This window comes from Glycine soja, chromosome 6, assembly GCF_004193775.1.
Source record: "Glycine soja cultivar W05 chromosome 6, ASM419377v2, whole genome shotgun sequence".
Taxonomy (NCBI): domain Eukaryota; kingdom Viridiplantae; phylum Streptophyta; class Magnoliopsida; order Fabales; family Fabaceae; genus Glycine; species Glycine soja.
The window spans coordinates 9,040,131-9,314,963 of NC_041007.1; the positions used below are offsets into that span (position 1 = coordinate 9,040,131).

Below are 274,833 nucleotides of genomic sequence, written 5' to 3' on the forward strand. Positions count from 1 at the left end.
AATACTAGACTTAAGATTTGTGTTTAATCAAACAGGGAATTAAGATTTATGTGAAAAAGTAGATGCTGGTGTAAGATTGACCCTTGTGCACAGAGAATAATAATGGTTGTGTGTGCCCCATTCCTGTATTAGAGCCAAGTTGTTGACACGAATAGACAAATAGCTGATGTTGATAAGTCTCTGGTCGAGAGTCTCCAATTAGGCCAGCAACTCACAATGAAGGGTCAAAACCACCCATCACCGAAAATCCTGTCTACTTGTTTTAATATATCAGCCGGTGGCATTCTGTTCAAGATAATATTATTATTAGAAACCGCCATTACTTAGATCAGGATACTATTATTATGAGAAACTGCCATTTCTTTAGATCGAATAAAATTACGAGAAGGAAACAAATAGATGACACTATAATAGCATTATATTTTTGTAATAAGAATCCATGTGACGCTCTCCTCATGTAGGACAATGACAGGAATTCTCTTTCCATTTTTATTATTTTGTTTAAACTGTGGGCACATGATGTAGTGGTGGGTAAGATCTTTATCACTTTTTACAAAAATATAAAAGGGAAAAGAGTATGACTTTTCTAGCATGCTGGATCTACAATCTGAGGTTTTTTTATTGTAAAAAAAGAATTCATTTTGTCATTAAAAATAGCATATAACTTGCTTTTTTTATAAAAAAAACTTTCTTTAATTTTTTGGACTAATTTTCATTAAGTTTTGTCTGATATGGATTTCACTCTTCTAAAGTGAAAAAAATAAATCAACGATTGATAATTGTGATGAAATTAATATTAATAAAAAAACATTTTATAGCGTGCATTTTTAAATTGATTCGAGCATTTTTTAGGGAATTCTAGAGCTGGGTTCTTCAACTCAAAAATCCTGTTCAATCATTATTTTTTCTTTAAGATTTTTCTTGCAAATTGGATATGAGGAAAAAACTCTTACGAAATATTTTTTTTTCAAAAAATATTTTTTTTTAATGTCATTTGAGAGAAAAAATGAATTGTCTTTTTCTGAATAAGTAAAATTCAAAAATTCAAATTCAGTTCTACAACTAAAGTAAAAGATGACAAAAATTCTTGTATTTTATGTAACATAATAAAATCTAAAAAAATAATCCGAGAACCCAAAGAGAAAAGATACTCTTACGATCTTAATCCTTAATAAAAAAAATAATTACTATCGCATTTTACCGTATGTTATAGAATGGACTCTTCTCACTTTAGAACAGACAAATCTTTTCATGTTACTAGTTTCACTTAGCATTTTATCTAGCCCTGGATTCAATATCTCCTTCTTTAAGCTTTCTTGTTCAACCACTCACATGCATCTCGAAAAAGTCCAACAAGGAAAGGGTAGATATACAGTACGGGGCATTAACACCTTATTGAAGTTAACTTTAATTATCACTGGACTTTCCATTTAGGTTTTCTGCATAGCTCCAATAATCTCGAGAGCCGGACTCCTTCCCTTTCCAAATTAATAGCGAGGTACAAAAAACTTAACAACAAAGAGAAGAGAAGAAAATGATGGAAAAATAAATACTTGGTGCATTATTTAATTTGTTCTAGTGTGTTGAATTTGACTCTTTTTTTTTTTTAAGTTAATGTTACTCTTATTTGACAGGATAAAAATGTAAAATATAATTAATTAAAAACAATAAAAGAAATTTTAATTATTTCATAATTTATTTTATGTGTATATATTTTTGTTATAATATACACTCTTGATTTTTAATCAACAATTAAAATGTATTTTTTAATTAACATTGTAAATTTACATCCTTTTTCTCTCTAAGCTCTAAAAAGTACATCTTCACTTTAGGTGCTCGTGAAAGCATCTTAACATGCACCCAAGTGAGTACGAGTCGCAGGTAAAATGGGTCGAGAGATTCAAAAGAATATACCATCGTGTTCAAAGACCTAACAATTTATAATGTGAAACTGAGTAATGTAACTTTTTCCCTTGAATGTTGCATGAAATAACTCAGTAACTCAATAACTCAAGTAGTAAGTAACTGGTTAAAAAAAAAGGAAATATAAAATTGGCATACGAGTAATATTATATCCTCATAATGATTTTCGTTATTTTATTAAAAATATATCACATGAAGGAAAATATATTTTAATATTTTAAAAATATACAAATGTTTGATACTTATTTAATAGTTAATAAAATTATTATGAGAATGTCGCCGAAGACAATTCAAAATTATTCGGATTATATTAAGATAATTTTATTGAAAAAATTCATTACTTATAAGATCTTGTGGCACGACATTACCATTTAGGACCATAATTACAAGTATATTGGCTATCATAATTTGATGGAATCTGGTTTAAATGACTAATAATTTTATTGGTTTGGTCGTCTAAGGCGGGGTCAAATTCTGACCGGTAGCCAAACTGCATGAATAAATAAGATTTTGAGGCTTTTTGTTTACTTTCTTGTTCATGAACCTTTTTTCCCGGCCGGTCAAAGTTTATTCAAGAATCCCCATAAAAATATACCTGCTAGAACATGCGGCGTTACCAGTACGTAACATGAATGAATGGAAGGATTTTTTTTTATAAAGAAATTATAAAATAATTTAACATTTTAACCTAAACATGTATTTGTTTAGATAACACTGTTCTACATTATGGTCTTTTTTTTACGTAATACATTATAATCTCTTAATGATTAAAATATGTACCTTTAAGTGACAAGGTGATTAGTCACTTTAAATTAAATTTTGTGAAAAAAGTAGTGTTCTAAAAATATCTTTCCTTACTTTCAAAATAAAATATCTTTCCTTTCTTCTACTCTTATCCCGTCAAACACATTATATAATTTTAAGTACTATCCCTATTCCAAATCTATAGTTATTTTACATTAATGATATCTTACATTAATCAAATCAATAATTTCATTATTTTACTGGCTATTGCTTCAATTTTTCAAACTACAAATAGACATCCCCTATTTTAAAAAATTGCAAGGAGAGTTTTGAGCGGGAAGCATGTCTGGCTTTAGCATTCATTATGCATTATCACTTGAACATTTCCCCGGTGTCATTGTCCCATTAATGTTTCCACTTTACCTCTCCATTTTTTTTAAAAAAATAATGGAGTTATATCTCACCCGAGACCAAAATTATTGCAACTATATAAATATAGTGTATATAATATAACCTATACAAACTACGCTTGGATATTAATATATTAGTTCCACATTGAACGGATAAGTCAATCATCTCTTGATTTATTTTATTCAATTTTTGTTACATAATATAATAAGGTGAAGAAATAATTCATTTTTTACTATTAATTTGGGAAAGCACTTATATCTATGTGACTATGTGGCAAACTATGATTGCTGCTGGCCGGATGTTCACTGTAAAAAGACTTTACAAAGAACTATGTTGGATTCTTTTAGTTTGCTTCAAATTTAATCAAAACCCATTATTATAACGTCAACAGAGCTTTCCGTTTTACATGAGGATGAGTTAATACTTAATAATGGAGTTGTCCAATTGAGTATAGTTATAATCCTAAATAGGGTGGGTACCTAGATTTTTTTCTCTGCGTTCTCTATGAGTCCATGATGTTAATGGACAGGTAAGCAACTTAATTAAGAAATAAGGTTACAAAAACCTTAAAGTAACTAAGCACCACAAGGTTACAAAAACCTTAAAATACCTAAGCACCACAAGTACACCTTCACTATTGCAAAGCTTGATGTTATTGGAGGATTGACGCAATCCCTTAAAGCTGTAAAGTATGTGATCATTTCTCCCTTTGTGTTTGTGTTTTTTTTTTTTTTTTTTTTTGTTTACAATCCTTTGAGTTTGATAGAACAAAATGTATCGCTTTTTCCTTTTTATTTTCTTTCTCTACGTACATAGGTGCATACACCCAAGAGAAACATGAAAATGATTATTGATTAACACCCACATCTACCCACACTGGGATCAAATGCAGCAGGTATATATTATTCAGCACTATGAAAATTTAATTAATTGGACCCACTAATTGGATTAGAAAACTGATGAACTGGCCAAGTATAAGCTGATTCAAATAAACCTAAAAGTCAACATGTAGATAAACTAGTCAAAGAATAGAAACAATGATCAAATCAACAAAAAAAACGATTTACAGTTAGTCAATAAAAATTGTTTAATACATTGTCATTTTTATTTTTTTCTTGAAAAAACAAAAATCAACCTAAAGTATTTTTTATTTTATTTTCATTTTATATGTAAATTTGTTATGACTAATGAACATTGTGATGCAAGTACTATTATGATATATTTGACTTGAACTTGTGTGTGTACTTTTTTATGGATTTTGTCATTTTGTGTGTTTTTTTAATGTAAAGAATATACAAAATTATGGAGTCTTTTTAGTTTTGAATGTTGTAAAACTACGATATTATATTCTTTGATATTATTATTATCATATTAATATCAGTTTAGCTATAATTCAACAACAATTAAATCATTAAACTTTGAATTAGTGTATTGATTGGTTCAACCAATTGTTTGGTTTTTAAATATAATAATTTTTATTGTTGCTTGTCAGACCATGTCTATCTGATAATTACTTTTTTGACCCTGACTCAATGGGTCAAGGCTAATTAGTGAGCCGGGCCAAATTGACAGTTTTACTTGCTACAAGACATATGAGAGCCTCGTTGCGTAAAATAAAGATGCATTTGATGAGCATCTTGAAGTCTATTTTTGAGCACTCTGAATTATTGAAGCTGCGTGTGTGAAGGATTCTCTTGCCCTTGCCATGTGTTGTTAATTTCTCGCGTTCTTTCTCTAATTCCTCTTCCATCTCACTTGCTTTACTTTTTTTGTTAATTTAATTTGTTTCTCTTCCTAAACAGGAGAAAGATTGAAGGGTAGCTTTGAAAGTCACCGAAAGCTGGTTTTAAGAAAGCAGTAAGTAAAAGCCGAATATATGCATCAAGCCATTGTGAAACTACACAAAGTTAGTCTTTCTTTTGCATTAGCGTATTCCACTGTTTATGATGATAAATAAAGAAAAAAACTATCGTAATTTACGTGGCTTAAGAAATGTTATTTGATGGACTCATGACATGTTTCTTTTTATATACCCTTTTTAAGGAAATTATAGTGACCCCTTTAATTATATACTTTTAGAGCTTGAATTATTTTGACAAACAATTATTCTGATCAAAATGTATATTGGATATCCTACAATAATTCTCAATTTTAATTAATCATGCATTTTTTAATCTGATATATATATATATATATATATATATATATATATATATATATATATATATATATATATGAGTAGGAAAACAGGTAGCTAGTCTTATAGTTTGAATGATTGAATTCCAATACTCCAAAACGGAAGTGATATTGTCTTTAATTAGATATACCTGCCTAAAACAGATAAATGGGACAACTTCAATCCAACTCAAATTCCACAAGTGACGACGAAGGTGTAGCTAGCTTAACTAATGTTAATAAAATGTTAGATAATTTATCTCTAGCCCTAAAATACCCATTAATTAAGTTGAAACCGGGAAGCTGTCTTCTTAATTTGACCTGCCAGCTAGTGCAAAGGTAGATTTTAATATAAGGAACTAAAAAAAGTGTTGCGTACATAGTGACGTTTGAACCTTTGAAAGAAAGGAACAAAGCCTTGTCCTTATATAGTTCAAAGTTGCTGAGCGGGATGACAAAAATAACATGTAAACTCAAAATCTTAAAGCCGTGATGCTGCGAACCTTTCGCTGTATATATTTTCTCCTACATAATTTTTTTTAGTCCTATCTTAGTTACAGTGACGAATCATAGTCATCAACGTGGAAAGATTATGAACCAGCCACTTGTGTGCTGTGAGTGCGCAAGTCAATTCACCTAATCCAGTTGTCTTTCTTGACTTTCTTATAGGCACATAAGAAATTTTCTCTATTTTCGTAAACAATTTTTTAAAACTACTCCTACAGAAAAATATATAGTATAGCTTTGTATCATTTAAATGGAGTACACAACTATACTTTAGGATTTGTTCTTAGGGTTATAATTGAGAAACCCTATTTTTAATAGAAAAATGTTAACCGTACACCTATTATTGTCTTTTATGAGTAGAAAGATGAAAAAAGAGAGTAAAAGGAAATCATAGATATATTGATGAAAAAATGAAGAGATATATAAAAAGAAAAATAGGAGAAAAAACATATATATATATATATATATATATATATATATATATATATAGTAATAACAACCCTATTTAATTATCACATAACAGAAAACTTAACTTACCCCAAAAGTCAAGAGGACCTAAAAATCTCCTGAATTCTAAATCTTGTCATAGACTCATCACTCATAGGTTAGTAGATATGACTATCGCGAATAAATTACCAATAACATTTTAAAAACCTAGCTTACTAATTTTAATTACCATAAATATGTCTTTCATCTTTTCTACATCATGTCATTGTTACCCCGGCCGCCTCATTTACACTTTTGCAAATTACGGAAAAACAAATTCTACATTCTCCTCTTTTTATTTTATTTAGTTTCAGGGTTGAAAACTATATTAGGATAATGCCAGGAATTGATTTATTTTCCATGCTTGTAATGATGCATAATAAATCATAAAATTTGTATTAAGTTTAAAAACTAAATCATTTTAATTGATAAGATATTTGTTTTTTCAACTAGATCTTGGTTTAGAGAATTTAATTCAAAAACATTAAAATATAAAGTGTAATTTATCTTATTTAGATTAATCTATGCGGGTTATATGAGTGTACATCATACCCAAACAACCTCCATCGAATCTCCTTTGGCCTGGTTGTCCCGAGATTCCTGGGAGCGTATCACAATTGTTTGTGCTATGAGCCGGCGGCTTCTTTAGTTTATGATCGTTCTTTGGCTGCGTGGCATTATCATTCTTCCCATATTTCAAATCAGTTGATGATTCACCTACATAAACATCATTAATTTTAGCTCTACCCAGATAAAAATCAACAGCATTTATTTCTACCGGTGGTACAAGTAAAGTAAATTTTGCTAAAATATGTTTCAATAGAGTTAAATAAAAAATGAAACTCCTATTTGATGTTCTTGGAATTTGGACTGTGGCTTGAATTGAAAAGAATATCAGCCATCAACATTGATGTCATAGTTTCATGTGTATCTTGATCATACGTTCATTTAAGAAATTTGTCTTTAGGCCAAAATATGCAGACATGGTCGGTGAGTTCGAAAGGTATTTCCTTTCCTTGAAAGAGAAGGTAATTGAGTGCTGCCACGACCGCTCAATTCAACAATGATGCTTTAGGCAGCGCTAAATTTGAAAATATTCCAAAGAAGAACATTTTCTAAGGAAACGTCACCAACACGTACATATTTCTCAAATAACTCACATATAACATTATTTTTTAATTAATTTCTTTTCTTTTCCTCGTCTTTTCATAATCAAAGTCAATGACCAACACGTTTTATAGCAACGGACAACTCTTCTTCGACTTATGTCGAAAAACAAAATAGTAAAAAAAAATTCCAAGTATTTTTAATGTGAGTTTAATGCCTGTAAAACAATTTTATAATATTATTAAATCACAATTCACCATTTAAATTTTTTTTAAGATACATGATGAATTGAAATGAGATGATTATACAAAATATTATATGATGTCAGTCCACAGTCATGTTTCTATTTTAATATATACTATATATAAATATCATTTATAACTTAAATTTTTTATTTTTAAAGTATATCTAATTGATACTATATATATATATATATATATATATATATATATATTAAAAACAAGTATATTAACATATGCAGCTGTTATGATACTCTCAATTTTTTTTTTAAAAGTATATTAACAACTTATAATTTGATTGTGTTAAAATACTCAAAAAGCGTGTTAAAATATAGATTAGAGCATACTAAGAAACTAACTCTCTCAACCCCACCCAAACACTATTATTTTTAAAGGAATTATATTAATTTTTTTATAACAAACATATGCAATAATTCATATAAATAAGAAACAACGAGTGATTTGTCAAAAGAAAAAAAAGGAGAAACAACGAGTGATGAAAAAGAAATGATACATAAGTTGTTATATAATCTCATTAAATAAATAATATCTTTTATTTGTATTAACTGTTGTGTTATTGTATTTCCCCAATCATATATTCTACGAATGTGAGAGGGCAGCATACAAATACAAACTAACGTACAAATAAAGAAATTGTTGACCAGAATATTTTAACTGTGCAAGCTTTTGTTGATTTACCATTTAAAAAAAAACCATCAATATTTGTTGGAGAACTACATCATTAGTTACATCCCACCAAGAAACTCCTATGTTGAATGCAGAGGTTATATAATTAAGCTTAGAGGGGTTAAATCTAATTGTTGGAGAATTAAAAAGTTTCACAGGACAAATAAAGACAAATTAAAGTCTGTATAAACATAGAAGAATTAAGTTATCAGTAAAAAAATAAGAATTAAGTCTAGTAAGTTTAATTATTTTGGAAGATACACCTATGTTTGATACGGATTTAGTCCATATCGAAGCCAAGGATGTAGGACTTTAGTTCTCCAAACCATGAAGTTGCCCTTAAATCAGTAAGAACAATTTTTCCATACAATTTATACCGTTAACTAATTATTCCTAAAAATACTAATTAGAAATTATCATATATATATATATATATATATATATATAAGCTATTACAAAAAAAATAACAATTTATTATACACGACGATTTATAATGTGTAAAAAATCTTAAATTGATAATGTATCTAAATTAAATTAAATTTAACCAATAAATACATTTTTTTCACCTTAAAAAATGTGGTCAAACGTAATCGTTACAAGATATGTTGGTCTCTCTGGTTGTTGTATGTAGAAATTTGATCATAAATACTCGGACGTTCCAACTTGAATTATGCGCACTGACCTTTTTCACTTGCATCATGTGCGAGCAAAAGATACATCGATGACAATCATTTTGGTGTCTCAGATTATCATAATTGTGTTCCCAAATGTGGGTTGAAAAACTCTATATGAATATAACAGCACATAGTATCAACATGGAGCGAGAGTCCATTTCAAAAAGGTTTTCATCACTTTATTTCTTTTGTCCTCTCCTCGTACGAGTTCAGTTGGCCCTGTAAATAAACGAACCCTTGGCCCAGTTGAATCCTAGCAAAGTTTGCTTAATAAACAAGGAACAATAAGGAAATGAGATGACACAACAATATCATATCAATAATGGTGCATTTCACTAATCACTTGCTTCAATTGTAATTTCTTTCGTAAAATCGTCGTTTCCTTTTTCTTTGAGATTGACAAGTAGCAACCTTCTTTTCTTTAACCTTGGTAAAATGTGGCTTGCAATTGATCAAGACTCAAGAGGGAGAAAAATAGTTAACGATCAAGAAGAACAAATGGGAATGAAAGAATTAAAATCCATAATGTCTTGAAGCGGAAGACTTTAGCTGGAAACAACACAGTTAAATCGGGCATTCTCATTGTAGTTGCTTTTCCAGCAATTTTAATTTTGGGCTATATTAATAATAATTAATACCCAAGAGATTATAGATAATTCAGAGTTTGTCAGTCACACAATATATGTAGTCCCAAGTTCCAGTCCTAGCTTGTAGAACATGGAAAGGCCTTCCTCCTAGAACCATCAATTTTGTAGCATGCATGATAGCATGTTCTTTTGGTTGGCTGAACAACTACACAACGTTAACTTTCCCTGTTCGCTGGCTTCATGAATGAAAGGGAACAAGAATGTGCAGCTGATGATTAATACTACTAGGAGCTTCTCTGAGTGGTCTTGCTTAACACACAATTATCACTCATTTCTTTAAATTTGGGTAAAATGTGTTTAATGTCTCTCAATTTTTTATATATTAAAATTGGTTTTAATTTCTATATTTTGAAAATGATTATTTTATTCTTATATGTTTTATCAGTCAATTATGATAATAATTTAAATGTTCATTAACACTGATGCTTTTCCTACACAGTGCAAAGCCTCAAAGCCTAAAAAGAATCACTTCATGCAAACCCATAAGTCATCCTTCCCTCTTCTCTCCTATATAAGATTCACCCTTCATTAATTCCAAACCCATAATCAACTTTAACAATGTCATTGAGTCCTTCCAGTGCAACCGCACCGTCCGCGCCGCACCCGATTACAACAACCCCACCCAAATCACGTGCCCGCGCTGTTTCGGCCAATTCATCTGCGAATTCAACATGCCGCGTCCAAGACTCGTTGTGGACTTCACCACACCAGATCCCTCCCCAGAAGCGCGTTTGCTCGAAGCACTTTCCCTCATGATGGACCCACCCATCCGCCGCTTCCCGGGTCTAATCCAACCCCAACCCGAAGAGGTCCCCGTGCACCACCACCGCCGCCTCTCCCGTCGCCGCCAGCCCGAACCCCAACACCGCCCCCGTACCTGGATCGCTTTCCAGCCCATGGACCTATCCATCAACCCTTCGAGCCCATTAACATCCCAAACCGACACGGCCCAAGCCCAATCCCGCGCGGATTCGACGCGCGAGATTATTTCTTCGGGCCAGGGCTCAACGAACTCATCGAACAAATAACGGAAAACGACCGGCAGTGTCCGGCGCCGGGGCCGGAGAGGGCGATCGAGATGATTCCGACGGTGAAAATTTGTCAGGAGGAACTCGAAGTGGGTGGAGAAGCGAGGGAGCTTCAATGCAAGCACATATATCACTCCGATTGCATTGTTCCGTGGCAGCCCTCTTGTCGCAGTTGAATATATTTGCTCATACACTTTGCATTCATTAATTTTCAGCAGCTAATCGGAGGCAGCCCTCTTGTTGCATTCTTTAAGCTCTCAAATGATTTACATCTGAGGCTCTATCGTAACTTTTATGTAAAGGCAGTAGATCAAGATGACACGATCACGAGTAAGTTAATTTGAAGCCTCTGTCGTTTGTTATGATGTCTTTCCAACTTTGGTTACATTATTTTTAAAATAAACAAATGATAAATTAACTTTTTATTCCCATAACATTAATATTCCTCATTCAATTTTAGTCTTTTGAAAAATTTCTTGTCGTTTAGTCCCTGATAATTTGCCGGTTTTAGTTCTTAAAAATGACAAGAATTTTTTCAAAAGACTAAACCACAAGAATTTCATATAAACTAAAATAGCAATATCAAGGACTAAAGCCAAAAAAAAATTAATCAACAAAAACATTTTTTTAGATTAAAATTAAAAAAGATGTTTATTACAGAGATTAAACGGTTAATTAAACCATAAATAAACTACACAGGCCTAATCAAAGGCCTTCTGAATAAAGTTTCAACGGCTGAATTGCGTTTTGAAGGGCTGACATGGGTTGCCATTCAAAAATTAAGTAGCATGGCCTTCAAGTTTCAGTCACGTTAAAATTTGAATTCATCACCCTACGAAGTTCTACAGCCACTTGTCGCCCTACTCATACCCTTCTATTTCATTCTAAAGATGTTGCATTTAGTTGATTATTTGACATAAATAACACGTGTGTAATTTAGTAAGGGTGAGGATACGTGTTACCACAAAACGATCCCATGTCAAATGGCCATATTTGTTGGTTACCATGTTATATCAATGGGTACGCTGTAAATATTAATTTGTTATTTACAACAATTACCACATGTTATCACAATACAGGCACACTTACTCTCTTTTTTTTCCAGGACAAGCACACTTGTTATTTGTAAATCATATATATTAATAATTACTGTGTAAGTCAAATGTTTCAAGTTTACATTTTTTTCTTTTTACACAATAATTATTAATATATATGATTTACTAAAAATGTAACTAAGTAAAAAGTTCATTATTTTATTTTAAAAAAACTAAATCATTACTATTATTTTTAGAATCTTCAAAGTAGTTTACCCTTGTTTTCAAATGACCGACTTAATGTTGACTTTTTTTCATTGATCAAATCGTTTCAAATCATCTATTCTATAACAAACATTTCCCAGAATATATATGAATGCTCAAACAATGCATGGTGTGTTATCACAAACTAAACATTGAACAACTAGAGTTAAAATTTTGGTTCCTCTTTTACTTTCCTGGCAGCAAATCGTAAATCATCCTGTGCTTCACATGAGCGGGGGCCTGTAATGAGTACCAGCATGGAACCCTTCCGTATATGCTGTGTTCTTAAATATCATCTGAAATGAAGAAAATTTGGTGATCGGAGACATAATTGCATATCAGAAGAAAACATTGCTAGCATCTTCATATACTTACAGCAAGGCTCTTGAACTCTGCATTGAGGTTTTTCTGTAATTTGTCAGATAACACAGTACCGAGCTGCTCCCCGTGTAACTTTATATTTTCGTCCTTGACCTGTATGACCAAGATTCTTCACCCTGATGCAGAGGTATAGCATAAGTTGGAATTGAAGGAAAGTATACATTTTTGTTTTACCTCTGAAAGCAATAATTGTGATGTTTTTTGCAATATCTCTTCAACGAATTGCCCAGCATCTGCAAAGGAGCCTGATGAATTAACATTTTTTGCTGGTGTCCCCTTTGTATTTTTCCCACCAGAGGATGGCTTGACAACTTTAGCTGCATCAGAAATTTTTTTACTTCCTTAATAATTTAGTCACTGGGATAATTCAGCCACAAACAAGCTTTTTCTGCTACCCTTACGAAATTGATTTAAATAATGTGCTGAACTTTTCTGGGCCATAGTGAGGTCAAATTTGAAAAATATAAGCCTGAACGACTAAATGCTAAACATTGTAGTCAGTAGTCACTAATGCAACAGCAGATTGCAAACAGTAGCTTCACCCAAAGTAAAGGTATACAAAAGAAAACACCATTTACGACACTAGATAAATTTGCAAATTGTCTCAAAAGGATCATAAGGTCAATCGTAGGTCCTCTGAAAACTTCAAATGGTACAAAATTCAATTTTAATGCATTCACCGTGTATTGACGTTTTTAAGGATGAGGAAATAAATGTTAACAGAGAAACAAAAATGTATATATATATATAAGGGTTAGAAATTAATCCACATTCCACAAACATGAGAAAGAGGAAAAACAAAATAAAATAGAAGACTATGTCACTCTACAAGTGTAATCATTTCATTTCTTTGAGACCCAAAAAAAAAAGATTGCTTATAGAATGAATTATACATTGCTGAAATGCCTAATGTAACAATTTTGGACGACTACACAACCTTATGCTAATCTTCAAAGGATGTAGAAGATTTTGACTGATTCTTATCAAATCCCGTTAAGTGGCATCATCAAATCTGGCTCTCCTCTAGCTTTCTGGGGTCAAATTAAGATAACTTAAACTACCCAAGATTGCTTGCATTTCAGATACATGCATGGAAAAAGCAGATAGAGACGATTATGCAAAGGAACAAAAAAACTCAAGGTGCAGGTGCGCAATACTCTCTGAGAGAGTCTGAGTACTATTCAAATCATATAAATGAAGACGACCAAAACAAATAGTAGCTGTTCTTTCAATGCAAATAATAGATAAATGAACAAATTGAATAGTGAAGTTAATAAATTTTTTTACCTGAAACTGTATTGGCTCCATTATCCACAGAAACATGGTTTGCATCCTTAGGAACCTGTGAAGAAGATTGTTTTTGGGGTTGATCGGGTAAAACTATGGAACCAGATGGAACTAGTGCAGCTAGATCAGGGGGTTGATCTTTCCCCACTGTAGGATTGGTCTGCAAGGAGATAAGGCAGACATACGATGATCATCAATGAATAAATAATAGGTGAATTTGTTATTTTATTTATTAAGAAAAAAAAAAGAGGTACCTTAAATTTACTAACCTCCAAATCAACGTATGATGGATTTCTTCCAATTGATTTAAGAAACTTGTCAAGATCACATGCATTTAGAGCTGCAATTGTAAAGGATAAGACTCTAATTAACTGGGTTTTCAGTGCATCAAAGCATAATGGATCTGACATGAACCTAAAATGCCTTAATCAACGTAGATGAGCCAAAAGATATCATTTGGATACAAAATACCATGAATATTTAATTTCCAAAATTGTCAAATAGTAAGCATGAAAGGAAGTCCTGTTTAGACTTCAGATATCAATTGGTGGACCCATGGTGTTGAACAAATACAAGCAAAAGAATTCCCTAATGTGGAGGAATGCATCTATATAATATTATCAACTTTAAAAGAGTTGTAAAAAAGGTGCAAGCAGTTCTTTTTTCCTTCACAAGAGTCTATTCGCTTACATATAGACATGTCATTCGACAGTGGATGGAAGAAGCAGTGCTTCTGAGACTTGAACCCTTGATCCAATAGCAGTGAAACATCTCTTCAGAAAGGAAATTATGCAAAATCGAATAAAAATAAATTAGTTCCTTGGAAATAGATTAGCTGAGTGGATCAGAACAATGTTTAAAAATAGTCTAACAAGCAAAAACATAAACAGCTACAACTTAGAAGATCCTTCAAGGCTTCAACAAGCTAGTGCACTAACAAATCAAGTGTGGCTAAGATTTAGACATTATTAATAATTCAACAGATTTAGTTCATCATTCAAGAGAAGATCATTTTAAATTTGATGGCAGGAAAGAAGCACCAACTAAATCCAAAACTATTAGGATTTCCATAAATAAATGGAGAAACTTTATAAGAAAACTTGAAGAAAGATAGAAGAATATGATTTAAGACTAAAATGAGAAAGCTACAACTACAAGGATGGATTTAAAGCGAAACATCTTAATAGTGAAAGAGGGAGGGAAATGCCTTCAGTAAATAGCTCCAAAGAACGGTATTGAAATCAAATTGGGTATGTGACCAAACATTTCCATGAGAGAAAAATTAGATATCGCATAACCAAGCAAACAGAATAAGAACATAAGCATACCGTGCTGATTCATTCACAAGTGCAAATGGAGTGACACAACCCAAGGGTACCTGGTGAGATAAAGAAAAACAAGAGCACGAGGTAAGACAACAATTTCAGCCATGTAATTCACACAATGTTGATTCTCTTCTTAAATTTTGTAATTATTAACTTCTCGCTTAGCATAAATATATGTAATCATTGTCATTATATAATTGAAACTTATAGTAACGACAATATCAATTGATAGCACTAATGCATATACTGACCAGAGTGAGATTAATTGGATTTACCAATTTCTGCCACCAACTCAATCAGTGATTAGTGAATGCCTCAATAAGAATTGTTTTTCTTATACACTATATAATGCATAGCAATAACAAGGTAACCGGCCTAATTTAACAATTGACATGCTGAAAAGAAAACACCATAAATATCTTTAATTCAAAGACTGTTAAGAAGCCAAGACAAATGTCAGAGCACGAGCCTTTAAGATTTTTGGTCACTTAAATGGGCACAGCTTCTTCTTATACAAGGTAAGAGTGAAAGAGAGAAATGAAGGTTCCAACAACAAAATGATTCATAGAAAAAAGGCATAGACTGACCTGAAGTACTTCACCTAAAGCCTCCTCAGGTGCCATTCTGAGACCACCTTTTCCCAAACCAAGCCGCTGAGATAACACTGCTCAGCTTTGAAGCAACAAATAAATCCTATTAATATCCATTAAAGTAAGGGGATACAAGCTCCTAAGGTTTACAAAATCATGCATACCTTTGAGATCTACTTTGGTACCAGCTAAAGCAGAAACAATATACAACCTGCTTTTCTTGTCCTGTTTGAATTAAACAAGTGTAGTAATCGGTACAAAATACGCATAACAATTTAAAAACAAACTAGCAACAGAAAATACATAGATTTTTTTTAAGTATCCTCTTAAATTATAAGATACCTTGAGAAACAAATTCTTGCTGAGGCCACCCCCCAAATGTCCAACATATTGAGCCTGAAGGTAAAATCAAATAAATGGATATTGAATCAGAAATAATAATGAAATAAAAAGAACAAGATAAGGCTTATGAATTATACCTGAGCGTCGACGGTCAAAACAACAGGATGCTCATACTGGGAAAATGGAACCTGAAGCTCCTGTGAATTAAAAAAGAGAAATATCACAATAATTAGCTTAGTCTCGTTTGCGTTAGAGGCATTGTGTGATTGGGAATAGATAACAAGAGTGATGAAATAGGAAAAGAGCGAACCTTTAACCGCGCAAGAAGCTGTTCCTTTGAGAAACCCATCAGCGGCGGGAGTGGAAACGATTGCAATCGCGGCGGAGCAGAACAAGTGCGGTGCTGCCTTCGAAACGAAACCCGAAAACAGTGTGTATTATGGGTCTGGTTTTTATATCAGCGACTCAATGACCCCCGTCCACATTAGGGAGTTACTTCCTGTACCCCCTTTTTTGGGAAATGGATTTGTGACTGCATGAAATCTCCACCATTAAAAATAAAATATACAAATTAAATAATTAATTTTTTAAAAAATATAAGTGAAAGATTTTGAATCTTTAAATTGTGACTGGCAAGACCCTGTAGTTGCTTTTCGAGACTGTAGGCAGTCATGGTCCCTATTTTTGCTTCTTGCATCCCATAGGAAACCAAAAAGATCCAAACAGACCAAAATGTCTTCACCCTCACCAGGCACCCCTTTCGAAAAAGTATTTTTGAAAAATAAAACGCATTCTAGAAATGCTTTTTCTGGAAGGAGATTTTTTTATCTTATGGATTTAGCTATCTGAAACTATATGCAAATTGAAAAGAAAATACTCATTTCACCGAAAATATATGTGGCTTCTGTACCCCAAGAGTTCTTCAACGAAGAAGAAAGGAGAAATAACATAGGAAGGAAGTTACAATAAGGGAAGGAAAATTTGGGGATATTCAAAATTTAGGAAGTGCAGTTAGCAAACAAGGAGTACACGAAGCAAAAGCCTCAATATTATCTGCTACCTCCAAACTGTACTCTGATTTAGCCAGACCCACAAATCTCAAGGCCCTTTTAAGAAGCTCTGCCCAATACTATAATTTCTTTTTAATTCATATTAGATTATTTGTTAAGTTCTACACTATCTACGCATATATTAATTCATCATGAATCAGTTCAGTTTGGAATAAAACTTTTGCTAAGTTTTAACGAGTTTTATAACCTTAATGTAAAATATTTTTATACTTGCAACAAATTGAAAATTACTGTTAATATATTTTTAAATAATTGTTATAAAAATTAATAAACTTTTTTTGTATTTGGTTTTATTACTTATGTTAGATATTGAATCAGTCTATCTCTATGATTATTCCTGTAAATTTATTAATTGATAGCACAATGATATGCGATAAAGAACAAAAATTATTTGACAAACAGGACTAATTTTTTAGGTTACATAAAAGAACAATATAATAATCGTCCTAATCCTGTTGAATTTTCTTTAGTATGATAAAAAATGATATTAGATACTCAAACTTCATCACCAAGTACATGGATTTATTGAAGTAGAGTTGTTATGAGTTGAAATTTTAAATATAACTGCCGTCCATAAAAAATACCCCATATTTCACATTTAAGTCATGTCATAGAAGGGAGGAGGTGAAGTTTTTGAAAAACCGACAAACTATAATTACTTGCGTTACGTATAGTGTAGAGACAAAAAGGAAAATTTAATAAACAAAAATAAAAAAAAAGTTAGAGTAAGTAATTTATGTATCTATGTTGTCATTTAATTAAAACTTATTATGATAAGTTTTATGATAAACAAAATTCATATTTATTATGTTTTTTAAAGTATTTGTCGATGTAAATTTTACACTGAAGGAATAAAAATTAAACTCAAAAATCAATTATTATTGTAATTCTTATTCTTGTAAAGATAAAAATGGTAGAGGGAAACCATAGCGTAGCACACAATTTTTTTGAAAAAATATTCTTCTTCCCGAGTGCCAACTAGCCCTGAGGGCTCATAGAATTCCAAATGCCCATAGTCAACACTCAACAGACAATAGTTTCAAACCTTCACTCGCACGTTTTAGACCAAATAGTTGCCTTTTAGTTAAATACTGTGGGCTGGACAGTGGACGAAGAAAAGAAGTACTGTCGTTGTTGAGAGAGCTTCACGGTTAAAAACCACTTCCTTATATGCAAGATAATTTGCATCTAAAGTTGCATTAGTTTGAGTTGTTCTAAAAGGCGCCATGTGAAACAAAATCAAATAATAAAAAGTTTCCTTGATTGAAATCTACACGGATTCTTGATTAATCAGCAATTCACTAAAATTATGTCTTAATAAGGCCAACCATAGATCATTTAAATCATGCTTAATGTTGGATCTCGACCTTCCTACCCCCTGCCTTTTCTTTATGGGGAGCAAATTATTCTTTCTCACAATCATTATATGAGAAGCGAGTGATCCCACATGAAATACCTAACCATTGTTTATACTTCAATCACTATACATAATGTCACTGAAACATGTCATAGCTAAAATTAGTAATGACAAGCCTAACAATTATGGCCTTGTCGAATTCTATAGTACCTGTTAGTGTTACTTCTACGAGAACAAAATGGTTTACTTACAAGTAAACTATTAACATAACATAATTTCAAAGGAACTAAGTGGTAAAAGAAAAAAAAAAATTACAACAAATTTGATTGGGTCGCTTGTTAATATCAAACAAAACACCAATAGTTTACAAAATATATTATAACCTTGTTTGATTGACACATTGAGCTCACATGCTGATGACCAAAAGGACACTCACGTGCTGTGTCTCAAAACGCAACATTTAAATTGTCATTTAGTTATATCATTTTCATGTGCATAAAATTGAGAATAAGCTAAATTAAATCGATGCCTTAGGGACATAATGCTATGTAGGCCCAAGAACATGTACATGGAGAAAAACAAAGGTGTCAAAGGAAAGGGAAGATCCCCTATATATCCTTCCCCTTCCTACGTATATGTGAACAAGTAATACCAAAAACAAAAGCTTAATTTCTTCCATTGTGAGAAAAAGCATACATAGCCCGTGGAAGTCACTTTGTGGCCATGTTGAGCATTGAGACTTGTTTAATTAGATGCAATGTAAAAAGAACAAGAGAGAATGGCATCCCATGCCTTCGCCCATTTCACAATAGGACAGGTCATGTTTGCTGAATCGGCTCAGACACATGATGAGGTTCAAAAGTTGGCAAAAAAAAGTGTCAAAGTTTGTCTAGCCTTCTTATTGTGTAAAGAATACGATCTTGCATATAATATTCCTAACACGTTACACTAGCATGAAATGCAAAAGAAAGAATTGCTTGCATCACATGACTATAAATTTTCTTTTTCGTTAGATATCATATGCTACAAAAGGCAAACAAAGTTGGCCCAATTAAAGAACAATTTTTTTTTAAGTAATCATCATACAATCAAATCATCTTTCATGTTCAATTACATTATTATTAATTTTTTTTTGCCTCTACCAACTCAATTAATTAAAAGCATTACCAAAATCTAACCCAAAACTGAGGGAGGGAAAGGGTTTCAGCTCCGGGGCAGTACAAAACCGATCACTATGCACTATGCATAAAATGAAAATTAACCAGGATTTATTTCCATCTAAAAGAAGAATAGAATAGGGTATAAAATACCAAACTTAAACATCAAAACAAGGGAACACTCTTTGTTCTTTGGGCACGCGGGAGAGCAGACAAGGCTTAGAAAAGATGCAATTTTTCCAATGGTTTCATGTTACCACGCTCTGTACATGGTTCCCTATTCTCACTGAATTGGAAATAAGCATCTCTGATACCTTCCCATGCAACAAAGGCCTTCCAAAGATACTCACAATAGCAAGTCTCCTCCCATAGTTACATTCCAAAAACAGTGAAACGAATTGCTTATACCTAAGGATTTTGGTGACCACATTTTTTTTTCTCCCTTATATTCTGTGACACATGGGAAACCATTCATGACATTGACATACCAAGATTTGTATCGATGATACATAATTTCAAACTCTTAGAAATTCACATGAGAGGCCGAAAATTGTCTTATCTCTATATGAATTTCATCTAAAATGCACCATTTATGTAGCATAGGGTATACAAATTTTAATTTGGTCACAGTCAGTAACATCTTCAAGCTATACCACTGAAGACAAACGAATTGAATTTTTGAGAAAAGAAGAAATATTGTAGGTGGCTTGAATTGATTTTTTTTCTCAGCAGAAGCTCCACAAACGAATGTCACTTTCTTCGTATAGATCATCAAGCAGATGGGAAGAATCGACATGGAAGAAATCACCACTTAGCATCTGATCAGCATACTTGGGGGATTGAAGACCATCACCAAAGGTGTACCAAGGCTCCATCACATTCACAGCCATTGATTGATTTGCTTGACCACAACTAGTGTAGGCTTGGAAAGACGATATCAGCAAGGCGTCGTCATCGATTTGATCCGAGGGAGAAGAAACCAATGAGGGGGATGAGGCCAATGATGATGATGATGGGGTCGAAGCCGGAGGTGGGGAAGGGGGAGTGGTGGCATTGTCGATGAAACTATTTGCGGCGGCCGCAGCAACTCTTTGGATTGATTTGGGGGACATGACAGCATCTCCAGGAATGTATTGTTGTGAAGAGCTTAAAGGGAAATTGAGATTTGCTGAGGAGCCTTTAAGGCATAGAAGTGCAGCATCATAGGCTCTAGCTGCAGCTTCTGGGGTTGAATAAGAGCCTAACCATATTCTTGTTTTCTGATTTGGTGCTCTAATCTCAGAAACCCATGATCCCCAGCTCCTCATTCTCACTCCCTTGTACTTCTTCTTCTTGCAATCTGATGTTGATGATGAGGGTGAAGATAACCGCATTGCCTTTGATGATGGTTCGGTTTTGATCTTGTGTTCTGACTTAACCATGGTAGATGGCTGCAGGTGCAAGTGCAAAGATCCTTCTTCAGTGAATACAAAATGTTTGAAGAGTACTTTCTTTGAGGTAGAAATTAGGATTTAAGGGGTATCTTCTCTCTAGCTCTTTTTGTTGAGTAGTAGTTTTTTTTTTTTTGGTTCTCTCTCTCTACTTTGTTGATGTTCTGAAAGTGGGGAAAAGAATCAAATCAGAAGTGAATATGGGGGAAGAAGAGAGATCCACTATTTATAGAGAGAGCCATACAGAGGCTTGCATCTCAAGGTAGCAACTAGCAAATCCTCGGTAGTCAAGATACCAACATTGGTCCCCGATGGTTTTTAGTTTATTTCAATTTAATAAAGACAACTTAGTTCTTAAAATGACTTTTCTGTCCTTTCTTACTGAAGCTTCCTTCATAAGTGTAAAATATATACTTATGTCACTTACCATATGTTAAGCTTTTATCTTAACAAACTAAGTTGTTCACCAATTACATGTTTAGTAATTGGTAACCTTTTTTTCTTGAGAAATAGTTAATTTTCTGAACTCTCTAAAAAATATAACAACAAATTATTATATCTCTAAACTGAACTAAACTCACAGTGTAATACTAAATTGTGACCATATGTAGTAATCATGCTACATATCATCCACTTTTTGGCTAGAAGAATCAAATTAACTCTTCTGCTTCACTAATCTAACTGACCTAATTACTATTTAGCACCAAAAGATATATCTGGCTTGTTCTTTCAACACATTTTGACTACTTGCCGTGTATGAGCTTGCTTCCTAGTGCATTAAATATTAATTTTCTTTCGGAAGAGTTTTGATTTAGTCCTAGCAGAATGCTAATTTCTGGATGCTCAATGTCAAATTCTACGGCGGTACAAAATAATCTTATAGGACTTTTTAGATTATAACTTTGCAGGGTGGTTAATACAACTCAAATGACTAAGGACAAGTGATGAAAAAAATTTCAAACGCCACGACTTATAATTGAAGTGTGCAATCCATATATAGATGCATTAAACTCGAATGCTATGGACCAATCAGAAATAGGAAAAAAAAGTACATTAATCTTCCTGTCTGTTTTAGGTCTGACTTTGGAATAAGTCTTCATCTTTCCCTGATGACACCCAATTTATTAAATCTTAGATTGAACTCCAAAAGAAAGGGCAAAATTGTATCTTTGCAAACAGTGTAGTAAAATTTTTCACCCATTGACGTGCACATTAACATTTCAGGGGAATAGACCCTGCGAAATTTCCCTAAAAAGTTGTGCTCATTTTTAACAAAACTTTCTTTGTCTATTACATAATTTTGTCATATATAAAAGTTTCCAATGGAAAAAATATGCTTCATATTATTATATGTCATCTTAAGTTGTAACTATTTCAAGAAAGCAATATGGTTTATATGCTATTGTATGTTATCTTATAGTATTGCTTTTATTTTTTTACACTAAAATTGTATGTAGAGATCGAGAGGAACACATTGGATTCCCTCAAAGTTAAGACGTAGCTTCCAGGTGCTGATGCTTGACAAGGATTTTGAACTGAAGCTGTAATGCACAAAAAGTTTTGCAAGGTAAAATATTTATGTGCACAACACTCGACGCGCAGTTCAATAGTGAAGCCCATTTGCATATGCAATCGAACAGCTGTTGCTTCTCTGTACTCAGCTGCAAAACCGCGTCATGGACCCTCCTTTCCTCATCAACTGTGGCTTATGTCTGTTATCCTTTTCTCTCTCTAAACTACGGAACAATATACTAATAATTAAATCAAAGCTAGCCTCACACACCTCAACGGTATTCTAACGATGCTTACTTAACATGATTATGCTAACGCAACGCCTGCATAACTTGACTTTTGCACTCCTTTATCCTCCCTACTTGTTTTTTTTTTTTATATATATACACTTTTGAGTATTGCCATCCTTATCTATACTTTTACTCTTATTTTTCTAACTTTTATCATATGATTGCAAGCAATGTAATTTAATCTTATCAAACATATCTAATCTAACAATTAATCCAGCATCACTTATGGCTTATGCGAGAAATATAAAACCCAAAAAGCGAAATGGTTCAAGAACACTGCTAGTGTGTTTGGTTTCGTGGTAGAAAAACAACTATTTGAGTATTTGTTGCTTCAAAAAAAATATGGTAAAAAATGCATTAGGTGTTCATAGGTTTAGTCAATCTTGTGTAACACAATCTTATTAACTTTTTTTTATAAATTGAAAATTTTGATTACATGTTATAGAGATCAGTGTGAATCATAAACACATAATACTCTTGAATTGCAGAATAATTTTTCCAACACAAAGGCCAAGTGTTTGATTTTTACTTTGAGAAAATGCCAGCTCAGCTCACATGCTGGAGGATATGTGAGGAAAAGAAAGCGCTTTTTAGGAACAAGTGACTCTTTCTAACTTGGGTCAAAGTTGAATTTCACGGGTTCAAAAATATTATAAAATTCAGTCCTCATGTAGGAAATATATCGATAATCTCTATGCATGAGCTGAATATGTAAATATCTCATTAACATTTGAATACATAAGTATATTTTAACTTTTTTATTTCATGTTTATGCAGTAGGTAAACATGAGCGTGAGTTTTGTCAGCTTTACAGCAAAGGTTTTGTTATTGTCCGCTTGCAATGATCTTCCAATGTGCAAGGAATAAGGATTACAAAGTAAGAATCCCAGATTAAAAAAAAAATATCAAATATAGAGAGATGTACATGAATTGTTTTATTATTTGTTCAAACTACTATCTCAAAAGTCAAAACCAAGTTAGATGAGCAGCCTTTTTAACATGGTTTCAAGTATTAACTGCGCTTTTTTTTAACATGGTTTCCGAAAACCGTAGTAGAGGTGTTGCATTTATTTATTAAAATGCCATTATATTCTTTCTAACCCGGTTTTCATCTACCGACGTAAAATGGCTGTCGTAAAATCCCACTTTTCTAGTAGTGAATCATTAGGTACGATATAATCAGATATACTATAAACTTAGAAATGGGTGTGCCAGTGCCTTTATTTCGAATTGAGAGTGAACAAAACAATTAATGAGAGTCAAATTGATTAAAAGTAATAACAAATTAGTAGTAACAATTGCACTCCCCAATGATAATGCATGTCTGAAGAGAATAGTGTCGTCAATCCGTACGTGTCCTCTCCTCCTTTCCTGCTTCCTTCCCCTGTTACATACTTGGGACTTGTAGAGAGAACACACAGAATATAGATTAATATTCAAGACATTTAGCTCTCTCAATGAACACAAGGACATTTTTTAAATCAACAACCCAAGAAAATAGCTTGGTAATCGATTTATAATTGGGCGTGGCAGCTAAGAGTACGGTCTTTGACATGCTATTTATTTCATATTAATGATGCGCACATGCTCTTGCCACGCACAATTTGATTTAGAATTTTGTGCTCAAATATTCTGAGAAGAGGAGGCTCTGGTTGTTGGATGTTTGAAGGAAACTTCATTTGCAAATGGGTTTTATCCATTGGATTAGCTGGACCTTCTCGAATTTGGTTTACTTATTGCTACCAACCAATTATATGTGTGAACATGATCATGATATACGTCTTAATTTACCAATACTTAAATTCCGAAATTTGGAACGTGGAGTAGTAGATAGAAATGAACGTAAGACTCCGAAAGACTGTTCAGAACTATCTATTAAAATGGTCAGGTTAAAAAAAATAAAGCTTTTGATTTAATTAAAAGAAAAGAAAATAAGCCTTGAGTTACCTCAAAATTTTGTTTGGTCATGCCAGCATGTGGATCAGCCTATTCAAAAATTCTGTTACGCATGGTCAATTAGCTTGTTTAATACATAATAGTTATTTATTATTATTATTAGTCATAAAATAATTAATAATATTTATGTTGATAATATATTTTGTAGTCTTTTTATATTGATTAGAAGCTTATGTGAACTTATAAAATGAAGAATAAATTAAACCATTAATTTCATCTCTAAAGCACTATTATTTCCCTTAAATAGTGCTTAAGAGTTGTCTGAATTGATGATAAAGAATAGAGTGAAGTGAATCAGAACATAATGAAGCATAATGGATTAAAATGAAATAGATTAAAAATATTTGTTTGAATATTTTATAATGGAATGAAATAGAAATTCATTATATTGTATGAAAAAATGATAGAACGAAATAACTTATAACTTTATACTTTCTATATTAGCACCACTTTAAGATCATTTTTAAAGGGTTGTGTTTTTTTAGAATGTTAAAATATAGATTTTTTTATTTTAAAATTTTTACTTCATCCCCGCACCCCCAAATTGATGGACATTTAATAATTTAGAGAGACTGCTTATATATTTTATTATTTTTTGGTAATGTGGGGATACATATATTTTATGACTTTGAAAAAATTTTAGGAGAAAAGATAATATTTAAGAGTCCAAATTGATAGTTTATGCTAAAAATAACTGATTACTGTTATAAAGTCTTTAATTTGGTTCAATGAGCACAACTTATCAAGATTAATTCTATTTGAATACCTCAATTTTTGGTATTATATATAAGAGGCCGAGGGAATGGAATGTTAGGAAGGAGAAAAAAAGAAGGAAAAGAGAAAGTAAAAGGTATAATGAATTAATATTTCATATATATATATATATATTATAGAGAGAGAGAGAGAGAGAGTTAAAATGACAATGCAGGTGTATATATATGTATGAATATCATATATAGTTGGTTTTAAGTAAAGTGTGATGAATGTTTTCGCATAGTTCGATCAAAAGATTTTAACTAATAACTTTGTGCGCATGCAGGAGGTTGTGCACATAATCATTCTCAGAAAAAAAGTGAAGATGGCCGTTATTCATTATTTAATGGGTTTGATTCTATAAAAATAATATTGAAAATAAAAGAGATTAAAAATAAGGAATTAAAAGCTCCTTGAGTGAGTTCAGTTGGTAATTAGTTATTATAATGAGCTTGAATGGTAGTTTACAAGACCTCGTGTGCCTTTTTCATTAATTAAAAACAAATAGCTATATGTTTAAAGTTCAGTTCAGTGTGATATATAGCACATATAATTATGCTAATAAGTCCGTGAATAGTTTACAATGAAACTGCATTTATGTTTCGATTGTATATTCAGTTGGTAAGCATCATCAACTTAATTTGTCTTAAGAAGGTTTAAAAAGGGACCAATTTGATCCAAACAAATTAAGGCGTATACAATTTTTTTCAATATAATAAGTTTGCTGTGCACGTAAGAATTAGAGATAGGACAAAGAGAAGAAGTCCTATGGTAGCACCAAGGATCAAATGGTGGCACTTGAAGGGTGAGAAACAAGGAATCTTCCAACAAAAGATATGGGAGGGATGGTGTGGACAATCACAAGGAAATGCAAATGATATGTGGAACAAGATGTCACAAGAGATTATTAAAGTGGCTAAAGAGACGTTGGGTGAATCTAGAGGTTTTGGACCTAGGGGTAAAGAATCGTGGTGGTGGAATGAAAGTGTTCAGAGCAAAATTAGAGTGAAAAATGAGTGTTTCAAGGAGTGGTCTAGGTGTAGAAATTCTGAAACTTGGGATAAGTATAAGATAGCTAGAAATGAAACCAAAAAGGCGGTGAGTGAGGCAAGAGCCCAAGCTTTTGACGGACTATACCAAGCTCTAGGAACCAGGGACGGAGAAAGATCTATATATAGGCTTGCTAAGGGTAAAGAGAGGAAGACTAGAGATTTGGATCAAGTAAAGTGTGTTAAGGATGAAGAAGGCAAAGTCTTAGTGCATGAAAAAGATATCAAGGAAAGGTGGAAGGCGTATTTCCACAACTTATTTAATGATGGATATGGATATGACTCTAGCAGTCTAGACACAAGAGAAGAGGACCGGAACTATAAGTACTATCGTCGGATTCAGAAACAGGAAGTAAATGAAGCGTTGAAAAGAATGAGTAACGGTAAGGCGGTGGGGCCAGACAACATACCTATTGAAGTATGGAAAATTCTTGGAGATAGAGGTCTTGAGTGGCTCACCAAACTCTTTAATGAAATTATGAGGTCAAAACGCATGCCGGAGGAATGGAGGAAAAGCACGTTAGTGCCAATCTATAAGAACAAGGGGGATATACAAAATTGTGCAAATTATAGGGGAATCAAGCTCATGAGTCATACCATGAAATTATGGGAAAGAGTGATCGAACGGAGATTAAGAAAGGAGACTCAAGTTATTGAGAATCAATTTGGTTTCATGCCGGGAAGGTCGACCATGGAAGCGATCTATTTATTACGGCGGGTGATGGAGCAATATCGCATGGACCAACAAGACTTGCACTTGATTTTTATTGACTTGGAGGAAGCGTATGATAGAGTGCCTAGAGAGATTTTGTGGAAAGCTCTAGAGAAGAAAGGGGTTAGGGTTGCATATATTCGAGCTATCCAAGATATGTATGATAGGGTATCGACTAGTGTTAGGACACAGGGTGGAGAGTCAGACGATTTTCCCATCACAATTGGTTTGCATCAAGGGTCAACCCTTAGCCCCTACCTTTTTACCTTAATTCTGGATGTCCTCACGGAACAAATCCAAGAGATAGCGCCGAGATGCATGCTTTTTGCAGATGACATAGTCCTCCTTGGAGAGTCACGGGAGGAGTTGAATGAGAGGTTGGAAACTTGGAGACGAGCTCTAGAAACACATGGTTTTCGCCTAAGCAGAAGCAAATCGGAGTATATGGAATGTAAGTTCAACAAAAGAAGGAGGGTTTCTAACTCAGAGGTGAAAATAGGAGACCATATTATCCCTCAAGTCACACGGTTTAAATATCTTGGATCTGTAATACAGGATGATGGAGAAATTGAAGGGGATGTGAATCATCGCATTCAAGCAGGATGGATGAAATGGAGAAAAGCATCGGGGGTGTTATGTGATGCAAAGGTACCGATCAAGTTAAAGGGAAAGTTTTATCGGACTGCGGTAAGACCGGCGATTTTGTACGGAACAGAATGTTGGGCGGTCAAGAGCCAACATGAGAATAAAGTAGGTGTAGCAGAGATGAGGATGTTGCGGTGGATGTGTGGTAAGACTCGACAGGATAAAATTAGAAACGAAGTTATTAGAGAGAGGGTTGGAGTAGCGCCTATCGTAGAGAAGATGGTGGAAAATAGACTTAGGTGGTTTGGGCATGTAGAGAGAAGACCGGTAGGCTCTATAGTGAGGAGAGTAGACCAGATGGAGAGAAGACAAACAATTCGAGGCAGAGGAAGACCCAAAAAGACTATAAGAGAGGTTATCAAAAAGGATCTCGAACTTAATGATTTGGATAGAAGTATGGTACTTGATAGAACATTATGACGAAAGTTGATTCATGTAGCCGACCTCACCTAGTGGGATAAAGCGTTGTTGTTGTAATAAGTTCGCTGTATTTCAAAATAACAGGTCAATACTACAATACTGAAAGGCAAAAAAAATCTTGATCTCCTGTCACACCTGAAATAACATTAATGATAAAGGTTAATGAAATATGAAATATACTCTGTAATTTGTAATGGACATGAACCTCTTGGGAGAAAATTACACTAGGGGCAAGGATCATCACACTATTTTAATTAATATACGAGTCTTTTAACTTAAATGACTATATCATCTTTTTTTACGGATACAAGACATATTGGCCTACAGATATCTATTCATAGTTGAGCTTCCAATATAAATTACGGAAATACAGTAGTGTAGGTGGCATGCTGCCGAACTACTAGACCATAAAATGTAGTAGATGCATGCATGGTTGAGCCATTTTGATAAGGTACTACATCTGTACCCTAGTCTGTCCTTACTGGCCCGTACCAACTATAGGACCATATCCGTACCCTTTTCACAGACGAAGACACCCATGAAAAAGGACATACTAAATAATTCAGCCAGAAAGAATTGTGATTTGTAGGACCAATTTTTAGATTGGATATCGCTTGGCAGTTGGCACAAAATAGTACTCTCCACCAATGACCTCACACCCACCCTAGGGGCTACCTAGTACTGCCATGCTTGCATGAATTTGAGACGAGGATGTGTTTGGAATCTGAGAGTGAGATTGATGTTGAACGTGCATTGAGAAATAGGATGGAGCTATGGAGGTACTATAAGCAGTACACTATACACTACTAGTGTCTTTGATTCCACAGGTTTTGGATATGATTTTTAGAAATTAATAGTTATAATATTATAAACATTATTTATTATTTTTCAACAAAATTTCAAACACTATTGCATTTGAAAAAAACTTAATTGGAAAGAGATAACTCATCTTTTAGTGCTTTCATATCTTTGAATTCAAAGAAATTAATCTTGGACTAAAGATATATTTTACAATTATATACATATAGAAAATGGTACGCTATCAGCATTGAGCAGAAGAAACGTGGATTTTTTCAAGTAAGAACTGAGAAGGTTGCTAATTTAGAAAAGTGAGAGTGAGAAAATTTATTTGATTTAAATTGAACTACTAAATGAATTTAATTAATTTCAAATTTGAAGTGAAAGTAAATATATACTTACTTTTCATTTCACACACAAGAGAATGCTAGTAATATTCTTTTTAACATTCTCTTTTGTATATTTGGATTTACTATATTTTTTTAATTTTGTTTTTAGTCTCTAAGTTTTATTTATTTATTTTTACTTTTAGTCTCTTAATTTATTTTTAGTTTCCTTAGAAAACTAAAATTAAGAATGAAAAAAAATCAAGAAATTAAAAAAATGAAGAATCAAAAATAAAAAATATGAAAAAGTTTAAGAACTAAAAAATAATAAATCCTTAGTATTTTTTCAATGGTGACATAAATTTATTAAAAATCACAAATATAATGAGTTTCCTTCTTGATAAGAGAGAGTAATTGAATAAAAAGTAAGACAAAAAAAAAATTAATTGTATGATTTTAAAGTAAAATAATTTAATAGAAATGAAAGAAAGTGTAAAATGAATGAAAGATTTAAATTAAAGTAATTTAATAGATAAAGAAAGAAAAAAATGGATAAAAAGATAATCTATTTTACAACATCACATACAATTTCTCCTCTTTCTACTTTTACCTCATTTCATATCATTTTAGAAGTGAAAGTTTTACTTTAAGAGACCTACATTTTTTTCAAAAAACTACATTTCTAATTAATCTCTAACAAATACCTATCTCACAACATTATCTCTGAATCATCTTAATTCAATTATAACTTACATTCATTCCTTTAAACCAAATATCATCTTAAGTTGCTTATGATGTAAAACATTATGATTTTTTTATGAATAAATTTCCACTTTTCTCTCATAAAAGAATATAAATAAGAAAGAGAAAAGTGAGATTTTTTTTTTCATTTGTTGGTATGGACAGAAAAATAAATAAATAAATTTATAATTTTTATATTAATTAAAATTTAAATTTAACTCGCAACCCATTTTTCCTTGATTCATGACACTTTGGGGGCAATTGTTTTTAACGTGAGACACACTAAAAGACTCTTTTTTTAAAAAAAATATTTACCCTCTCAAACAAACAATGAAGATCTGATAATTCTATTTCAATATTTAATATATCTTTAATTTGTACAAATAGGCATATTTTAATTTTGATGTTTATAAATTTATTTATTTAATTTCATTTTAAAAAATAAAATTATTGTTTTTGGTTTATACTGTGATGTGACACTCGTCACATGATTCATAATTGTATCAAATATTAAAAAGTGTTAATATTCTTAAGAAGTGTTAAAAAATATAAAAAATCACATTTGACTTAAGAAAAGATTATTGATTTTAATTAATGACGATAAAAATGATCATATTTGTACTTATTTTTTTTTCGAAATTAATAGTTGAATACTAAAAATAAAGAAATTAAAACAAAATATTTTTTTTTTTTATAATGATCATCCAAATCCAACAGCCAGTGAATTCAGACGCGAATCAAGCGTGTGATTTAAAGGTTGTGTTAATGCCACATTTCATAACAAGATGTGGGCGTCATTATTGTGATTGGTGAATAGCTTGCCACGTGCTCTGGAAATGCGTCACTCCTACTACTCCAATTCTACGCGCACTTGTGTGCGCTTGGATAATATTAAATTATTAACCCCTGCAAGTAAACAGTAAAATTACTTTTCTTATTATTTACTTTCTTTAATGTGTCGTGGGTAATTGACAAATTTAGATCTGGTCTCATAAGTTTTAGAGTATCTGATTTTGGATTCATAGGTCAACAACCCTCTTGAGTAGTAATGGCCAAGGACATCAACCTAAGCTCTCTGCTCTTGCTGTTATGCTTCACCACTCTTACCGAGGCTCTATGGTTAACCATCCCCAGCAAGGGAACCAAGTGCATGTCCGAGGAAATCCAGACACACGTCGTCGTTTTAGCAGATTACTATGTTGTAGCCGATGATGTCCAGGGTCACCAACTTCAAACTATTTCTGCCAAGGTATATAAAAAAGAAGTCTTTTTTATTGAATTTTCTGATTCTGATTTGTTGCTATTCACATGCCCAGTTGTAGATCCTTCTCAGATTTGGGGCTAGACTAGATTTGTAGATTTCTTCCTTGTTCTTGAACCCGAATATTGTGAAATAAGGTTTTAATTGACTCAAACTCTCAAAGTACAAGTATTGACCAACTCGTTTTATATAATTGTTCTTTTTTTCTTCTTTTTTTTTTCGTAGGTGACATCCCCTTATGGAAATAATCTTCACCAGAATGAAAATGTTACTCACGGTCAGTTTGCATTTACAACTACCGAAACTGGTAACTACGTGGCATGCTTTTGGGTGGATAACAAACATCAAGAAGGTGGTGGAGAGACCACAATCAGCCTTGAATGGAAAACTGGAATCCATGCCAAAGATTGGGACTCCGTAGCAAGAAAAGACAAGATAGAAGTAATAAATTAATTCAAGATTACTATATATGACAAGTTTCTTAGATTTTACATTAACTATTTTAAATGTCATGTTTATCATAATTTCTGATTGGTTGATGGTATAATTTATATAAATAGGACATACAATTAAACTCATCATTGATTGCCTTTGCAATATCTATAAATGTTTTTTTTTTTGTGCCAAGTGTTTAATGGTATACATATTCCTTTTGGGAATTGGTTTTAGGGTGTTGAACTTGAGCTAAGGAAACTTGAAGGGGCTGTGGAAGCCATCCGGGACAACCTAATTTATTTGAAGAATAGGTAAATCTAGCTCATGTGTTCATTATGCTGCTTGATTTCAGTTTTATTTAATAGGATGCAATCTTTTTGTTATGAGGCCTTTATGAATTAGGTTCTTTGAAGTACCTCACTATGTAACAATGATGGTGAAGGGTGGCTGAGAAAGAACTCCTGTAAAATTATTGCAAATCGTTCATTATGTTGATTACTACATTTCAAAACTCCCTTTTCCCTTTTCTTGGACATTGCTACAGGGAAGCAGAGATGAGGGAAGTTAGTGAAACAACGAATGCTAGAGTCGCTTGGTTCAGTATCTTTTCGCTTGGCATCTGCATTTTGGTTTCAGGGTTGCAGCTGTGGTATCTGAAACGATTCTTTCGGAAGAAGAAGCTCATATAGATATTGCTTTCTTATGAAACCTACCCACACCAAATTGTTTTCTCAAGTTTTAGAGATGACTCCAACATTGTATAGTTTTTCTTCTTGTGGATCCTTTCATGTGTCATTGGGGTTTGTGGTTTGCCCCTGCAAGGGCTATGCAGAAATTGGAGAGTTTGGTTCGTTCCTGGAGGTAATGGAATGATGGTGACTGGTTTTGATTATTGAGCATCTACTATATCTATGAATTCCTTCGTCATTATATCACTTGGAAAAAGCATTCACAGTTCAAAATATTTGTTGCAAATTATTTCCTGTGAAAGGGACTGATATGCCCTGTTTTTAAAGAAGGGATAGACTACATTAATTTAGGAAAATGTTTAACGCTTATGCTATTGATGAGATGAAACAATATATGTATAGAGCTGTGGATTAACCTTATGTTTGTGCACAAATGTTTGATGTATAAATTGCACTAAGTTAAAGATTTTTTTAATTGTATGAAAATAAGTGAACTTTTATACGAATGAAGTGTTACTTGTACTACTAAGATGCAGTTACTAGTTCTCTTAAAAAAAAGATGTAGTTACTAGTATAAAAGTTTATTATATACCACTGCTAGTTAACCTTAATGTATTTGTTTATTATATTCCTCTTTATATTATACTAGCAGTTTCTCATTTTTTTAATAAGATGAAAAAGTCATGTCACTTAATAGTTAATACTAGCTTTATCATTATGTCACCTTAATTAATGTAATGTGTTTTTTAACAAATTCAACCTGATTTTTTTAGCAGCTTAATCCGATCTAACTATGAAAACGATAATTAGTCCAAAGTCTAAATATTTTTAGAAAAGTATTTGAATATACTAATATTAGAATTATTCTATAGAATACTAATAAGTTCGGATAGAAATTTACCAAGCATTGAGGTGAATCATATTGGAGGTCTGTTCCCAGAATTACTGTTGAATCGACATGTTCGGTCAAACCAATAATGCATACTAGTGACACTTGAAAATCATGCAATTTAATGACGAAAATAAAATAAAATCTTGCTAGTTAAAAATAAGTTAAGCTGATGAAAAAAAATGTTGATCTAGGCGATGATGACTTCACGAGTACAGTAATTTTGACAAAATTAATACAACTACAAAAGTCATGTCAAAACATAATTAATACAAGTCAAGTTAAAGAGGATCTTCTAGGATTAACCAAGTGACCCATTTCAGGGTTGAAATTCTAACTAAGAAGCCCAAAAGAAAATTTATTGGGCTTGGGAAATGAGCAAATCCCAACCCATTGAACAGCGTGGGTTTAAGGTGATAGAAAAGTCAGTGTGAGGATTGTTGTACTTGTGTGGAGAAGCATGGTGGTCGGAAGTGCTTTGGGAGCGTTTGCAGTGGCAGGGCCTTCCTCGCCACTTTTGTTGTTAAGAGGACAAAAGGTTTTCAAATTCAGACCCTTCTCTTCTTCTTCATCTGCTGCACCTTCTAGAAAGCTCGTCCTCTACTCTAAACCCGGTTGCTGTTTGTGCGATGGCCTCAAAGAGAAGCTTCATGCTGCATTCTTACTCTCTGGCACCGATTCACTTCACGACGTTGATTTGCAGGCATCTCTCTTTCTCTCTCGTACCTTGTAAGCGTTTCTATGATTTGAGTACGAGCTTTTTTTTTTTTATTTGATGTTTGGTTTTTGTTTTGTCAGATAAGGGATATAACTACCAATCCTGAGTGGGAAAACGCTTACCAATATGAGATACCTGTGTTGGCCAAAGTGCTTTCCGATGGCACCGAGGTTTGTTCCGTCACACTACTCTGTTTCATTGATCACTTCGAAGTTCTATAATTAAACACAGTGGAGGATTCTCGCTTTGGTATCGGTGGAAGTACAAAATGAAATTGTTTTGGGGTAGTTTTTGCCTTGAGGGCCTTAGGATGAAATGCATATGTTTTTCATTGGTGAAGTTTTACAACTTACAAGGTAGGCAAGTGCCTAATTTCTTTGAATTGTGATTTAGCTGGGACTTATGTTTCTTTGCAGAAGTGTGTGACCAACCGCTACTTAGTTAGTTATTCCTTAGTTTTCTTAAAATATCTTTCAATAGTTAAAGTTTGATGCTTGTAGTTGTAGGCAAACCGGCAATCAGTAGCATAGGACAAAGAGTTCTCCTGGTGTTTGAAATAGCATCCTTTGATGGATGCTTTTGCTGGCAGTGCTTTTTTGAATTCGATATCACTATTCTTCATCCTTGCTTTCTCGCTATAAGATGCGGCCCTCTGATTTGGACTCAGCTTGTTGTTAAGCACTACAATCTTATAACTTTTCATTTGAGTAATCATTGTGTCCAATTGGTTAGCATTGTTGCTTGACTCCCTATTAAGCTCATTTTTTCCCCAATTTTCACTATTATGCCATGTTTTTTATTGTAGTACTTAGTTGTTCAAGTTTTTCCATTTTGGTCAGATTTCTCCTCTCCAGTCTCCACTAATATTAGTGTTTGCACATCATTTGGACGTAACTATTGGGTGGTCAGAGGCTAAAACATAATCTAAGATACTCTAAGATATAATCCAGACATTGTTGGATGTTTTTCATATATTTTAACACCCCTTCAACCTCAAGCTAAAGCTTGCTATACTTTAAGCTTGTTACAAATAAGCCCCTTTAAAAATATAATGAGTAAATTATACTTTAAGCTTGTTACAAATAAGCCGCATTTTCATGATATGAGGATTAAATCGGCTGCAAGGTGTTTTTTGGTCCACAATTTCGGTTGTAAGGTTGTATTGTGTCCGTTTGCGTTCGGTTAGATTGGCCATTGTGAAGAATGAGTTATTGCCGCATTCATTTTCAGAGAGATCCATTGTACACAGATCATTTTAGGCGTTGCCTTATCAAAGGAGGACGTACGGTTTGGGGGTCATTCGTTCATCCCAACCAAAAATAATATCCTAACTGAACTAGGACCATTATTATTGGAGTGTTGCTTCCTGCACCTCCTTGGTGCTCCATTACATTAAGGAATGTTCAATCCGTTGTGTAATTTACATGACGGATTGGACATTATTACATTAGGGATTGGAGACTCCTTAATGTAATGGGGGCGGGGCGCCAGGAGCAAAATTTGGAGGTGCAAGAAGTTTTACTCTTATCCTTGGTGCTGGCCCAGCCACTTATTGGCCCAAGTTAAATGTTGGCCTTAAGTCTGAAGATGTACCATATAAGTTTGTCTTTTCTCATTTCGATGTAAAATAGCATTTTGGTCAGCCATCTTTATGAAGATGAAGTTCATGGAACAAAACCAGTTCATTAGAAGTTTTTAGATACTAGTTTTCTGAACTTATGCTCGAAGTCCAAGTGTTTGATTCTGGTTTGTTCTCCCTGTTTAGTTTCATTTAACTAATCAATACTCCTCCCATATGGTTTGCCACGCAGTACTTTTGCAGCTTGTGTGGCACGCTGCTCTAATTGCCATTTGCAAGTTTTAGCATATAAGAATTGGTTCTAGGATTTCTTTACCCTTTCTTGAAATGCCTATGACCACCAAATAAATAAAGTAAGAGTTATAGAGGAAGTGATTCTGTATCTGTCATCTGATGTGAAGTTTGTCCTGTTTTCCAGGTGGCTTTACCGCGATTGTCCCCACGTTTAGGAGTGGAGCTCCTCCAGAAAAAGATAGCGGCTGCTCTGAATCAACAATAAAACCCGTTTCAGTTCCGAAATTTTGTTTTGTAACCATAGTACCTTACATTTAACACTATTTTTTGTATATTGACAAAGTTTGGGAAATTAATGTGCGTGTTTTGCAGTTTGCACCTACAATAGGAGATATTGCTTGCATTTAACTTTTTTTCTTCAGTGCTTACCTGTTGAGGGGTGTGAAATTGTGAAGAGTCTAAATTTATCGTTTTGGCGGCTGCATGTCCTGGTAACAATGACCTTTCTTTCTTAGGGCTTGAATTGAACTTTGGTTCTCTCAACGAGACAGCTTCTCATTTATTGTTGCGTCTAACCCTTATCATGGAAGAGTGCATGTTTTTGAGAACGCATGAAAGCAAATGAGACACGCAAAATATTCAATCCTTCAGCATGGCCCATTTTCCACTTGTAAGCTGGGAGTCCAATGACACTGATGTGTTAGGTAGAAATGGGCGTCACTTTCCTAATACAGGTCGGATTTGAGCTTATTTCTTTTCCCATTTTAATGATGATTACATGGAGTTATAAAAACATAAGAATAATTCTTATACATATTGCTGTGTATGTATACTCTCTTGTTTTTCGTTGATAAAGGTTGGTTTTATATTATTCTTAATATATCTATACTTTGATTTTGTCAAAAAAAAAAAAAAAACGTGAAGATTTAACTCTGGAGATATATGTAGCAAGCACTTTATGTAGCACAATAATTTAACTTGTTGTATAGCATTGTAAAGCATTTCCTTTATCACAATAGACTTCCCTAGATGTTCTAGCAAATTTCAACACTCAACTTCGTTCTTTATTTATCAATCAATTATCAAAAGTGCTTCTCTCTAATTTAAAATTAATTGATTATAAATCACAAGTTTTAACTAACCATTTTAAGTTCCCATTTCTATATTTGTATTTTTAAATACTGAATGCAATATGTGTTTTGTTATTTTCAAATTTAATATACTTGACGTGATGAGTTTATAATCAGCCAAATGAATGAAACTAATATATTGTTATTCACAATAATATTGTTAAATACATGGGGGCATGGCTATGAAAAATACCACGCCTCCTTTGTTAGCACTTTTATGGGTGATTCCAATTTATTTTTCAATGCAACAATGCTGATATATTGCTTTTATTACGTAGGCATGAATATTCCATTGACAATAATTTGATTTAGACCTGGAAATGACCTGTACTTTGTTTTATACATAATTTTTACAACTTTTTTTAATTATTCGATCACTTTACATACGAATAATAAAAGCACTGTTTAGTTAAGTGTAGCTTTATATTTATTTATATGGTAAATTATTTTATATCTGTTTAGTTCATATAGAACCACACAAAATTATGACCATTAAAGTTATTTTGTTTTGAGCCTTGCATACTTTAATTAAGGCATCGATAATAGATTTTTTTTTACTAGAAATTATCTTAGGGATGCATTAAAAATCACTTTTAATTTGTTAGTCAATTCCCTAAAAAAAATGTAAATTCATGCAGTATAAAAATTATAATATATACACTAGTAATGTAATATTTTTTTATTATCATCTTGTCACATAGTCATGCCTGACAAGTTAATTACAAGCTTTTATAATAAGTAAATTAAAAGTCTTATTTATTATGATTTATTATTGATTAAAAGTGTAAATTATTTTACACTCACTATAGATATTAAATTATAAATCAACCCGATTAATTTGAAACTTTACAACAAAGAAATTTATAAATTCTGCACATAAATTACAACTCACGGATTTAAACTGCATTTGTGCAGTTCTTTTTGAACTGCTGAAGCTGAAATCCTAATCCCAATACAATATGCTAAAAAAGATTCCTTATATTTGTAGTTCCCTTGTCCCACAAGATCGACAAGATTAATTAATTGATCAATTTTAAAAAAGCAAGCCACTTTAATTCTCGCACATCCCTCCATCAACTGGGGATGATTTGTGGGTAGTGCTCAGTGCTCATTCAAACTTGTTTTTAAATTAATGTCTTTTGTTCCTTCCTTGGTCTTCAGCTACTAGTTTTAAAAATGCTCCCTTCACGGGCATTTCTTTGTGGATATTTTCTGTTTCTGCCTTTTGATTTTGATGGCTGAGTTGTGCCACACACTCTTTACCCTTTCCCCAACCCATCATAATTATTTTAAACCACTCTTCTATTTGCACCTAGTACAAAGGCATTATTCAAGCACACGTCATTTCCATAAGTTAAAGTTGGGTGAGATATCTCAATTTAAATATGTGATTTTCTTATAACCTTTTTAATAAATCAACAACAAAACTTCACCTTAGCTAAAGTGGTTACATGAATCACACAATGATATTAAACTCCGTTACAAAACTTAAAAAGAATTACATTTAAAAGATAAAATTGACCCCTATACTTCTAAACTTTTAAATTAGTCCTTACTTGTTAAGAGAATCTGTCTTTTTTCATATAAAAAAAAACTATAATGATATATTAAAAATTTAGATATAATTTATGAATCTATTTGACAGGTAATTAATATAATCGAATAAGTCTTTATACTTTATTTGAGTTTTCAAATATAGGTCCATCTAATATTTAGTAAAAAATAATGATTGTTAATCTATTAAAACCAATTCAGAAACACAAGGATTTTATCCAAAACATTTAAACTTTGGAGACGAATAAAAATCAAATATTCATGAAAATAGTATCTGAAATAAAAAAACTAAAAGAGACACACAGAAAATATTGAAAATGTCTAATTAACAAAGTAAAAGAAGTGTTAATTAGTCTCACATTTCAAATTAAGTGGTCTTGTGTATTCTAATTTATAATACAGAAGTAGATAGTATTGCATGCGCAACCAATGTTTACAGTAATGCAAAACATTTTAATTAGTATGTTTTACCAAAAGAAACTGTACCATTAAAAGTTTTACTAAAAATTAATTGCCTTTTGGGATAATATTTATATAAAACTATCAGTCACTTTACTCTGAAATTATTAATTTTTAATTTTAAAATGTTTATATATATCCCTTGTTCATATTATACAAAAACTTTAGGATATAAACTTCACATTTTAAAATTCTTTATGCCACTTTACAAGTACATGAAATATAATGTAGAAATCGAGTCAACTGTCATCAATGTAAAAAAACATAATCCCTGTATAATTTATGAGAAACTTCTCATAAGAAGATTGGTTTAAAAACAATATCATTCTTATCATCATCATATTTATGGAATTTTATATTAGTTTGGAACTACTTTCTTCTAACCAGATATTTTCAAAGTCTCGCACGTGTCGTAGCTTAATACCTAAATTGAAAGAAAAAATTAGGAAAAATATGTTTTTAATTCTAAACTTTTAGTCAAATTTTAAACAATGTGAGTTTAGTCTATACTCTCTAAAATTTCATCAGGTTTTTTGAAGTTAGAAGAGACTAAATTCATATATATTTTTTTATAATTTGAGGATCAAATTAATTAATATCAAATGAGATCTTGATCACATTTAATTTAAAGTAAAATAAAAAGACCAAAAACACAATTTTTTGTCCCCGTATAAAATTCCTTATTTGTATGTAAAATTTGGGAACTCAGATCCTCTGCTGTCTCTGCAGTAGAAATCTCAGCCATTGATAACATTCTCTCTCCATCCCTCTCTTTTTAACTACGTACGTACTATTGTAATAACTAATAAGAACCGAAGATGGCCCGTTTGGGTGCCTAAATCTTAAAATTTTATGATAATTTTCATAACATATACAATACTATTTAGGTACTACAGCAGGAAGAATATTGCGTTGGTCATTTTGTCAAAGCTGCGCATTCGGATCTACACGTATGCAGTATGCACGTACCATCCGGTCTATCCGAAATGAAATTTTGGATAATTAACATGGGATCAAATCATTAATTCTTTTTCTTCTTCTCAAGATTATGAGTTGTTCACAAATTAAATTTTTTAAGGTGATACTAATTTTTATTTTAATGTTAACTTGGCCCTAATTATGAGTATTTTTAGTGAATTTTGAGCTCATGTAGTTTATCAGTTAGCATCCCTTAATTAATACTTAATCATTGATGACATTAATGCCAAACCATATATCAATCGCGACTTTTTTTGTGTTACTGTGTTAGTAGTAAACAAAGGAAGCCATGCAATCAAATAAAGAAATACTAAAAAGAAAAAATTCAGGTTAGCTTGGTAGCACACTACTGTATATAATATATATGTATATATAGTTTCTTTAACCTTGGTGGAGTGGTCGGTATAATATCTTTTAAACATTTTATCTACTTAATAATGACGTTTATAGAATATAAATTTAACATTTTTTACTGAATCATGTAATATTATTGTAGTCATCCTGTATATTAAATTTTAAAGAAATATAATATTTATGACTATATACTATTACAACCCAAACTTACTTATATTATATGTTAAAATAAAGTTGCCTAACGAATTAATAATTAATTTTAAATTATAAAAAGTTATGATTTAATTCATTTCATTAGAATTTTAAGTTAAACAATTAAATTGAAGGAATTTAATATTGTTTATAAAAATGTTAAATATATAAATTAAGTTTAATAATACATTTTCTTAAAATAAGTGAAATTTCTAATCAAATATGAATAGTCACTTGAAAAAAACATAAATTATTGGTCTAAGTAAAATTAATTTGATCTTCTTAATTAAAGTTTCAATTTAAGTCTTTTAAATGGAAAAAATCATGATTAAAACTTCAAAGAAAGACCTTAAACATTACAAATATTAGATAAAACAGATAATATTTTACACTAATAACATATTTAAAATAAAAAATAGTCACTTAGAAAAATAAATTTTAACTTTGTGGATAATGATCGTAGGTGTAGATTGGAGAGAGAAAAACACAGCTAGAATGGCATTACAATACTTTTCTTGCCACTAATCTGGAAGCAGAGAGGATCGAGGAAGTTTTGGCTGATCAGCGTACAAGAGAACAAACTGGATCATGGTGATATTATTATCTATAATTGTTAGGGATAAGCAGTTAAAGGTAAGTACCTTGCACGATACATATTCGTCAAATTTTTATTTGTTGCAAGAAGCTAATCTTTTTTCTTTTTTTTTTTTTTAATTTGGATATCAACTTTTCCCTCTAAAGAGTAAAGGCTTGACTAACATCTGTAAGCATGTGTAGTTCATAGTTGCTTCCAGTTCAGCATGTAAGCACTGCATGCCTGATGAGGACGGGTCCCGAAAACAAGTGCCTTTCATTTTCTTCGAATGATCTTTCCATGTAGTTTAATGCTATTAATCTAAGTGGGCGAGTTCTAGCATATGGTTGAGCATCTGTGTGGCATAAACTTGCATATTAGATATAAAAAAACTGGACTGAAGCTAATAAAATAAGTTTCAGCGTTAAATAGAAAAATGGACATGATTTTGGAAGAAACAAAGGATGTTTAAATCCAAATTTATCTAAAATAAAAATAAAAAATTGTTAAAAAAATAATAAATCAAATCAAACCAAATTTTTTTTAATTTGTTTGGATGATTTTTTCTAAAACCGATTGGTTTAGTTCGATTTCCGGTTTGTATTTTTGAAATTGATCTAAACTGTAACACTTGTGTTAAAACTTATATTACTTCACTATTATATATTTTATGTGTGTCTTATTTAAGTTTTACAATATTTTATAGTGATGTGTATGTGAAACTTATATAATGCATATTATTATTTTTCCATACGACTTTTTTAAGTTATGTATGGTTTAAAATAAATAAAATTTTACAAATTTTGATTGCAGAAGATTTAACATATTAATAAATTTCATAAATTGCTATCAACAATTTTTTTAATGTACTTTTATTTAAAATGTAAAAAGAGTATATAAATTTTAATGAAATAATATTTTAATAAAAATAGCAAAAACTGAATCAAATCAAATCGCAAAATATTGATTCCGTTTGGTTTGGATTTTATTTTAAATGAAAATCAAATTAAACTAAATTGTATATGTTTTTTAAGTTTGGTTCAGATGACTTTTCGATGAAAAACTGAACTAGACCGAGACAAAAACACCCCTAAACATAGATAAATCCAAAAAGTCATTGTCATTTTTCTTATTAGTAAATATTAATTATTAATAAAATGAATCTGAATCGATGATCTATACTCCTTCATTTTTTTTTCAATCACCAAATCAACCACAACCATTGTCATTTAGTTAAGGCTAATTCCAAAACAGATGTAGATTTGAACAGCCATTGCCAAATAATCAAGGTTGGATTATTTAGTAGGTTTTTTAAATTATTTGTGAATTTTTAAATAGGTCATTAAATTATTATTATTTTAATTAGGATCTTGATCATATTTTTGTTTTATGAATTCTTAGGGTTTTTAAAACGGTCACAATTGTCATCTTGTGATGATTTTAAGCGCCAAGAAAAGCAATAATAGAAACCTACTTTTTAGTTTATTGACCCAATTAAAAAAATCAGTGTAGGAACCAATCTAAAAATTTGCAAATAGTTCAAAAAGTTATTGAATAATTTAACCCATAGTTAACCTGATTAAGTTGGGCTTTTAGGTTCAGCATCTAATATATATATATATATATATACCAAAATATACTTTATGTTATTGGTTGATTATATTTAATTTAATCATTTGAACAAAAAAGGATCATATACATATGAAAATTATCACTACCAGAAAAACACGACAGGGAACTAAAAGTATTGGTAAAAATAGCTATTGATTTAGCGACTGATAATATAAGTTATTTGTATAAACAGCGACTGATTTATAAAGCTATTTGGTCACTATTTTGATATTATTATTTCCATCAACAATACTATTTTAATTATTAATGCTAGTAATATTGTATGTATTTCATATATAATTAAATAATAATAAAAACATAATATCCATACAGTTTTTAGGATGTAATTTTTTTAAAAATATTTTTATTCATTTTTTTTAAAAAGACCTAACATAAAAATAAAAAGTCTTACAACATAGTTTTTTCAAAAAATAAATAAATAAAGGCACTTTACTCGTTGTCATGTTAATAGTGGTTAAACACTACTTATATAATTAAATTTATAAATAATAATAGATCTATAATATATAGTTAACCTGAAAATTATTTTATTTTCCGAAAGATAATAATTAAAAACAAAAAATATTTAACAAATATATATTTTAATTTTAAATAATTTATTTAATTATTAATTGAGAATAAAAATTAAGAAATAAATTATCTAATATATTTTTAGTTTTTAATTTAACTACTTTATAATGTTTATAATAAAAATTAAAAAATATTATTTTTAATAAATAATAAACATAATAAATTTAAAATTATATATATATATATAATAAATTTTGTAATAAATTTTATTTATTTAATAATTAATTTTCGAAATATATAAATGTTACATTAATAACATTAAATATAACATTAATACTTAAGTTAAAGTCTATTTTAGGATAGATAGATTGTCAATAATAAAAGCAAGTAATAGGTACCATGTTTTAATTTTAGTGGTTTAGAATTGAAGAATTAATGATGAACTTTATAAAAAAGAAATTAATGATGAAAATTTGGGCGAGAAACAACTCAATGTATAGTTGACACGCGGAAGCAAATCAGCTTTGCTTGGATAAATAGAGAGATTCTATTGTCATGTCAGGAGGGGTCGATCAAACTCCTCTTTCTTCAATTATACCAAGTACATTTCCTTTTTCAATTTAAAAAATTGTATTGGGCACACTTTAAAAATAAAGGAAGAAAGGACAAAAAATAGGCTAATAATTTTTCCAACTATTTTTTTTTTTGCAATACTAATTACTAAAAAAGTTTTTCTTTATTTAATTAGCATATGACCCGTATGCTTCTCTGATTAATTTATTTTCTCAAGTTTGTCTGAACTAGTTATGTTAACAATTGAGAACACGCTTGGTAAAGTGCCTTACAATGAATTAACTCAAACACGCAAAGAGGGATGCCGTTTTAGTCGAGAGTAACAATATATATATATGGATCTCTGAGAGCTAACAACAGTGTTGTGTGTCCATTTGTAATTAACTTATAAAAAACAAAGAAGTACTGTTAATACGTGTTTTTCAGACATTAATTAAGAAATTAAAAATAACAAATTCTTATAAAAATGTTAATTATTATAATATTTTTAATTGTTAAATCTCGAACCTACTCGTTATCTGATCAAAGATTTGTGTTAGGGGCATTACTATTATAGTACTTTTGCTTTTGCTTTTCGTGTATAAAAGGAAAGGCCACCCATCTCACCTATTGCCTCAAGGTGTGTTCATAAAAACGAACAACTACATAGCATTTATTTTTCGCTCTTCTCTCTTCTATTCAGCCACTGCTCACACCATGAGTGCCGAGAAGAAGAAACTGATTGGCAGATTACGCCTATTTTTCACTAATGCAAAACCATACCTCTTAATGATTGGCTTGCAATTTGGCATGGCTGGAAATTACATCTTCGGCAAGGATGTTCTTAACCATGGCATGAGTCGTTTTGTGTTCATTGTTTACCGAAATGCTATGGCCACCATTGCTCTTGCCCCTTTTGCATTCTTTATTGAAAGGTGCATGTCACTATTTTTGTCTCTTTTACACCTCCATTCCCAATCTTAATATTTCTATCTATCAATCTACATCGATCTATATCTAAAAGTGTACGTACGTTTTATCACTCACGATGGTGGTGATTTAATTTTAACATTATTTTTCTTTTTCTTTTTACAGGAAAAGTAGGCCTAAGATGACACTTTCAGTCTTTCTACAGATAATAGTCCTTGGATTCCTGGAGTAATAATCTAAAATTAACCTTACACACATACATACAACAAACATATATATCTGCAAACATGCATATAGAGGAATAATACACACGCATATTTACTTGCAGCGCGTGTCTATATATATACACACACACACTATACCCATGTGCATTTGGAGGAAAAATATGTTTTAATTGGATAGTAACTTTGTTATTTACACATGGCTAATTTTTACCAGGCCAGTTTTTAATCAAAGCTTCAATTACTTGGGGATGAAGTATACTTCGGCTTCATTCACATCTACTATTGTGAACGCTGTGCCCTCTATCACCTTTGTGCTTGCAGTCTTCGTCCGGTAACTAATTTGGATCACTTTAATTATTTAATTATTCATTTTCGTATATAATCAATTCTTTAATTCATAAATATACATAATCAACTATATATAAAAATATACACACACATGGTGTATGCTGAATAATTTCCCGAATAAGTGATGGTGTAATATAATATGCAATTTACGTTTGGAGAGTCCATATATAGGTTGGAGCGTCTAAGACTTGCGGAGATTCGGAGTCAAGCCAAAGTGATTGGAACCATAGTAACCTTTGGAGGTGCTTTGCTAATGGCAATTTACAAAGGTCCTGCATTCGACCTTTTTCATTCTGAAAGCACAACCCATCATGAAAGTGGAAGCACCTCCCCTCACAACAGCCACCAAACTGCTGGTGCTATTTATATACTAATGGGTTGTGTGGCTTTGTCGTCTTTCTACATTTTGCAGGTAATATACATAGAGAAATGCTAGCTGGTATTATAACACTTTCTCTTATTAAATGAAATTGCATATCCTATTAAATACGAGTTTCTCATTCCTAAACTATCAGGGATTCACATATAAACTGGGTCACATAGAGAGATGACAAAACATGTTAGTATTTGATCTGATAGTCAATCTCATGCGGGTCAACCTGATATGAATTGTAAATTATAGTGAATGTGCTAAAACTAGTTTGGCTTCAGACTACTAAAAGAATAATCATTTTTTTTATAAATTAAACAATGATTGAACTAGGCTAAGAAACAGTTATGTATAATTTAAAATTTATAATTCTTTAGACTATTTTGGACCAGTCCAATTGATACAACTCATTTTGTTATCCCTAATCAGGTCCACCATTCCACTAACTCAAATATTTTAAAAGCAAAAAAGTTACTATTATAGATTAATAGATTTGTACTACTATATATGCAATGAATGCATGATTTTGAATATAGAATTTAATTGATGCAAGTGCGTGACTTTGTGTCTTACATGGATTTGTGACAGTCTATGACGGTAAAGAGATACCCAGCGGAGCTATCATTGGCAACGTTGATATGCCTGGCGGGAACCGTGGAAGCGTCTGCAGTGGCATTTGTGGCTGAACGTCACTCCCGAGCTTGGGCTGTTGGTTGGGATTATAGGCTCTATGCTCCTTTTTACACGGTTTGTACTTTATACCAATTAATCTTAATTTATTATACCTAAAGTCTTCAAAATTAATAATACCTCTATAGTGTCACGTTAATTATTTTTTCCTTCTTTGCGGAAAAAAAAGTTTTTTCTTCATTTTTGGTTTTAGATCTTATATCACGTTAAGTGTCAACTAATCTTAATCAAATTGACCGGACCACTTATGAGCATAAAGCCAAGAAAAATAGTACCTTTGAGTCAATTTTCACGTCAAGTGATGTTAACCTTCTTCCATCCGTGTTTGACATTTGATTACCAAAAATAAATTCTTTCCATCAGTTTCAATTTGTTCAATTAGAACATACCATGATTATTATGAAGTGTAACCAATTAGAGTTGCCCTAGTGGTAAGGGTTGAGATATATAGCTTACATGAAGTCTCAAGTCTCAAGTTTAATTAATCTTATTGTTGTTTGTAAAAAAGAAGAAAAAAAGACTATTATAAAGTAGAGTATTTTTTTTTTGTGTGCGCGCAACTGAAAAACGTAAAAACTGTATCTAAACATGTTTAGACAGGTGTTTCCACATGTCAAATGTGACTTTAAGGTAATCAAATGATAAGTTTATAAAAGGATTTGGCTTAAATCACAATAATTGTTGTTTTTAAATAATATTAAACTTTAGAGCTGAAAAAATTACAAGTTTGAGTTTAATTCCTACACAATGTTATTATAATTTGTTTACACTATCAAATAATAAGTTCTGATTTTTAAAGTAATTATTAAAAAAAATTAATAAATTTATCATACACATTATTATTTTATGTTGAATAATAAAGTAAATTTTTTTACACGAATTTTATGTTAGGTTAAGAATTTTATATAAAATTGATTAAGAATTTTCTTTTCAGATGATAATTTATAAATTAAATGTAAATTTTTATTCACTTGATTTAATAATTAAAATAATCTAAATTAACAATTTTGTAAATGATAAACTAAAGACACCGAATTGTCACAAAGTCATTGAGATTAAAGTAATATAGCCAGATCTTCAACCAAAAATTAAACACCACGAAATTCGTTTGATATGACTTCAATAAATTCTCTTTTATTTTTTGGTACAGTGACTTCAATAAGTTCTTTATAGACTATAGTTATTTGACCTACAGAAAATTGATGTAATTTTTAAGTGGCTTTTTTCTCGGGGACTGGTTCATGGTTTTTGACAAAGTTTCATCTAATAAAGACAAGTTTAAGTCGAAATTTCGGGGGTCCAGTAAAGTGTTTTCATTTAATTAAGACAAGTGTTACAGACCTCTATTTTTTTGTGGATGACTATCGAAGAACCATAGTTTCAGTGGAGTACCATGTTGATATTGTCTCATAAAATAGGGACGGTTTCGATTTTAGATGGGACACCCATGTTCCTTAACCAATCTCCATGCACATCACCCGTCTTGTGACTCCCCCCAAAATAAGGTCCACAATATAAATATGAAACAAAAAAATGTTTTCATTTACAAGTGTTAGGGGTTGCTTTATTTAGAAAATTCTCAACAATTTAATTTCTTTGATCTCATTTCCTAACTTTTTCAGGGAGTAGTTAGTTCAGGAATTGCATACTATGTTCAAGGGCTGGTGATGAAACTAAGAGGCCCCGTATTTGCAACAGCCTTCAATCCTCTTTGCATGATCATTGTTGCTGCTTTGGGCTCCCTTATATTAGGAGAACTGCTTCATCTCGGAAGGTATATTTTTATTTCAATTTTCTCGGTTAATTATCCTAGTCCATTTATGCTTTCAATAATCTTTTCTTGTATCCCTGTTTTCAATAATTTATGTCTTGATGACAAAATACAGATGAAAACAAGCCAAAAATAAATTCTCACGTTTTAAACCTTCTACAATACTTGCTACATGTTTCGTATAAATTAAACATATAAGAACTTATTACACTTGACATCTCGTATAAAAAAGACTCTATAACGAGTGTATTAATTAAGGACATTAATTAAAGAGACCCTCTAGTAAAAAACAAGGACATTAATTAAAGAACATTTAAAATATTTTATTACTTAAAACATGAGCATTAATTCACGAGAAAAAAATGGTCCGTTGAATGTTTTCACCAGTAATACGAATATAACAAATAATGATGGATACAGAAATAACTAGGATATGATGTGACCTAGTAACAAAAAAAAGATATGATATGACTCCAATTAAACTAAACTAATAATACAACATGGTGAACTTGTTACTTGTTTATAACTTTCTGGAAACTTCAGAGGGTGGACCTTTATGTGTATTAATTGACAAATAATTTTATTTTTTGAATGGATGCATGGCAGTATTATTGGAGGCATTGTAATCGCAGTGGGGCTTTACTCGGTTGTGTGGGGCAAAGCCAAGGATTATTCAGAACCCAAATTACCATCAGCAAATGCAGAAGACACAAAATCACTGCCAATTACTGCAACTGATGATTCCAAAATTGATATTATTTATGGGAATTTAGAAAAACAACCATCAACCAATCAGAAATTAGAGGAGACCAACAAAGTGGGGGACGAAAATTAAAGAGTTGAATGTTGTGAAGGTTTAATTGACTAATCAATGATTCCAATGGTCCATCCACAATGTTTGGAGAGAGTGAAAGTGTCACGTGTGAACTACCAGGAATGCATTGCCTCAAGTCAAATATCAATGTTTACAAAGAATCTGAGTCTAGGCAACTTTATTCCAGAGATTAGGCCATATAGCTACCAATAGTATTCCTCTCTCTCTCTCTCTCTCTCTCTCTCTCTCTATATATATATATATATATATATATATATATGTTGCAATTAGTTTTGAACAAGCAATTACCTACGTTCTGTTTGTTGTTAGAGTAGATAATGTATTTCATTACTTCTGTAACCTATGTATGATTAAGGCATACAGTAAGAATTAGTTTGAATGTTCTCTCTTTAATACTCACGTGTGATCACCACAAAAATGGAATTGTGCCAAGTTAACAATGCTTTGTATTTGACTAATGTGGAGCACACCTCATCTATTAGTAACGTTACCTAAATTTGTGGCACAGTCATAGAAGTTAGTGTCTGATATCTGCACTATATATGCAGTGTCATGCTTAATGTTCAAAACAAGATAAATCTGAATATTATACTTATCCCTATACAACAAACACATGTTTAAGGGGGAGTAACAAAAAAAAAATCAAACTAAAATTAAAGGCATATGAAAACATAAATGGAACAATAATTGTTACAACTTTGACTGACTGGTAAATCTGATTGAATATCCACACTTAATTATCTTTCTTCTTTTACGTATAGATAATAATGAGAAATAGTACCTGACTCATAATGCTGATTATTATGAAAACTCATAATGTTTTTTTTTCCTGAATTGTCTGACATATTTTGGTTAGACAAAAATAAAATAAAAAACAAAATTATTTGATTTGTTTAATTTGATGCACACTGTTGTAATTTTTTCATGTTATCACTCGATCATGTATTGCAATATACTTAGAAGAGCTTGACTTTTGAAATAATTGTTGACTTGTTGTGAAAGTCAATTTTTTCAATAATATGGCGTTGCACAATAGGGTGTGATCTGGTGTTAAAATCCTTACTCTATCCATCCAAATGATATCCTTAATTTGCAATAGAGCTGAAGCCTGAAGGTGCATTAGTTGTGGTAACATCAAATAATTTTATCAGATTCATAATAACTTGATTTTTTTTAACTAACCAATGAAATTTATGATTTAATTACAACCAAATAAAGTTAAAACACTTGTACAAATATGTTTTTTTTGGGCTTCATATAACAGAGCTGCAACTAGCAAAAAATTCAACAACAAAAGGAACAAGAAGAAAGGCCTAAGGCAAAATGGTTCAGCAGTGCACTGAAGACTGTATAATTGTTGGCCATAAAACAAGAGTATATTACTACAAAATAATGATGTAAAAGAGCTAGACCTTGGGCTAAATTTTTATGGTCATGGGCTGAATGTTATACTTAAAGAATTAGGGAATTGCTATTGGTCCTGATCTCAGTGCTAATTGCCCTACTTAGGTGGGTGAATTTATTTTTTTCTTCCAAAAATGCTCTTCTCACATAATTATGGTTCCATTGTATAATCGTGTATAAAATCTTCAATGGAAATGTGTTTTTGTTGTAATATAGAGGGTGCGAACAAAATATAAAAATGGAAACATGTTTCATTTTATATTTTATATGCGAAAACATGTTTATTTTATATATTTTGTACACACCTCCTATATTTCAACGAAAACATGTTTTATTATAGATTTTGTATGAAACTCTCATATTACAACAAAAATGTATTTTCATTATTCTATACAAAGTGTATATAAAATACTTAATGAAATCAAGATTTTGCGTATAAAACCTAAAACAAAAATGTGATTCTATTGAGTATTATGTACGCAAAATAATAATTTCATTGAGTATTTTGTATGCACCTCATGTACTATAACAAAACACATCTTATTGTAGATTTTGTAGGAAACTTTCATACTACAATAGAAATGTACATTCTCACTGCAGTATACAAAGTGCGTACAAAATACTCAATAAAATTATAATTCCATTTCAAATCTTGTGCGCAAACTAGTAATTCCATTGAGTAATTTTTTCTTTGGCTTAAACAATACAATAAAATTATAATTTCATGTGTCCCCCGACATATCAGAATTGTGATTCTGTTTTAACCCAAAGCTGTGTGTGGTTGAGGGAAAATTAGAGAGAGGCAAAAATGGTTTTCATCCCATTTTCAAAGAATGGCAGGGACCATTAAAAGGGACCACATATGTCTGTGTTTGGGCTTGGTGCAAAACCAAAGGCGCTGCTATTTATATCCTACATTTTACTTTTCAGCTCAACTCTCTCAAGTCTCAACTTATCTCCTTTCCTTTTTTTCATGTGTGCAGTTGCACAATTAGCTCCTCCCATAAAAAAAATTTAAATTTTAATCATGCAAAATTATACACAAACAATAAAGATTAAAATTTTAAATAATTATGTGTGGTTATATAATTAATATTTATTTAAATATACTTCTCTCACGTATATATTCATTGAAAAATGTTTTAAAGCTTGGCCAACAAACAATAGTCACATGTGTGTTAAGGATTACAAATGGTACACATAGTACTAGTAGTTACTCATTACCCATCTTGCTACTTGTGCCGATACCCATTAAGTAGATATCCGTGTATATTTAAGAAAAATAAAAAAAAATTAAAAAGTTTTTATTATAATTTATTTATTTTAATATACTTTTTTTAAAATAATAATTACAACTAAAATTATTAAACTATTCTACACAATTAAAAAAATTTATGGATGATTATTAAAAAAATGAATAGATAAAAAATGATTCTGTGAACTTCAAACAAAATTATTTAAAAATTACTCTTTAAAGTATATAAACTAAAATAAAACTATCCTAAAATATAAATTTAAATAAAATTATACTCCAAAACATAAGTATAAATCAAAATAAAATAAAAATATTTTAATATTAATTAATGAGTAGCGAATATTCACGTATATAAGTATTATGATATCCATTAACAAACAAGTAATAAAATATCAGTACACATCTCCATGGATACCCCTTTTTTACTTGAAGCAAATTTTATCTAAGATATTTATAAGTGTGGATTTTTTTTGTCATTCATAATCGTGTGTCCATTGTAGCTTATGAAAGATGAAGAATGTTTATGTGTTTTTAAGAAATTGAAAATAAAAGTTCTTGTAAAAAAAGTGACTTAATATACTTAATTATTTTAACTATAAGTTTTAATGTATCTTATTATAATTTTTAATAATATTTTTATTTGTTAGATCTTTAGCCTACTGGTTATCTGATCCAACGATCAAAGATGTGTTGGGAGCATTACTAGCTATTATTTATGTCTATTTGAAGTTTTTTTCTTTGAAGACATCCTGAAGGTCATGCCTACACCATGACATTCTTTGAATTCAGATTATTGCTTCGAAAAGAAGCACAACAATGCATCCTTAAGCAGACTGATCTTAGGGTCCCAAATCTTTGCTTAAAAAAGCACATGCATGCATCCTTAAGTAGACCGCGCGTGCTTAGGGTCTCAAATCACTACGTCGGAAAGAAGCATGGTCGTGCATCATTAAGCACAACCGTGCTTAGGAAATAGATCTTCGCCTAATATTCGTTCTAGATTTGCAACTTCAAGAATGACCATGCTTGGTTAAGTATGTTTGTGCATAAATCAACACCCCTTTATCTTTTAAAGTGCATAAATAGGAGAGGAAAAAGGAAGCACAACTCATACACTCTCTTATTCTTTTTGTTCTCTATGCACTTGGAGCTCTTAAAGGAGGAAGACAAAGGCTTTCTTAGGGGATCAGTTGGGAAATAACAGATGGTTTATTTCTTTGTAAATTAAGGATTTCTCATATCTTTTCTTATGGTGTACTTCCTTGAGATTAGTGTGCTCATATCTCTCTAACCATGAGTATAGCTAAATTCATAATAGGATTGTGGTGTAATGTATGGATGGAACCCTTTTTATGTTTAATTCCAGCTAATTCGTTGTTTGCCTTATCCATTATAGATTGCTCTATTGTTTTAATTCTTGAATTTGATTAACTTAATAAATCGAATGACTTAAACTAACTTGTAGTGACTAAGAGTTTGTTCGTTTGTTTTTATAGTTGGAGTCTGTTTAGACCATGACGTTGAAACAAACAAAATCCAATTAATACAATCAGTTGAGGTGTGTTGCAGTGCTGTTGCACACCATGATGTCTAAAATTATTGGTAAAATTTTGGATACAACAAAAATTAAATATGAGAACTCACAAGAAATTAAAAATACTAATAATTATTACACTCTTTTAGATACACTGGTATCTTACTTGGCGGATCCTTTTTTTTTCAATAGAAACAAAAAATAGTTCAATATTTTCTCAAATAAAAAATTATATAAGCTTTATTAAAAATGGTAAAAAAAATTAAAACAAAAAAATTTGAAAGAATAAAATAGACAAAATTAGTATCAATTTATCTTCTCTTTTATCTTTTATAACTATTTATATTTATCTTATTAAAAAAATTAACTTGTTGTAACAAGATCTATTATTTTACGGGAATAAAAAACCATGTATTCAAATATATTCAAGTAAAAATATTTACTTTATGAGACCAATTGCCCCCACACCCAGTGGATTAGCCACATTCTTGCATTACTCTTTATAATGGATTATGGATTGAATTTATTAAAAATTACATAATTTTAAAATTAAGTCTCATTTTATTTTATTAATTTAATGACGAGTTTGATCACTTGTAAATTTATAATTTTCAATATTTTTTTTTAAAAAATTAATAAAAGATGTGTTAAAAAATGTGTTAAAAATATACTACTAGCATTACTCATAGAACACACAAATATGAAATGGAAAAAAATAATAGAATATACAAAACTTAATCGATTTCTTAATAAATGTTTCAATAAAAAAGTTTTTGTTATTTCAAATAGGCTGTATATTACCCTACTAACCTCAAATACCCTACTGGAGATTTAAAACTCAAAAATATTCTCTCATAATAGACATTCTCCTTTAAGTGATTACGTACACACGTTTATTCTTTATTCATAGACTCCTTTATGGAGTATTTAGGATGGGATATGGCTTCTTGAGAATGAATGTTTGAGCATATATAACTAAATGTCTCACTTTCCAAAGTAATTGTAAAATATCACTACTCTTCTCAATGATGAATGTCTAGTGTCTTTCCACTGACCAAACATATTGGAGTAAATTATTAATTGGTGTAATGTATACTGTACGTACACTAATGTATACTGTACTTCAATTAATATTTTTAAATTTTGAATTATTTTTTCAACAAATATTGTCATTTCCATTTTCTATTTTTTTTACTAATTAATTCCAGAATAGCACTGACGTTTCCCCCCTTCAAAATACAAGAAAAAGAAGTAATACGGTAACTTTGTTATAATGTGTACGGCAAAGCTTAATTGTTATATTAAAAAGTATTTTAAAATATAAAATTTATATCTAAAAATTATTATATTTGACAGATAGTATTATTGGAGATTATTTTCCATCCATTAGCTTTTTTTTTTTATTAACAAAAACCCTAATTACTAGGTTCGATATATATTCACCCTTAAAACTCATCATATTTTTCTAAAATTATATTTTGTGAGAATTAAATTCTGATTTTTCCCTATAATTAAATTCATTGTATATTATTAACTGAATTACATCAATATTAATTAGGTTGCACCCATTAGCTTTTTTTATATGAGGAGTTGGTGTTTGACATGATATTAAGCATTAGATTTGATATTTGTCGCTCGATTCCAGATATAGATAATGTTTCTGATTTATGGATTGTACATCAGATGGCATTAAATTAAGGATGATTTTGCAGCCATTAGCTTTAGTTAAATGGGCAGTTGATGTTTGACAAGACATTAAGCGTTCAAGTTTATTGATTTTAATTAACGATCGGTATGATTCCTTAATTTTAGGTACTTTCAGATGTTTATCTGAGTTTTTCGAATGTAAGTTTGTTATGCTGTAATTTGATTTTACAACAAAATTAATCTACCCTTTTAAAAAAACTGTTATTAATTAACTAAAGAGATGAATTCCAAGCAGTAACTACACGGTTAATACATTCACTAGTGTTGGGAGATTTGAATAATTAACACAAGATTCAAGTTCAAACCTGGTTAATTGTGCCCTTGTAAAAATAAAAATACTATACTATTATTAAATGTAGTCTTTCCCTACTCTTCTGGAAATAGAAATTAAATGTTGAGATTGCAAGAAAAAAATGTTCAACTTAGAGACAACGTAATATAAAGTTAATTGCAGTGGGTTTGTGAAAAAAACTTGCAGCAGCCAAAGTGTGTTCTGACTCACGGCAACTTGCGGACACTCCCACTAAACAATAATAAAATAGTTTTTCTCTTTGAGATTAACCAAAAGTAGAACTTTAAACTGGGACTCAGATACTTATCCTCTTGCTCTCCCCTAGTGCAATTTGTCTTAATCATTACTCTTGGTGTTTATAAGTAAGACCACTTCGTACACTTGGGAGCATCTCATCAAAGCATTTTCAAACATTAGCAAATAGCAATCAAACACACAAACATGGAAGAAACATGTAGTCGTGCTGGTTTTGGAAAGAAATTTACTAAGGCGCGCAAAGCCTTATTTGTTAACGGTGGGACTTCAATTTGGTTTCGCCGGAGGATACATCTTCTCCGTCGCTAGTCTCAACCATGGAATGAGTCGTTATGTGTTCGTTGTCTATCGCAATGCCATCGCTGCATTGGCCCTCGCTCCTTTTGCATTAATCGTTATGTGTTCGTTGTCATGATGAAAATTAATTAACATTACTCTCTACAATTTTGCAGGAAAATAAGGCCAAAGATAATACTTCCTGTCTTCTTACAGATAGTGGCAGTCGGATTTGTGGAGTAATGATGAAAAACATGTAGCTATCACTCTATCAGTAGACAATACTCATATAACACGCTGCCACCTTTTTATATTTGACCTACTTTACATGATAGACGTCATTTTAAGTAAATAACATGCATGTTTGGCTATTTACTTCAATTATTATTCTTTATAAAAAAAATTTCTCAACAGTACTTTGATAATATTTTTTTATATAAAATAAATTAATGCAAGTATGCATGCACTTAAGCTGTCCAAATTTTGCGTCTATTTACACTTACACGTACAACTATCTGATCACTAAATTGAATGTGTTGTTGTAGTAGATAAAGGTACTTGTCACTTTTTAATTTAAATAATCGTTTTTAAATATAAAATAATACTTCCAAATTTACTTAATTTTATTAAAGTCGAATTCATAAAATCTCGTGCACTTAAAACATAATTTGTAAACTATAATTTAAACAACATGCTTTTTATTTAAGTAACATTTCTTCTACCTATATATAAACGAGCATAATCTTTCAAAGTTATAACTACTAAAATATGAGCAGTTAAGTAGTATATAATTTAAATGATGCATATAAAATAAAATATTCAAGTTTGAAATGAAGACGTACGTTGTAAAATTTCTGACTAGGTAGACTATTTAACATTTTTCTACCAATTAAGGATAAAAGTATTGATTATTCATTTTAGGATATTACATACCAGGTAGAAACACTAGCTCTCCTAAAAAAAAAAAAGGTAGAGTTTTAACAAGTTATAAGTTCATACATGCCAAGCATGGGTAAAGCATGCAGAAATAACTTTATTCTCTATATATGCTTAATATATAACTTAATTAAAATTGAGATACCAAAGACTAACCAATCATGCACATGGATCCTTAAAATTATAAGAATTTGTTTGGTTTGAGTTTTTTTTGTCTTTATTCCTAATTTATATTACATAAATAATTATAAAATTTGTAATATGAACCAATTAGATTGTATAACAGTTAATATTCTTATAACTTAATCACGAAATATAAATCTCATTATTAAACGACTAATAAAAGGAATGCGTTTTTATTTGGATAATTACTTGTTAAGTAAATAATAAGAAATTTGATTATGGAAAATAAAGAGCTGGAATGAAATTTAATATCTCAAATTAGTATTTAACAACTAATTCAAAATTAGAATATTAATACACAAAATATTATATTGATATATAATATGCTGGAATATAACAATTAATGATTTTATGTAGGTGTAATATATATTTAATTATTATGTCGTAATTGATATGAGTATGATTATATGAAGAAATTTTGTTTTAAATTAAAAGACAAAAGAAGTCGAGTATTATTTCGTTTGAATTGGAATTTCTAATATATTATATTAGACTAAATTAAAAAAATTCTTAATTCCCAACTGGACTAACTTGAATCCCATCACATTTGATATTTCAGGCCAAGGGTTCACTTTCTTGGGCATGCAATATACGTCGGCTTCATTTGCCTCTGCCATAATGAATGCCGTGCCTCCTGTCACTTTTGTGCTAGCCGTAATTCTAAGGTAATTAAGCTACTAAGGTTTACACAAGATAAAGTGACAATTTTACTATAGGATACAAATTTTAATGCAAAATTCTGTAACCACTTGCACTTGCATGTAATGTAATGGATCATCAGGTTAGAGCGTGTGAATGTAAAAGAGGTGCGGAGCCTAGCAAAGGTGATTGGGACGTTGGTAACCTTTTCAGGTGCTTTGTTAATGACATTTACAAAGGTCCTCAAATTAAGCTATTTTTCTCTCCTGTCACAACCCACCACCAAGATGGAAGCCACTCTCCTGATGAGGCTCTCAGGGACTGTCTTTCTCCTCCTCGGTTGTGTCGCTTGGTCATCTTTCTTCATTTTACAGGTAATAGTTAATTTTAGGTTTAAATATTCTTTTCCTTTTGTAATTTAATATTTTTTACTTTTTTCCTTATAAAATTATGTTTGTTTTGTGTTTAGTCCTTAAAACACTTTAAACAATATAAAAATGTTATCTAAAACGTTATAAGGACCAAAACAAATATAATTTCAATAATTAAAAACAAAAAAATAAATTTATAAGGATGAAAAGAAAAAAAATAAAATAACTAAAAAAATATTTATTATTTAATTTTATAATAATCATCATAAAAGTTATATCAATTATAATTTATGATCAGTTAATAATATAAAATAATTTTATATATCATCTGTGCATAATGACTTAACTCAATTAATTATGCTTTAATTTCTTGATTGTTCTATTTTGACATAGATAATTATATGTGAAGGGTAAATTAAATTGTGAATTGAAGTCGATAACATTGAAAAGGTATCCGGCAGAATTGTGACTGTCTTCATTGGTATGCTTATCGGGTGCTTTGCAAGCCAGCGTGGTGGCAATTGTGGCCACTCGTCATTCTGGGCTTGTTGCATGGGCCTTAGGTTGGGACTTCAGGCTCCATGGCCCTCTCTACACGGTCAGTACTCCTACACAATAATTTTTGTTTCCTGGACCCAAAAATATAATTTTGTTTAATCTTCAATCTCAGATTTTCAAAGCAAGTTAACACACATAAGGTGAATTAAGTCTGTACACATAATAAATTTGCTTTCTCTTAGAGTCCTACGTCCTACCCTATATACTGACTACTGATCGAGTGCAAAAGGTTACAGGGCAAGTATTGTAAGTAAAACAGAGAAATTGTTTACCGCAAAAGTAATGCATGGGTCGGCCCATTTCAGCACTATTCACAATTGCCTTTAAGCCCAAATCAAATGCACTTTACCCAAAAAACAATCAATTCAATTCAATTATTAAACCTTTTACATTTTTAGTAACAGTATAATATAATTTGGATGTATCCTATTGATTTTTCACTTAAATTTCAAGTGTTCTCTTCATAATTACAGGGAATAGTTACCTCTGAAATTACATATTATGCACAAGGATTGGTATTGCAAACAAGAGGCCCAGTATTTTTAACTGCCTTTAATCCCCTTTGCATGGTCATAACTTCTGCTTTAGCTGCTTTAGGCTCCTTCCTTTTTGCAGAGCAGCTTCACCAATTACTCACTGCTTGATTAATTCACATTATTCTTAATTCTTCCTCTTCTTTGATTTCTCGTCACAATTAAAAGTTTAATTTGATTACCCGTATAAGAGCTTGACTAGTCACAATTATAGCATGGTGATTATTATTTAATTTTAATTATTGATATTACGTGTCCATATCAATTTTCTAAATAATGCCATTGCTCTGTCTTTCTATATTCAGTATCATTGGAGCTGTCATTATCGCATTGGGTCAGTACTCTGTGGTGTGGGGCAAAGGCAAAGACTATTCAAACCCCACGGCGCCATCATCACCTACAACAAAGCACACAGAGACACAACAGCTTCCAATTTCCTCATCTGATATCTAACACAGATTTCCAAAGGAATTTATGCATGGTGCATTTCTGCTTCTGCTGCCTCATAAATCTGCAATAGTTATGGATGTTAATTTCTTGTTTTCGGTCTCCACGTTGGGAAGGGAAAGTATCAGATTGAGACAAGAGGCAGTGTCATATTGGCATTGCTTTAATATATCATCCAGAAACAAAATATATCTAACGCTCTATATGTGATCATAAGCTTTTAATCGCCTTGTCTTGGGTGGTTGATCATCCTTTAGCTCTTATCAAACGATAAGCTTTTAATAATTATTAAATCTATTGATATCTCTTTGCCTTCCCGTGTAGCTAGATTTAAAGTTATTTATAATTAATTTGAAATGTTTTGTGATCTTGATGCATGTTAAGTGTGACTAACCACTACCAGAATTGATGTCACCCAAATTCATATATATAAGTAATAATTTGATAATTACGTATTGTTTCCATTGAGATTAGGGTAATACCTAATTTTTACAATTAATTACTATTTGAATGATGAGTTAATAAAAAAAATTGATTACAAAAGACTAATTAAATTTAGAAAACTATAAAACCCACTAGGATTGACATAGTGGTGGCGATTGAGGCAAATACATAAGAATTTAGGCTTTTAAGATTTTTAGTTATTAGTGATAGAAAATGGATTATAAGAATGGACAGGGACACCGGGTTTAAACCCTCTACTATCATTCTTCTACAATTTTCGTCAATGCAATATGTACAAGTCAATTCATAACTATTGATCATGTTATAGAGGATTTTCATAGAAATATTAGTGACTAAAAATGGATTTTGTGAAAAGATAAGAAATTAAGAAAAAAAATTGTTGAGAAATTAAAAATGAATTTTGTAAAAAAAATAAAGAACTAAAAAGATGTTTATAAAAAAATTATGCATGGATATCACATTAGACTAATTGGTGATGTGAGAACGGTTGAATCCTTGGCAAACATAACAAAGTATAGTACAAATATTATAAAATGAAAAATTTGAGTATGGTATCCACAAATACTTATTTGTATCAAACTATTTGTGCAAATTCAACTAAGCAAAGGATAATTTGGGTTTTTATATAAGATGATTAAAAATAGAATAAACAAAAGGAGAGCAAAAACACAAACACTTAGTGGACAAAAGGAACTAAATGTAAAAATAAACAAAGTGTTGGGGATTTGGCTATATATACTAAGCTAACAATCTCAATAGTTATAAATGTTTTCTTTATATAATGTTCACTCTAATGCTATCTTAACCTACTATAATACTTTAATCATGATTTCTCATGTGAGAGAGCCTAAGTTGTTTAACTCAACTCCTAATCCCTTAACAGGTCAAGCTAAACCACTTGGATTCAAGAACAAAGGTTTATCAAGACACAAATATTATTCCATCCCTAGCTAGACATTACACCCATTAGATACTACTTTTAAATCTTAGTTAAAAAACATTTTTCAATGACAGTTTAACTATGAAACATGTTCATATGATTGATCACTAATGATATTAACAAACATCCCTCCATTCTTAGATGAGACAACATTCATTAGATGTTCTATTCAAAACTTAGTTTTGAAGCATTTTCCAATGACAATAAAAACAAGGAATTAAAGCTAAGATAATCAAACCATAAAACATGCAATCAAAATGAAAAGAAATAATAACACATGAATAAACATTGAATAAATATGAAGATTAACTACATAAGAGTAAACTTAATACATCAATTCCCCAACAAAGGATAAAGTAGCCTCTCATTGTTATGAGAGGCCTCAAAATTATAAATGGAAGGGAGAAAATGAAGGGAAATGGAGGAAATGGAAGATGGAGATAGACGGGAGGTTTAGTCGCTGCACACCAAACCTAGGTCGATCCCCCCTTTGTCTCAAATGAAAAAGTTCTTAAATAGGTCCAAGAGCGTTGCACTGTCGTTTATCCATAAAGACATGTGCGCTTAGGACGCACTTGCTCGCGCATACAAAAGTTGCACTAGTTTAAGTGGTTGCAGGCTTAGCCCAGCTTTCGAGCTAAGTGCTCATATGAAAGCAGCACTTGTTCAAGTGATTGCGCGCTGAGCCTAAATTTATGACAATGAAAATAATTCGTTGAACACTCAATTCATGCTAAGCGCGCACCAAGTTTCAGATCTACCCGAGTAGCCTTTAAATGCTTGCCCTGTGACCTTCCTTGTTGTTCATGCTTGTGCTAAGCAACTCCCAATTTGCTAACCGAACTACTTCAACTTTAAAATTTTCCAATTTCATTATTGATTTACCAAAATTCTGCAAAACTAAGGAATTCACTAAAATTAACTTCATTTACTAAAAACCTCAAAAGACAATGAATACTACTTTATTGGGACCAAATTAAGCATTAAAAGAAAAAAATGAAATAATTGCTATGAGATTTAGATAAAAAAAACCAAATATACATAGTAATTATCAAGCACTCACCTGATTACCAACATGATTGTCATATAAAATAGATTTCAACTTTTGCTTCTTATAAAAATGATCAAAGGAAATCCTTGATTATGTGCTTTGGGATTTATTGTTTAGGAATATGAACCAGGTGATGATCTAGTTTTACCTAATATTTTTTCTCTCATAACATAATATTATATCACTAACCTGAGCCCTAAACTCAAGCCAACCGCAACTCCTTGCGATGTGTGGGATATTTTATCTTTCTTCACTTGATCTTATCCTACAAAAGTTGATCATGAGTGCAACCAATTATACACTGATACGAATTTTTATTTCATACTATTTGTCATTTCTATTACAATTGAGTAATGATTGTCGTATATCCAAAGAATATCCATCCAACGTCCACCGAAATACATGATTAACTATATACCGAAGTATATATGATTAATTTTAATTCATGATTAAGAGTAAATGAATAAAATTTTATATATTATCTATGTAATTAATATTAACCACTTCTAAGACACAGTTAATCAATACCAGGTATTTTTATAATCTCATGACATTATTAATCATTTGTAAAAACAAAGTTAACTATATTGAATATATTAATAACCGGCAACCACATAATAGTACTATTAAATATATACAAAATTATATACAATATGTTATTAGTAACCACTTGTAAGGTAAAGTTAAACATATTTACTCGTATGATTAATCACGTGTGACAAATGACAATCAATAATCTCATTATACTATTAATTAATTTACTTTTTTTGTTTACAGGAACTATTAATTTACTTGTAAGACAAACTTAATCACCATTAAATATTTTAATAAAATTATTACACTATTAACTACATAATTACAATTGCATAAAGTTATGTTCATTTACTCTTAACTACTAAAATTAAATTAACTACATTTCTATATATAATTAATCAAATATTCAGATGAAAGCCAGGTGTACAAATTCTGGCTCTACGTTTACTCTTTTTCCTTTACGTTTACGTTTTCATTATCAACAACCTTACTTAATTACCTCTCTCGTATTATTTTAGTGGTGCATAATAAACGAAGTTTCAAACTTTCAATAACTTCATGTCCTCCACCATGTCAGTTGTCTCATCTGCGTGCACTGTATTTTTATTATAATAAAAACGTGTAAGGCTTCCGAGGAGTGGAGGGAACCGAGGGATGAAGCGATAAAAAAGCCGAAAATGATACGTAAGGCAAAATACTTGGCTACAATTAAGTCAAGGATGGCAAATATATATATATTTTTTATAACTATTGGTTAAAAAATCATGGTGTGATATAAATAATTGAAACTATTTTTCACTAGTGCTAACAAAAATTAAAAAATCTCATAAATGAAGAGAATTGATGTAATGTAGATCAGATGGCATTATTAGCGATTATTTTGCACCCATTAGCTTTAGTTATATGAAGAGAATTGATGTTTGACATGACGTTAAGCATTAAAGTTTAATTTGGTGTTTTTAGCTCCATTAGCTCGTCTGTTTTAACTTTTAAGTACTTTATGTGGTTGAACCGTGTTAACTTCGCATGTAACTTTACTATAAATTCCATACCTTATATTTATTAAAATTAAAAATTGAGGAGATGAATTACTTGAGCATAGTTGGTATACTATTAGTGTAATCTTAATTTCTCAACTCTTCTGAAAAAATAAATGTTGAAAATTGCTGGAGAAAAATGTTGAAGTTATTGCAGTGCCGTGCTTGTGAAAAAAACATGCAGCTGCCAAAGTGTAGTCTGACTCAGGCAACTCAACAGAGGTGGAACAAAACAAAGCTGGTTGAAGCTGCCACTACTCGATCAATAATAATATAGCTTTTATTTGAGATTGACCCAAAAGTATATAGAATTCAAAACAGGAACGACTCCGATATTTAATTATCAATTATATATATCCCCCTGCTCTCCCTAGTGCATTATGTCTTAATCATTCATTATTCTTGGTGTTTATAAGTAAGGCCACTTCATGCATTAAGAGAGCTAGCTAGAATCTCTTAAGTGTTTTTTTAAGAAAATAGAAGTTAACATTTTTCATATTGTCTCAAACACGTTACACGTACGTACACAAGGATGGAAGAAATATGTTGTGCTAATAATTTTGGCAAGAATTACTTCACCAAGGCAAAGCCATATTTCTTGACGGTGGCACTGCAGTTTGGTTTCGCAGGAGGGTACATCTTCACCGTAGCCAGTTTCAACAGTGGAATGTGTCGTTTTGTGTTCATTGTCTATCGCAATGCCTTCGCTGCATTGGCCCTCGCTCCTTTTGCATTCATCTTTGAGAGGTGCATGAATGCTAGCATACCATCTTATTAATTTTACATGTATTTTTTGGAGATAATATTAATTCATGATAAAAAAATTTAAAAGGTTTTATTTTGTTTAATTAACATTCTCGCTGCAATTTTTACAGGAAAATTAGGCCGAAGATGACACTTCCTGTCTTCTTACAGATAATGGCACTCGGATTTATGGAGTAATGATCTAAAACCTACAGCTATCAATCAGTACACGCTATATAGTCATATAACACGCTAGAAATTGTTTTTTTTTTTTTGCCCTATTCTTTTTTTAGAATGAGCTATTTTATATAGACGTCATTTTAAGTTAAATAACTTAACATGTTTGGGTGTTTACTTAAATTATAGGACTTTTGTTCTAAAAAAACTCATAACATCATTTTGACAACATTTTAAAATATAAATTAATTTAATATACATTAAGTACTTAAGTTGTCGGCATATTAAATTGTTACTTTTACGTGTAATTTTAATTGATAGTGTAGTGTTCTACTTACTCAATTATCTGAAGAACGAAAGCTACATCAAAGTCGGCTTATCCTTGAAGTAATTAAATCCAGATATATTTATTATTTGGACATAATTTAAAATAAACAGATATTGATATACGGGCAACTTTTAATAATTAGTACATTAAACCTTTCAAAATAGTTGGTATACTAAACGTACTTTTATTTATGTGATTTTAAAATGAATACTATAAAAGAACCCTTTTTCCTAAAAAATATGAGGGATCAACTTACTCAAGGATTAATACTTTAATTTAGAATTACTTTTCATCTTTATTATTCATTTTCTTAAAATTTAATAATTATAATGAATGATTAATTTCAAGATTTTAAGAAAATAAATGACGAGGATTAAAAATAATTCTAAAAAAATTATTGTTTAACTAAGTTGATCCCTCTTCAAAATGAATTGATGTAAAATACAAGTCAAAAGAACAAATGATCTAAATTTTACATATCGGTATTGATCCTCTATATTTAAAACGAGAAATTTATTTTAAAAAGTAAAATAAGTAAAATCGATTATTAATGAAAAAATAAATAATTTATATTACATACCCATATATAATAATTATGCTTAAATATTACTATATAATTAGGAATCTTTAGGCAGATAAAATCTATAGGATGCAGTGGCTAATAGTAACCTTAAATAATATTCTTGTACAAATTGCATTGGTGTAGTTTGTGTAAAATATATAATAGAGAGAGATAAGAAAAGAAAAGAGAGCCTACTGAGATAAGATGTTGGTGTGGTAAATAGAACAAAAAGAATAATATTAAAAAAATATTATATTAACATTTGTTCTTTTGACTTTTGTATTTTAAAAAAGATTATACTAATTAATGAACAAATCTTTAATCCTCTCCTAGATAATTGGTTCTACAGAACCTATGTTAAAAAAATTGTTAACTTGAGTTGTGATTCGGACTAATTGATCAAAGTAACACCTCTACTGCTAGTACTTGAATTTTAAGTAAAACTGTTTTTAGCAGCTTAATTGAAAGAAATTCATTCATGATTAAAATATTGAAGATACTTCAATAAGCAGCACGATGAAACCAAGCTGTTAAACAAAGGAATAATAGCATACAATTGTTTTCGATCTTGTCGAATTATTTTGATGATAGTGTATCCCATAATCACATGTGATATTTTAGGCCAGTGATTGACCAAGGGTTCACTTTCTTGGGAATGCAATATACGTCGGCTTCCTTTGCCTCTGCTGTAGTAAATGCCGTGCCCTCTGTCACTTTTGTGCTAGCCCTAATTCTAAGGTAAGGTGATCGGCTTACATAACATATAGTGACTCTCTGTCTTCATCTCTGAACTTTATTTAATTGAGCATATATATAGCCTAAGTAAAAATCTACTGCTTAATTGCCTATGACTTGTGTTTGATGAAAAATAGAAAACCACTATAGGTTGGAGCGTGTGAATGTGAAGGAGGTACGTAGCCTAGCGAAGGTGATTGGAACTTTGGTAACCTTTGGAGGCGCTTTGTTGATGACACTATATAAAGGCCCTCAAATTAACCTTTTTTATTCTCCAAACACAACCCACCAACAAGATGGGGTTCACTCCCCTCAGGGTCTCAAACACTGGGTCTCAGGGACACTCTTTCTTCTCCTGGGTTGTGTCGCTTGGTCATCTTTCATCATTTTACAGGTAGTATATTGTGTCTTACTTAATTTAATTTTAGTTTCTTTAGTGAAAGTATGTATTAATTAGTTTGTTTTTTTCACTGCTCTACTTTGATATGTTAAGGATAAATTAAATTGTGAATTGCAGTCGATAACATTGAAAAGGTATCCGGCAGAATTGTCACTCTCTTCATTGGTATGCTTATCGGGTGCTTTGCAAGCTGGCGTGGTGACACTTGTGGCTACTCATCAATCTGGGCTTGGGCCATGGGCCTTAGGTTGGGATTTCAGACTCTATGGTCCTCTCTACACGGTCAGTACTCCTTTATAATATTCCGCATAATTGTTAGTTCAACTCCCTTATTTTACTTTTACACTCCCTTTTCTCTTCTTTTTTTCTTTCCCCTAATTACCCTATAAAACATACTCCCTTTTCTCTTTCCAGAAAGCAGAGTAGTTTTCATGCATTTGACAGCAACCCCACCCTGAAAAACATACTCCCTTTTCTCTTACTTTTGCACTCCCTTTGCCAACCAATACAAGAAATGCATAGCATAATATTGTAGTTTTCATGCATTTGACAGCAACCCCACCCAGAATATAATATTACCATTCACAGAAACCCCACCCAAAATTATTTAGGAATACACTCTCCATTCTCCAATTAACAGATATAAAATGTCCTCCTATTTGTATGCCTCAACAATGCCCAAAACGGATTTTTTTTTTATCAGCCAAAACGAATTTAACCATACTGAGAAGCATATAGACAATCCCAAGCCTTCTATCCACGAGTGGTTTTTAATTTTATTGCATGTATAAATTTTATGCTTTTCAGAGAATGAAGGGTGAAAATATCATGGTTGGATAATTTTTTCTAAAATCCTTGTTGTAAGAGTGAAATGTATTTTATGGAAGAGGGTAACATGACGAGAGAGGCAAGGTGAAGTGTATTTGTTTGGGTAGTTTGGGGGGGGGGGGGGGGGGGGGGGGGAATAGGAACGGGAGTGCATAAGTAATAAATAGGAGAGGAAATAGCAATTTTCAAAGAAAATAGTAACTAATAACACCTCGTATGCCACATAAGTATTTTTAAATTTAGACAAAATTTAAAAAAAGAAAATATCTTAATTATAAAAATAGTACATTAGAAGATAAATTTTAAGTTTATAAAAAAAAAATCAATCAATTAAAATAAATTTAAAGTTAGCATCTAATATGACATGTGCTATTCTTCAAAAGAAACTAAATTAAAGGTTAAGTTATTTGAAGAGATTGTAATCTAATTTATTAGTATAAAATGTTTGTCGTAAATTTTTTTTTTTTTTATTTTTGTAGAAGTTTGTCATTAAAGTTAAACTTTTAATAGTAATGACATATATAATAATATATAATTAAATAATAGTCTAAAAAGGCAATAGGTCAACGATAATGAAGAAAATAATTTAATTAAAATGTGTTGATTGTATTATTTCTTTTTTTGGAAAAAAAAAGAGTTTTTGACTCTATTTTCAGTCAGACATGGTTGAAGTCTTTAGAGTTTCAAATCGATAGATTTGGTCCTTCACCTTAAAAAAATGTGAATTTATTTAGTTTTTTCTGACTTAAAAAAACATGATGAGTTCTTGAAAAAAAATTGAACTAAATTAACATGTTTTCAAAGTTTAAGTACCAAATTCAAGGTTATTAAAGTATAAAGACTTTGATGACTTAGTATAAAGATTGGAAATGTTTTTTTTAAATGTATTCTCAACTATTCATAGATTATCTATCTATTCATATATAAAAAAGATCATTCACTTTTATAATAATTAATTTAAAAAATAACTTCGATCAGCTTATAATCACTTTTCAGTCAGCCCTTCTAGCTTATAAGTTTCACTTAGTTTATAAGCTTTTTTTTAAGAGAAAAAATAGTTTATAAGCTAGTTTTGTCAAACTAAATTGATTGTATAAAAATATTTGCGTCGATAACATAAAAATAAATAAATTGGAAAGAAAATACATTATTATAGTATATTATTGCAAGTTTATTCTTCACAATGATCAGTTTTAAAATTACAGGGAGTAGTAACCTCTGGAATTACGTATTATGTGCAAGGGTTGGTATTGCAAAGCAAAGGACCGGTATTTTTCACAGCCTTTAATCCCCTTTGCATGATCATAACTTCTGCTTTAGGCTCCTTCATTTTTGCCGAGCAGCTTCACCTGGGCAGGTATATATCTTAATGATTAATTCACATTATTCTGAATTCTTCCTCTTCGTTAGTTTCTCGTCAGTTTGATTAATTGGTGACAATTATTGCATGGTGATCATTATTTAGTTTAATTATTCATGACATGTCCTTATCAATGCCCTTACTGTGTCTTTCTGCATTATATTGATTTCAGTATCATTGGAGCCATCATTATCGCACTGGGTCTGTACTCTGTGGTGTGGGGCAAAGGCAAAGGCAAAGGCAAAGGCAAAGACTATTCAGACCCCACGCCACCATCACCTACTACAAAGAAAACGGAGACACAGCACCTGCCAATTACCTCATCTGATATCTAACTCAGATTTCCAAAGGAATGAATTTGTGAATATTAATGTACTTCCCGTTGCCTAAAAATCTGCAATAGTTTATGTATATATGTTAATTTCATACTTTTGGTTTCCACGTTATGAAAGGGGAGTATCAGATTGCGACAATAGGCACTGTCATTGCTTTTAAATTAAAAAAAAAATCATCAAGAAAGAAAGAAACTATTTGTTATGTTTCATGAGAAGATAATAAGCTTTTAATTATCGCCTTGTTAATTTTGGGTGGTTGATCATCATGCTTTAGCTCTTATCACACACGATAGACTTTTAAAAATTAAATCTCTCAATTCATATCTCTTTGCCTTTCTCGATGGCTACATTTAAAAGTTATTTAAAATGTTTTGTGATTTTGATGCACAAGAAGTAGTACATTTTTACTTCTTCTTTTTTATTACTTAAAAAATTAGCTATTTAAGAGTAGGTGATTCTTCCTCAAAAATTCCTAGCGATTGCCCGTTTTTAAATGGTTTGTGAGTCAGTATGCATAAAATCATATATTATATAATGTGTAAAATTTGCGTAGATGCCTTGAAGACTTCAAACCACACTCAATTTATTAAACTATAGTATCATACGATAAGACTTATTGTACTTAATTATAATTTATGCAGATCTAATTACACTTAGTATGTGAGAGTGCTGTTCGAGTAAGCATGTATACGTAATATTATTTTAAATAATTATATTAATTTTAGATACATTTTTTATAGCACATTTTACAAATATATATATATATATATATATATATATATATATATATATATATATTTCTTTTCATCACATCATCACTTAACTTCTTATATATTTTTCTCTTTTCTTTCAATCTTATATTTATCAATAATAGGAATTGGGTATAGTGAAATTTTTAATCTCTTGACAAATCAATATTCAAATCTTTATTAAGATTTAATTTGTGTGGAGAACAAAAAAGAATCTCATTTATTTATAAAACTAATAGTAAAAAATGGTAACAATAGAATTTTTCTATTCTAAATATAGTAGTAATTGGCTATACCTTTTACTGTTTGTGAGGGTGGAAGATATCTTTTTTTTTTTTTTATCAACATCATTGTTGACAATTCCAAATATAATTATGATTCACTAGTATTTATGCTACTAAAACGATCGGAGATTGTTCTTATTTATACTATCTATAGATTTACTAATTTAGCAACAATATACTCATTCATGAGAGCATTTGTAAGAGATATTTTTAGTATTTTAAAGAGGTTTTTAAAATAAAATAATTTCTAGAAGTTGTTAATGTTTGTCTTTTTTAGTCACTGGCCAAATCTTAATTTTATATATTCAGCATTTAATTTAATTTTTATTTTTTAATTTGATTTTCTTTATTGTTCATCTCTTTCAATCTAATTTTTTATCTTTATTTTTAAATTTTAATATTTAAAATATATCAATAATTAAAATAATCTTGTTTCACAATCACAAAATAAATCATTTACTGTAAATTTAAAATATAATTTAAATAATTAAAAATGTATTCTTAAAAAATTCAATTATAATTAAGTTGATATATGAAAAATGTTTGTTTATTTATTATAAATTTTAGTTATATAAAAATAAACATTTATCTATATTGTAAAGACTAAAATACCAGTAAATATTTAAAAGAAAAGATTAATTGATCATAAAAAAAAATGTTTTTCTGACATGGATGAAATAGGAGTTGGGAGGACATGAGTCCGTACTCTCAGTCGTTCACATGCAATATTTATCTTCACTTTCATTGGTAGTCATTGCTATGCGTATTCAATTCTCAGGGCACTTAAAATTTAGATATTTAAATATCCAAGTCAGATCGAGAGTATTATGTTTACAAAAGCACAAAGATACATATTAAGTGTTAGGTTTAGGGAAACTGATTAATTTCTCACAATACCGCAAATCAAATATTCTAATTTCTGTTGAAAAAAGTGTTTGTATATATTTAGTTAGTATTCAATCGTACTTCAAATATAATTGTTTTTAAAAAAATACTTGTGAGAAAGAAAACACAAAAATATGTTAAAAAAATATGTTGTATCAGTTTTATAAACTTCAACATATAGAACAAAATCTCATCAATAAAAAACAATGGACAGAATCTGAAACTTTTCTTTTAGGTGTCATAGCATTTTGTCACACCTATGATTCAAGCGTCCGACATAGAGCTCCCACTCTAAAGAGGTATATCCAGAATCTTAAACAATTGTTCCCACCTAGTAGAACCCGAAACAAGTCTATGTTTCAAACTTCCATGACTAGCTAAAATGAGACTTAAGTCCAATCAGTGAGAGAATAAATTAACGACGACTGATGCAAGTCGTTGGCTTAACTAGTCACAGCTATTTGCATGTAGTTAGCGATTGATGTTGTGTTTTGTCCAAAGTTTTGATAAATATAAGCTTCTTTTCTAATTAAGACAGAAGCTTGAAAAGAAAGAAGAGCATTTAAATAGTCAATTACCATTTTCCTTTGGCGTGAACTAATGTCTAGTGAATTAGAAAGCATTAACAAAATGATGGTGACTTATTAATTTATAGTGATGAATAGTAGCAACTATGTACAGTCCAAAATTACCTTTCCCTCTTCTTGTTTCTTCATTAAGTCTAAAAAGAGCAATAATATATGGATGAGACGCGCGACCTAGTTGCCTTAGTTGCATGTTTTAAGCTTTTGACTGCTGACCTGTGGTTGCTGTTGATGTTGCATGCTGAATGGGAAGCAACTAGCCAGCCAGCTAGCAAATTAACAAGTGGAGATGCTGTATTACGTGCAAGGCAAGAAGAAGTCAAGAGAAGGCTAATTATAAAAACAAAACTGTAATTTTCTTCGCTCTCCAGTGTTCTGTTTTTATTTTCCTTTTTTCTTTCTTTTAACGGTTGTTCACATGCAATGCATGTGCATATAAAAGGTTTATACTTTTCTGGGACAGCTACTGGCTAGCACTAGCATACTATTAGTTCTTGTTCTGCATTCTCTGTTTTTAACTAATGAAACTGTGGTGGCAAGGTGCACTTTATAACACACATTGGATAGAATTATACCCTCGAAGTCTCTTGGCAATAAACTAGTGATTGTTAAATTCGGGCCGAACAAAAAACCATCCAACTCTCGATTTAGACTCAACTAGTTAAACTGCCAGGTTGAACAAATATTATTTGAATTTACTTGTTATATATATAAATAATTTTAGTATATCTTAAAGTTCATTTTTAGACTCAATTTTTTAAAAATTGTCAACTTTTGATCTTTTGTTTAAAGAATGTATCACATTAAATGTCAATAACTAACATTGTGAATGTAACTAACGGTTATGTCACAACAATATTGTACGTACACATGAATATTTTGGCTAATGTGATATCTGCATGGTTATGACGTGACATTTATATTATTGTCATATGACAAATTTTTTTAACTTTTATATTATTCTTTATAAAATTTAAAATTTGATTTTGATCCTTAATTAATTTGTTTATCTAATTTTAGTCATTTTATAGAATTTTAATATCTTCTTCACCCACTTTCATGTTCATCTTACCAACATAAACATATAATATTGTTCAAACCATAGTTCTAACTTTAACTAGAAACCAAGTATCTTATCGGCAGGACGAACCTAGAAACCTTATAAAAGGGTTAAAAATATTTTTTTTCCTTAATTTATATTTATTTAAATGTCTTACTTTTAATAAAAAATAATAATTTTATTTTATTTTTATTATTTTTACACATAAAATTAAAACTAATTTTTATATTAAAGGATAATATTATAAACTTAATTGTTATCATAATAACAACAAACACACAATTAGTTTTACACTAACAACACTGACAAATCCATCATTTTTAATTTTTTTTAGTGGGAGTAAAATATAATATAATATTTTCTTATACGAAAGATGATATAAACTCTATCAAAAGAATATTAGAAAAAATGAAAATAATACAAACTAAAATGATAAAGTGAATAAAATTAGTATTCATTTATTTTATGTTTTTCAACTTTTTACATTTATCTTTCTAAAATAACTTTTTAATGGGGGCAACACTTTTTTTTTATGGGGATAAAAAAATACTTATTCTTTGTCCCTTACTACTGATCACATTAACCATTGCAATAAAAATAACAAATATAACTAATTTCACATAATTTTTCACTAATTAACCTTAACCGTTATTATAATAACAACATTAAAAACTAATTTTATATTAATTTACTTAAAAACACACATATATGTATATACATAAATTAAAAGTTTAAAGGGAGGGGGGCACTCAGGCCCCTACCCGCCCTCCTCTAGTTTCGTTCCTGCTTACTGGTTTGATCAAACCTTAGAAACAACGTATACAAATGGCTGCTTGGCTGTTGTTATAATTTCAATATTATGATATTTCTTAATAATAAATGCTAGCAACACACTATTATTAGCTATTCGAAACAAAGGTGAAAGTTATATAATGATTTCACTTTCATCCTCATTTCTAACCCTTAATAATAGTTTAAACGAAGCCTTTTAAAACTGAATTCGTCATTGAATCAATGAAAACAATAGTTCAAGATTCAATGGTCTAATTATAATATGGTTAAACAAAAAATAACAAATATTCATAACTCCATAATATTATTAATAGGGGTGTGAGTGTGAGACAAGTTAGGATAGGCTTATCATTTTTTTTACTTGACCCAAACTTTGTTAAAAGTCACTTATGTGAACTCAAATTGAACTCGATCAAGACCAAATAATATATAAGACAAGATTGAATAAACAAAACTTATTAATGTAATATATCAATATTAAATTATATAGTTAAATTGTAGAATAAATAAGTATAAATCTTAAATTAAGGTATATTTTAGAATTTGTATTTCAATATAAATAATATCATTATAAATATAATATTATTTTATACAAAATATTATTATTAAATAAAAAGATTATAATTAATTCATAATTTTTTTTAAATATTTTAAAATAATATAAGATATTGGGTTGAGTTGAGTTATGAAAAGCCAAACATGATCTAAAGTCCTCAAAATAGGTTAGATATAATTTTGGTTTAAATATCTTTCTAGTTCTTACAATTTACAATTTAGTGCTTTTTATTTTCTTGTTCTTGTAAGATTATTTTTTTTTGTTTCTAGTCCTTACAAATTTGGAAATTTGGTTTGTTTTGTTTTTTTCATTTAGATAATGCTTTGAATAGTAAATAATGTTATCTAAAACATTAAAAAGAAAAAAAATAAACATAATTTTCAAGGATTTAAAACAAAAAAAATTACAATCATGAAAAAACTAAAAACACTAAATTGCAATAACTAAAAATATATTTAAACTTGTTCAAATTCATTATGTGTTGGTAGCATTTCTCAATAACACTAGCAGAATCTTGTATATGACTAGTTTTGAGGGTTGATTGAATCGGTTTGGTCATTAGTTCCCAATTGATTTAAAAACTATGATTTGAATAATATTTGGTAGGATGAATATGAAAATGGATTAAAAATTTATTAGAGATTTAAAATAATGACTAAAATTAGATAACAAATCAAGGATTAAAATCAAACTTAAATTTTAGAAGGACTGCAATTAAATTTTAAATTTTATAGAACTAAAATTAGACATTAAAAAATTATAGGGGTAATAAAAAACCATTTGCCACAAGACAACAAATGAGTATGAATTTAACGTGACACATTCTTAAAAAATGGAACATCACTTATACAATGTTGACATGATATCAAGTTGCATTGACAAATTATTAATAATAAAATTTAATGTGACTCACTTTTTAAAATGAAGATCAAATGTTGATTATTTTAAAAGAGATTAAAAATGGAATGTAAGAGAAAGTGAATTTTTAATAAATATTTATAATTGTCACTAAATATCCATCCACATGAATTATCATTGTTTTGCAATAAAATTACATAAATGCCATTAAATTTTTGAACGAGAAACAAAAAGTTTGAGAAATACATGGGACTTTCCGACAGTTTTTATATCAGTATTTAGAAGATTATTAGAAATTAGTCACAAGAAAAGATGATAGATTGATTATGATATGACAAGAGAGCAGCTTCCCGGAGGACGGGGGCATATAAATTAAGAATATTAATATATGAACATATTTAATTTAAATATTTCATTAATATTTTTTATTTTTTTATTTTTTTATCACATTATAAATTTTATAATAATTATATTTTTTTTCTCTCTTATTAGGTATTTAATAACATTTGGGTTTTCATTTATATTTTTCCATAAATTAATTAAACACAAAAACGAGTCCGTTAGGCCCTTATTCAAATAATACTAATAAAAATAAAAACTCACAAAACATCACGCACTTCAACTACCCTGCGCAGAAACAAGTAAGTGCGCTTAGGCAATAACCACTTTTTCCAATTAATGTATCTACTTAATTAAACAGTAATCAAGAGAAATTCTATTCAATGATATAAATATTTTAATCCCTCTTTCCAAACATACTCTTGTGTGAGAACGAAAAGGTTACTGCAGCATCTGTAATGCTTTACACGTACACATTACTGTATAGATTTTAATATATAGTACTCGTATTTCTTTTTACGGATGTGTGGAATGTAAGAAATTATTTGATAATTTAGAACAATCATGAGCACTATTAGGTCCCTGCATGATATGTACTTGAGTGATATTATTTTTTTTATAAATTTTAAAATATTAATATATGTTACTTAAAAATTAGTTAAAATCATAGATACTACAGATCTTGTATTATCTAATAATTTTTTTTTTTTTTTGCAGAATGGACACTATCTTGCTTCAAAATTAATCCGTCCTACGCGGATTATTCTATGGCGGCTGGTCTTGGCATTGTTTCCAATTATGTAAGAGCCTTATCAGCAGTGAAAATGAAATCAAGAGGTCGTGTTTATGCGGTGAAAGTGATGAAATAGGTGAAAAGAGCCATCAAATTGAATTAAGCCAAGAGGAAAGCGCTCCAAAGAAATAAAAGCTGATGAAAAAAAAAAGAAAAATATTTCATCAAACTTAACAAGACCTAAAAAGTGGTAACTATATATTAATGGATGAACCCATTGGTATTGCGCGAGTTAATTAGTTGCTTGATTTAATTTTTTTTATATTGGTGCATGTCTACATATAAAAACGAATAGTGCATTTGAATAGGTCATTAACACTATGTTATTAAAGCGCGGTAATGTAGAATGAGTTACCAGGGGTGAAAGGAAAGTGACAGTATGCAGTAAGTTTTTCAGGATTATGTCAAAGTGCATTATCAACTTCACTCATTCTCTCTTCTTGTCCCACTCAGAGTACAATGAGATATATATAATATCTCAACTTGAATGTGAAAGAATTGTCAACCTATATAAATAATTCACAGAATAAACAAAATTAATTAATTAGAAGTTGTATTTGGAATAGGCCATATATAACATTGCGGATACAGATATACTACGGCACAATGTTAAAAGAGTCGTATGGTTTATGGCTTGGACAATGTCCTCCTTACGTCTTTTACCATGTTCAAGAAAGAATTATTACTTGAATCACCCGTCATGCATATCATATAGTAGTTGAAAGAATAATACAAAAAGAGGAATATTTTATCTTCTAAAGAAACAAAAAGAAGACAAGAAACTCATAATCTTTTGTACAAATTAAATAAAAGGAGACATATTAAAAATATAACATATTAAATGATGATGCAATAAAAAAATATTATATAAATAACATAATACGGAGTAGTCCCATTACATACATTACATCAGCCAAAAGAATCTTCTCTTTTATTTTATTTAAACTGCTGGAATGGTTTAGAATCATTAGGTTTTTAATGTTTGGTGCTTATTCAAACTTGGGTTCTACGGTGGCTCACCGTACGTATGTGTATGCATGGTGACATGGTGCGCAACCCAATTCTACGAAGTGGCCACCAAGTTTTCCACTTAGTGATCAAGTGGCAACTGTCAATTTTTCCACAAACTATGTTTGTGCACTCTCCGCTGTGATACTGCTTACGAATTGCATTTGGTCGCTTCTTAATGTTGCAATTGCATTGCACTATTAGCTCCTCAATATAGCTCTAACTTTTATACCAAACATTAGCTTTCCAATTAATTAATTGTAAATAATCTTCACGTCCATTTCTAAGCTAAATTTGTACAGGTTTGCAGGTTTGGTCTTGAAGCCCCGTGAATTTAAGTAGGCCATTCCATATCATTCAAAATCTTGAATTCTCCTTCCTCATAATTCAGACGCAGCTGCAGGAAGAAAGATTCGCACTACCGCGCGATTAAAAATCTGTTTGAATACAAGATTAAAAGTTTTTTTTAAACAGTTTTTGAGAGTTTTTTTTTTACTGAAATAAAGTCTATATTCCTAATAGAGAAGCTATTAAAAATACTTATACCTTATATCAAAATTGACCCTAACTTTATCACACGATATTCTGTACTTAACATTTTTTTTTTGGCTGTACTTGGGTCAAGTGTGTACTTAACAGTATGCTACAATCAAACGTCACTTTTTCTTTCATAGAATGAATATGACACGGGTGATCTTAAATCTTAATGATGAAAATAGTTCAAAACAAACTTCCATGAACCATGTGTTTACGTATTTTGATTTTTGCATAATTTTTCCGTCCACTCACTAATCAAAATAATAGTAGGAGGGAAAGTACTATATTATAGTGTAGATATTATATTGGTTTCATAACTAAAATTCTAATTCAGTTCTTGTTTTTGTTTTCATTACAAGAAATCTAATTCAGTTAAGTTCATTTAAAGATAGGTTTGAATGAAAGTTGATAACGTGCTTTTGATAATTCCAATTAGACAAAAAATGATTTAAGATTTTTTTTTTTGACGAATTAATGAATAAGAAAGAATTGTTACTTTAGAAGTAAAAATGTTTTTGAGCTACTCTAAATTATATCCAAACATTTATTAAGTACATGTTTGGATTTCAATGAAAAGAGCATAAAGGTATTTTTACTTTCAAAATAACAATTTTTTTCTTTATCTTATGTATTGGAATTTGAAATTATTCATTGGATTTTATAGAAGTATTTTTCTAACGTTATCTAAGCATAGCCAAAGTCATTGAGATCATTTATGAGTAGTGAAATATTTGATTAGATTGATAAGAAATCATAATTTTATTTATTTATTTATTTATTTTTGTGTCTCCATTTATTGTAAAAATGAAATAATGTAAAACAAGTTTTGTTATTTTATGGTTACAGTACCAATTCTGAAAAAACTTAATGTTTAGATAAACTTTTTTTAAAAAAATACTATTTAACGTGTTTAAAGTTAATGATATGAAATAAAATTTTCTATGAATTACTTTTTGAGTAAAACCATATATGTGTACAGCAAAGTTTGAGAATAATTTATCTCGATGGGAAGAAGAAAAAAATGAAAGTATGAAATAAGATGGATGATTGGATAAACTAAAAGAGATGAAAAAAAATATATAAATTATTACAAAAAAAAAAATCATACAAGAATGACATTACTGAAGCAAATTCGCTTTCACATGAAAAGTATGCAGTGTAAAGATATAAAAGTAAACCATTATTTTTGTCACTAAAAAATGGATACAGAAAACCGAACATTAAAACATGATCATTCATTCACCATTTTAAAATTAAGATGATTAATTTAAATAAAAAAATCATATTAGATAAGTGATCAAAATATTAGATAGTATAAATTAATTCACGTAATATACACGCATTAATCGCGCTTCTTGAATGATTAGTCAGCAATTAAACCGTGCTAATTTCTTTTCTCACCTTCTAATCTTACCGCTGCCGGGAACGTGTAAATTAAGTAGCATTGTAAAGCAGCTTTTTGGATTATAAATATTATTAAATATACTCACGGGTTGGGTATAAATATTAAGATGGCCAGCATTGGTTTCGCAGGGAGTTGCAGATAAACAAAATCTAGCAGAAGCAAATTCACTTCTAAGATACACATATTAAGTTCACCAGAGAGAGAGAGAGACATTAATCAAGATGGGTACGTGGTTCACAAATGCAAGGCCGTATCTGCTGTTAGTGGCGGTTCAATTTGGCTCAGCAGGCATGTTCATATTTGCGATGGATGCTATAAAGAAGGGTATGAGCCATTACGTGTTCATCGTCTATCGTAATGCCATCGCCTCTGTATCTCTTGCTCCCTTCGCATTCGTTTTAGAAAGGTCTCTTCCCCTTACTTCTCATCCATGCATGCATATACATCAAAGTGTATATATATGTATATATATATATATATATTCACCTCTATTAAATTAAATTAAAAGAAATACTATTGTTTAATTTTGCAGGAAAATTAGGCCCAAGATGACTTTCCGGGTATTTTCAGAGATTATGGCACTGGCTTTTTTCGAGTAATCATTATCCTACACTTACATATATATAAAAAATTATACTTCCAGATTGTTAATTATTATGTATTTATTGCACATAGTTAATTAAATTATATTTATATGGTGTTACTACTTGCAGAATAATACTGGACCAGTGCTTCGCCCTCTTGGGCATGAAATTCACGTCGGCATCTTTCCTATCTGCTGTTATGAACTCCGCACCCTCTGTTACTTTTGTGATGGCTGTCATTTTAAGGTAAGTAATAATAAATCTAATAAGAGTAATATTTCTCTTTTATATGACTTCCACCTTTTATTTCTCATTACATTATTTCTCATAACTATCAGTTTCTCTACTCTCTCTTTTTTTTTTTTTTTATCTCTCTCTTCTTTCTATCCATATATACCTTAAAAATACAGTTCACAATAAATTTTTTTTTCTATCTCTCCAACACAAATTAAATATTTCATTAACATTCATAATATTTCTTTATCTCTTTTCTTATCATACATTTCTCTCTCATCTAACTCAAGATATAAAATACAGGTGTCTAATGCGGCATTATTAATCAAACAATAGTATTTACCTACATGGTTATCTAATAAATAAATAAAAAGGCTCTATATAATGGTCCGTCAGGGGATTGGTTAGTAATGGATCAAAACGCTTCTTTAGAAAGGTTTAGGTAAAGTCCCACCCGTGATAATTTCCTTGTAGTATGTTTGGAAATATAGTTTTGAAGGAAAAGAATAAAAAAGAACAAATTTTATTATTTTTAAATTAAGAGAATTAAAAAAAGATTTATAAAAGTAAGCAAAGAATTATGATATTGAATTTATTGTATATATTTATTTTGTTTAAAAAAGCTAATTAAAATATATTTATTAGAAATAATATGAGTATTCATTTTTTTCCATAGTATAATTTTCATAGATACCCTTCGGATTTATAAGTACCACTTTAAATCATCTTTGAAGCTTGATATGACGTAACCTTGTAATGGAGTGATGTCCTTTTTCATTGTTTTTTATGTACCTTTTTTTTATAAGAAAAAGAAAAATATGAAATGAAACCAATTGTAAAGTCTAATTTTTAAATATTGGAGTATAAATGTGAGATAAAAATTTTTATTGAGTAAAAGTTAAAAAATTGAGCATCATATAAATGAGAAAAAAATCTATAAATTTAAATCTTAAAATTTTGGATTAAAGTATGATGTTATATTTTCTTATGTGATTGTTTATATCTCATTGAGATAAATATCTAAGGTGTTTATTTTCCTCTAAATTCTCCAACACTGAACTCCCAATGCTTCAAGTTACCACTTTCATGTCTAAAGCTCACAAAATACTATTATAATGAACTAATGAACTAAGTGATAATCTTATATATTAACTTTTTTTATCAAAGCTTCACCGAACAAAGACTGTTCTTTTGTGTGTGCATATACTGATATACACTATAATGACTGTTTAAAAAAAAAGCACATGACTATTTAAAAAATTATATAAATTATATATTTTAATGCTAAATATATATAATAAAGTTTGATGTTTAACATTATCCATCTCACCCTTTCATAAAATATAGTATATCTCCATATTGTGCATATAGATGTGTGTGAAAAGAGTGCAAAATGAAAATAATACGAAAGAAAATCACTTTGAAATATTAAATAAACGACCCTAACGTAGTTTAGTTTAAAATTTAAACCAAATAATCTTTTCACACTACTGTTTAATTAATATTGATTTTTCTATTTATATATACCAGGTGCATAGATTTAAAAAATAGAATTCAAAGGATAATTAAATTATTTATAATTAAAAATGTTAAAAATAGAATTCAGTACATTAGTAACAAAAATCATTTATAATTAATTTTTTGATGTTTTAGACACAATAACTTAATTATATACTTAATGCAAAGGATAAAAAATATAAATGAGTATATAAAGAAATATATAGAAAAGGTACGAAATTATAGTGACTAATGTACCTTTTCTTGTTGATTTAATCTACCATTTAATTTCAAAACAAAATCACTAGAGTGCGCACACGTACACCTTCGTAAGGAGACAAAAACACAAATCTTCTTTTTTTTTTTTTGGGTTGGACACAGAGAATCATAAATCGTACATATATTCATACATTTAATTTATTAATTATATTGATCACAGAATGGAGCACATGAAGATTAAGGAGGTGGCATGTCAAGCCAAAGTGATTGGCACAGTAGTAACATTTGGAGGCACCTTGCTAATGGCACTGTACAAAGGCCCCGTGCTTAGTTTTATGCGATCATCAACTAGCCATGCTAGCCAACCTGAGAATGTGGTCACTCAAACTGGTAACCATTGGGTCATAGGGACATTGTTCCTCCTCATTGGTTGTGCTGGCTTTTCTGCATTTTACATATTACAGGTAATTTGCTGCACGAACATATTTATTTTTTTGTATCCACAAAAGTTAATTATTAGTATTATTAGTTTTTGTTAATGAGAGATTCAAATATGTGATCTCTTTTCCATTCCCTTTTTCCTTCACCACCAAAACCATCCTTATTTCTCCAATAGTTGAACATATTGTTACACACATAAAAATAAAATGACATATTTATCTATTGGTATAATATGGAAAATGAATGATTTGTGGTTTGGTGATTATGTAGGCCATAACATTGAGAAAATACCCAGCAGAGATGTCGCTGGCCACTTGGGTTTGCTTTGTAGGAGCACTTCAAAGCTCTATTGTTGCAATCTTCGCAGAACGCCACCACCCTCATGCTTGGTCCCTTGGTTGGGATACACGACTCTTTGCTCCTGCTTACGCGGTAAATGCTTTTGGATTGGATATATAAGATAGTACAGTAATAAGTACCTAACACAACTATTTGGGCTGAAAAAATGAAAAACATAACGACCCCACCCTAGTTGTAGTATTGTATTGCATCCTATGGTCCCTATTTTTTTAAGCCCTCACCTTAATTTTTATTACAGGGAATAGTTACATCTGGAGTTCAGTATTACATACAAGGCATGGTCTCAAAAATTATGGGCCCAGTTATTGTGACTGCTTTTAATCCCCTGCGTATGATCATTGTTACGGCCTTGGCCTGCATCATCTTATCCGAGCAACTCTTCCTTGGAAGGTACTACAAATTAATTAATTAGCAAATGCTTCAATTCTCATCTTAATTGTACACATTTTTTCTCTTAACTGACCTCATTTCTGCTGAATTTGAATGATATCAGTATTATTGGAGCAGTAGTTGTGGTTCTTGGGCTTTATCTAGTTGTGTGGGGAAAAGCTAAAGAACGCAGAGGTATTATGACACCGTCCCCTGCAGAAAATAACTTTCCGGAAGACCAACGACAGCTACCAGTCATAGCTCCAAGGAATGATAACATTAATACTAATAAGGCTTAATTAGTCCTTCGCCATGTTGAAAAAACTGATGTGGAAGGCACAATATATCAAGAAGAGAGAGTCAGTAAAATTTAAGTATAGGCCTAGGCTTTGTTTAATTAGACATTGGTGTAGCATTCCGTACAAGTGATCTCAGGTCAATGTCATGCACATTACTAATACCATGAAATGGGTGGGATAAGTGGCATGACGATTGGTGAAATTCATCATATATATAATTAATTAGTGATCAATTAGAGCTGCATCATTGTTCTTGAGTTGAATGAACTAATGTGCTTCCGAGTCATCATAGAGTAATTATTTACACAGTTCTGGGCTAATTTGCTTTCATATTCCACTTTTAAGTATTCCAATTCAGGGCTATAAAAAAAATGTATTCCATTTAAGCTAAGGTTGGAGATTTTAATACAAGTCTAAACATATATTTTTAGCACGTATATCAAGCACCTACCCCCATCTCACTTGTTTATTTTGGCATATAAACACGATAGAAAAGCCCAAAGCTGATAAGGAAACATACTTCTTATATCAAGATTTCGAACACAACCAGAGACCTGAGTACCAGTGAGGTTCACGGAGCGCACTGTCACACCACACCACCCCACAAATAGAAAAATCAAAGCAACGTTGTTCAATTTTGTGTGTAAATAAAATTAAAATATTAAAAATAATAGAGAACTTTTGAAAAATAAATTAATTAATAGGGGCTGTAGTTTTTGTGTGTGCGGTGTTAGCTTGCCCACATGCATTTTTTTCTATGATTTGTAGCATACAAAGATTAAGCCATATATTGAGATATACTTAATTATATAATTTGTGTTTTTCGTGTTATTGAAAAATTTAGGGAAAGATTTGTAACTCATGTTTCTGACTTGTATATCAAAGTTGATTGCTATTTTAATGAAAATTAACTTTCTTTAAACCTCCTCACCTAAGAAATCACATTGATGAAGTTAAAAGGATGACTAGATGATAAAAGAATAAAAAAGAGTAGAAAAGGTGGTGAATATTATTCTTTCCACTAACCAAAAAAAAAAAACTCATTGGTCAAACCACCACTTATGTTCAGGCAATTGTTAATTACACCTCCCTTTTCCCTCCTCACCTCCAAAACCGAAGCCAGTGGCAGTTTGATGTTTGGGTGAGAACAATTCTACAGAGACGTTGCTCTTGTTGGATGCAGGCAATCCCTTTCTAGGCAGTAGTGTTAAATTGTCTTGACATGTATAACAAAGTGAAGGAAATATAGAACTTAATTAGCAGCTTGATTATATGTATAAGGGATATGTTGTGTAATGATTTTTGCGATTCTATCGATATCTCTGACCCAGTTCTATCAGTGAGTGTAATAAGCATAAGTTTTGGGATATATCGTACAGTAGTTATGCTAATTAACATGAGTTTTGGTGTCAATTATAATGCATTGTCAGGCTCCTGAAACAATATACTCATGTAAGGGAACTAGGTAAGCATCGTAAAATGTCACAAGTTAGTCCAAGTATCTATTTGGTAAAATTCCTTTGTGTCAACTTCTTAGGGAAAGAAGTTTAGGCTTGTGCAAAAACTGCATAATCTCCTAGTTCAATTATAATTATTATCATCAAGTTTGATGGGTAAAATGAAATATACATTTTATAACTGAAACTGAAGAACTGAATGTTTTTTCAATCGATTATCTAAGTTGATAGATTGCCTTTTGGTTCTTATCACTTAGTATCTAAAAGGCTGTGTACTTTAACAGTTTCTGGTGGGTTATGTGCACAAACATGACAATGACAATACGATAGGTTGGCACATTGGGTAAAAATAATTTAGCATAAGCACGGAAAGGTTGCAAAATAAAAAAAACTCTTCAAGCTTTTCCAATGCCACCGACTTTTGTTATGAATTGGTTGAGCTCATTTCTCTAGTTAGAAGTGCTAATCTTTTATTATATAACTCAGTTTTTTTGGTGCATGAGACTATGTCTAGTTTTTTTGACAGAATTTTTAGCTGATGAAAAAGCTTTAAATAGATACACGAACACATGATACCATAGCACACACACAAACAACTTGCATCGAGACCCAACAATCAGTTTATTATAGGGCTCAAATGTTTTAAACTAGTTGGTAAACAACATGATAAGTAAAAAAATTGGTAAACAAAAATATATACAAAATATCAATTTTTGTTTTAAAGAACAACAACTATTGGTAGGAAACATCTACAGAAATAACTCATGAAACAGCTGTTAATTTGAGCTTTATTGTAACTTCGTGTTCATTTTAATGTTGTGGCTGAACTTGCAGAGGTACAACAAGCGTCGTTCAAGATTGTGAACTAGTGCTATTATATATGGCTAGGATTACTCTTGAGCGCAAATCGAAGACCATAAACATTCAGGTGCTTAGCCCAATTGCTTCGACTGCGGAAAATGAGTCCCCAACGCGTTCGTGGCTTTGTAAGGAATCGCAGCAACGAGAGTCATGCCATGGACCACGACAGCGACTCCACAATTATTGTTTCCACCGTGAGCCCACGACAGCAACCTTGTCGTTGTGCAGCATCTCGACCACGAGGGCGATGAGTGCCTTCTTGGTGTGACATTGACTTCTGGAGATTACACTGCGTAAGTACTTCCAGAATCTAATTTCCAGAAAAGGGGTAGTTTTGAAAAAAAAAATGGGGAAGGGGGTGGCATCAATAAACAAGGGAAGATATATATAGTAATTGTGAGAAGAAACTTATCATATGGCCCCATTGTAAAGCATAGAGGCCTATTAGTTCAAAATATCCACTCCCTTTTTTTCTGAGTACACACTCTTCCACTTTTTCTAAAATTAAATTACTTTAATAATCTTTCCCTTTTCAACCCAACTAACACACTCATTTTTTTAATAGCAATAACACATTCTTTTTTCTTTTACATCACACTCTCTTCATCCCTTTTGATCTTTGATCTCTCTTTATTCCTCCCTTGCTTAGTCTCTTGCATTATCATTAAAGTTTTTTCATCGTCCAAACTTCGAGTTGTTGCGGAACACCTTTAGAATCATTTAAAATGAAAGACCAATATCAATTATATATTTTCTCTATTTCAATTGTTTCACTATTGTACAATTTATCACTTGTATGAGATTTTTAATACTCCTCGTGTTCTGTTGGAATTTTTTGGATGTTTTTCATAACATTCTGAAAAATATTTTCTTAAATACAAAATGATATTCTAAAATGTTAAGAAAAAAAACAAAATTTCTTTGGGAAGTACTTTTTATAAATAGTTATGCATGTAAGTTCTATGAAGACAGAAGATCATAGTTTACTTGCAGTATCGCTGCCTACTGATCTATTTATTTATAATAAAGTATATGAAATAGAATAAATATAGGTATATATAAAGAATTGATCTGATACGGTTAGGTCTACATTTTAGGTGTTAAACTTACCAATAGTTTAGTTACTTTACTAAATATTACATTATTTTACTACTGTGGATCTGCATTCGTTGATGTACACATTTCAGAGGCATATATATAAAGAGAAAGAGGCTAATGTCATTGTTTTTATATATAGAGAGAGAGAATATGCTTTGTACCCTTTTAACACACCATGTCCCCTCGTATGATTTGTTATGCATCTATCTTATAGTACTTTTGGAACATTATCTTTTTTTTTTTTAAGTATTTTAAGATTGTAATACAATATATATATATATATATATATATATATATATATATATATATAATTATTTTTATTAAAATTATTATCTAATTTATTAACAAGAGTATTTTTAGGAGCTATTATTAAATATTTAATTAAAGTGTTTTTAGGAAATTTTCTTCAACCATAATGTTTTTAGTTTTTTCAGCTTTTTTCTCTTTTTAATTTATTTTTCGATCTTCAATTTTAAATTAAAGTTCAATATTTTTAAAATAAATTATCAACGGTTAAAAGTAACATTATATCACAATATAAATTGTTTATCTTAAAATAAAATATGATATATATATATATATATATATATATAAAATTATAATTATAATATTTTTATACATTAAAAATATCTATTATAAATTAGTTTAAAAAATAAATAGTTTTCCTAAATTAAATTCTTTTAAAGAACCGAAATTAAAAACACAGAAATGTCATTTAGAATAGTGGGATAGAGCCGAACCTTATTGCGGATATTATACGCTCACTGATCACCCCTCAATTGGATGTACTCAGCTCACTGTTGTTTATTTCCCTTTTTAATCTAAGCGCTGCCGGGAACATATAAAGTAGAGAATATTATTATTAAGCAACTTTTTCGACTATATATATAAATTTATTATTAAAAAAAAAACATATTCACCGGTTGGGTATAAATATTAAGATGGCCAGCATTGGTTTTGCAGTACATTGCAGATAATCAAAAGCAATTTCAATCACTTGTCACACACGTAGTGTTCACCAGAGAGAGAGAGGGAGGAATAATAAGAATAAGATGCGTACGTGGTTGAGAAATGCAAAGCCGTATTTGCTGTTATTGGCGGTTCAATTTGGGTCTGCAGGAATGTTCATATTTGCCATGGATGCCATCAAGAAGGGTATGAGTCATTACGTGTTCACCGTCTACCGTAATGTCATCGCCTCTGTAACTCTCGCTCCCTTTGCATTTGTTCTTGAAAGGTCTCTTCCCCTTACCTCCCATAATGAACAATTAATTGAACATCATGCATACATGCATGCATGCATGCGTATACATGATTTAATATGTAGTCTTTAATTCAGTTTCGGTGTTATTTTGCGTGTAACACTTTCTGTTCTGAAGTAGAAATGAAGTTAAAATGAAGCATATTCAGCTCAACTAAAAGAAATGATGTTTATGCAGGAAAGTTAGGCCCAAGATGACTGTCCGGATATTTTCAGAGATTATGGTGCTGGCTTTCTTCGAGTAATTAATGATTATCTTATGCTTACATATAAATATGAAAATTCAAATTCCAGTTTTTATTATGTATTTAGTGTAACTCCTTTAGATACACATGGTTAATTAAATTAATTATATGGTGTTGCATACAGAATAATACTGGATCAATGCTTTGCCCTGTTGGGCATGAAATTCACGTCGGCATCTTTCCTATCTGCTGTGATGAACTCCGCACCCTCTGTTACTTTTTTGTTGGCTGTCATTCTAAAGTAAGTAGTCAATCAAATGACAAAAGAAAAACCCAAATTTAATTGTACTAATTTTCGAACAAAACATCAATCCAAGGTATAAATGTACACCAAACTTTATTCAATATTTAGAGAAAGAAAGATAAATTGAAGATATAAAAGTGTAAGTACAATATGTGATATAATATAATAGAAAGAAAGATAAAAAAAAAGAGTGAATTATCTCACATTCCTATTATTTCTTGAGAATGCACACAACTCTCTTGTTTTTCTAACGTTTGGAGAAATCTCTCTTACAAGAATATATAGTATAATGTTTCTTTAAACAATTAAGAAGAGTTAATATAATGTATAAAGGGTGTTAATGTAATGTTTTTTAAATAATAATAAAGAGGGTTAGTATAAAAGTGAAAAAAAAATCAGAAGAAATATGATGAAAATATAAGGAATGCCAATATAATTTATTCAAATAATAATAATAAGTATTAATAGAGTATATAATACATACAAAAGACTAACAAAATCGTCCACCCGTGATTGGTTAGTCGAAACTCTTAACTTATATATGGATGTTTAGGAGGATAATAATGTATCTTTACATTTAGTTGAAGAAGAAAAATAGAAAGATAAAAGAAGAAAACAATATATTTTAAAAATATTTTTTTTCTTTTCATTTTTTCACAAAATTTTGTTCCATTGTTTTAAACACAACAGTCTAAAAGTTTAGGTTTAAGTCACATAGGTACTAATTTTAGAGTAATATGTTTGAGAATATCTTTTTTTAGTACATTAGTTTTTTTACTTATATGGTAGAGAATATATTCGAAACATAACGTCAGATGTTGTTAACAAATAATTATGCCTCTTAAACATATATCAAGACTCAAGAGTTTGACAGTACGTGTTTAATTAGTATATGTATGCTACCAAGCATTAATGAATTTAAGTTCTTTTTTGTTTTATTTTTTATTTCTAAAAAAATATATTTTAAAAAATATGCATAAATATTTATAAATTCCCTCATATACATAGATACCTGCTTATTGCTCAAACGGCTATAAGACAAGAGATTACTATTAATCTATACCTATCTTGTCTCATTGTCATTGTTACTCCTTATCTCCTTCTTATATATATACTTGACAATGGGTATTTGTAGAAACAATTTATCTTTATGAAATGAAACATTTTTTTTAAAAAAAAAGTCACAACTAATATTTTATATTTAATATATTTTTTATAAGCAAAACAATTTCATTGCTAAATTAGAAAATGTCTTTAAAATGAGCACAAGGTGTGCATAAGAAAGACTCAACAATTAAATACATTTTATATTTTAAATATTGATCATTCATCGGAACAGTTAATAATCAATATTTAAACTCAAATTAAAGAGTCAAAAATAGAAGAAAAAACAATATTAATTTTCTATTTTATTCGCCAAGTGCTTAAAGGTTCAAAAATATTTTTCTATTAAAAAGGAACTATTTTATCAATAAACTAGCGTACCCCATTGCTCAGAGGCTCTTCGCTATGCGAAAGTATGGGGGAGGGATATTGTACGCAGCCTTATCCTTGCATATACAAAAAGGCTGTTTCCGGATTCGAACCCATGACTAACAAATTAAAATTATTTATTACATTAAAATTTTCTATTTGTTAACCTATGTAGTTAGTGCATGGGATAGAAGTTGAATTAATATTTATGAAATATAAAAGCTCTGAAATTATAGTGACCGAGGGAACACCATAAGTTTTAGCCAGGATATATAGAGATAAATTTGGCAGAGTCCGATATAAAAAAAAATCAATATAGAGTTGATAAATATAATAATTGATATTATAACAGGTTCATACACAATATATTTATAAGATTGATTTGGTAATTGAATAAAAATAAGAACGAAAGAGATCATCAATTTAAATTTTTCCACAAACAAAAATTAACAAATAATATTTTTTTTGTTGATAAAAAAACGATACATCTAATTTATTATACTGAATAGATTGGAGCACATGAAGATCAAAGAGGTAACATGTCAAGCCAAAGTGATTGGCACGGTAATCACTTTTGGAGGGACCTTGCTAATGGCAATATACAAAGGCCCAGTACTTAGTGTTATGAGGTCTTCAGCCAGCCACGCTGGCCAACCTGAGAATGTCACCAACCCCAGCGGTAACCACTGGATCATAGGGACATGTTTCCTCCTTATTGGTTGTGCAGGCTTTTCTGCGTTTTACATATTACAAGTAAGTTGCTGCTAGGGAAAATATACGTAACATATATGTATATAGGCCATGATGCATTATTTGGTTATTATAATTGTAGGTCATAACATTGAGAAAATACCCAGCAGAGATGTCCCTGGCCACTTGGATTTGCTTTGTTGGTGCACTTCAAAGTTCTATTGTAGCAGTCTTCGTAGAACGCCACCATCTTCATGCCTGGGCCCTTGGTTGGGATACACGACTCTTTGCTCCTGCTTACGCGGTTAGTGCTTTTGAATTGGATACATAGTGCGGTAGTAACTACGTACAGTAATAAGTATCTATTCTATCACAACTATTTGAGCCGAAAATGAAAGATAACGTACTTATCAAAGTTGTATAATTAATAATTGCAGCCATGATTTTTTTATTTTTTGTTACCTTGTCTTAATTGATTACAGGGAATAGTTTCATCTGGAGTTCAATATTACATACAAGGCGTGGTCATAAAACTTATGGGTCCAGTTATTGTGACAGCTTTTAATCCCCTGCGTATGATCATTATTACTACCTTGGCCTGCATAGTCCTATCTGAACAACTCTACCTCGGAAGGTACTACAAATTTACTAGCGAATGCTACAACTCAATATATACTCTCTCATCTTAACTTTCCCTTCTTTTTTTTTATCATTTAAGAATATATTGACCGAATTTTTTCCTATGTTTGTGCTGAATTTGAATGATATCAGTATTATTGGAGCAACAGTTGTGGTTCTTGGGCTCTATCTTGTTGTGTGGGGAAAATATAAGGAATGCCACGGAAGATCAATGCCACCGTCCTCTGCAAATGATAACCCTCCAGAAGACCAACGGCAGCTACCGGTCACAGCTACTAGGAATGATAATAAGACTTAACTTTTTCTTTACATCAATAATAAGGCTTAGTTATTTTCGCCATGATGAGAAGAGTTATGTGGAAGGCATAATATAACAAAATGGGAAAATCAGCAAAATTTAGTAAGCCTTCAGTTTTGTTGAGTTAGGCATTGGAGTGGCATTCCCGTACATTGATAGATATAAAGATTCTAAGGTCAATGTCATGCACTTGTTATACCATACAATTGTAGGTGGCATGACGATCGATGGAACTTATTATATAAGTCGTGGTCACTTAGAGTTGCATCATATTATATATATGTGTGTGTGTGTGTGATCTGATTTGCTTTCGATTCACCATACAATATATATTGAGTTTCTGGCTTATTTATTTGCTTCCGTATTTAACTTTTCAGTATTCGATTCGAGAAAATCTATTCCATTTGTTTGAGATGCTAATTTCTAATACAAGTCTAATCATACATTTCCAGCACATGTATTAAGAATCGATCCACCTCTATCCCATCCCAGGCCACTTGTTTATTTCTGCATAAAAACACGGTAGAAAAGCCCTAAGGCCATAAGAACGCACACTTTTCGTACCAAAATATTCCGAACAAAACTAAAGGCCGAAGTACTGGTTAGTGAGGTCATGGAAGAGTGCACCCGCCGTCACACCACTAGTAGAATTGGACCAATCACATTAGATTTTGTTGTGATAATTTTTTTTTCTATAAGGAAACAAATGAAATAATTTTTTTAAAAGCTAATATATAGAAATTCTTTCATTGATTTTTTTAAAAAAATATTTTTTAACTTATGCATAAACTAATTCAAGTTTAAGAGAAAAACATATTTCATTTTTTTATTTGTTTTCTTATAAATACTTATTAAAAAATTATTCAAACTAGACCTTAAACTTTAATAATAAGTCACCCACTGGGAAACCCCTTTCATGAACTCATGCATCACTACAAGAAAATGAGATAATAGATAAAATTATTCCAATGGCATTGTAATTAACTTTATGCGAAAGATAGGTTCCTTGACAATTAAAGTTGTTTATAAAAGTGGTTACGGATAAAAAAATTCACAGATTTTGATATATCAATCAAAATTTAGACTAAAAATTAAAAACACAAACCCTAAAAAGTTTAAGAATCAAAATGATAGTAAACCCAAAATATAAAAACTACATTAATAATTAAATTAAAATAATTCTAAAATTAGTGGCAAAATTCGAGCCATCAAATTTATCTAATGGACTAAATTGAGGAAATTTTACGTGATTTTTCTTTCACAAAGTCACCAAATTTAAGTTGTTCTTTTTTTTCCCTCTTTTATTCATTGCACCACCTATGATTGTATTCTCTTCATCCTACGTAAGATTTGCAGCCTTATAGGTAAGCGTGTAAATAAGTTGAATTATTTGTAAATTATTCTTTTATTAACAAAGAAAAGAAAAAAGCAGATTATAAGTGGAAAGAGAAAGTTATAACGTGACCAATGGCATATTGGTGAAATTTTTCTTCTTGGCAAGAATATCAACATAAACATTCGCTTCATGTAAAGTGTGGATGATACAAACTTTTCATTGGAGAACTAAGAGTGACTTAATAAATATAATTATTGTCACAAATGGATGAAACCAAGATGAGTGTTGCCCAATCAGGTGGTTAGCAACTAAGGAATCTATTTCTATGATGATATATATAAACTCATTACTTCATACATGGTGCATCTCATTGAAAATAATAAAAAATTCAACATACATGTTGATACTGTGATCAAAGTGATCATAGAATCTAGAGAATCAAAGTCTCTAAAAGTCTCACATTATACCTCCAAAATTCAATGGTCCTTGATTAAATATTCAACACATTAAATGTTCAATCAAGATTTTTTATTTAATTAAATTAACAAGTTGAAGTTTGAGATCGTGTGTGCGTTCATAAAAAAAAAAAAGATTTTGTGTGATTATTTAAATGAACTGTGTTCAAATTTTACAAACTCGACGTTAACGGCTAACTAATAATTTGTTTATTTAAATTAATGATAGAAATTTTACTAATCTTTGGCATTTACATATACATTACGGAAATATGTAAAACTTTGTAGAGTGTGTTAAATTAAATGTTAAAGATTATTTTTGTAGTAGTTAGGAAGCTATAAGTATTACTTTGATTTGTGGTTTATGATTTTATAATTTTATTTTGATCTTTAATTTTCTTTCTTGGTCCACCATTTCAACTCCTTAGCTATTTTCGTCAACAAAGCAAGAACTAAAATCTTGTTTAATCAATCTATATGCGTCTTTTGCCTTCTTTTGGTTTGTTATGCTCCCCACTACTATATTTGCATGATCTCCGAGACAATAGATAAGTACATGATTACTCTGCAAAGTTTGAACTCCTTTTCAAGGTTTTAGTGTTATTAAGAGTACGTTTAAAACCAAAAGGATCTCTTTTTCAGTTTGGCTATAGTCAGATCAGATCACTTAAATTTAAATGTAGACAATCACTATAGCTATTTTATATTTTTTTCTACTTCTGTTTCTAATGTTCTTCAGAGGAAACATATATACATGGAATATCCCAATAAAAAATATTTTATGCACATAGATAGCTGCAAAGATCTAAATAAAGTATCTTTGTTAAAAATCTCTTTTACATATGCAGATGAAGCATTGGTAATAATGGTTATACGCAGTAGATATATAAGACAAAAATACTAATTGAGACAAATAAAAAGACATTGGTATGCTAAATTTAATCGCCAAGGCTAATTTGGATCATAGGTTTATATATGAATGGTGAAGATTAAAAAGTGATCAGTTATGATAATATGACTACTTAAAAAAAAATTATGTTTACTTTACATGTGTGTGGTTGGTGGGGGAGTGATCACGTACAGAGAGTTTTTGTCGGTTTTTTTTTCTAATTAATTGAAAAAATATTTGTGAATGAGAAGAAAATGAAATTGGAATCACCGGGAAGCAAGGAAGAAGACAGTTGCGATGTGGGTCGCGGAAAAAATGTAAAACTCCCCTTCTTAGGCCTTGCTGTACCGGATCAGTGTAAGAACGGAGATCTTAAGAGAACGGAATACTATTTGGGCCGGACACTAAGACTTAAGAGCCCAAACTTATTAATTTAATTAATTGCAACAGCATAATAATAATAATAATAATAACAATAATAATAATTATAATTTTTTTATAGAGAAATAAAAAAATTCATGATGATTAAATATAACAATATATATTATGAGAACTTTGGAGCTTTTTAACTTGGGTCACATTAACTTGGTAAAAATATATACATTTTTAAAAGAATGATTAGATTAAAGAGTGAGGTCCATTTTCAGATTTGAGCCTTAAAATCTCATTATTATTAACCCATGTTAGAAATAGTTAATATGAAACATTTTTATTTGTTTTTTTGGTATCTATAATATTGGTATAGAGTATCTATCATATTTGATAATGATTAATCTATATCTATATCGAAAAATCTGACTGATCATTTTTAGTGTGATATTCTTATGTAATCATATTTTTGACTGAGTTCAATATCACTCGAACTAATGACTTGGTGATTAATATCTAACATTTAAAACAAATAAATCATTTACTAAATAAATGAGACATTGAAATAATTATTAATACTAAATATAATAATATCGTAAATAATAAATTATAACCATTTAATAAAAAAAATTACGTAAAATTGAGAGCAAAGTGATGGTTTCATGAAATTTAAAAGGAAAATAAAATTTAAAACTATTTTAGTTAGGATAAATTTCTCTCTAAAAAATTAATAAAACTAGTGAATAAAATATTGGTGTTTAGTCCTTAAGGGACAGGTGGAAATAAAGAGGGAAGAGAGGATATGTGGTAGTGTGGTACCTAGGGTTCTAGAGTAGGTACACTCTGTAATGGGACGTGAATCTTTTAATATATGACATGCTATGATATGAGCCATGGTTAGTGCAGATCAAAATGCACAATAATATATGACATGTTATGATATCGTTTACTTAAATTATGCATAATAATATACTGTACTTTTTTTTTTCAGCAAATTCTGAATAGATATACTGTACTTAAATATTCCTTTTAATTTCAGTAGTACTTTATATTTGATTTCTTTTCCGGATAAGTTAACAAATTCATTAGTAAAAAATACGCTTAAATTGAAAATACGGTATGTCAAATTCATTATATGAGATGACTATCTGACCTTTGTTCATGAAAAAGTCAAAAGCCCTGCATCATAAAAAAATATCATGAACCTCATAAACATGAGTAGATCTCGAACATTATTGCAGGCCACTAAGGCTCTAAGAATAATGTTCTTTATTCTTTTTTCTAATTAGTGCATGGAACCTGTAGTTTTGTTTATTTCACATCTCCAATTGAGTCTAGTAAATATTTTGTATATGAGTTAGGGTATTCTTTATGCTCTGTTTCTTAATAACAATTTGCTTAAAAAGAAAATGAGATATTATTTTGATCATCAGTGGGATTCTACCAAGCCGAACCTAATTGCGGAAATTTTACGCACACTAACAATCCCTCTTGGATGATTAGTCAGCACACGGTTTACTTTCGCTTTTTAATCTTACTGCTGCTGGGATCGTATAATGTAGAGAATATTAAGCAACTTTTTTGGATTATTTGTCTTTTATTAAATATATTCACCGGTTGGGTATAAATATTAAGACGGCCATGCCTGCTTTCGCACTGAACATTGCAGATAAACAAAAGCAAGCATAAGATATTTCACTTCTCACACACATAAGATTATTAAGATGGGTACGTGGTTCACAAATGCAAAGCCCTATCTGATGTTATTGGCAGTTCAATTTGGGTCTGCAGGAATGTTCATATTTGCCATGGATGCTATAAAGAAGGGTATGAGTCATTACGTGTTCATTGTCTACCGTAATGCCATCGCCTCTATAACTCTTGCTCCCTTCGCATTTGTTCTTGAAAGGTCTCTTTCACCTTACTTCTCATACTCATTCATGTAATTAATTAACAACAACCATGCACATACATCATTTAATATAATATATACTTTTTTGCGTGTAATGTTTTCTGTTCTAAAGTAGAAATAAAGATACATCCCATGAAGAATATTCAGCTCTACTAAAAGAAATATTGTTTTTGCAGGAAGGTTAGGCCCAAGATGACTGTCCGGATATTTTCTGAGATTATGGCGCTGGCTTTCTTCGAGTAATGATTTTCTTACCCTTATAAGAAGTTAAAATTAATATGATATTATCATTGAACACGTGGATTAATTTACATACAATTGTTACAGCTGTGATCTTAGATTCTATTTGTAAATATACAACTACATTAAATATAATATGGATAGACAAAAAAATATTAATACGATATTCAAATTCCAGTTTGTTATTATGTATTTAGTGTAACTCCTTTAGATACACATGGTTAATTAAATTAACTATATGGTGTTGCATACAGAATAATACTGGATCAGTGCTTCGCACTCTTGGGCATGAAATTCACGTCGGCGTCGTTCCTATCTGCTGTGATGAACTCCGCACCCTCTGTTACTTTTGTTATGGCAGTCATTCTAAAGTAAGTTGCGTACGTCAATTAAACGATACAAAAAGATTATACAATAAATACTAAAGACTCTACAAACGATGGTCCACTCCAGTTTTGTACGTTAATCAAAACTCTTCATTTATATATAGTAGTATATGGGATGTTTAGAAGAGAAGAAACAAAATATGAAAGATAGAAAATACAGATAATCTAATTTTATGTCGCGCCTAATGTTCTTTACATGATTCCAAAGAATCTATCCAAACTCAACATTAGAAAAGTTTAGGTTCAAGTCGCACAGGTGCTAACTTTTTAGTACTATATACGTATTAGAATATATATGATTTAAAAAAGAAAAGAAAAAAAGCTATATTTTATTATTTTTAAATTATGACACTTATATAATATTTGTAAATAGAACATTAAATCGATTTTAATTTATTATTTTAAAAAATAAATCTTTTAAAATCTAATTTTCAATGCTAACCTTAATTCAGATTTATCAGTTACATGTAACGTTAAATTATTTTTTGAAACTTGATATGACGTAACCTTGGAACGAAGTGATGTCCTTTCTTATTAACCTTTATGTATCATTTTTCTTAATTTAAAAAGAGAAAAAGAAAAACTTTGAAAAAAAAAACGAACTGTAAATTCCAGTCTCCTTATCTAGGGATGGGAAAATAAAACTTTTTCCCTGATTAAAACATGTTACGAATTGAGTTTAGATGATTTAATGGTATTTAAGATAAAATAATGAATCTATTTTCTACCCTTTTATTTATGGAACATGAATAGGTAATAACGTGGGCATGATTAGATTCCCAACTATTCATAAAACTCATAGATACTCGCTTTATTATTATTGTCACTCGTTAATTCATCTCATTGGCTATTTGTAGAACAAATTTATCTACATAAAATATAACAATAGATATTTATATTTTAATATTGATTATTCATGGCAAGAGTTAATAGTCAATATTTTTACTCAAATTAAAGAGTCAACAATGAAAAAAAAACCCATTAATTCTCTATTTTATAGTGGAGTGCTAAAAGATTCAAAAATATTTTTGCATATTAAAAAATAACAACTCTATTATCAATAAGAAATAGAAATTATTGCACATATATACTTAATATTAATTAATAATTTTTTTATCAAAGACTTCTAAAGTAAGTTGACTTTAAAATATGTACAATCTACTGATTCTTTTCTTCGGATCTAAATCACAAAACAGAGTTAAACATGTGCATATGTAAGCAAGACAAAAGCACAAAAAAAGAATTTAGTTTCTGTTTGTCAAGGAACACAGAGAATCATACACGTAAAATTTATTATACTGAACAGATTGGAGCACATGAAGATGAAGGAAGTAGCATGTCAAGCTAAAGTGATTGGAACAATAGTAACTTTTGGAGGCACCTTGCTAATGGCACTATACAAAGGTCCCATAGTTAGTGTCATGGGATCTTCAACTAGCCATGCTGGCCAACCCGAGAATGTGAACAGCCCCACTGGTAACCACTGGATCCTGGGGACATGTTTCCTCCTCATTGGTTGTGCCGGCTTTTCTGCGTTTTACATATTACAAGTAAGTTGATGCAGGTGGCAATATATGGAACATATGTACGTATAGTATATATATAGTTCCAACTTCCTACTATTTTAATTTTAAAGATCAAATAAGATCACATATCTATTGATATCCTAAGGGAAATGATGCATGGTTTGGTGATTTATATGTAGACCATAACATTGAGAAAATACCCAACAGAGATGTCGCTGGCCACTTGGGTTTGCTTTGTTGGTGCACTTCAAAGCTCTGTTGTAGCAGCCATCGCTGAACGCCACCATCCTCATACCTGGGCCCTTGGTTGGGATACTCGACTCTTTGCTCCTGCTTACGCGGTTGGTGCTTTTTTTCCTTTTAATTTAGTTCTTTAACCAGCGTCCGCACTGGGTTAGCATAATTTACCTATGTGTGTGTGTGTATATATATATATATATGTTATTGTATTCGTACATGGTTATTTTTTATCTATTTAACCTTATCTTAACTTATTACAGGGAATAGTTACATCTGGAGTTCAGTATTACATACAAGGCATGGTCATAAAATCAATGGGCCCAGTTATTGTGACTGCTTTTAATCCCCTGCGTATGATCATTATTACCACCTTGGCCTGCATAGTCCTATCTGAACAACTCTACCTTGGAAGGTACTACAAATTAACTAGCAAATACGCATCAATTCAATACGATTCTCATCTTAATTGTCCCTCTTTTTCTCTCTTTTAAGAATACATTGACCTCATCTCCCTTATTTTTCTGCTGAATTTGAATGATATCAGTATTATTGGAGCGATAGTTGTGGTTCTTGGGCTCTATCTTGTTGTGTGGGGAAAATATAAAGAATGCCACGGAAGACCAATGCCACCGTCCCTTACAAAGGATACTTCTCCTGAAGACCAACGGCAACTACCGGTCACAGCTCCTAAGAATGATACCAATGATAATAAGGGTTAATTATATTTTTCACATCAATAATAAGGCTTGATTATAGTCCACCACCATGGTGAAAGAAGTGATGTGGAAGGCACAATATCAATGAGAAAGTCAGCAAAACTAAGCAGGCCTCTTTGTTGAATTAGAAATTGGTGTAGCATCCCCGTACGATTATTCACACTGATCCAAAATTCTGAGGTCAATGTCATGAACATGTTGAACCATGCAATTAGTGGGATAAGTGGCATGACGATCGATGGAATCTATCATATAAATAGTGGTCACTTAGATTTGCGTCATTATTGATGAGTGACCTGATTTGCTTTCGATTCACCATATATACAAAACTTCTGACTAATTAGCTTACATATTCAACTTTTGAGTATTCCATTTTTTTTTTTTTAAAAAAAGGTATTCCGTTTTAAGGTTTGAGATTTTAATACAAATTTAATCATATATTTCCAATACATATATTAGGCATCCAGATCTATCCCACTTGTTTCTTTTTTTTTTTATTCAAAATACCATTAATTGAAAATACCCAACAACATTACGCGAGCGTAAAATGCTAAATAAAGAATGTCCCAATAATGCACAACAAACAAACACTAGCAACTCAGACACGCTACGCACACCCAAATTAAAGCTAAATAGCTACATATATATTAGCAATCCTATGACTATTTACAACACAAAAATCATCCTACAATTACAAAATAAACATGATAGAGCCCTAGACTTTTCTTCATTTTTTTTCTTCCCTTTGTTATTCTTTCTGGATCAACACTTGTCCAAAAGCAACTCAAATCAAATCAAGACGATACAAAACAACCCACAATGAACATGAATAAATCAGTGTTGTGCAAATGAAGCTTGCTTAAAGGCAACAAATTAAGTAGAGCAGTTCTGCCTAAAAAAGAACTAATATAGTTTGAATATTGTTGCAAAAGAGGCTCTAAAAATTCATTTTGAAAGAGAGAAGTGTGTTGCATAAAGGATAGGAGGCCCCATTGACAAACAAACAAACTAAAAGTTTAAAACTCTCACTAACGAGATGGAAGAGCCACCTAAAATGGAAAAAAAAACACCAATGGAGGCAAACAAAGGAACCCTCCCATTATCCCACTTGTTTATTAGTTAGGCGTATAAACACGATAGAAAAGCCCAAAGGTCATGAGAAGGCCCAAGTATTAGTGAGGTCATGGGGTGCACCGTCATACCACCTATACAAACGGACAGATCACAATTAAACTTCAATATCACAGACCAGAAATGAGAAAACTCTTCTACGAAACAAATTTTGAGAGTGAGAAGCAAATAAACAAATTTTAAAGAAGAAAAAATAACTTACGTATAACATAAATTGTTGTTCGAAAGATGCAAAAGCAATAACACCATCCAAAACCAATGTCAAATCAAAGAAAAAAAAGGGGTAGGAAGCTGAATTAAGAAAAACCAAAAGGAGCTAGGGATAATAAAATTACCCTATATTTGACTCCGAATTCAATTTGAAAGGAGAAAGCTCTACCTTTAGCCCTTACATCCCTTCTAGCCTTAATACATCTTCAGACTTCAGAGGACGTTGTGTTCGCCACCAGTATCATGAGAATCAACACATTTTATGTTTCGGAAACTAAATTTCAAAGCGTAGTTGATACTTTATACTTAATTAATTACTATTTGAGGTTTTAGTTTTTGAAACATAAAATTATAGTTCTGGAAACTAAATTCTGAATATATATATATATATATATAGCATGACTCCTATGATAACACTATCTTATGTGAGAACATAAGAATAACTAATAATAACCATTGGATCAAGATTATAAATAATAAATGATTGAGATTAAAATATTTAAAACTTCAAATTAAATTTAATATATCATCAAATCTTTAAAAGATCAAACAAATCTATATAGATCTCATTTATCATTCTCTAAAATATCTCAATTAATCTATTACCATCATGATTGTTGTTATCACCACTATGATAATTGTGCAGCCATTACCATATTTGTTCCGTCATCATCAACCATCAACTGTCACGACCTCTATTGTCATGATCGTTGTCGTTCCTGCCGTCACCTTGGCAGTGGTGGTAAGATGATCACAATCATGGCGGCATAAGTGGTGACGACGACGATTGTGGTGATGATGGTTATGTCGACAAAAGTAGTGACAATTATGGTAATACATTAACGATAATTGAGATATTTTAGGATGTGATTTGTTTAATAAATATTTTAGAGATTTAATAGTTATATTAGATTTTATTTTAATATTTTAATTTCAATCATCTATTATTTTTTAATCGTAATATAATGATTGTTATTACGTAACTCACATGAGTTATATTATATATACACACGTGTTAACATGAAATGGGATTGGAATGTTCCACAAAAATGTATAAGATTTTTTAAATTATTCCACGAAAATAGCTTGTTCATCAATAAACTATTGCTTAGTAAATAAGCTGATGTCATTGCTGAGATTGAAGATTGGAATGATTCATTATTGTATTGATAATTACATAATTTGTTATAACCAAGACATGAAATGGGTTGAATGTAAGTTTTATAACAAGACAAGGTGTTTTTCTCATAAGGTTGGATTGGACAAAATATATATATATATATATATATATATATATATATATATAAAAAGTGGTAATAAGGTTAATTAATGTTTTATTTATCAATAATATCTTGAATATAAAAGTTATTTGCATTGTCGGAAATGACCAAAGAAATCATAACATTATGACATTATAATTTCCACGTGTGTTACGCCATTTTTTTGTGGGTAAGGCTTAAAATGTTATTTGATAAAAAAAACTTTTTTTTAGAAGAGGTGGCTCCAATATATTTTTGAATGATTTAATAAACTTAATTTTACTAACAAGTATCCTAGTGCTAATGGAATCATTAAAAATATTTTTTTTATAATTACAGTAAAATACATTAAAATATTAAATATTATATTTTTCCATTTATAAACACTTTACTTTTTAATTCTTTAATTAAGAACATTCTATTAATATATAATTCTATAAATTAAAGTACTCCCAGTGTCTAGCATAATTAATTAAGAACACTTTTTAATTCTAGCATAATCTAATTAAGAGATCTGAAACAGTACCATAAGTATCAAATTCATGATCCCAATTTCGGTTGAGAGTTCTAGAACGAGAATAAATTTTGTTATTCTATTAGGAATACGATACCTGTCAGTCTGTCATGAACCCAAAAGAATAATTAAAATGTGAATAACTGTCAACTTGTATTAATTATTAACTATTAAAATTGAAGTTAATTATTAACTATTAAAATTGAAGTGGCGCGATTCCATCGTGAACAATTCAAAAATCTCGCTCCTATTTTCATCTTTACTATTTCCATCTTCTTTATCAAAGGAGGATGGATTTTTTTTTAAAAAAAAAAGAATGGATTATAGATGTAGGAATCTAATGATGACAAGATGAATCCCGATCCTATGAGCATATACAAAAATATTTACAAGAGTGAGGATAATTATCTACTTAATAACATTCGAAATGAGGGTGGATATTTATTGTAATTTTTTGTGGGAATAAGTGCAGATGTTATAATATTTACTCCGTCCCACACACCCCATATATATATATATATATATAATCAAATATGTTATTTAAGTAAATAATTTATATTATATATTTTTTTTTGGAAAAAGTTAATTATATTTTTCTAATTTAATTGGTATTTTAAAGTCACAATTGATGTTTTTTAATTCAAGTATTGATGTTGTAACTGAGGTTATTAAATTAAGGATGTGTTATATTGATTTTATTTCATTTTATGTTGGGATAACAGAGTATAATTATGATTTTGGTTTGTAAATTTTATATAAATACTTTTATGTTGAGGCCTGTATTATTCATCGGCTTTCAAGTATCATTTTGATTTTGGATTGACTTCAAAATCCTGAATATTGTTTTATAGATTTAACATATATTATATTATATTTGTTTCACTCCATTTAAAAATATTGAATTATTATTTATTTTTATGTATAAATTTATAATTTTGTTGATAAATCTTAGAGAGTATTGTCATTACATAATGTTTAAGTTTAATTAGAATTTTTGTTAAGCGATTAAAATATTAATGTTAAGGATTGGTATGCTGAATGATTATTTTTTTAATATTGTTTATTTTGGAGGAATCATGTTATATTTATTTATTTTTAATATTATATGTGAATGTTTTTAATGTCATGTGATAATTTAAGAGTGAATTTTTAATTTATTTGTAGTAATTTTATAATTAATACATATATTTGTTTATTTATAAACTTGTAGTAAGTATGGATTATGAGTGTAAATATGAATATATAGGAACTCAAGAGATAGGAATTATAATTGTTACTTGTGTGAGTATGGAATCAAGTAGGAGTTTTTTTTAAAAGATGAATATAAGGATGATCCTATAGGATTATATCCATTTTCATCCCTATGCATATGCTTTGGAGTTAAAAAAATAATTACTTATATATAATTTTATTTTATTTTTGCAAAGGATCTGAATCCGCTCCCAACAATCACGTTTGTACAAATTTCTACAAAATAGTGTAACTCATCTTCTGTTTTACGAGAACGAGAATGTGATCAGTATCGTTAAGAGTATTAAATTAGTTTTATTTTTCATTTTTTACGTTATCATTTCCTTTTTCCCTTAAATTTCAATTTCAATAAAATCTATTAAATTTCCTTTGTCGTATCACATTTCAACGTATCTATATTTTTAAAATTAGCTATTTTTTAAAAAAAATTCCTCCTTCAATATTTTTCCCCTTGTATTATTTATTTATATATTTGAATTAACTATGTTTATTTACCATATATTTTAGATATTTTTTATTTATTTCCAAAATAAATATATAATAGATCATTTTAAATAATGAAATTAATCTAAAACAATAATGAAATGGAGTAGAATCAAATCATGGATGCTATTTTAATTACTTTATTACAATCCTTTTAGTTTTAATATTCGTTTGGGGAATAATAGAACTATATAAAGTACAAGATACTGCTAAAAATGTTAAAGAAAAGAGATGCATTACAAGAACATAATGTCTTTCTTTTATTTCTTAAAACTCATGTTTATAAATTATGTGCAATGACAGAGGTTGGTCATTACGGGGAATTTATCCCCACGATAAATTTATTTTTTCTAAACACCGTATGTATATATATATAGAGAACTACCTTTTAATTTTAATATTCATTTGTAGTAATAATAGAACTAAAGTACAATATTCTCTTTAAAAATAAGAACTAAAGGACAATTAATATATTGCTAAGAATGTGAAACAAAGGAATGCATTATAACTATGTTCTTGTAATGCCCAACCTATCTTTCTTTTATTTCGTAACTCCTTTTAAAATTAACTTTAAATAATTATATGCAAGGACAAAGGTTGATCATTACGGGCGATGAACATGATATGTTTCTTAACACTCTCGTTACCTTGTTTATTAACATTTTCCTTAGTGTTATGAAAGTCACTTCATGGATATATAATATTCATAGTTTCTAATTAAGAAACAGATAGAAGTGTAAGAAAAAATGTGTGTTCTTTGTGTCATTCATGTCATCTTAATATAGAATCAATTGTCGACCTTCAAATTCAAAATGTTAAAAAAGTATTCCTTACGAGGTAATCCATGCAATCTTATTACAAAAACATTAATTTCAGTGATGAATCAATTTACACATAATTTTTAAAAATTAATTTCTAAAATTTTACTGTTGCTAATATTAGTGATGAAAATTGTATTTTCGTCACTAAATTTTATCACTAATAAGAAGCGTTCTTTACATAGCAACCTTCTTGTTTTTCCTCTTCTGGATACTCCATGTTTACATAAGAAGCAGCATTCCTTACTCCCTTTACTTCTCTCATTCATTTTGAGTATGCCTATCTGTGATTGCGTTAGTTGTTGCATGTTGTGCTTATATGTTCCTTATCATCTAAGAGTATTCCTCCTTGCTCACCATGCTTATCAGGCATACCACATTTTTAGTTGTTGCCTTCATCTTTTGTAAATAATGAGTTACTACTGTTTGTTGACTCACTCACACTTGGATGTTATGCACCTTTTAAGCAATGCATGTTAACTCTTGACAGTGATGTGCAAATATAAGACATGTGCAAGTATAATAATTTGAATATATACAAATTTTCCTAATTATTTATATATGTTTGTAAATATTAACTAACATGTATTTTAAAAATTAAAAAATAATTAAGAAACATATTTAAAAAATTATAAAATATATAAACTTTAACATACGTAAAAGATACCAATTATTACACTAGTGTTAGGTTTAAGTGATCACAGGTCAATTCTCTTTAATATGAAAAAAATAGTTACCTAAAACAATCATTCGGATCAACGCCGACAACCGCATTTGGTTACTATCATGTCCATACAAATTAGCAGTCCAAAAGTTTGTAAAGTTTTTACCTTTATCAAATATGATCAATGCTTTGCCTTTATGTATGTTGATGATCGAATTATTGGTCAGTATCTAAAATTTACTGTTTGGATCATCTCATTTTCACTTTAACATGGACGTCCTGTTATTATAGGTTTATTTCAACTCCACGAACGAAAGCACAACCCCCAAAGACTTTCCATATGTATGTTTCACTTCCTATACTGCATTTGAGAAATTTTGTGACCAGATACCAAAAACCTTTGTAGAATAACGTGAAACCAATGCTTGAAAACCAATGTATTTTTTTTTTATTTGAGTGAAATTAAGCTCCAATCTTATAAACAAGATTTGGAATTCCAATTTTATAAACGAAAAAAAAAATGATTGAAAGAGATCCCTCTAAAAGTAGATAGTTAAGTTCTCCTTAAATATTAATCATCAACAAAATAAATAAATACTTCTGATGACCCAAAAAAAATCATATTTAAAAATTCTAAAAACATAAGTTATATAAAATATCTATATATTATACATTAATATTTAATTAGATTCTATTAATATATCTATTTTAAAACTGGATTATTCTCATTTTGTTTATGTAATCTTTACCCTCGCTTGTTTTGCCATTGCATTTATCCCAGAATTAAAAAAAACTTGTATAGGTAATTGAGTTATCATTTTTTATTAGTTTTATTAGCATGCATTAATCATTAGAATTAATTTAAATTATTAAAAAAATATTAGAATAAAATGTTTATTATACCATATTATTTATGAATTATTTTTTAATTATAAAATATTAACGGTATAAATATTTTTTACACTATTATTTTATCATAGATGAACATATATTTGAATTTTTTTACTTAGTAATTATTTAAAAACCATATCTTGAATAATTTCTAATTAAATAAATGCATAAAAAAATTTATAATCAAATTAAACTCTGTCAATACTTTTATATTATGTTTTCTCTATCTTTTTTAATTATATTTATTATTTTATTTTGCACTTTTTTCTCATTCTCTTTTTATATTATATATAAAATATTTTAATATAAACTAATTTTACAAATACAGTTTCTTTATAAAAGATCATTGCATTAATCACTACTATATATTAATACGTGGACACTTTGTGGTAAATGTGTATCACGTAGTCCCAGTTGCCTTCCACACGAATTGTTCGAACTTTCAAGAAAGTAGAATAGATATAACATAATCAATATAATGTGACATGGCAGCGAACAATTAAGTTCTTTAAATATGTAAATTGAAGGATTTTGTTTAGAGGAGTGAATTCTTCAAACGTATTTCAATATTTTCGAATATTAATCTTTAACTCCCTGTTGGATATATCCTCTTAAGATAACATAAATATATAGAAAAGTTTTATAAAAAAAGTATGGAAAATATTAATAACGTTAATTTTTATCGTCTTTAATTTCTTTCCGACTATTATAAGAATAACAATTAACAAAACTTAATGACATACATATGCCATATTTTTCTGGTAGGTTGACAAATGACATTGTATTGCATCTGTATACAAATTGTCAGCACAGATTTGACTTCAGACAGATTGATACATGCTAGCATTTTATATTCCTTTCTTTGGTGGAAGAATATGAATAAATCGCTGTAAATTAAACCAGAATTTGTAAAAATGCGAACAATTAGTTAAAGCTATTATAGATTTTGCAAACGAAGGGTGATGGTTGACTACTCTGACCACCTGATAGCTTCTCGATAATATTTATGTGTCGGGAGATAATTAATTACATTAACATAATGAAATATGCACCATGTGAAATGAACCTCCGCATATATTATACAGTAATGTCTCTGTTTAGCGAAGGAGAATGTAGTTTGGTCCCTTTAACCCACCATGCCACCTATTAGGATTTGTTCTACATCTATTTTTCATAGTGCTTTCCCAATATTGTTTTGTATGGTGGGATTCCACCAACCTTAATCTGATTGCAAGATGGAATCCAAACACGAAACCACCAACTTTAATTCGTGGGCCATCACACCCACAAATTTATGCTCCGTCCATGATTATTCATATAAAAAATAATTTGAAAAACAATTTTCGTATGTAATCTATCCACAGCCACAGTGCATATCTGAGGTCAAACAATTATGCAGTGCATTATCGTATAACAATCATTTGTCCTTGTGAATAATAATTGTTAATTAACAAGACAATTCATATCTATTTTTATATATTAAATTAGGTCTTACACTTTTTTTAATTAAGGAGATTTAATCTTTGAAATTAAAAATTAACTAGTCTCTCAGTCAGATTTTATCCAATGATACTATTTTTTCATATGTTTAATAATTCTTCATGAAACATTTAAATCAATATCTGAACGCTTCAGAAAAATGCTGAAAATAAGTGAAAGGAGATTTTCATATTTTCTTCTGATAAATATATTGATTAACATACACTTTATTAATTACATTATAAATATATTCATAAATCGTGCACTTGCATTGCATGTAGCATGTAATACAATAGAAAACTAATATATTTATGTAATATTTTTAATTACCATATGAAAAATTAATAGATTTATGTAAAAACTAATGTGTTGAATCTCACATGATACATGCGCAAGCACATATTTATTAACTTTCTACACGATGCATTATTGTTTTACATGTTAATAAAACCATCAAAAGAAATTCAGGAAGATACATATTAATTTTTCAAGCAAAAACAATAGGACATACATATTTATTTATATCTTGCTAATTAAAAAACAATATGGTGTGACACTAAAATAATATATAACTGAGTTCTTCAAATATTTGATTAAGAATCCGATGTTCATACATATATCTATGTAGATCAATCTTTTAAGAACATCTCAGTGGGATTAGTTCATAATTCTCAGCCAGAATATATACTGAATTAAAACAACAATATCCATATCTTAATTAAGAAATAATACGTTAAGTATAGAATTCATAAATTTAATGTATGGGCAGGGAAGATTCCATTTTCAGGGTTGTATATATGGAGGGGAAACATTGTATCAAAATCCCATATTCTAACTCATGAGTCATGACACAAGATACATGCGTCATGCTTGGTAATATGGGATGTGGTTTTGAAAGCTGCTGGCATGACACCATATACATGCATGATAATATGAGATGCGGTTTTGAAGCTGTTCTCCGATCCATTCATGAAACCGTACAGATCAAATGTCCAGAATTAGTCTTCTGACCAAGTTTCCGGCCGCTAACTATTATTATGAACGCAACTTAATAGTTAATGGATCAGAATGAGACGAAAATGTCTGTCATCCCTTCTCCTTTTCGATGCCAGGCAACTTAGGTTTTTAGTGCATATGTAACTGAACTTTAAAGGAAATTAAAATTGAATTTGATGACAGAAATGGAAGCTATCTTAATCCTATGCAGTCTATAAATTCTTTTATTTCTAAAAGGTTTCCTTAAATCTTAAAAGAAAAAGAAGGACAGAAAAACCTTTGTTTAAAGTTTAAAAGAACTTAATTTTTCTAAAATTTTAAAGATGCCAATTAAGAGAGATAATATTACATAACCAAGGTATAGGAGGCATTAATCACAATCTTTTGAGTTTGGGAGATATATGTATACAGTTTTAATTATACTTTGGTGGGCTCAACTTTGATTATTTGATATTTATTTCACCTTTTGTGATAAATATATTGCATAACCAATGTCTCTGCATTTTTGCAACTTTTGGTACCACTGGTACCGTTTATTAATGCATTTCTTTGCCTAAAAAAAAATAATATGAATCATTCAGCTTTATCATTAATAATTAAGTTTTTTATTTTTTGAAATAAATTATTACTTTAGAATAGTTAGATCTAGGTTATTTTATCATTTTGAGGGTAACCTTTTTTTAATTATCAAATGATAATATTTTTGAATTAATTCTTATTTGGAGATAAGTCATAAAAATAATTATGACTTTATAATTAGAAATCGTAAATGTTTATACAATTTTAATTTACAAAATCATAACTACATTCAGGACTTATTCTTAAATAAAAGTTAATAAAAAAAAAATACTCTCATATGATCATTAAAAAAAAATATCCCCAAATGATCCAAAAAAGCCGTTAGATCTATGTTCCTTAATGTTTGCAATTCTATGTAGAAAGAAGAGTTAAATCTAACAACTAACAAAGTAACAAACCAAATGATCATGCCCCGTCTGACTTGAGGTAAGCTTTGCAATCTGAACCACAACTACTGAGAGGAAGCTCGTATGTTGCTGCCTACGTCACTCGCATTATGCGTATCAGCTTGAGACAATCAAGCGGTTTTATTGGAATTCATGATTATTGCATGACTCTTGTTATATAACATTCACTTAGGGACACAATAATTGTTGTTAATTATTTATGTGCCAGTTTAATCAAATATTTTCATCAATCAATTGCTCAATTTTTAAAATTACATCAATCAAATATTTTCATCAATTTATCATGTAGTAAATTTTAACACAAATAACAAAGTGACCCGTTTACCGACTTAGTCATCTAAAAGGAGTTTAAGGAGTATTCCATTCCAAATGTGCTCTATAGTGGGCTCTATAGTCCTTAACATTGAAGAAGACTTATAAGCTTATTTGAAAGAAAAATGGAATGCTTAGCTATTAGGTTAATCAATGGACCAATTAATTTGCAACAAACTATGGTAACTTCTAAATCTCTGTAAATTTTCCTTTCCTTTTTACGTATTCCACCTGTTTAAAACTAGGCTATATAGAAACCCAATCCTGATGAGTAGAGCTACTTTGGCTCACAACACTTAGGTGTATAAGTTGTAAGATATACTAGCAAATAGTATATCATATACGGCGTGCATCAGTTCCGAGTAAAGTTACCTAATTGCTATCTCAAGACAAATTAGTATTGCTCTTGGGAGGCATTAGGCCTCGTATCAAGGAATCCAACCCAATTCAAATGACTATAAAAAAAAAATCAATATATCACTATTTTGTAGAGTTCTTATTGACTTCAATATCAAAGTTAATTTTGCAGGTATCCACCTCTTATTAACGATGTTTCTACCATAGCAGAGAATTTGATTGTTGTCAGGAGATCTTAAAAATAAGTACATGTAAAAGTACACCTCAATTAACTTCAATCATATTTTGGTCAAAGTCAACAATCTCATCTCAAACGCACATCGTCATGTTACTGGTGTACCAAAAAATCCCACCATTGTATCTTGGACTTTAATTCATGTGAAAGTACTCTTCAATCATTATATAAATTGAGAAACTCAGAGAACTTAATTAATCTGTTTAATCAATTAAAAAGTTTGAGAAACATTATTAGAGTAAAAAAAATTCAAAACCTAAAATTTGCGATAAATTATAATAAAATGACCATAAGTATAATTAAACTTTTAAAATAATATAAGCAAAAAAATGTAGCATTCCCTTGTTTGATTAGATGTTGAGTTGAGCATGCTATATCAACGGAAACAATAAACCATTAACAAACCCCGATTCTGTCATCTTGGATTTTGGGTGTAAGAAATATAGCACGATCTCACGGTACCACCAAAGTCAAAATATACATTATAGTGGAATTAAATCTGCTGTTCTCTTTTGTTGTCTTTTTTTTTTTTCTTGTTCTCTATTCTTGTCTTGTTATCCCAATTAATTGAATAACGACATTTTAATCAGAAAAAAATAATTATGAGAAAATATTATTATTTGAAAGACATTTTTTTAAGTCACTATATCGTTTATTTGGAGAAAAAAAACCATTTGAATTGCAACACCTTAGCTTAACTATTTCTGCTATGGAATAACACATATGTTGAAATAGAGAAAATCTATTGAGCTATTTAATTAATGGATATTTAATAATGTTGATTGTATTAATTAATATCCTTACTATTATATATCTTAATCCGACTCCAACATGATTTGAGTATGAGATTAATTCTATATGTTGAATTCAAATATGATTACATTACAATCATAGCATATATATGTGTGTTGATCTAGACAGGTTGCTTAACATTGCTATTATTCGATTTTTGACAAATACTAAACCATGTAATGTGCCCATTATGTAGTTAACGTAGGTGAAAAATCTCTAATTAACGAATGATTTTTCACTCATCCTTCTTTTAAGTGGTGTCCACATATACAACACACCCACTCTTACTTAACACCACATAGGAACATATTTGCCTGCGTCATGATCCAGCACTAAACCTAAATTCCATTTGGTGGTCAATGAACAAACACCTCCCACTTCCCATAATTTAAACAAACAGAGAAATTAAAATATAATTAAAATAAAGAAAGAGAAATTATTTTCTTTAGAGACACAGTATCTGCCTTACTTTTTCTGATCCTTCTGTTATAAACATAAAAGAGGATTCTAGTAATTGCAAGGAATATGCATGTGTCTGTTTTAGAAAATGGGTAAGGGATTAATCATTGGGGGTGAAAATTGAAAGTGGGAAGAGAGTTAGTGCCTTGGACAAGCGAAAGGTGTTGTGTGAAACCGGGTCTTCTTTTCTAAAATTATTTCACTTTTTTGGTCTATAAAAAGGGCCATTTCTCGTTTTGAGGGATCACCCACAAACTCCACAAGTGTCACAAGTCATAACTCGTTAGAGAGAGTTTGTGTGTGTTTTTGTGTGTCACCTTGGTGCATACAACACAAGATGGAGGACCAAAATGGTAGTGGTAAGTTGAGCCAAGGGCTTCGCAAGGTGAAGCCTTACCTTGCTATATTGTCCCTTCAGTTTGGCTACTCAGGGATGTATATCATCACTATGGTTTCTTTCAAGCATGGCATGAGTCATTGGATACTCTCAGTGTACCGTCATGTAGTTGCTGCTATTATAATAGTCCCTTTTGCACTTGTCCTTGAAAGGTTTATATCTCTCTATCTCTCTTTCTCTTTCTCTTCCTCTTTCAGTGTTTACATCACATGTGTGTGTGTCTCTCTCTCTCTGTTCCACTACCCAATTAGCAGCAGCTTTTGTTGTTCCTAATTCTCAATATCCTTATAATTTTTTCACGCATCATGCATCTTAACAATAAGGTTTTTTTATATTCACAATCTTTGCAGAAAAATAAGACCAAAGATGACTCTTCCCATCTTCCTGAGGATAGTGGCACTTGGTTTCCTTGAGTAAGGCTCATTTCCACCTACCATATTCGCAGTATCAGAATCATACAATTGGTTTATTCACAGTCTCTTCATGGATATTGGATCATGCGTTATATATTTTTAATTACTCATGCATGCATGCATAAGTAGCTGTACATATAACATAACCTTTTCTTTGTATTGATTTTGTCAAGTAGCATAAAATCTGCATTCTTTCTTGTGGAGTAGTGAAGGAAATTAAAAAGATTCCTTTGGAATATAAATATTCAAACAATAAAATATGCACTTTGAATTTAATTTTTCAAACTTTTTTAAAATTAATATTTTCGCTTAAACTTGTTTCACTCTTGCACTTTTTCCCCTTATTTACGTGACAATAAAAAATACAGGGATTAAGAATAGAAACACTTAACGCATTTCAGCAACACTTACAATAAACCCTCAGCTTCAAAATCAAATTAATAAGTTTATTGATTAAATAGCTATATATTTAACTTATAAATACATAAATATATTAACGCTTAAACAATAATTAAGTAAATGTGTCAGGTTTATTAATTAAATTTCCTACACTGGAAGCACTATTAATTCATCGGCAGTGTTTGCTCTTATTTTTATTTAGCCAACAATTGGTTTCTATATTTTCATGAAAAAAAAATCCTCAAAGAAATAATATATAGATATAGATATTATGCATAATCTATAACCCAAAACTAATACAAAAGAGATAATTACTTGATAGTGACGTTCATAATGTTCCACCTTTTCTAGCGGACACATCATATAATCATTAACAAAACGCAATGTTTCCAATCATAATTCCCTTACTTTCTTACTTACCAATAATTGAAATTCCTTTTTTATTTTAATTAAACCATGCTACGGAAATGCTAGCAGGGCATGTGTCTGTTCGTAACATGGTCCGTACAAGGCTGAATTGATAGGATGATGAGCACCGATTACATATACATAATTAAATAAAAATGGAAGTGAGGGGAAAAACACGATACACTTAGAAAATGAGTATTTATTTCACAAGTTAATGTGAAATAATTTAGGGCACACCTTGTGCTCATTTTAAGCATTTTTTAATAATACTGTTTTTTAGCTTTCCATAAAAAAAAATCCCAAATTATTGTGACGCATACCCATCAAACTGAGACAAAGATATTGTTTGTTAGAAATTCAACTGTAACATGGTAATTGATTGGGGGAAAAATGAAGGAAAGAGGAATTTATATAACTTTTTTTTGTCTGATTTAAAATTTTGGAGGGGATAGAAGAGAATGGCAGAAAATTTAAGAGATTCATAGAATAAAGAAAGTTTTATGATAATTCAATTAAATTATCCTCAAATGGTTTAAATTATTTTGTTTATGATTTGATTTTGTCAAGTAAATTGCAAAAAAGTTCCAGCTAAACTTTTTCTAGAGGTTTTGTTTTTTTTGCGGCCATAGGTACAACCAGTTTCATGCATAATTAATAAGTGTGTTGGTGATGAAATGGAACAGGCCAGTGCTAGATCAGAACTTGTACAACATGGGGATGAAGATGACCTCAACAACGTTTGCATCTGCCACTGTTAATGTCCTCCCGGCCATTACTTTTGTAATGGCACTCATTTTCAGGTAAAAGATTCAATCACTGTTCACCGTTATATTAATGCATGTTTGCGTGCTTAAGCAAAGGAAAAAGGCTAGTTCCTAGCTAGTTGCATTCCAAACAATATATATGGAGCCACCCTGCATGCATGACATGGGGCCGCTACTTGACAAATGATGTCACAAACTATTCTGTGTGCCATATCCACATTCTTTGCAATATTCATTCTTAAAATATATTAAAGCTAATTGATTAATTGATTCCATGTAGTCCAATGCTATCGCTTATATGCAAGTTGGATTAAACAACAGTATTTTTTTTTGTCAAGACATATGCATATATCAAATAAGATTCTTCCAATTTTCTTTGTTGTTCACTGTACAAGATTTATTCTAGTGAATCTAATGACATTGAAATGATTCTACCAACGTGTAGGCTAGAGAAGGTGAACTTGAGAAAATTTCACAGTGTAGCCAAAGTCATTGGAACCCTTATAACAGTTTCAGGAGCTATGGTTATGACTCTGTACAAAGGCCCTGCCTTCCAAATCATAAAGGGTGGAGGAGCCATCAGCAACCATAGCAACTCTAGCAGTACTAGTACCACCGAACCCTCTGACCAGCACTGGATAGTTGGAACTGTTTATCTCATATCAAGTTGTGCTAGTTGGGCTGGCTTCTTCATTTTGCAAGTAAGCATAATATTTTTCAATTTATGAAAAAAAATTAATAACATGTGACGTGAAGATTTGTGGGGACGATATAGTCTCCGACCATGTAATAATTTTTCAGTCATGCAAGTATCAACATACATATAAGTAATTAATTCTAAGTTAATAATCTGACTTTGTGTTACTTTTTTTGTGGAATTAGTCATTCACTTTGAAGAAGTACCCGGCAGAGCTCTCACTGACAGCTTGGATTTGTGTGATGGGTATTATTGAGGGTTCAATCGCATCCCTTATATTTGAACGAGACTTCAGTGTATGGGCCATAGGCTGGGACTCAAGACTTCTTGCTTGTGTTTACTCTGTGAGTACCTTAATTTCCTTATTAATAATTAAAATTAAAACCATTGCATGATGGGGATTTCTAATTCATTAATGATTCAACTAATTAACAACTTAGCACTAAAAATAATAACCAGGGGGTGATTTGTTCTGGAATGGCATACTATGTACAAGGGGTTGTAACCAGGGAACGTGGACCAGTGTTTGTGACTTCTTTCAGCCCTCTATGTATGATTATCACCGCAGCATTGGGTTCCCTTGTCTTAGCCGAACAAGTTCATCTAGGAAGGTATGTATTAAATTTGCATCAATCAAATTAATAGAAAATTCAAAATTTACTTGTGATTAATTAATGTGCTAATTAAATTTATTGTGTTTCTTAATTCGTTCTCAGTATATTTGGGGCCATTCTCATTGTGTGCGGACTTTACACTGTGGTGTGGGGCAAAAGCAAAGACCGTAAGAGCACAACAGAAATAGAGAAAGGCGAAAGCCAAGAATTGCCAATAAAGAACGGTACAAAATCAGCGTCAGACATATTTGATGGCATTGAAATCAATGTTCCTGCTGAGGTGTTGAAGAAAGGAGGAGGGAAAAATGTCCCACCAGCAACAACAACAACAACAACATCATGAAGGTCCTTTTATAGGACTAGCACTATAAATTTTCCTATTAGCTTAAGCTAGATTGAGGTCAAGAAAGATTTTGTGCAATGTGAAAATCTTTATCTACCTCACTAGCTTCATTTTCATTGCGCCTTTCTTGTTTTCCTTTAACTTTATTCCGTGTTTGAGAAAGTATAATGTCACTCAATCAAATAATGCAATAATTAATGCCATTGTCTCTGTTTTTTGTACTTCCAGTACTTTCGTTTTTAATTTTTTTTCTGCCTCACGTTGAGGTACCTACTTAATCATACGTGTCACTGCACTCAAAGCTAAGATTCTATCTCTAACGCTATCTTAGGTTGTCAAGAAATCACCAAGAAATGAAGAAACTGCAAAGAAACAAGGGAGAGTATGGTTTTTTTTCCAATTTAGTTGCCGCGAAATGGAGTAGAGATTTGAAGGAAAAAAAAATTGAGTCTCACCAAAATTACTTCCACACAGAAGTGAGGAGAAACAAGGTGAAATGTGAGAGTTAGTTTGATTTTTACATAGTATCGTCACTTTTTTTGCGACGACTTGTATTACTCATGGACAGTATACATGTTTTCCACTTTCTATGGCTGAGTAGCTAGTCTTTAGCTTTGGTTACATAGCATTTATATGTAATAAGTATCACGTAAATTCTTTGTAACCAGAGGCATTGTGCTGGCTGTATGGGGTTTGTTTGTACTTTGTTTGGGCACTTCTAGTGCCTATTTTTCTATATAAATATATTATTTGTTGATTAAAAAAAAAAAAAAAACTCATTGACAGTACATACCATTACATGTTCCGGATGGTCTTACAATCGATAATGTCATGTTTCATAATCGATTATATGTATTCCATACATAGAATGTTTGATTTTGTGTCAAATATCCAAAGATGTACATAAATGATGTGGAAATAAAAAATAACTATTTAAAGCTTTTGCGTTAAAACATAAAACAAAATTGATTTTAGATGAACGTGACATATAATCAAACACGCACGTAATCAATTAAGCATGCATAATTTATTTGTCATTCACATAACCAATTATACATGATTATGCTAAAAAAGAAAAAATATAATAAAGATAAAATAATATTTTTGATAACACTCTTATTTATTTTCTTTCTCTTCAATCAAACAACTTATGTTTTCACTATATTTCTTATTTATTTTTCTTCTGTCTAATTTTTTCCTAATTAGTTCGTCTCTTTTGTTTTCTTCCTCTTTATCAAACATAATCTAAAAGAAAACCAAGCATGCCAGGACATCTAGGTGTAGCTATGAAAATGACTGAACTTGTTTAAATGTGTTTGGATTAACGTTTGAAAGCATTTATAGGGTAGTTTGCGTATTCTAATATCTAAAACAGTGAACCAAGAAACAACTCCATTGTGTCAATGAAGTTAACATGTATTGATCAATATGTAAAAATTTGACCAACCACTTTATTATATTATTCATAATAATATATATAACGTGGCAAAAGATAAATTTCTATTGAATATATGTGTAAAATTTTACACTGAAAATGTATTCATCAGATTCAGTTTAGCATGTCTTTTATGGCTATATTTCTTCGAACTTTAATAGCAAGTTGTAAAGAGAATATTAATTGAATACTGGATGATTTGATCCTATATATGCGCGCATGAGGTCATTTCGGCATATATTTTTATGCCAAATGTTTGAGGAATTTTTTGGGTGCAAAATATTCTTGGATTTGACAATATAACAGATCCAGACAGCGCTTTAATATTTTTCATAACCAAGTTAATAATAAAGGGAAAAGATAAATTAAACGAAGAGATTCTCCATGAAAATTGTTCAAACTGATGTGTCAAGATCTTAGTAAAAGCAAACATTTCACTTTATCCTCCTATATATTGTCAATAAAAATAACAATAATTTAATTGGTTAATTCACTACTTCTTGCTCTTTTGTTTAAATATTTTCGTACCGTACAACGCTACTTTAATTATGAAACAGAGTAATGTTATATTTTCTTATAATTTTTTAATTTCCTTACAAATCTTTCTGATACGTCATAGAAAATAAATACATTTAACATACTGAAAACATTCGAAAAAATAACGCTTACCATATAAAACAAATAGAAAGATTAATACCCGTTAAGGACTTAAGGGCAGTCATGAGATTTTAAATAGTTTGTATGATATTTTAGATTCAAACCTCATGTACATTAAAAATAATAAAAAGATTAATATGAAAATGTTGTAGAAAGATTTAAAAGTGTTCGTCATAAATTGGCATGGTTACACACCAATTTAATTTACTTTCATATTAGACCTACTATATTTAGATTAATATTAAAGAGAACTGTGTTAAAGTATTGTTTAAACAAACTTTTAACATGTTTAGAAGCACAATGAGTTGAAGAATCAAATTTAAGATACATAAACTATAATCATTAGCTTCTAAAAATCACTTTCAAATTAATTAAACGTGAAAAACTTGTTATTTAATCCCAAAATGTAAATTCTTGATCAGTTGTTAAATTCAAACAATTCGAGCTAATTCTTTGTAACTTTTATGCATAATAACTAGTCTAACAAGCTTGTTCACCAATCAAACTGGCAGGTTCAATCTGGTTATTAGTATAAAGCTATTTCCAACTTTTAGTAATTGGAGAATAAGATCACACATTAATTATTAATTATAATTGAATAATTATCTTACATATGCCATGCATGAGGTCATTCTGTATATGTATGTGCCAAATGTTCGAGGAATTTTTTGGTACAAAATATTCTAGGATTTGACAATGTGGTTTTTGTGTCAGCAATTCCATAATGGATACAAACAGCAGTACATGTACAACGAAGAGAATCAAATTCAGATTCCTTCCAACTTACTTCTGTCACAAAGATCCCCCTCCTAACTGAGCAACACGCGACGCCTCTACACGCGCCACAGCCCACAGGCAGCAAGGCAAATACTGCTAAATAAATTAAATAAAAATAAATAATATATATAAAAAAAACTAAAATATATTTTTCATACTTATAAATATAAAAATATTCAAAAATTATTCTTGTAAAATTTTCTATATATTTTTATGACTTTACAAAATTGAAATATATTTTTTTACACGAAAAAATTTAAATAAATTTAAATCTTCAGTTATTTATATAACTACAGTAAAATATGAAATTTTTTCATTAATTATACATATATATAATGAATGTAAACATTAAGAAAATTATTTAGATTTTGTAGTTACCGGTTTCACCACATATGAGTGAATCTAAAGTGTAATAAATAGAATATTGAAAATCTTAGAAGAAGCATTTAAACGGCAGAGTTGCGTTTCCCTCGCACCTCTCACAAGTGAAGTGAAGTCAAGAAATTCTCTTAATAACTCTTATAGACAATATTCGTTCTCTCCTATAATAAAGTTCTCGTTACAAACCATTATAACTACTCTACTAATATATCTTCCAAATAATAATTAATTCTTCTCTTCAACTATGCTTTAGAATAAAGCTTCTAACAAGTTGAATCTTACTTTCCACTTCATGTTGGGGTGTTGGATTGCTTTTCCAATGTCCATGGGTTGTAGGTCATCACATTAGTATTATTTTAGTCGTACATCATTTCCACTTTCCCTGTAACTCCCACGACCTACAATTGCTACTGTTAAGGAGCTGCATGTGTTCCTCTCTATCTCATGGTAATCAAGTGGTCGCTTTGTTGTTTTCCCTGTCATCCCCCAATTTGTTTTGTTCCATTGAATTGAAGTCGGCAAATTCAGACATACTTCATACACATACAAGTTAGGGGATAGGATATGCTTGTCGCAATATCACGTTTACTACTTACTGTCCCTCTGCTCTGTGCTTACATGTCACCAAAGACTTCTTTCATCTACCTCAAATTAAATTAGCATTCACAAGAAAGAAAAAATAATGGCGGATCGTCAATCACAAACATTGTGCCAGACAATTTTATTATATATTTTTTTATGTGAATTACGGTCCATAGATACATTTTACGGTAAGACAAATCTTATTCGAGTTAAATAAAATTATTAAAAAAAATTCTTCTAATATTTAATGTAACTATAAATTTAGGATAATCAAGAATCAAATTTAAGATAATTAGTGAAATTAAAATAATCTTGTTTCAATTGATTTACACTTTTGGTGTAGTGGCAATTCCATTATATTTGTTGCGTATACAATATCATATCTAACTGCTAAACAACACGAGGCAGAAGAAAAAAAAGTAAATCATCAGAATCTTGAGTATAAGAGGTAGGATAGATTTTGCTACTACAATTATTTAGATTCTAATAAGTTGAATATTTGTACCCCAAATGGGTGGATGGCTTTGGTAATCTCAATTTCATTGGTGCTACTACTTTTCTTCTCGAATGTCCTTAGGTCTTAGCTATAGCATTGTAAATGAGATTGAGATACACTTGTATTTGCCGTCCAAGTTAGGCTAAGTTTCCTGTTTGGGCATTCCTCTTATGGACAAGTGGCAACCTATCATCTCCAACTATAGTCTTAGTGGCTAGTAGGTCCTACCCTACATGCTAGCTTATTATCAAATCTGCTAACTTCTCTATCACAATAGTTGCTTCCACACTTTAACTTCGAAATTCAACAACATCTTCGATTAGAAACATATGAGTGATTTGTTATGTGGGATTTTTATTTATTATTAATTTTTGTGAGTCAATATTTAGTAAGAATGGGACAACATGATTTAGTAATTAAAATAAAATTTGAAGTTCTTACATATTATATCACGATATTTAAAACTATGACCACGTTGGCTATTAGTTAAGTAATCATTTTAATTAAAGATACATAATTATATTTTCAAGAATTGTTAAATAATGAAAATAATTTAGTCCCTTCTTGAACTTTTGAAGTTCTGTCAGTTTTCTTGATTTCCAACTCAAAGTGATAGATCAGTACTAATGCATAATGTTCATATCAATGATGTGCGATGCTTTAGTACTAAAGTAGAATTGGCTACATGTTACTTAATTGGACACTAACGCGTGATAGATTAAGATGGATGTATATGTATGATGTATATCCATCGTATTTTTTTGTTCTTTGGAGTTTGGAGGAGACACTAGCTACCATGACCATAAGATCAATGCATCATTATTGTACAAAATTAAAGTGTGCATGCCCCAGACAGAAAGAAATTGGACGCTACCTACTTTCTTGCTAAAGAAATCTCACCTTTTTGACCGAAATAAAGACAAGTATACTTTTTTAGAGATAAAAATGGCTTTATAATTTTATAACGTCAACAAAGTCCAAAAAAAATTCAAGATCAAAATACCTAGTCACTAACACGACTTTTTGCATGAGCTATCCGATAGTTATGCCCGAAACGAAACATAACATTATTGAGCGTGTGTTTGTGTGTTACGTTATTTTGTCATAGAGTTTTTGTTTTGAGGCACGTATTTTATATGGTGGTTAGAAAAACATTTCTCAAAAGTTAAAACCACATCACACATTTACAGGTTAATTAATTAAGTTTGTAATTGCATCAAAAAGCTCTTATATGATTTCTTTTTTCATTTTCCTACTTTTTTTTTACATAATGCATAAGCTTTAATTTAGTGCACCAAAATAATATGTGCTTTTATTCAGTGGCAAAGCCACATTCAAATGAATATCGACATCTACTCTTTTTAAGTAAGCCTTTACAAATTATTTGTTATAATACATGTTTGCATTTAACCCTATTGGTCCAAAGCTAGACATGAAATTACTAAAATAATACATTACCACATTAAACTAAGCAAAAGTTCGATCTTCCATTTATATTAATACTTACACCTGCACCTCTGAAAAAGAAAGAAAGAAGGAAAAACGTAAATAATTTAAATTTTCAAAAGCTTATCATACTTTTAAAGTGTCATTTAAAAGAAACAATTACTTTTAAAAAGTAGTTAGATCGATTTGAAAGAAAACAAACACTTGCATTTAATATTCACGCTATGTGCTAAAGCCAGTCATATATGAGAACAACTTACATGTTGACCAAATTAATTGCACTTTTCGTTTCTTATCATTTTTAATCTGCATATTTTTTGTTTAATTGTGTGTATTTCTTCTCTCAACACAATTAAAATTGAATATCTATATTGTACCTCATGTAATGGCCTTCATAGTTGAAGCGCCACACACCTTTGGAGCTTCTAAAATCCTTGATGGAATCCATATGAAGTAGACCGAAGATGAAATCTCTAACTTACCATATATAACAACCACAAACGAAGCAGCAAAAATATAAACACAAAAATCATAATCGGAACACAAGTACTACAAGAGTATGTGCAGATCGACGACACAAACAAACATAGTCATGCATGAATATAACCAATCAAAATATACTCAACAACTCAACATATCCATACTAGATCATCCTATAGAGAATTGTATATATATTAATCATTGATCATACATTCATACTATGTAACTGCAAGTCAACTTCATACTCGTGCATGAGACAGACACCACTCCATAGAGTTAACAAATGTTTATTCAAGCAATCAGTTGGTTATGTCTCCCAAATGGTAAATATATCAACATAATTGATAGCAGTATATTAACAGATGTAGCATCAGAAGGGCAAATTGGGGAATCAATCAACAAGGAAGGTGTGCAATTAGCAAAAGCAAAGAGAAAGGTTACCAGGCCCGCATATCTCAAGGATTATGCCTGATATCAGAATGCAAAGGAAGAGGAGTTGAGCTGGCACAATGAAGGATTTGCTAGATTCGAATGTCCCCTGCAAGGATGCATCCATAACCAATTCTGTTATGCAAATATTCCTAGGAGATTTGGATAAATCCATTAGCAGTAGTCATTATATATATATGTATGTAATAACTAGCAAAATCAATAAGACAATTGACACTCCTCTCATTCTTACTCTGTTCTTATTCCTCTTTCTCATTAATCTGATTCTTAGGAGGACCCTGGCCCTCGAAGCCCAGGTTAACCGCAGCATACACTTATCAATTTGCTGCTCTCGTTGAGCTACCACCATGCCTGATCCTGATGAATCCTCTTCTTCCTATGACAAACTTGAGGACATTCTCAGCCGTTTAACCAAGCAACAGCTCTATTTGGGGGAATCAGTTAACGCGATGACCCTCAAGATTGAGGAACTTCTTCATCGTGTGTCCCCGATTGTCCCACCTTCTCAGCCCACTCCGACTCCATTACCACATCCTCAACCTGCAACTCCAATTCATCGTTTAAAATTGGAGGTTCCCCGATTTGATGGGTCAGAACCACTGGGATGGATTTATAAAATAAACCAATTTTTTGACTACCATAATACCCCAGAGGCAGATAAACTTACCGTGGCGTCTTTTCACATGGAGGGTCGGGCCCTTGCATGGTTTCAGTGGATGAACACCACTCACCAGTTCCCTTCGTGGCCTGCATTTTTGGAGGCTCTGCGTACACGTTTTGCTCCTTCCTAGTTCGAGGACCCCTCGGGGGCTTTGTGCAAACTCACTCAGACGGGCACCGTGGCCCAATACTTGGCTGATTTCGAGGACTTAGCCAATCGGACCATTGGCCTTTCCACTCCGTTCCTCCTGAGTTGCTTTATCTCCGGCCTCACACCGGAGATTCGCCGGGAAGTGCAAGCGCACCAACCTGCTACCCTCGTGCAAGCCGCTGGTCTCGCACGGTTGCAGGAGGAGAAGTTCGCAGATATGAGAACCCCCTCCCGCCTCCGCCCTGCACCAACCCCTCCCCTATCCCCACGAACCACCCCCACTATCCCTTCGTCGCCCATACGAGCTCCTTCCCCTTCATCCCCACCACAACCTTTTCCCTTACCCTCACCAAATCTTCCCCCTTTACTACCTGCACCTCGCAACCCCCCTCAGGCATGGAAGCGCCTATCCCCCGAGGAAATTGCTTCTCGAAGGGAGAAAGGCCTCTGCTTTAATTGTGAGGAAAAGTTCCATAGAGGGCATAAGTGCGCCTCTAGGTTTTTCCTTCTAATTTCTGAGGAAGACGACCCAGCCAACCCTCTTATAACCGGCTCGGACCTACCCAACACTATAACCCACGACCCGCCTCAGTTACAACCCCCTGACCCACCCGATAGTCCGAATTCTTACCTGGCCCAAATTTCTCTTAACTCCCTGGCAGGCCACGTTGCACCGGAAACTATTCGGCTCATGGGAAGCATTTCCGGTCATCCTTTATTGTTGCTGGTCGATGGGGGTAGCACCCACAATTTCGTCCAGCAACAATTGGTGACTCACTTGGGATTACCTTGTCGGGAAACCGCACCACTACGGGTAATGGTCGGCAACGGTCAATACCTGGAATGTACCTCTATCTGTGACGCCATTAACATTCATATTCAGAATCAAACCTTCATCGTCGACTTGCATATATTGCCCATCTCCGGCGCCAATGTGGTATTGGGTGTGCAATGGCTTAAAATGTTAGGGCCCGTCCTCACCGACTATACATCCTTGACTATGCAATTCTTCTACCAAGGGAATTTGATCAAGTTACAGGGTGACCCCGAGGCAACACTAAGTTCCCTTTCGTCTTCTCAGTTTCGCCGTCTATGCCAGACACAGCCCTCTGGCCTATGCTTTCATATCACAGTCCTCTCGGAAGAACATTCGACTTCATCTGAACCCGTGGACCCATCCATTCAAGCTTTGCTCACCAAATATAATATCCTTTTCCGACAACCGCAAACCTTACCACCGGAACGCACAACAGACCATCATATTCACCTTTTACCTCAAGCTACTCCGGTGAATGTCCGGCCGTATCGCTACCCACATTTCCAAAAGCAGGAAATTGAGCAGCAAGTCGAGACCATGCTTCAGAAAGGGCTGATACAACCTAGTAACAGCCCCTTCTCTTCTCCGGTCCTCTTGGTCAAGAAGCACGACGGAACGTGGCGCTTCTGTGTAGATTATCGTGCGTTGAACTCACTCACCATCAAGGACCGCTTCCCCATTCCGACCATTGATGAGTTGCTTGACGAATTGGGCGGAGCACAGTGTTTTTCAAAGCTTGATCTCCTTCAAGGCTATCATCAAATCCGCATGCACTCAGCAGACATACCCAAAACGGCGTTTCGAACTCATCACGGACATTATGAGTTCAAAGTCATGCCCTTTGGACTCTGCAATGCGCCGTCATCCTTTCAGGCGACAATGAATTTAATTTTCCGGCCATTTCTTCGCCGTTTTGTTATCGTGTTCTTTGATGACATTCTTATTTATAGCGGAACCTTTGAGGATCATCTCCGACACCTGGACATAACCTTCCAGGTATTACTTGACAATCAATTTGTCCTCAAAATGTCTAAATGCTTCTTTGCAAAAATGCAGGTAGAGTATCTTGGGCATCTCGTTTCAGGCAGAGGAGTGGAACCCATGACCGACAAGGTGGCCGCCATTGTTAATTGGCCTAGACCTCAATCCATCCGAGCTGTTCGTAGCTTTCTGGGCCTAGCAGGTTTTTATCGGCGATTCATTCGCGGATACGCTATGATTGCAGAGCCGTTAGTCCGCCTCACCACTATGGAAACTCTTCAGTGGACTCCTCACGCTCAACAAGCTTTCGAGAATCTTAAGTCTGCCTTAGCCACTGCACCAGTTCTGGCCTTACCCGATTTCCAGGTTCCATTCACAGTAGAAACGGACGCTTCAGGCAACGGCATGGGAGCAGTCCTATCACAGAAAGGACACCCAATTGCTTACTTTAGCAAACCGTTCACTCAGAAATTATTATCGGCATCAACCTATGTCCGCGAATTGTTCGCCATCACTTCTGCCGTGAAGAAGTGGCGGCAGTATCTTTTGGGCCACCAATTCACGATCATAACGGACCATAGAAGCCTGAAGGAGCTCTTAACTCAGGTGATTCAAACCCCCGAACAGCACACGTATCTGGCACGATTAATGGGATTTGATTACCAAATCCAATATCGATCAGGCGCGCACAATCAAGCGACAGACGCTTTGTCAAGGTCACCGGAAAATGCTCCACCGGAATATCCTGCTTCCCAATTTTTGATACTCTCAGTTCCCTGTCTAACATTTCTGGAAGAATTGAAACACCAGGTGACTATTAATCAACAATATTGTCAGAAGCGACAAGCTATTCTTGATTCTCCAGACTCGCATTCTGATTTCACCATTCATCAGAATTTCATTCTTCAGAAGGGTCGATTATGGCTTCCGCGAGATCTCCCTATTATTCAGTCCCTACTACAAGAGTATCACTCCACTCCAATGGGGGGCCATGCTGGGGTTACCAAGACTTTAGCACGGCTGTCGGAGAATTTCATTTGGCCAGGACTCAGGGCTGATGTTGTCACCTATGTCACCAATTGTAGGGAATGTCAGGTCACAAAATATGAAACGAAACGCATTGCGGGGTTGCTATGCCCTCTCCCAGTACCATTCAGACCATGGGAGGATCTTTCTATTGACTTTGTTGTTGGTCTACCCCCCTTTCAAGGCAAAACGGTGCTCCTGGTGATCGTTGACCGTTTTTCAAAGGGGATCCATTTGGGCATTCTGCCTCAGGCCCATACCGCTCACATGGTAGCACAGCTCTTCATTAACATTGTTGTCAAGCTTCATGGTATCCCCAGAAGCCTAGTATCTGATCGTGATCCATTGTTCATTAGTGGGTTTTGGCAAGAGCTCTTCAAGCTTAGTGGCACTCATCTTCGAATGAGTTCTGCCTACCATCCACAGAGTGATGGACAGACAGAAGTCATGAACAGAGTAATTGAAGGTTATTTACGAGCTTTTGTTCATCGTAGGCCAACATCGTGGGGGAAGTTCTTACCCTGGGTAGAACTATCTCATAATACTTCATGGAATAGCAGCACAGGCTCAACCCCTTATGAGATAACATATGGACGCAAGCCTTTTTCTTTTCCAGATTATATTGCAGGATCCTCTAAAATTGATGCAGTAGATGATCTTCTCTTGTCTCGTGATGAAGTGTTCACTACTATTCGCCGGAAATTACTCAAGGCACAAGCTTCCATGAAGAAAACTGCGGATGCCAAACGGAGAGAGGTTAATTATGAGCCCGGCAATTGGGTATTATTGAAGCTTCGTCCTTATCGACAAAGCTCAGTGAAGGGTGCTCAGGCAGTGACTGGCAAATTGTCCAAGCGCTTCTATGGACCGTTTCAGATCATAGAACGTGTGGGTAAGGTAGCCTATCGTTTGAAGCTTCCTGATGGGGCTCGTATCCATCCGGTATTTCACTGTTCCCTTTTGAAGCCATTCCACGGAGACCCCATTCTTGATTCACCCAATTCACTGCCGACACGCTTTATTAACGGTCAACCGATGCTTACACCGCTTGCCATTCTTGATTATCGGCAACATAAGGAGAGGGACACGTGGGAAGTATTGGTCCAGTGGCATGGACTTTCCCCTGATGAATCCTCTTGGGAGGACTGGGAACAGCTTAAGCAGGATCATCACCTTGAGGACAAGGTGATTCTCCAAGGGCCGAAGGAAGTTGATAGCAGTATATTAACAGATGTAGCATCAAAAGGGCAAATTGGGGAATCAATCAACAAGGAAGGTGTGCAATTAGCAAAAGCAAAGAGAAAGGTTACCAGGCCCGCATATCTCAAGGATTATGCCTGATATCAGAATGCAAAGGAAGAGGAGTTGAGCTGGCACAATGAAGGATTTGCTAGATTCGAATGTCCCCTGCAAGGATGCATCCATAACCAATTCTGTTATGCAAATATTCCTAGGAGATTTGGATAAATCCATTAGCAGTAGTCATTATATATATACGTATGTAATAACTAGCAAAATCAATAAGATAATTGACACTCCTCTCATTCTTACTCTGTTCTTATTCCTCTTTCTCATTAATCTGATTCTTAGGAGGACCCTGGCCCTCGAAGCCCAGGTTAACCGGAGCATACACTTATCAATAATTCTTTGGTCAAAAACACATGCCCCATATGCCAAATCATTTGGGGTACGTAGTTGCTACTACAACACAAGAATGCACAGGCTTAGTCTCCTTTGGAATCATACATTCGCAAATCCTTAAAGTCAATATCAACGATCTTGGCTAACCTTCATTCACATCGATCTCAGGACACATGTAGGATGTATGCTTTTATCCAACAACACATATATAACACATGCATGTAGATACATGACAACACCAAATGTACATACTTTATCATCCTTATATCCAATGTTATTGGAATCGGACCGGTCATCAAAACGGTAAAAATATTGGTTTAAAGGTTAATGGTTCAACCAGAATTAAACCTATTTTAATAAAAAAAAATTAATATTTTAATATAATATCATAATAATATTTAACAAAAAATAACATAATGTACATAAATTAATAATAATAAATAGTAAACTTCATTTAAAAGTTTCATAAATTAGAATATTTTTTAAAAACTAAAATGATGTCGTTTTGAAATTAAAAAAAAAAAACAATTTTAAATGAACCGATTAACCCATCGGATTTCATCAATTTTTTACTAATTCAACAATTTTGAGGTCATTTAAGGACACATTAATTTTTAGGAATCATTGGACTGAATGTGTGAACTGGTCGATTCGATTCGATTCAGATTTCAAAACCATGCTTATATCTATTTCCTACTTCTCTTCTCTTGTTGAGATAAACTGAATCTCTCAATGTGTCTCGGCTCTACAGCCTCAAAATCATAAAAGCACTACCACACACGTGGTTTCCCACTTAAGTTTGGCCATTAATAACCTCTTAATTAATTCTTCATATAATGTGTTGATTAGCGAGTGAGTTAATTTCATCTTCAAATTAGGGCTTCAAAAAATTATATTATTATTTTAAATTTTTAATCAAAAAACTTGGGTTGTTCCCCTTTTAGATTTTCTATTCTAGTCTTTAAAACTAGTCTAGATTCACTTTTTTTATTCTTTTCCAATGTTAATAATTTATTAAAAATGACTTTAATCACTTTTATCTAATTAATCTCAGTATACTAAAGATTATAAAAAAAATGCCCATTGTTTTGCTAAAAATTAATTTTTTATGCAATCTTTGGCCAAATCCTTCACTAGTCTTGCCAATCAATTGGATTAAGTGTTCTAACTTATTTTAATATCTTAAATCAGAGTATTTTTTTCTCATTACCCTTTGTCCAAAGGCACAAACATCCCATCACAATCCCAAGGTTTCAATTTTCTTGTGTTCTTAAGTCCTATTGCAAGTTCAAAGCTTGAACCTTTCCATAAAAACTAAAGAACATCACCATATTCAAATGCATTATAATTCATGCATGTGCGTAGATACATGACAACACCAATGTACATATCAATATATATCATTTTGAGCAAATTAAACAATCAATTTACCACCACAAAACATATTATACCAAGCCATACTCATATGATTCAAGGCCCATAAAACGTTCTAAAAGTAATTAAAACTTTTAATAATATAATTCATTAATAAAATGTTAAATGACTTACTTTTTTTTCTCAAAAAAAAAACATGAGTTGAATTTCAAAAACTCACTATGATTTAAAAAACACTTAAAAAATACATACAGATTATCCACCAAATCATTGATAATAGAAATTGAAATTCCGTGTTTGTAGGATATATCTGATTCTTCCTATCTAAACCTAATAGTATGTTAAATGACTTGCTAGTGCATGTATGAATGAAAATCATTTGATAAGATCATCTGATCTGGTTTGCCTTGTATACTCATCTCCTTGCTATTTTTCCTCTATTCCAAGGATTATACGTACGTTATTATATGAATAGGTTTTTATGATATATGATGTTTTTATGCAGTTGATAATATTTAAAATTTCTCTCAAGTATCATCACATTCTATTAGTTCCATATCAATTTGTTTAAAAATACAAAAAAAAAATGAAAGATAACTTGTCTTTCTTCGTTGAACTCATATTTCTTACAATGAAATTAACTGTGTCAACTCATATAACAACAAAAATTAATCAAATACATGTCAAAAACCTGAAATCTTCTAATGATGGACATTTTCAAATGAAATTTAATAATTCTTTCCAGTCCTGGTAAACAATGTTGGTTTTGAAGCCCAGCAAACACATGGCAATATGTCATGTACATTGGTCAGCCTTATGTTGATTTTTTTTAAAATGACAACCCAAAGTCGAATCCAACCCAAGCTCATTCAAAAACAAATCTTGTCCATTTTTGGCAACTCACATAGTATAGAATCATGACACGTAAGGGGACCAACAAGGCTCGACCCCGGCAAATACTCCCCCGACCCAAAAATACAATCCAATGAAGTCCAACTATATAATCGGATTCCGCGGTCTGGTTTGAAATTTGAGGTTTTAATTCAAAATTTAAAAAGACATTTATTAAAGAAGAAATGTGGATTTTAACAAAAGAGTATAAGAGGTGGACAAAATTATATAAACTCTTTCAAACTATCTAATGCTTTAAACAATTCAATTTTATCTCAGGTTTAGCTTAGTGTAGACTTAAAAGCAAGTTAAACAAAACTTAAATTTGGACATAAATTTTAAACAGACGACCATGCTGCCACTCACTGTTGAGATGAGGCAATCTATTGATCTAAGGGCAAAGGTGATTCGTAGGGGATATAAAATATACTAAATTTAAACCAATTCTGTCAAAGCAAAAGTTACTATCAACGGACCAAGGAAGAAACTAAATTAATACTTCTGCAACTAGCAAAAAGTATTGGCCATTACCACATTATATATTTGGAACAACAGAAAATAAAGCAAGAGAGCAAATACGTTACAAGACATTACATTATACATCATCACCTCCTAATTAATTGTGAAAAAATTCGCCTTAATAATTATTGTGGAATCTGCCCGAGTTCAATCACTGTCCTCTTCATCTGCATAGAAAGAGAGAATGTAAGGACAACCACTTCCCAAAAAATGTAACACGTGTTATCATAATAGAGAAGATAATTCACCAGACAGTTTGACAAGTGTTCCGTAAAATTGCTTCACAATAAGCTGTGTACTAAGTGCAGCTCACCTTTTCCTCTCTATTATATTAAGAAACAATTAAAACTTAAAAGATAACCACGGAAGGAAATTGGGTAACAGGAAACGAAAAGATATAGAAAAATGAAATGCAAAATGCACCCAAAATATTTCATCACCCATCTCTACAGGAAAATTAAGGGAAAAACTTGAAAAGATTCTTTATTTCCCAAGAGTGATTCTTCAAATCAAAGATTCTTTACTGTGCTGTGATTAGCTGCCATTGTCTGTGGTGTGCTTAGCATATTCAGAACCTCGGGTTACTTACTAATCAAGTCCTAGAATACAAGGACCTTATCAGAATTCAGTAATAACTAATATCCAGATATTTTAAGTATTACTGTCGGGATATCAGATAGCTACCAAAACGTAACATAAGTTAGAAGGGTTAAGCCCAATGCTATAAAATGTTGAAATCATTTGATAATTGATAACAACTATCAATGATGTTTCGACCCTATCAAAGCAGTTAGTAATTATTATTAACAACAAACTACTTAACCACTGCAAAAAGCACTAAAGAAAACACATTATTCCCTATGATATGTAATATAAACAATAAACTGAAAACAAAGAAAAGCCTTAACATATTTTAAATAGATTTACCATCATTAAATTCTTCACTCTGACTTCCATCATCGTCACCACTATCCTCTTCCTCATCCTCTTCATTATCATTGTCTTCATCATCATTATCACTACATTCAGCCCCATTGCCACTAGTTTCAACTGGAACCTTCGGCTTTGGAGGTGGAGGAGATGTATAACTACTTGTTGATCTTCTACGTGAACTTGACACAATATTGCTTAGATCAATACCCTCAAGTTCTTTGGCTCTCGCCTTCTTCCTTTTTACTTCCTTGATTTCTGAGTAAATGAGAAAAATAAATAGAATGAAACCATATCAGAGGCTGCCACATCTGCAGCTCAATGTAGACATGACATTTAAAATTACCCAATAAACAGGGAAGCTTACACTAGCCCAACCCTCCTCAGAGGTCAACTAAAATTACATTACCTTCCATCTAGTTTCAGATATTAGAGTAACCTGCCAAACTTAAATTTTTTACAGGACAAATACTCATTTTAGTTTTACATACAAGTGTGCCCCCTCCATACAGGTACCATTATCTGAGACTAAACTACTTAAAACAATGTTATCTAATTCCAATAGTGTAGAATGATACTTGTACAAGGAAAACAAGATATATCAATAAAAATGTCCAATTTTTATTTTCAATTTGTGATGTTAAGTTTCACTCCAAAATATACATACTGAATGAAGTCAAGGCCCTAAGAACGTCACATAGATTAATTCATTTTAAAGTACGAACAAATTATGGGACAATTTAATAATGCTTATATTGTACTCACAACACAAGTAATTAAGTTTAGTTTCTCACATCTCAAAATTAATCAGAACTAAACAAAGAATACCAAGGTAAAACTAGCAAAGGTTTCAATCGTTTGGGTTGTATGAAAGATAATTGGGATAGCTGATAACAACAGCTCCAAGCCTAGACAAATGGATACATATTTTATTCAATCAGGATGAAATATTGAAGCTAATATCCAGGGATGAGGGAGTACTAATAAACATGAGCTCACCCTTTTCAGATGGATTTGAAGACAGCCCTTCTCTAGACAGTATTTCCTCCAACTCCTTAATTAGCTGCTCTTCTCGTTTGTTTTCAGGCACTTGCTTGACTTTTTTGTAAATTACAGGAGGAACACTGATAGAAATATTATAATATCAAACTATCATCCTGAACAAAGATCTAGGTTCATAAAAAGGAATCCAAGGAAGAAAATTACCTCATTCCACATGCTTTAATAACAGACTTTAAGTGCTCCACATGTTTACCATACACAGGAGTTGAAACTTCTTTCTTCTGTAGTTCAGGAGAAAAAAGAATGAAATATACCTCATACATCTAACTTGTAGAAATTGACAAAAAAAAGTTGAAAAAGGAATTGTTATTCAACCAAAAGATTGTGATTGTTCAATAATTATAGCTATGGCCTTAACTCTTCAAATTATACCAGGCATTTCTGTTTGCAATCAGCATAAGATCAATAAATTAGTATGACCTTGGAAGGTTTCTCAGGTGATGAAGAGGACTGATCATCTTCAGAGTTCTTCCCATCATCTTCTGCATCACTATTGTCTTCTGAGGTTGCTTTAGCAGGTTTGACCCTTTTCTTACTGGATAGATCAGTCTCCTCTCCTTTACGCTTTTTGGGTTGGACAGAAGTCTTCACCTTGCCTTTTGGAACAATTTTTTTCCTAGGTTTAACTTCATCTTCCTCACTCTCTTCCTCATCAGTCTCCTTATCTGAAGTATCAGAGTTCTCTTCACTGCTGACCTTTTTAGTTACTTTGGTATCAGGTTTTTTCTTAACAATTTTCTTAGCATTATTTGAAGGTTTGGGAACTTCAGACGATGCTAATACCTTCACATTTAAAAGAGGCATGCTAAGCATCAGATAGTGTGTGTTTGTGCTTCTCATGGGCATCAACGACACTTAATAGATTTTCCACTCACCTCATCAAGCTGTTGACTTACAAACTTCTTATAGGGATCCAGAGTAAATTTATCAAGTTTAAGATCTTCCTCCAAGAGTCGACGAAGACCAGCCATAGTGATTTTCCTGAAATTAACAAGTGGAAAACTACCCTGTGTCATACCACAAGAACTATAGCCAAAGAATCAGTTAATGTGAATAAATGTACCAAAGATAAGGACATGTAGTGCATTGTCATTTGTCATAAAGAGAGGTCAGAATTATAAATAATTGAAAAAATCAGCAGCATACTCTGCATTAGCCTTGATGTACGAAGATCTTTTTCTAACAGCTTTCTTAATTAGGGCCTCAATTGGAACTACTTTGGTTCCATTGCCTTTATCATCCTTGGTTTCAAGTTTAGCCCTTTTTTGTTCTTTAAGAAGACCTAAGACTGGAGAGTCTTCCATTTTCTCCTCATCTTCAGGGCAAAGATCCTTCGCATCTTTTGCTTCACATTCTTCTTTTGGTTCTTCTGACTCTTGTGTACTTGTACCTTTTTCCCCTTCTTTCCCTGATATCTTTGCCCCATCATCATCTCCAACCCCTTCTAAGCACTACCAGCAACAAGGTAAGAAAACGCGCATTGATATAAAGACATAAGAAAAAATCCAAGCATTCTACATGACATCAGAAATCATAAAATTAAACAAAGTGCAACACAAATACGCTATCAAGGTTTCCAATGGCAGAATATGGTAGAAGGCCAAATTTCTGCCAAATAAACACGCCTGTGCAGCCTAAGGTACCGCTATAGCGGACTTCCCTTCACAGACTGCCTATGGCAGAGGGGTTGAAAAATGCTATGTTATAGCATTCTGACAGCGCTATAACAGATATTTAACAATCCGGATCCACCATACACTTGTCAATTGTACTAAACTAATACCAATCATACATAAATCTGGTTAAACATAGTAATACATTGAGGTCCTGGTTAAATAAAGAGAACAACTGCCCCTCATAAAATCCAAGCAATGACAGTTGTGCTTATCGAAATCAATTTATTCAGCTACCAAATGTTAAACAAACAGTACACATGACTTCGAACCATAAGATTTAAAAGAAAATTCTGCGAATTTGGAGCGCGAATAATTGTTTTGCTAAAGAGGTCACTCGTTCATGACTTAGGGTTGGTTACCGAATGCATTCACTAGTAAACAACGAAAAAGCAGAAAAAAACTGATTTTGGTGTGATGCCCTAGTAGCTTCCACTTACGCATACTAACTAAGTTGAAATTAGGGATTCGAATTAAAGAGCGAAAAAAAGTACCTTGAGCAAGCATTGCTTGATAAATCTCTTATGCACATCCAAAGCATACTCCTCCAATCCCAGGTCTTTCTCGAGCAATCGACGAACACCCTCGAACGTCAAGGAGCTGCATTGAAAAACGAAACAGAAATAACGGTACTTAATGATTTAAGAATAGCGGCAACGAAGAAAAATTTGAAAAGAGAATAGTTACTCACTCAGATTGTTCCTTGAAGAGAGAAACGCGAGAGCGCATAGCGGTTTCAATCTGAGACTCTAAAATCTCCTCCTTCTTTGCCGTCCCTTCGCTGTCTTCTGCCATGTCTCTTTCTCTTTTTCTTTCTCGCTGCGAATTCTCAACTTCCAATTCTCGTTTTGCTAATGCTAGTAGTGAAATTGCAGTGTGTTAGCATTCAAATTCAAACTAGGGCACACTTCCTCAGACACACACACACACACACACACTTCCTCAGTGCTCTCCGTTTGTTCGAAAATACCTGTGCGTGAGTGTGACCCAGCGGATACATATGCTTCTGTTCTCCTATGACTATTATTATGAAATTTTGTTTCCCATTCTTTTTTCTATTTTCTACTAATATCTGTGATATAAAACTACTATTTCTGTTTGATACAAAATTATTTCACATTCACAACCGAAATAATTTTTTACTATACAAACATTGATAATGCAAAAAATAATTTTTGTAACTTTCAAGTTAATTGCTTTGAAAAACAATTATGACTATTTTTTACAAGATATTTAATTCATTTTTAAATTTTTTATTAGCTAAAAATCTTATTTGGCGGTTTGGTAAATAATTTTTCTAGATAATGTTGAATAAAACTAGTTAAAAAATTAACTTATTAAATTAAAAGTGTTAAGTAAAATTAATTATTAAAGTAGGTAAAAAGTATAAATGACATAAAAATAATAAAATCAAGATTTATTTTAAAAAGGTAACAAGAAAAATGAATAAATATATTGAGAATAAAAGTGAAAGAAAATATAAAAACAACTAGAAATTAACATTTTAAAAAATAATACTTCAAGTAACATTTAAAAAAATTAAAAATTACTAAAATAAATTTATTTGTCCAACAGTCGAATAAATTTTTCAACTAATAAAAATAAATAATTAGAAACTAGGTGAAATGTCTTGTTGAACATAATCCTAGTATTTTTTTTAATCATTGCTTAAAATATCATTTTTTAAAACGTTAGGTTAAAGTTTTTTATATTTCTTACACTTTATCCTCAATATATTTATTCAATTTTCTTGTTACTTTTTTTAAATAAATCATGATTTATTATTTTTTATCATTTTACAGTTTTAAACTACTTCAACAATTTATTTTATTAAACATTTATAATTTAATAAATTAGTTTTTTATTTTTTAACTAGTTCTGTCAAACATAACTTAGGTTAAAAGTTTGAGTTTTTTTCTTCAAAATGTCTACTTTTTATTTTATATTATTTTTTTAAAAAATGTGTCAAAGTTTTTCCCTCCAAATTTCAAGTGTTCAATCCACGTTATTCATTACGTTGTCTTTTACACCTTTTAATATAACCTTGTAGGCCTTCTCCGGTAGAACAAAAAGCCATGTGAACATACTGGAAATCAAGGATTTCAAAGGGAATTAAACTTTCAGATAAAATGCCTTTTCTGCAGCCTCAATATGGAGAGATCCTGCTAAGCAACTAATGAAACCTTCAGATCGATGCTGACTTTTTATAGGCCTACAATAATTTCCATGACAAACTTAGTTTCCCACTAAGACAGATGCAAAAGAAATTTGATTTCAAAATTTCATTATGCTACAGGTATGAAAAGAACTTTAATCGATCAGCTCTCTTGATAAATGTGACAAAATATGTTATGCACTCAGATGCAACATAATGCATCAAGCCTTTCTTTGCCGGTCGGCTGCTGAGGCATCTAGTTGAGCCTGGCCAAATACAGACCTGCAGAAAGTGCAAAGACAAATTACAATAGAGCTAAATGATAATAATGCAGTAACGACTGACCAAGTTCCCATTCAACAACCTGGGTCTCAATAATACATCCTGAATCCTGAAAAGCCAAAATATGTTGGTCTGATCACTCGTGTTTCACTCTAACGTGCATTTCCATTTGTGCTTCTCTATTTAGTTAACATTCATTCTGATACTTCAACTCATGATTGACAGAATTTTCTAATTTTCAAATTAACAAAGACACGAAGGCAATAGATTCATCATATATTGCAGGTCTGCTTTTAACTAATCTTTTCTATATACACACTTAAAATACATTATTCGGGATAATAAATTCACAAAGAATTCATTTTTCCTTTAAAACTCTCAAGCCAGGGATTCTCAAAGGTCAATACCCAGTAACGAGCATACTACATACACAATCTAGTACTAACAAAAATTCAAACTAATGACGAAAAGCAAGTATTGCCAAGATATTCATCCAAAAGTAGAGATCTTGTGGTAAAATAGTATGTGGCTAAATATTATACATTAAAAAAAAGCTATCATTGAATTCATAGGCTAGTAGCCAATAGACTAAAATGTATTTTTTCTGGTAGAAAATTTTAGTAGCCAATATAGCCTTTAGACTAAAATGTAATTTTCCTTGTAGAAACACATGCTGGAATATAATCATACAGAATATACATAGCCCATGTCAATTGTTTGCTTATGGAAATATTGCGCATTTGCAGTTATTATCAAGAGATTATCCAAATACAGGGCTGAAAACTTCATCTTAGTCAGCTGGGATTGCCTTCTTCATCTCATAGCTTTTCTTGACATGCTAACCCCTAAATTTTTTGATCTTAACCCTCCGGTTCATCAGGGGAAAAGGACCCTGACTAATCTGGAGTTCAACTGAGAGATAAGTAAAGTCTGACTAATAATTATTTCCGCCAAAGATATGGCTATAAAATTCAGCAACAGAGAGAAACTCTAATAATTGTACCAAACTGTAAAAAGGCAATAGCGGCCTGATAATAATCTAGTAAATTATAAAAGCATACAATTGAAAAGGGAAATTTTTCTGTAAAAATTGAACAAATTCTTATTATCTCCTAACTAAATAATGAATATTTATACTCGTTAGAAGCATAGCATATGGAGAAGCTTATGGAAATAGAATGACAAATGGCCACAATAAGTTAGAGAAATAAACACTTACCCACAGGTTGAACACTTATCATGGTGCTCACAGAATATGGATAAGCATACAGAACACACATAGCCCATGTCAATTGTTTGCTTATGGCAGAAACACCTGCATAATTCATACAGTTTATCGAGGTGCAGGTCTCAAAATTTCTATAGTAAACAGAAGAATTGCCAGCACAAAAGGAGTATCACACAACTTGTATAAATCCATTAAAATTACATTTCACGTATCATCCATCACAAAAAAAACTTCAATACTCTGTCGGATTCATTTGACATCGTACTAATTTATATCGAGGAAGTATATGAAAGTGTCCCTTAATCACCTGTCTATATTTAGTGAATTTAGGCTTTAAAAATTGCATTACTGATTGTATACATCATGGTTTACTAACCATGGACTGTCAAGTGTCAATGACAGCTCAAAAGCATGGGATAAATATATTTGATATCAGTCAACCATGGGTTACCTAAAAAGACTTTGGCTGGACAATCTCATTTAATCTTATAAAAAAGAAAACAATTTGCCGTCTCCACTGTACAGAAGCAATATAAGAACAGATCCATAAATAGGCATGTATCTTCAAACCAACATAAACTAAAAGGGAAGAAAAAGGACCAATTGGAGTTAAAAAAAAAACAAGTATAATGATAGCTAGGTTGTAGCCCAAATGTTTGTAGATTTACAGGAGGGGGGAAACAGAGAGAAAAGAAATGAAAATAAGAAATCTAAAATGGGAAACGGTTAACTAGGAAAGGAAAAACTTACGAGGCACGAAAATCCACACCCACAGATTTAGGAAGCCGTAAAAATGCACGAGAATGCAAATCAGTTGCAAACACTGTCTGCATACACAAGGTTAGATTACAGTTAGACATAAAACAAAAAGTAAAATTGAAAAGACAAATAACCTGAACCTGAATAGCAAGAAAAATATTTTATTTTTATTCCTCTGTTAGAGGTCAATCATTAAAATTTTGAGTTTGAGACCGTTGTACAACGAGTCATTACATTAGTTTTTCACTTTCGCTACATTATTTGGTTGAGTTGTAGTTTCTTTAGAAGAAAATAATAAGTCAATTCACTCAATTGTTTTGTTCTGTTTTAGGAACTACATAGTCAATAAACAAAGAAACCAAACTTGACCTGTTAAGACCCTAAAAGAGAATATGGGCCCAAATGGACAGTTAACAAATCAGCAGCCCAAGTCCACAGTTTTTAGGAAAAACAAGGGGCAGGGAGAGAATGCTGACATGGCAGATGCTACTAAATAGATTTTTGTCCAATTTCTAGTATTACCAAACAGATTTATGGACTTATTTGTTGAATAGCAACTAGTTGTGTCATCAACTTCTAAACTAATTCTGTCAGTGAAACAACTTCCTCTCAGGAAGGAAGGCATACAATACAACACTACAAGAGCATGTCACTCATTTCTCGTGCATGCCAGTGAAACAACTTCCTCTCAAAGCGGTTAATTAAAACACAAGCTTACTGAAAGATATTGATAAAGCCCGTCCAATTGGGGAGGCTTGTAATATATTCCACCAGTTATGTATGAAGCCTGTCATTCAAAACACAAAAAGAAATTACTAGAGTCAACAATACATATTCTACAACTGCAATACCAACTCGTTCAATAGTGTGTATTTATGTATTTAACTACCTGCTGGAGGAATGCAGAATTGTTTGAACCAATATAACAAGAATCTATAGGAACCTACAATATAAAATATTAGTTACGCATAGGTATTAGTTACACATCAAAATACAAACAATCTTTATGTCTTAGCTATATTGCTGAGAATTGCCTAACTACATAACAGTGTGCTGGCAAGGAAAAGGCCAAAGCTGAAAGAAAAAAGAAAGGTTAAACAAGTTTTTTTGGTCCTCTAATTTATTATTTAGGTTCGATTTGGTCTTTTAATTTTTTTTTTTTGTTCAATTTGGTCCTTTAATTTTTAAAACTGATTCAATTTGGTCCTCTAGTTTTTTTTAGTTCAATTTGGTTCTCCAATTTTTAAAACCAATTCATTTTTTTGGAAAATGTGCATTTTGAGACGGTTTAAAACCACTTAATGACAGTTTTGAACCACCACAAAATGTGATTTCTTACGATTTAGAATGAAGGATCAAATTGAATCGATTTAAAAAATTAGAATATCAAATTGAATCCGATAAAAATTAGAAGACCAAATTGAATCTAAAAAATGAATTAGAGGACTAAAGAACTAATTTAACCAAAAAGAAAAGCAAAGTGAAAGATTCAGTAAATACTGTAGAGTGCTGTGCAGAGAAAATTGCATTCATGATTGCCACATACCTGAAAAGGATAGAAGGTGTGATTTGAATTCAAGGGTCAATGCAATATTTAAATATATAAAAAGTAAATGTAACGAGGAACATACTGTTCTGGTCCATCAGCAACCCCTTGCAAACATAAAATCTGTTCATAATAAATCAGTTAGTAAAATAACAATTATTTAAAATCCACAAGTAGGAAAGAAATCCAAAAAAAAAAACAAAATGGTGATCAACTGAAAATACAAGATTCCTATAACAGCAATAGCCAATATATCATTAAAAACAAAGATGAGACCAATCACGTAAACGAATTTCCAGCAGGAAGTTTGCAAAAACCATCTCCAGTTTAAACCAGTTCCAAATAAACTAGATATTAAAAATAATTCATAACTTGGAGCATCCAATTCAATATTGACCCATAGGAAAGTTTATCGAGGACACAATCTTTATATTCAATCATTCTACAAACAAGCGAAAATAATACTAAACAAAATTAATTAGCATCAATGAATTCAAACAACCAAGACCAGAAAGAAGAGTGTGTCAGAGCCAAAACCCCGCAATATCAACATTTAGTTGACACACAGGACACGCATATCATTTTCAAACTCCAATGACCACCCACAATGATGCTCATTAATGCAGTAAAAAAGGCAAAAGTCAACCATAGTTGACTAAGCTTCAGTAGCAAGTTGCAACTTATATCATATTCAAGTATAACATAAAACCCCATGTAATAACAGCATGGCGGTTAATCACGCAAATACACACCCGAGGCTGAGGAGGCATTGGTCCCGAACGAAAAGCTCTCTGTATATCTGATAACCCTATCAGGTCAAACAAATAAAAGGCCTAATGTACTCTTATAAGGTTGACTTGGTAGTAAAAGGAGAAGAGAGGGAGAAAAAACACATGAGATTGATTCTTCCGCTATCAAAAAAATAATAATTAATAACTAATTGATTCTTCCGCTAACAAAAAAATAATAATTAATAACTAACATTTGTCAATTAAAAAAAAAATTAAAAGGCCAAATGGTTAAAATAAGGTGTTTTCAATTACATTGGCAAAAATCCAAACAACTTAGAAACTGAAATAGTGATAAGGATACAACAAAGCGCCATGGACAAGGAGCCTGATAACAGCGAAGAAGGAACGGTTCCCGGTGCGTGAGCCGCGTCGGCATCTAATTGGCGGTCCCTAGCGAGAAACTCATCGAGATTGTGAAGTAAATTGGAATAAAGCGCGGGCATTGTACCGGTGGTGGAGCCATGGTTCTTATCGGAAGTGGAATCGTAAATGTAGCCGCAAGAGTTGCATCCGGTGGCGATGACGATCACCTGGTTGAGCTGGCCGAGGAGCAAGATCGAGTTGAGAAAAGCGAGTACCTGGGAAAAAGGAGATAAAGAGAAGTTTGAGATTGGAATCAGAGAGGTGAAGTGTTGAATTAGGGTTTGTGCGTGTGTTACTTGGGAGAGGAACTCGGCGAAGGGGAAGGGGAAAGTGCTCCAGAAGAAAGGGTTGGTGTCTAGCGTTACAACGAGGAGGCTCACGTCATCTGCAACAAAGCAGACAAACAAAGAGGGGTCAATGGAATTGGTGTAGAGTGAATAAGAGATTGAGTGATGAGAGAGTGCAAAGGACCTGCGTAGAGTTTGGAAGAAGCAGAAGGCATGGTGTGTGTGCTGTGTCTTCTGCTTTCACTTCCAACTCATTTCTTGGCAGCTCAACGATGCAATTAACACTTCCCGGGATTTTAGGCCCAAGTTCTTTTCCTGAAAAAATAAAAAATACTATAAGGAACAATTTCTTAATCTTAAATTTTTTAATTACCAACTTTTATTAGTTCAGGCATTTTGTCGAACAACTAGTTAGCGAGAGAAGAATAAACCGCATAGCAGCAAACAAACGGTATTATAAAAGCCATTGACGACAACTCAAGGCTAAAACCAGAAGGATGATTCAGGCACCATCAAAAGAATACCTAATACAAGACATGTTTTTTATACAATAATAATTACAGAGAAAACCAAGACGGATTACCAATTGAAGTTTGCCTTCTGTTAACAGTTCAGTGCCCAAATTGAAGATGGAAATGCTTGTTAGAAGCACTCGTAGTGGCTAACAGGTGTGTCCGGTTAAAGGGGAAGAATGCCTTGCGGGTAACATAGCACGTTGACAAATGAGGGCGTGACTAACACCTGGGATGCATTTGTTTTAATGAACACACATTTTCATGCATATTTTTTAAGAAATAAAAATTCATAACTTTTAATACAACGAATCATTTGGGGTTCTCCCAACTATAAACCAAAGACACATAAGAATTTAGGTTAGAGTGTGTTGAGTCTATGGAATGGCTTGAATTAGTTTCAACATGAGTTAATAGCTTAGGGCTTAGAGTGTAATTTTCTTTTTCTTTTTTTAATTTTCCATTTTTCTCTCTTTTATTTTCTTTTTTTTGTTTTATTAATTTCTTTTATTCATTCTTTTCTCTCATTTTTTTTAACTTCATATAAATAGTGGTAAATTCGGCAAAATTAGTTGTTTACAAGCTGTTTATACTCTCAGACCAGCATCGAGTTTGACTATATAACAAGTGTTGAATTCCGTAGAGGAATTAAATAACTCATTTTATTTCAGTAAATTAGATTTAAAATACACATTTGAAATCTGAACTGTTTGATTTTAATCCAACAGTTGCAAATATGCTTGTTGCACGAATGCATAGAAAAGATGACTATCTTTAGCTTCTAGTCTAATTATTTTGCATAGTTTTCTTCAAAAGACTGGTCACTTTAGTAGCTAATTTGTTCTATATACTGCTTAAATACATAAAAGCAACTGATTATAATGATTTGAGTTTACTTACTCTGAATGGTGAGTTTAATAATTTGAGCTCCTATCAACATTTGTATGAATAATCATCTGTTCTTTCAGACCCAAAAAATGTATATGCATTCAATTCCTGCCCCTAATTTGAAGTTAAAAAGAGACTCGTGGTTATCAGATTTGCGGTCTTTTTTTTAAAGAAAATTAAGAAACAAGAGGACAAAAGTCATGTGATTCTGTTCTCATTTGCATTAGGTTGCACTCCTAAATTGGACCATGGTAGAGAAAATTGTTATCAAATATCTAAAGAAAGGTATTAGATTTGGCAGAAAAAACAAGAATGTCAATTAACTTAGCATTACAAAAAGAAAAAAATAGTAAAAATAATAATAAAACCGATTTAGAGCTTCTATACAGATTGACCCAGATTATACCTAAAATTACTGACTGTAGAAAAACACGATAATTCAGCAAAGCACCAAAAAATAAATGGCTAAGCGTGAGATGAAACCTGAAATCCCATAGTTTTCCAGATTCACAAATCAGTTCAAGGGTACAAAATGAATGTTAGCAGCTACAATAGACAGAGCACCTGTCACAAACACAAGTAGCAGGCCAACTAAACCCACCACAAAATTGAGAAGATTACAATGCCACGGGTATCATCAACTTGACAAGCAATAACACTAGTGCATACGTCAAAGCGGGAAATGGTTTCACCAAGGAGCATGCAGCCGAAGCACCAGAAGATATGCCGCTAATAGGGCCATTTGCAGGAGAGAATCCTCCTGGAAGCCCCGTTGAAGGCACCAGCGATGATTTGGGTGATGCTGGACCATCTCCATCGAACAGTGGTGCTGGTGCTGGTGCAAACACCGTGTCCCTTGCAACGGTTGTAGGTGGGGCAACAAGAGGAGGGAATTCCTGCAGCCCTGCAACATCATTTAAAATATATTTAGAAGGTGATTCGTGAATTATGAAATACTTAGTGTCACCAAATTTTCTTTTGGGAGCTAGGGGTGATGGGAGTATGTTAAATTAGGAATTGCAACTATAACATCCCTGAGCACTGACCACCCAGGATCTAGAACAAAATACAGATTGTCTACATTGCTACACGACATCAAACCTAACTAAATTCTAGTTCTGCAAATCAACTCTATATTTTAAACTCAGAATTGGCATAGAGTTGCTGACAATATGCATAGCACATAGAAATAGCATGAAGGTTGACCATGATTCATTGTCTGTATCTCTTAACATAATGAAATTTCAGAATTCAAAGTTGTCATCTCCAACACCCCTCCCTTGCTCAACCCCTCACTTAAATACGCTGTTTTGGCCATATCACTAGACAACATAGGATCTTGAACAAATCTCGGTAAATAAATCATCCAGAATGAAAAGCAAAACAAAGAAATATATGTACAATATACTTAAAATCTTTATAATGGAATACAACGATTAGAAAATGAATTGTACAGTGCATTTAGGGTGTGTGTGCGTGTGTAACACTAACCTGGACATTGAGGCTGAAGAGAAGGGGACAACCTGCAGGGAGTCAAGAAATGTTAAACAAGCTTAAATTCAAACACCAGTTAAGCAAAATAGACATTATTAAAATATTTAAATGGGAAAATGCAGGTATGCAGAGGATAAATAAACATACGTTGTTACAATGCTGCCATTAACAATGCCATCATAATTGCAAGCAGTAACATTGCAACCACCACTAGTCTGCTGAACGGTAACATTCCCAAGCATAAGGTTGCTGCCTCTACATTGCATGCTGGAGCAAGAAACAGCCAAAGAAGCCGGCATACAGTACAAACTGCAAAAAAAAAAAAAAAAAAAAACGATAAACCATCAAACATTATTAACAGGCAGCACCTTCTCAAACTCTACAGTGCCCATTTTTCACTTCACACCCAAAAAAGAGAATCTAGGATTATGCACAAGTGAAGAAAGAATAATAAATAAATAAAATAAGAAACAGAAAGGAAAGAGTTGCTTAGTCGGTACTCAAGGTTTTTGGGTCCACAGCTACACTGCACACAGTGCCCCGCGGTAATGGCGTAGCTTCCATTAGGGACAAGCATGCCAAAATCAGAGGCGGATTTCGGAAAATTCGAAGCACAAGCTGCAACACGAGAGAAAAAAAAAACAAAAAAAAAAAAAGAGAGAGTAAGCAATTAAACAGGAAATTATAAATTGTAAGGAACAAAAAAAAAAGTAACATTATTTAATTTAATTACCGGGTATTGGAACAGCGAGGATATCACCGTCGTTAATAGCAGTGCTTCCCATGGCATTAACATTCATCAAATCAGTGAGAGTGGTGAAGTACCTAGCAGCAACGGCAGCGAGGGTATCAACGGGGCGAACAACATAAGAGAGGTAAATCGCGGGGAGAGAGTTATCGGAGCCGTTGAAGCAGGTGCAAGGGAGAGGAACGACGAGGTTTTGGCCCACATCAAGAACTGAAGGGTCGGAAATGGAGTTAGCCTCGCGGAGCTGGTCGGAGGAGACGAGGCCGGCGTAGACGGCGTCGGCGATGGAGGAGAGGGTGTCGGAGGGGCGGGTCTTGTAGTGAGTAGCGACGGATTTGCGAATGCCGTCGACGCAGGAGCAGGAGATGGGGACTTTGAGGAAGAGCTTCGAGGGAAGAATGTGGTGCTCCACGTCGGGGTAAGAGATGTCGATGGCGTTCGCGGTGAGAAGCGCGATGGGGTCGATTTGGAAGAGCGACGCCACTTCGGAGACTTTGAGGTCCGTGTAGAGGGTGTATCCCAGAAGCGCGTTGCATGAGTCGGAGTTCGAGCATGGCTCAATCGTGGATTTAGACAGCGCCTGGAGAAGTATCGAGAGGAAGAGAGTGGCGTGGAAAAGGTGCTTTGGATTTGGATTTGGCATTCTGGAAATAGAAAGAGTGAGTGAAGCTACTTGACTAACTAACAGGGTAGTACAATGTGGGAATGGGTTGGAGGGGTTTAGGGTTTTCTGAGGTTGTTCTGTTCTCACGGAAGAGGGGAAAAGTTTCACCTTCAAAAGCCAACGAAAGGGGAGAATAGAGTAGGAGACACCAGGAGAGCCACAAGGACACTGTTTTCGATCATAGAGATTTCAACCTTACTTGCTTCGCTGGACATCTTTGTCCCTCTCCAGAATCCAAATCATTCCTACTTTTAATTTCCTGAAATGAAACAATTCTTTTTAAGAATACTCAAGCAATTTCAAAATATCATTTCTTATTTGATTTAGTAACGTTGCTTATTTAGAATGGTGGAATTATTATGGTTTTGTCCTTTGGGCGGCATGACTTGTGTCGGATTGGGAGCACCGCACGATGGGGATGTTTCGGTAATTTAGCAGTTCGCTTTTACGGATTTGCGGACAAGCTGGTATGGCCCGCATTGCTTTTTCTGGCATCTGGGTAAGGAATTTATAGTTTTCTTGCTGCCCTCGTATGCCAATACTATAGATACCTTAGTAAACCGCATAGCTTGTGGGGAGTCCCATGACGGAAGCTAAACTACTGTACATTTTTTAATTTTATATTTTTGGGAAGTTCATCTACGTTTGAACCTGTTTCACCATTCAATATCCTCATGATTTACTTATTACAAGTTATCATCTTTTTCAAGCAAATTATCATCCATTTATTCAACTGTTTTAGGTATAGTTAAAGTGAGTGAACGGATCCATATTTGGAAGAAGGGGCAAATATAGGATCTAACGGAGCCGAAAATTAAATACTGTAATTTTTTAACACATTAATAAAATTCTATTAGGATTATCTTAGATATTTAATTACAGATTATTTGATTAGTTATTATTAGTTGTATATATTCTTTTAATGATTTTATAATTAATTAAGGTAACTGTTCTTTGGAGGGTTGTTCCTTTATGAGAACATATCTGCACTGGTTTCAACGCTGAAGTAATTTCAAGAATTGGACACGAAGTAGTGGTGGATATACGGATCGAGGCTCGCAAACTACCTGTTTAGTGTGCAATTTCATGCATTAAAACATTCAGAGTGTGTTTGCGCTAGAATTCTAAAAGAATTTTAAATATTTATATTTTTAAAATTATTTTATTGAATTTTTTATTTTTAAAATTTTATATTTGAATAAAAAAAAAATTGTGAGGGTGAAAGAAAATAAATGCTGAGAGAAAAAAAGAAAATATGGTTGATATGTTTTCAAAGAAAAGATGTATATCACTATACCCAACCACAACATTATTCGGTCAGTAATGCAAGACATAATCTAGACCTTTCGCACCGGCGAGCACCTCCACTACGTGATAGGCAATGACGGCTGCTCCCCTGATTGGCGAGTATAGTTTTACATGTCCCCTTATACTCCCACACTTGATTAACACTCCGCGAGCTCAGACAGTGTTTCTTTAGAAAGAAAATCATTGACATGAAAGAAGGTTGCGAGTTCCAAAACGGGTTTCGGGAAATTTCAGTGGAAGAAGAGATAAAAGTTAAAAAGAAAATACACGAACATTTTGGAATATTCTTCTATCAAGAAAAGAATTTCAATTTATCACTTTTTAGAAGAAAATTAAAATTTCACATTTTTAGTTGTTTAAAATTCTGTTTTAAAATTCAAAAAACTTAAAATTTTCATAAAAAAATCCAAACAATAAATTTTAGATTAAAATAATTAAAATTCTTTATCCAAATACACTTCAATTCATTTCACTGTAGTGGAATTTTAGGGGCTTTTTCAGCACAAAGACAAAATAAATGATAGGAATTGTGATTTACAATAACATATTGGCATGTCCATAAAAAAAATAAATTAAATTCACCTGTTGGCAATTGATAAAGACCATCTTTAGTTGTCCGTTACACTAAAACTTTTCATTGTCACATTGTCCTTCAAAGACTAATTTTTTAAATTGAAATTCAACTTATGATATTTTTGTGAGCTATAAGTGTAAAAATACTTGACAATTTTTTTTTTCAATATCAGACACTAATACCTTGTTCAATTTTAAAGATTTCTTACATGTATCAATAGTGGTTAAATGAGTAACAAATATTTTATAACAACTAAGTTAAAAATAACACACAATATAACTTCTATTACAATATTATAAATTTGATTCCCCGTATTAAATGAAAATGTTTATAGGAATGACTTTACAACAAGATTTATTTTAAAAAAAGAATCTCTTTAAACCAGAGCAATCTTAGGAGTTATTATCAATATCATTTTCGTTGAGCCATCTTAATCTCATATACTAACATTTAATTTTTATTTTTGACTTCTTTCAAAGAGTTATTAACATTGAGTCACGTCTCTTATCATAACCTCAAATACTGCCGTTTAATTTTAACTTTGTTTTTCCTTTCAAACATACTGATTAATTCCAAGGCAAATTTTATTTAATTTAACTAATTTTTTTAAAAACGTGCATGAAAGTTAAACCATAAAACAAGTATGAAAACTTTTATAAATCATAACTACTTTAACATTCTCATGAATAGAAAAAGCAGACCTTTATCTCAAAAAAAAAAAAAAAAAGGAAGAAGAAGCAAACCTTAAAACAAACATTATCTAATAACATCACTCCTTTTTGTATTAGGCCGCACAGAAGATTAAAGGTGGGCTTAAGTCCTGTCCAGTTCGATGGATTGCCAAAACGAAAAAAACATACTATTTACACATCCTTTTTATATTTTAATTATTCATTATATCATTTTTCCTTAGAGGGGTACACACCTTGTAATCCATTTTTTTTTCTTCTAGAAATATCTTTCTACAATAACACATACTTATTCCAAAAATGTATTTTCCAGAACTATGAACTATGGTACATAGTTCTAAAAATACATTTTCAGAATAAGTATACTTTATTTTGGAAAGATATTTCCAATAGTAATAAAAACATCTCTTAATCAAATCACTTAAGAGTCATTATAGCTTGCAATTATTGACATTGTCAACCTAGATTTGGAAATACATGCTTATTTGAACACACTTAATGGAGATAAGCTATAGCCAAAAGCTTTTCTTTGCAATTAAGGTGTATAATAGATGAAATTATTAATAAAAGCACCTTAAAACATAGTGGCATGTGAAGGAAAACACCCCATGTTTATTAGTAATTGTGCCCCTTCAAGTCCTTTGCGGGGGTGTAGGAAGCAATTTGGAGGTACAGGAAGTAAACACCAAGTTCGACGCATCGCGGAAACGAAACAATTATGACTGCAATCATGCAATGAAAACTGAAAAGGACAATACTATTTTATACCCCTGGCCATGAGTTCCCTCCAAATTCGGAAAGATCGAAACCGATTTCCCTCCAAATTTTTCTCACCCTATTTTCAACTCTCAAAATCACGCTCCTCTTTTCCTTTAATCCCAAATCCCGAAAGCCTACCTCATAGATCTCATCAATTCAATTCAATTCCATCGAGATGGACGCCACCGTCACTCAGCTCAGTCCCTCCTGCAATGCAGCCGAGCCGCCGCGCCGCATTGTTCGCCGGCGGCTGGTCCAGACGACGCTCTTTCCTCACAAGCCACCAGAGCCCGTCGAAAAGAACGACAAAGAGGACGAACGCCATGAGGATTACTCCGACGCTGAGAATCACAAGAAGAGGAAGAAGCCCAAGGCTAAAACCACTCCTCGAAAAAAAGCTTCCAAGGTAGTTAGTTCATCTTCTATTTTCTTCATTTAAAAGTTAAAACTTTTAATTTAAATTTCATTTTTTTAAAATCTTAATTAATTATGAAATCTTTTCGGTTTATGTATCGTGCTTACTAATGTCGCGGTAAAATTGAAGTGTTGCTGGGAAGGTGAGAAAACTGAGGACTTCAAATTCTAATCGTATTTAACTTGGTTTTGTTGTTTTTTCTCTACGAGCAGAATGCCACGCCAAAGAAAAATGCATCGGCTAATGGGACTAACAAGGGTTCAACTTCGCGGCAGGTGTTGGCTGATTACGATCCGGTTAGTGCAACGGAGCATGATTTGTTTTTAGAAGCGAAATTGGCTGCTGAGGTTAGTGTGTTTGGTTTTCGCATTATTGGAATTTGCTTAGTGCGTCACTGTTTTGTGTTTTGGATTGTGCGAAATAACAAAATTTGGCGAAACTCGTGAATGCTGTAAATATAAGACATTGGGCGAAACTTCATTGTGTTGTGGCTTTAGCTTCGGTTCCATACTCTCATTGCCAGTGCCACTTAACTATGAGATGACAATCTCTGACATTTCTATATTTTTAAAACCTGTTTTAAACCAGGAAGATTCGAGGATATTTGCAGGACGGCAGATACATCCATTTTTTTCACTGTGGAAGGCGGGGAAGAAAGTTCAGGACATGGCTGATTCAGGAAGTAATTTATCGACAACAAAGAGTGAGGAAGAAAGGACTACCTGTGGTCCTATTCATGTATTTGAAAATACTCAGGTATGTTAATTGTGGCTGGGATTTGCTATTGCTTTTATGTGATGTGATAACAAGTAAAAGGGGGGGGGGGGGGGGGGGTAACATATATTTCGTTGGTGTTTGGGTTTTGAATTCTGTAGTACCATATTTTTGAGTTAGGTGTAAAATTTGCTCATGCAGGATGATACCCCATCCCTTGACTGGAGAAACTGGGCGTTTTTGGAGAATACTACCACTATGAATTATGGTCCAGAAATTTTAAATTCATCTGTTTTGGAGGGTTCTGTTGAATCCTTGAATTTTGATAAGCTTCATAGTTCCTTGGATCCATCAGGTGTTTCAATTTCTCAGAATGCCTTATCTTCAGATAGACTTTGTATACATCCAGAAAATCTAGAAGAAGTATCACCATCAGACTCAGCTTCACTAGCAGAGAAAACATGTCCTCCGACATGTGAAGATGCCAAACTGGTATACCATTTCTCGTATATTTTTAATAAATGACTTCTGTAGTTCCGTCTCTAGTTACCTGCCCTCTATGCATAGTTGTGGTATGTAGGTAATCCACAAAATATAGTTTAGAGGGTGACATATACTATCCCCTTTGTCTTAATTATGTTAACTGATGGTCAAAAGTTGTTTTCAGGACTTGGAGGTGGATGAATCCGTTACTACAACAGTGCAAGCTGGCATTTTTAGAAAGTCAGATACTGAACCACCAAGTAGATTTCTTCAAGAAAGGTTAGCAAATGCATGACTCCTGCCACACCAATATCTTCATGGCAATAGCATTAGTACATGACAATAGCCGGTAGCCCATTATATATAATATAATGAAACCATTAAATTTTATTTAAATGGTCGAGATTAAAATATAAATGCACTTGACTTTTTTGGTCATGTGGTTACTTAGTAATTTTTAATCTTGACTATTCATGCATGTATAGTTTGACATACTTAAAATGAAAATTGTTCTCATAATATAAGCCCCTATATATATGTTCATTTCAAGCATTTGCAAATTGTAAGTAATTCCTATTGCTGAACATCATCTTCAGCAATAAATGAAAGTCTGGGATTGTTTTTTTGATGAAATATGTGGAAAGTTCTTGTAAACAACTTGGTAAAGAGATATCAGAGTGAAAAAATGTTTGAAGAAAAAATTGAAAAAATACTTAAGGAAGCAAATTGATTTCTAGTTTACAAGGATATCTCCTAGTGTTCATCTGATTTTTTTTTTGTTAAATAATAAGATGAAGTACAAGCTATTTATAAAAATGTATATATAAGGGCCAGGGGAGATGATAAATGTAACAGCCATCAGTCATGTGTACGGTTGGTTATCTGTTTATTAAATTTGTCCAACTTTTTCCCTGATATTTATCTTTGGCTGTCAGAGCTCTAAAAGCTTGTTTATTATTGAATCAAATTAATTGCCAGAAGCTTACAGAATGAGAGTCAGAAAATTGCTTGTTCCACATAAATCCCAAATTGCTAGAGAAATAAATCATTTCATAAACTTAATATTATTATGATTATGACACAGTAAGGATTAAGGAGTCTCCCAGCTAGTGTTTTTTTCACTTGTGCTGAAATCAACTCCCAACTAATGCTAAGTTAGGAAAGATGCATTCTATCAAAGTTGCTTAATTTTGATACAATAGGAAGTGTTTCAACCGTTTACTGTGTCTATCTTTTCACTAGCCATTCCAGGACTGCTTTTTGGATCCAATCAAGAAAATGTCTTGTCCAGGAAGATATGAGCCCTAACTGATTGGCTTATTTGAGATTCTCTTGGCTTAAAGCAAGATGGGTTTAGATAACTTTGGTGTCCATCTTGATAGTCAGGGTTTCCTGATAATAGCAATTTATTTCTGCAATCCTGTTCCTCTCTCTCTCAACCAACTAAAGTATGGTCTAGTGTACTTGGGTTCCCCAAGTAGTTAAGCACTGGAATTTATCAATTGTAAAATAGAGAATAATTGTACTCTTGCTTTTTTATTTTGTTTTTTTAATCAGAGTGACTTCATTTTTCTGTACTATAAGCTTAAGACTTGCATAGGAAGTTTATTTCCGGATAGTGAGTTTAACCTTGTACTCTGAATCTGCATTGCAGTATGAGATCTTATTATCGTAGTTGTGTAGATAAGGCAGAGAACAGCTTATGGACATACAAATACAAGCCAACAAAGGCTGTTGAGGTAATTTTTTTATTTTTATTTTTTAAAATTAAAGTTGCATGTTCTTTCAATTTTCTATTATCTTAACATTACTTGTTGTGTTTTGTAGGTATGTGGTAATGATGAATCAGTGAACTTCTTGCGTGATTGGCTACATCTTTGGCATGAAAGACGTTATAAAAGCAGGAAGGATATCTCTGACATGGATAAAAGTGACATGCGAGATGTTGATGATGATTATAAATGCTCTTATAGCGACTACGATTCAGAAGATATAAATGAGGAGGATTCCCTGCAGAATGTTCTTTTAATTACAGGACCAATTGGGGTGAGTGGAAATCTACTTCAAAACAGTTGCATACACTTCTTTACATAAATTGCCTCCTATGCTAATCATTTATGCATATATTGAAGGCTACTATTATTCAGTAATATAATGGTCAGTTTCTGAAACTAATATTATGTGGGTGGAGTAGTTTTAGGATAAGTACTAAGACTTAATAATTTTTGAAATACAGTTTCTTTCAAATCAAGATAAAAGCTAATGCCCTATTGATCATTGAAAACAACATAAAATAATGGGGAAGTAAAGTGTGGATGATCAAACAAAAAATTGAAAATTAATAAAACCATGGGTACATAAATCTCGAGCCATTTGATTATGAACAAAATAGAGACTGGAAATTGTTGCATTCCTTTTACTTGAAAGGCACCAAAACACACTAGATGTGGTTGCTTTTATCCTCTATTCTAAAATCATGCTAGGATTAGGAATGAATACATTCTTGGGGATTTCTTTGTGGCTTATTGTTTGCCTAGGAACAACTCTATGCTTACAAGTCTACTGTTTCTATTACTAGTGTTGCGGTTATTACTTATTGATGATCTTTTACCTCTCCAAGGTTAATATGGCAATAGCCAAATCCCTATTTAATTTAGTCATTGTATTTTAAATTTGTCTCTATTTTACTTTTCCAGCAATTAATTTCCTCTGTTCATCTGTGATCTGTGTACGATCAAAATAAGAAAAATCATTCTTATTAATTCTTTAATCTGAGTTCTAATAATAATATCAAGGGCTTAGGAATTGTTGAGAATCAGAAATATTTAAAGTATAGATTTATTAGGATTTGATTTGTTGCAAACTTAGAGAAAACTGAATATCCTTTAACTTTAACTATGTGTAATTCATACTACTTGTCTATATAAATACGCATCTTGTGCAGTCTGACACAGTTACGGTTTCAGTCTATTATTCCTATATATTTTCTCTCATTTTACATGTTATTTGGAGCTTGGTTGAGGGAATAAGTAAAAAACCGTCGTTCACTGGGGACCCACTGTCCATGTGAGCCTTTTTGCTCACTGATTACCGCCTTTCTTCTATTACTCTTTTTCTAATTTCTGGTGGACCTTTATACTCGCCGCACCTTTTCCGGCGATTCTTCTTTCACCTTTTTTCCACATTCTGGTGGACTTCTCTAGTTGTCGCCCTTCTTTCCAAATCCTAGTGGACCTTTCTGCTCGTTACCTGTCTTCCGACAACCCTTTTCTCCTTTTCCGACAACTTTTCCGGTCACCACCGGTCACCGTCACTTTTCCGGCGACCCACTGTCCCTGGGTGAGCCCTTCTACGCGCCGCACTTTACCGGCAAATCTGCTTCATTTTCCGGCCAGCCACCGCTACTGTTCCGGCGGCCGCTGTCTTTTTTCATCGTGTTTTTCAGCCATCGCCTTCAGCGTGTTTCTCGGTGACTTCTCTCGCTTCGTTGGCTATTTATGACGATTTCGTCTCTGCACTTTTAATAATTTTGGGTCTTCACAGTTCGTTTGAAGCTTCCAAATCTTGGTTTTAAGAAGATCGGAACTTGCTTTGAATTTTCTTAAGCTGATGGATATTCCAGCTCTTTCTTTCTAGCAATATTCCCCAACTTCACCGAGATCCTTGAGTTGTCTTCAATATATTGGTTTGAAGCTTCCAAAAGATGGTTTTAAGAAAGTCGGAACTTGTTTTTCTTAGGCCGATGAATATCTCAGCTCTCTTTTTCTAGCAATATTCCCCGACTTCACCAACATTCCTGAGTTGTCATTCAAACTATTGTCTTTTCTAGTGGAGCTCAAGTTTTATCTTTTTGTTGGGAATAAGTTTCCTTGTAACAAGTTAAAGCTTAGTAAGCTTCAGCTTGAGGAGGAGTGTTGAGAATCAGAAATATTTAATGTATAGATTTATTAGGATTTGATTTATTGGAAACATGTCTGATTTAGAGGAAACTGAATATCCTCTCATTATCAGTATTTATTGTAATGAGCTCTATATAATAGAGCATCCGCTGTGTACTTTGACACACGGTTTCAATCAATTATCCGTCTATATTTTCTCTCATTTTACAGGAATGTTGGCCTATGTTGTTCAGGGCAGTTCAAAAAAAGTTACTTGCATTTGCATAAAATCTAATACTTTACTATTCATGCCATTTCAATGTTTTTTTTAACCCGGATAACTTTAACATAGTTGCGAAGCATTATCGTTATTTACCTGTAGCTAGAATCTGTCTTTTTTTTCCAGCGTAAAACACCTGTTCATATTGGTGGCTAAACATAAGTTTAATATCGTAGAGTGGCAAGTCTGCAGCAGTTTATGCTTGTGCTGAAGAGCAAAGGTTTGAGATTTTAGAGGTACTACAGTTTATTAATATATTATTTAAATTTATGTTTTTGAACTGATATACTTTTGTAATAACATTCATTGATCCTCTAAATAACCACCTTAATTTTTTATAAGCATCACCGAAGATCAAGCAGTGATTATTTAGCCAGATTTGGATTTAGCTTGAAGAAAAGTTTGCTATTTTCTCTGAACTTTGAATGTAAACTCGGTCTTTTCTGCTCAGTGGGAAGAATGATAGTCTGAAAGATTGTTATTTTTTTCATTAAAAACATTGAGAAAGTATGGTCGAAACAATTAATTGTATTGCCCAGTTGCTAATATAGACTTCATTCAAATTTCTTGAGAAATAGATGTGCACAACATATTCCCCTCAAACATCTATCAGCATCTTGCTTTCTTTTAAAACATCTGCTAGTTGTTAAAAGATTCACTTTCCTTGTTGTCTTATATGTCTTTTCAACCATGAACTTATTCAAACTTAATTATGGTTTGTGTTGTCTCAACAGCTTAATGCATCAGATTGTAGAAATGGAACTGCTGTCAGGAATTATTTTGGAGATACTCTTGGTTCACTTGGGTTTAAAAGGTTTGCTAACTTGCTCTATCAATGCTTGCCAATAGCTTCCAATCTTCTGGAACTGAGTAATTTTAACTAACTGTAATTGTGTTACATCTGCTTTCACTTTCCTGCAATATTTTGTTGGCATAGTTGAGTGTTCCATTTTTTTGGGGAGCGTTTCATATTTCACAGGAAATCAATAGCTTATTTAACTTGGGAATGTAGATGCCTTGATTCAATTGTATTTTAGCAGAACCAAGTTACTCATTGCAAGAAGCTTCTGCTAACTTGTTCTGCGATAATATATTATTTGATGTGTATATATTTCAGGGCATCAGAAATCACTTCAAGTTCACAGAAGAAAACTACAAAGTTGTCCCCGGCTTCGGCTTTGCAAAGTGGTAAAGCTGCTGATGAGGTGAAGGATGGGGTGAATGAACTGATAACCATATCTGATGATGAAGCTCATATCCCCAGTGGATCATCACAGAAGTTACTTGGCAAAAACAATGTAGTTGCATCATGTGATAAAGTGCAAACTTTAATTCTAATTGAGGATGTAGACATCCTTTCTCCTGAAGACCGTGGATGTATTGCTGCCATACAACAGATTGCTGAGACTGCAAAGGGGCCAATTATATTGACCAGTAATAGTAAGATGACTAGTTAGAATTATGCATTTTTGCTTAATTTACAGATTTTGTCAGATGTTCATATTTATGAAGAAAAATTGCTGTACAATAGGTGTGAATCCTGGCCTGCCAGGTAATTTTGACGTGCTCCATGTTTCATTCATGTTGCCATCGCCACAGGAGTTGCTTTGCCATTTGTACACCGTATGTTCTTCAATTCTTGAGGATTTCCCTCTCCTCTGCACTCAAGCAGTAAAAGAAAACCGTCCAAATTTATATTAATCTTATATGACATGCAGGTTTGTCTCACTGAAGGAGTCAACATCCATCCTCTTTTACTGGAGAAGTTTATACATTCTTGTGATGGAGATATCCGAAAATCCATTATGCATCTTCAGTTCTGGTTTCAGAGTAAAAGATTTCAAAAAGGTATACCTCACAGCATTTGGTTCACTTCTGTGTTTCTTGACTATATTAATTTGTGTTAGCAGTAAGTAGTAGTATGTACGCATCAAAGCAAAAAAAAATTCGTATGCATTTATTGAATATGGAAAAATATTTAAAAGTTGAGAGTGGCCACATTTTAGGGTAAAATGAACTAGGAAAAGCCGTGAAATTAATTGAACTTATTCCTAAAACAGATTGCTTTTGTTTATATAATTATTGATTGATTTGTCTTCCTTGATGAAGTCATGATAAAGTTTTGTTTTTAAAGAAGTGTTAAGATTTTTTTTTTTTTATGCTGAAGTGTTAAGATTTTAGGAAGTGATTTTAAGAAGTTTAAGTGTTTAGGAAAGTAGTTTGTTGTAGTCGCCTAGTATTTTAGTGCAATAGCAAGCAGTGTTTACTCAATTCAAAATTCTTGCTAGTGAATAGTATTATTAGTTTTCTCCTTTACTTTCACTCCCCATTTTTGAACTGTTTTGACTCCATTTTGGTAGATCCCCCCGTGATTCTTTCACAAGTTAACAACTCTAAAAGCTGCTATGTTTAATTTTGGCTATTATATTTGTGCTTAGGAATTAATAGTCCAAATATAATATCATTTATAATTCCCGTTTGTCTTGCCATTGTAATTGCTTGCAAAACCTTATGATTTCCCCCTTTACTGCACAGATGTAATGACACAAACATGTTATGGCTCACTTCCATTTGATCTTGAGCTTGGCCATCAGATACTACCAAAGATAATGCCCTGGGATTTCCCCTCAGAGATATCCGAACTAATTGAGAATGAAATCGCCAAATTAACAAATATAATGGAAGAAAACTCTAGAGGGTTAGTTACAGAAGAGCTTCTTCCCATAAATGAGCAGCAAAATGATTTAAATGTGCAGTGTATGGAGGCTGATTATATAGAGGCCAAGAAGGTGGAGATGATTAAGAGAAATGGGTCTTTGACAGATTACAGTGAGCTTGAAATTCAATATAATGCTATTTCTGAGTTTTCCAATTCTTCTGGTTCCCCACTTACATCTTCTCGGCATAATGGTCGAAGGAAACTTGTAGTTATGTCCTCTGATTCTGAGGATGAGGATTCAAATAATGGGTATCCTGTAGACACACATGAAGAAGCTAATACAAGACAATCGATGAAAGAAAATAATGGATGTCCCTCTGAACTTCAATTAAATGGAAACTACCCTAGTACATCAGTTCGCAAGCTGGTTTGTTCCGAATTGGAGCATTCAGAGGAGGAACATTTTAAATATTCAGAAACAACTGATGATACATGCGTAAATGAAACATGTAAATCATTAGATGTATCCTGTGTGCCAGAATCAACTTTTGTTCCTGAGACTGAAATTGAAAATGGAACGGAGTCAATGTATGAAGCAGTGTCTTCTGGCCCTCTTTTTGGTCCTCAGGAAGTTTCTGTTTATAATGAGTTGAAACCATTCACTTTCAGTGTTCCTAGGCACTTAACAAAACTGTCACAAAATCCAGATTTGTTGGATACTGAAATTTCAGATCATTCTTGTAAAGGAGTTCAACAAGATGTTCTAGATGAACATATGGAAACAATTGTTAATGTGATGGATGAGTGCAGTCGTGTGGATTTCAAACTAAAGCCAACGTGTTTGCAATCTAATTCATTTGCTGAGACAGAAAATATACAAAAGTTGTGGGGAGATCTTCTTGAGTGTCGAATGGATTTAAGACAGCATGCTACCTCAGAACAGCTAGGTGCTTTTCAAGTTGTTAGACTTGCTAGTGGACTGAACAATCTAATTTCAGAAGCTGACTTATTTCATGAACGTGTAAGTGCCTTTTATAGCTGAAATGAATATTGAGAAGTATTTCTTTGTGGATTTGGCACTCAATTATGAGAATATATGTGCAGGATATTATGGAACCTTCAGCGTTCCTTTCCGGTGAAACCACATCTATTCGGTATCATGAAAAAATAATGACGTCCACCATTGCTGAACATGGGTTTTGCTTTTACGCTAAGCTTATAGCAGATGAAGCATCAAAGTTGGGTTGTGCAAATTGTGTTGATATTACTTCTGAGATGTTGGCTTCCACCATTAAATTAACCGGACAGGATCTCGCGAGAAGCAAAGTTATGTATACTGGAAAGCAAGTAGAGTGGAACAGCCCAATAAATAATACGCAGAAGAGGTAGCCTTTTTATCTCTAGTTAATACTCAATTCCTCTCGTAACAAATTTTCTGGTAAATTTTGTACAACATTTTTGGGCATGTCTCGATGTCAAATCTTACTATGGTAGCCTTGTACAGTGAAAACAAAACATCTCAGTTCGAGGCCATCCAATCCATTGTTCCTGCAAGAATATACTTGGCATTAAAAGGTGATGTATTCAATGAATATCTATCTTCATTACGCCAAATTTCCAGGGCAGAAGCTTCCCGCAGTTCACAAGGAGTTGAGAAGAAGAGAAGAGGAAGGTACATGTTCAGCAATTCATTTTTAAGCCTTTTGATTTATCATAAGTTAACCAGGTTTCCTTGAATAGTTGCTTAACCACGTTTCAATGCAGGGTACGTGGTTTTCACCATTACTTGAACAGATGTACCACGTTGTCTCCTGAAGATATATCGTTGGTGAGTGAGGGTAATCTGTACAGAAAGAATTCTACACAACATACAACATAGAAGACAAATGATAACTTCTGTATATGTTTAATAATGCCTATAATCAATTAGAAGAACGTGTTGATGATTGACATAAGATTGTAAATTGAACTAGAGCAGTGACAGAATGTAGAAGAGGTAGGAGTTGATCCAGGCATGAAATTTTTTTTTTTCATCTTTTTGCAAAGCATAACATAAGTGTCTTTGTAAGATCTAGTTGGTATTCGAGATCGAGACCCGTACCCACATCCGTGTTTAATAATAAAATTGGTACTCGGACTTAAACCTGGGTGAAAAGCAATAATACGAAATCCCGTACTTAATAGTTAATACTTATATTTTTTTTTCTCCTCGTGTATCTTTCATTGAATACAATTTTGTTCAAAATGAAGTCAAACACTAAATATAAATATTTCTCCTAAAAGAATTTTGAACTTGAATTTACTATGTCGTGGGAACTAACCCTTTCACAAGACCAAACCCCGTAGTTAATATTTGTATTTTTGCTGATAAACAGATAAAGCAATGTTCTTTTGTTGAGAATAGTACTTGTATATGCCTACATATAATGCAATTATTCCTAAAAATATAGAAATTTGACACTGTTGATTTAATGGTGCCAGAAAAAATGGATCTGAATTAGGCATACGATGTCATGTTTTCAGGTATATTTTTTTGGATGCATACATCAGATTAAAAGACAACTAGAAACGAACGCCCAAAACATCACCCAAGGACCAAGGTGTCCAGGTAGAGGCGTGGGACAAGATTCCCATATCTGAAGTGTTTTAAGAATAACAGATTTTTTTTTATCAAAGCTATACTATTAGTTGTGGCACATTATTATTACTTTAATTGCATATTTTATTTTAATGTTAAATTTTATGTGATATGCATGTTTTTTTCATACCATGAGGTTTAAAAGTTATTTTTTTATTAAGATAAAATTAATCTAACTATTTATAAAAATAAACATAAACTTTCTTTATTTTTATTGAACATTTTTCTATGGAAAAAGCGGGAAAAAAAACTTCTGTTGTCACTCAAAAATGCGTATAGTGGGGAATCTTTTTCATCAAATGGCCATCGATACTTCATTTGTATTCTAATTCTAATGAAATAATCATTCTAAGGCCCTAAAAAGTCTTGCTGTGTAGTGATGCAGCAAAGCAATATGATTGTGTTAATATTTTATTTTTTTGTTCCATTGCTTTTGACATACCAAGCCTGCCACTCTCTCAGGCTTGACCCCGGTTTCAGTCTCACAGACCTTTCGTGGCATAGACAGCCATAATTGCCATCACTGCATTTTACTTTCGATTTTCCTTTCCCTTTTGAAGTATATATATATATTATACTTTATACCATCACTCCTCATCCACGATCCAACATCATGCGGTGACACTATCACCATCAAAGAGAGGGGAGTTAAAAGAAAAGAACAAACAATTGTAATAGATTTTTTAAAAATGGAACCAATTGGTAAGGAAAATGTATGGTGGACACATTCAGGATGTACATTGGCAGACGACAGAAAGAAATAGTCTAGAAAATAAATAGTCACATTATTTTTAATACAATTATCCTAACAAAATTATGTAACTTCCACTCATTATTTAATTAACCTTATTCATAATTTTTAATCAATTTCAATCAATAGTTAAAAATATATTTGAAAATGCATTGTTAGTATTTCTCAAAAATACAATTCAATTGGTATATTGGCTGCCTTTTCAAAAATAAAATGATACATGGACGACGTTCGTGATACTTGGAGGGTTTCATACACTATTCCGTAGTGGACTAGTGGTGGTTCTACTTCTACCCTTAAAAGCTGTGGTGGTTAAATGTGTCTCAGACATTTTTTGGATTTAACTTGGAATGGTTTATTTAACCGTTAAATGAGTTGGATTGGATTGATTCACGTAATTAATCCACTTTTTATACCTTGTTCTGCGTAAAGCATATTTACGATGAACTGGGTTTCATGAATTCATTCGGTGAATTTTTTAAAAAATATAATTATCATTTTATTGTAACCCAACTAAATTTATTTGTGATTGTAAATTTATTAATATTACTTTTTTTAAAAAGGAGATCTATTAGTATTACTAATAAAATAAATTAGTAATATTTATAGTTTTGGTCTTTTAAGGTCATTGGTAAATGTATTTGATGTTTGAAATATTTTAACATTTTGATGAAGTTATAATCATGATTATTAATTATAGTTATGCGCTTAGTTGGTTTATATTATTTTCTATTTTTTTTATTAATTAAGTCAACTATAGGTGACTCTTAACATAACCTTTTTTTTTTTCGGAATGAAGGCAAGAGTTAAATTAGATTGGAATGTTCCATTTTGTCACTTTCAATTAAAGTGTTTGAGTACATCTCCAATAATTATGATTTAAGCCAATAAAATTGTTAGCAGATTTTCATAAGAAAAAAAAAATCATTCATGAAATCGAGAGGTTTCTTTTGGTATTTAAAAGTTGAGACAATATAGAAATATATTTCGAGAGGACATTCTGCTTATGTGATTGGTCCTTACCATGTGTTGATTATGTTTAACCACTCCCATAATAAACACATGGTGAAATAGGGAATGATTCCCAAAATAACAAATGAAAAGTCCTTTATGTCTGGTATTATTTTTAAGTCCTCTCTACCCAACTGAGGTGGAAATGTAGGTTATCCAATATGAGATATATGCTTGTCATTGTTCGATGTTTACTATGGCCCATGGAAACTACTTTTGAACGTGGATCCTGGTTATCAAAAAACCTTGTCTAGTTCTCTTTCATAAGATCTAATTCGAGATGAATATCGTGATGAGGAAGGACAGGATCCGGTAAGGATCAATTGAGAAAGACATATATACTGTGTCGTATTGCATGTTTATGATGAAAGAAGATTGATACCATTTTTATTATAGTACTTCACGAGTTGCGAAGACTCAGGCTCAAGTGCTGAACGCTATTTCGTCTGTACTCTATTTGTTGCTCATTTAAATACTCATTTTAATGAATGACATGCTCTCATGTTCCCTTAACTGCCATTTAACGTTATTATATATATACGTAGTAGTGTAGTAGTATATTGCTATTTGCTGAATCAGAATGTGCTTCTCAACCCTACCATGCATTGTAATTTGTAAATTTATCATATACATATACATAAGAGGTGTTCGGTTATGTTTGTATTGATGAGCATCCTTATGGAGAATATATTGCGTCTGTCCCTTCCAATAAGGCCATACGTACGAGTAAGGATTCAAATTTCTAACCAATTACTTAAAATAACTCGTGCTCATCACCGTTTGCTATCTAGCTGACCAAATCTAAGGTTAACCACTTTTGAATCCGTCTCCTCGTCAACCCACATAATGTTTTTTGGTAATCATACTATTAGTACAATATCTTTTAATATTTTACTTAAGCACTTAAATAAACTATTTACGGATGATGAAAAAATAATATTCTTAAATAAGGAGAGTTTGATTTATTTTTTAAATTAACTTCACATAATATGACAAAAGTTTTAATATCCTTTCGAAAAAGACATAAGTTTTAATATATAAAATTCACAACTAAATTAATTTAAACACATATTTTAATCAAATTTAATCACCTACATACATATAAGTAATGACAGCACATAGTTCATGCATTAACTCAGTGACACATAATCTTTTTGGCGTTTATTGCACTAAGTGTTGGTTTAATTAAGAGATTGTAGAATTAATTTTAATGAAATTAATTTTAAATTATCAAATGTAATCAAAATATGCGTCTAAATTAATATAAAACACAATTATATTAAAACATGTGACTTTTGCTAAAACATATAAAAATCAATTTTATAATTTTAAACCAATATACAACTTGAATAATGGTCCAAAGTAGATCGATCGAACATAGAAAACAGACGGCTCATATAAGGACAATTGGACTTTTTAACCTTGGCTCGGACATTCTACTGCATAAAATGATTAAGTTTTAGATATTTGGCTCAATCATATTCAATAAATAAGGATGATCTTCTTTAATCATCCTAACTTTACACAATTTTAGGGTTTTGTAGAGATTTTTTTAGCATCTGATTTTTAGGGCTTTCGAGATCTATACGTTAACAAGTAAAAATGTGAATAATGAATTGGGTCAGAATGGTGTCCAAGGTAATTAAATTTGACCCAACAACTTAATAGTATGTTTTATTTCACATTTCAGATATGATTTTTCGTGGTTTGATCCAATTTTCAAGAACTAATAATTATAGCTTTCATGTTCTAAATGTGATTTTTTCATTGTCAACGAGTTTCCAAACACGATATACTGTCATGAAAATAGTGTTAATGCAACCTGAAAATCAAATTACCACATGGCCCTTCCATCTTTAAATAATTAAACTTAGGAGGGAAAACAATTCAATTGTGAAGGCAAAATTATAATTTTGGTCCCTCATTTTATCTCCAATTTTGGATTTGGTCTCCCTATAATTTAATTCACAAATTTGGACCTCAGTTTTATAAATCCTTATAAAATTGGTCTTGGAAGCCCGATTTGGACGTTGACGGTCATGTGTCAATGTCACGTGTGACTGCCACATGTCAATGTCACATGTCAACGTTTGCATGGTTCCCTGTAAAGACTTCATTTTTTGTAGATAAAATTGTATTTTTGGTCCCTCAGTTTTACTCCAATTTCAATTTTGATCTCCTTATAATTTAATTCGCACATTTGGTCCCTCAGTTTTATAAATCCCTTTATAAATTCAGTCAAATTTCATTACTGGAAAAGTTATATTTCAAATTTCAAACAAAAATATCATTGTCATACATAGGCCACTTAAGCAGTCGTATACACATAATACTGCATGGGGGAACAAAAAAAGAAGAAAAAAAATAGGAGGTTATTACAGAACCTCTTAAAGTAAGAGATCTGAAAAATTCAGACCCATGTTGGGATTCATGCGCCACTTTCCCAAGTTGAACAATCCTGGAAGTAGGAGAGAGACAAAAAGTGATTTTTCTCTGGATTCCAAGTGAGTGAAAAACTTGCGATGAAAAAGAAGTGCGAGATTTATCAAGACCTACCATGTCTCTAGCACCAGTGACTAAACCATTCAAAAGACCAATTTTGTAGGAATAATTTGTAAAGAGATTTATAAAACTGAGGGACTAAATGTGTGAATTAAACTATAAGGAGACCAAAATCGAAATTGGAGTGAAACTGAGGGATTAAAAGTGTAATTTTACATACAAAAATGAAATATTTACAAGAAATTTCTCAGACGTTGACACGTGGCAGTCATACGTGATATTGACACGTGACAATCAACGTCTAAGATTAACATCAACGTCTAAATCGAACTTTCAGGATCAATTTTGTGAATTAAATTATAAGGAAACTAAATCCGTAATTGAAAATAAAAATGGAGAAAGAAATAAAAGGGTAGAATGGTAATAATGTAGAAGAGTATCATGAATAGTTGAGTAGTTGAGTTGGTTCAGCGAGCTATACGGGAGCAATAATTTGGAGGTACGAACTTCTGCGTTGTGAGCACACTGCACAGCACTCACTCACCTTCCAAAACCATACAAAACAAAAAACCCAATTCACGAGGGTCCCTATTCTTTTCTGACACCCTTGCCTTTATATGCATAAAATAAATAACTCATCATATTAAATAAATAAAACCATCCCATTATTTTAATCTTTTAAAATATGTTATGATTATTATTATTATAGCCTGTCAGGTCAGGATTCTTACTGCTGCGTGACCACTGACGAGTGAATGAGAAGTAAAGAAACTGTTATTTTATTGAAAAAAAATATTTGTGCAATGAAAAAATACTAGTCTACTATTTTTTTTTTTACTGTAAGGGTATTATCAGAGGATCTCTAATAAAAATTTTTGTTTAATTTTAAATAATATTTAAATTTTTTATTCTTAAAAGTAGATGACATGATTGTTTATATAAGAAATATTTTTTTATTATAAATAATATATTTTTTAAATATTAAACACTTATTTTAATATAAAATATTTAAATATATATAGAATTATAAAACCCAAATTAAAATAAACAATTCATTTTATACATTGTATATCCTCTTATGCTCCCATTTAGTTGTGTTTGATTATACCGTACTAATTTAAATCATCCAATTCTTCCTTATATCAATGCCAAAAGTGTGATATTGGAGTTTTATTATACTAGTAAATATTGAATTTGGTTTTTTTTTGTTCCTTTTCAAAGTGTCTTCAAGTTGTCCCTTCAAAATGATCTTTTTTGAGAGTTGTCTTAAATGTTAACATAACTCTAAAAAAAACGTCGTTTTAAAGAAATAGAGAATAGCTTGAAAAGGAACAGAGAAACCAATTTCGTAATGCTTAGGATTTCATTTATTGGGTAACAGGAGAAATACAACCACATTTCCAATCCTTAATTAGTACTTACATGTCGGTATTTTTATATGTTTCTCTAGTATTTTCTTCATGTCAAAACTTAATTGTTTCATTAATGACTTCCCTTGCCTATTTGCTCGGATCTCTAAGACAATCAATCGATTTTATTTTGGAAGGTGAGGTTATCCCACTGAAGCTTCCTGCTCAAATGGTTGAAGCTTAAAATCATCCCCATCTTCAACTTTACTCCTAGTACAGAGTTAAAGCACCACAGATAGGCACAATTATAGAATTCTTGTTTTTCTAATCGTTTTCAAAGAAATGTTTATCACTCTTAATTCCAAAAAAATAATATTTTTGGTAAAAAAGAAGAAATTTAATATAAATAGTAAATACACTCATACTATTCCCCAGGCAAGCTAAATTGAGGACACTGCTTTGGTTAAACTGAGTTGCATTTATATCCACCTCCTAATAGTAATAATGTAAGAGTTCAGGAGAGAGCTACTTTGAATTGTTCATTCAAATAATAAATGTCAATTTGAAATACGTAATACAGTACTTTTTTCGTATTTAACATAATTTTTACGGGTAATTCTTCGATGCACTGTTCATTAACTTAATCATAATTAAGTTTTAAAACCATATACAAACATTTTTTTATGCATCAAAGTTCTTTCACAATAAGATTACAATACAGTATCAATATGTATGTGAAGTTGCAAACATTGCATTTTAGATCCAAGAATTTGCCTCCAAAATCTCGATTCTATCTATATATACTGACTAATAGAATTGAGAGCTGAGGATAAGTCTTTTGATGGACCACTTTACATCATGTGGCATGAGGCAACCCATCATATGTTATGGGTAATATGTTCTTTAGTATTATTATTACGTAGACAATACTTAACGATTCAATTTATCATGACAAAACAAGCATTACTACAATGGTACAAAAGATTCTGGAATAGATGAGAAAGATTTCACAAAAGATCCTATTTTTGCATCATGCACAAAACAGACCACAGATTCCCGTGGCACTTTAATCTTTGCAAAAAAATAATAAAAGCCCCCAACTTCGCAAATTTTGCATCACGTATCCCCCCACACATCACCCTCTCTCTCTTCTCTCTCTCTCTAGGAACTAGCAGGTGTGTTTTCCTAGCTATAGTAATCTGTCAAACAAAACCTCTGCTACACTCTAGCACCCTACACCCCACTTTTTCTAGTAATAATAATAGTACACTTGTGTTGTGGTTGGATAAATCTAGTGTTCATTGTTCAATGCTCAGTTCTTCTTCTTCGGCTTCGTTTTTGAGGCAGTTAAGTGCAAAAAAGGAGGCTTGGAAAGAGAGAAGATATAATAGTAGTGGTGGTGATTGGGGAGTGAGCTTTGGAGGGTGTGAGACAAGTGCGAATCTAATGGAAGGGTTTAACATGATGCAGGGGAATGTGGGGAGGAAGAGGGTGATGGTGGTGGTTGATGACACTTCGCATTCCAAGCATGCAATGTTATGGGCACTCACTCATGTTGCTAACAAGGGTGATTCCTTGACTCTGCTTCACGTTGTGCCTCCTCACAAGGCTCCTGAATCTTCTTGCTCCACTTATCTTGTTAATTATCTTGGGTCTCTTTGCAAAGATTGCAAGCCAGGGGTAAGTTGGTTATGTTTGCGCCAAGGATATTCATGTGTTTCTTACACTTTCCTTTCATGCAATGATGTAGTCGTTGTGCTTGGTAGATCTTGATTCAAACAGTTCTATGATTTTACAATGATGTTCAGTAGGAAATCCATTCCCATTCCCTTTCTCTCTCTCTCTCTCTCTCTCTTTTTTTTTTTTTTTTTTTACTTTTAACAATGTTTCTTTTGCTATTAATTCTTTTCCAGCTTTTTTTTTTCTTTGGATGGCAAACGGTCTTGGCTTCTTGCATTAGTCCCCCTTTCATTCTCACTTTTCAGAGAGAAATCATGAGAGCTATTCAGATGCTTCAGCCTTTTCTTTTCACGGTTCTTCCTATGTTGTTCTGAAAAAAGAGAGTTACTGATAAGGTTATATGGTCTGACATAGGTGGAAGTGGAAGCGCTCGTAATCCAAGGGCCAAAACTGGCAACTGTAATGAGCCAAGTAAAGAAGCTGGAGGTCTCTGTCCTGGTACTGGGCCAAAAGAAGCCATCTTCTCTTTTTAGCTGGTGAGTTTCATGTCATCTATACACAACTGCAATCAGCAACCTTCAACCTCTGATATCAATTTTTAAAATTTCTTGTTTCTCTATTTCAGTTTTTAAGCGATTCAGTGTCTGCAATTTAACAAGTTAATCACTATTTTTGCAGTCTTTGTGGAAGCAACGGAAGCAGTAGTACAGAGGAGTTTGTGGAGTTCTGCATCAATAAAGCAGAGTGCTTGACAATTGGAGTGAGGAAAAGAAGCCAGGGCACGAATGGATACCTTATCAGCACTAGGTGGCAGAAGAACTTCTGGCTTTTGGCTTAGATTGAAAAGTTTAGTTGCTGCTAGTTTAGACCTTCGAAGGGATAAATGGGGAAATGGTAAAATTAACCTTAGTATTTGCATCGTCATCTATAATCTATATCACTCTGTAACTAGTTCTAACTATATCGTGTACTAATGTCACTATGAGTAAAATAATCAAATTGTCCATGCTTGTGAACAATACATCATTTCTTTCATTAGTAGGTTCTGTTATAGAGCTAGTAAAAAGTCATTGTCAGTGAGCATTAATTTCCAGCATAACGTTAAAATCTCCCTGTATTGTAAAATTACATGCAGTCGAATCACTAGTAGACAATTCCACCAACTGTTCGCGTTTAAATAGGAACAGACAATTTTGTCAATAAACGTTAAAAACTTCGTACCCCATTGCTCAGAGGCTCTTCGTTATGCGAAGGTATGGGGAGGGATGTTGTACGCAGCCTTACTCTCTTGCATATGCAAAGAGACTGTTTCCGGATTCGAACTCATGACCAACAAATCACCAAGGCTCAACTTTACCGCTGCACCAGGGCTCGCCCTCAATTTTGTCAATAAACGTTAATCTGTCAAAATTATTGTTATAGGAATTCGTTTTGCACTTTCAAAAATAACAATAAATTAACAATAATCGTCCGTGTTTACAGTGCATACAATCAAACGGGGAATATAGAAAGCCAAATGGAGACAAAAAAGCACTCTACGCTAGAGGGGATAAATAGAAAAGGAGAATTAACAAAAAAAAAACTTGTATTAAAGATTTCGGGGGTAATCTAACAATAAATAACCGAAGTTATTTTAATGTATTTGTACCTATCGCTATTACTGCCTTCAAAAGGCTTAAAACCTCATGTAGCTAAATGAACTAGACCTTATCTTCTAATTTATCATTTACAAGAGGAAGCAACTCCATTTTACTACGAGGGGTCCTGGGAGTCCTGGGTGTCCGAGGAGTTCCTGGGATTTGTGGCTGTTGGGAGAGTTTGTGCCTCACATAACCATAGAATGTACATCCCACAAGAGTCACGGCACATCCAACAGAATTTAAATACGAAATTGGGTTCCTAAATATCAGCCAAGAAACAAGGACGGCAACTGCAACCTGCACAAAAAATATGATTCTGATTAATTCATTCTTCCGTCTCATTTTGTTTGTCTTAATGCATAAGTACATCCTAAGAAAATGATTCATTATATCAATCACCATAACAAAACAATGTTGTTTAACTAAAATGCTGTTATTCATTATAGACAGTGAAAAGAACTAATGAGTGTTATTGTAGGTGAAAAAATATCAATAAATAAGGGTATTATTGAAAAAAAGTAATTAATACTTTTTTGATATTCCAAGTGATAAAAAAAATTGAGACACAAAAATATTCCAAAAGTCACAAATAAAATGAAATTGAGGGAGTATGATTTAATATATCATAGTTCTGTTTCACCATTAACAAAACCAACTATGCCACCCTAACAACACAAACAGGCCATTGGTGACTAATATGCAAAGTCGAAGAATGAATATTAATAAATAAATTCAATGAAACTAGAGAGCAAGTGTTAAATCAAGGTGAAACAAAATGCAAGAGGGGAGAAAGGCATCTCTTGTAGGAAAAAAAATGGGCAGTTTCTAAAAATACAATAATTGAACCAATTGCCTTTCATGATGGTTGAAGCACTATGCGGGGTAGTTCTCACCTTAAGATTTCCGGCAACATTAAATGTTACAGCAGTGGTGGAGTGAATCACATAAAAAATGGAGAAGTTAAGACAGAAAGCCAACACCCCAGAGCTAAAAATAATGATGAGAGCCGACCAAGGATATGGATGAGTATTTAACCATTCAAGGATTCCATTGCCTTCAAGTAACATGGCAGGAACCGCCAAGATCATGGTTGCAAAAGGTGCCATGTAATAAACTGTGTTTATGCTGAGATACATGAAAATAAAAGTTAGCATGTGTACTGCATAAAAGTCATGGCAAAGCAATTCAGAGAAACCAAGACAAGAACCCAGTAGAACAAAGTATAGCATAGCCAAGATACAAGGAATAACAAGATCAAATGACATTGACAAAAAAAAAACGTATTGGGTGCTATTCCTGTTGGTGCACACTTTCATCAGTAGGTCACCTACAAGTACCACTGTAAAGCCCTTACAGAGTCTTGAGGCATGCCCCCAACCTTGGAATATGAATAGGTATTAAGTCATAGATGCGCCTTTCGACTGGCATTCAGTCCTCCAACACCAACTGCTGAAATAGCAGCGCTTATACCCCCAACTGATTCAATGTCACTTGGGATCGGATCCTTCCTAAATTCATTTTCCCTCCGAAATCGATGATTCTTGGCCACTTGATTAGGCATTTCCATCTCTCAAACTAGAAAGAAAGCACTTAAAGCCTCTAAACTTTCAAATACCCCAAAAAATAAAATATCACCAGTTTGCCAGTGACAACATTTTTCTGTTTCTTTTGAAGCAAACAAATACAAAGTAACTCAAGAAACATCGTTGTAAACTTGGTGTCATAATGGATACTGGTCAGAAATGCTTCCATACATGCTACGGCATACCGCTTAGCTAAAAGCCTACAACAATGAAGATTTTCATACTCTATATATAATTGCTTCTTTTGGAAGCTCAATTACAGAATACTTTCTAGCTCTACATTGGAGAAAAAGTTAATAAAAACTGCAATGAATGAGATAAAACTTATATTCCACAACAAATAGGTATTACAGGCATGGAAATAACTAGGAAGTGGAAAGTCTACTGGGAAGTCCAGAAAGACGAAAAAATGGAGAAAGGAAAAAAAGAAATACAAAGATAATAACAACAAAGGGAATGGAACCATAAAAAAAGATGGTACCTGTCAAATTTGTATCCATGCAGAAGAGATTCTGCAAGAATAGTCTTTGTAGATGTAGCCAAACAGCCAAATAAGGCAGCACAGAATCCAAACATATTAAAACTAAGCTCTGTTACAGATGTGAGAAGAATCCCTCCAACAATAGGTACAAGAGAAGCCCAAATACGCCAGTCAAAATACTTCCTCCACACTAGCCATTGCAAAACAACTGTGCCAGTTCACCAATATCAGATGTAAATATCCTCAAGTCTCAATATAAAGCAGGTAGCAAATATGTGGCAGAAATGTTAACACCGATTAATAAGCCTACCTGTGGTGGCAGGTGTGAATGATTTTATTGTCTGCATAAAAGAAACTGGAATGTATCGTAGGCTCACATTCCCCAGAACTATGTTAATACAGAACACAAATGACATTGGAAAGATTCTTCTCCAGCGATCTTCAGGGTCAACAGTTATCAGTGGTTTAAGCTTCAGCAACTTAATTACCACATAAGCTCCAATGGATGAACAGATAAAGTGGACACAAGAAACTGATAGGGGAAACTTGAAATCCAATTTCTGTAACAAAAAAAAAAAATGTTAGTGTTTGCTATATAATCCATACAAGTTTATAATATGATGAATTGATGATTGAGTAACAAAGGTGAGTAAGAATGAATGCTAAATACACAGATATGGATTGTGCAATAAGTTGTAAAGATTGTCAGATATTTTCTTCATTATAGATGGAACACAAACATAAAAGATCTAAACAATCTGGAGATCACAATCATTTACTCCACATAAAAAAGAAAAAAAAAAATCTACACATCAATGTCATCACTCATCATGAAATGAATATTTAAAAATTACTCCCTTCCAAATGGAGTTCTGAGAACCAGGGATAAAACCTAAGAAAACCATCACACCTTTTCTGACCAGCGAAAAACATAATTGAATCTTGTACAATATATACACCAGGAGAAAGCCCGATCTCCATGGGAAAAAAAAAAAGATACACTTCTAGAAGCTTTAGAGCCACAAATACTGTTCACAAATTAATCACCTACCACCTGTTACGATTAATTTTAATTCATTTTAAAATCAACTAAGATATGTTATACAGTAGGAAAGTTAAATGAGAGTTATAAGATTTTACACGTTTTAGTTCAGCTGTTTAAATTCATACAACACAATCCAAGATTTAAACACAGAAGGATTTTGCAATGGTTAACAAGCAATTCAGCTCAAATGCACGAAAAACAAGAACATATGGATTTAAATCTCGGCCAAAGAGAAAATCAAATCCAGACCAATAACTTGAGAATTTAAGAGAAACCTACAACGTGCGTGTTAGAAGTAACTGAAGAGTACGCAGATCAGTAACGAAACACGAATTTGGAATTGCAACCTAGCCCAGTGAACCGGCTGGGAATGGAATCACGTTTGATTTTTGATTAATTTTGAGAGAAGAATCACTTTCATCATCAATTTCACACGCCATTTCAAACACAAAACAACTCGATCGAAACGCACAGTAAAGGTTTCGTCAAACAACCAAAATTCTACAAATCAAAACGCAACGCCGAAAATAGCAATCAACACAAATACTCCAAAAAAAACAGTAATCCACGGCAGTTGTATTCTGAAACCACACTCGAACTATTTCATTACACACGAAGCATCAGTGTCGAGCATAGTAACGGCGGAATCTAACAAAACCCACGACATCACACAAATTATCAACGTAAACAGAAAAACAAATCTCGCGAATTAGAAAACAAAAGGCGAATTGGTGATTATTTCGAAATTGAAAATAGAAGGAGGAGGAGGAGAAGGAGAAAGAGAAAACAGGAACCTGGAAGATCCACTTGTTGACGATGATGACGGTGACATTGAACGCCCACCACTGAAGGATGGACAAGAGAGATCTGATGACGCTCCACTGGAAAACGAAGCTCTCTTCCATGTTCTAGGGTTATTGCTTTGATATGAGAAGAGAAGAGAAGGAAGAGCAAGAGGAGGGGTCGAACTCACTCGTAACGGTGAAAGACGAGACGAGTAAGAGGCACCTCTTCTGCTCTCATGGAATTTGCAACCCCTCTCTCTCTCTCTCTCTCTCTCTCTCTCTCTCTCTTTAAGTATGTTAGAAAAAAAATGAATTTCGAAACGCTTCAGTTCGATTTGGCTCTCTCCCCCGTCACGCCATGGAAATTTTATGTTTCTATCTGCTTTGCTTCGTCGGTCCCACGCTATTCCCACCTCCCAGCTTGGGGTCAATTCGGTCATAATTCAAGATCTGCCTCTCCATCAACATTCCCCCACTTTTTCAATACTACTTTCTAAATAAGTAATTACTGCAGTACTAATTAATTCAATTCCTTGTTTGGATGCAAATTGCAAGTTTCATTCAGATTATTATTATTTATTAATCAATGTTTTAAAGTGTTGCTTTAACTAAAACGTGAGTGTTAATTTTTTTTATATTATGTTTAATTCCTACCTATAAAAATAATGATGGACAATAATATTTTATTCTAAAAAATACAAGCTCTTTATAAGCAAATAAAATAAAATAATCTTTTCACATTTATGTATAAGCTAATTTATTGTTAGTTTCTTTGAAAATTATTTTAACTTATGTACAAACTAATTTTAATCAATCGTTGAACATTATGTATTTTTTTTCTTTTTTTATCAGTATTATATGAAGAAATTTATTAGTTATGTTAAAAATGTGTTTATAACATTGAATGTTATGTTTTTTAAAAAATATCTTTAACCTTAATCCATCAATTATTGTCTTAAAGTTAACTGTTAACAAAATCTTGTCGGATATTCTTAATTAATTGTTGCCCTGTATTGTGTTACATTAATGAACGAGTTGGCGATATTGATGTTTTAAATATTATTCTACGTGTAGTTTTTATTAATTAATTAATTAATTAAATTAATAAATTGTGTGACTTAATCATAACTAAATTAGATAGTGCTTTATTTAAAATATGGAATAATTAATTTACAGTCTATAATCTAGATTCTTAAATAAAATCATGTTAGGATTTGTAATTATTAAAAGTGACATAGCTTTTATAACATAAAATCAATATTATCTTATTGTTAAATTATATTTAAACTAATAATATTAATGCTGTTATGTTCAAAAAAGGGTAATGGTACTATTAAATTATTAATAATAAAAAATCAATATAGAATGTGCTATATTTTAATCAATCTTAAGATAAGAAAACCTCAACGAAAATGGCGATTATGATATGCCTTTTCAAGTATATTCTCTCTCTATCTAAAAATTTAAGCATCATTAATAATTAATTTTAGATGTTTTTTCAATTTATAAATGTAATTGTTACATAAATATTTAAAAAGAGAATTTTGATAGTTATAATAATTTTATTTGACTTGAGTAAGATTATCTGTATCAATATATGTAATTTATAAAAAAAATATGACCCTAAATATTTTTTGTTTCATTCTCTATTATTTAAAGTTAATAGTAGAAATTTAAAATTAACTATACATGACACTAAATACATTAGGAGGAGAAAAATTATCTCTGAAAAAGTCTTTTATATTAAAATAAACTGGATTACAATACACAATAATTTTTAGGCATAAATAACTATAGTCGTTAAAAAATAAATTAAAAGAAGGATGTAATTTAGAAATTATAAGGAAACAATGTAACCGCAAATTACAACCGGATCGATTTATTGTGGAAAAATGCTACGGCATGTTTGGTTAATATGCTTATCGGGAACAGTGAAACTAACTTCTACTGAAGCAAGGTTCTAATATCATATAAAAAAAAGTTGGCATTTACTCTTCCATCCAAATTACGATGTATATACTTGCCTGGGATGGGTTATTGTTTTTCGTTTTTCGATTATTTTATATCTGTACTTATATTCCTTAAGAAAAAATATTTTGCGGCAAAAATTGAACTTCAAATCTGACAAAAAAAAACAAACTTTTTTCTAACAGACAAATTAAAAAACAAACTTCACCATTGAGATCGCGTAGACAATTATTTTTTTATTGATAGTAATATTTAGTCATGTGTTTGAATGAATTGTTATGCGCATCTTTCTCATGATCAGAACTAACAGATGCAATTTTTATATATTCTTCACAAATCAAACGTAATTTTACGCATTTACAGTCTGTCCAAACATATGCTTGAATTGAATTTGATTTACCCCCGTTTACTTAACTATAAAATTACGTTAAATTTTTTAAAAAAACGGACGCAGATGTTACTTCAAAAAATGCTTCACGGTGATACTCGTTTTCTTTCTTTAACGTATAACCAAGCTGACAATTACAATATATGCTACTTCATGCTGAGATTAATAAATTTATAAGGTTTCATCAACTGTTTAGTGCGTGCTTGTAAAAACGTTCTGTTACTTCCAAGTTAATGTCTAGGAAATATGTTTTTTTTCGTTGAACAAACTTTTAACGGATATCCAAACATATTTTTAGACTGTTTGAGAATCCGTTGAATTACGTTTGGCATCAAAACTTTGTGTTTGTAGAATTACGATGAACATGTCTCGAAATGCAAAATTGACTTAAAACAAACAAATATTTAATATTTAGATATAGATAATATTCTATGAATTTAATTTATTTTAATAAATTCTTGATAACGTTAATTTAGTTTTAATTAAAATAAGTTACATCTTTATAATAAATTACACCAGCATTTCATGAGATTTCACGAAATTTCTCTAACCTGTTAAAAAGTTCACAAAATATGTTTTTTTTTTCTCTGAATAGTATTTACTTTCTAGAAAGACTTTGGCATACCACCTTCAATGAACTTTTTTCTTTTTAATTACATCTTTTTTATCTATAAGAATCAAATTTAAAATATTATTCAAGATATTCAAATTCAATTTCAATCAAACTAACTTATATTAATACCCACTCATGAAACACATTATACCAACTTTCCTCTCTCTCTCTATATAGTGTCATAGTGACAGCCTATGTTACATAATAAACAACACACAACACTATACGTCTCTAGAAGGGAATTGTTGTAAATATTAAAAAGTAATGAGGTCATGCATAATCTCAAAAAGTCTTAATATGTATTGGTGTAATTTACTCTTTTTTTTAAGAAAGTGTAATTTACTCTTTTATATATACCAATCATGTAAAAAGACTGCTAAAAAATATACTTAATTTATTTAGTTAATTAAATACTCAAAGTCTATCTTTATCCACATGTATCATGAACTCCTTCGATGAGAATCTAAAGCATTTGTAATTATTTTAAAGAAAAATAATAATTTGATATATTTTAAGAATAAATTATATGATTCATATCATATTCCTATAATATTCTGTTTAGAAAAAATATATATTCTTTTTTTTTTTTTTAAAAGTTATCTCATAGTCAAAAGTTATGAAATTAATCTCAAGACAAAACATTATTAAAGTGAATTTTGCTTTTAGCTTCTTATTATAAAAATTTTCTATAAGCAGGTAATGATAATAAACCTCTCTTTATATGTTTAAAGAATTAAATTATGTTATCCTTGGTAGAAAAGTTATATCTTTGTAATATTGTTCTTTAATTTTTTTTAATGTGATATAAAAGGAGTTAAACCAGCCCAAAAAAATTTAAAATCCAGAAGGGATAATAACAGAAAACACCGTCTTTTATTTTTTTACTATAATTACAATGTTATTTTCCATCTCCGGAACAAGTTATACTATATTTCCTAAAATTGAAATTTATGCGTTAACAATTTTTTTTATTACAGGCTATAAAACAAATAAAACAATAAATTTTACTAACATTTTACATTTTACTTTCATGTTTAATAATGCTTTTAAAAAATATGTTACCGAAACTAATAAAATAAATATGAATTATACTTTATACGTACTTGTCATTTTTAGAAATGTGTATTAATCTTTTTGAATAATGCTAAATCTTTCTCACATTTAATTTTTTATATTTTATGAAGAAAATATTAAACTAAAATAAATATATATTATATACATTTAATGTCTTAAAATATTTAAAATGTTTAATATTTTTCAATTCAAAATATTCACACGGCAACCCAACTACCGGACAATAGGGATTTGAGAACTGACAGTAAAAGCATGATAGGAGGGATCTCGGAAGGGTAGTTTAGATTAGAGATCCAAAGCCTCTTTCGTAATTAAGGTAACTTTTCAATTTATCAGTACCCAGGTGTCATCTCTTTCATACAAGTTGTTGAAATTATATCATATCGACTGATATGACACGTGAGTGAGATTATATGGGTAATATATAAAAGTTGTAATTTATTAATTTTTTTAACATAATAAATTACAACTAAGAATATTGCTAAATGAAAGTGTACAGAGTACTGACAAGTGGCAGCCACACAGAGTTACCACCAGAAGGACCTTCCCTAGTTAATTGGACGCAAAATTATTATTATAAATACACGCATAAAAACTACACGTACGATAATTGTCAAAACATCAAATCAAATGTACTTCCTCCTGTTAGCAGTAAAAAATTGATGCATTTGGTAGATATTTTTAGGTCTCTTTCACCCACACTACATGGGAAGCTAACTAATTAGCTGATTAGCCAGCAAAGTTTGAGCTGTCTACACAGAATTATTTTCATGTCTTTAGTTTTCTTCCATCTTTTATTTCAATATCTTTCTAAGTCCATGAGTATCATGTATTTTTCCCCTAGAGGATTTTAGTTGTTGTGGGGTGGTTTAATTTTCTCTTTATACTATAAAAACACTTCATAAACAGCAATCAAGATATCCTTACAAAACGGTAACTGATAAATTATAGAAAAAGATGAGTGATATAATAGAAAAGTAACAATCAAATTATAAAAAATGTTATAACAATTTATTAATTATGAACATAATAATATATTTATGGAAAATTGGGTTGCTCTCGTTTTGTGCTGCCAAAAGTGACAAGATACACCTCCTCCATTGAATCATATGCCTTCAAATTAGCCGTAGCATAGTTCCACGATATTTGTTGTATACTTTTTGTTCGGTGGAGTTTACGAAGTCAGCATAAGCCAAATGTATATCCCCCAAACCTCCTAGAAAAGTAAAAGGTCTACTTGCTGACTAAGAATAAGTTAATTTTTGAAGATTATCAATTTTTTTAATAGATATTATTAACAAGATTAAGTTTCTTATAAGTATTGATAAATGCACCCGTTGTATTTGTTTTAGCATCTTGATATAGATCTTCTTGTATTATGGATACTTTTGATTTTCTTGAACTGCGGGTATGTCGCGTTTATTATTGTATCATTTTGGATTTAATATAATTTATATTTTTCCCAAATAAAAAAAATAAAAGGACAAAATTAAGCACTAGTTTGTTTTTGCTACTTCCTTGCGTGCAGCTGGATTCATAGCACTGCTTCTAAAACGGTTCAGAGGGTCTGCGTCAACGGCCGTTCCCCTTGTATTTGACACACCAGTCAACTCATATATTCTATTGCTACATGTGCTAAAAATTTGATTAAAAAAATCTTTAATCTTGAAATATGACATGTACTACAAGAGTTATGAAAAGATTGAGTTATAGGAAAAAAAAAAAAGGAAAATGAATTCGCCTGGTGATCTCAATGGACAATTACAATATGTACAAGAGGAGAATGTCTTTGTATTTGTTAAACTTATCATCTTAGAAATTACATGACAAGGTCTACAAAACTCACCATAGTTCACATGAACATGACATGAGTACAAGTGTTCAATAACTCATTAAAATCACATATGGGCTAAACGAGTAAATGATTCAGTCCCTATTTAACATTTAATTAATTTAACTTTTATTAAATATGTGGCTAGACTAATCGGACGTATCACGAATTCACGATCTTATTGAAAAAAAAAATTGAGTAATAAATGTGGCTGCCCAAGTTTGGCAAAGTAAGGCACATCAATAGGAACTTTTCACAATTGTGAAATATTCCATGTGATTCGTCTATGCTACCTAGTACCTATGAGATATCTTGTGATTTTTTTGGGTATGAAAATTGAAAAATATGGCCGAGCGTCAATTAATTGTAATTAGTGTCGTATAACTATTATTATCATCATGTTTAATAAAAAGATTAAGAAAAGAAAATGATGCCCTTTTCAAGACCAATACATGCTAAAATCTTAACAGGAACTTACATCAATTCAACCAACCTAGCCTGTATCCTTTTCTCCCAGTGGCAATTGATTTAATTTGTGGTGTTAAGCATGATGGACAAGTTGGTTCTGTTTTTTGCACCAATAAAGGGTATAATAGTGACTGCGAAATTTAGGAGACTGCAGAAAACTACCGTTAATTTAATTTGATTAACTCACTTTATCTCTAATTCATACTGTGACCACTTTGCAATTGCCTGGTGATGCAAGTCAGCTACTGGAACGAGAAATTATACATGGGATGGGAAATGCTCAAAGAAATAACAAAATTTTGTAAGTATAGATAATAGCTTACCATTAAATGTTATTTTTTGGGTTGATAAACACACCAAAACCTCAAAAGATATTGAATACTATACCTTAGATTATTTATCTTAAAGAATTTGAATTTTATTAAGAAATGTGAAACAATTTTGTTAATTTTTGTCAAATTTTCCAATTGACACAAGGCATGATTTAAAATTTTAAGAATTTGATCAGTGATAGCAACTTTTAATCTCTACATACATTTTTTAATATAAAATTATTTAATAAAAATTTTGCACTATTCAATTAATTACTTGTGTGTATAGTATGTATTTTTGTTTATCAATTTAACTATTAAATTGTAACCTTTTATTTTGTACCATATTTTGAAACTTACTCAATGATTACATAATTAAATAATTCATATATTTTTTTTATAGATTTTAAAATTATATGTTCTGGACCAATGTCTTAGGTCCAAATTGGTCAATAAAAACATACATCAGCCCAAAAATCTAATTTACTAATAACTCGATGACCCAAAGGGTGTGAAGGATAAACAAGTAGCACTCCAAATCAAATAGAAATTGAGAAAATTATCATAACGAACATTTGAGAATTACGGAGACAATACTAAATTTTTTTGTCAGCTTTTATTATTCCAAATTATATTATACACATAAATAGAATATGTTGTTAGATCGTCTTATGATATCAAACCTTGCAAGAGGTATAATTTGGCATTCAAGTTGCAGACTTGAGTGAAAACAAGGTGGCCAATCAACCATGAAGAAACACATACTAAATCAAACCGATTGTTAAATTCGTAAGCACAGCTTTATTTAATTTTAACTTCTCAATCACGGTTACATACGGTTCTCACCATGAGCCTGCTGAAGTACAACCATCCTTACCGATAGGCATAGCATGTTGCTTAAGTATTTTATCACCATACCAACCCATCATATGATCATTTTATTACTCTGTTTTTTTGGTGCATTGCTTTACCACATTTTATATTTGGTAATCGGTGTCATTGTTTCTTTCTTCTTTTTAATCATACTAAAAGGTATGGTATTTTCTTATTTCTTGATTGAAACAGTAAGTTCTTCCACCCAACCCCCGAAAAAAAAAAGGTTATAATAATCGTTGCTGTAGACTCACTTGTAATGCACTAAAGCTTGAGAGGTAAGTATAATTTACTTTATGAACCATACGTTAATATCAGTACATTTTCACTCAGAGACATGCAACCTTTTTCAAATAGATTTCACATTTGAATGACAGGCTCTTTTGACTGACAAAATTATTTAGTCGACTAGGTTAAATGGGATGAAGAATAAAAATTATCATTTGTTTATAATTGCTGTAATTTTGTTGGTATACCTATATAGAACCTTAAACTAAGGATGACAATTGCCGTATTTAGAAAAGAAAAGATTTAAATACCTTTTTCCATTCTTGCAATTTAGCATTTTTTTTATTTTCTTGTAATTTTTTTCTCATTTTAATTTTTATAAAATATGTTTGTTTTGTTTTTCATTTTAGATAATATTTTTTCACCGTTTAGGCACTACATAAAACGTCTTAAGGATAAAAAAGATAAACATATTTTATAAGAACTAAAATAAAAAATAAAATTTTGCAAAAACCAAAGTGAAAAAAAAATGCTAAACTGCATGCACCAAAAAAAAAAAATTAAACCAAAAGAAAAATGACTTGACAATATACTATATGCTCATAGAATCTTAAACTATGATTGATAATTTAGCACTATCCCTATTAATAATCTAATTCACTTCAATTATTTTTTTTATTTATTTGTTGGGTTTCTTAGAGTATCCGACATTATTTGTTGAGAAACTAAATTCTTCAACCATCCCAGCTCCCCCCCTTTTTTTTGGTGAATATCCCAGCTCCCCCCTATATGATAATAATGATGAGTATTCAATTGTTTTACACAGAGAAAGAAAAGTAATAAATAAATAAAAGAATAATAATTTTATAAAACATACTTTAGTAATATTATATTGAAAAGTTAAAATAACATTTTTAGGATTATTATTAAAAAAAAATTAATATTATATTAAAAAATTATCATAACACTCGTTTTGGGACAATTGTTTTTCAAGTATAACATTTATTTTATGACGGATGAAATATATTTTATGATTATTATTGAAATTTATTTTATTTATAATTTTATTCAATTCCTTTTAAGTTTTTGATCTATTTATTTTAGTGGTAGAAAAATTTCCACGAGCTTAGTTGCTAAAGTAATGAGTTAAAGTCTCTCTCTAATAAAATTTACCTCAGAAGAAAAAAAAGGGGTTCAATAAAAAATGAATTATTCTATCTCACTCGATTATATTAGACTAATTTGAAGTTTGATTCGTTTGTTTTTCATAGGAAAAGTTCAAAATTACATCCCATGTTTTTAGGTTCTTTTGGTGGGATGAAATTTGGAAAGAAAGATAATAGGAAGGAAGAATACCTAATCTAGAGTTTTTTTTTTTTGTTTTTTTATTCACAAAGTATATCTTCTTTTGTTTAGAACAGGGAAGAAAGAGTTTCTATTGGTAGGACTCACCTTCAAATATCCTTTCAAGATTAGAAATAAATCTGCGAGGAAAAGTGAGATATTTATTATAATTAACTTGTGTAGAAATTTCTTTATTATATTATAAAATTTTATTTGTTATTTCAACATACAATCAAAGCAACAGAAGTTATCACCTTATTCCAAAATAATAGACCAGTAAGAAAGAAATTACACCTCCTGGTTATATATATATCTTATGATTTTTTTTTTAATTTCTGTTTCTTCTATTTCTTTAATTTACATCTCAGCAAAAACTTAACACACGGGCATGCAGCCCCCCCAGCACACACAGACACAAGGTGAGTCTGGACATGTCTCATCCATTTCCATGATCATTCATCAACTACCAGGTTTCTTTCTTTTGTCTTTAATTTTGGTATTGGAAGGGAAACAACAACACGTGAATGAGAATTACACCTGGGTCGCGCACAAGACAACCCAAGTATTTTCTGAGGCCCACCACCAGCTTCTAAAGCAAAAAACAAAGGGCTGGTTTTCAATTTAGAGTTTGCTTGTTGACCCAAAGAAAATAAATTCTTTGTTTGCAAAAAACAGGTGTAAATAAAATTTAAAAACTGAAAGTTAGAAAAATCAGTTCCCCTTTAGGAATTTGTTTATAAACTCAATTTCCAGAATACATGCACACTCACCTGAAAAAAAAAAAGTAAGTTTGGGATAATCAAGTTTCTTGATTCAATGGATGAATAAATAAATTGTTTTTTTATCAGTGAAATAAATTGTTTTATATTGGCTACATTATTTACCAGCTTGATTGTATACTAAAAAGCGGAAATTTTGTCCACAATTGTTTTAAGATAGTAATCTTTTCCACAATGCAGGAGTGTTTGATTATTCTTATTTTTTTAGTTTTTAAAACTATTTTATAAAATATTTTTCAAAAAATTATTTTAGAAAATAGAAGTGAGGGAAAGATGTAAAAGTAATATGAAAAATATGAATATAATAGAAAACTGGGAATGGAAGACCAACAAAATAATTAATTTAATTTTAAAATCCAATCCAAGTTAAGGATTATAATAGTTGCTCATTAATTGTCAATGCCACTTTTGCTAAATTTGGTATAAGTAAATATCTAATTTTCTCACATGATTATGGTGGAAGGCGACACGGTCTTACACGCTTTTAGAAACTCTTTTGCATCCAATATTTTCTTCAACGATAATCATATATTAGTGGTTTTTCTATCAGTAGTTACATCCTTTAAGCGTGTTTGTCTATGTTTAACTAAAACTGCTGCACGTATGAGAAAGACTTTCATCAAAAGTTAACAACCTATTTAGATTATATTATCATTTTTTAAAATGAGAGACTAGATACAAAAATCATGATATTTAGAAAAATAAAACCAAAGCAAATTAATTTTTTTTTTATAATTTGTTTTCGCTTTCAAACACTTTTGATTAATTCCAATTCAGACTTTTAAAAATTAACTCACTACGTCAAATTAATAGATAAAAAAATTGACTTGTTAGAATTCACATGAGTTATTTTCACCAATTTCTTAAAAAAATATAATATTATTATTTATTTTTACTCCATAAAATAAAATATTCTTTATTAAAAATAAAAAAATTTAATTACATACTACTTTTTAATTAATATATACTACTTAAATTTACTACTTGTATTATTTAATAATAAAAAAATTTGATTTTAAATTTCACTTAAATTAAGAACACGTACATAATGCATGAACAATTTATTGGTTGGACATTTATTGCATGTAGTATTTCAAAGAAGTAATATTTTTAATTTTTTTTATTGATTGTGAAAAAAAGATAATACTAATTACTAAAATAAATACAAGCAGTGTGAAATTCCAAACCTGATCTCCCTTTGTACTCTCCGCCTCAGTGTAGTAGCAACTAGCCATCACATTCACAGCACTTCCCACGTCCATTCTTCAAATTCCTCATTCCTATGATCCCAATGCAAACTCATTAACCGCTCATCGTTCTTCTGAAACCACCGTCTCCTTCGATCGCCACCACCAAAACAACATCACATTTCCTCCGAATTGTTCTGCGACCGTTGGATCAGCAATATGAACGCCTACATTATCGGCCTCGTGGTTCCGCTCCTCGTCCTTCTCTACCGCAGCCGCAGCTCCAACAAGCGCCGTGGCATCCCCGCCGAAGCCGGCGGCGAGCCCGGCCTCGCGCTGCGCAATCACCGCTTCGATTCACCGCTCAGCTCCGCGTGGGAGGGCGTCACAACGCTCGCGGAGCTCTTTGAGCGCGCATGCAGGGAGCACCAGGAGCGCGTTCTGCTCGGCACGCGCGCTCTGATCGCGCGTGAGATGGAGACCTCTCCCGACGGTAGAACCTTCGAGAAGCTTGACCTCGGGGACTACCAGTGGCTCACCTACGGGAAAGTGTTTGAATCCGTCTCGAGTTTCGCGTCCGGTTTGGCGTCGCTCGGCCATCGCCGGGAGGAACGCGTTGCTATCTTCGCTGACACCAGAGAACGATGGTTTATTGCACTGCAGGTGTGTATGTCTTTTGTGATTGGAACAATTTTTTATTTTTTTTGTTTCTCATGGTTTTGTTTCTTTTTCAGGGTTGCTTCAGGAGGAATGTGACGGTTGTGACTATGTATTCGTCGTTGGGAAAGGAAGCTTTGTGTCACTCGTTGAATGAGGTTTGTTCTCTGTTTATGACTTTATTTATGTTAATCATTACAGACTGAGAAGTGTTACTGCTATATATTATGTTTCTATGATTATGCTATAATGTGGTTCATTTGTTTAGTCTTAAGAGGTAGAATCAGATCTTTGTGACCTTTTCTTTTGTATAGTGATATGAAAATTTTTGACGGTGAGAAAAGAAACTGTAAATTTCTAAACAAGGAATAAGATATACTCGTCCTCATGGTATTATAGAAAATGAAAAAAAAAAGGACGGCGATGGAATTATAAGTGTAAAGTTATATATTTTTCTTTTAATTTCTCTTGGATTTTTTTACTTTTAAAATGTACCACTAGCAGTAGTGGAACACTAGAAATACTGCAAAGACTATCCGGTCTCACAACAAATGTCATAGCATAACAATATAACATGCTTCTTAAAATGTTGCATGTTCTCCTCTCCTACCATGCACACCAAATAAATGCTTTTGGCAATTGTTAAGGTGACATTGTATAAACTATCAATTGTTTAAAACAGAAGTAATAGGGACAGAAAACCTTCGGGTGGAGGGTTTCATTTAGGTAAACTAAGGTATTAGCGTATGTTTGCTTAACCGTTCAAATATTGCTAGCACAAATTTCAAGTTCCAACACATCTAAATGGAGAAGTTACGAAGGGGATGCATTGGCAAAAGTACGTTGGATAACCCTTTAACGTTACCCCAAACATACGCTTAATTATTTGTTCTTTTCTCATGATGAAGTTCTTGATTTTATTCTTAACTTCAGTCCCTTCTTTTCATTTACAACTTGTTTGTAGAACGTCATTCAACTTCTCAACATACAACTCTGGTATTCAAAGTTTATTTTGTGGTCAAGAATTCAACTCTGTTTCATTATATATTTGTTAATTTTGCTGTAGATTGTTCTCAATATTTAGATTTACTTTTTGAATTTTGTTTATGTGCTTTGAAAAGGTTTACTGAATTTGATGTGTTTCTTAGTTCATGTTCTTGTTTTTTTTGTAAGCTAACTTGCAAAATCTGTGCCAGACAGAGGTTACAACTGTGATTTGTGGGCGCAAAGAATTGAAATCACTAGTAAATATTAGTGGTCAACTTGACTCAGTGAAACGTGTGATATGCATGGACGATGATATCCCATCTGATGCCTCGTCTGCTCAGCATGGCTGGAAAATCACTACGTTTTCTAATGTTGAGAGGCTTGGTAGAGAAAATCCTGTTGAGGCTGATTTACCTCTTTCAGCAGATGTTGCAGTTATAATGTACACAAGTGGAAGTACAGGATTACCTAAGGTGAAAAGTGTCCTTGAGTTATTTTGTTCTTCCAATGACAACTATTCTATCATTTCACTGGATTGAATTTCCTAAATAGTAGTCTAGAATCTAGAAGGGACCATTTTTTTAACTTAATTTTGTAATCCTTTTTCTCTTCCTCTCTTTTTTGTTGTATCATTTCTTGAATTTCTTTCTTTTCACAGGGTGTGATGATGACACATGGCAATGTCTTGGCAACAGTCTCTTCTGTAATGATAATAGTTCCTAACCTTGGACCAAAGGATGTCTATCTAGCATACTTACCGATGGCTCATATCCTTGAATTAGTAGCTGAGGTATGGGTTTCTACTTCAGTGAATGGATTGAATAAATATTTCAGTTTAAAGGGAATTTAGATTGTGTTTTAGTTTCTTAATTTTTCTTATGTTGGATGTTTTGACAAACTCAAATACTTGTTTTAGAATTTGATTGCAGCTGTTGGAGGTTGTATAGGATATGGATCTCCTTTGACTTTAACTGATACATCAAACAAAATAAAAAAGGGGAAACAGGGGGATTCCACTGCACTGATGCCAACTGTGATGGCAGCTGTACCAGCAATTCTTGATCGTGTACGTGACGGAGTGCTCAAGAAGGTATTTGATTTGTGATGCAATTGAAGAATACACTCCTACATATCAATATTATGCGTTGATGTCTCTATGTTAGTGAGCTTGGTGAATAAACCTTGTAGTTGTAGGTATACAGTCAACGTAGTAAGACTAAACCCTGATCGTGCAGGTAAATTCAAAGGGAGGATTGTCAAAGAAGTTGTTTCATTTAGCCTATTCACGAAGATTACAAGCAATTAATGGTTGCTGGTTTGGTGCTTGGGGCTTGGAAAAAGCTCTATGGAATTTTCTCGTGTTCAAAAAGGTTCAAGCAATTTTGGGTGGTCGCATTCGGTTTATACTGTGTGGTGGTGCTCCCCTTTCTGGTGATACCCAAAGATTCATCAATATTTGTCTTGGGTCAGTATTGTTGCATTTTCAAACCTTTTTTTTGTAAATAAAGGAATATCATTCTAAGATATTCTCCTAAAGAAATAATAAAAAAAACACTACAGAAGTTCTTTGTGAAGAAGAAATACTCCGCTTGATAGTTGATATTAAATATAATCATCACTTTATGTTAGTTTGCTTATTTTTCTTGGAAAATTCAAGTCCTATAGATTGGCCTTCTAAAATAAAAAATACTAGATTTGCTCTAGAATTGTCTAGCTTTATCATGTACTTTTTCTGTTTTGCTTTACAGATTTCCTGTATTATCTTTTTTCTGTCACATTTATATTTGGTTTTCATTTTCAGTGCTCCAATAGGTCAAGGATATGGTCTAACAGAGACTTGTGCTGGTGGGTCATTCTCTGATTTTGACGATACATCTGTTGGACGTGTTGGGCCACCTGTTCCTTGCTCATATATTAAGGTAGTAATTGATTAGATGTAATCCACCTCCATACATTTTAACCTCAAGGAATATTTACTAACATAAATGCTCCTTTTTTCCCTCAGCTAATTGACTGGCCCGAAGGTGGATATTCAACCAGTGACTCACCAATGGCGCGAGGTGAAATTGTAATTGGTGGTCCAAATGTCACTCTTGGATACTTCAAAAATGAAGAAAAAACAAAAGAATCTTACAAGGTGTTGTTATATTTCTCTTTCTCTATTAATGAAACTTCATGTAACTGTTAAGCTTTTAGAAGACCTAGTCCTTGGCAATATTGCTCTTTTTTTTTTAACTTATATATATCTACTTTTCTTCTGTTATAAAGGTTGATGAAAGAGGAATGAGGTGGTTCTACACTGGTGACATAGGGAGATTCCATAAAGATGGTTGCCTTGAGATCATTGATAGGAAAAAGGACATAGTTAAACTACAGCATGGAGAATATGTGTCCTTGGGAAAGGTATGAATGTTGGTTTGTGGAATGCACTTCGTTTAATATTTAATAATAATTTTATTAAATACAGGTTGAGGCAGCTGTTTCTGCCAGTCCCTTCGTAGACAATATCATGTTGCATGCTGATCCTTTTCATAGCTACTGTGTGGCACTCGTTGTAGTTTCTCATTCTGCTTTGGAGCAATGGGCTTCAAAGCAAGGGATTGCTTATTCTGATCTTTCAGAATTGTGCAGCAAAGAAGAAACTGTGAAGGAGGTGCATGCATCACTTGTAAAGGTATGCCTTTTGTATCAAAGTTCTTTTACAACTTATTGGTAATATTTTGGAAAGAAAATTCAGTTTTAGAAAGTACATTTGTCTAAATCAACCGTAAAATCTAAACTTAAGGTTAACTGAGTCAGCTTTGAGAGTAACAGCACTTCTTCATCTAATATTGTCCTAGAATATGCTTGTTTGAGCAGTTGGAACTTGGACAATAGGAGATGGAAAAGTTGGAAATATTTGCTTTGTACAACAAATTTTGGCAACTTCCATTTTATTATGAATTATGAAACAATGTTGAAAGTGATTTTGTGGCCATCTATCTGGCACCCTCGCATCCCATATTTTCCCTCGCCTGCCTTTTTTCTAGTTTTCCATTTTTCACTTAATAAAACGAGCATTACCTTAATATGGTAGAAGATACAAATTCATGAATATGATAAATTTGGTTCAATGTCTTGAAAAGCTTTTATTCCTGTGAAAAGTATAAAATATTTAAATTATCTTTTTTATTTTAACAATTAGACTGGTTTTTTCAATAACAAAACACAAATAATAAAGGTTGCTTCTTGTAGTTGTGTTTTTATTTTATTTTTTCTTCTTTTGGGCTCTGATAAAAAAAGGGATATCGGGTATGTACTATTTTAACGGAGTACAACATACATCGTATTCATAGCCTTTATTGTTGCAACAAATGCTGTAACATTATTCTATTTTCTTACTATCGTAAACCATTTCCAGGAAGCAAAGACGGCTCGTCTGGAGAAATTTGAGATTCCTGCAAAAGTTAAGTTACTTTCTGAACCATGGACTCCTGAATCTGGCCTAGTCACTGCAGCTCTTAAGCTCAAGAGAGAGATACTTAGAAAGACTTTTCAAGCAGATCTCTCAGAGTTATATGCCTCGTAGACTAGACCAAAATTGGATCTGGTTACTCGTCCCAATGGAAGAAACCACTTTTAATTCTTTTTCCTTTATTTTTGTTGGGAGGGTTTTATCTTTTTATTTAGAATTATTTATCCATTTTAAATAATATTTATAATGCATAACGAGGCTTATCACGAGTAGAAGGCCAAAATGTTGAATTACATGAATTCGGGGGGTGTTGAAATTTATCGAACGTTTTATTATATTTCATCAATTTTTCAATCATAAATTTATCTGCTGAGAATTAAAAAATTTGCATTTCTGCCAATCGCTGCTCTTGTTCCAAAATTCTGGACAAAAACCAGCATTGTCCCTGCCCTGAGTTGAGTGGCCAGCCGGCAATATGCCAATATGTGTACCTTTTTTTTTTAAGTACCTTAATTCTCCCGAGTGTATTGATTATCGTACTTCCAAAAATTGTACACCTAACATACATGATTAATCACGTGAATAAATATGGTTGTGTTATAAGTGATTAACTATTATTAAATATTTTAATAATTATATTATATTATATTATTAATTATTTGTAAGACAAAGTTAACTACTATTTTCCTAATCCACACTCGCCTGATTAGTCATATAAGATTTTTTTTATTATTATTCAGCCCCAAACCCAAAAATACCCACCCGGAGTGTATACCTTTGGAACAATTCAATTGGGTTGAGGGTGTTGATAAATATTTGTGTTTTAATTTAAAATTTATAAATATATATTAATTCTATTTTATAAAATAAAATATTTATTTTAGATTTTTTTAAGATTTTGTTTTAATGAGTCAAACTAGTTTGTTAGATTTGTTTTGACAACTGTAGGTTGGTTTTCCAACGGTCATATTTCTAACGGTCATATTTTGTTGTTGCAAAATGCCTATATATATATCTCTTTCCTCTTTACTAGAGATGATAGACTGAGAGCTCTGGTTTCTTTCTGCCAACAATTTATCTCTTTCTTTTCCTATACAAAACTTAATTTTTGTGAGAGCAAGAGCATTGGTGTTCATAAGGTTCGGGGATCCTTTCGCTGCACACGATCGGAACCAACGGGTTGTCGTATCTTGGGAGAGGAGCGCAATCAGAATTTCTTACCCGTGCAGTGGGGGCGTTTTCTCTCTAAGGATAGCGTTTACGCGCTTCAACCCAGGCTATATCTTTCTTCCCTTAATTTTTCTTTCTTGTGCTTATTGTATGTTATAATGAATTATTCGTGCGTTGTCAATTAAATTTAATTTGCTACTGCTATTTCGTTATTTAATTCAAGACTGTGCATCTTCTTCATATTTTTTTTTTTCATTTTTTGTTTTATTTTCCAACAGTCTTAGAGAGAAAAAGGTTTTATTTTTTCACTTTCTTCTTGCATAGTCTTTTTGCAGTAGCATCCTATTTTATCAAAATGTCCGCCATGGATATGATTAAGTCCCTTTCCAGTAAGCCTGAAAAATTTACGGGTGAAAATTTTTTCTGTTGGCAACAACAAATGAAATTCTGGCTTACTGAATTGGATTTATACTCTGTGATTTCTAAAAGAGAAATAAAAACTTCAACTTCCTCTACTGATATAGTTCAAACTGATGCAACCATTAAGCATGATGTTTCTGATAAAGATATTTTATGTCATGGACGCATTTTAAGTGCTTTGGCTGATAACATATATAAGATTTTTTGTCATACCAAAACTTCTGTTGAGTTATGGGAAGCACTTGAATTGAAATATGGATCTGCTGAAAAAGGTTTAAGTCGTTACTCTTGTGAAAAAATGATTGAGTTTCAAATGATTGATGGAAAATCTATTTCAGATCAGATCCATGAATTTGAAAACATTGTTTATGACATGAAATTGAAAGGAATTGTTTTGCCTGACATTATGCTTGTGGCTTTCATGATATCAAAATTGCCTCCTTCGTGGACTGATTTTGCTCGAAGCTTGAAACATAAACATGAAAGTTTTACCTTTGATGATTTGCTTGTCTGTCTCCGCATTGAGGATAAACATCGTTCATCTCAAAAACACTTGCAAAAATCTGATTCTCACTCTAAGGCCTATCTTGTTGAGAGCTCTAGCAAACCTTTCTCTAAGTCCTTCAAAAGGCATGGGTTTAACAAAAATAAATTTGGTAGAAAGCCTTCATTTTCTAAAAATAAGAACAATGCTTTTAATAACAACAATAAGCCTAAGGATAAAAATTCGGGGAATGAAATTTTTTGTTTTGTTTGTGGGCGAGCTAATCATTTGGCTAAGAATTGTTTTCAACGTCATCGCCAGCCCACGTCTTTCCCTAAACCGCAGGCTAATGTTGTTACCACCAGTGCTGCCTCTGATTCCCCATCTGACAGGTACCACGTCACTAGCCCTGAGTTAAATTGTGTTTTTAACTCAAATGATTGGTTCATAGACTCCGGGGCTAATGTTCATGTGTGTGCTGATAAAAAATTATTTTCTTTATATCAGGAATCAAGCACACGTACTGTGAGCATGGGGAATGGGAGTATGGCACATGTGTTAGGAGAAGGTCAAGTGAAGCTAGAGCTATCTTCGGGAAACTTTATTGTTTTAGATGGTGTCTATCATATTTCTGATATTAGGAAAAATTTAATAAGTACCTCTTTGTTAGTCCAACAAGGGTACAAGGTTGTCTTTGAATCCAATAGAGTTGTTATTACGAGACATGGTAATTTTATTGGTAAAGGCTACATTTGTGATGGTTTGTTTAAGTTAAATCTTATGTCTCATTCTATTAATAAAATATCCAATATTTCTTCTTTTGTTGCAAATGTTGAATGTTCTAATATATGGCATGCTAGACTTGGACATGTGAATTTGAATTCTATCAAAAGAATGATGTCTCTTAATCTTATTCCTAAGGCTTCCATTGATTTAAAACAAAAATGTGAAACATGTATTCAAGCAAAACAACCTAGAAAGAGTTTTACTACATGTATTGAAAAAGAAACTAACTTGCTTGAATTGGTTCATAGTGATGTATGTGATAGTAATGATGTGTTAACACGTGGTGGTAAGAGATATTTTATCACTTTTATTGATGATTTCTCCAAATATTGTTATGTGTATTTAGTTAATCACAAAAGTGAATTGTTTGATAAGTTCAAAGTATATAAAACAGAAGTAGAAAATCAATTAGAAAGAAAAATTAAAATTTTACGTTCCGATAGAGGTGGAGAATACACATCTTTAGACATGAGTAATTTTTGTGAAATGCATGGTATTATTCATGAAGTGACACCTCTGTATGCTCCTCAATCTAATGGTATTGCGGAAAGAAAGAATCGTACATTGCTTGATATGGTGAATGCTATGCTTGTAAGTTCTGGTTTACCAAGTAATATGTGGGGTGAAGCTTTGTATTCTGCATGTCATATTCTTAATAGAGTGCCTTATAAAAATTTTGAAAAAACCCCTTATGAGCTATGGAGAAAAAGAGAACCAAACCTGAAATATCTTAAAGTGTGGGGGTGTCTAGCAAAGGTAAACATTCCCATTAATAAGAAAAGGAAAATTGGACCAAAAACTGTTGATTGTGTTTTTGTTGGATACTCTATGCATAGTACTACTTATAGATTTTTGGTAGTTAATTCAGAAGTGTCTGAAATTTCTAATGGTACTATTATGGAATCTAGAGATACTACTTTCTTTGAAAATATTTTTCCTTTGAAAAATAAATTGTCTAAATCTGTTTGTGATACTTCTTGTTCTATTTTGTCTACTTGTAGTAATACTAATAAGGACATTGTGTTTGAACCTAGGAGGAGTAAAAGATCTAAAAAAGTTAAGGATTTTGGTTCTGAATTTTGCTCTTTTTTGCTTGAAGATGATCCTAAAACTCATGGTGAGGCCATGAGGTCTATTGATGCACCTTTTTGGAAAGAAGCTATTATTGATGAAATGAGTTCTCTTAAAAATAATAAAACTTGGTTTCTTACTGATCTTCCCCCTGGTTGTAAAAGTATAGGTTGTAAGTGGGTTTTTCGAAAGAAATTAAGAACTGATGGATCTATAGAAAAATTTAAGGCAAGGCTTGTTGTGATTGGGTGTAAACAAATAGAAGGTGTAGATTTCTTTGATACATATTCTCCTGTTTCTAAAGTTACTACCATTAGGGTCTTAATTGCACTTGCTTGTGTTTTTAATTTAGAAATTCATCAAATGGATGTAAAAACTGCCTTTTTAAATGGTGAATTAGAAGAAGAAATTTATATGAACCAACCTGAAGGCTTTGTAGAACAGGGGAAGGAAAAGAAAGTTTGCAAACTTGTTAAATCTTTATATGGTTTGAAACAAGCTCCAAAACAATGGCACGAAAAATTTGATCAAGTTGTTCTTTCGTATGGTTTTCAAATCAATAATACTGATAAATGTGTGTATGTGAAACAATTTGATGATAATGGATGTGTCATTTTATGTTTGTATGTGGATGACATATTGATATTTGGTAGTAATATGCAATTCATAAATGATGTGAAGTCTTTCTTGTCTAGAAATTTTGATATGAAGGACCTTGGTCCTGTAGATGTGATTTTGGGTATTAAGCTTATAAAGAAAAATGATGGCATGATTTTAACCCAATCACACTATGTTGAAAAGTTGTTGAAGAAGTTTAATTATTTTGATGTGAAACCTGTTTCTACTCCTTATGACTCATCCATCAAGCTAAAGAAAAATTTGGGTAAAGGAATTTCTTCACATAAATATTATCAAATTATCGGTTCTTTGTTGCATTTGACAAACTTCTCTAGGCCTGACATTGCATATGCAGTTGGTAGATTAGGAAGGTATACTAATAATCCTGATCATTCTCATTGGATTGCATTAGAAAGAGTTTTTAGATACTTAAAAGGAACCATCAATTATGGCATTCATTATACATGTTTTCCTGCAGTAATTGAGGGGTTTAGTGATGCAAATTGGATTTCTGATTCTGATGAAACAAAATCAACAAGTGGTTATGTTTTTACTTTAGCTGGTGGTGCAGTATCATGGAAATCTGCTAAACAAACTATTATTTCACGTTCTACTATGGAAGCAGAAATTATTGCTTTAGATACTGCTACTAGTGAGGCTGAGTTTCTTAAAAATTTGTTATGTGATCTACCATTGTTGAATAAGCCTATACCTCCAATTCCAATGCATTGTGATAGTCAAGTTGCTATATCTAAAGTTACTAGCAAAAATTTTAATGAAAAAAGAAGACACTTAAGAGTGAGACATAAGTCTATCAGAAATTTGATTTCTCATGGTGTCATTTCTCTTGACTTTGTCAGGTCAGAAAATAATATTGCGGATCCGCTTACAAAAGGGTTGACGCGTCAACAAGTACTTGAGTCGTCGAGGGGAATGGGATTAAAGCCCATTATTTAGTTACAACAATGGACACCCGTCTCCGTGTGATTGGTGATCCCATGAATGGAGTTCAACGGGTAACAACGAAATTGTTTGTTGACTAAAGTACACCAAAATGAAATTTGACGGAGCTGTTCCGTTTCTCATTCCTATGACGAGGTGTATTATAAATTGTGGCAATATTAAGGTTGAGGTATTTATATATGTGTATTTTTGATGAAAAAAAAAAATACCTCTTAATGAATCCGATGACAATTATGTAGGGGTGAGGGTCACAACTCACTCTTTGAGGATTCACCTAGTGAGTGTGGTGGTGGGGCCGCCACTGTGAGATATGGGCTAATCTCTAAGTGACACTCACGAAACAAGATACAAGCGCAAGGCCGTGTAACGCGCTACCACTGATTAGAACCTAATTGAACACCAATATTGTAGGAGTTGTGTACTAAAGTCCGGTTAAAGAATATGTAGTTCAAGACAATCAAGTCACTACATTTTTCTCGGATGGAAGTTCATAAACACTAGGTATAAGGCTCAAACCCGGAAGGTTCCTTATACCGAAATACAATATCACATGCTCTTTCTCTTATATTTTTATCTTTCAGAAAATATATTTTAAAATTTTAAATTATGTGGGGGAATGTTGATAAATATTTGTGTTTTAATTTAAAATTTATAAATATATATTAATTCTATTTTATAAAATAAAATATTTATTTTAGATTTTTTTAAGATTTTGTTTTAATGAGTCAAACTAGTTTGTTAGATTTGTTTTGACAACTGTAGGTTGGTTTTCCAACGGTCATATTTCTAACGGTCATATTTTGTTGTTGCAAAATGCCTATATATATATCTCTTTCCTCTTTACTAGAGATGATAGACTGAGAGCTCTGGTTTCTTTCTGCCAACAATTTATCTCTTTCTTTTCCTATACAAAACTTAATTTTTGTGAGAGCAAGAGCATTGGTGTTCATAAGGTTCGGGGATCCTTTCGCTGCACACGATCGGAACCAACGGGTTGTCGTATCTTGGGAGAGGAGCGCAATCAGAATTTCTTACCCGTGCAGTGGGGGCGTTTTCTCTCTAAGGATAGCGTTTACGCGCTTCAACCCAGGCTATATCTTTCTTCCCTTAATTTTTCTTTCTTGTGCTTATTGTATGTTATAATGAATTATTCGTGCGTTGTCAATTAAATTTAATTTGCTACTGCTATTTCGTTATTTAATTCAAGACTGTGCATCTTCTTCATATTTTTTTTTTTTTTTCATTTTTTGTTTTATTTTCCAACAGAGGGCAGGTTACCTATTTTTGTCTTTCAATTATCAGGAGACAATACTAACCAGATATAGATAATTATATTCATTTACTTTTAGTCACTTATAAAATAAAATTAGTCATATTTACAAATATAATTCTTGGGTGGATGTCTGGTTACAACTTACAATTTCCGGGTGACCATTGCTCTTTTTCCTTCTCCCAAATAGAATGGACGGAAGTAAATGGATTCATGATGATGTTCAAAACAGTCTTGGCCGTTGTAACAGAAAGCGTAAGAATATATGATATCTCTACGTTTGGGTTTTAAGTTGCAAACATTGAATTTATGCTTTTAATCATATAACGTAAAAGAGACTGCATGCTTACTTTTTTGTAGGGATATAAATATTTTTTCTGAATGAGTTGGTGTGTACTGATTTTTCTATGGACAATTGTTATTTGCTATATTTTTCAACAAACACACTGATTTTAGTTAGGGTAGGTATAATAGCTGAGTTTGCAAGCTAACATTACGCGGGTTGTTTTCACCATTTAACTCTAGTGTACGATTTTGAATCCCGTTGGAAATGTTGTAAATAAGGTTTTTAAAATTGAGATGGAAGGTTCAACCAGAAATTAGTCGGGTTCCAATATTCTTATAAATCGGAGCATCTAAGAACCGGTAGAAATTGATCAAACCGATATAAAATCGACCAAAACCGGTGTTGAATTGGTATAGAGGATGGGAGTTTGAACCGGTCTTTTTATTTTTGTTTTTTATTTTATTATTCAATCTAAAATATTATATAATATTAAAAAATATAAAACTAAGAATAACATTCTTGATCTAAACCTTAATTTTCATTAGTTAAAATATAAAAAATATTATATAATATTATTTTTTAATTATGATTGAATCATTAAACTTTAAATAAGTGTCTTCATTGAATCATCATTTCGATTTTAATTTTAGTGTACAGTTTTAAAAAATAATCTTAAAAATATTAAAATATAATCAAACACATTTTTAAATATATCTAAGAATAACATTCTTGATCTAATGATTCCCAGAGATTCAATATCTTTTGGTGAAATAAACATCTCCTTGATTGTTTTATGATTATAGAGTTGCTTGGGTTCATTTAACCTTTCTAACAAGAGATGGTTAACTTTCTCTTGGGTTCTGTTTGTGATTCCCGCGTCAGAACACTCGTATATATACCCCCATGAGTTATTGAAAAAAATATTACTTTTTCATTCTTAGTCAAATTCTACTTTTATTTATTTATTTATTTAACTACTATTATAAGAACTTTTGACTTTCTGTAAGATTTCGGACTATCTCCATAAACTTTAGTATTTCACTTAACTGTGTGATTACTGATTACCGATTCACCTCTCACCATTTGCTTGCCACGTATCATATATGCTGTGTTTACTAACCACTTCTACTCTAAACAAACTTGGAGATTTTGTGTCTAAACCTCAAACTATACTCATCTTGATCTTGTTTATCAATAACAGATATCCGAGAAGCTTGTACATGTAAAACTTGCCCATATATGAAGCATGGATCTTAAAAATGCACCTGCATGCTGCTCATTTTCACAAGCTGTAGTCTAGAAGGACTGAAGGAGAGAAATTGGTCCTAGTTATTTCGTTATTGTACTGTTTGCTTAGTTTTCCTTGGTAACTAGAGGTTCTTTGTTTGGTTCTGCAAGTAATGCTCATCTGGAAACAGTTCTACTAACAGTTCCATTTTTTTCTCACTTCTTTTGGAGAGAATCATCTTTAAGACACAATCAGTAAATCAGACACTAAATGAACATCTTTTCCAACTAAAAATTGAAAATTGATTCGTCACGTCACGCTGTAAGAGACTAATTCCTTTCACCCCTTTGATTATGATTTATGAACACTTCCATAAGTTAATGCAAATATCACTTTTTATTTTCACATAAATTCTACTCTAATAAGTTAATAGGTTAATTTGCCATTAATAGATTATGGACTATTCTAAATTATAGTTGAAGTAGATGGTATGCTCTGAGCTTAAAATAATTAAGGAGGCTCTCCTCTTACTTAAAACTTTTATGTACAAAAAAACAACAAAAAAAATATTTTTATTAAAATTTTTCCTTACTTTCTAGACTTAAAGGTGTGGAACACTTTTATTGTTTAGTAAAATTTAAACTATTTTTTTCAATTCAACATCAAAATAACTTATTGAGTAAATAACTTATTAATGTTATTATCATGTAATTTCATTAATAACTTATTGAGTCAACAATGAGTTTTAATAATGTTTGGCTAATTATACTTAAATTTCGTTGAAGTGGTAACTGTCTTTTGCCTATTTGTTTTTTATTCCGGTCACTACAAATGGAGTGTACTTGTCCATGCAATTGATTGAAACTACCTTTTTTTTTCTTTTCCAGTGATGATATATCATTTGAGAGGCGTGTCAGGTGTCACCACTAAAACAAACAGCATTTTCACGGTTGTGTATGTAACAACATTTATGCCACTCCAAAAGATGGCATGCCCTACCATGCCACTCCCATCTTACCAAAAAATGGACTACTACCTTATGACAATCCAATGTGTCTCTCAAGTATTTCATCCAACTTGGAATATTGCATGCATCATTTCTCCCTTTTTATTCTCAAATATCAATATCCTTATTGACTCTGGTTATCTCAATGAAAGGAAACTGATTAGCAGTGATTGATACACATCCACCACATTATAGTTGTCCTTTTTCTTTTTCTCTTTAGAAAAGCTTGACATTTATTTAATATATAATAATTAATGCAAATATCTGATTTAGCAGTGCAACTGAAAACTGACATATTCAGTCCTTCGGGTTAAGCTATAAATAAGTTGTTATGATTGAGTTAAGTATGTATTACTTTCAAGCCTTCAAATTGGTGTGGAAAAAATAGAAGTTAATTATGGATAAGAGTTTTCTATACAGACCAGTGTTGAAATTCAATTCCAAGTGTTTTAATTGAAACACAAGTTGAAAATGAATGAGAACTACTAAAAAGGAAGGAGGCAAGGGAGAATGAATTGAAGGAGACCCACATCCAACTTTGGGCCATGATGTGAGCATGACTTGAAGCCAACCAAATCAGAAACAGTCTCCGCATCTTCTTCCCATGTGACCATTAGTTTGTTTGTTTCCATCCAATGCTGCTTTCCCTTTTTTCTTCAATTTGTGTATACTTTTCCCTCCCCCTTTATTTTCTTTTGCTAAAGTATACCTAAAGGGGTTATGTCTGTATCTCTTTTATTCACTACAAATATACAATGTTGCATTATTTCATGGAGTTTTAATTTGAGAAGTTTTTTTTTTTTTTTGAAAAAAAAGTACGTAGGTTTGAATGTTTATGTGTTATTTAATTATTCAAAAGAACTAGTGAAAGAATATTTATTATAATTAAAAAGTAACCAGCAAAATATTATCATATACAAATTATTTGATGCTAGAGGAAGCAAGTGCATCTACTGGCCATCTCCTCGTGTCTTTTGTCTGTCACATGCTTCATAAAAGGAGAGAGATAACGAAGAAGAAAATTCGATCATACTTTTTCTTTTAAAAGGAAAATTCGATCATACTAATTCCTTAACCAGTGTATATCACATGTTTGCACGCAGGCACGTTATATTGGATGAAGAATTTTTTGCACAAACAATCTTTTGTTCGATCTGGGCTATATGTGACTGTGAGCTATGTCACTTATTTAATAAGAATTAATTAAATGACATGAATAAATAGTTTTTTTTCCCAATAGAATACTGGTTTTATTCAACTAGCAAAAGAGGATGATACATCAAGTAGTACTATTAACTTATCTATCATTTCTTTAATTTTTGTCATGAGTCATGACAATCCAAAACCGAATTGAATGCTTTGATCTCTGCCCTTTCCACTTCCCACCTTTGCTGAAGGCAAATTTGGGTGTTCGCGGTGACTTTTCAGACTTTAAGAATTGCCATTTTTACAAATAGTTTCCTCTTTTTCAGTCACTGTACATGTTGGCTTAATTGCCATGCTATATCTTGTTAACTTCACTAGTTATGTCATTGGTTGATAAGTGAATAAAAGTTTACATAGTTTAAGAGTATTGTTAATCAATGTACCAATATTTTAAGGGTATTAATTGATAAATTAATAATATAAATTTCTATTAAAAATTATTGTGCAAATATAATAATATTTTTAAAAATTATTTTTATTTTAATTCTTTAACCAATTAATATAGCATTTATCTTAGGTTAACAAAAGTTTATTGTAGTAGACCTTTTCTGCACATGGTAATACTACAACCTTTTCCATATCAAGGTCAAACAATATAATAGAATTTTAGACCCAAAACAAAAATATAATAAACTAACTTAAAGTATGGTAAAATTACACGTTTTCTGCCTTTGGTGTTAATGAGACAGGGCATGGCCCAAGAACCCGCATGAGTTATTTTGACCTTGTCAAAGCTCTAATACCCAAAATTCAAGTGCCAGTCGCAAATGTTGACCTTATCCATCCTTTACTTTATTATTTTTCTCTTCATTATTAAATCAAATTATAACAATCTCTCTTCAGATTTCGTAGGATTATATAATCACCTTCATCTTTTTTAACCACTATATTTATTTCTCTTGTAGAAGGTGTTAGTATATTTGATAAGGGTTTTTTTTGGTAAAGAGAAGGTGTTAGTATAAGATTTGAAGGAAAATTAGTGTAATGTTTTCAAATTTAAAGAATGGTTGATGTAGAAAAATTTTAAAAAATGATATTGTAGGTAATTTGATAAAAGTTTGGGAGTGTAATTGTAATTTGTTGTTTTTTTTCAATATATTTTTAAAGTTGGTCTTGATTTAGACGGTGCGATGGTCCAAGTTTCTGTTTTCTAGGTACCAGGCAGTAATTTACACGCATTTGAATGTCTGATTATTACATTCCTGTTCTTTTAATTTTAATCAGCTCACAAATTTAACACGTTCAATTCAATATGTTTGCAAAAATGAAGAAAAAAAGGGGACGGATTGAAAATAGCATTTGTTTTACAACAGCCCATGAGTGGAGACCACAGATAATTTATGCCAAGTTGAAAACGGCCCAACCATATATTTTAATAATAATAAAGAAGGCATAAGAATATGTGGTATATTTTAATATCCTTGAAGTTTATATGATCATTTTCATTGTCTGGGTAGAAGATAATTAAATATAATTTTAGTCTTTCTTTTTCAATTTTTTTATTTTGGCCCTGTATTTTAACATAAAAATATTTAGTTCTTATATTTTTTAAAATTCACAATTTTAATCCTCTTATTTTAAAATAAAAATATTTAGTTCTTCAATTTTATAAAATCTATAATTTTGATCATTCTAAAACATTGACATGTAAGAGATTAACTTAATGTGATCTAAATTTAGCAATGTAACATGATATTATTGGTTTAATCCATGTTCAACACTTTTAGTTTGATAAAAGGACCAAAATCATAAATTTTACAAAATTAAGAGATGAAGTGTCTTTATCTTAAAATAAAGCAACAAAAATTGTGAATTTTAAAAAATAAAAGGCTCAGAATTACATTTAAGATAAGATAATTTGATGTGTTCTATTGAAGTTTTGTATAATAAAAGAGTCTTCTTATTTTGTTCGCATAATTAGATAACAAAAATCAATATATTAAAGTGTTGAAAGTTATAAATTATTTGACATATATGTTTTAAGTAGAAATATTGATTGTTGTTAAGGACTAAACATAAGAAGAATCATGACATTTTTTAATGTTTTTTCTCTTCTTATATCTCTTCGTCTTTTTTCTATTGGTAAATGCCAATTAATAATTTTATTAGAATGTCAATCAATTAAATTTGAATCACAACCTTATATCTTATTTGTATCTCATTATCTCAGTGCACTAATAACTCGGAGTTGAACTTGGAGATGATGCATACCTTAGGTGGGATTATTCTTCCTATGTATAGCTCATTGATCCTTCATGCATGGTAATGTAGCCCTCATGATTACAGAATGATATGTAATTATCACGTTTCCTTCATTTTGATTTTTGCTGCTGTTTTATGATATTTGGGATTTGCTATGTGTTGTTAGACTTGCTTGTTTCTTAGGCCAACATGAACTAGTTTTATTTGGCTTATCGGGGTATTGTGTTAGCTGAAAATAGTGTAAAAAAAGTTTATCAAAATGAAAATAGCATTTAACAATTACAAACAAATTATAGTATTGGAGTTTTGGGTGAGAAAAAAAAAATCAAATTGAAAGAGACAGTCTCATTGGGTGAGTTTATTTAAACTTAAAAAAATAAATATTTTTTATATAAGTGTTTTTTTAAGAAATATATAATTTTTTCTTAAAATAAATAAAAAATTATTTTTTTACAAAAAAATTTAGATAAACACATTAAAAAAACAGAATGTTGATTATTTTATTAAAATAAATACTTATTTCTATAAATAAGTTTAAACAAAATAATTATATATTATAAATGTTTTTAATTTGAATAAAGTTATTTTTTATACCATTGAATATGTGTATTAATTAGCATGAAATTATTTTAGCTCAACCAATAATTTTGAGTTCAAGTATATGATTGCATTAACTATGTAGAGATAAAATGTATTTGTTGTCTATAATGATTCTACACAACTTGAGTATAATTATTTCCAATAAAGTAAAAAAATGCATGTAGTCTATACTAAAAAAATATATTATCTTCTATAAAAGATACGTAGTTTTAGAATTATAAAAATCACAAGGAGAAAGTAATTCTTATTTTAGACTTTTACTTATTTTAAAAAAACGGTGAAAGAAAAAGCATATTTTATTAACATATTTTTTTTAAGATAGTAAACAAGCTAATTAATTAAGGGACAATTTGTTAGATATTAAAAAATATAGAAATATCATAATAATAAATCGTTGATTTGAATAATATTAGATTATTTTCCTTAAGGTTTTAGGTTCAGAAATATTGTGAATGAAAGAAAAAAGTGATTAGAAAAAAAAAACTCCACTAAAATTGATTGAGATTTCACACTAATGTCATTATAACCTAAAAAAATATAATTCTGATTTTAAATAATACTCTATAGTAATTATATTTAGATATTTTAGGGAAAAAAAGAAAAAAAATTGTTGCTTACAATCATAAAAAAAAAATTTAAAAAAACCATAGCTGATTTTTTAAAAGTCATTAAAATTATTTTGATTTTAATTAAATTTAAAAATATTCAGCTAATGATTATTTTAAAATTCTGAAACAGACATATTTTCTTAAAAAAAGTTTTTTTAAAAAGAAAAAGAAACTATATTAAACAATATTGCTTTTATCTACTCTATGTACTCCTACTTTTTCTAAAAAAAGGCACACACTAGCTCACACCCACCGGACTAGTTGAAGATTCCTCGTGTTTCCTTTTGGATAAGGAAATAATTTAATGCAACCTCCAAAGGCCGAAACTTCTATTCAACACTAGAAAGGAGTAATATGAGATAAGAAAATGAGAAATATTAGTAGAATATTTAAAATAGTTATATATCATTACTTTTTGGATAAAATGATTTACATGAATTAATACAATACAACTACTTTCAGATTTCTTTTTGTGAATTACGACTACTAATTATAATTTTCTATCATGAATTTCATTCCGATTAATTGTCAGTGCAAAAACAAAATAATACTTATATCCACTAATGTGTTGCTACGTCATTTAGTAAATTTGATACTTTATGTAATTATTAATTAGTCAAACTCATTATGTAATAATACGTTGATACAAAAGTAGAAAGTAATAAAAAGAATACGCTTATTACTGTAAACAAATACGTTTATTGTACATTAAAATTAAACTCTATCCTACAACTCTAACGCATACCAGCTTTCTATTATATTCTAGCAATAGAAAATTTTAATTTGAGAGAATCATCTATTTATTAAAATTGTGAAGATTAGTTAAATTGGTATATAAAATTAATAAATTGTCAAATAATCTTTGAAATTACGAATTATTAATCAATTCAGTCTCTCTGAAATTATGATGATCAATCAAATTAGTTTCTAAGTTAAGAAAAGACATATCAATCATTAAAATTGTACATCATCAGTTGATAATTCTTTTATTTAATTGGTGTAATCTAACATTGTTAAAATTAAAGAATCTAATTCAATTAATTAAATAAAGTGTATAAATATTGAATTGACACGTTAACTAGTTAAGTGTTTAAGTAAGAATTAAGTAGACAATGTGTAATTTTATAGATCAATTTAATAAATTATTACAATTATAGGGGCTATGTTGGTAATTCATTTATTTAATTTTCATTGATAGTATAATTTTTTTTTCAGCTAATTAATTAAAAAATATTTTAAATTAATATAACTTTCAAGTAATTAATATTATAGAAATAAACTATCTAACCATGTATGAAAATATGTAATCGAATGATAATATAATTTTTTTAGTCAATAATACATTTTAATTAAATTTTACAAACAATTTTAAGAACGTATTTATATGTAGGATTAATAATGTAAAACAAATAACTGCATGATTAATCATTTTATTAAACTATTATTTTTTAACTAAGCTTGCACCCCTCATTTTCACACTATATACTAGTATATTACTTTTAGTAAAAATATTTAGTCCTTTAAATTTGAGTTTTTTTTAGTTTTTAAATTTAAAGTTATTTTTTAAAAAAAAATTCACAAAATATTTATTTTAGCAAGTCATATATAAAATAAGAGATATATAATTTTTCACTGTCAAAATTTGATTTTCTATTTTTTTTTATTTTAAAATATGCTTTTGGTGGTTAAAATTGCTATAATTAAGTTAGTAAAAAAATTAAAAACTTATTAATTACTTTAAAAATTAATTTAATTTTTTTATTGATTTGACTCTGATGATTTAAAATGGTAAAAAATCATACTTAAAAATTTAAAAAATTAAATTCTAAGGATCAAAAAATGATAAAAATTGTCAATATTTTATTTTTTTATTCACACTTTGTAAAAAGACTAAAAAAAATATTTTGCGAATTTAAGGAACTTAACAAAATAAATTTAAATTTAAAGAACTAAAAAAATATAACTTTGAAAAAAAAATAATAAACTACTATATGTTACCTAAAAAAAGAAAGTGCATTTACAATGGTAATATTTTTTCATTTATTATTCATACCTACCTGAACCGAAAGAGTCTCTGCTCTAATTTGCATTGATACATGCTTTATTCAAACCCACGGCCTTCGAACTTGTCACTAACAAGGCTATATTAAATTTTGGGAAATACAGGAATTTTTTTTCAAACATTTATTTGTTTTAAAGTTAAAATTTCATATATATAGCCCAACAATTTGGTGTACGTTTGTTTAGTTTTCCTTCAAACACAAAGCACAACCCGAGAAGGCATTCAACGAACGGGGACGCGGGGGAAGCTAAACCGAGAAATTCTGGGGTGGATATAAATAACGTGTTACTAATATTTTTAATATAGAAAATTTTCACCTGACAAAATCAAAGGAGAAAATAGTTTTTTGTTGAATAAAAAAAATATTTATCATTTATTAGATTTTGTTTGATATCTTCTAATAAAAATATGATATAATTAATTTCCTTTAATAAAAATTCGATCTTGAGAAGACAAGAAAAATATTTATAGAACAAAATGTTTTCGGTTGTTATCTTTACTAAACGGAATAACTAAAATATGTAATCAACTAACAGATATTGGGGCCCGACAATCCAAGATGAATTTAACTCATAAGTTATATTAAACTCGAAATAATGAAATATTGTAAACATATTTTTTATGTATTCTTAATATATTTTTATTATTAATTAAAATTTAGATATGATTCAGTAAGATTATCTTGGAGAGCTTTTATTCAGAAAAAAAAATTATAGGAGAATTTCTAAGAAAAGAAAATAAAAAAATGATCTGAATTTACTCATAAACTCAATTATAGAAATTTTCTCGTATCACCTTTAACCAATTTTACAAAACATATTTGTTATTTAATTAACTTTTAAACTTTCTGAAAAGTAACTAAATAAATAAATAATTCATTTGGGTATAAGTTTTACAGTTATAAGCATAAGAGAATATTTTGTAAAAGATATAAAGGAGAATATTATAATGAAGTAGATTTAAGATTAAAAACCTTGAAAGAGATAAAGTTTATCTTTAACGAAAAAAAGAGTTAATTAATTAACTAGGAATTTTTTTTCTTGTTGACATGATATTAATATTCAAAAGTCAATTAAGATCGAATCCTCTGTTAAACTACACAAATAGTTGTCAAAACAAGAACTTTGGAACCTAGGAATCCATAATCCAGTGTAAGTAATTACATTACACTACACAACACTAATATACATTGTTGAGATTCATCCATGAGGTGGTGGTGGGGCCATGCTCATGATCTTCCATTTAGTTTCACTTTTCCACCATATATATTCCCAACAATTCCTTCCACCTTTTTAAATTGGTTCACATCACCATTGGGTGTCAACTTTCCTTCCTTGCAGTCTTCTTCACTCCACCTTCTTCATTCCCACCCAAGTCTCAACATACAACAATATTAACATGAATATGAATATTAGGAATGGATACAGAGAAGATAAATCATTCTGCTGTTTCCACCCCAAACAAGTACTTATTGGGGTGTGCCCCTTGTGCTTGAATGAGAGGCTCCTCATACTGGCTGCAAAACAATGTCACCATCACCAAAACCGTTCTTCTTCCTCGTCTAAATCTTCACACAGGCTTCAAGTTAGTTCCAGACACAGAAAACCACCCTCTTCTATTCACAAGATCTTTGCTTTTGGTTCTCTCTTCACTCGCCCAGAATCCCACCACAACAACTATGACTATGATGATGTCTCTCCCAGTCCAGAAGGTAATAATGCATACCAATATTATTTTACTTATAATAGCTACCTAATGTTGAATAATACTTATAGTTATAGTTATAATTATAATTCTCTTTTAATTATTATCCTTCTTCCAATTTAAAAAAAAGAGGAAAGTTTTTTGCTTATTGATTGGGGGTGTGTGATTATAATTTTTTGCACTAGTGGGGGATATTTTTCCACTTGTAATGTTCATGGTGAGGTTGGGGTAGGGGGTGGGTTGGTGTTCAATGTTCATGAATTGCTTTCATTATTGGTTTAGATCAATTATCAGTGCATGCTTGCGTGTCTTCATGTGGAAGATTATATTATGTGATGATTAAGAAATTAAGGTCAAAAAGCGTAGCTAGCTGCAACGATAAGAGTGCTACAGGACAGAAGAAGGAGGTGAAGGCTTTCGGTTGTGTCATTTTTTTTCCTCTTGGCGTGGCATATGGCTGTCAGATGCAAACGCCAAGAGCATTATGACACTGCAAATATTATTTTGCAAGATTATGGTCTATGGATTTGATGTGGAATTAGGGTGCATAACTAATCTGGCAAAATGTCATTCATCTTTATGATAGCTATATCTGTATTTTTCACTTGTGTATATGTATCCCCGTACAGTGAAAAAAAATGCCAAATACGTTTAATTTTCGATCCGTGTTCAATGAAATCCGTCGGCAGCATAGTAGACAAGAAGAACAATTACACGGGTACTACCTTAATTTTTTTTTATAAACTATGAATAAATAATCCAACTCGAACTAATAATCTCGTACTAGTCTATCAATACACTAGTTATACTATCTGGATTTGGTACGTATTTATTTCCTTGTTCTATATACCAAGAATGAGCAGTTTTGGTTAGGTGCGACTGTGCAAGAATACTACAGTAGATGATTTAAAGTATATACCAAAAAGTAATCAAACCTTAGGCCACAACAGTAAAGTGTAAAGTAGATGTTTTTTTTTTTCTTTCAAGAATTGCATTTTCCTTTATTTATCTTTTGGTCTTGGTAGCTACGATAGGAGTGTGACAATGATATTCTGGAATGACTTTAACTTTGCAGAGTCATTCATCTCAATCAAGTTTGAAGAGAATGGGGTGGCATCGTGGGAAAAGAGCACAGTGTCAAAGAAGGTGTCGTCGTGGAACCATCAAAACAAGGACAACAACAAGAGCGTGATAGAGCATGGGAAGTCACGTGACACATTTAGGTGGCGAAAGAGGATAGGACACATGCTCCAGCTCATTCGGTGGAAGAAGAGCGGTGGTGTGTGCCACGTGGGCACCAAGGTGGAGGGAGTGAAGGTCAGAAAGGGTTGGATGAGGACTCTGACAAAGAGAAAAACAACTACCATGGAATAAAAATAAAGGAACCATTTGTGCCCTTTGGTCCTCACTTTGCAGTGTGCACTGTAAAGTTATATCATAGTCATACTCGTAGAGTCAAAATTAGCTTTGTTACTATCTAAAAAATGTGCTTTAGATTACAAAAAACGAAAAAAAAGGGTACTAGTGCTTTGCTTTCTTTGCTTTGGGGGATGGATCATGGGGTTCTTCTTGTAATTTCATTTTTTTTTTTTGTTTCTAATTTCTTGATGCCTATAGACAGTACAGACTGTAAAAGGGTTTGTTGAAATTGCTTTGGTTTTGAGATTTATACTTAAAATAAGATAAGATGAACTATTGAGTACTCTCCATACTGAGGCACTGCCAAAAACTCCCCATGTTAGGTACCCATAGTGGGAAACAATGAGGCATAAGGGCCCTTTAACAATATGCTACAGGACTTGTCTTATAGTTGTCTTAGGGGGGAGAATGTCTTGTTTCCCAATTTTCTAAATAGCACTCAATGGGTTCTTTTTTATAAATAATACTAATAGTGTAAACAAATTTTTAAAAAATTAACTAGCAAATTATTTGCTCAATGATCATCAACCACGGTCACATATGTTTTTTTTCCCCACGCAAGTCATATAGTGCATGTGTGCTTGTCCGATTAGGCCCTTATAATTTGCTTAATGGCGTGATAGGTGCCCTACACAAAACCAATTTGTCCCCAAGTGATCGATGGCATTAGGTGTAGGGACATGAATTAGCCACATCAGGACCACAAAACATTAGAAGGGGCTGTGGGGAAAAAGCTTTGTTCGGAGCAGAAGAAAATGACAAGACACAATCGAATCCTCACCCACTAAAAATCAACAAGTCCATCAGATGAGGGAAATGGAGGAAATGTGGCACCATTTGGATCATGGAAAATTATATGATTGAAATTATTCTGTAGAATGCTGCACAAACATATATATTTATTGCTTTATGACTACGTTAATTAGGGTATATAAGGGCCCCGGCGAGGTGAGTGATGACTAGCTCTATCCTGAGTGAGGCTTAGACACTTGCAACCAAAGAACTAATACACTGCCTTTCAAACAAAGACATCTGAGTTTAGGTTTAATTGGTGAACTAAATGAAAGAGAAGCTTAGATGAAGATAGGGCAGCGCATACACAATTGACAAATATATGTGCATATTCATTTTAAAGTTTAATTCTTATTTCTAAAAAAATTTACACAGTTGTGATACACCAATCAAATTTCACATGGCTTAAAAATCTGAAATAAAAAAAATATGACTCAGAAATCGAGGTTGTACACACTCCTTTTTTACTCCTTTGATGATCAATGTTTAGTACCTCATATTTGAGTGAGCTTAAGATGCAATGTCAAAACATTGGCTTGAGGATATAGGCCAAATATATGGATTGCATAGTACTCTATTCCTACCAACAAATATTAGTTCAATTAATTTGAAATGAATCTATATTTTAGAAGGATGTAGGTTCAATTCCCACCATTAACGTGAAAATTTTGTTTATGAATAATTTATAAGTAATGTGTAAGCACTCGTTGAGTCTCATTATCTGCTTTTACTCTCATGAGTTTTGGGATCCAATTCACCTAAATTTTTTATTATAAAAAAAATGGTCCTCTAGCCCTTATAATACAATATTAAGGTATTTAAATTAATTTCTTTATTTTATGTATAATATGTCTCTCAACCAAAAAGTGGTTATATGTTCACATCCTCATACCGTAGTAATTTCACATTTAATTCCTCATCTTGATTTTTCTTTTCTGGATGGTGTATCCGTATGCATGTGTTTGTATATATGCTTGAGAGATGTTGTCTCTTCCTGTGAAGGTCTGCATGTGCACATGTGCTCTTCTGGACCTCTTGTATATATATCAATGTGTTATGTGTAATGCATTGCATAAAAAATAGTTTTATATGCGATAGTAATAGAGGAGAGTGGCAACTATGGACCGCTCAAAGTTCTTACTATTCATAAAGTGAACTCATCCATGACAAATTGACAATATGTAGAACAGCAACTGTGTACCCCGAACAGTAGTTGCTTTGGCCACAATTAAGCCTACAATTATAAAGGTCTCTTCCCAGTGATCCTTAGTCGAAATGTCTTTAATAAGCCACTTTAATTTGTTTGTCAAACCTTGGAAAAAATAAAGTGAAGTTTCCATATGCAGAGTGTAACCAATAAACCAAATATTATAAAGATCAATTATGGCTATTTAGACTCTGGACATCTTAATAGATAGGCCTCTGTTCACAACCTCCACTCTGTCCCTATTGATTCATCTATTGTCACGTATTTCCTGTATTGCTTTAACTTTCTCCATTTCAAAGCTTACAACATTAACAGCCCATGTGAAATGGAGCCTCTCCTTTGTTGCCACCTCATTCATGAGTGATGACCCTGTTAAATAATTTATTTTAAATATATCCGAAGGTGTATTTATCTCATTTTATTATTTGAAAAAAAATAAAATATAAATCGTGTGTAAATAATATTGTTGTTGGAGCTTTGATGTGAAACCCTGGAGTGCGACTTCCAGCTTTGTAATGTTTTGGTTTCCATAGATATGCAGTTAATATTAATACTAAAATTAAAATATAATAACAAAGTGTTTACAATGTGAGGTGGGAACTCGATGCCCCGAGTGTTTTTGAAAATCACTCTTTAACACTAGTTACATAGTAAATCATTTTAGCCAAAAAAAAACTAATTTAAAACACAAAATTCTCGTCTGCATAAGTTTGAATTATGAAGTACATATACCTTTATTAGAATGTCAAGAAGAATATGTCTTACAGAACAGATACTCGTTTTCTCAAGAGACTACAAAAAAAATAGAATAAAGGAACTAAAGAATATCAGTAAATACGTAACAGTTTTTACTTCTTCTTCTTCTTCTTTTTTTACGTTTTTTAGTATTTTTTATATTAAATATAAAGATAAGACTGCATTAATTGTTACGCAAATAGGCTAAGCATGGATTGAATATATGAGCTTATAGTGCCTTGTACTAGTGATAAGGGCGGTAAAAAAAAAATGGTTTTCATCTTGATTTGGGGTTTTGATTTGTATTTGAGATTTGTTTTGGATTTTGATTCGTATTCCATTCATTGCAGTTGGGCTGAGTCATGTTTGTTTCATGCATATTTGGAATAATAGGTATTTGCATTTAGCTTGAATATGATGGTATGTCATATTTGGGCTGAGTCATGTTTGTCTCCACTCCATTTCTTGCTACTTGATTTCAGATTGGATAATTAAACTACAAGTGGTATTAGGTTTGGGATTTATGTGTAAATTATTTTTTGTTTTTGTATATGTGATTTTTTTGTTATTGATCTTTATTTGAGCATACTTGTTTAACTTTTTTTTTTTAAATTGTAATAGGTTGAAATATTATTTTCTCAAATGTCATCGTTCTTCAACTATGGGTGCATATGTCATGAGTTTTTTTTTTTTCAAGTGAGAAGTCTGATTTGATGACTTCAACTTAACTTATGTACGTAATTTTGTAAATGTTTTTTGTTTATACATTTAGAAGTCAAGTTCTCTATACCTCACTTCTTAACATGAAAAATAAAATAATACAAAATTATACATAGAAGTTGAGGGGATCAAACTCAACTTCTCACCTAAAAAAACTTGTCACGTGTGTAAAAAAAAACTCTTAAAAATTAATATTTCTTTAACAATGTATTATTAAGTCTTAAGTTTTGCAATAAAGAAATGCAAAAGAAAAACTCTTAAAAATGCTTTTTTAAAATTTTCCTTAATTTTTTCTTTTTTTTTTAAAAAAAACTACCTTATAAAAGTGGGGTGATTGTGGTGTACTTTTCATGATGTTGACCTTGGAGGAAATTTTCTTGTAAAAGCATTGTAAGCTCGAGTTAATTTTTGTAGAAAATGAGTGAAGAATTGAAAGTGTTTATCTAAGACGCATTTGATTAACTACAAGGACATGTGCAAATGGTGCTAGATGTGGCCATAGACCCATAGTGATGGAATTGTCTTAGGGTCCATACAGATGGGCATGGAGCTGCAATGAGATCGAAACCAAATAATGATACTTTGACTTACATTTTCGTTTTATTGAATATATTTTCTTTTATCTCTGACCTTGCTTAAACCTATAATTATTTCCTGCCAACACAAATAAACAAAGAGATTTCAAGATTCATATTCACTTTGAGTCTGAGCAAATTGTAGGCATTTTTTTTTATTAATAATGTCTATGAGATATTGATTTAAATGTGAAGGTTAACATGCGAACAACAGTCAATCCAATCCACGTGGATTGATGGGTTGCCAAACAAACGAGTTGAGTGAATTTAACTCATGTTTAAGTAAGTCAAAAAAATATCAATTCGATCTGAGTTATCACGAGTTAATGGATTATCTCACCAAATTAATAAAAAATTAAAAACAATTGTCTTCTTTTTTTTTAAAAGAAATAAGTGACATAAAAACTTTCAAGTTCAAATACAATTATACAAATATAATTAATAGGCAAGATGACAAATGTCTCAAATAAAATAACACATTTAAATATAATATTATCATTAAAGTAGTCATTTAAATGTCTCAAATATATAAATATCATTTAAAAGTGTTAGTAAATCATAGTTTTAAAATAAAATTCAATCATCCAAACATTAGTCATAGTTCAACAACATTAAAGTCTTAAAATTAAAAAAATACCAAATTATCAAACCAACATACATAATTGAAGTTACTAATTACTAAACAAGTAAAATATTTAATTCTAAATTTCATCATCCAAATTCCAAAATGCTAAAATAAAATTGTAATTATCCTAAAATAATAATATTATATTTTTAATGAATTAACTGAGTTAGGTGAATCAATCTAACTTAAATCCATTTAACCCACGAATTAAGTGAGTCAGGTTAAGTTTTTGTCATAATTATGAAACTCTTGTTATTTTTAGTTTAATTTGACTCGAATCCATTATGAGTCAAATTAGTTGACTCAAGGTGTTTAAACTCCCTTACACAAGTTCTGTATAAAAAAGGAATATGTGAAGAAGGTCCAAAGACAATTTGCCCCAGCAATAAAACTAGCCTCGTGATTTTTATGTTTGTTTATAAAAATTGACCTTGATACCAAGACATACTCTTATTGACCGAGGCTAAGTTTTACATTTTTTGTAGTTGAGAATTTAATTGAGATGAATGCGATATCATTCCCCAAACAATCTTATGTTGTTTTTGACTTTTGGGCGTTTATACTTTATATAAGACACATCCACTTATTTACATTGAACTGAAAGTTGTGCTGAAAATAATATTATACCATACAATATACGATTATATATTAACATTATATTCATACATTGTGAGGCCGGGCAATCCACTCCTGATATCTGACTATTCAAAACTAGATAATATCTTCTGATTTACGAAGTAGCACCACCATAAATATTCTTTCTATCTTCGTTGTTTTGCAAAATTTAACTTAACATTCCAAAAATTCCACAGCTACTACTTTTAGTATACAAGTGTATATTAATCACACTTGAGACACAGGGAAAGGGGAACACAACACCCTTGCCAAAACAGAACTTCAAATCTATAAAAAAAAAAAAAAAATGAAATCACAACCTCCCTGTAGTTAGTGATAACAATTTTTTACCGCGTATTTGAAATTTTAAGCCAACACAGTGATTCCATGTTCTTGAGAAGATGAAGGTTGTAAAGCACGAATGCGAATATCGTATTTCATTGGACTTGAATTTGATGCTTCGGTGGGTGGTGATGGTTCTGTTCTGTTTGATACGAAGGGAAAAAATGATGAAGTGCGATCGTTGTAGGCATATCCAATATGGTTGCAACACTTGCGACAAAGAAGCTTGGTTTTTCGGCGGAACAAACCCCACTTGTGCTTTGAAAAATATGGGGCGAATTCAATTTCATCGGCGCGGGTGAATCTGCTGTCATCAACGTTGAGGAATGATATAATGCCTCGCTTTATGGATTTCCCATATTTTGAACCGATGGATGATATATTCCGGTTAGAGGAGGATAGGTTAAGCTCATACCCGCATGTACCACAACTGCATAAATTAGAGATGTTGTAATTGTTGCAATGGGAAAACTAAGAAAAACAGAACTTCCTATTGGCAAAACACTAAAAAGAAAGAAAGAAAAGCAGAAGAGGAAGCTACCTCCTGTCCTCCTTTTCTAAACTAAGGTGTAGCGCACACACTACAACTACTTGTGGCAATTTGACTATAGTTTTCTAAAAACAAAAAAAGGTCATTTAGTCAGTTTTAGAAACAGGTCCACCGAGACTGGTTATCTTTTCAAAATCCAAATAGTGACATAGGTGAATTACATCAAAATTTTCTTCTTTTTGAAGAGATTATATCATTTACGGCACCTAAAATGAAGCCCCTGAATAGTACTTGTGTTCAAATGATATAGAGATTCAGAATAAACAATCCAACTAACATAGTTTAGTTGTCCAATAACAATGTCTCTTAAGTACGAATTCAAGAGTTCAATCTTCAAGTGTATGTATGTGGAAGAATATCTGTTAGAAATTAGTATCAAACTCTCAACCCAAAATACCCTGGGCACTAAAACATATAATATAAACAACCCAAATCCATGAAAACAGGGCCATCAATGGGAATTAGATAGCATCTGAGTGCGTTACCCTTCAACTTATGGGTCTAACCAAACCATACAAAGCACAGGTAAAGGCCATGATCCAGTAGATACGATTCCAATTTCACATAAACTTTACACAGTAATTAAATAAGTTGAGAAAACTATAGGGGCATCAAAGGAAACAAATATTAACCCAAAAGCATGTGATGGACTATATATGAAAGGAGAATCAACTAGCCACTGTTTTTCAATCACTGAAACACCAAAAATGGTACTGTCGGTTATTTCATTTGGAAAGAAGCAAAATCATATTTCAATTAAAAAAAGCAAAAACGGAAAGAAAAGCGGAATGAAAGAGAGAGAAAGAACCTGTAGCAGACATCCCTCTGAGAAGAGTAGGAATAGGAATAGGAGGAGCAAGTTCGATTTTGGTGAACTTGTGCTTTGTTGTTAAACACGGAATTTTTCATTTTGAGATGAATGAAGGAGAAAGAGGCAGACACACACACGTTAGTTAATTAATAACAGGAAGAAGGAAAGAAACTGCCTTGTTGGAAGTTATTGTTTTGTTTTGTACTTGTTGGTACGTGTCCCCAAACCACTTCACACTTCCTATCTTGGCATTCCTTCCTCTGCAATACTACTACTAAATAACAATTTAAATTATCTTTTTATAATTTGTTATATAATAAAATGGTTTATAATAATTATTTTAAAATTTATATTTAAAATCATTTTTAATTAGTTAAGATTATAATTTTTTTATAAGACATGTGATTCACTCCTATTAAGTCACTTGTGTTGTTTTAATGATATATTAAAGATCTTATAACAACTAACCTAGGATGAAAATGTACGGACTTTATAACTTGTTCTTAACTTTTTTCACTTTCTAATTTTTTTTAGGGAATCTTTTTTATATTTTTAAACTGACCATATTTAAACATTCAAAATATAATTTTTAGCAATAATTTATTATTTACTTTCACTCTTAAAATTATTCATTTATTTTTCAATTAAAAATTGCTAATTATTATAGAAATTTATGCCACCGGCCATGATGCAACTAATTTTCTTTGATTTATGGTCCATGGGTGAGGCAATATGATGAAATAGACCAAGCATTATTTAAACGCCTAAGCGTGTTTGGTGGCACATGTCAACGATCAACGATTATAAAATAAAAACAAAAAAAAAATCCGAAACACCAAAAGATAATAAAAATGAAGTGACGATGACGAATGGAATTTGTTTAGTTAAATCAACAACCAAAAGTCTGTTTAGGGGCGATAAATTATAACGATAGTTAAAACGCAATTCTAAATCATCTTTTACACAACAATGAAATGTCCTTCGAGAAGCAGCCGCACTCATCATTTGTATGTAATATTACTGGAATCTAATTTTAATATAATTAATTTTAAATAGTTAAATGCAACTTGAAACTTGAAAGTGTGTTGAGTTTTAAAAATTGATTATACGTGTTAATATGTTATGATCCCGATACCAATATCGTCTCACTTTCTTCAATCACGCGGAATGATATCTCATTTTATATTGAGACCATAGGAGATTTAATTTGAGTTCCATTATGATTTTTACAGATAAATCGAAGTACTATGATTTTAATTTACTAAAGGAAAAAATGACGTCTAATCATGACATCGAGACGCGTGCAACTATTGAGAAAAATGATATAGAATTGTTTACGACGAACTCAATGCATTTTATGATAGATGAGGAAACGAGTATTTTAAACACAAGCAAACAAAAGGGTTAGTGTCTAATCATCCTCCCCGTCATCTGTAACGAATTTGCCAGTTCCAGGATTCAAAGCAGCAATGAAGAAGAAAAGAACGTTGAACAACACTAGGGGCTCGATTTCGTTGATTGGTACCCCTGTCTCAATGTTGAGTTGGGCTAGAGCTCCCTTTCCAGTAATAATTTCTCCAATCAATGAGAAAACGAAACCCAATTGAGCCAATCTTCCCACAAATAGCTCGTTCGCTTTCGTGAATCCGAATAAAGGACCTGAAAATGCCAAAAACCCAAGTTTTATATTATCAAAAATGTAACCAATTTAGACTATGATGATATACATCTATATTCAAAAGCAACTTTACACTATTTAGACAAAGTATATAACGGAATTTTAATCACTTTAGACACAAAATCAACTTTACATATTATTAATCTTATGATATTATTTAATCACTACTCTTTTATAAAGTTAAGAAATTAAAAATTAAAGTTACCTGAACCGAGCCCAAGGGCTTCCCTGAAGCCTTTGCCTGAAGGAATAACACCTCCAGTAGTAGGTTCGTCATCGACAAATTTTCCACGGTCACCTAAACCTCCAATGGCTCCTAGCAGGGTGAAGAGGATGAAAAACAGAAGAAGAGGCTCCGCTTCATAAATGGGAATTCCAGTTTCCAGGTTTAATTGTGCTAGGATTCCTTTCCCAGTTATTCCTTCACCCAACAATGATGCCTGCAAATTAATGCAACATTTCTTAATGCTTCTGGGGCAAATTCAAAATCAATTTAATTTCAAAGACTATATTTTAAACTAGTTACTTGTTTTAGGATATTTAATTCCATTTTTTTTTCTTTCTAAATCTTCCTAACTAATATCAAAGATGTTCAATTCTCAATTCTCATATAATGTGACGATTAAGGAGTTGAACCATATGGTAAGATTCACTTACTGCAAAACCAAGCATAGCAACACGACCCACAAAGAGCTCGTTCTGCTTAGTAAAACCAAATCCTCCAGAAGTGCCAAAGATACCATCTTCAACCTTTTGCTTTGGCTTTGTAACCTGCAATGTATCATGAAACCAAATTCAGTGTGCTGAAAAAAGAAGCATTAGATTAGACACAAGTTTCCTTTTATGATAAAAATGGAAAATGAGTACCTTAGTCTTAGCAGGAGCGGCTTTTGTCTTAGATTTGAAGAGAGCCAGGGTTGTGAATGTACGGGGTGAAGAAAAGGAAGAAGTTGATGGTGGAAGTGGGTTGAATGAGAGTTGAGAGAACTTAGGCCTTAAACTTTGACTCTGCAATTGGAGGAAAAGGTCTTTCTTCAAATCCACGGAATAACTGCTAGAGACACTAGACATGAGCAACATGGTTTGAGCCATTGCTTCACTTGCACCAGCTGCTTTACTATGTTGAGGGTAGTGTGTTCTATATTTTAAGAGATTACCAAAATGTGATAGAATGGAATACCATCTTTAATTTAACAAGGGTGTGGATGTGGTGTAATAGTTGATGACAGGCAACAAGAGTGACCACGTCTCCTACACTATTTGTGGGTATGGTGATAATGTTTTCATTTGAAATGTTATTATGAAATAATATTTGGGTCCTTTCATTTCCTGCCTCAAACTTAGTACACTCACTCATTTCTTCTGTTGAATTTTACATTTTAAAAAAGAAAAAAAAAACATGAATCAAGCTGGAGTTTTTGAAAAGCAATGGTAGCTTAAATGCTCAATAATTAGGACAAAGTATGTGTCTAGATTCTTCCAAATTCTAACTGGGGTTTTATGCGGTCCTGAATCTAAACGTGGAAGTTAGTCACTAGCTGGTAGGAGGATTGGACAAGGAAATCTCAAGTCGACAAATCCTGAATTGACACGTCAAGCAGGAGCATTGGATATTCCTAGTACAAAAATATTAATTAATTATCTTAGGATAAAAAATTTCTCTAAAATAACGGTTGAACATTTAATGCACATGAAAATATATTATTATGGGTGCGGAAATAATACAAATATTTCAGATTTTTAAAACCCCTCATTTTGGATAGAAAATCATAGAATCTATCCATACGAAAGCTTCATTTATCAACTTAAATCATACTTTGTAATTGCAATCAGAGCTATTTTAGTGACAAATTTACTTATGAAATGTTCCACACATACAAACCTTCCTCACTGTTTTCTTATTATTACACGCGTTTGAAGTAAAAAAAATGAAAAGTAATGTTTTATATAATTAAATTAGATTTCGTACTTATGCGATGTACGGATTTGTAAAATATATAATATTTTTATATCATTAATTATTATGCATAATTAATAATATAAAATATTATTAAAAATAATGTATCAATATTAATATTAAATAATATTAGTATATATTTTAAAAAACAGAATACTCTACACCACTTAAAAAAATAAACTATTGATTTAATTCTTTAAAAGCGCACTTGATATCAATTTATAAGTTATTGAAACACTTACCATATTAACTAACTTTATTTAATGATATTAGGTTTGCTATGCATTTAATTCTATAGTTAGACTAACTTTACCTTTTAATCCTTATAAAATAATTCATTTTAACCCTTACACAAATGATTTTTAATAATTTTTAGTTCCTATTGTCTAAATTTACAGGCACTAAAAGAGATAAAAAATGATATATCAAATACTAAAAGGGATGGTTTTTAAGTATAAGAACCAAAAGATAAATTTTATACAACTATTAGAACCAAATAAGTAATTAAACTATGATATCAAAATAGTTATTCTATCAAGTAATATAAATTCAAATAAGGATTTTTTATATCTTTTTTTAAAATTAGCATCATTGATAAAATAAATATTTAACATCATAAATATTTGAAAGACTAAATTTACCTTAAGTGAATCTTCCAACGACTAAATTAGTAGATGAACCTCCCAGTGGTATGTTGAGATCTCCGGTAGTGTTAGAGGGTACGTTTGGAAAATAATTTATAAAAAAAAAAACAACATAAAAGAAGGTACATTAGTAAAAGAGAAAGGTGTATGTAATAATCACCTAACTTCGGACCTTATTGTTTAAAAGTCCAACAAGAAGGGCCTGAAGATGGATCGGCCCTAGTATGGGAGTTTATGGACCTGTTATGGTCGGTGGTTCATTTCGTCCGTCGGTAGTTCATTCTGTTTTTAATAACATGTTCCAGCCTAATAAATAATAATGGTATTCTGTGATTCATATGGTCAATTTTTATTTAGTCAGATAAGAATTTTATTCTCTTAAAAAAAAGAATTTTATTGTTACTATTTTTATCGTATGGTTCTGATTGGTTTTGGAAAAAATATATTTTTTAATCAATTATAAACTGGTATAAATAATTAAGCTAAAACAAATTTGTTGTATTTTCAATTTTTGTTTAGAAGCATGGGTGGTGCTCTTGAATTCATGAGCGAAATGAATGTATTCAGCTTTCTATTGAGAATAAGTTTAATCGAAGCTTGTAGGAACGTAATTAATTAGTGCTCTTTTATTATATATTTGAAAATTTTGTGTCAACAAAAAATAAAAGTGAGTGTTAATTAAAATCTTTTTTCATTATATTCCATTTTTATTAATGTAAGTGACTATTGTTTTAAAATTAAGTGTTAAATAAGTTTTTAGTCTTAAATTTTGTTGAAATTTGATTTTTGTTGTTTAAAATTTTGTTTCACTGATCAAATTTTTTAATTTTTTTTCATTAAAGTTTTTAATTTATAAACTTTTGTCCGAATAGTTAATGTTCCTTAACATTTTTTCATTAAGATTTTTAGTTTATGAATTTTTAAAAATTTAATTATTAGTCTTAAAATCTCATTAAATAAATAAAAATAATAAGTTTAAACTTTTTTTAAGGATTAAAAACTGAAAATTTTAAAGGTTTAGGAATTTTAATCGGTCAAATAAAAGTTTAAAGATTAAAAACTTTAATGAAAAAAAGTTAAAGGACATTGATCCATCAAATAAAAGTTTAGGATTAAAAATTGAATTTAAAAAAAAATTAAGGACTAAAAATTTAATTTTAAATTAATATAATTAAAAGGAAAGAGAGAGTTAGAAAAAAAATACAAAGTGGGCGTAAAATAAAAAGGATTGAAAACTTAAAATATTGGGGCACAAATTCTGAAATTCATGTTACTTTCCTGACTTGCGTTGTGTTACGGCAAAACAGTATTCACGTGTTTCAATGAATAAAACCAGCAATTGGTTGAAATAGAAGACTTCGACCTAGGTTTTCATTGGTTTTTTTTTTTTTTTTTACATAAATACTCATTAGTTCATATTTCATAAACAAACCATCCAAAGTATAATTTATTATTGCTCGCATGTAAAAAGGAATAAAAAATGAGTGAGCAAAAAGGAATAAAAAATGCATTAGCACATTTTTACTCGCATGTAAAAAAAAAAAAAGAGTGATAGATGAATGCTAAGTTAAAGAAGAAAAAAAAAAAGAAAAGAGAAATCTCTACTCTACATTTGAGGAGGAAATTTTTCCTAGGTCCCATAAAAAGTTTGTCTCCTTTATTCTCTTTATAGTTTATACTTATATATAGCAAACAGGTGATCAACACAAGGAAATTATTCTCTATTTCGGTTATCTTTGTATTTTTAAAAATAGTATTTCCATTTTTTGTATTTATTTTCGTTTTATTTCCACCAAAATAAAGGGAAATCATTTTTTTACCCTATTTTATCTGTCAAACTTTTATTTAGTTATTTCATTTTCTTGTTGTCCAATTGCGATTTATTCTTAGAAATAAAGTTTTAAATATATAAAATCAATGAGCAAAGGAAAAAAAGGTTTCACTGAAACAAAAATCTAAAAATCTGGTCGCTATTAATGTAAACTTATTTAATGAACATCTGAAACTCTTTTTTAAGGAAAGATATTCCTTTAAAACACAATTTTACCACAGGAAATTCTAACAATTTTCTTCTAATCCTTTTTCTTGCAAAAATATCATGACCCCATTCACAAGTCACAATCACAAACGCATCCTATCTTTGAAAATGGAGTAAATGATAAGAAAAGAAAGCAAAGAAACTGTAATAAGACTTTCTTATAATACAGTAAAAAACAATAGAAATATAGGGTGATGTAAGGTATTTAGATCTTTTTACATGATCATATATCATTAACATATATAAAACAAAAATAGAACAATTCCTGTATTCTCTGTAACAGAGAAAAAAGTGTAAAACAACAAAATATTTAAAAAACGATGTGTCAATACGTGTTAAACAAATTGGAGGCTGAACGATTTTTATAAATCTATTGATTACACGGAAAATTAAATAAAAAATGACACTTCTTTTTACCTTAGACCATTTTCTTTTTATTTTTAATTTCACTTGCAAAAAATTTGACGTATTTGCTTGAAATTAGCTTTTTTGAATTTTGAAACATATCTCTGGTCTTACGTAAAAAATTCAAAAGAAAACAATGCAGAGCAGGTAGATTATAATATAGACAGATTAAGTAGGAAACTAGACAGTGACCTGCATTTATTTATTTTTTATTTTTGTTGCTGAATCCTGCATTTATGTCAGGCTTTCTTTCACAAAGTCCTCGTCCATGGCGGGAATAAAGAGAAGTTCAATAGTCAATTCAAATTACTATTTACCACTATTAAATTAAATAGCAAGAAAGAATTAAGAAATAAAATTAAAAATTATTCTCAAAACTCAAAAGCTGAAAAAAGTAATCGTGGACTTATTATCACACAAACCCTTGACCTTGAATTTACACAATGAGTCATGACGTGTTTTCCAAACTTATATGGTACTTAATTTTTTTATTTTTATTTAATACTGGACTTCAACTCAAACTCAAACTTGTATTTCAACAACTACTACTGTTTGTAGTATTTTATTTTATTCTCATTCACTGCATTTGTTTGCTTCCATTCTGTTGTTTAAAACCTTGAGTCTATACTCTCAAGTCTGAACCAGTTTTTTTTGCTTACAATTCCATTCTTTATTTGCTTCCAGCTATTCGGTAAGTTATTGACGCAGTCAAAGGTGTAAAAGAACTAGTTTTTCCACCATTGTTTGATTTATGGGAATATTAGAGGCATTTTTGTGTTCTATGGCTAAAAAGGGTCACTCATTTTGCATTGGCTGGTTATCAATCACTGTTTCATTATCTTTGGCCTGTAAAATTTGCAAAACAAAATGTTATGAGGCTATTGGATTTTGTAATTTCATCCCTGAGTGGGACTACGAATAAGATAAGGTTCATTCTTTATTGTGGGTGTGTTTTGGATTCTAAACAAAGATGGTTAGAGATAAATGTTAAGCCAAGTAATCATTTTTTTTGTGGTGTTTTTGAGTTTGACTTTCCACTTTCTCAAGGGTAAAGCATGTAGATTAGATGTGTCTGTTCTCTAACAAGCTGAAACATTATAGCCAAGTTTGTTTACATATTCACTTTATTATTATAATCTTGAGCAGGATTTTGTGGTGCTTTTGAGTGAGCTTTTGAACATTTGGGTAATGTCTGCTGATGAATCCCTCGTGCTTTGCAATTTAATATTGAGTTATTAGAGGGGATGATGGAGAAAAATATGTGTATATCTTCTGAGAACAGCCCTGGTGAAACTGAAAGTTTAGGGTCTGCATTGTCTCATTCTGAGAAGCAACCGGATGAACAGGTAAGCACTCCACTGCCATAATAGCACATTTGTTGTTTTTGAAATCATTCAGTTACCTTCTTAAAAATTCTGGGGTCTTGTTGATATGATATCGACTAGAGACAATATTATCTAACAAATACAAGTTTATATTCTAATTTGACTACTATCTTGTGTGTTAAAGACAAAAGTCCTCACTTAATGGATGAATTTAATTAATCATTCAATTACTAGTATGTTAAGATGGTCTTCACTAGGTTTGCTTCTTATTTTTTCTCTCTTCCCTTTTTCTGTAATTAAATGTTAAAATGAGATAAATGTGCACATAAATTGTATTAGTTATTGGCTCTATGTGCTGCAGTTGATTCTTGTAACATGAGTAAATTTCCTGGAAGACTGAACGAGTTGTCTTGAATTAACGAGTTCATCCAATAAACTCAGGCTCCACAGATTGCATATTTTTCTCCGTTGACTTCTGGAGAGATAGTTACTGTCTTGATTTGAAGATGATACTTACAGTTACAGAGCCTGTCTCCAGAGTGAGAATAGACTACTTTGTTTTTAAGTCAGTAATTGTTTAAATAAACGAACAAAGACAAGGCTGACAAAGTTCATGTTTGTCTTGTTGGATGTAATAATTTTCACACACATGCAATTAGGATTTACCATTTTCTTTTTCTTGTGAGGAAGCCTAGACTTGAATGAATGTTTGATTAGCTCTGGCAGCATATAGTAGCTAATTTAAAAAAGGATCAAGAACAGTGTAACCCTTGTATGTTCAGTACATTGTATATTACCAACTTCGCTGTCAGACATTAGTTTAAATCAAGTTAAATATCATATCTTTGAAGCCTGGAAGTTGATCTGTTATCCTGTTAGTTTTTTCTTCTAGTTTATGATAAGTCTAGTTTTTCTTGTCTCTGCAGCTTGAGGCATTGAATGAATCTCCTATTGGACTTAATCAGTCACCTGAAGTCACCTCAAAAGCTGTGGCCATCCCTGAAGATATTAATGATATGTCATTTATCAATGCACAATCACCTGAAGTCACCTCACATACAACAGACAACGGACATGATGATTTATTGAAGGAAGATGAAAATGGAGCAAAGGACAGTATAATAAAGGACGGGGATGTACCTGATGGATTGAGGAACATGTCAGAAAATCTATCTGCAGCGCTTGTTAATGTAAGTGCCAAAGAAGCTTTGGTCAAGCAACATGTCATAGTCGCTGAAGAAGCTATTGCAGGTGAACATGTTTTACTTTTTAATGATCAGTGCATATTTCTACTATAGCTTTTTAATGATCAGTGCATATTTCTCTTTATTCTTCCTTGAATATGCTTGGTGTTGAATGTTGATCCTTGAACAAACAAAACATCAAGTAATTTCGTTCGTCTCTTCGTTAAATGAGTGAATCTTATGTTAAACTGATTGTTGTGTATATATTTCTGTTCTTCTCTTTCTCTTTCTTTCACATTTAGATTGTCTCTTAACTGGATAATTTCCATAAACGTATAGGCTGGGAAAAGGCTGAAAAGGAAGTGGCAAGTTTGAAGAAGCAAGTAGATGCACTGACTCTTCAAAATTCAACACTAGAAGATCGAGTCACACATCTAGACAGTGCACTTAAGGAGTGTGTTAGGCAGCTAAGACAAACAAGAGAAGAGCAGGATCAAAATATTCATGATGTTTTACTAAAGAAAACGCAAGAGTTGGAATCGGCCAAAACTAAACTTGAGAAGCAGCTCATGGAGCTGCTGAACAAACCAGATGCTTCTAATGCTAGTTCTCCTTCATCAACTGATATTGGTATGTGCCAGAAGGTTGAATATTTGGAGAAAGAAAACATGGCTCTCAAACATGAGCTCCAAGGTCAATCTGAAAAGCTGGAACTCAGGACAATAGAGAGAGATTTAAGCACTCAAACAGCTGAGATGGCCAGCAAGCAACATTTAGAAAGCATCAATAAAGTGGCCAAACTTGAGGCTGAGTGCAGGAGACTTAAAAATTTGGCCTGTAGAGCTTCCATTACATCATCCTCATTTTGTGCTGAATCTCTCAGAGATGGTCAATCAGACAGTGGAGAGAGGACTAACGCAATGGAGATTGATACCACCAGGAAGAGTGGCTCAGAACCTGACATGTGTGAGTTAAGTTGTTCTGATTCATGGGCATCTGCACTAATTGCTGAGCTTGATCAGTTCAAGAATGAAAAGTATAAGCAAATTACGTCTGGTTCCGTTAACATTGATCTCATGGATGATTTTCTTGAAATGGAACGACTTGCAGCATTGCCTGATACTAAGAATGAAAGCCTTATCAAGGACTCACTTGTTGCCAATCAATGTGTTGATAAAGAAAGTTCAATGGACGAACTAAAAGAGAAGTTAGAGAAAGCCAAAGAAGATAAAGAGGAAGTGAAGATATGTTTAATGAAAAGTGAATCTGTTATTGAGGCATCACAGCTACAAATGAGGGAGGCAGAAACAAAATTGGAGGAGTTGCAAAGAGAGCTAGAGAGTGCCTACAAATCAAAGCAAGTGTTAGAAAAGGAACTAATGAGCATGCAGGCAGAGGCTCAATCAATAACTGCAAAAGTTCACTTAATAGAAGAAGAGATTGATAAGGAAAAGGTTATGTCTGTTGAAATTGAAAGTAGGTATGAAGAATTGGAGGAAGAGCTAGAAAGAAGGAAGCAGGAAGAGAAACTCGGTTCAGTAACCGGCTCATACCGTGAAATTAAGCTAAAGCAGGTTGGTCATTAATAACATCTATTTTAAATGAAATGTTCCTAACATTAACATGAATAATGATATACACACAACTCATTTAATGTTTGTGACATGTTCTATGCCAGGAGGACCTATCACTAGCTGCAGGAAAGCTTGCTGAGTGCCAAAAAACAATAGCATCTTTGGGGAATCAATTAAGTTCACTAGCAACACTAGAAGATTTCCTGATTGACACTACCAGCATTCCAGAGTTCTCTGCGAGTTCATCATTAATTGCAAGAGCTGGTGGAGATATGCTGCAGAAGTTGCATTCAAGTGACACTTAATTTGCTAAAAGAGATTCCGGTTCTTCAAGGTCTGCTCCACCCTTAAACAAAAATGACGAAAGCCCACCACCTTCATCAACCAACTCACCACCTTCATGAGAGTTCTGAGAAGAGTAGAAATGGTTTTGCAAAATTTCTCTCTCAAACTGCGAGTGGTATCCAACTAGAAATTTAGTGGGGAAACACTGAACTATAACTAAAATGATGGAACTCTTCATTTCTTGACTAAGAAACCAGGTCTGGTATACTTAAAGAAAAAATATGTAGACACTCGATCATTGGTATTTAATCATATGGCAATATCTTTCTCTTTCCGAAATCTATGCTTGTGTTGAACCATGGATTTCATTTTTTTTTATGGCTTTTGCTATTTATGAATATAATTTTTCATTGGTGGTCACAAGGTATCTAGAATTCATTTCCACTTAATATATCCTTTGTTATCATCTGTTGGTAATGGAAGAGCCATGAAATAAAATAAAAATAAATAACTTTTTGGGGTGAGAGAGGCTCGAACTCTCGACCTCAGGATAACTCAGAAGCTATGAGACCTACGCGCTAGCCAACTGCGCCACCACCCCATTTTTGAAAACTGGTTTTCGTATCAAAGTACTAACGTACACTGTAGCCGTTGGACAAGAGAACGACGATGGACTTTTCTGGTCTGGCAAGTGGCAAGGATACGAGCCATGTCAGCTTACTTTCCCAGCACAAATATGCTGCTTAAATGTATTTTTAATCAATTTAAACGTGGTTAAGTTTAGTTTTATTTTTTTTACAATTTTTTAATTTAGTTATAAATTTTTAAAATACTTTATTTCTGCATTTAATAATGATGACATACATATGAACAAGTTGTATAAGAATTAAGGAATAAAGAAAATTGTATAACAATTATTCTAAAGTGACATGAAATGTCCGGATGTATATCACAATTGTTTCAAAACTAGTGAAAAACAGTTTAAAAAGTGCGGGAAACTAGTTTAAACCTGTATTTTTCAATTTTTTTTAAAAAATGATCTAAAATATTTTTTATGGAGGGAAAATTTGTACGAGTGTGCAAATAAATATGCTTGATAAGGGCTATTAAAAAAAAGTCTAAATTGTTATCTAGGAATTCATTTATGCAGACAAAGAAGAAAAAAAATATGCCAGGACAATAACTTTTGGAATAGATATTTATATTGTCAAATATCGTTTAGACAAGTCCTTCAATATATATGTATATAGCGATTACTAAAATTACGAATTTACGATACAATGTTTGTTTTTATAAATTACAATGCTTTTCATCAGTTTCGTGGGTGTCTAAAATCTAAATCCAAGTTATAGGCCCGAAACGTGAGTGAGTTGGAAAGCATTTTACACCTTGGTTTGGAATAACCAAGGAAAGGTTGGTACATAAAAACTCATCAGGATACATGCTTGATGCTTCAAAATTAATTGTTAAGAGGAAATTACAAATAATCTATTTGTGTTGTATTCTGAAAAAATAAGAGACCTGTCATACCCCATTTTTGACCCATTTTTATTTCTTTTTTCTCGTCTTTTAAGCCGGAGATTTCCATCATTTCAGATGAAATTTCGGCAGGGAGGTATTTTAAAATACCTCGTTTTTGTTTTGAAGACGCCCCTTCTTATTATTATTATTTATTTGTTTACCTTTTTATTATTATTATTTTTATTTTTAGTTATTATTTTCTTCTTTTCTTTTCCTTTTATTAAGTGTTTTTTATTATTATTTCCGTTTTTTATTAAAATCCTTATTAGTATCTTCTTTTCGTTTTTTATTTTTTATTTTTTATTTTTTTTTTATTATTATTATTATTTTTTTTTATTTTATTTTATTTTATTTTATTTTTATTTTGCTGTTTTATATTTTGTTTTTTTCTTTTTTTTCTTTTTCTTTCTTTTTCCTTTTCCTTTCCTTTTTTCTTTTTTCTTTTCGGTTTTCTCGGTCCAGGCCCAGAGGGGCTCTTCGTTTTTTTACCCTAATTATGTCCTTTAAATGCTGTATTAATTACTGTGCATGTCAGAGAGAGAGAGAGAAAAAGGGGAATACAGACAGTCAAAGCGCCGGAACAGCCAAGAGCCACCACTAGCCACCACTCAGCCCCTTTCCTCCTCCGAGAACCACCACCATCGGCCAAGCCTACAAAGAACCGCCACCCTCCTCCTCCGTGAACCACCGACACAGCAAACACAGTAACCCACTCACTCACGCGGCCTAAAACCTACATCAAAACCACCACCAACGGCCAAGCCCACACCAAACACCACCAACCACAAGCACTGCGTCAAACACCCACACCCACACAACCCAAGCTGTAACCGTTTTCTGAAGCTTAAACGATAACATAAGAACAAAGGTAGTTCACCTTTTTTCTAAGATTCAAGGCTAGATCTAGGCTTTATCAGTGTTGGTTTTCAAAAAATAACGGTGGATTTGAGAACTAGGGAAAAAAAGGAACTCAAAACATGTAGTTTTTTTAAAAAAAGGAGGAGTTTCTTTTTCCGACGCGGCGGCGCCGCCACCCATGGCCGGCCAGCCACTGCGCCGGTAAACAGCTTCCGGCGGTGTGTGGTTAGAGAGAGAAGAGAGCTTCTGAGCGTTTCTTTAGAGAGAGGGAGAAGTTGGATTTATGTTATTTTAGGGTTTATTTTCTAATTTATACTGCTGCCATGACCAATACTATGGTGCACGCGGATCTCTGTGTCCCCATGGACCATCAGGGTTGAACCGTTAGATCCTAGATCTAACGGCCAATGTTATCCCCTGTTTTGATCAGATGCGTCTCACCTTTTGGTTTTTACTTTGTTCTTCTTCTCTTGTGACGTTTGATTAAGATCTGATGGCTAAGACTGTGTCTCCCCATGATCAAATCTGGACGCTTCGATCAATCTGACGATTCAGATTTGATCTGTTAAGCCCACCTTTTTTTGTTTTGAGCCCATTTCCTTTTTTCTGTTCCTCCTAGTGTTTTACTTTCTGCACTTCCTTGTTACTTCTGCACCCCCTTTTTTTCTCTATTCTTTTTTTTATTACTTTTTTATGCATCATATTTACTTTATGCCCTTGCATTTTTTATTTTCTTTATTTATTTTCCAGCACCATATCTATTTTACGTCTTGCATTTTATTTTCCAGTATCATATTTATTTTTTTGTCTTGCATTTTTATTTTGTTTATTTTTATTTTATGCATCATATTTACTTTATGTCTTGCATTTTTTTATTTATTTTTAGCATCATGTTTATTTTATGTCTTGCATTTTTATTTTCTTTTATTTTATTTCCAGCATTATATTTATCTTTATGTCTTGCATTTTTATTTATTTTTAGCATCATGTTTATTTTATGTCTTGCATTTTTATTTTTTTTTTATTTTATTTCCAGCATTATATTTATCTTTATGTCTTGCATTTTTTATTTATTTTTAGCATCATGTTTATTTTATGTCTTGCATTTTTATTTTCTTTTATTTATTTCCAGCATTATATTTATTTTTATGTCTTGCATTTTATTTTCTTTATTTTATGCACCATATGTATTTATTGTTTTGTATTTCATGCATTTTATTATTTCTTCTAGCATATTTATTTTAAGGCATTTGCAATTTTTATTTATTATTGTCAATTAGAATGTACCTAGGTCCAATGTAAATAAAAAAAAAAAAATGAGAACCTGCACCGACACTCACATTTATTTTTATGTTTTCCGCCGAGGACGATCATGTGATTTGAACCGTATCCGAGGAAAAGGGACCCTCACTTGATCCAACGTCATTTTAAGGGATCCGGCGCGTTTAGAATTATCTTTGCATAACAAAAAAAAAAAAAAAAAAAAAGTCAAAACCCAAAAACTTTCCATAATCAAAATTTCGAAAAAGGGTCAATCTTTATTTTTCTTTCTTAATCAAATCTTTAATCAATCTTTAATCAATCAAAACATTTTTTCTAATTTAAAATCAATCGAACTCACTTCTTTTATTTCTTCTATGTCTTTTCGGCCTCTTACCTTGCCTAAACTCTTCCTTTTTCGAACTTTAAAATCAATCAAAACCAACCACTCGACTTTCTACCCCGAACTACATGATTTTGATCCCATTCGGGTATGTAGGCAAAAGACTTTGTCTTCCCAAATCAAATAAAAATAAACAAAAACTTTTTTCTTCTCCTTTCTTTTGAACCCACCTCTTTAATCTTTCCACACTTGAGCATTTATTTCCAAACAAATAATTAATTTAGCATAAAGATAAAATAAGCAAGAGGTTCCTATAGAGTACTATAGACGTTTAGGGTGCTAATACCTTCCCTTTGCGTAACCAACCCCCGGACCTTTGATCTCTTAAAAATAGGGTTTTTCGAGCTTTCTCCCTTTTCTTCGGAAAAATAAAAGATCGGTGGTGATCTTAAAATTGCGAGTCAATGCTAATCAATAGCTTGATATCCAAAAATCACCGCGACAGAAAAATGGCGACTCCACTGGGGATCACACTCCTAAGTGGGTTAAACCTATCTTGTTTTTCTTCATCTTTATGCTTTATTATTATTTGTAACTGTGAATACGTGCTTAAGTGTTTGTCTTTTACGCGAGTGGTGAGATAAGTCCTACACCCGGACTTGAGGGAAACATAAGATAGGATGGCGGTATAATCATAGTGTCTTTCCGAGAGTGAGTTTCGGATGTGGCACATGTGATAACCCCGCTCAATGGAGGGATCTTGGGAATATTACTATGTTGGCATGAGTAGTCGTGTTCAGCACTGATATTTCCAAGCAACCTATGAAGTTGAGGACCTTTAGTTACCTTTAACCCATCTTAGCCTTTTAGGACGTAGTGCGGTGGCTAATCAAGAGTAGTCTTGAATTGGTTGATACGCGATACTACACTCAAATGAGGCTTTCCTATGGACGTTGTTGGACCGGGAGTAGTCCTGTAATCCGACAATATCCGGAAGTGGTCAATGACTTTGGGAACTTGGTAGAACCCGTGATACAGGTACATATGAAACCATAGTCCTTACCAAATGGCGTGTTTACCCTTAACTCCAACATTTTGGACTTAACTTCACCATGTTTTCTCCATACTTTGGCATAACCATGCATACATGCATCCGTGCATAAACTCTTTTTTCATCCAAATTATCGAAGGACTTAGACCAGCTTTTTGTAAACTTTGTAGATATGGACATCCCACTGAGAAGCACTAGGAAGTACCTTTTCAAAAAAACAGACCTGTTGAGATTAAGGGAGCTAGCATCTTTAGTAAGTGATCCAGTTGATTTTCAAGCTCATCATGGGAAGTTGCTCAGAATTCTTAGAGTAGATGTTGAGGAAGGATGCCTAGAGACCCTGGTTCAATTCTATGACCCGCTCTACCATTGCTTCACATTTCCCGATTACCAGCTTGTCCCCACACTTGAAGAGTACTCCTACCTAGTGGGTTTACCTGTGCCAGACAAGATACCTTTCCATGGTTTTGAGCCTACCCCTAAACCCTCTGACATCGCGGCCGCCCTCCATCTTAAAACCTCCATCATCCAAACAAACCTTACCTCTAAAGGAGGCCTCCAAGGTCTTCCCACCCACTTCCTCTACCAACAAGCCTCCATATTTGCTGAAGCAGCTAGTATACTTGCCTTCCATTCTATCCTAGCCCTCCTTATATATGGCCTTTTACTCTTCCCAAATATTGACAACTTCATCGATATCAATGCCATTAAAATCTTTCTTACAAAGAACCCCGTACCCACTCTACTCGCCGATACCTACCATTCTATCCATGACCGTACCCAGGCTGGCCGGGGAACCATTTCTTGTTGTGCACCTTTACTCTATCAGTGGTTTACCTTCCACTTACCTCAATCCCGTGCCTTCAAGACCAATGATGACAAGCTTTCCTGGCCTCGCCGAATCATGACTCTTGACCCATCAGACATTGTTTGGTACCAAGCAGCTAGTGATGTTGGAGAGATTATTGTGAGTTGTGGTGAATATCCCAACGTACCTCTTTTGGGTATGCGTGGCGGAATTAGCTACAACCCACTTCTCGCTCGACGACAATTCGGGTACCCGATAAAGACAAAACCAAACAACCTTGCCTTGACTAATGAATTCTATCTTAACCATGGTGATCACTCGAACAAAAGGGAAGGATTCGCACAAGCTTGGAGCGCTATCCGCAGACTCAACAGAAGTCAGTTGGGAAAGAAATCAGACTATGTGCACGAATCTTATACCCAGTGGGTTATTGATAGGACCAAGAGCTTTGGCCTACCCTACCGCTTACCTAGATACCTATCGTCCACCATCCCACCATCATCCTTGCCTATCCCCTTTGATACTAAGGAAGAGTTTCATGAACAATTAACCAAGGAAAAGCAAGAAAAAGAAACTTGGAAAAGGAAATGTCAGGAGCTCGAGCAAGAGAATGAGACTTTGAAAGGGAAGATAGCCCAACAGAGCCGTGAGCTTTTTATCCAGAACCAGAGGATGATTGAGAAGGACGACTTGCTTCGTCGGAAAGACGTTTTGCTCCACCAAGATGCTAGAAGGAAGAGGAAGTTTATGGACTTGTTCTCCCGTGCACATTCAGATTCCGAGGACCCATCTACTCCGGGAGTTTGAGTCTGAAGTTCTTAGGACCTTATGTTTAGATTTTAGCTCCCGAAATCTCTTGACTTGTAAAAAAAAAAAAAAAAAAAAAAAAAAATTCTTTGTAATATTCCAATGCTTAAGTGAAGTGTTTCAGTTTATGATGTTTACAATTTCTCTAACAAGTTCTTCGATAATAATTTGTTCCCTTCCTTTTTGCATAAGCATAAGCATGCATTCATGGTTCCTAAATCGAGTCTCACACTGTGTTCACTACTTCAAAAGGGGGGGAGTCAATCAGCCGCCGCCCAAGGAAAGTGGCCCGGCGAATTCTCCACAAACCAACTCGCATTTACAACACCAGGGCCAATCGGAAGAGGATGGATATAGTTGAACAAGAAAATCAGAGTCTCAGGGAGGAGGTTGCCACTTTACGAGAGGGAATGGATAGGTTGACGACCATGATGAGTGCACTCCTGTCAGCCCAGAACTCTCAAGCTGCCGCCGCGGCTGTAGAGCAGCCTTTGGTGAGCACAACCCCACTATCTACGGTGACTTCTCCACCCCTCTTTTTGCCTCCAGGTTGTACATGGGGAATGCCACCTCCAGTCTGTGGAGGCCCCCAGCCCGCTGTATCTGAAGTTCCACCTCCTTTTGCTCAGCAGTCAGCACCAGTTCCGCAACCCAGTACCTCTTTCCCTCAAGCTGCAATGACTTATTCAGCTCCACTGATTCACACTGTTCAACAAGAGGTTGAACCAATTTTCCAAGCTGAAAATGTTGTAGCCTTCGACAAGATGGAAGAACTCCAAGAAAGATTTGATGGTATGCAAAGGGAAGTCGAAGCCCTCCGAGGAAGAGATCTATTCGGGAAGGACGCCTGTGAATTATGCTTGGTCCCAAATGTTACTATCCCTCACAAGTTCAAGGTGCCAGACTTCGAGAAGTATAAAGGGAACTCTTGTCCCCGCAGTCACTTGGTGATGTACGCGCGGAAAATGTCCATGTATACTGACAATCATAAGCTGCTTATTCATTTCTTTCAGGACAGCCTGACTGGGGCCGCTCTGAAATGGTATATGAATTTGGACAGTGCGAGCATTCGTACTTTCAATGACCTGGGTGAAGCGTTCATCCGGCAGTATAAGTACAATCTGGACATGGCCCCAGATCGTGATCAGCTCCGTGCGATGACACAAAAAGAGAAGGAAACGTTCAAGGAGTATGCCCAGCGTTGGAGGGAAGTGGCTGCCCAAATTGTCCCGCCGTTGGAAGAAAAGGAAATGACCAAAATATTCCTGAAGACCTTGAGCCAGTTTTATTACGAGAAAATGGTTGCAAGCGCGCCAACAGACTTCACCGAAATGGTCAACATGGGGGTACGATTAGAGGAAGGAGTCCGAGAGGGACGTTTGACTGGGGAAAGTGCCCCTGCCGCAAGCAATGCCAAGAAGTTTGGAGGCCACTTTGCGAAGAAGAAAGATCAAGAGGTGGGGATGGTAGCTCATGGTAAGCCTCAGCAGAATTTCACCCCATATCGTTAGGTCGCGAATGTTGCATCCACTATCCCAAACCCATCATATCACCAACAAAGGCCACATTACCCCTACCCATACCCTCCACAACAATACCCTCCACAACAATACCCTCAGCCACAATACCCTCAAAAACAACAGAATCGCCCGCAGGCTCCCCAACAACCATATCACTCACAAAACCGCCAGAAAACAACCTTTGATCCAATCCCGATGAAATATGCTGACTTACTCCCCGCCCTGCTCGCCAAAAACCTTGTCCAGGTCAGAACACCCCCTCGTACACCAGATGTTTTACCTCCCTGGTTTCGCCATGATTTAACCTGTGCTTTCCACCAAGGGGCCCCAGGTCATGACGTTGAAAACTGCTATGTCCTGAAAAATGAAGTGCAAAAACTAGTCCGGGCCAACTTGCTATCCTTTAAAGATCAGAATCCCAATGTTCAGGCGAACCCTCTACCGAACCATGGGCCTGCTGTTAACATGATACAAGATTGTGATGAAGACGGTGTCATCCTGAACGTCCAGCACGTTCGAACTCCCCTGGTCCCAATACATATCAAGATGTGCGAGGCAGCTCTGTTTGACCATGATCATGCAGCGTGTGAAATATGTCCTGTGAATGTAAAAGGATGCCCGAAGGTACAAGAGGACGTACAAGGGCTGATAGACAGCAGAGAACTTATCATCACGAGGAAGGACAAAGAAGTGTGCGTCATCACCCCCGAGTTCCAGCGGTTGGAAATAAGCTATAACAGTGGGGAATCAACTACTACTCCACTGGTGATTAGCTTGCCAGGACCTATGCCGTATGCTTCTCTAAGAGCGGTCCCTTACAAGTATAGTGCCACGATGTTGGAAGGTGGACGGGAGGTGCCTTTGCCCTCTCTAACTCCTGCGGTTTCTGTGGACAACATTGCTAATGACGGTAAAGTTCTGAGGAATGGACGTGTTATCCCCACATTGTTTGCAAAGAAAGTGAATGATCCGGCAGTTAAACAGGCGACAGTGAATGGCCCCGGTACAAGGAAGGAAGTAGGCCAATCCAATGGGACTAGCAAGAATTCTGATCATGACGAGATTCTGAAACTGATCCAGAAGAGTGAGTATAAAGTAGTAGACCAGCTGCTGCAAACTCCCTCTAAGATATCCATTTTGTCTCTGCTATTGAACTCAGAAGCACACCGTGAGGCTCTAATGAAGGTGTTGGACCAAGCTTTTGTGGAGAGGGACGTGACTGTTAATCAATTGGACAGTATAGTAGGAAACATTACTGCCTGCAATAATTTAAGTTTTAGTGATGAAGAGCTTCCTGAGGAGGGGAGGAACCACAATCTGGCGTTACATATATCGGTGAACTGTAAGTCAGATGCTCTGTCGAATGTACTTGTGGACACTGGTTCCTCATTGAATGTAATGGCCAAATCCACATTAGATCAACTTTCCTACCGGGGGCCTCCCATGAGAAGAAGCGGGGTGGTTGTCAAAGCGTTTGATGGATCAAGAAAGTCTGTTATCGGGGAGGTTGATTTGCCCATTACAATTGGGCCGTTTGTTTTCCAAATTACATTCCAGGTGATGGATATCCAAGCCGCATACAGTTGCCTTTTGGGAAGGCCATGGATCCATGAAGCTGGGGCCGTGACATCCACCTTGCATCAAAAGCTGAAGTTTGTCAGAAATGGGAAATTGATCACTGTGAGGGGAGAGGAAGCCTTGTTGGTTAGTCATTTGTCAGCTTTTTCCTTTATTGGTGCTGATGAAACAGAAGGAACCTCTTTCCAAGGCCTGACTTTAGAGGGTAAAAAGCCAGAGAAAAATGAAGTATCTTTTGCTACTTGGAAGAGCGCACAGAAAGTGGTGCAGGAAGGAACAGGTGTAGGATGGGGAAAAGTTGTGCAGTTGCTGGAGAGTAAAAACCGTGAAGGACTGGGATTTGCTTCTTCTGCAGGATCCGCAACGAACAGTGTTGGATCAAGCTCCATTACTAGCACCTTTTGTAGCGCCGGATTCATCAACAACTCGCCAGAAGCCAATGCTGTCTTGGAAGATGCTCCTGAAGAGATAGTGCTTGCATTTGTCACACCTGGAAAACTTGTTCGCAACTGGGACGCGGTTGACATCCCTTCAGTGGTTCATGCATCAAAGTAATGTGTCTTTGTTTTTTTTTCTGTTTGTTTGTTTTCCAAAAAAGGAGGATCCTTTCGTCTTGCCCAGGACGAAAGCGCAATTATGTAGGGCTGTTTTGTTTCAAGCACTACTCTTATTAATGGAAAATGTGGTTTATCCCGATATCTATGCTTATTGCTCTTTCTGGAAAATGGTAACACAAAAAACCCAAAATATTTTATTTTTGTTTTCTGATTTCAATTAATTATAAAAAGTCCGCATTGTTCACTCATTTTCTAAAATCAATCATCAATCATATGCAGACTAGGCATTTATGAGCCCGTTGAACATAATAACCCTGCACTCTCTCCCAACTACGAATCTCCTGTCTACGAGGCTGAAGAGGAGGAGGATGATGAAATCCCGGAGGAACTTGCTCGGTTATTGGAATATGAAAAGAAAACCATTCGCCCTCATGAGGAGGTAGTAGAGGTGATTAACTTGGGAACCGAGGAAGATAAGAAGGAAGTCAAGATTGGGGCATCGCTTGAGGCAACTGTCAAACGAAGGGTGATTGAATTACTCAAAGAATACGTCGGTGTGTTCGCATGGTCGTACCAAGATATGCCTGGCTTGGATCCCCGTATCGTGGAGCACCGTTTGCCTTTGAAGCCCGAATGCCCACCGGTAAAACAGAAACTGAGAAGAACTCGCCCTGACATGGCTCTCAAGATCAAAGAGGAAGTACAGAAGCAGATCGATGCAGGTTTTCTTGTCACATCAGAGTATCCTCAATGGCTAGCCAACATAGTGCCTGTTCCAAAGAGGGACGGCAAAGTCAGGATGTGCGTTGACTACCGGGATTTGAACAAGGCTAGTCCGAAAGATGACTTTCCTCTACCTCACATCGATGTATTGGTTGACAGCGCTGCAAAGTCCAAGGTCTTCTCCTTCATGGACGGTTTCTCTGGGTACAATCAGATCAAGATGGCAGTTGAAGACAGAGAAAAGACATCTTTCATCACGCCTTGGGGCACCTTTTGCTACAGGGTAATGCCTTTTGGGTTAATAAATGCAGGTGCCACTTACCAAAGAGGCATGACCACTCTCTTTCATGACATGATGCACAAAGAGATAGAAGTGTACGTGGATGATATGATTGTCAAGTCAGGCACTGAAGAAGAACATGTCGAGTACTTGCTGAAGATGTTTCAACGGCTGAGAAAGTACCAACTTCGACTGAATCCCAACAAATGTACCTTTGGTGTTAGATCTGGAAAACTCTTGGGTTTCATTGTCAGTCAGAAAGGTATTGAAGTAGATCCTGACAAGGTCAAGGCCATTAGAGAAATGCCGGTTCCACAAACAGAGAAACAAGTGAGAGGTTTTCTTGGGCGTCTAAATTACATCTCTCGTTTCATCTCGCACATGACAGCCACGTGCGGACCTATATTCAAGTTGCTTCGAAAAGATCAAGGGGTTGTTTGGACCGAAGATTGTCAAAAGGCTTTTGATAGTATCAAGAATTATCTGCTAGAACCTCCAATTCTTATATCTCCAGTTGAAGGAAGGCCTCTGATTATGTACTTGACTGTGTTAGAAGACTCTATGGGCTGTGTGCTCGGACAACAGGATGAGACCGGAAGGAAAGAACATGCCATCTACTACTTGAGCAAGAAGTTTACAGATTGTGAGTCCAGGTACTCCCTACTTGAGAAAACTTGTTGTGCACTAGCCTGGGCTGCCAAGCGTCTTCGTCACTACATGATTAACCACACCACTTGGCTATTATCCAAAATGGACCCGATCAAGTATATCTTTGAGAAACCCGCTCTGACAGGAAGAATTGCTCGTTGGCAGATGTTGTTATCCGAGTATGATATCGAATACCACACCCAAAAGGCAATTAAGGGAAGTGTTCTTGCTGATCATTTGGCTCACCAACCAATTGAGGACTATCAACCCATCAAGTTTGACTTTCCTGATGAAGAGATTATGCACTTGAAGATGAAGGATTGTGATGAACCATTGCTTGGAGAAGGTCCAGATCCCGAGTCTAGATGGGGTTTGATTTTTGATGGAGCCGTGAACGTCTTTGGCAACGGAATTGGGGCAGTTATTATCACTCCTGAAGGTAATCATCTCCCTTTCGCTGCAAGGTTACAGTTTGATTGCACCAACAATGTGGCAGAGTATGAAGCATGTATCCTGGGCATTGAAAAAGCCATTGACCTGAAAATCAAGAACCTTGACATTTACGGGGATTCAGCTCTCGTAATCAACCAAATCAAAGGAGAATGGGAAACTCGCCACCCCGGCTTGATTCCATACAAAGATTATGCAAAGCGTTTGCTAACCTTCTTCAACAAAGTGGAGCTTCACCACATCCCTCGTGATGAGAACCAGATGGCAGATGCGTTAGCAACTTTATCCTCCATGTACGAAGTGAGTCACCGGAACAATTTGCCAACAATCAGAATTCAGCGCCTCGAGAGGCCCGCTCACGTGTTTGCAGTCGAAGAGGTTGTTGATGATAAGCCCTGGTTCCATGATATCAAGTGTTTCCTTCAAAGCCAGGAATATCCACCCGGAGCATCCAACAAAGACAGGAGAACTTTGAGAAGATTGTCTGGTAATTTCTTCCTAAATGGGGATGTTTTGTACAAAAGAAACTTTGACATGGTACTACTCAGGTGTGTAGATAAGCAAGAAGCAGAACTTTTGATGCATGAGGTACATGAAGGCTCCTTTGGAACTCACTCCAATGGACATGCAATGGCTAGGAAGTTGTTGAGAGCAGGTTACTACTGGATGTCGATGGAAACAGATTGTTGCAAGCATGCCAGGAAGTGCCACAAATGCCAGATTTATGCTGACAGAATTCACGTACCACCAACTACACTTAATGTTCTTTCTTCTCCGTGGCCCTTCTCTATGTGGGGCATCGATATGATTGGTAGAATCGAACCGAAAGCTTCAAACGGGCATCGTTTCATTCTAGTGGCTATTGATTACTTCACCAAGTGGGTTGAAGCAGCATCTTATGCAAATGTGACTAAGCAAGTTGTGGTCCGCTTTATCAAGAATCAGATCATCTGCCGTTATGGTGTGCCCAACAGAATCATTACAGATAATGGAACAAATTTGAATAACAAGATGATGAAAGATTTGTGTGAAGAGTTCAAGATTGAGCATCACAATTCTTCTCCTTACAGACCTCAAATGAATGGCGCAGTTGAAGCTGCAAACAAGAATATCAAGAAGATAGTGCAGAAGATGGTGGTCACATACAAAGACTGGCACGAGATGTTACCGTATGCTTTGCATGGGTATCGCACTTCAGTGCGTACCTCAACAGGGGCAACCCCCTTTTCTTTGGTGTATGGTATGGAAGCAGTACTCCCTGTGGAGGTTGAGATTCCATCAATGAGAGTTCTAATGGAGGCCCAGTTATCAGAAGCTGAATGGTGCCAAAGCAGATATGATCAGTTGAATCTAATTGAAGAAAAACGCATGAAAGCCTTGTGCCACGGACAACTTTATCAACAGAGGATGAAGCAAGCTTTCGACAAGAAGGTTCGTCCTCGTGTGTTTCAAGAAGGAGATCTTGTGCTCAAGAAGGTTTTATCTTTCCAACCCGATTCTAGGGGCAAGTGGACGCCTAATTACGAAGGCCCATATGTCGTCAAAAGAACTTTCTCTGGTGGTGCACTGACTCTTACGACTATGGATGGGGATGAACTCCCTCGTCCCGTGAATGCGGATGCAGTCAAGAAATACTTTGTCTAAAAATAAAAGAACAGCTCGGTAAGTCGAAAACCCGAAAGGGCGGCTTAGGCAAAAATGAGCGTCTCGGTGGGTCGAAAACCCGAAAGGGCGGCCCAGGCAAAAATTAGAGACATCAAACAGAAAAATAATTAGCCTGATAGGTCGAAAACCCGAAAGGGCGATCTATGCAAAAGTTAAGGACCAAAAGACAAAGTAACTGCATCGAGCTGATCTTCGTTCATTTGAGGCACAATGGAATGTCAGGGAGACCCTGAATCTGAAGCATCCAAACAGTGGAATTCAAGGTTGTCAGAGGGAACAACGGTTATTGTGTTCAATGAACCTTCGATTTATATTTACCATTTTCCAAACTTTGTAAGATCAGTGGAGCCATGCCATTGGCAGGTCACCACTCTTTCAAATAAATTTGAGCCTGTTGCCTTTCATTTGGAATTCTCATTTATTCAGCTTATAAAACCTTTCCTTTTTATGGTAGCATTTGAAACAAAATATTTCTCAAAATCATAAATTTTCTTTCATGTCTTTTTTGAGAAGCACAAACAACAAAACGCTTTTTCTTTGAACTCGTGAATAGACGAAGGGTGTGTCAACAGCTACCATGAGAATGGGTAAACCTTGCAGGTTGCACGTGGTCAATTGTTTTTTTTCCAAAAAAAAAAAAAAAATAAAAAAAAAATAATAATAATAATAATAATAATAAGCATGACCACAGAAGCACCAGCTCTTCTACCATGTTTTTTGGATTGGCACGCTCTCCCAAGAAATGTTTATTCCCCATCAGTTGCTGCATACGCCGGGCTTTACCCCGTCACTATTTTGATACACCCTGGTGGCATCATCCCCTTTGAAGATTGCCGAGTGTTTGTGATGCGACGTCGGGTCACTTTCCATCTTACCTGTCCAATCTTGTTCCATCAAATTTATCATTCACATAATCATACAAGTCAATCCTCCATACAGTTATACAAGTCGTGTCGTCATTCAGGCATTCATACGTTCATGCATATACACATTCATGCATATACAATAAAGACAATATCATGCGTACATGGCTGCATTAACCATCATGAGTCTTGCTTCAATTATCTTTCCATTTCAATCAATCATGAATAATTTGTAACCCTCTATTTCCCCAAGTGTCATCCCCAATGGGTCTGATCCAAAGGTGTCACCCTCTCTCCGCCAAGTGGCAATTTCTTTAATGAACAGCTTGTGCATCATTTGCCTCTGTTTCATGTCATCAGTTGATTAGTTCAGCAATAACCTGAACAGTTGACATTTATCTTTGTTTCTTGTCAGTTGATTAGTTCAGCAATAACCTGAACAGTTGACATTTATCTTTGTTTCTTGTCAGTTGATTAGTTCGGCAATAACCCGAACAGTTGACATTTATCTTTGTTTCTTATCAGTTGACTAGTTCGGCAATAACCCGAGCAGTTGACATTTATCTTTGTTTTTTGTCAGTTGACTAGTTCGGCAATAACCCGAACAGTTGACATTTATCTTTGTTTCTTATCAGTTAATTAGTTCGGCAATAACCCGAGCAGTTGACATTTATCTTTGTTTTTTGTCAGTTGACTAGTTCGGCAATAACCCGAGCAGTTGACATTTATCTTTGTTTCTTATCAGTTGACTAGTTCGGCAATAACCCGAACAGTTGACATTTATCTTTGTTTCTCGTCAGTTGACTAGTTCGGCAATAACCCGGACAGTTGATACTTATCTTTGTTTTTGTCAGATTGGCTAGTTCGGCAATAACCCGAACAGTTGACATTTATCTCCAATTCTGGTCAGTTGGCTAGTTCGGCAATAACCCGAACATCTGACATTTATCTTTGTCCCTTTGTCGTCAGTGGCAGTTCGGCAATAACCCGAACAGCTGACATTTACCCCCAGTAAAACCGTGTGATCTCCAGTCGGACCCCTTTTCTTTAACGAAATCGGGTACCATTTGGTTTTGTTGTTCCCGGTTGAGCCGTTTACCTCGTCTTGCATTCATACTCGCATCGCAAGCATTCGCAACATCACGTGCATAACAGTGCATTCATAGCATTTTGTAGTTGAAATTGGTCAAAAATGGTGTACTCTGTATTTAAATCTCTTCGACCCGTCGCTTTAAAAGTTTCACTTTTAAATCTCCGTAACGAAGAGACTTAAATAGGGGCATCTGTCATACCCCATTTTTGACCCATTTTTATTTCTTTTTTCTCGTCTTTTAAGCCGGAGATTTCCATCATTTCAGATGAAATTTCGGCAGGGAGGTATTTTAAAATACCTCATTTTTGTTTTGAAGACGCCCCTTCTTATTATTATTATTTATTTGTTTACCTTTTTATTATTATTATTTTTATTTTTAGTTATTATTTTCTTCTTTTCTTTTCCTTTTATTAAGTGTTTTTTATTATTATTTCCGTTTTTTATTAAAATCCTTATTAGTATCTTCTTTTCGTTTTTTTTTTTTTTTTTTTTTTTATTATTATTATTATTTTATTTTATTTTATTTTATTTTATTTTATTTTTATTTTGCTGTTTTATATTTTGTTTTTTTCTTTTTTTTCTTTTTCTTTCTTTTTCCTTTTCCTTTCCTTTTTTCTTTTTTCTTTTCGGTTTTCTCGGTCCAGGCCCAGAGGGGCTCTTCGTTTTTTTACCCTAATTATGTCCTTTAAATGCTGTATTAATTACTGTGCATGTCAGAGAGAGAGAGAGAGAAAAAGGGGAATACAGACAGTCAAAGCGCCGGAACAGCCAAGAGCCACCACTAGCCACCACTCAGCCCCTTTCCTCCTCCGAGAACCACCACCATCGGCCAAGCCTACAAAGAACCGCCACCCTCCTCCTCCGTGAACCACCGACACAGCAAACACAGTAACCCACTCACTCACGCGGCCTAAAACCTACATCAAAACCACCACCAACGGCCAAGCCCACACCAAACACCACCAACCACAAGCACTGCGTCAAACACCCACACCCACACAACCCAAGCTGTAACCGTTTTCTGAAGCTTAAACGATAACATAAGAACAAAGGTAGTTCACCTTTTTTCTAAGATTCAAGGCTAGATCTAGGCTTTATCAGTGTTGGTTTTCAAAAAATAACGGTGGATTTGAGAACTAGGGAAAAAAAGGAACTCAAAACATGTAGTTTTTTTAAAAAAAGGAGGAGTTTCTTTTTCCGACGCGGCGGCGCCGCCACCCATGGCCGGCCAGCCACTGCGCCGGTAAACAGCTTCCGGCGGTGTGTGGTTAGAGAGAGAAGAGAGCTTCTGAGCGTTTCTTTAGAGAGAGGGAGAAGTTGGATTTATGTTATTTTAGGGTTTATTTTCTAATTTATACTGCTGCCATGACCAATACTATGGTGCACGCGGATCTCTGTGTCCCCATGGACCATCAGGGTTGAACCGTTAGATCCTAGATCTAACGGCCAATGTTATCCCCTGTTTTGATCAGATGCGTCTCACCTTTTGGTTTTTACTTTGTTCTTCTTCTCTTGTGACGTTTGATTAAGATCTGATGGCTAAGACTGTGTCTCCCCATGATCAAATCTGGACGCTTCGATCAATCTGACGATTCAGATTTGATCTGTTAAGCCCACCTTTTTTTGTTTTGAGCCCATTTCCTTTTTTCTGTTCCTCCTAGTGTTTTACTTTCTGCACTTCCTTGTTACTTCTGCACCCCCTTTTTTTCTCTATTCTTTTTTTTATTACTTTTTTATGCATCATATTTACTTTATGCCCTTGCATTTTTTATTTTCTTTATTTATTTTCCAGCACCATATCTATTTTACGTCTTGCATTTTATTTTCCAGTATCATATTTATTTTTTTGTCTTGCATTTTTATTTTGTTTATTTTTATTTTATGCATCATATTTACTTTATGTCTTGCATTTTTTTATTTATTTTTAGCATCATGTTTATTTTATGTCTTGCATTTTTATTTTCTTTTATTTTATTTCCAGCATTATATTTATCTTTATGTCTTGCATTTTTATTTATTTTTAGCATCATGTTTATTTTATGTCTTGCATTTTTATTTTTTTTTTATTTTATTTCCAGCATTATATTTATCTTTATGTCTTGCATTTTTTATTTATTTTTAGCATCATGTTTATTTTATGTCTTGCATTTTTATTTTCTTTTATTTATTTCCAGCATTATATTTATTTTTATGTCTTGCATTTTATTTTCTTTATTTTATGCACCATATGTATTTATTGTTTTGTATTTCATGCATTTTATTATTTCTTCTAGCATATTTATTTTAAGGCATTTGCAATTTTTATTTATTATTGTCAATTAGAATGTACCTAGGTCCAATGTAAATAAAAAAAAAAAAATGAGAACCTGCACCGACACTCACATTTATTTTTATGTTTTCCGCCGAGGACGATCATGTGATTTGAACCGTATCCGAGGAAAAGGGACCCTCACTTGATCCAACGTCATTTTAAGGGATCCGGCGCGTTTAGAATTATCTTTGCATAACAAAAAAAAAAAAAAAAAAAAAGTCAAAACCCAAAAACTTTCCATAATCAAAATTTCGAAAAAGGGTCAATCTTTATTTTTCTTTCTTAATCAAATCTTTAATCAATCTTTAATCAATCAAAACATTTTTTCTAATTTAAAATCAATCGAACTCACTTCTTTTATTTCTTCTATGTCTTTTCGGCCTCTTACCTTGCCTAAACTCTTCCTTTTTCGAACTTTAAAATCAATCAAAACCAACCACTCGACTTTCTACCCCGAACTACATGATTTTGATCCCATTCGGGTATGTAGGCAAAAGACTTTGTCTTCCCAAATCAAATAAAAATAAACAAAAACTTTTTTCTTCTCCTTTCTTTTGAACCCACCTCTTTAATCTTTCCACACTTGAGCATTTATTTCCAAACAAATAATTAATTTAGCATAAAGATAAAATAAGCAAGAGGTTCCTATAGAGTACTATAGACGTTTAGGGTGCTAATACCTTCCCTTTGCGTAACCAACCCCCGGACCTTTGATCTCTTAAAAATAGGGTTTTTCGAGCTTTCTCCCTTTTCTTCGGAAAAATAAAAGATCGGTGGTGATCTTAAAATTGCGAGTCAATGCTAATCAATAGCTTGATATCCAAAAATCACCGCGACAAGACCAAACATATTCGTACATACAATCACTCTCCATGCATGTTGTGTTTCATTTTCCCTCCGTTTTTCACTTTTGGTGAAGATTACACAGTATTGGACTTTTCTCTCTTTTCATTCACGGTGGTGATGAAGATTACCCAGCTGGGACTTCCTCTCTCTCTTAAAAGCTTTAAGGAGATCAATGCCAAGACCAATGTTGAGCAAATTCATCCCAGCCATGCCACACAGAGCCAGTGGCAGCTCCATACCCTTTTCAAATTTGTGAGCATCCTTGATGAGCTTGGCTGTGATGAGAATGTGAGGTGCAGATCTTGCCACAAAGAAGGTGACCCAATTCAGAAACCACTCTAACCTAACAAGAATGCTCTTTGCATCCCGAACACCGGCCATTCGTCTGACTTTTCTCACATGAAGAAAGATGGAATGCAGCTGTACCATACCATCACAGAAAAGTCCTCCTTAGTTTATACAATAACAGCCATGAATTATGCAATAGGCCTTAATAACACACTCATACAAACAAGAAACTATTACATGGTTTGAGATGAGATCATCATGGTCCAAACTAATCTTAATATGATTTGTAATTAAGTGCTATTAATTCTTATTTGTAAATTGAAAAACTCGACTACATATCACACAAAAATTAGTTGAGACTAGACTATGGACACGTGGTGGTTTGGAACTATCTATTAATTTCTCCATACATATACAACATACAAAAGGGGGGAAAACTAGTCTTTGTAAGCCAAAAAGTCATTAGATATGGAAAATTACACACAAAAAGAAGAGTTTAAAAGGAAATGTGGCTTACCTCACAGATAAGAGTGAGAATAAGGTAGTTGATGGTAACATTTCGATACAAAGCAAGAGTGAAGCAAATAAGGAGAACCAGATGATGCACAAGGATAGATGGGATCCAACCATTATATAAGCGGTAACGAAGCATATCCCACTGATCATATGCAAAGTAGCCACATGAAAAGCTCAACGCTTCAAATGCCCATGGCCAAGCATCTTCAACCAACTTTGAGTGGTCAAACATTCCACTAGGCCCATTACATAACTCTCTGAACAAGATGAAGATCACTGCAAAAGAAAATGCAATAGTAGCGAGACACACATCAGAAAAGAATTTTAGCAAAGAACCACCAACAGAATTGTAAAACTGTAGATTAAGGTCTTGTTTCTTTAAGCTACTCCATGAGCATTTATAGAGAGAAAAAATTGAAATTAGTTTTTCCCTAAAGCTAAAATTAACTTATGCATAACTTAAAATAAACCTTTTGGAGAAGCTAAAATAATTTATCTCCAATAAATGCTTATATGGAGAAACTTATCCGAGCAAGGCCTAAATGGAAAATGAGAGGATTTTGGTGCATTACAAAACAAGACTAATATGTAGAATGCTTGGTTAAAATGGATATTATTGAAACTATCTCCCTTGATAGCACCACTCCTCACAGTTACAGAGAATGAATGTTTGATTAAAAAGGATATTATTGAAACACTCTCCCTTGATAGCACCACTAATCACAGTTACAAAGAATGAAAACTTTAAAAGATTGTTCTTTCTTTCTTTCTTGTCCCCTGTCCAATTTGGACATGAAGCACAAGAAGGTGATGGATAAACAAATAACAGCGTTTCAATTGAACCAAAGGGTCAAGTTATTGAAGTTGCAATCACTCTAATTATTATTATTATTATTTTGTTTAAAATCTTGTAATATCCCTAAACTAGGCTCTCTGATAATGGAAAATTGGTATTGTATGGTCTCTATATAAACAAAAAGTTGATATGATATTAAAAGATGAGGGAAAAGCCCCCCCAAAAAATGGAAGAGTTTGGAAAGGCAAAGCAAAGCAAGGGGTTAAGGAAGATGTGAAGAGAGAATTGACCTGAAGCGGAGGTGAAGAGAGAGTGGAGAAGAGAGACAGAGGTGTTAACGAAGAGAGGGTCTTTATGGGTGGAGAAGAAGAATCGGATGAGGCAGTTAGATGTCTGATAGAAGAAACAACCCGCGATAACAGAGAGAAGCTCCCAACGTTTGTTGAAGAAAATCTGGAAACAAAGGGAAGCGAGCCAGAGAATGAGAGTGGCTAAGAAGAATGTCTCCACCCATTGCTTCTTCGCATCCCAAGCTGCTCCTTTTTATTTATTTTCCTTCTCTTCTCGAATTCTCGCCTTGTCTCTCCATCGCATTAAATTTGTTAGTTGCTTCTTATGTTTGCTTCACTTCAAGGAAATGGTATCAAACAATTATTAATGAGATTCAATAAAATAAACATTAATTATCTTCTTACTCCCATATCCGAGTTGGCAAGGTGTGAGGGACCCAAAGATACAAAAACACAGTGAGAATTCAAACCCAGCGTGTGGAAGGAACACCTGCCACGTGTGCGACCAAGGAGAACCGAGATCGCGCGGGACTCCAACCTCAAAACAAACAACATTCCCCACGTTTCTCTTTCTCTCTCCAGACAGAGACTGTCAGCTTCGCACCGCCATGAACGCCATTGCAACTGCTGCACTTCTCTCTCTCCCTTTCTCCTTCTCCAAATCATCCAAGCTTGACACCAAAAAGGTCTAACATACTTTAAATCACACCAAGTTGTGCTTAAGGGTTGAGAATTGTTCTTGTTCTTTGTTTTATGCAGCCTTTCTTTTTTGTAGGTAGCATAATGCTTGGCCTTAACTCACACTTTTTCTTATTGCTTTCATTGCTAAATACTACCCTCTGGGATCCGTGATCATTAATCCTTTAGCTATGAGCCTATGGTCGATCATGTTCGTAGGCTACATCTTTTCTGGCCCTTTATTATTTGTAGATAACATTGTTGTGGGTGTATCAATTTTCAGGGTTTGAAAGGAAGGTTTAGAGTGTTTGCTGTATATGGAGAAGAGATAGATAAGAAGAGTACATGGAGTGCGCTCTTTGATGTGGAGGATCCAAGATCCAAAGTGCCGCAGTATAAAGGGAAGTTTTTGGATGTATATCAAGCCCTTGAATTTGCAAGATATGATATTCAATACTGTGATTGGCGAGCTCGCCAAGACTTGCTTGCCATCATGCTTCTCCATGAAAAGGTTTGAATTTAGAATTATATTTGATCATTCGATGAATTTGGTATCATGTTTGGTCTATATAAATTTTGAATATTTATAAACTTGGGCATTGGATCATATTATGCTTTCACCATAGCCTTTTCAATTCAGCCGCACATGCCACTATATGGTAAATTTATTTCTCCAAAAATTATGGGTGTAGGTGGTGGTGGTTCTTAATCCTTTAGCTCGTGATTATAAGTCCATTGGCACCATGAAAAAGGAGCTAGCAGGGTTGCAGGAAGAATTGGCACTAGCACACCAACAGGTACCAATCATTACATGTTACGAACTAATCAGCACAACATGTAGCTGAGATTGTCTTGATTTGTCCGACTTGGCTGGAACTTGTTCATAAAGTTATCAATATTCAATTCATGTTACTTATTGAACAAAAACAGGTTCATATATCTGAGGCAAGGGTGTCCACTGCTTTAGATAAACTAGCTTACATGGAAGAATTAGTAAACGATAAGTTGTTGCAAGAAAGAACCACAACCGAAGTTTCCCAGACATCCTCTTCTCCCAGTACTTCTTTTAAACCTGTAGATGTAGAAAAGAGAAGACTGCCACGAAAAAGCTTGGACATATCAGGTCCAGTTCAGTCATACCATACCCACTTGAAGAATTTCTGGTACCCTGTAGCTTTCTCTACTGACTTGAAGGATGATACAATGGTAAGTCAATATGTATATTATTCTTTATATCATACACTGAATATGTTTGTGACATCTGCTTCTATCTATTCAATCTATTGGAAGCCTATTATGATATGCCAGTGGAATATTGTCTTTCAACAAATAACAGATAAACAGAAATATTTGGAATATCTTTTAGAGTTTCGATTGATATTACTTATTCCCTCCTCACCCAAATTTCATCTCAATTGATTGTACCAAAGTGATTTTTAATATGAGGCGACTATGATGCTTTTCTACAATGACAAAGTCTCAACAGTTTTTAGTTTCTCCTCTTTTTTCTTAACATTTCCCTTCTTCAATTTCTTGGTGTGATGGAATGCCGTGCCAGATAAGAGCCCGTCTGTGGAAAGTTATGGTTTTATACAAGTTACTCCAATCTCTGGATGTAAATTCTCATAAGCATGTTAATCCTTTTCTTTTTCAGATCCCAATAGAATGTTTTGAGGAACCATGGGTCATCTTTCGAGGGAAAGATGGGAAGCCTGGATGTGTTCAAAATACCTGCGCACACAGAGCATGCCCTCTGCACCTTGGTTCTGTGAAGGAGGGTCGTATCCAATGTCCTTACCATGGTTAGTAGTCAGTGAATGATGACTCTTAACTCCAACTTATGGAATTTTCTGCTCCAATACATGATAGCAATGAGTTATATGCACTGGTAGATACACATACATGAAAATATATCCTAGCAATGAGTTATATGCTATACGCATTAAAACATACAGGTTAAAAATATCTAATGGTTGGATGTTAGGCTGGGAATATACTACTGATGGAAAATGTGAGAAAATGCCATCTACTCGACTGCTAAATGTGAAGGTAAAGTCATTGCCATGTTTTGAAAAAGAGGGAATGATCTGGGTTTGGCCTGGCAATGACCCCCCAACAGCTACCCTTCCATCTTTGCTACCTCCGTCTGGGTTTGAAGTGCATGCTGAGGTATGTTACTTACAAAATTTGTCCCACTAGATATTTCAATTGAATATTCAAGAATTACGATTATGATTCATGGAAAAAGCTGTTTTTTTTACTTGGTGTCTCTTTATATGCATAGATTGTCATGGAGCTTCCCATCGAACATGGGTTACTTTTGGACAACCTTTTGGATCTTGCACATGCCCCTTTTACTCACACTTCAACTTTTGCTAAGGGATGGAGTGTTCCCAGGTTTGTTTTCTTTTATACCCTGAGATCTGAAAGTCATTTGCATTGTACCCTAGAAACTGAAAACCATTTGTCATTCAAAAGAGATTTTAAAAAAAATATTTCATATTGCAAGTGAGGAAGAAATTAAAAAACCTTGGGTAGTAACCTCCCTTCTTCCTTGTGTCCCTTCCTCAAATAATTTGACTTAGTTTTTTTTTTTTTTTTTTTTTTGGGGGGGGGGGGGGGGGGTGGGGGGGGGATTACTTTTCGCTTGTGAATATTTAGTTTCTAAAAGAAACTCATCTCCAACAAGTTTATGAATATTTAGTTTCTTTCTAAAAGAAACATTCCTCCAACAAGGAAAGAGTGGACAACACACAATGAGAGTTGGAATTCCGTCATGCACAGTTTAAATAGGCCGGTAAATTGATCTTCCGAGATATTTTTATAGGCTCGGATTTCTCTAATAGCATAATGTAGTCAGTGTCATACATTTGTACTCATATTGTAAGTATGCATGAAAAGATGGATGAACAAGGTTTAATTTAAGGCGTAAATCTAAGCTTTATCTTCTAGATACATTTCTTGGTCAGTTAATCCCATTGCATGGATTTGAACTTGCAGCTTGGTGAAATTCTTGACACCTGCATCTGGCCTACAAGGATACTGGGACCCCTATCCAATTGATATGGAGTTTCGACCACCTTGCATGGTTCTATCAACCATTGGAATTTCAAAGCCTGGTAAACTGGAAGGACAAAGCACCAGTCAGTGTGCCACACACCTGCACCAACTTCATGTCTGCTTACCATCTTCAAAACAAAAAACAAGATTGCTATACAGAATGTCACTGGATTTTGCTCCTGTGCTTAAGCATATTCCTTTTATGCAACATCTATGGAGATATTTTGCAGAGCAGGTAGATTTTTTTTATATTCAGCATGCATTTTTATAATGTTTGAGATATGGGGAAAGAAAAGGGGAAAGAAAAAGTAACGAGCCAAAGGAATAAAGGAGGTTTTTCTTTTGAAAATTTGAGGTAATTTAAAGACTAAAGAGGATGTGAAAACCGTGATCCGAGGTTTTAACAAAACTGATCACATATTAAGAGTCAATTTAGATAAACTTCTTAACAAGTAATTATACAAAAAAATGAATCAAGGAAGTAAAAATAAACTAAACCTCTCACATGAGTTTTATGTACTTCAACTTTTTCATTAGCTCTCTCATGTAGCTTTTCTATAATCACCTATTTAAACTTTAGTGTGCAGCATTGCTTAGGGAAGTCTTGACACAAGATTTTACAAATGAAAAGTTCTAATAAACTGAAAGCTAATTCAAATTGGGCATTTGAAATCTTGATATGATTTTGCATGATTAAGTAGAGAAACAAAAATGTTCTTTTTCTTTAGCTTTTGTTGGATTAACATGTAGAGTGAGTGTGAATGACTGAAAGAGAATACTACCATCTCCTTATTTTTAACATTTTTATTTTGTGTGTTGCTGTTGACTTATTAAAGGTTTTAAACGAGGATCTACGGCTAGTGTTAGGCCAGCAAGAGCGGATGAACAACGGTGCAAATGTGTGGAATTTCCCAGTATCCTATGACAAGCTTGGGGTAAGGTACAGACTATGGAGAAATGCCTTGGAGCAAGGAACTAAGCAACCACCCTTCAGCAAATGATAAAGATTACAATACTTTTTATCTCACAGTCTTGGAACCAACTTTTATTAACTAAAAGCCACTCAGAAGACACCCTTGCACTAGGCTAATCCACACGTTGCCTTTCCTTGGTTCTTTCAGAGCATTCTTCATGCGGAGGAAACTAAAAAAGTGATCAGAGGTTGTCTCCTCTTATTCAAGCCCCTTGTAAAAATAGCACCCTCTGTACACTTAGCTTTTATTATTTGTGTACAGGATCAAGTCCATTTTTTACCCCACTTTTTCCATCTCAACTGGTGGCTTAACCTCGATCGCGCCTTAAAACTGGCGTTTCTTGTATTATGGCATTACCATCTTAGCTCAATGAAATATTGATAATTCAGAATTTGTGATTAGTTTGGGCCTTTGCGGTCACAATTCTGATTTGTTGTTTTCTTTTCTTTTGTAGAAACATAGAGTGCCATTATATAGGCAACTTATGTTATTTTATTGATTGACTTTTGTGAATTTCTAGCCATGGCTTGGTTGATTTTGGCTCTGTTTTTTCACTTGCAATTACTGTTATTGTGCGTGATTTATCTAAATTATTTCCAATTTATAGATTGAAGTTAGTGGGGGCCCAACACTAACCGAATAGATCCACTGATGTAATCTTTTGCATGTCATTGTATGAACATTCTTTAGTGCTTCTAAAAGAACAAGTTTGAAAAAATTGTAAAGTATATCTAATTTCAAAAGCAGTAGGATTCAAATCATTAACCCTTTGAACATATAAATCAATATGTTGAAGTTCACTTTTTATTCATGACTTAAATAACAAAAAGCTGTATGCTGCCAATTCTTAGAGGTATAAAAACCAGGGGAAGTTACAGATGTACCATCTGCAACATTCTTAGGGTCTTTTGATTTATGATCCAATGCAAAAAATATGCGTCTAAACCTGCCTGTCATCATTTTACAAATTTTGCAAATAACCTGTCATCAGCTATAATAACCTAAAGCTGAATCTTTTCCTTAAATTTGGTAAATAAGAAAATCTACTCATTTTAGGAAATTTGTTCAATATTTGTTTACAGAACAATATTGTCATTTCAAGTTTACCAAAGATATTAGAAATTCAATCAGTTAGATTCTATAAACAAGAGCAATAGTAAAGATATTTGATTCCTTCGTATTGGTTTGCATAAAGCATGAGTATTTTGTAGATTAGTATATGTATTTGTTTTTGGAGTGCTAAGTTATGTGGGGAAAGAACATAGGGAAAGAATCGTTCTCCTCTGGTAACTTCGATGCTTTTGTAATAGGGTGGTACCCTTGTGCCTCTTTAATATAAATCATTTGTTACTCCCAAAGTAAATAAATTTTAATGCACTGATAAATAAAAAATCATGAGTATAATGACAATCCAAATTGAAATTTGAATCATAAGTTTTTTAGTTTTTACTCAATAAAAATGGGTTTTTATATAAATTTAATTTAAAACAAATAAATTATATAATTTTCAAGAACTAGAACCAAATATTTTGTGTCTTAATTATATATAAGTAATGATCAACGTGATGTAACATAATTAGTAAATAATTTTATTTTTTAAGTATGTGATCATGGATTTAATTTTTAATTTATGCTAATAGAAAAACATTTGAAGAGGATGAACCCCTTAAATAAAAAAATATATTTTATTTCATTCTCATATAAATATTCATGAATAAAATTAAATAATATTTACTAATTGTCTTAATTGAATTCACTGATTTGTCAAATATATAATTTTGATCCTCTAATCTCAAAATAAAGACAACTAATCTCCTTTATTTTTTATTTTTTAAAATACTATTTTGATCGAATTGAATCCAAAGTATTTATTTAAAAGCATAATTAATTAATTTTTCTTCTTATAATTGACACCGGACACCGTACATGTCTTATGTGTATTCCAATTTCAAACCGATCTAAAATTTACCATCACGTTAGGGTTTAGTACTTCCAAACGCTCTGCGAAATCGGAAAAAAAGTTGGTTTGTTGGTCGGTAGCGAAAGAAAGATGTCGATCTTCGAGTACAACGGGAGTGCCCTAGTGGCTATGGTGGGGAAGAACTGCTTCGCCATCGCGAGCGATCGGAGACTCGGTGTTCAGCTCCAGACCATCGCCACCGATTTCCAGAGGATTTCCAAAATCCACGACAAGCTGTTCATCGGCCTCTCGGCCTCGCCACCGACGCCCAGACCCTCTACCAGCGCCTCCTTTTCCGCCACAAATTGTATCAGCTCCGCGAAGAGAGGGACATGAAGCCCCAAACTTTTGCCAGCCTCGTCTCCGCTATTCTCTACGAGAATAGGTATCAATCAATTGTGTTTCGGATTAGGCTAATTATGTTTGATTTTATAGATGATATGCACAATTCTATTTTATGTATGTAAAAACAAATTACACTGTTTTGCCTTTCAGGTTTGGTCCATACTTTTGCCAGCCTGTAATTGCTGGACTAGGAGATGATGACAAGCCATTCATTTGCACAATGGATGCCATTGGAGCAAAGTAAGTTTAAGTATTATTGTATAATCTGTGCCCTTATTTACTGTTCAGTGTTGAGGAAAGTTAGTGTTATAGGGATTGGCATATCACGTCTAGATTTCTTCTGAGTAATAGACAACCCAAATTTGACAGAAATATATTTGGCAGTGAAGCAAATCACTCTCTTTGATGGACACTGCACTCTTTGTATCCTTTAATCTAATATTTTTTTTCTTCAAGATTTCCTCTTTTTTGAAAGTGGATTTTATCCAACTTGTGCCCCTTTAATTAGTAAAATAATCTTAATTTTGTTTTTAATCCAAGCCATATATTTGTGATAGTAATAACTTTGTTTTTTATTTTTTTTGGTGTGACAGGGAACTTGCAAAAGATTTTGTAGTGGCTGGCACTGCATCCGAGTCTCTTTATGGTGCTTGTGAGTCAATGTTTAAGCCTGACATGGTTTGTCTCGAAATTCAATTTGTTGCCTTTAATGTCACTTTTTTTAGAATTTGCAAATTCCTGCATTAAGTCTATATTTTGTTTGTGTTGCTTGAGTTTTAGTACTAAATTATGAAATAAGCATGCAAGTGAACATTCATATAATAATGAACCTTAATTGGAATAGTTCCTTGCATATATTCAGAATATCATTCATGTATGATAGACAGGATCACAGGATGTATCATAGTTGTTCTTGTATCATAGACCTTTAAAGCTTGGTATGTGTGACTTGTTGCGGGCTTAAATTTATGATTTGAAATAACATAAGCGATAACACTTGTATTTGGAACTGTTTCATAACAAAATCTTCTGTTCACTGTAGCACCAGCAAACTTAATTTATTTTCATTTTTTAATGTTGGTAGTGGAGGAGGTAGGGGGGTTACATAAATACATAATAAAAATTGTTCTTGCTTCTGCATGTGTACTTGATGTTAAAGGCCCTTCTCATGCATATTATTACAATTACAAAAGGCAACATTAGGTGTAGAATGCCTAAATGTAGGGACAAAATTGTTGTATGGAATAAGATGTTCTGTGCTAGTATAGTAGTAGTACCAGATTCGTGGTTTAAAAAAAAAGGTGCCACAAATAGTGGCTTAATTTTTCAGTTGAGTTCCCAAGTTCTCACATTATCATACTTATGATGTATTCTTGAAATTTGAAAGACATTTAAAATCCAGTTTTTTTGTGATCTTTTAAAGAGAAGAAGCTTATTCATGTTCCCTTGGTTTCTTAACTATGACAGGAACCAGAGGAATTGTTTGAGACGATTTCCCAAGCACTGATATCATCTGTAGATCGTGATTGTTTAAGTGGCTGGGGTGGACACGTTTATGTTGTGTAAGCTTCTGATTTCTCTGCATCTCATCATAGTCGACCATATGTTTTTGGCATACTGCCGTTACCACTTTGGGAGTTAGGCACTGAGCATTCATATATTTATATTTACATATCTGTGTAGTTGATGATACTTTTGCCATATTATTCTAGATAAAAGAATTTTGACATAATGAAAACAAATCCTGACCTGCCTCCAAAGGTGCAGTTGTTGGTACATGTTGCTCTTTAAATTTCTATGGGCCACAATTAATTTTCCTAGTGTTGGTAAATGAGGGTCAGAAGAGTTGAAAGCTGTGTATTGCATGGATGCACCTTATGGATGACATGACAAGTTAACAGGGCCGACAATTTACAGCATAAAGTGATAAATAAAGCAGCTGGGGGGAGGGGTGCTATTTCATTCGTATACTGTGATTACTGAATCTGACTGCTGTAATCACTTTGAAAGAAAAACTTGTAATTTGACTGTTTTTCACCGTTATTCTTTAGTTTTCTTTCTTATTCTATTTTTTAAAAAAAATATTTTCTTCTCTTAAACTTTTGCATTTGCATTTGTATCGCACTATGATGTTTAAGCTTATTCCAAGTTCTATTTTATTAAACTTCCTATTCATAACTTGTTATTCATAACTTGGGATAAGTATAAGATAGCTAGAAATGAAACCAAAAAGGCGGTGAGTGAGGCAAGAGCCCAAGCTTTTGATGGACTATACCAAGCTCTAGGAACCAGGGACGGAGAAAGATCTATATATAGGCTTGCTAAGGGTAGAGAGAGGAAGACTAGAGATTTGGATCAAGTAAAGTGTGTTAAGGATGAAGAAGGCAAAGTCTTAGTGCATGAAAAAGATATCAAGGAAAGGTGGAAGGCGTATTTCCACAACTTATTTAATGATGGATATGGATATGACTCTAGCAGTCTAGACACAAGAGAAGAGGACCGGAACTATAAGTACTATCGTCGGATTCAGAAACAGGAAGTAAAGGAAGCGTTGAAAAGAATGAGTAATGGTAAGGCGGTGGGGCCAGACAACATACCTATTGAAGTGTGGAAAACTCTTGGAGATAGAGGTCTTGAGTGGCTCACCGAACTCTTTAACGAAATTATGAGGTCAAAACGCATGCCGGAGGAATGGAGGAGAAGCACGTTAGTGCCAATCTATAAGAACAAAGGGGATATACAAAATTGTGCAAATTATAGGGGAATCAAGCTCATGAGTCATACCATGAAATTATGGGAAAGAGTGATCGAACGGAGATTAAGAAAGGAGACTCAAGTTACTGAGAATCAATTTGGTTTCATGCCGGGAAGGTCGACCATGGAAGCGATTTATTTATTACGGCGGGTGATGGAGCAATATCGCATGGCCCAACAAGACTTGCACTTGATTTTTATTGACTTGGAGAAAGCGTATGATAGAGTGTCTAGAGAGATTTTGTGGAAAGCTCTAGAGAAGAAAGGGGTTAGGGTTGCATATATTCGAGCTATCCAAGATATGTATGATAGGGTATCGACTAGTGTTAGGACACAGGGTGGAGAGTCAGACGATTTTCCCATCACAATTGGTTTACATCAAGGGTCAACCCTTAGCCCCTACCTTTTTACCTTAATTCTGGATGTCCTCACGGAACAAATCCAAGAGATAGCGCCGAGATGCATGCTTTTTGCAGATGACATAGTCCTCCTTGGAGAGTCGAGGGAGGAGTTGAATGAGAGGTTGGAAACTTGGAGACGAGCTCTAGAAACACATGGCTTTCGCCTAAGCAGAAGCAAATCGGAGTATATGGAATGTAAGTTCAACAAAAGAAGGAGGGTTTCTAACTCAGAGGTGAAAATAGGAGACCATATTATCCCTCAAGTCACACGGTTTAAATATCTTGGGTCTGTAATACAGGATGATGGGGAAATTGAAGGGGATGTGAATCATCGCATTCAAGTAGGATGGATGAAATGGAGAAAAGCATCGGGGGTGTTATGTGATGCAAAGGTACCGATCAAGCTAAAGGGAAAGTTTTATCGGACTGCGGTAAGACCGGCGATTTTGTACGGAACAGAATGTTGGGCGGTCAAGAGCCAACATGAGAATAAAGTAGGTGTAGCGGAGATGAGGATGTTGTGGTGGATGTGTGGTAAGACTCGACAGGATAAAATTAGAAACGAAACTATTAGAGGGAGGGTTGGAGTAGCGCCTATTGTAGAGAAGATGGTGGAAAATAGACTTAGGTCGTTTGGGCATGTAGAGAGAAGACCGGTAGACTCTGTAGTGAGGAGAGTAGACCAGATGGAGAGAAGACAAACAATTCGAGGCAGAGGAAGACCCAAAAAGACTATAAGAGAGGTTATCAAAAAGGATCTCGAATTCAATGGTTTGGATAGAAGTATGGTACTTGATAGAACATTATGGCGGAAGTTGATCCATGTAGCCGACCCCACCTAGTGGGATAAGGCGTTGTTGTTGTTGTTTGTTGTTGTTTATTTGCTGCAGCACCCCAACCGAAGTAAAGGAAAGGATACTGAAAGGAAGAATGGACTAACTTTTAAGCGTGTTTGCCTAGACATACTCCTACTTTCCGAGGAGCCTGAACGCGAAAGGGGAAATTTATTGGACTAACGTTCATCCCCATTTCAAATGGAAAAACAAATATGCTATGATCCAACCAAGTCACCCATTTCTTATCAGTTTGTTATCCTGGTTTGGATTTAATTGAAGATCATTTACCATCAAAGTGTGCAGACGGCTACCTTTGATTGTGGCATTTAACTAGATGCTCCTTCATAAGTGCTTCGAACTGTTTTAGTTCAATGTTAGATTATCAGTGAAAGTTATTCGAGGCAGTCTTGTGTGAATCAAGTTATACTACCCTCTGTTTCAGAGGAAAGAAAAAAAATGGAAGAAAAGAAAAGTTTTGCATTTTTGTTTTTAAAAAGTTGTTTTTTAGAAATATATATATATATCAGAAGGTGAAGTTTAGCATTTGTTAGATCTCCATCAGGGCATCCCTTTACTAATTATAAGGAGACCAGTGATTTTACTAATAAACCACTCGGTTTTGCTGTCTAAAGTATCCAAAATGCAAAGTACCAATTATTTTTCCTGCGTTAAAATATTTTAACTATAATAATGGATTAGTTAATCAATAATTAAAATGTTATTAATTATCACTAATTGACAATTAACAATTTTATTTATATGTTGGTTATGGAATATTGGAAGACGGATTTTGTGTTAAAAGTGACCTTGATGAGTTGAGTCATTCATTGTAAGTAATCCATTGATTACACAGGGAACATAATTCTCTAGAAAGTGAACAGAAAAAGCTCTCAATTCAGAATAAAAGATTTCTCTCTTCAAAGTGGCTCTAATGGAATCAAGAATGAAGTAGGTTAACATTTTTTTCATTAAAATTACATATTGTATAGATTAAATGCTATAATCTGTATCTTTTTTAATGTAGCTATAATCTGTATCTATATCTATATGAATACTATTGTTAGTATTTTATTTATTTTTCTATCTGCCTGTGTGATATGGAGAATCTGAAATGTACTGGTTCATACAACTAAGCCTTCTATGCTGGCACAACCAGAGACTTCACATCCTGTATGGTTGAATTGGAATTAATTTGCAACTTGACATCAATTGCATATCTCTATTCACATTCAACTTATAGTGTGTTTGGAAACCCAAGTTCACTATCCATCATTTTGTCTTTTACGTTTACATACATCGGAAAGTGGAACAACGGCTACCCATAATTTTGTGTCTTTCACATTAAGCTGCTACTTCCGTATTTCATAAGTTTTAGTTGCTTATGGGGTTTTTAAATTTAAAAACCAATTCTTATGCAATTTTACTATTGAAAATATACAAAAATCAATTTGCTTATATTAACCACTGGAGAGAAAACTTGTTGGGATTCTTAAATGTGTCATGTGTAATTATAAGACCCACCAAAAGTGAGTAAGCAACCCTATAAAAATCAAACAGTAACTAAACCTTAATTTAACAATGTCAACATGTCAAAAGAGAAATAATAAAGTAAATAATGGAAGGGGAAAAGGTGAATCCTACTCATAATACAAACTTTCGCCCAAATCAGTTCAGCACTACAATGATGGATTAACAGTTTCATTTATTAACATAAAAACCAGAGGGGTAAGGAGATTTTTGAATAAAATGGACAATATACCTCCATCAGTTTCCCAAGATCAAACTTTGGAGCTTTCAGGATCTTAACTTTACGAATGAACACATTCTGTAGAGGATAGATACTAGATGTTGCCTTCTCAATCTCTTTTCCAATCATCTCAGGGATGAGCTTGCGGACCACTTCTTTCAAATCACAGGATGTTGTCTGGTTGACCATTATCTCTGTCATCTTCCTGCGAATCTGAAAAATTAAAGAACAGAGAAAACATATAAGATGACATGCAAATCCAGTAAATTGGGGAACTATTTGGAGCGAAAGTTGTGGTGAATATATACAAACCTGTTTAACTTGGCTCGATTGTGCATAACAGGTTCTCTTCACCTGGTTACTACGCCTCTTAGTAAACCCAATGCAGAACATCCTCAAAGTATAATTATCAGTGGTCTTCACATCAGCATGAGCTTCAATTAAAGTTTGCCATTTTCGCACCAATGACCTCAACTTGTCAGTTGTGAAACTCATTCCCTACAGAGATATAGTTACAATCTTAGCTAAGATTAATTAAAATCATGCAAATCAATGACAATATATAGCAGCAACCAAAAGAAGCTATACCCAGAAGTTGGTCAAAACATTCTTCCCTTGAACATCCTCGGCTCTCAAACGAATCTTCTTGAATGCATGGTCCTCATCACCTTGAAGATCAGCCAATGAGACCTCAAACACTCGATGTTTTAGTCCATCCGAAGCAGTCTGTTGTTTAAAAAATAGCCATCATGTCACCATCTATATAAAGCTCAGCAATTTAAATCACTCGTAGCAATTACTATTATAAATTCAAAGAGTAAAACACATTTTTGTTCCTAAAAGTGTTAAGTGCAGTCACATGGTACTTGACACTAAGAAAATTGCAAATAAATCCCTGAACACACACACACACACACATATATATATATATATATATATATATATATATATATATATATATATATATATATATATATATATATATATATATATATATATATATATATATATTACTATTGTCACTTGGATCACACGTTACATGTATCAATTGGACTAATGTGAGTAATGAATTACACTTTAAGTATCGGAGATTTTTTTTCTTCTTCTTTAGTTTCAAGGATCCATGTGACGACGCTTGCAGAGAATAAAATAATTATTTATCCAAATTATAAATGCAGATAACCCAACGATGATACAAGTCTATATAAAAAAAATGTAAGACCTTGGTGCCCTGAGTACGAGTGACGAGGGTCTTGCCAACATTCTTGACCTGGAACACAGAAGGGGCCTTGATATCGTACCAATCCTTCTTGGTAAAAGGATCAGCGCTGTAGATTGACGGAGGAAGAAGAAAAGAGAGTTAAAGATGAAAGATGTGACAAAAAAGAAAAGTTAAAAAGTGAAAGCAATGGACACTAACGCCTTCTTCTTGCCACCCTTCTTGGCCTTAGAAATCCTCTTGTTCTTTCCGACGGCCATAGCTCTTCAATGCTTTCACAACAATACTGACACCCTACGTGCTACAATGTTTCAACTTTTATATATACTTTTACTTTTGTTACTGGTATAAAGATGGTAACTAAAATTTATTCAATTTTTTTTTATATTTCTAATAATAAATTAAATATGTATTTTGTTCACGATATATTTTTTTAGAAGGATATTTATGGACAATACATTGGCTTTGGATAATAAATTAAATATGAATTTATTTCACGATAAATTAAATAAGGTTGTTAAGCGCAATACCATGTTAAACATAGATAACCACAAGATACTTGTGATAAGATTGTTGTAACTAATAAATAATATTAATTTAAAATATATGTGGTTGTTGTAGCTAATAAATAAAAGAGATGTAAAATATACATGTCTTTTGAAAACTTTAGACAAAAAATCGTATATTTATTTGATCTAAACTTTTTTAAAATCTGACTTATTTTATATAAAAAAAAATACATGATATAACTGTTATATATCTCTTTTTATTTGTTTTGTTTACTTGGTGAATTTAAAGTCTTAATCTTTAGGAGTTAGTTTTATTGTTAACAGAATTAGGCAATGTGGTCCATCTAAAAAAGAATTAGGAACTTTAGGTGAAAGTTAGCAAAGATGTGAGATATTCTGATTAGCATTTTCTTAGAAATATTTGAGTGTACTTGAATTTCTTATAAATTTAAAATATTTCATTGAATCTTCATTACTCAGATAATACTCCCAATGATTGTGAATTACCCAAATGCAAATTCTGTTACAAGACGTAAACCAGCCACAAAAGAAAAAAAAAATGAATGAATGAATAAACCAACCACTGCACGTACTTACTTTCTAACTTCCCGTGTTCTATTCAGCCTACTCCTTCTTCCTTTTATTAAGAAAAATCTCTACATCTCTGACAGTGATTAGACCCTCTTCTTCTTTCACATGGATAACTCCTTCTCATTCACATGAACGTTCGTGATTCCTTCACAGTTTTTGCCCCCAACAACTAGTGGCATGTACAATATTTTTTCTTTTTGGCAATATTTTCAAGCATGCAAGGCTTTTTCATAATAATAATATTATAATTAACGAAAAATTAACAAATATCAAGTAAAATAAAAAAAAACAGTTTTTGAATAATACGTTTTATGGTATTCATCCTTAAATAAATATGTGAAGAAGAAAACTACTTATTTTACCATCAAGTAATTAACAGATATCAAACGGTTTAACATAAAATGGATATTTTTTTTTTAAAGAACATTAAATAGATCTTAGAAAAATATTGTTGTCACTGATTTTTTAAGAAAGTATTCAAGGAAACCTCTTTATGTTCGATATAATTTAACTATCCCTCTTTTCTATCTAATTGCTTATCGATAACATAATATGTGAGGACTTATTTCTCTATTACTAATTGTTTGGTTTTAAAAATTAAAAACAAAAAAACTCGACTAATATGAAACTAATTTCACGTCCATTAATAATAAAATAAGACTTTAAAAATACACAAAAAATTTCATTACAAATTAAATATGATGAAATAAAGAAAAAATTAGAAGATAGAAATGATATAAAATAAAGTGACATAAAATATTTAATGCGAGATAAAATTTTGACTTAGAAAAAATAATATATAAATAACCATGCATTTAGGAAAAAAATATTAAACTAAAATTAATATAAGAGTCAATATATAATAAGATAAATTTATCATATTTAATTTAGCCTAATAAAAATTCAGATACAAAGGCGCATGGCGCACCTGTGTTTTTGTTAATAATAATAATAACTACAAATTAGTATTTGTGTTTACTTAAATAGTGATTTGGGTCGATCCAACCCAGGAACATGCTCAATGATGGATTGTGTGGTTCTTCTCGAAAGGTTCAGGGCAGTTTTTTTTTCAAATAATGTATTACCTAAGTTACAACTTGTTCGTTAACTTGTCACTTATGTAAACACGCTCGCTGGGTGCAATAGCAGCCTACGCACCTTCTTCTACCATTTGGTTAATTAATTTATCTTTATCGACGTACTGTTCATCCAGATACAGATACAGGTACTTTTGCATTCTCTTTATGCATTAACAATTTAACATCATTGTCCTTTGTTCCTTTCAACGAAGGACATTAACTTCATTTAGTTTCAAAGTTATACATATAGTTGAAGAGTTAAAACAGAACCAGAAAGTGCATAAATAAATATATATGTACATTTAGCGTTTTGCAAGAAGGAAAGCACCGCACCCGTACCATTAACAAAAGCTCTCTTTTGATGCATAAATATATGTGTGTTTTGACTTTTATATGAAATGAAATATAAAGGAATTATTATAAGTTGTAACCATGCAAATATCTTAGATGTTTGGATATTGAGAACATAAATAAATCTTTATAGAATAAAATTGTAGGCTGATAGGCGGTTAGCATTTTTTGCATTTTCAATAGGCCAGGGAGACCCATTGAATGGTCCTGCAAGTAATTTGACATATAAATGGAACCAAAGGGAGGAAGAATCCTTTAAAGTAGTCTTCTTTGTTGCCATCAGTTTTAGAAACAAATAAGTACATTGCTTACTCAATGCATTGCATTGAAATATAAAACACCTTCTCTTTCTCTCTCTTAACTCTCCAAAGTTACAGGAAATACGTTATTTTTTAATATGGGCAACGTCATTGAAACGTTTGCTTCGGGCTTAGGAAATGCTATTGGCAAACTCTTCAATTCTCCAATTGAATATCTTTCCGGAAAGTCTTGCAGGTAATCAATACTTCATATCTCATGATTATCCATGCTAGTACACTATATAGTCTTCTAGAATTTAGATGTTGCAGTTAAATATTGCTATTTCCACAAATATTAGAGCCTCAGCCGTATATTCTAGAGTAGTTATGAAATAATGTGTAGGTAGTTTTACAATTAAATTTCTTGCGGTTTGTGCTCCTTGTGCTTAAGGATAGATAGTCTTTCTTCACTTTCCCATTTCATGCTTGATATATATGTATTATCTCTTTGGATATGTTTCAGCTCAGTGTGTGGACCAACATGGGATCTCATTTGCTATATCGAGAATTTTTGTGTTGCCAATCTCCTCAAGCTAGCCATGGTATTTATGCTATTGTACATTGGTGAGTTCAACTGTTTGGTATATTGCAACATGGTCTTCTTTAATTAGTACTTTACATAAAACTTGCCCTTTTCATTTGACATATCTGAAATTGGATATGAATATTCTATTTTCTTGCAGTTCTCTTGTTCCTCTATCTGGTGCATAAATTGGGCATATGTGGATGTCTTTGCCGGTCTTCTTGCAAAATGATATGGACATGTTTCTCTTCTTGTTTCCATGTTTGGGAGTATTCTTGTACTTTCTTGTGTGTTATGCTACACAAGCTCAAGAGAAGAAGACGAAGAAGAAGAAGAAGAAGAAGAAGGAGGTTCAGAATGGACATGAATCAAGAGTTCTACTTTAAGACTGGAGAAGATTACACAGATGAAAGCCTTTCATACCATTTTCCAGCGTCTGCAAAAACAAGCAGGTCAATTTCGCGTAGAAGGAGAGACTATAAAGGCTCCCATTTAAGGAGGTCTTTGCAGCCTAGGAAACATCATGCTCGAGTTGAAATTAGTAGAGATCTTAGATATAAAAGAAATCATAGTCATGGAGATCCCAGTTACACAAGCATTGCCACTAAGCATGGCAATTACATAGGCACATTCCATGACATCAAGGTAACTCGTACATCTAAGTTTGCAAAAGGTATAACTAAAAGGAAAAGAGTTCTTCCAAGGCAGAGAAGGTAGAACATTTTAGTTGAGGGTACGCATACAAGCACTTTGTATCAATATGCATCCTTGTGATTTGTTAGGATGAAATAGATTTTTATTTTTTTTATTTTTTTATTTCCTTGTTATGTATTCTTTCATAACAGGGGAAAAGGCATTAACTAAAGATAAAGAAAATGACTTTGACAGCTGCACATTCAAAACACTTCTTATTGAAGTTTTCTTGTATCTTTTCTTTTGGTTTTTTCCCTCTTGTGAAATAACAATGAGAAAGGTTCTACAAAGCATTTTTGTTTCTTTTATTTTGATTTCTGTATCAAGAAATTCACTAGTTCTACTAAATCATGTAAATACATAAATACATGTTAAGAGCTGAGTATGCTAATCGATAGCTGCTTCTGTGGAATAAGGTATATTGCAACTTAGGGAGAATGTTTTGCTATTGCTTGGCATAAAGGTTGTCTTAATTATCCAAAAAAGAAAGTTCAAAGTTTATTATGATCGTCATATTGGTAATGCCACTGTGGGATACCTTGGAATAGACAAGAATCTGGAATGTTAGGAATCCATGATAAAGGGTTACCATTACTTTACATTGAAGTTTGTTCATCTCCCAAAGAAATCTCAAAAACTATGATTCTATATTCATCCACTCAAATACCCCAATTGCATTGATCTGTTCTCAATCCACCAACTGCAATGGAACACCCTTTTCTCCTTCAATGGATGGTGAGGGGAAACAGTCTTCCAAAAAAAACCCTTACGTTGAACTAGAAGAGGTTGACTTTGATTTTATTCTAGCAAAGGGCATGCAAGAACAAGAGAGAGAGTTCACAATGCTTTCAACTATTGAAAGTGAAAGTGATGAATATTTAAGTGACTCCTCTATTGATAATGATGATAATGGTGATCCTGACTTTTAATGAGTCAAGAGTTTGAAACCGACCTTCGATTTCTTGAAGGTGAAAGAAGTAATGATGATGACGATGGCGATGAAGACATGGAAATGGAAGAAGATGAGATTGATCTAGATGAATTATCTTATGAAGAATTGATGGAGTTGGAAGAGTTTATAGGAGAAGAAACAAGAGGGTTATCAGCAAATGAAATCTCTTTGTGCTTGTACCCTTATACTTGCCAATGTGCTGAAAGCAAAAGTGGCATTGATCGTTGTGTGATTTGTCAGGTTGAATATGAAGAAGGTGAAGCGCTGGTGGCACTTCAATGTGAGCACCCTTATCATTCAGATTGCATAAGCAAGTGGCTTCAAATTAAGAAGGTTTGTCCAATTTGTAGCAATGAAGTGTCAACTCCCAACATGACTTCGAATCCTTAGTTATTTAGTTTGGATCGAAAAATTAATGTGTATACACATATTAATTACTGTAATCTGGATTTGCATGAAAATGTAGTTGAGAAAATAAACAAAGCATGGAAGCTTTAGATCATTACAAAGAATATCACAAAATTAAATTCTTCGTTACTACCAATCCCTCTGGTTTATAACTTTCATTCCTAGAATTTCCATATAAAATTAATATGCGAGGTACTGGAATGTTAATGCTGGTAGTTGGTAGTATAGATATGTTCCCCCAGTTGTATTTAAATATTATTCTCTAAATTGAAACGAAAGTATTAGTGCATATTTTGTAACTACTTATTTGAAGGATATAGTTTTTTTTTTAAAAAAAAATCTCTCAAAAAGCTTGTTATTTAAATGGATTGGGTCTCTAAAAAAATCATTCAATCCAATTTAGTTGCTAAAAAAAATGAAAATTTATCAAATAATCGTTCAAGATCATTAAGGTGAATCATTTTAGTTCTTCGCCAATTTGAATTAAGATTTTTAGGAGCCAAATTTAGTCGTTAATAAATTGAAGAAAAGTGACTCAAGAAGCTAAAGCATTTCATATTTATAATTTTCAGTGGATTATTTGATTACATGTTTTTCTTCCAGGATTATTGGATCACTATAAAGCAACTCTTTTTTGGTACAATGATGAAATTAAAGAAAGCTAGCAGAAACTAAGGAACTAAATAGAAATCATTGGCATAGGCAAAAAGAATGCCATCAAGCGGTGTGCTCCAAAGCTGATCCCAATGATCATTCTGTATTCCCCAACAAGCTAATGTATCCGCTACCATATTAGCATCCCGCGAAACATTTTACCTAAGTACAAGATCAATTATTATCACAATGTGATGTTTAATGATAATAATATTTTTTTCTAACACTTAATAAAAATATTAATAAAAATTTATTAGTAATGTTTTTACAACATGAATTATATATGATACTTAAAAAAATATAAAAATATATAAATAATATTTATTTATATTTAATAATATTTTTTAAATATTATTCAAAGTTTTTAAATATTTTTATTAAGTATTAGATAAAAAAAAAAGTATTTTAAAGCTCATATGTACAGTAGTGCTGCATAAACTCTTGAACCTCAAGCAAATGTTCACCGTAGTTGTGAAGAGAAATCATTGTTCGATGTAATAAGCAATTTTTCTTTCTTCTTTTTTTTGGTTCTATTCAACATGATTTTATAACATGTTTGAATTACCATTCCAAAGTATTCAAATGTATTTCCCATTAGATTTAAATATAAATAAAGTTAACTATCATTAATAACATTTAATTTAAAAAATCTCATTTAAAATTTATTTTTTTCTTAAAATATCTTTCATAATAGTACTAGTAGAATAACGTTTATTTTGGTGACCCATTCATTTTTAATTTGTCAAGGACACTAACAAACATGTGAATGGACGACCACATTAATTTCCTAAAAAATAAGAGATGAAATATTACACTCTCCTTTACATTTCTTATTTATTTCATTAATTTGGTGGTGGTTCATCACTTGATTACTGAGGCACTCGCCAAGTTTTTATTACTCGCTCATCATTAATTAGAGTATGTCACATAAGTATTGCACATTATGATTAATTAGAAAGAGGTTACCAATTAAAAAAATTGGAACCAGCCGTTCATTTGAAAGATTTTTTAAAATTTAACATAGAGTAATAAATAATTTATTGAAAATAAAATTTTATTAAATGAAGTTCATAATAAAAATATTATCATTAAGATAAAAATTAGTTAATATTTATTTATATTTAAGTCTAAAATTATTATTTTTAGTTCCTTATAATTAGATTCAGAGGAAGTATATATGTGTGAAGCAAAAGATACACAAAAAGACTCTTTATTTAAAAGTACATTTAGTGACCGAGAACATTAATCCAAACATGTGTGGTTAGTTGACCAGATCAATTGCTTACGAATATAAAACAATTATTATTTATTACTTAAAAAGCTAATACTTTAACGGTGAAACAAAATTATTTGCCAATAAAAAAAGTATGGATTGGTTAAGAATTTACTAAAGTAAAATGTAGGTCTTTACCTACGAAGGATAATCTAAAAAAGAAAATGAATTACTTAAATATAATATAACTCATTCTTGGGTGTGTTTGGATTTCAGTGAAAAAAATTTAGAAATATATTTGAAAATAAAATCAGTTTAAAATTATGTTTCATTATCTCTCAAAAGTATGTTTGAGAGAGTAAATTTTTGTTTTAAAACTCAATTTACCATAAGTAAAACTTAAAATAGTTTTACAAACTTCAATCCAAACAATGTACTTAAAATTCTACAAGTGAATTATTTTAAATGAACAGCATTGAAAATGTTCTTACTCACATGTTTCTAAAGTTAATAATTGTTTCTTACGCCATTTTCTTTCCTTTTGTTTAGAGTTAATTATATTGTGATGGCATCCATTCAGGAATTAAAAAAAAAATCAGCATTGCTTAAAGTTCAAATAAAATATCAAATATAAAATGACAACTCGGTGAGATCGTAATCTGTTCATTTGTGGATCAAACAATCTCAAAGATTTGAAACAGTATCTCAATCTACGCTCAGAGTACTGTTATCAGAAAAATCCAAAATTTGTTAAAAAAAACATAATGCTTTTCCATTATCATGTAACATGCATGTTCGATGGAACATGTAGGAGGGAGGGTTCTCTCTGTTCCTTTGGAGTATGTCGGGCTGCAACTAGCAAAAGGCTAGATGTATCACACTTTGTTATTCAGTGCATTCTAGGTGTTACAAGACACTTCAAATGTGTAAAGAGATAAGATAATATTGAAAATTCACAACACAAGAAAGAAAGAAAGAAATTGACAAACAGATAAAATAAGGTTATACTGTTGGAACTTGGAAGCATACCCATAATATAGTTGAAAATTGAGAAGAAGAAAAAAACATCAACCGCTAAAGTCGCCTCAAAGGTTACCTTAATAGGAAACTCATAATAAACAATCAATTAACAAAGTTATCCATGCGTGGAAGCAGTAATTACTTTGAAAGTGTCCCGGAACAAATTGTCAATTTCTAATCACAAGACGACAAAAACAGATTGAATATGTAAAGTGGAAAACTTAAGGCATAAGCATTAAGCATGCATGCATGCATCCAAATAGACCACTGAATTTTGAGAGTAATTAAATGACCCCTGTCGCTGTAAAGGGATTAAATTACTATTTACACATGGAGGGATGATATTTATAGTATTAATATTAGTACATAATACTTGTAAGTTATTAAAAATAGTTTAAATTATAGAATAATTTTCTCAATTTAAATTGTTCATCACATATATTACATAAGAACTTATTTTCTTCATGTATTACAATGTAGATTGGATCTAACTCATGTGATAGAGATGGATGAAAATTGCTAAATTAGAAACCAGTGTGGAATGGAGTGAGAAATTGAGGCTTTTTTATGACGGCTAGCATTAGCAACTTTTGATATCCTTTAAATTTTTCTGTGTTGTTTTATGAACATTAAAAGACTGGCGGCAAATAAAAGTCCAAATTTTGCCGCCCCTCGCGTGACTCGTTTTGTCAACAAGTTTCTCATTAAATATGGAAGGTGAGTGAAACAAAACGTGTTCAATTCATGTAGATGATAGCTGTTACTGTTTTACAACTGTTTCACTCTCATGAGGCCCGTGCTTAGTCCTATTTCACTGGTGGGCTATATTTTCTGAAGTTTGAGAAAAAAGTATATTATTATCGTTTCAAGAATCTAAAAGTAAGGGAAAATAGTAAAAAGTAAGCATAGAAAAGGCAAATTAAGACCTCTAGTCTGAAAGGTCAAGCCAAAACCCACAATCTAGCCAAGCCCTACTTGATTGAACCTAATTATGTTGCCCTTTCATGCTTCTGATAAAGTTAGGTGGATGTTTGGATTCACCTTCTAAATATAAAAATCACATTGAATTGGTGAATAACAAACTTTTTTAAGGTGATCTTTAACTTATTTTTATCTCAATAAACTCAATTTTATATCATGTTTGGTTGTCTCTCAAAATACTTTTTTCACTTAAGTTTGTTAGTAAACTTTAGTTTCCACCCAAAGCAACATCAAGATTGTTTTTAAACTAAAAATACTTTTGATTTGTATTTTTATAAGAGTAATATATATATAAAGTAAAAATATTTTTATTAGTATTTCTTAAACAAATTTTATTTAACTGATATTTTTTTAAACAAAAAATATCGAAACATAGATTATCATATTATAGTAAATTCATTTTTTTTTTTTTATCAAACTTGAGTTTACGACATATTTTTTATTCAAATTTATATTTGTAAACTTTAACCCAAATATGGGAATGCTGAAAAAAATACAAATAATTTATTGTTTCCAACGTATCAAATCCCCACTAAGCTAATTTAATTTAATAATGTTATATTAATGAGGCTAATTACAAGGTTTATTGTAATAACAGATGTGGTTAAAGATGTTCCCCACTAATTGTCAAGCTGAGAAAGCATTTGCTGTAAAACATAAAATTAAGTTTGCCCTAAACATTTGCCTCAACAAAAATATAAGTGGATATGCCAACATCTCCAAATCCCCTGCCCTAGTTAATTCTGTTCAGGCAATGCTTTGTGTTCTCAATATTCTTCAAGATTGTCGTTGTCATGAATTTGTTCAATATAATTGCGTTGAAATCTTGAGTGGAATAAGTCGGGGACTTAAAGGCGATGACGACTTTTTCCTCGCATATCACGTTTAATTAAACCATATAATAAGAGAGTTGAATATTAAAACAATTTAAGTTCTAAGCTGTTATAATTGATTGCAAAACATTATCTGCATATTAAAATTTCTTAATGTTTGGTGTTGAATTGATTATTAAATTAAAGTTTTTAATTTAATTTTAATATATTGTCAATGCAAACTAAATTATTTCATTATTAAATAATATGTTGCTACTTGTTACATTGTTTATTGAGACATTCATTTCTCAATTCTCATTCATGAAATTATTAATATGGTTAAGTTTTTGAATGATTTGTTAATAGTATTCGATAAATGCTAAATAATAATAATAATGTGATATACCAAAGTTATTCTTTCATTGAAATGATTTAATGTACGGGGAATTAATTTTTTTGTTTAATGTACTGGGAATTAATTGCTACAGTTACTTTTTATTTTAGATAAAAAATGCCATATGATTGTAATATTAAGGCGGGCATCTTAATCATCCTGATGCTGACTTCTCTCATCTTTATCTTATTGCTTATGTATTTTTATTTTATCCCAATTTAAAAAAACTGTGACAAACCATTTATAATAACTCTATCTTCATGTGTATGCAGCTCTATCTTCATTTATCCCGTATGATAAAATTGAATTATGTATGATATAAGATTCATTTTAACCGTCAGATTTATTTAACTTTAAAATCTTTAATAGGTTTCACTATTAAAAAATTAAATATTTTAAAAATTTAATTTATATCATCATATAATATCTAAAATTTATCATTATCATCATAATTATCATTTTTATCATAATTATTATAATTGTGACGACAACTATTATCATAACTATTAAATCATTAAAAGTTATTATTACCATCCTGATAATTGTGATGATTATTATTATTATTATTATCAACCTAATCATTATTATTGTAATCACAGTTAATCATGAATATTACCTCCTAACAAACATTATATAAACAATTTCAGATATCAAATATGAGTTGAAATATTTTTGTGAAATATGAGAATCATCTTTATTAATCAATTTTTATTAACTATTATCCTCGTCCTTCGTGAATATAACATGTCGTGTGTGTGAAATATGAATCACCGTGTCTGTCAATATGTGTAATAATTTTGCGTTTTCCGTCAACGATTGCGATCTGTTTCAATGTGTTTGACCGAAAACGTCATTGCAACGTCAGATTTTTTTTCAAATTATCATAAATCCCCCGATCAAAAATGAAAATAAAAAATTCAAATCATACTAATGCATCATAATTTGGAGTTTGAAAGTTTAAATAACCAGGTGAGAATTTTTAAGTTTCTATTTTTATTATTTTTAAATTTTCGATGATTAACACTTTTTTCTATAAAAAAATAGTATTTTTTAGTATTTTTTGCATTTTTTGTGTTCCTATGATTAACATTCTAATTATAATAGATCGTACCGTAAAAAAAAATATAATAGATCGTAACTTTCAGTGATATAATCTGGAAAATTGTTACAGTAATAGTAATAAAACCTTTCGAGTATCCAAAAAAAAGTAATAACTCCTTTCAACCATATGTACGTTTACTATATATACACCTATCACTACCCAAGTACATTCACATGAGATATTTGAAAAACAAAAATTATTTTAATATATTCTTAAAGTAATGCTATAAAAAAAATTTAAGCTGCATTTGAAAAATGTTTTATTTTTAATCTAATAAATTTTATAGTTACATAATTTAATGTTTTATGATTACTAAAATCATACATATTCTCATATTACGTTAGAATATCCATATAAAAAAAGGAGGGTATTGTTCACGACAATAATGCAATCATTATTGGTCCAAGAAATTCGTCTACAAATATGTATGATAGTGTTTGAGTAAAATTTATTTTTTATATTCATAGTAATTAAATACGATATCAAGAGATTATAATACTCATAGGCTCAACTTGATTATATCCTTTTAGTGTTTGAGTAATATGTATAAGTTGATATGCTTTAATTTTAATATGACTTTTGTACATAAAAAAAAACCCATATGTATTATTAATCTGTATATAATTAAGCATGCATATTACTTATTAAAAATGAACTACCTTAATTATAGTAATTGAAAATAAATAAATTTCCTACAAACTAAAACAACTCATTTATTTCTGAAATATTTTATGCTATATTAAATATATGTTGATCCAATAGGATAGCCTTATGATATTCAATTATTAAATGAAGAAAACAATGAACATACTCTCTCGGCACTTTTTTTTATTTATTTCATAATCTTTATTAGAAGTATTAATTGCGTAACAAAAGAATTACCAAAATACAAATATTGGTTGGTATAAATAGTAAAAATTGATGTTTCAGTAATTTAAAATTTATACTCATCTCGAGTGTACTGATGACTTTTAACCTGCTGCAGGTGATAAATATTTTGTATTAATATTATGATTAAATTTTTGATCAAAATATAATATATATAAAATTCCTTATGAAAATGTTTTAACTATCAACCGATTGAATTTATGATCATTATTAAATAATTAATGTTGTAGGTGGGTAAAAAATGAGTGAAATGTGATCCTGGAGTGTGGACCCAAGCATGGCATGACCAATTGAGCAGAAAGACACTAAGGTTGCAGTGAGACGCAAGTGAACAAACCACCGAACACCGAAAGTGAATGAAGCGGCATCAGATACATCCACCTCGCACCACTCACTCACCCCACCTAAGGACCGTACGCCTCACATCACATGCTTATCTCCTCTCCTTTTTTTTGTCTCTTTAAAGTTTCAACACAAAATAAAATTTTGGTTAAAATGACGCAAAACACAGGAAAAAAAAAAAGTGGGGGCGTGGAATACTATCCATAAAAATAAGGATAGGAAATAATAAAGGCTTGGACTCGGGTACTTGCCAGGTAACTTCCTCTTCTATTGTCTAATCCAACCACACGTGTAATCAATTTTCTAAATTCCATGTTCAATGTTCAATTTTCAAACTTCAAAACTGTATACGCTAGCG

The 274,833-nt window shown here is 32.2% G+C and overlaps 28 protein-coding genes, 1 long non-coding RNA gene, 1 other non-coding gene and 4 pseudogenes across 45 annotated transcripts; 22 read left to right on the top strand and 12 right to left on the bottom strand.

Annotated features, from left to right (window-relative positions):
- The first annotated feature begins 7,229 nt into the window (after window positions 1-7,229).
- Window positions 7,230-10,999, top strand: LOC114414302 (annotated as a pseudogene).
- A 941-nt stretch (window positions 11,000-11,940) lies between these two features.
- Window positions 11,941-16,308, bottom strand: LOC114415393 (prolyl-tRNA synthetase associated domain-containing protein 1-like). 2 transcript variants are annotated; one of them, XM_028380054.1, is made up of 12 exons: window positions 16,162-16,308; window positions 15,989-16,048; window positions 15,852-15,905; window positions 15,674-15,734; window positions 15,507-15,583; window positions 14,923-14,972; window positions 14,285-14,367; window positions 13,849-13,934; window positions 13,595-13,754; window positions 12,482-12,624; window positions 12,302-12,400; window positions 11,941-12,222 (listed from the first exon to the last, which is right to left on the bottom strand). In XM_028380054.1, exons 1-12 carry the CDS (start codon window positions 16,198-16,200, stop codon window positions 12,151-12,153), a joined length of 984 nt encoding a protein of 327 aa, XP_028235855.1. In that variant the 5' UTR covers window positions 16,201-16,308; the 3' UTR covers window positions 11,941-12,150. The 2 variants fall into 2 exon arrangements, with proteins under 2 accessions (XP_028235855.1, XP_028235856.1); XM_028380055.1 differs by having other exon boundaries at window positions 13,864-13,934; window positions 16,162-16,307.
- Window positions 16,309-19,524: 3,216 nt separating this feature from the next.
- LOC114415394 (ethylene-responsive transcription factor ERF014-like) lies at window positions 19,525-21,111 on the bottom strand. The gene has a single exon (XM_028380056.1). The coding sequence runs from the start codon at window positions 20,854-20,856 to the stop codon at window positions 20,161-20,163; it is 696 nt and encodes a 231-aa protein (XP_028235857.1). The 5' UTR covers window positions 20,857-21,111; the 3' UTR covers window positions 19,525-20,160.
- Window positions 21,112-31,035: 9,924 nt separating this feature from the next.
- Window positions 31,036-32,958, top strand: LOC114415395 (transmembrane emp24 domain-containing protein p24delta5-like). The gene is made up of 4 exons (XM_028380057.1): window positions 31,036-31,316; window positions 31,554-31,769; window positions 31,998-32,074; window positions 32,308-32,958. The coding sequence occupies exons 1-4, from the start codon at window positions 31,116-31,118 to the stop codon at window positions 32,450-32,452; spliced, it is 639 nt and encodes a 212-aa protein (XP_028235858.1). The 5' UTR covers window positions 31,036-31,115; the 3' UTR covers window positions 32,453-32,958.
- A 718-nt stretch (window positions 32,959-33,676) lies between these two features.
- On the top strand, window positions 33,677-36,698 carry LOC114415396. The gene is made up of 3 exons (XM_028380058.1): window positions 33,677-34,044; window positions 34,140-34,229; window positions 36,057-36,698. The coding sequence occupies exons 1-3, from the start codon at window positions 33,802-33,804 to the stop codon at window positions 36,135-36,137; spliced, it is 414 nt and encodes a 137-aa protein (XP_028235859.1). The 5' UTR covers window positions 33,677-33,801; the 3' UTR covers window positions 36,138-36,698.
- Window positions 36,699-44,445: 7,747 nt separating this feature from the next.
- Window positions 44,446-49,407, top strand: LOC114415397 (WAT1-related protein At4g08290-like). Its single transcript, XM_028380059.1, has 7 exons — window positions 44,446-44,742; window positions 44,903-44,965; window positions 45,176-45,292; window positions 45,481-45,721; window positions 46,268-46,426; window positions 47,992-48,143; window positions 48,747-49,407. The coding sequence occupies exons 1-7, from the start codon at window positions 44,525-44,527 to the stop codon at window positions 48,973-48,975; spliced, it is 1,179 nt and encodes a 392-aa protein (XP_028235860.1). The 5' UTR covers window positions 44,446-44,524; the 3' UTR covers window positions 48,976-49,407.
- Window positions 49,408-55,566: 6,159 nt separating this feature from the next.
- Window positions 55,567-59,672, top strand: LOC114415398 (WAT1-related protein At4g08290-like). 10 transcript variants are annotated; one of them, XM_028380063.1, is made up of 6 exons: window positions 55,567-55,758; window positions 55,875-56,045; window positions 57,377-57,482; window positions 57,599-57,830; window positions 58,278-58,425; window positions 59,224-59,672. In XM_028380063.1, exons 2-6 carry the CDS (start codon window positions 56,027-56,029, stop codon window positions 59,436-59,438), a joined length of 720 nt encoding a protein of 239 aa, XP_028235864.1. In that variant the 5' UTR covers window positions 55,567-55,758; window positions 55,875-56,026; the 3' UTR covers window positions 59,439-59,672. The 10 variants fall into 10 exon arrangements, 8 of the variants coding, with proteins under 8 accessions (XP_028235864.1, XP_028235862.1, XP_028235866.1 ...); XM_028380061.1 differs by having other exon boundaries at window positions 55,875-55,954; window positions 58,261-58,425; XM_028380065.1 differs by having other exon boundaries at window positions 55,875-55,954.
- A 1,359-nt stretch (window positions 59,673-61,031) lies between these two features.
- On the bottom strand, window positions 61,032-62,099 carry LOC114414135. Its single transcript, XR_003667127.1, has 2 exons — window positions 61,834-62,099; window positions 61,032-61,670 (listed from the first exon to the last, which is right to left on the bottom strand). It is a non-coding gene; the product is annotated as an uncharacterized LOC114414135 (long non-coding RNA).
- A 1,694-nt stretch (window positions 62,100-63,793) lies between these two features.
- On the top strand, window positions 63,794-69,095 carry LOC114415399 (WAT1-related protein At4g08290-like). The gene is made up of 7 exons (XM_028380070.1): window positions 63,794-64,139; window positions 64,268-64,330; window positions 65,825-65,941; window positions 66,089-66,332; window positions 66,456-66,620; window positions 68,372-68,523; window positions 68,699-69,095. The coding sequence occupies exons 1-7, from the start codon at window positions 63,925-63,927 to the stop codon at window positions 68,859-68,861; spliced, it is 1,119 nt and encodes a 372-aa protein (XP_028235871.1). The 5' UTR covers window positions 63,794-63,924; the 3' UTR covers window positions 68,862-69,095.
- Window positions 69,096-78,824: 9,729 nt separating this feature from the next.
- LOC114415400 (WAT1-related protein At4g08290-like) lies at window positions 78,825-83,151 on the top strand. Its single transcript, XM_028380071.1, has 7 exons — window positions 78,825-79,117; window positions 79,244-79,306; window positions 79,425-79,541; window positions 81,466-81,709; window positions 81,957-82,118; window positions 82,285-82,436; window positions 82,540-83,151. Exons 1-7 carry the CDS (start codon window positions 78,933-78,935, stop codon window positions 82,712-82,714), a joined length of 1,098 nt encoding a protein of 365 aa, XP_028235872.1. The 5' UTR covers window positions 78,825-78,932; the 3' UTR covers window positions 82,715-83,151.
- Window positions 83,152-87,044: 3,893 nt separating this feature from the next.
- LOC114414009 (WAT1-related protein At4g08290-like) lies at window positions 87,045-91,316 on the top strand. The gene is made up of 7 exons (XM_028378388.1): window positions 87,045-87,367; window positions 87,570-87,632; window positions 87,761-87,877; window positions 89,863-90,106; window positions 90,186-90,347; window positions 90,526-90,677; window positions 90,815-91,316. The coding sequence occupies exons 1-7, from the start codon at window positions 87,183-87,185 to the stop codon at window positions 90,978-90,980; spliced, it is 1,089 nt and encodes a 362-aa protein (XP_028234189.1). The 5' UTR covers window positions 87,045-87,182; the 3' UTR covers window positions 90,981-91,316.
- Window positions 91,317-95,693: 4,377 nt separating this feature from the next.
- Window positions 95,694-99,428, top strand: LOC114415401 (WAT1-related protein At4g08290-like). Its single transcript, XM_028380072.1, has 7 exons — window positions 95,694-95,938; window positions 96,118-96,180; window positions 96,436-96,552; window positions 97,874-98,117; window positions 98,273-98,434; window positions 98,594-98,745; window positions 98,878-99,428. The coding sequence occupies exons 1-7, from the start codon at window positions 95,754-95,756 to the stop codon at window positions 99,050-99,052; spliced, it is 1,098 nt and encodes a 365-aa protein (XP_028235873.1). The 5' UTR covers window positions 95,694-95,753; the 3' UTR covers window positions 99,053-99,428.
- A 12,691-nt stretch (window positions 99,429-112,119) lies between these two features.
- Window positions 112,120-116,142, top strand: LOC114415402 (WAT1-related protein At4g08300-like). Its single transcript, XM_028380073.1, has 7 exons — window positions 112,120-112,435; window positions 112,634-112,696; window positions 114,187-114,303; window positions 114,713-114,968; window positions 115,150-115,308; window positions 115,424-115,575; window positions 115,681-116,142. The coding sequence occupies exons 1-7, from the start codon at window positions 112,224-112,226 to the stop codon at window positions 115,919-115,921; spliced, it is 1,200 nt and encodes a 399-aa protein (XP_028235874.1). The 5' UTR covers window positions 112,120-112,223; the 3' UTR covers window positions 115,922-116,142.
- Window positions 116,143-130,577: 14,435 nt separating this feature from the next.
- LOC114415403 (nucleolin-like) lies at window positions 130,578-135,423 on the bottom strand. Of its 3 annotated transcripts, XR_003667357.1 has the most exons (10): window positions 135,042-135,422; window positions 134,845-134,950; window positions 133,824-134,128; window positions 133,553-133,658; window positions 133,098-133,460; window positions 132,822-132,898; window positions 132,615-132,739; window positions 131,613-131,873; window positions 130,934-131,008; window positions 130,578-130,852 (listed from the first exon to the last, which is right to left on the bottom strand). XR_003667357.1 is itself a non-coding variant. In XM_028380075.1 (9 exons), exons 2-9 carry the CDS (start codon window positions 134,855-134,857, stop codon window positions 130,833-130,835), a joined length of 1,260 nt encoding a protein of 419 aa, XP_028235876.1. In that variant the 5' UTR covers window positions 134,858-134,950; window positions 135,042-135,423; the 3' UTR covers window positions 130,578-130,832. The 3 variants fall into 3 exon arrangements, 2 of the variants coding, with proteins under 2 accessions (XP_028235876.1, XP_028235875.1); XM_028380075.1 differs by lacking the exon at window positions 130,934-131,008 and having other exon boundaries at window positions 133,824-134,118; window positions 135,042-135,423; XM_028380074.1 differs by lacking the exon at window positions 130,934-131,008 and having other exon boundaries at window positions 135,042-135,417.
- A 1,027-nt stretch (window positions 135,424-136,450) lies between these two features.
- LOC114415406 (general transcription and DNA repair factor IIH subunit TFB4-like) lies at window positions 136,451-142,600 on the bottom strand. 4 transcript variants are annotated; one of them, XM_028380078.1, is made up of 12 exons: window positions 142,345-142,600; window positions 141,946-142,076; window positions 141,771-141,859; window positions 141,413-141,689; window positions 141,073-141,119; window positions 140,406-140,443; window positions 140,275-140,320; window positions 139,664-139,717; window positions 139,493-139,561; window positions 138,766-138,842; window positions 138,007-138,102; window positions 136,451-136,787 (listed from the first exon to the last, which is right to left on the bottom strand). In XM_028380078.1, the coding sequence occupies exons 2-12, from the start codon at window positions 141,974-141,976 to the stop codon at window positions 136,727-136,729; spliced, it is 885 nt and encodes a 294-aa protein (XP_028235879.1). In that variant the 5' UTR covers window positions 141,977-142,076; window positions 142,345-142,600; the 3' UTR covers window positions 136,451-136,726. The 4 variants fall into 4 exon arrangements, with proteins under 4 accessions (XP_028235879.1, XP_028235878.1, XP_028235881.1 ...); XM_028380077.1 differs by lacking the exon at window positions 136,451-136,787 and adding an exon at window positions 136,795-136,896; XM_028380080.1 differs by lacking the exon at window positions 136,451-136,787 and adding an exon at window positions 137,423-137,632.
- Window positions 142,601-143,600: 1,000 nt separating this feature from the next.
- LOC114415404 (lysM domain-containing GPI-anchored protein 1-like) lies at window positions 143,601-146,342 on the bottom strand. The gene is made up of 5 exons (XM_028380076.1): window positions 145,389-146,342; window positions 145,156-145,273; window positions 144,803-144,964; window positions 144,653-144,684; window positions 143,601-144,065 (listed from the first exon to the last, which is right to left on the bottom strand). The coding sequence occupies exons 1-5, from the start codon at window positions 146,044-146,046 to the stop codon at window positions 143,779-143,781; spliced, it is 1,257 nt and encodes a 418-aa protein (XP_028235877.1). The 5' UTR covers window positions 146,047-146,342; the 3' UTR covers window positions 143,601-143,778.
- A 3,065-nt stretch (window positions 146,343-149,407) lies between these two features.
- Window positions 149,408-159,969, top strand: LOC114415407. The gene is made up of 16 exons (XM_028380082.1): window positions 149,408-149,803; window positions 150,025-150,159; window positions 150,401-150,568; window positions 150,728-151,018; window positions 151,194-151,288; window positions 152,664-152,748; window positions 152,837-153,055; window positions 155,344-155,403; window positions 155,902-155,981; window positions 156,285-156,607; window positions 156,699-156,790; window positions 156,886-157,015; window positions 157,703-158,847; window positions 158,931-159,211; window positions 159,331-159,498; window positions 159,591-159,969. Exons 1-16 carry the CDS (start codon window positions 149,573-149,575, stop codon window positions 159,703-159,705), a joined length of 3,618 nt encoding a protein of 1,205 aa, XP_028235883.1. The 5' UTR covers window positions 149,408-149,572; the 3' UTR covers window positions 159,706-159,969.
- Window positions 159,970-167,146: 7,177 nt separating this feature from the next.
- Window positions 167,147-168,778, top strand: LOC114415409. Its single transcript, XM_028380084.1, has 3 exons — window positions 167,147-167,757; window positions 168,172-168,293; window positions 168,436-168,778. Exons 1-3 carry the CDS (start codon window positions 167,386-167,388, stop codon window positions 168,593-168,595), a joined length of 654 nt encoding a protein of 217 aa, XP_028235885.1. The 5' UTR covers window positions 167,147-167,385; the 3' UTR covers window positions 168,596-168,778.
- Window positions 168,779-169,324: 546 nt separating this feature from the next.
- LOC114415408 (UDP-galactose transporter 1-like) lies at window positions 169,325-173,689 on the bottom strand. Its single transcript, XM_028380083.1, has 5 exons — window positions 173,301-173,689; window positions 171,772-172,021; window positions 171,462-171,669; window positions 170,291-170,522; window positions 169,325-169,694 (listed from the first exon to the last, which is right to left on the bottom strand). Exons 1-5 carry the CDS (start codon window positions 173,409-173,411, stop codon window positions 169,458-169,460), a joined length of 1,038 nt encoding a protein of 345 aa, XP_028235884.1. The 5' UTR covers window positions 173,412-173,689; the 3' UTR covers window positions 169,325-169,457.
- A 10,658-nt stretch (window positions 173,690-184,347) lies between these two features.
- Window positions 184,348-189,837, top strand: LOC114415410 (long chain acyl-CoA synthetase 9, chloroplastic-like). The gene is made up of 11 exons (XM_028380085.1): window positions 184,348-185,018; window positions 185,090-185,170; window positions 186,209-186,472; window positions 186,658-186,789; window positions 186,916-187,089; window positions 187,235-187,464; window positions 187,801-187,918; window positions 188,005-188,136; window positions 188,268-188,402; window positions 188,467-188,673; window positions 189,400-189,837. The coding sequence occupies exons 1-11, from the start codon at window positions 184,575-184,577 to the stop codon at window positions 189,565-189,567; spliced, it is 2,085 nt and encodes a 694-aa protein (XP_028235886.1). The 5' UTR covers window positions 184,348-184,574; the 3' UTR covers window positions 189,568-189,837.
- A 16,872-nt stretch (window positions 189,838-206,709) lies between these two features.
- Window positions 206,710-208,846, top strand: LOC114415411 (annotated as a pseudogene).
- A 4,968-nt stretch (window positions 208,847-213,814) lies between these two features.
- LOC114415412 (uncharacterized protein At4g08330, chloroplastic-like) lies at window positions 213,815-215,705 on the bottom strand. The gene is made up of 2 exons (XM_028380086.1): window positions 215,526-215,705; window positions 213,815-214,597 (listed from the first exon to the last, which is right to left on the bottom strand). The coding sequence occupies exons 1-2, from the start codon at window positions 215,624-215,626 to the stop codon at window positions 214,192-214,194; spliced, it is 507 nt and encodes a 168-aa protein (XP_028235887.1). The 5' UTR covers window positions 215,627-215,705; the 3' UTR covers window positions 213,815-214,191.
- A 1,022-nt stretch (window positions 215,706-216,727) lies between these two features.
- On the bottom strand, window positions 216,728-218,408 carry LOC114415414 (photosystem II 22 kDa protein, chloroplastic-like). The gene is made up of 4 exons (XM_028380087.1): window positions 218,074-218,408; window positions 217,864-217,977; window positions 217,412-217,646; window positions 216,728-217,187 (listed from the first exon to the last, which is right to left on the bottom strand). Exons 1-4 carry the CDS (start codon window positions 218,296-218,298, stop codon window positions 216,940-216,942), a joined length of 822 nt encoding a protein of 273 aa, XP_028235888.1. The 5' UTR covers window positions 218,299-218,408; the 3' UTR covers window positions 216,728-216,939.
- A 4,375-nt stretch (window positions 218,409-222,783) lies between these two features.
- LOC114415415 (filament-like plant protein) lies at window positions 222,784-226,957 on the top strand. Its single transcript, XM_028380088.1, has 5 exons — window positions 222,784-222,941; window positions 223,397-223,596; window positions 224,502-224,826; window positions 225,099-226,333; window positions 226,438-226,957. Exons 2-5 carry the CDS (start codon window positions 223,495-223,497, stop codon window positions 226,636-226,638), a joined length of 1,863 nt encoding a protein of 620 aa, XP_028235889.1. The 5' UTR covers window positions 222,784-222,941; window positions 223,397-223,494; the 3' UTR covers window positions 226,639-226,957.
- Window positions 226,958-227,134: 177 nt separating this feature from the next.
- TRNAM-CAU lies at window positions 227,135-227,219 on the bottom strand. Its single transcript is given in 2 exon segments — window positions 227,135-227,170; window positions 227,182-227,219. It is a non-coding gene; the product is annotated as a tRNA-Met (tRNA).
- Window positions 227,220-227,984: 765 nt separating this feature from the next.
- LOC114414306 (TLC domain-containing protein 2-like) lies at window positions 227,985-247,943 on the bottom strand (the record flags this gene model as incomplete). The annotated part of the gene is made up of 4 exons (XM_028378587.1): window positions 227,985-228,139; window positions 245,797-246,220; window positions 246,606-246,880; window positions 247,691-247,943. Coding segments are annotated over 3 exons (846 nt in total), but the record flags the coding sequence as incomplete, so codon positions are not given.
- LOC114414303 lies at window positions 231,824-233,266 on the top strand. The gene has a single exon (XM_028378584.1). It carries the CDS (start codon window positions 231,824-231,826, stop codon window positions 233,264-233,266), a length of 1,443 nt encoding a protein of 480 aa, XP_028234385.1.
- LOC114414304 lies at window positions 233,453-234,777 on the top strand. Its single transcript, XM_028378585.1, has one exon. It carries the CDS (start codon window positions 233,614-233,616, stop codon window positions 234,775-234,777), a length of 1,164 nt encoding a protein of 387 aa, XP_028234386.1. The 5' UTR covers window positions 233,453-233,613.
- On the top strand, window positions 234,931-240,791 carry LOC114414305. Its single transcript, XM_028378586.1, has 2 exons — window positions 234,931-236,915; window positions 237,201-240,791. Exons 1-2 carry the CDS (start codon window positions 234,982-234,984, stop codon window positions 240,664-240,666), a joined length of 5,400 nt encoding a protein of 1,799 aa, XP_028234387.1. The 5' UTR covers window positions 234,931-234,981; the 3' UTR covers window positions 240,667-240,791.
- Window positions 247,944-248,071: 128 nt separating the features above from the next.
- On the top strand, window positions 248,072-252,915 carry LOC114415416 (chlorophyllide a oxygenase, chloroplastic-like). The gene is made up of 9 exons (XM_028380089.1): window positions 248,072-248,376; window positions 248,652-248,879; window positions 249,061-249,165; window positions 249,299-249,574; window positions 250,023-250,170; window positions 250,353-250,537; window positions 250,653-250,765; window positions 251,369-251,663; window positions 252,265-252,915. The coding sequence occupies exons 1-9, from the start codon at window positions 248,299-248,301 to the stop codon at window positions 252,427-252,429; spliced, it is 1,593 nt and encodes a 530-aa protein (XP_028235890.1). The 5' UTR covers window positions 248,072-248,298; the 3' UTR covers window positions 252,430-252,915.
- Window positions 252,916-254,332: 1,417 nt separating this feature from the next.
- Window positions 254,333-259,187, top strand: LOC114415417 (annotated as a pseudogene).
- Window positions 259,188-260,368: 1,181 nt separating this feature from the next.
- On the bottom strand, window positions 260,369-261,958 carry LOC114414309 (40S ribosomal protein S3a-like). The gene is made up of 6 exons (XM_028378589.1): window positions 261,866-261,958; window positions 261,668-261,773; window positions 261,034-261,171; window positions 260,758-260,943; window positions 260,458-260,658; window positions 260,369-260,374 (listed from the first exon to the last, which is right to left on the bottom strand). Exons 1-6 carry the CDS (start codon window positions 261,922-261,924, stop codon window positions 260,369-260,371), a joined length of 696 nt encoding a protein of 231 aa, XP_028234390.1. The 5' UTR covers window positions 261,925-261,958.
- A 2,592-nt stretch (window positions 261,959-264,550) lies between these two features.
- Window positions 264,551-266,037, top strand: LOC114414127. Its single transcript, XM_028378471.1, has 3 exons — window positions 264,551-264,689; window positions 264,957-265,057; window positions 265,177-266,037. Exons 1-3 carry the CDS (start codon window positions 264,592-264,594, stop codon window positions 265,731-265,733), a joined length of 756 nt encoding a protein of 251 aa, XP_028234272.1. The 5' UTR covers window positions 264,551-264,591; the 3' UTR covers window positions 265,734-266,037.
- A 250-nt stretch (window positions 266,038-266,287) lies between these two features.
- LOC114414027 lies at window positions 266,288-267,205 on the top strand (annotated as a pseudogene).
- The last annotated feature ends 7,628 nt before the right edge of the window (window positions 267,206-274,833 follow it).

Excerpts from the sequence above, each read along its gene's own strand:
- LOC114415393 (XM_028380054.1), bottom strand. The coding sequence starts at position 16,200 with ATGGGTTTCTCAAAGGAACAGCTTCTTGCGCGGTTAAAG. Across the intron at positions 16,049-16,161 it reads AGCTTCTTGCGCGGTTAAAG|GAGCTTCAGGTTCCATTTTC; the intron begins GTTCGCTCTTTT and ends TTTAATTCACAG. Across the intron at positions 13,755-13,848 it reads TGGAGGTTAGTAAATTTAAG|ACCAATCCTACAGTGGGGAA; the intron begins GTACCTCTTTTT and ends ATCTCCTTGCAG.
- LOC114415394 (XM_028380056.1), bottom strand. The coding sequence starts at position 20,856 with ATGGTTAAGTCAGAACACAAGATCAAAACCGAACCATCATCAAAGGCA.
- LOC114415395 (XM_028380057.1), top strand. The coding sequence starts at position 31,116 with ATGGCCAAGGACATCAACCTAAGCTCTCTGCTCTTGCTGTTATGCTTC. Across the intron at positions 31,317-31,553 it reads TTCAAACTATTTCTGCCAAG|GTGACATCCCCTTATGGAAA; the intron begins GTATATAAAAAA and ends TTTTTTTCGTAG. Across the intron at positions 32,075-32,307 it reads CTAATTTATTTGAAGAATAG|GGAAGCAGAGATGAGGGAAG; the intron begins GTAAATCTAGCT and ends ACATTGCTACAG.
- LOC114415396 (XM_028380058.1), top strand. The coding sequence starts at position 33,802 with ATGGTGGTCGGAAGTGCTTTGGGAGCGTTTGCAGTGGCAGGGCCTTCC. Across the intron at positions 34,045-34,139 it reads TTCACGACGTTGATTTGCAG|ATAAGGGATATAACTACCAA; the intron begins GCATCTCTCTTT and ends TTGTTTTGTCAG. Across the intron at positions 34,230-36,056 it reads TGCTTTCCGATGGCACCGAG|GTGGCTTTACCGCGATTGTC; the intron begins GTTTGTTCCGTC and ends CCTGTTTTCCAG.
- LOC114415397 (XM_028380059.1), top strand. The coding sequence starts at position 44,525 with ATGAGTGCCGAGAAGAAGAAACTGATTGGCAGATTACGCCTATTTTTC. Across the intron at positions 44,966-45,175 it reads ATAGTCCTTGGATTCCTGGA|GCCAGTTTTTAATCAAAGCT; the intron begins GTAATAATCTAA and ends AATTTTTACCAG. Across the intron at positions 48,144-48,746 it reads GAACTGCTTCATCTCGGAAG|TATTATTGGAGGCATTGTAA; the intron begins GTATATTTTTAT and ends GATGCATGGCAG.
- LOC114415398 (XM_028380061.1), top strand. Across the intron at positions 57,483-57,598 it reads GTGCTAGCCGTAATTCTAAG|GTTAGAGCGTGTGAATGTAA; the intron begins GTAATTAAGCTA and ends ATGGATCATCAG. Across the intron at positions 57,831-58,260 it reads CATCTTTCTTCATTTTACAG|TCGATAACATTGAAAAGGTA; the intron begins GTAATAGTTAAT and ends TGTGAATTGAAG.
- LOC114415399 (XM_028380070.1), top strand. The coding sequence starts at position 63,925 with ATGGAAGAAATATGTTGTGCTAATAATTTTGGCAAGAATTACTTCACC. Across the intron at positions 64,140-64,267 it reads TTTGCATTCATCTTTGAGAG|GAAAATTAGGCCGAAGATGA; the intron begins GTGCATGAATGC and ends CAATTTTTACAG. Across the intron at positions 65,942-66,088 it reads GTGCTAGCCCTAATTCTAAG|GTTGGAGCGTGTGAATGTGA; the intron begins GTAAGGTGATCG and ends AAACCACTATAG.
- LOC114415400 (XM_028380071.1), top strand. The coding sequence starts at position 78,933 with ATGGGTACGTGGTTCACAAATGCAAGGCCGTATCTGCTGTTAGTGGCG. Across the intron at positions 81,710-81,956 it reads CTGCATTTTACATATTACAG|GCCATAACATTGAGAAAATA; the intron begins GTAATTTGCTGC and ends GTGATTATGTAG. Across the intron at positions 82,119-82,284 it reads TCTTTGCTCCTGCTTACGCG|GGAATAGTTACATCTGGAGT; the intron begins GTAAATGCTTTT and ends TTTTTATTACAG.
- LOC114414009 (XM_028378388.1), top strand. The coding sequence starts at position 87,183 with ATGCGTACGTGGTTGAGAAATGCAAAGCCGTATTTGCTGTTATTGGCG. Across the intron at positions 87,878-89,862 it reads TTGTTGGCTGTCATTCTAAA|ATTGGAGCACATGAAGATCA; the intron begins GTAAGTAGTCAA and ends TATACTGAATAG. Across the intron at positions 90,107-90,185 it reads CTGCGTTTTACATATTACAA|GTCATAACATTGAGAAAATA; the intron begins GTAAGTTGCTGC and ends TTATAATTGTAG.
- LOC114415401 (XM_028380072.1), top strand. The coding sequence starts at position 95,754 with ATGGGTACGTGGTTCACAAATGCAAAGCCCTATCTGATGTTATTGGCA. Across the intron at positions 95,939-96,117 it reads TTCGCATTTGTTCTTGAAAG|GAAGGTTAGGCCCAAGATGA; the intron begins GTCTCTTTCACC and ends TTGTTTTTGCAG. Across the intron at positions 98,746-98,877 it reads GAACAACTCTACCTTGGAAG|TATTATTGGAGCGATAGTTG; the intron begins GTACTACAAATT and ends GAATGATATCAG.
- LOC114415402 (XM_028380073.1), top strand. The coding sequence starts at position 112,224 with ATGGAGGACCAAAATGGTAGTGGTAAGTTGAGCCAAGGGCTTCGCAAG. Across the intron at positions 112,436-112,633 it reads TTTGCACTTGTCCTTGAAAG|AAAAATAAGACCAAAGATGA; the intron begins GTTTATATCTCT and ends CAATCTTTGCAG. Across the intron at positions 115,576-115,680 it reads GAACAAGTTCATCTAGGAAG|TATATTTGGGGCCATTCTCA; the intron begins GTATGTATTAAA and ends ATTCGTTCTCAG.
- LOC114415403 (XM_028380074.1), bottom strand. The coding sequence starts at position 135,145 with ATGGCAGAAGACAGCGAAGGGACGGCAAAGAAGGAGGAGATTTTAGAG. Across the intron at positions 134,951-135,041 it reads CTCTTCAAGGAACAATCTGA|CTCCTTGACGTTCGAGGGTG; the intron begins GTGAGTAACTAT and ends TTTTCAATGCAG. Across the intron at positions 130,853-131,612 it reads GAGTGAAGAATTTAATGATG|ATGAAGAGGACAGTGATTGA; the intron begins GTAAATCTATTT and ends CTTTCTATGCAG.
- LOC114415406 (XM_028380077.1), bottom strand. The coding sequence starts at position 141,976 with ATGCCTTCTGCTTCTTCCAAACTCTACGCAG. Across the intron at positions 141,120-141,412 it reads CTTGTCCATGGCGCTTTGTT|ATATACAGAGAGCTTTTCGT; the intron begins GTATCCTTATCA and ends TAGGGTTATCAG. Across the intron at positions 138,103-138,765 it reads GGTGTGGATTTTCGTGCCTC|GTGTTTCTGCCATAAGCAAA; the intron begins GTAAGTTTTTCC and ends TGAATTATGCAG.
- LOC114415404 (XM_028380076.1), bottom strand. The coding sequence starts at position 146,046 with ATGCCAAATCCAAATCCAAAGCACCTTTTCCACGCCACTCTCTTCCTC. Across the intron at positions 144,965-145,155 it reads TGTGGACCCAAAAACCTTGA|TTTGTACTGTATGCCGGCTT; the intron begins GTACCGACTAAG and ends TTTTTTTTGCAG. Across the intron at positions 144,685-144,802 it reads AATGGCAGCATTGTAACAAC|GTTGTCCCCTTCTCTTCAGC; the intron begins GTATGTTTATTT and ends GACTCCCTGCAG.
- LOC114415407 (XM_028380082.1), top strand. The coding sequence starts at position 149,573 with ATGGACGCCACCGTCACTCAGCTCAGTCCCTCCTGCAATGCAGCCGAG. Across the intron at positions 156,608-156,698 it reads AATTATATTGACCAGTAATA|GTGTGAATCCTGGCCTGCCA; the intron begins GTAAGATGACTA and ends GCTGTACAATAG. Across the intron at positions 158,848-158,930 it reads CTGACTTATTTCATGAACGT|GATATTATGGAACCTTCAGC; the intron begins GTAAGTGCCTTT and ends ATATATGTGCAG.
- LOC114415409 (XM_028380084.1), top strand. The coding sequence starts at position 167,386 with ATGCTCAGTTCTTCTTCTTCGGCTTCGTTTTTGAGGCAGTTAAGTGCA. Across the intron at positions 167,758-168,171 it reads GCAAAGATTGCAAGCCAGGG|GTGGAAGTGGAAGCGCTCGT; the intron begins GTAAGTTGGTTA and ends GGTCTGACATAG. Across the intron at positions 168,294-168,435 it reads CCATCTTCTCTTTTTAGCTG|TCTTTGTGGAAGCAACGGAA; the intron begins GTGAGTTTCATG and ends CTATTTTTGCAG.
- LOC114415408 (XM_028380083.1), bottom strand. The coding sequence starts at position 173,411 with ATGGAAGAGAGCTTCGTTTTCCAGTGGAGCGTCATCAGATCTCTCTTG. Across the intron at positions 171,670-171,771 it reads ATTCACACCTGCCACCACAG|TTGTTTTGCAATGGCTAGTG; the intron begins GTAGGCTTATTA and ends GAACTGGCACAG. Across the intron at positions 169,695-170,290 it reads ATGTTGCCGGAAATCTTAAG|GTTGCAGTTGCCGTCCTTGT; the intron begins GTGAGAACTACC and ends TTTTTTGTGCAG.
- LOC114415410 (XM_028380085.1), top strand. The coding sequence starts at position 184,575 with ATGAACGCCTACATTATCGGCCTCGTGGTTCCGCTCCTCGTCCTTCTC. Across the intron at positions 187,919-188,004 it reads TTCCTTGCTCATATATTAAG|CTAATTGACTGGCCCGAAGG; the intron begins GTAGTAATTGAT and ends TTTTTCCCTCAG. Across the intron at positions 188,137-188,267 it reads AAACAAAAGAATCTTACAAG|GTTGATGAAAGAGGAATGAG; the intron begins GTGTTGTTATAT and ends TCTGTTATAAAG.
- LOC114415412 (XM_028380086.1), bottom strand. The coding sequence starts at position 215,626 with ATGAAAAATTCCGTGTTTAACAACAAAGCACAAGTTCACCAAAATCGA. Across the intron at positions 214,598-215,525 it reads CAGAGGGATGTCTGCTACAG|TTGTGGTACATGCGGGTATG; the intron begins GTTCTTTCTCTC and ends TAATTTATGCAG.
- LOC114415414 (XM_028380087.1), bottom strand. The coding sequence starts at position 218,298 with ATGGCTCAAACCATGTTGCTCATGTCTAGTGTCTCTAGCAGTTATTCC. Across the intron at positions 217,978-218,073 it reads CCGCTCCTGCTAAGACTAAG|GTTACAAAGCCAAAGCAAAA; the intron begins GTACTCATTTTC and ends GATACATTGCAG. Across the intron at positions 217,188-217,411 it reads AGCCCTTGGGCTCGGTTCAG|GTCCTTTATTCGGATTCACG; the intron begins GTAACTTTAATT and ends TGGCATTTTCAG.
- LOC114415415 (XM_028380088.1), top strand. The coding sequence starts at position 223,495 with ATGATGGAGAAAAATATGTGTATATCTTCTGAGAACAGCCCTGGTGAA. Across the intron at positions 223,597-224,501 it reads AGAAGCAACCGGATGAACAG|CTTGAGGCATTGAATGAATC; the intron begins GTAAGCACTCCA and ends TTGTCTCTGCAG. Across the intron at positions 226,334-226,437 it reads GTGAAATTAAGCTAAAGCAG|GAGGACCTATCACTAGCTGC; the intron begins GTTGGTCATTAA and ends GTTCTATGCCAG.
- LOC114414303 (XM_028378584.1), top strand. The coding sequence starts at position 231,824 with ATGGACATCCCACTGAGAAGCACTAGGAAGTACCTTTTCAAAAAAACA.
- LOC114414304 (XM_028378585.1), top strand. The coding sequence starts at position 233,614 with ATGGATATAGTTGAACAAGAAAATCAGAGTCTCAGGGAGGAGGTTGCC.
- LOC114414305 (XM_028378586.1), top strand. The coding sequence starts at position 234,982 with ATGAAATATGCTGACTTACTCCCCGCCCTGCTCGCCAAAAACCTTGTC. Across the intron at positions 236,916-237,200 it reads TCAGTGGTTCATGCATCAAA|ACTAGGCATTTATGAGCCCG; the intron begins GTAATGTGTCTT and ends AATCATATGCAG.
- LOC114415416 (XM_028380089.1), top strand. The coding sequence starts at position 248,299 with ATGAACGCCATTGCAACTGCTGCACTTCTCTCTCTCCCTTTCTCCTTC. Across the intron at positions 249,166-249,298 it reads TGGCACTAGCACACCAACAG|GTTCATATATCTGAGGCAAG; the intron begins GTACCAATCATT and ends GAACAAAAACAG. Across the intron at positions 250,766-251,368 it reads AAGGGATGGAGTGTTCCCAG|CTTGGTGAAATTCTTGACAC; the intron begins GTTTGTTTTCTT and ends TTGAACTTGCAG.
- LOC114414309 (XM_028378589.1), bottom strand. The coding sequence starts at position 261,924 with ATGGCCGTCGGAAAGAACAAGAGGATTTCTAAGGCCAAGAAGGGTGGC. Across the intron at positions 261,172-261,667 it reads CTCGTACTCAGGGCACCAAG|ACTGCTTCGGATGGACTAAA; the intron begins GTCTTACATTTT and ends TTTAAACAACAG. Across the intron at positions 260,944-261,033 it reads ATGTTTTGACCAACTTCTGG|GGAATGAGTTTCACAACTGA; the intron begins GTATAGCTTCTT and ends ATATCTCTGTAG.
- LOC114414127 (XM_028378471.1), top strand. The coding sequence starts at position 264,592 with ATGGGCAACGTCATTGAAACGTTTGCTTCGGGCTTAGGAAATGCTATT. Across the intron at positions 264,690-264,956 it reads CTTTCCGGAAAGTCTTGCAG|CTCAGTGTGTGGACCAACAT; the intron begins GTAATCAATACT and ends GATATGTTTCAG. Across the intron at positions 265,058-265,176 it reads ATTTATGCTATTGTACATTG|TTCTCTTGTTCCTCTATCTG; the intron begins GTGAGTTCAACT and ends ATTTTCTTGCAG.